The sequence below is a fragment of the Dermacentor andersoni genome, chromosome 6 (genome assembly GCF_023375885.2).
Source record: "Dermacentor andersoni chromosome 6, qqDerAnde1_hic_scaffold, whole genome shotgun sequence".
Taxonomy (NCBI): Eukaryota; Metazoa; Arthropoda; class Arachnida; order Ixodida; family Ixodidae; genus Dermacentor; species Dermacentor andersoni.
Genome location: NC_092819.1, coordinates 43,282,036 through 43,529,526, shown reverse-complemented (window position 1 = coordinate 43,529,526; position 247,491 = coordinate 43,282,036). Strand labels below are relative to the sequence as shown.

General features: G+C 50.9%; 2 protein-coding genes and 1 long non-coding RNA gene across 5 annotated transcripts; 2 read left to right on the top strand and 1 right to left on the bottom strand.

Annotated features, from left to right (window-relative positions):
* The first annotated feature begins 4,189 nt into the window (after positions 1 to 4,189).
* On the top strand, positions 4,190 to 6,967 carry LOC129382311 (uncharacterized). Its single transcript, XM_055066103.1, has 3 exons — positions 4,190 to 4,329; positions 5,422 to 5,529; positions 6,627 to 6,967. The coding sequence occupies exons 1-3, from the start codon at positions 4,249 to 4,251 to the stop codon at positions 6,912 to 6,914; spliced, it is 477 nt and encodes a 158-aa protein (XP_054922078.1). The 5' UTR covers positions 4,190 to 4,248; the 3' UTR covers positions 6,915 to 6,967.
* A 3,148-nt stretch (positions 6,968 to 10,115) lies between these two features.
* On the bottom strand, positions 10,116 to 151,092 carry LOC126521975 (plexin-B-like). 3 transcript variants are annotated; one of them, XM_050170734.2, is made up of 32 exons: positions 150,580 to 151,092; positions 68,202 to 68,464; positions 67,109 to 67,378; positions 65,511 to 66,356; positions 53,531 to 53,707; positions 48,737 to 48,865; positions 40,191 to 40,291; positions 36,347 to 36,491; positions 35,523 to 35,682; positions 34,643 to 34,739; positions 33,911 to 34,019; positions 32,868 to 32,996; positions 32,617 to 32,709; positions 31,788 to 31,872; positions 31,077 to 31,249; positions 25,859 to 26,004; positions 24,939 to 25,178; positions 24,644 to 24,820; positions 23,765 to 23,861; positions 22,297 to 22,656; positions 21,358 to 21,534; positions 20,693 to 20,936; positions 19,623 to 19,774; positions 18,816 to 19,009; positions 18,254 to 18,542; positions 17,471 to 17,624; positions 16,596 to 16,760; positions 15,476 to 15,645; positions 14,693 to 14,853; positions 14,126 to 14,414; positions 13,426 to 13,500; positions 10,116 to 12,739 (listed from the first exon to the last, which is right to left on the bottom strand). In XM_050170734.2, exons 2-32 carry the CDS (start codon positions 68,319 to 68,321, stop codon positions 12,632 to 12,634), a joined length of 5,832 nt encoding a protein of 1,943 aa, XP_050026691.1. In that variant the 5' UTR covers positions 68,322 to 68,464; positions 150,580 to 151,092; the 3' UTR covers positions 10,116 to 12,631. The 3 variants fall into 3 exon arrangements, with proteins under 3 accessions (XP_050026691.1, XP_050026694.1, XP_050026692.1); XM_050170737.2 differs by having other exon boundaries at positions 15,476 to 15,612; XM_050170735.2 differs by having other exon boundaries at positions 19,632 to 19,774.
* LOC140218964 (uncharacterized) lies at positions 27,290 to 207,598 on the top strand. Its single transcript, XR_011895158.1, has 3 exons — positions 27,290 to 28,157; positions 67,152 to 67,291; positions 207,429 to 207,598. It is a non-coding gene; the product is annotated as an uncharacterized lncRNA (long non-coding RNA).
* The last annotated feature ends 39,893 nt before the right edge of the window (positions 207,599 to 247,491 follow it).

Here is a 247,491-nt window from a genome sequence, read left to right as displayed (position 1 = left end):
CGTTCGTGGTAATATATATATATATATATATATATATATATATATATATGGCCGAGGGCCGATGCAGGGGGCCGATGCAGCGAAAAAACTTTCCGCACTTGCGCGTGACTTGACATTAGCTCAGTGGAATTCATCCGACTTCACAAGTGCACGCCTTCATACCCTGGACCCTAATTTACAGCTCTGTATTCCGCCCGACCTTCCACGACGTGACTGCACCCTTCTAGTCCGTCTATGGCTTGGAGTAGCATCTTCAAATGCGTACTCTGTTATTATCGGAATGGGCAACAGCCAACTTTGTGACTTCTGCAGGTGCAATGAAATAATCGCGCATCTCCTTTGTCAGTGCTCTCGTTTCAACCAGCAAAGAGCAGTCCTCTCAGCCACCCTAGACAAACTGGACAAGCGCCGAATGACAGAAAACAAGATGCTTGGAAACGGGCCTACGTGAACATCAGCGCGATCCGCTATGAAGGCGCTGCTGCAGTCCTTAAAAGATACGGGACTGTCTAACAAATTGTGACTGTGCACTGTGTGACGTAGGATTGTACGGTGACACTGCGTAACACAAGGACCGCCTTTGCGGGCTGCGTGACAGTGTCCACAGAAACAGTTCGTGCGTGCGTGCGTGCGTGCGTGCGAACTAGAAGAAAGGGGGTTAACCGAGGGGCCCGATAATAATCATAGCATATGAAGCCAACAAACAAAGACACGAAGGACAACACAGGCGAAATTGCTTGTACTTACTAATTGAAATAAAGAAACGATAAATTAATGGAAGTGAAAGTGTATGAAAAAATGGCTGTGGCTTAGCTAAGGTTAAGCCCAGTATGCGAAGCATACTAGCCTTTATTTTAGTTGTTGAACCACTGTTTAGCCTGGTGAACTGCTGTTGCTTGGCTATATTTGGTTCGGCTAGACGAAGAAACAACTCATGCGTTACTCTGCTTCGCCTTCAAGAGTGGAACGCGACAGCGTTCCCGTCGACCCGCCAAGGGGTGTAAGACAATGGGCTACAGCGCAGCGACTACGCGCCCCGCATTGGACGCGGTGAGCGTCGAGCAACGCAGCGTTCGGCGCGGCAACGAAATGTGCGCCTGAGCAAGCGACGCACGCCTGAGCCTTACCGCCGTATTCATAAATGTAACTTAACTTCAAGCTCATGCTTGACTTGATTTAAATGGCGCCTGGCATTAACGTGCCCAAAGACGCTCACTGCGTTTCCTTCAGCACGTTCCCGATAGGCGTCACTTAGATCAAGTCAAGCATGAGCTTCAACTTAAGTTGCATTTCTGAATACGGAGGTTAGAAACAGCTAGTTTCTAAGGCAACACCGCATTCACTAGAGGCGCTTTTGTACAGCTTTGAAGCATCGTACTCGTGGTTCAGTGGTAGCGTCTGCGTCTCACACTCCGGAGACCCTGGTTCGATTCCCACCCAGCCCATCTTGCAAGAGTTGAGCCAAAGCCACCTAGAAACAAGCGCAGCTGCTTATATACCGCCGCGACGCCGCGAGCGACGGCGCGAGTTGGAGCCCCGTTTCTCCTCTGTCGTGACTTCACGGTGTCACGTGGTCAGCCTTCAAGGCGACGCCGCGAGCGACGGCGCGAGTTGGAGCCCCGTTTCATCTCTGTCGTGACGTCACGGTGTCACGTGGTCATTGAAGGTCACTAAAGGTCATTGAAGGCGACACCGCCGCGCCTGAGGAGCTGGGTTGAGCTCTCGTAATAATATGCTTCGCATAAAAACTTGCCACAGGTGGGGAACGTTCCCACGTCTTCGCATTACGCGTGCGATGCTCTTACCGGTTGAGCTGCCGCGGCGCCGTTCTCCCATCCACCTTCGGGGGTATTTATGTGTTACAACTTTTTTTCATACACTTTAATTTCCATTAATTTGTAATTTCTTTAATTCAGTTATTAAGTACAAGTAATTTCCCCTGTGTTGCCCTTGGTGTCTTTGATGACTTCTTATACTAAGATTATAGCAGCTAGATTGTGTGTATTCTTATTATGTCTGTTTCGTACGTCAACCCTTGTCGATTCCCCAGCTGTTCCATAAATGCCGGCCTTGTGAGTGAGTGAGGAAACTTTTATTGCAGGTCCGGCGAGGACGCGAACTCGTCGCGCACCCGGCTAGTCCCACGTCGGGACCGGCAGATCTAGCCCACCGGCCCGGTCGCGGTCACGCCGGACAGCCAGGATTTGCTTTTCTAGAGCAGGGCTACGCAGAAGCGAGTCCCACTCCTCCTTGATGAACTTGGGGTATGTCGACCCGCACTCCCACAGCCTCACCGACCGGCCTTGTGTACACCTTTCTAGGAGCATAAAGGGTATGTATAATTTCTAAACCCACTGTCACACTCCTTAATAATCTCTTGTGCGCGCATGTGTACAAAAGGGTTGCGTGCTTCACAGGGCGCCACTTAAAATTCTACAACCTTTCTCTTTCAATGGCGTAAAAATAATTTTGTTCGAAAGCGTGACGTAAATCGCGCGTTTTTTTTTTTCGTTCTTTTTTTGATGTAGGGGTGTAAAGATCAGAAAATCTTGCGCATTGTTTCGACTACAGGAAACATGCAAACGTGTGAAAGTTCATTATCGAGACCTTTAAATGTCGGTAATTTGTGTCGCACACTGTTTCACCACACGTTTTGGGGACCGAGATCTTGAGAGTGGCTTAATTTACTCTGACGATTTCCAGTAAATCAACGTGACTTGAACGCAGGGTGGCTTCAATTGCTAAATTACATGGCAACTAAAGCCAATAATTAAAACAGCACAACATGTATCACACCATATGGTTTCTCCATTAATGTGCTGACAAAGAAAGAAAGAAAGAAAGAAAGAAAAGAAAAGGAAAGAAACACAAAGTTTTAGATTTGCATTGTCTAAATCGTGGTGATATATATAAGCTCCTAATTTTGTCATAACCAGTATTGCCAATACAAGCTTCCATCCTGCTGAATACATTCCTTTTATGCCTTTATTTTCATTATTCCATTTTCCCCGATACATTTTCGTTCGATATCAGCTTAACTATATAGTCAGCTTTTCATTGACCTGTACACCCTGTAATCTATATCCGATTCTTGGCCAATCTCCCAGAGTAGTGTAGCTACTACTGCTACAACGCTACTGTTTGCTGTACGTTCCCGCGAGTATATTCGTGAGAGAAGGCCAAACAAGGCAGATGTTCATAGGAGGACGGAGACTTGAAATGATCAGCTGTGGTGTACAATTAAGGGATATCATATATGCCTCAGTCTGGAGTAGTATGTGGCTTTTATAGGAAGGAAACCTAAGAGAAAAGTGCAACGCCATAACTGTCTCTCGTTGAGAGGACACCTGAACAGCACTGCACAGAGAAGGGGTGGGGCGAATAAAAGAAGGGGAGAGGAAGGAGCCCCCCCCCCCCCCCTCCAGCCGAGCGGCAAGGCCGATCTCCCTAAACTACGTTTAGACACCCTCGTGTGTGTGTGTGAGATAGATAGATAGATAGATAGATAGATAGATAGATAGATAGATAGATAGATAGATAGATAGATAGATAGATAGATAGATAGATAGATAGATAGATAGATAGGTTAACCGGAAGAGATTCTGGTTTGCTACCCTGCTCTGGCGGAAGACATCCTTGTCGTTGCACGGAAGCAGTATAGACTGTTCACCTCCCCCATTATAAGCTTCACCGCACCATCCCCTTTCATTTTCATATCATGTCTCGGTCGTTGCGCCAAGATCCTTCCCCCGAGCGAAGTAGCAGGTTAGCGGCATGCACAGTCGTGAGCAAAATTCCGAAGACCACAGATGTCGCGAAAAAAAGAAATGGTTTCTTCACTGTTTAGGCATGCAGGCTAAAATCAAGTTGCACAGCCTACGCGCGGCACTGTTCGAGTAGCGTAATGTATTAGTATGATACCATGTTGCGGCTTTGCTAGAAGAAATTTGTGTTCTTGGCTGATGCTGCGGTCTCTTGACTTTTATACACTAGACTGTGCGTTACCCAGGCCAACCGCTTCACATTTCTCGTATTACATTCCCCCCCCCCCCCCCCCCCCCCTTCACCCTTGCTGAAGCGTTGGCTCCAGCCTGACACATACCTTGTTCCACCAGTAATTAGAGAAGAAGAAGACGAATCGGCCCACGCGAACTCGCGCTGCATCGCCCAGGATCCGAGCGAGAAGGACAAGAAACAAGAATCACGTCAGGACGTCAATCCTTTGCGTCGCCGTGGCCCACCAGTGCTATGAGCACGAAGCTGAAAGATGGCGAAGGAAGCAGCGTCGGTGGCGATGCGTCACACACGCGAGGTCCCGACGACAAGCACGTAAGATGCGCAGGCGAGGACGACCTGCCCCTAATAGGGCGGTGTGATGGGATTAGAAATTTGCGGGTACATGAGGGAATATATCCTTGAGCGTTAGCGTTTTTTACAGTTCTTGTATGTGATTATGAATGAGCTTTGTATCAGCCTCCTAAGCGCGCATGTGCGGCCCTCCCCTTCCTGGAAAACCTTTAATTAAACTTCAATTGTCAGTGAGCGTCTGGCCTTTCCACTCCTTTTCTTCCTGCCCGTATTTCCGCTCAACGACACTATACATGGATTAGGCTAACGCAATACGGAGTTGGAGATCGCTGACCTTCCGTCCTGCAGTGGACAAATTTCGACTGTGGTCATGACTGCTGTTCGCTATTTTGAGAAAGGTGTTGAGCAATTGACAAATGTTTTTATGTTGTTACTCTTGCCTTGAGACAACAGTAGGGATTGGTTTAAAGATAAGCTTGTTAAGAGGGAGGAGGGGTACAGATGACGAGATCCAGGGTGGGGGGAAGGCTTCCCCCGAGGAACTTCAACCTTGACAATACTAAACGTGCAGCAATAAGCTTCCCCTCCCCACCCCCAACTCCCTTTTTTTCTTCCCCCCAGAGGCTACAGCTACCCTGGAACCGCATGGTTCATGGTTCAGGCAGAAGATCCCGCCGACCATACACCATCAGAACACTCAACTGTTCTGAGAAGAGAGTAGCAGGGAGTCAGTTCATCTTGAGGAACGACCCATACTCTTCAAAGCTGCATGCGTAGGGCCGGTGTGTTCCGTAGACGCGCCCTGTAAGGCGCAGCGTGTGCTGGCAAGGGATGTATCGCGAAAGAAGGTTGCACACTGGGATGCAAGCATGTACATTGTAAAGGCAACGTACGTAGAATCCATGTTCGAATACGTGACACACGAACGTGAACATATATGCGATGCATCTGTATTTCGTACCATGGATGGCCACGCGCTGTAATCGCGGCTTAATTATACGGAACAGTTGGTTTGGCGTGCAACTACACTTTTGACTCAAAGATTGTAATTTATGTGTAGCTACGACAGCGGTTGTTTATCACGTACACCAAGCGTCCACGGTACTTGCGCAGGTCGAGCCACCGCCTCGGGCAGACGAAAGCTCAGATGCTCCTCAAGCGGACCGCACTGACCACACCTTTCACCTCTCCCAAATCACCCACTACACCAGCACTGACGAGGTAAGCACCGCACTAGATTAATATCTCCGTATATTCCTTCCGTTGATCATCATGAGCAGTTGGCTGCAAAGCCGCAGGAGCCGACTGACCGTATAAACCGGAATATAGGTCGCCCTGTAATTATATGTAGGTCGACCTAAACTTGACTTGGCCAGACGGCGACTCACAATGCGCTAAAGACCGTTATATGAATAAGACGAAGAGCGACTTCGGCTTTCTTTTCTGGAAAAAATATCGACCTATATTCCGGTTTATACGTAAAGGCACACACATACACGCTGTCGACACCCATTAATTTTATATCGGTTAATTCGACCTCTCGCTTAATTGAACGCACTGGAATGTTTGGGCGGAAAACTTACATTGCTGCGGAATTAAAACTCGTTTAGTTCGAACTTAAAAGCATATCGTCTTGGTTAATTCGACGCCCACGTACTGCTTCCTAAGCGTGAAATTGTTTTAGTTAAATTTATTTTTTATCTATTGGTGGCCGACGCTCCATCCGTACCTGAAGCGATGTTCACTACCGCTTGTCTCGTGTCGTATCACACTGAAACAGCCTTTAAACATGTTAGCTCGCTTCGCCTCATGCTGCTTAAGTCGCCGCTTCAACAGGAAGGAAGAAAAGGACTTTACACACTACTTCGAAATTTATTTTTACCGTCGCTCGTTACTTCGACCTTTTATATATTGTCAATTTGTCATATACACCTGTCCAAGTTCCTCAAGCCTATCATGTTCTACGCATTGAGCGGTCTACAAATCGTGAGCTCCTTAACCATAACGTTCCAAAGTCAATGTGCGAAGGAGAGTAAAAAGCGCTGGCCCCTCTCGATCTCTTTGACTCCAGAGCTAGGACTGCACGACAATCGATTCCTATCCTGAACTCTGGTCTGGTCGTGCGACGGAGCGGCTTTGAAACTTTCGACTAAGATGGCGTACATAAGTTTCTTGCACACTGTGCTTGACACGAGGGCCTTATTAGCCACACAGCTCCCTTCGACAAGGATATGTGTCGCTGACGAAATCGTCTCTTGCTTCCGTTCACACCAAAGCGTCTTTCTTTTGTTTTCCCCCTTCCTATGTATGGCCTCAAGTCGTCGAACGACCAGCGCTCCGCGCGCAAGCCAGTCCTGGAGTGCAGCTGGACTTCCCTCGCCCTGGCCGGCTTCGTGGCGACCGTGGTGGGGGCGCTCATCGCGCTTGCCATTGGACACATGCGCGGCCACGGGCAGGCGCTCTCCCTGGCATCCAACAAGCTGGACGCAGGACCAAATCACAACTCCACCACGACGCACGATGATCCGGGTGCCTGGACGGACGCCGCCAACGCGCGGATCAACGACACGGATCAAGCCATTATGTTCGTGCTCAACGTAGACTAGTTAGACGTTTTTATCCGTCCACATAAACGCATTTCTAGATAATAGAAACACAATTATTGGAGGACCGGTCTTGTAATTTTGCCCGCCGTGCGCACCACTCGTCGTCGCTTCAGGAAGCGGCCGTCGCGCGACAGTTGCGTATTCCGACTTCCGAGTCGCGCGGTATTCGGTGATGCCACTGATGCATGGGTTGGTGCAGTAGTCGAAGCCGCATTGTGATCGCCTTGTCGAAGGCTTAAGACGACGGGATAATAGGAGAAAGATGGTGAGAAAGACGAAGGGCGCTGCGCGTTCTGACAGATGTGAATAATCCACCCATTTCTTGGCCAATCCCCCATCGTGGGTAGGAGCCACACGTGTCACAGGCTACAACAACAGCAACAACGACAGCAGGGCACCAATTAATATCCCGTGAGGAATGCGGGGAAGCGCAGAATGAGAGAGCAAAGAATGGTTTACACCAAAACCTCGTTATAGCGAAGTGAAAGGAGCAGCCTAACTTCGTTATATCCGATACCTCGTTATATCCATTACTGGCATTTGTTGCAATCTATGCCCAATTGGGTGCTCAACATTAAACATGCATAGAAGAAGGAGATTTCGAGGCCTGCATTTGAGGCCATGAAATTTTAATAAAACAGCAAAAGAAATCATCGGTATATATATATATATATATATATATATATATATATATATATATATATATATATATATATATATATATACCAATGCAATATGGGAAACGCGGTTTCAGTGGTGAATCCAGGAACTAAGAGGCTAAGGCATTTCTCTCGCATTTACCGGTGAATCTCCACTGATGTTTTTCTTTTTGTTTCGCGGATCAATCTAGTTCGCTATATCCATGGGTAGGACAATTTTATTCTTGAAAGCAAGGTATTATAAGTACACACATCTATACGTATTCTAGGGCGAATTTCACTCCCTTCGTTATATCCTCTTTCGTTATAATGAGGCTTGAGCCGTGTACGACTTTGCGACTACTGGAGGAGACTGGCCGGGCCATGCGTCAGCGGTTTGGGACCACGTACTATCTCTAGTTTCCTTGACGCGCAAAGTTTATTTGTAAGCAAACCCTACGGCCGGGCCAAGAAGCCGCGCACCATTTGACGCGCTTTTTGAAATGGTCACCTTAAAAGAGGATATGATTCGTGGTAATTGTTGGCGCGTTCAAAGATTTCTGGCACGACACTGTAGTTACGAGGTCTGGCACTACCTCACAAACCAAAAGAAGAAGAAAAAAAAAGGATACAATACTTTTGTGTCGGTATATCCCTTCAATAATGCTCACGGATTTGGGGGCATTTTCGACATTGAACGATGTGGCTTCCGTATGTTCGGGCTGTTTTTGTTAAAAGAGTTCGGTAGCATGCTGATAAAAGGGTCTGATAGCCGAGTCTGATAGCATGCTGTAATCCTCCTTTTTGCGAGCCGAGGTGAGCTGTCAGCCGAGGTGAGCTGTCACGAGGATCTATCATTAGTACGGATACTTCAAGATCGTTAAGCCCGTTCTGGCTCACCAAGACTCCGCTCACGGTACGACTAAAGATTGTGGTACTCGAGATGTGTGTTACTGCAGCTTGACTTAGCAGTGTCCCTTTATGTGAAGCTTTAGCTCGGGGCCAACTACATGTAAAAAGCAGTTCTCATGATGAGACAACCACTGTACCGCGGTTTGAATGAAATTTGTTGCATTTGAGGGAGAAAGTTCTAGCAATTGTAGGATGTATAATTTTAATTTATCTCACATTTTTACGACTGTTGCCGAAAATTGGTAAGTTTCTAAAAATTAATTGAAACACGAAGTCTACAAATCTGTACCTCTGCACGAAAAGCAGCCATCACAGTTCTGTAAACTGCATCTGTTACAGCATCTAAAGCGGAACAAAATTTCATATACGAGTTTACGCCTACGTGAGATTGTTACAACAGTTACGAGGGTCTTGTAGAAGTCCTACTCACAAATAAATTTGTAGTGTATTTGAGAGCCCTGTATAATACATCAATTTTGTCCACTTGAGATGTCTTAATTGCTATAGGTAAAGTTTATAGATTTATGATAGACTTATTTATTAGTTACACAATTGAAAACCTTGCACTTGCACTTTCTTTTCATTTACATTATTTGTTGAGTATTTGTCAACCGGATTCCTGCATGCTATGCAGTCAGTATAGATTTTAACTTTCTTCCCTTTAAATGCATCAAATCGTTATCAAATTCGGTGCAGCTGGATGTCGAGCAAGACGATTTCTCGTTTCCATTTATACCTATAGGAGCTCCCGAAAAAGAGCTTCATCTTACAGCAACGCTTGAAGAGCCACAGCAAAAGTAGCAACAGAAAGCAAGATCATTTCGTGCTGAGTGGAGCTTCTTAATTTAGCAACAATTGTTAGCTCGTTTATTAATTATGAAGTTGCTGCTGCTAGGAGAATTCTTTCAAGGTTTCCAACTGTTCATAGGCACTTTCAGAAACGAATGAATAAATGAACGTGCCCTGTGCAGTCAGTGATGTCAGGTGAACTTGAGGATGCTCCTGAAGGCCGAAAAATTTATTGTTGTTGTTTGGTATTTTCCTACTGCCAATGTATGGAAATGCGCGGACGCTTAACCGAAAAGGCAAATTAATTGAAGTTGAATTAACAGTAGTTTTTTTTTGTATACTAAACATGAAAGCAGCAGCACAGAACAGGGGTTATGCTAAAAAGTGATAAGTTTACTTGTGTTTTGTGAGAAACAAAATCTTTAGTGCCACATATTAAATAAGGTATCTTTTTGTGTGAACAAATTACCTTCTGCAGGATTCCTATATTGCTGACGTACTAACAGCATCGGAAGTTTATGAAACACAGGTTCTTCAAAAAAGGTTTCCAGAGCAGTTTGTTTGCTGGTAATGAAGAACTGAAACACTGTAGACTGATTGTATATGTTGCTACAGATTGCAAGTCTGAATTGCTGGATGCATAAATATATTGTTATTATTATTCATTTATTTATTTTTGCAGATGCAGCACTGCGTAAACATTCCATGTTGATAGTACATGTGTAAGTTAAGTTCCGAGCTTGAACTGCATACGTTTGAGCTGTGACGACTGCAGCAAAGTGACAAAAGGCAATGTGTGCTCCTGAATGACTATTTAACAAAGTAAAAAGGAGAGAGGGAGAGAGAAAGAAAGAAGAACAAGTTATGAACCTGCATTTCTCTTTATTGGCAGAGCACAGAAACATGCTACACGACAAAGCGCTTCAGCTGCACGGCACTTTTGCATCGTGTCTCTCATTAGCTTCACGGCGAGGGGGGCCAGTATCAAAAATATGACCGTAGGTAGTTGGACCAGCTGTTGATTCCTCAATCAAATTGGCGAACAGTGCAGAAGCCTGCTTTGCTTGACAGCTATGACAGAAACAACGCCACGGTGGCTCCCAGTGCCATATACTGTAACTGCTGAACGCACACCTTTAGATATAACCTGAAGAGTTTCTTTCTTGTCTCATGCAAATAACTACCTTCTCGCCATTCAACCAAGTTGATTTTCGACAATCTGCACCGAAACCTCGTTAATGCGCTCAAAGCAGAAATATGTACAAAAACTGAAATCACCTAATGTAGAACCATGAATCTATGAAGATTTAAGTCAGGGGTGACCAGACTATGAACTGTATGCCACAGACAACTCTTCTTTACATTACATAAGGCAGTCACTCACTTGACTGTACTATAAAAAATGCACGCCTGTCATTCTGGGAAAGTCGACCTGTGTTCTTTAACAAGGAGAACAAGTACACAAAAGGCAGCCTGTGGCATTACAGCCTGAAACTTCCATGTCTTTTACTATGGCTCTCAAACAATATGGGGAACTCTTTTGTGGTTGTTTGAATATGTTTGTCTAGCCACCCCTGTCACTAGTGGTCAAGCCAGAAACTAATTTTAATAGTAACCTTACAGAAACATGGTACTACTAGTATCCAGCTATTACGAAACAACAAATAGCATTAAACGTATAAATTATAAGTTAGATCTGTCTTTGACCACAGGTCCTGCAGTACATTTGACCTTTCTACACGAGCATCATAACCCAAGCCAGCGCAGCTTGACAATTTTTCTTCCAAGAGTGTAAGAATGACAGTGACTGAACTCAAGAGAGGTCAAAACTATAGCAGAGAATAACAATGGCATAATTAGGAAAGCAACGAGGTTCCAATGCAGATTTTTTTCTCCAAATATGTTACGCGAGATCGGTGTATCACAGGCAAAACATGTACTGACACAAAACAACTATTCCACAAGGTGTCGCAGTTTTTTTTCCCAAGAAAACATAGGTATTATTTTTTCACAGCAGTGTTGTTTCACAAACAGCTTCAGCACCTTTCATATATTCAACCACTGCAGCACATTTATTTACACGGAGAACTCCCAGCAGAAAAAAAAATCTGCAGAAAAAATGTGACCTTAAATTTCAGGATAGTTTAAACAACACATGTGAAAGTGGCAGATATATATATATTTTTTCCTTTTCAAAGCAAGAAATAATTTCTGTACCACAAAACCCAATTGTTGGGAAGGCTTTAAGACAGTCTGCTCATGGACGCGAAGCGCATAATCATAAAATGCTAATGCACTGAAGTCTGCGATTATGGGCAGTCATAGTTCTTGCCTCTGATACGTAATGCCATAAACAGGTACCGTGTATATATATTAACACACCTTTACAACTGGTTTTTTAAAGAACTGCTCAATAAATTTGAGGCTGCCCAATTGTGTGTGACACTCGGGAATGGAGCAGACTGCCCTCGCTGGATCCGCATGCCAACGATTGAGAGCATTGCTGCAGGATTATCAAAACACACATTCTTGAAAAAATAAAGGGAACTAAGAAAAGTTGAAGTGTGACTTAGAATGGGCAATGCTGGCAGTCTCAAACAATGATCAAGCATGCTCTCCGCGTGGCTGGCACTTCTCAGCACGCAAACAAACTATTCAAAAAATGGCGCTACTATACAAAATGTACAAAAACGGGTGTGATGAACAACAACTGCGGCAGCCCGCGCCGCCCTCAATTGCGACGAGTAAAATGGGGTTCGCACATTTAAAAATAGCTTCGACAAGTACAGCGTGCGCACGGTGTTCACCGTGCACCTTGCCCCGTATTTCACCCTCCCCGACAAGATCGTCATTCCCCCCCGATTGCCAACTCCTTGCAGCAAGATGACAACACGAGGTGGCAGCACACATTCAGTGGTCCATAGTGTCTTTCTTTTCCACAGAGGCACATGTAGTTATAAATAGAACGGTGCTTGCAGACGACGCGGCGTGCTGCACAGCACCAAAGAACACCCTGCTTCCGAACCGAAATTTTTTTGTTGTTAAGTGTGATCTCTGTCCCTGTGCGTTTGGTCAATCTATCCTCTCGTTCTTCTCATGACTCGAAGATGGAAGAGGCGGAGGGGGAGAATCCTCTTGTGTGCTCTAGGAAAAACAGTCTCTCTTTCTCTCTTTTCTTCTCGCAGCTCATAAATAAATGTGAAGAAAGTTTTGGGCACACACGCAGAAACGACACGGACGCACATACCCACACACACGCGCACACACACACTGTTGATGCGTCCGACACACGCAGAGTTCTGTAGTCGTAGCTGGCTTCCTTACAAGCTGCTTCGTATTCTGCTTGCGTTCGTTGCATAGAGCAGGTGTCGGTCGCTATCAACACATTGAAGTCTGTTCACCTTCAAGGGTGCACGCCACATTTAGTAGCTTGTGGGACAAATGTAGCTTCCGGCAGTGCAAATCACCTTCAAGCCCCATGAGAACCTGAGTATGGTGAAACAAAAAAACAACAGACGGAAGGCTCAGAATGTGCAATTTTCACGGAATGGGCCCATCGGGCATTATGAACGAACATGTCACAAGAATGAAATTAAACAAAAGATCCTTTGCAGCTTGTCGTGAATCCAGAGTGCAGTCATAGCACAGTTACATCTCCCCATGTATTTTACTGTATATATTTTACTGTATACTGGTGATGAATTTACAGTTGACCTTGTATATACCGTGCACCTTTGAAACATGCTGGATAGATGATTTTGGTTATAGACATTGCCCTACAACATTGTGTTGTGCAGCTTTCAGTGATTGAACAAGAATGCAAAGTATAGCATTCGTACATTGGGTATACAGGAATACAATTACTACATCTGTCTCCGATATTCACTGTAAATTGTCTTTGGCGTAGCTGTTTCAAATGTGGTAATGTCTTACACATTCAGTATTATATGTAGATTGCACATTGTTTTGCCACATCATATATTGATTGCATCGTTTGTAACTTGATGCTGATTCTGGTTCAAGTTGGTGGTGAGAGCTTTGTTGAGCTTCCTAAAGGATGGTTTTCGTTATTTCTCGTGTTCTGCCATGTTCTGTACAGTACATAAAATAACCACTACTTCTACTTTAACTCCCACGATCATCTCCAAAGAGCAAGTGAGAAAGTGGCTCACCTGCTCTCTGTATTTTGCAGCATACACATAGAGCTCTTTGACAGCACCGGAAGGCTCGAATTCGGAGGAATGTGCCTGATGATAGAGAGGGAAGAAAAAGCAACAAAACACACTGTGAGACAATGATTAAAAATTCATACATGCTGTATTTTCAATAAAGATAGGCACAGTCATACTGCTACAATATGGCCACTTCCTTTCAAAGAAAGCCCAACAAGGAAATACTGACTAATATAGTGACAGCATTGCTCAAGAAGCACAGTTGTCCGATAATGTGATATCTCACTATAGTGTAGAAAGATGAATTCCAAGGCACTGCTTCCAGCTTTGAAGAGCACTGATTAGCAAAGAACTTTTCTTCGCGTATACTGCAGTCACATGGGGCACTTTTGTTTGCGATAGAGTTCCATCGGAATCGAATTTCTCAATTGCGAATGGTCCTTTGCACAAGCTGCAGAAGGGAGCCAATCGTGATAGAGAAGTTTGATCCTGATCGGGCTTGACTGCGAATGAAAGGGCCTGTGTGAGTGGGGTATCAGTTCATTTAGTCAACTAGAAGTGCACATTACACACCTAACAGTGCCAAGCAACAGAGAAGTATGGATTGTACAAAGTTGTTTATGTAGTATATATTGTCATCACCACTGCCAAGAATAGGACTCAGGAAGGCCGTTTATGTACAATCAAGATGTGAACTCACTAGGGAGAGTGCTTGCATGACGGCGCACATCTCTTGGTCTGTGACCTTGGGCTGGAGGGCAACACCCTGGTAGAATTCCAGCACCTTGCGCCGGTACTTGGGGATGTCGCGTGCGAAGAGCAACTTGTTGGACGGTGAGTCCTTGCCGAGTCGGTGCTCTGAGGTAGAGCAAGCGTCCATCAGTGTCTGGGCGATTACTGAGAGGCAAGAGTCAACGATGGGGCTCTTCTGGACGTCCAGGATGAAGTCAGGATTCTTGATGAAGTTTACCCAGAAGCGTAGAGGCAGGCTGTGTGTTTCAGGAAAAACGAAAAAATTGGGATCAGAACAGTAACACGAAAAGGCAAACTCGAAAGCATACGCAGACACAAATGTCAATGCAAATACTTAACATAATCTGTTCTTTCATTTGTTCTTTGCTTGTAAAACCTTCAGAAGGCAATTTAGCGTAAATGCCTAAAGCCTAGCTAATCTGTAAGCTAGTATGTCCTGAATGAATATTTTCACTTGATATGCTTTGACTATCTTCACAAACTAAACATAAACCCAAACAATGTTTTCACTTACCAATTACTCTTCCAAGCATGGGGCACCTCTGGGTCAATGATGCCATGTCTATGCGCAGCTTCATCGAGCAGGTCAAAAAGCCACTTGATGGCTGGTGGCAGGGCTTCATTCACAGTCAAAATGGTCTTGAAGAAGTCTTCCACAAACTTCTCCACAGTGCCCTGTAGTAAAGATATGAGACATGTTAAACCATTCATGATGTGAAAAGTTGAAGCAAGGAACAATTCTTTAGAATACCTGCACTTGTTCCGTCTCTCTCCTAACTTTCAAGCAGCGCAACAAAAAGCAGAGTATTTCAGTTTTCATTATTCTTGTTTACATGCTTAAGATTCCTAGATAAGCACTTGGTCTCAAATACGATCTGTTAAGTGCAGTTCTTCCATTGGGTATCCACCACGTTGTACATATTTTGCCACTGGTATTAAGCAACGAACACAAATTCTGAACACATGACGCATCACAAGTCAAACAGAATCATACAAGATAACTGCTCTCTATAATAATGGCACAGTGCTTGCATTAAGAAACCTTCATAATTATGTATGGTTGACTCAAATGAAGTGGGATCAGGAACTTTATGCATAATCATGAACTCTGATGTTTTATTTTGAAAGGATGTATCTATTTCTTTTTGAATTTTTTTCGTTGTTATAAACCTTCATAAGAGGTTAGCATGCTGCAGCACTGCCGCTATTGCTGGGCCTAATCTCTCGGCATGATAGATGGCAAAAGCAAATAGAATCGAGCTCATTGCATGCATATTGTGGTTTGTCAAGTTCTTGCCTTAGTGGAAAGCAGCCTGGTGAGGAAGATCTCAGGAATGGCCTTGTGGTAGATGTCCTTTGGCTGGCCAATCGTCTCGTCCTCTGGCTTGACTAGATGCCAGTACTTGATGCCTTGCTCAAGCTCGCAGTGAGACACTATGGGAGACATGGAGTTCAGCGAGACATTGCCTGCAATGAGTGTTGGGGTACACTTGCTTAGACGAGGAACTGATACGACAGGCATATTCAATGTTTAGAAAAGCCAGCAAAGTAGCCTTTATGTAAATCGAATGTTAATAGTGGTACACAGGCTATGAAAAAGACATGATTTGCCAAGCAGGGCTAAGTGGCAGGTGAACATACAACAACTCTATGAGCATATTTAAAAAAAAGGGGGGGCAAAGAAAGAAAACTTGGCTAAGGACCTGTAGAGTGCTTCCTAATCACAGTAAACAAAAGAAGGTGACAGTCCGCAGTGTCAAACAAGAAAAATCACAGAGCATGAGCGCATATTAATCAATTAAGCTAATTTAACTACTACGCAAAGCAAAATCACATGTTGTGAAAACCAGGTATATCTCGTTACACTTTCACTCCTTTTTTGCTCAAACAGGTATGAAAGGATATGCCTACTGATTCCGTGCACACACACGATCTCACCACTGATTAATGCTAAAAGTAAATTGCCGCTCACAAGCAGATCAAGCAGGTTCAGTTTAGCAAACAAAATGAATTCAACCTCGGAAATATGCCCAGCCAAGGTGACAGATGAGTTATCTTCAATTGACCAAAAGTCCAAATGATGCACAGAGATGTATAGCACCGTCTTATTTGACAGCAATGACTACTTTCGAGTGCACTGTAGTAATGCAGGGGAACGCAGAGATGTATGGTAAGCATATCACATTTAAAGCTAGCATGAGAAATACCGATTTACATGTACTATTACTTTATCTATAGTATATGTAAGCTTGATCTTGGACCAAGAATAAAAGTCTAGTACTACAGCAAGTTAACAAGAGCAGCTATCAGAGATCAACCTCTTTTAAAGTCAGTGATCAAAACATGTTTAACATCAGTTAAAAAAGCTGCTCTTCTGAAAAACTGCATGAGCAAGTACATTTCCTTATTGCACTCACAGTTGGAGCTGAAGCTGTCGTTCTGCTTCATGACTAGGCTCATGACAGCAGAATCCTTAACGTTGTAGTGCCGCAAGGTGTTGATCTGTCGCCAGCCATTGACTGTCTTTGTAGTCATGTCTTCGTCAGCCAAAATGAGATGACCGCTCCTACCATTTCGCCATTCTGCAAGAAAACAATTGAAGGGCCAATGTATAGCGGCTGTCTCAAAACAAGTGCAAGAGACAGATATGTGCATGCAAGAGGAATGACATAATTTCAATAAAACATCAACAAAAGCCATTCAAATTCTTCAATTTTTAAGCAAGTGCCTTTGTTCTTGCCAGGCATAGTGTATGCCTCGTTGAGAGAGAGAGAGAGAGCAGTGAGGTTAACCACAAGAAAAATCCAGCTTGGTACCATGGAAAGAAAGTGCGGTGCAACGTTGCTCTTATTAGATACCATCCTATTTAAGATGTGCACGTTTGCTGTTGTACTATAGGTCAGACAAAAAAGCAATGGCCGCAAGAAAAGAAGAGATGAATCCTATGTTGCTTGCGATATTTACGAAGACTGATTTACAATCTCATTTTTAGAGCTGTATGGTCGAACCTTATTACATAACAAAGTCACATCCGACATTAAGATAATTTGTTATATCTGTATTTGGTGTATTGAGGTTTGGTTGACTTACATATGAGAATTAATATGTGAGCGAGTCTACTAAAACTGCATTCTTTTATGCGATGTTCTTTTTTTTTCACAGTTCAGTATTAATTTATATTAATTTATCAATACCACAGTGTCATGTGCCATTCACATTCTTTACAATGGATACTTTACATTCTTTATGTTGCATAACCTTATAGTTAATATCTTGGATCCAAGAAACTTACCAAGATCGACGTCATGGATGGATGGCCTCAGAGAGAAAGGAGTATTTTTGTACAGCGTGTCAAGTATTTTGCTTTTCACTTGGCTAATAGTGTCACAGTCATTGACCCTGCAGTGAATCTTCTCATCCTGGTCCTCTTGTATCACCTGAACGGTCTGCAAAGAAAACAAAATGATGGGCGTAAAAAATATGGAAAAGCAAGACTTTTAAACACATTGCTGTACTTGGTATGCACGCCCTTAACAATAATTCACTACCCCTTTCTTAAATGGATAGATAGATTCGAAGCCAGAACTCTTCCAAGAAAAGCGATCAGTAGCATTGGTAGGCAATGTACAATAACCTTCCTTTACTCTCAGCTCTACTAAGCTGCCCTGTCTAATGTTTATGTGAGAGGGATAGGTTTATACAATGTGGCAATTCAGCGATGCTGCGTTGTCTTAGCTTTCCATGCCACGAACCAGCCAATGATAGCTACCTGAAAGTAGTTGATGGTGTCGCATTGCACACAGCAGCTATAATAGTGCAGGGGAACTGGTAGTTCTATGCTGATATGTTACAATTATGTGATTCGATGCAAACAAGAAAGGCAAAAATCATGAAAGCACCGAGATGTGGTGAGTGGTAGTGTGCGATCCAAGGTTTCTACACTCTGACTAGCTTTTGCTTGGCTTTTTTCAGCCACCTGAAGTTACTAGCGTGATATCTGCAGATATTCGGTGCAACTGTGATGCTGTCTAATCTCACAGGAAAGTGCAGCGCAGATTCTGATGTGGACACTCACCACAACTTCGTAGTCAATTTGCTCCCGCAGCAGCCGTGCCTCGAAGAGGGAATAACGTGCATCGTACGTGACAGCATCCACGGGGCCCTTCTCGACTTGGTGCTTGATGGCGCTAAAGAGGAGGAACAGGGAGCTGCCCGCATAGTCTCTCAGGTAGTCATACATGCTCAGCGCCAGCCAATTGGTCAGCATCTTCTCGACAACCGACTCAGTCCTCCGAAGCATTAGCTGCGGGTGCTTGCTGCTCACGGACTTCTCGATCAACTGGAGTAGCAATGTCCTCAGCACACTGCAGCGGGGGGCAGCACAAAAAGCACAATAGTTTGACTACAGACAGTTACCTAGAAATCACTTCAAACATATTTAATGAAGACAACTGAGCTAGTTGATGAATTTTTGAAGGCTGTGACAAACTTAAGTGCAATAAAAGACACTTGCTCTGTCCTGTATGTTGCGTTTTGTCTGTTGTCTTTTACTGTGCCCAAGTTCGTCTTAGCCTTCAACTTCAGACATTTAGCTCCATGCATGCAGTGCCTCTTTATGATAAAAACTGTCAACTCACTCAGTTCCATACTCCAGCCTCCCCATGAAGACAATCATCAGCAGAGAGGCCACGTTCACTCTGTCACGAATGGTGAACGACTTCTGGCTCTCCAAAGTGTTGATGAAGGTCACGAGGAAGCTCTTGTTCAGAATCAACTGCTCGAACTGGGACATTGCCACTTCATAGTTGTTGTAGATGCCATTGTTCTTGACCTGAAAGAAGACAAGGCAGTGTTTATTATGGCTGTGGAGAAGTACAGCTTTAGGAGCCTAATGGCAAGGACAGTAATAATCCTGGAAGTTTAATGAAGCCTCTTAAGGCAAAAACATCAGACGACCTTCCTCATGCCTATTGCTTACCCCTCTAAAAAGCACGAAGTTGGCTACCTACAATTCCAGACTGAATGAAACATATTAGAACTGCTAGTAACTAAAGTAAGCAATAAGAGACAGCTTTACGGAATAAGAGACAGCTTTACCTTGAGCACTTTTCATTTAAATAGCACATGTGAAATACATAAATGCTCTCTAGCATTGCTGAAGTGATTTCAGTAAACTGTGTTGCACATCAGAGGAAATGTTAAGTTTTAGCAATCGTGGGCAGCACTGTTGATTCAGGTCTTCTTGATACAATGACACAAAGTGGGAAAGTTTAATAAAAAAGTTAAGCATCAAGCAGATTAAACAAACCAAAAATGCTGCTGTAAGTAATGTGTGCTATGTTAAGGAGACTTTAGACAACATTATTTATACACTGGCAAAACATTCATGAATAATTTATTCAGTTTCTACGGTGAATGCAGAACATGTTGTAAATGTGACATACAGCACAAACCTTGTTGTCTTGAAGTAGAGGGTGTTCGTAGACACCAGGGAAGAACACCTTCATGATGTACGACCGATGGTCTAACGTTGGGATGCCAGCAGACTGAAGATCATTGGTTAGGTCAGTGACAACTGTCTGGAGCTCTGCAAAGGCTGAAAGCAGAAAGGTGAAATTATGCGATTACCTTCCATTGCTCTACATTTGGCATCTTTCGCTGGCACGAGCACTTGATGTGAAGCCGTTGTGAAAGCACCTAGTATGATGACAGCGACAAATGTCCCAAATGTTCATGATTACCGAGGAGCCCAGAATTTGGAGCCGTCTGCTGGGAAGCTACGCCATTCCCAGAGTGAGGAACACAAGGCAGACTTGGGAGCAGAGTTCTTAGCTAAGCCAGAAAGCCCATCCAATAATCGACGTTTTGCAAGTCGGAGATTCTGATTGAAGTCCCTGCTCTCACAAATACGTAAACCTAGAAGACAGAACAGTACATCAGCCTTGCAAGGACTATGCCATTAAACAATAAAGGCTTCGCAAGTGAGAGATTCTAATCGGAACTGCCTGCTCTGAAAGATGTGTAAACCTAAACGACAGAATAGTCAGCATTACAAAGACTTTGTTACTTGAGACTACATACACACACTCAGACAAGTCAAAAGCTTGAGGCTCTGCACTTCATCCTGTCTGTAAAAAAAAGAAGTGCCATCCACCCTACAGTAGCACAAAGCTACAAAGGAAACCCATACGAATTTCTCGAAGAGAACAGAGAGAAAGCTTCACAGTTGAAGAAAAATTCATCCTGGTCCAGAGGTTGAACCCAAACTTTCCTTCCAAGAAACCCGTATAGATTTCTTTGGTAGCATTGTGCTACTGTCAAGTGGGTAAAAAATGTTCCTTTTCGTAAAACTTCCTCAACCAAGCAGATTTTTGCATAACTTATTTCATCTTGTCCTGAACATCTACTTGATGATACATGCCGTGCCAAAACCTAAGAACTTGCACTGAACATGGCAACACTCTCTCAGAGGTTCTGCACCATGCAGCAGCAGATTGCATTTCTCAGTCAGTACCTTGTTTGCACTCAATCCGAACACTCTTCTCGAGGTCGTCCATTTGAAGTTGGATGCGCTTGTACTCTCGCTCAGCCTGGGAGCTCTTGTGTCGCAGCACGAGCAGGATCACGGCACTCAGAAGAACCACGGCCAATGCCCCTGCTGCAAGGCCGGCGACAGCCTCTGGTGGGAAGCTGTAGGTCTTCGCCACTTCGTAGCGCATGAAGCCCACCTCATAACGAAGGTTGCTGCCAATACGAACCTGCAGGGCACAAGGAAGTTTCTCAAGCAATATGTAACAACTTCCACAGATGGATATTTGGAATGGCGATAACACAGCCAACAAAATTTAAGCAAACATTCATGCAGACTGATTAAACTGAACAACCAGTACTGTCTGGTATCACGTGCTGGAAGGAATCATAGCAACATCGATGTGATAAAGTAAACTGGTAGCACAAAAAAAGTTAGAATCCAGAAACATGCCCGATAGTTTAAATTAGGAATGTCTAATAACTAATCTGACCAAATGATGAAGGTTACTCTCCGGTCTAAACTAGCAAAGTGTGACGGGTTTGGTTGACAAAGGACAGCAATATTTGGAGATCATTATCGGGAAACCTTTTTCTTGTGAAATACTTAATTAGCTTGGCATTGATGATGAAATAAGTACAAATGCTTACCACAACCATTGGAAGTCCATTGTCAGTCCAACGACCCAACTCATCTGTGCCCGAAGGCTGTACTTCAGGTGGCAAGCAAAGAAGTTGATTCATAGCCAGAGAAGTGATGTTGCATGGCTGTGTTCCAATTGTCACATTTACTTCTGATTCGGTACTTGCCAGGCGAAGGTTGCTCCCCTGTAAGGTGCGAAAAAAATTTTACGACTCACAATATCAACAAAACACCATATTGAATTAAGAAATAGCAAAGCAGCACTAGCTGGCGAGAAGCTAGGAGGGAAATTATTAACTGCAAATAACTGCCAAACCTAAAGCTTTATTGCAACTTGCAATTCATTTTTGCCTAAGTGCTCAGATGGGCTTGGTCACAATAACCAACATCAGAGAAGTTCAGTACAGGGTGAACAAACAGAACATGCCATAAAACCACTTTGTTTCAGCACCAAATTATGTGCACTTGGCAGATTTATTGACAGGATTTAACATTGCACAGAAAGGAAGCTGGCTATGAGTGATACTGTAGTGAAAAGCTTCAGATTGATATTGACGTACTGCGATTCTTTAACATGCACTCAAAGCAGAATACACCATCAGAATGCAGCTGCTGTGGCAGGCAATTGAACCCATGGCGCCATGCTTAGCAGAAAAAGGCCATAGGTGGCCGACAAAACTTTACTGACAAAATCCTGTCAGCTTAGCTTGAACAAGCCTTAAGTAAACTATTTTCTGCATAAAACCCAGCACATTTTCTGGTGGTTTATGTTATCGCCCAGCCAACTTTGTGTTCAAAGAAAACGTGGCTGTGACCATTGAGTCAGCCCAAGTTAAATATCGGTGAATGTCTAGGATAGGTTGCACTACTGTCTTTTGCATATTGTGCCTCCTAGACCTAAGGGTGGGAACATTGTTTTGTTGGGGAAAGTAACCCTGCCTTCTTACCTCGATGACGAGCAATTCGCCTTTGTACAGCTTTACGCCATCCCCCTCAAAGCGGTGCAGCTGTGGATTCGGCACATAGACCAAGTCAGAGTGAAGCAATGGGAAAGTTCGGGGTAGCTCAAGGACACTGCTGACGTCATCCATGGTGAAGCCAATGCGGAACCGCCACTCATCCCGGTGGCCGCCAGCGTCTTGGTCATTGTTGTAGCTGGTGCTGAGACCTGTGTGGCTGCCACCGCTGATGCGATTGTCCTTGCCCAGGCTCTTTTGCCTGTCGCTGCTAGGAAGCTGTCGGTAGGCTTCAGCATTGATGGGTGGTGAGGGACAGGACATCAAGGAAGGTGACAGGACTTCACACACCTGGACAGATAAAGATGATCTAAATTGAAGATTACGTGTTGACCAAAGGTCGTAACGTGAAACCACCAGTTTCTATAAAACTTTCATCATTCAGTGCACTGTTCTTCAAGAATTGTCACTCTTGTGAACTATGTACATCAGCATTGAGGTATTTTTGTTATGTCAATGCACAAAGCAACGACTCTGTATGCGGAAACAGTGCTGACTGGAAGTGTGCGTGTGACCATAAACTTCTTTTCTCACATTCACCTCAATTAGTTTTGTTTCTCGGCATACAACAGTCAAAGTTACTGTTATAAGGAAGTTGTAAATGACACAAAAATATTTGTTACATCCAATATTGTTATGAGCATATATTCATTACACACTGATGCCTGCGAGACATGTTTTAGATTTACTCCATTATATCCAATAATTTGTTACATCTACGTTCAATATGTCAAGGTTCTGCTGCATGTGGAAACTAATGCGATTTCCCAAGTGCCACCATTATGAAATTGAGACCTTAGTTACATCAACACTTTGTCTCTGTCACTGAACTAAGCTGCTTTCCTGTAATGCAAGGCTTCAATTAAATGAAGTGCTCAGAAAGCTACAGAATACAAAATACACGTGCCCTAAATACTGTATCCTGTTATGATGTAGCTTTGTACAAGAAAGGAGCATGTTAAGGGAGTGAATGAAGCTGCAGTTCAAGTTAGTCTGTGTGTGACGCAACTTGCAGTTAGTATGGGGACATTGACGGGGGCCCTGCAAAGTCAGCCTTGCAGACAGTATAGCTTATGAACGTCAACGCAGTATGCTTTAGGTAAGCCTACTGCATTTGCCTACAGTTATCGCGTGTGCACGCACGTGATACACACACACACACACGCACACACACACACACACACACACACACACACACACACACACACACACACACACGCACACGCATGCATGCATGCAACAAATGATATGGGACAGCAAATCTCAACATAATACTGTATGAGCATTTGAATTAGCGGTGTGCTAGACTTGGATGCACATGGTAGTGAAACAAGCGTCTGCATGACTGCTCATAATATGCTTAAAGTAATAAAAAGCAGAAAGAATGAAAGAAGCTTACCGTTTCATTCAGTATTTGGTTGTCGTAAAAGACTGCCATTCGTGGTTGCTGGACAGCATGGAGATTGCTACCCGTGACCATCACATTCCGACCACCACTGAAACCAAACAAAACATTCCTTTTAGTACATAAATACACATGAAACAAAAGGGAACTGCGCCAGAACAGATGAAAATCAGAAAAGATAACTGAACACACAGGTAGTAAGTGAATGAAGGTGACATTTGCAATAGTAACGTGATCAAAATACATTTAAGAATATTTTCATTTCTACAAATGTCATCGTGGACATTACAATGTAAAGCTCTGAAGCACAATTTTTCACACAGATTTTAATTCTATTGTAGTGAACTTCAAGTAGACCCTTATTATAAATGAAGCCAAGCAATTTGTTAAATTTAGACAAATGGCTAACGCACAGGTCAAGGCATGCAAGGCATGTGACATTGCATTACCAAAGCTTCAATTTGTTCTGAAATGATAAAATGCATCATTGTGGGCAGAAGTGGAATAGATAAGTGCTATGGCTGCTAAACATCTTATTTTGCTGAAGAACACCGGTGAAACCTACCCGTCATCCTGAAATCCAATATGCTTATAATTATTTATATTGAATGTCCACAACATGAGCAGATGATTTTCCCAATACAGTTTTCTTCGTGGCTTTCTTGAGTCAAAGTCATACAAGGTGTAATTTGTACTGTAGCCAAGGGCTTCCCTTGACGAAAAAAGCACTTTTGTTGCATTTGCCAACAGCACGTTTATGCATTCATTGCAGTGCGAGCGTGAAAGTAATGCTTGTAAATGTGACACCAGCCATACACAAGACTGCTTTGTAGCTAGCTAGTGGGCGAGGAAATAGAAAAATAATGCACTAACCCGACAAAGCTCTTGAGTGGTGATATCTTGAGTATGGTTGGATCTTCTGAGTAGTTGAAAGGGCTTGATATACTTAGGGTGGCATTGTCGATCTTGAGGATCAGGTAGGAAACATTGTACTTCGGTATAGTGGCCTTGCTAGTTTTACACGAGATCTGGCTGTTGCTGGCCAAAGTTCTGTAACGAAAGTCAAAGCATGGAAAGACTTTTAGAGCAATGGCCCCTTTCTTTTTTTTCTATTTCACAGAGAACGCTGCAACCAAAGCAGAGTTAAGATGCGTAATGAATGACGCACTTGTCAACAGTGCAGGGGAGGTTGTCAAGGTACACAGTCAGGTTGCTGCCAACATTGAGATTCGATCCACTGATGTAGAGACGAGTGCCCCCCGACTGCGGTCCCGTGCGGGGTTGAAGGTCGCGCACCGTGATTTGTCGATACTGGAACTTTTCCTTTGCCTGTGTGATGCCAGCACGATTCCCAACGACCACGTCTGCCATGAGCGGCGAGCCACTCGCTCCCGTCCTACAGACAACCCTGCAGAGGCAAAAACAAATATCACTCAGAGGCAGGTACAAAAGACTAATAAATAAGCTGAACCCCTCAATGCCACCACAATGGCCTGACTCATACTTGTAGCCTTTCCTACCATTTTTCTATTCCCTTTTCCGCCATTTTATAAGTGAATTCAGAAAATAATATAATAAAATAATAAAATAAAAATAACATGATAGGAAATGGTAAAAAAAAATATTGCTGAAATCTGCTGCTGCTTTATCTATTTTCATGTTACTGTCAGTCTAAACAGAGACCTTAGGCAGGAGTGGGGAATATAATGCATTCAGAAGGCATATGTGTTCACAGAAAACTAGCATTGTTTAACAACAATGTGCTCATGCAAAAAGAGAGAGAGAGAGAGAGAGAATGAAGAGGAAAGGCAGGGAGGTTAACCAGATATGAGTCTCCGGGGTAGCACATGCAAAATGAACACATGACACACAAGCATAAGAGACATAGTGTTGGATGTCAAGATGGGTGGCCATCAAGGGTGATAGCAGAAAGCCGGTGAAGTTACAGCCCAGAGAATGCGCTTACATTGCAGCACATATGGCATCTATGTCAACAAAGAGGGCAAAGTATTGATATACAAGAAAAGTGCGAAAGCTTGAACAGTCGTTTGCTTGTTGGCAGTGACATAAAAGAAATGACGTGCTTACCTGACCGACACATTGTATTCAGTAGGAATGCAGGGGATTCCACCAATTTTGATCTTATCATAGATCTCTTCCCGGCTTGTTCCTAGGTTGCTCCCTTCAATTGTAACCTGTGTTCCACCTTCAATGGGTCCACTCAAGGGATGAATCTGCAATGGACACAAAACAGAAGTTGCCAGTCAGCCTTCTTTTCTAAATTTGACCAAAATGCACGAAATAATTTCCATGACTTCTAAATTCCAATGCTAAGGCAGCAAGAAATGTGTACAGAGCACAAGAATGTGAATAGTTTGCCACATATCAGACGCCGCTGTGACAGCAGTTCTGCCTATTTGTCAGCTGCGCTTGTTCAGGTAAAGAGAGGATATGTATCACTAGTTTAAATCCCCTCAAAGAAACCGCACAACAATCTTTGATGTGCAAAATCTTAATAATGGCTCCTTCTGTTGCTCCAGTGAATACCACAAAAATAGAAGAAAGCAGAAAAAGAATCCATCTATCATTTGGAGACATCATATGTCATCTTGGGCCCAACCACGTTGAACAAAAGTTGTGACATAAACGAAAGAAGACTTGCGTCATCTTCGTTCCCCTCAGTTGTCTCTTTGTTATTGAATATTGTGCTGCAATAGCCAAGTGTACACTTTCAGAGGAAAGATATTTGCGTCGATAAAGCTCGAGGTGTTCACGGGATCAGATATAATGTAGATATAAGGTCCATGGAGAAAAAGTTAAACAAGATCAAAGCACGAGTTTTGTGAACAAGCAAATATATAGCCAGAAAAACGCGCGTGCATGTGTGTGCAATTACGCACAAAGTGAGCAACAGAATGAGACGGCTGCTTGGACTAATCACGGATAAGCAAACGTAAGCGCGCAAGAAGCGTGGCGCACTCGGCTCGGTAAGCCCGAAGAATGCAAAACAGCGTCAGAGCGGTGCGAACTCGCTGTCAGCCGCAGAGGCGCGCGCTCCGCGTTTCCCGCGTGCATGTAAGAAAACGCCCGCCTCGCTCGAACAGCTTTTAACGCTGACACGTCGTGCGCGCGTCAAGTCGAGAACTGGTAATTAAGAAACCCGCGCAGCACGAAAGAGATAGATAAACAAACAAATAAGCAAAGAGAACTAACGCCGCGCACGCCCGCAATTTGATTACGCACGCACTTCGTAAGGAACATGTGAAGGAGAACGTGAAGGACGGGGGAACGACACCGCCTCGCGGCGGAGCCGGCGACAACGGCAAAACTTTCAGCGGCGCGCGCTCCTGGGCGTGATTAGATTTGCGGCGTCGCGGTTGATTGGGCGGCGCGCTGCAGCGGCGCTTATATACGTATGACTCAATTAGACGCGCATCTCTCGCTCTCTTTGCCTCGTCTCCATTACCGTTGCAGGACTGCGGCACTCGGTGGTGGCTCTGTTTACTTTATTGCGCGGCTGTCGCCGCATGCGTATAGTATTGTCGCTCTGGCGGTGTGTAATGTATAAACTCTAGTTCACAAAAGCATCAAGCAAGTTCCAAGAGCGCTCGCGCCCGGATTTGCCGCGTAGTGGTGCTGTTCTCGCGTCATCGATTTAGCTTAGTTGGATGACAGCGCCAGGAAGCAGCTAAACGCTAGCGAATTTTCTTCTTTGGAAAGATTGCGCTTGCGGGTACTACACATAGTTCACGACTTAACGCTGGCCATGAAGCCTCCTAAGAAATCGGTTGAATTGCCACGCTGCACATCCGTTTCGAAATGAAACCCAGCGAACTAAAAAGGCTGTAGAGGTGTGATAAAGTCAACCAGCAGTTACATGCTCAACCCCGATGGTTGAGCACTTCCAGCAGCATTGACCTGAAACTCCGGAGGCGCGCATTTAAATCTTCCACCATGCGGTGCAGTCAATGAACGAGCCCAACACAAGTAATAAATAGTAGTAATCTTCTTGCAGTAATGACCGGTAATGATAGTGCGAACTACGATGCATTGGGCAAAACTGAAGTGGTACGATAAATTGAAGTATATAAAATTTGAATAAGAAAAAAAAAAAACGACATACAAGTGTGACACAAAAAGAGGCCGCGGCAAACATGCAGACCGTCGAGAGATGGCAGCACCAGTACCGTGGCCAGACGCACCGATGGCGAGCGAAACAACGTAAACAGACGCCACCCGCTCGGCTTGTTTATCATTTCAATTAGCAGTCATTACCATAATTCGTTCTTCCCGCCTGCGACGTTTCGCGTAAGCTGGGTACTCAGAGCGCAAGCACCGAGCCCCTGCTGTCGTCGGAAATGGAATGCGCGGCGCTTCCGCCTACAAGGTAAGTAGTACAAAACGCGATAAATGGCGCGAAAATAACTCGGTTTCGAAGGGCGGTGGAATAACGGTTGAAGTGAGACGACTGGTGGGATTGCGCAGAAAAACCGTTGTAATGTATATATGCGACCCTGTTCGGTAGCGGTGATGACGGGGTCCATGAAAGCGGCCGCGTAATTGAATTTGACCGTCGTCTAGTCGCCAAAATGTCAAAAGTGCCGCGGGTAGCGAAACCGCCATTTCTGCTATCGACGTACTGTATTTTATGAACCGCCGTTTCTGCTATCGACTCACTGTATATTACAGTGCAATATAGCGCTGCTAGATCCGTGTAAGAAAAAAAAAAGATAAGAAGAAAGCCTTTCACAGGAAACGTCACGGGAATAAATCAGTCAAAAGAAAAGAGAGAGCAGTGTTTTACGCGCGCCGGGATGAGCAAGTGGCAAAGGGAGCAGCATAAATTGTTAATTGGCCTCATTGCTGAGTGGTCGACGTACTTCGAGACAGCACGCACGTGTATTTGTTGGTTCAAAGCGTGGCTAATCACGATTTTCTAACGCTGGCTATACAATACGATAAGTACCCGCCATGGTTGCTCAGTGGCTATGGTGTTGGGCTGCTGAGCACGAGTTCGTGGGAGTGAATTCCGGCCACGGCGGCCGCATTTCGATGGGGGCGAAATGCGAGAACACCTGTGTACTTAGATTTAGGTGCACGTTAAAGAACCCCAGGTGGTCGAAATTTCCGGAGCCCTCCACTACGGCGTGCCTCATAATCAGAAAGTCGTTTTGGCACATAAAACCCCATAATTTAATTTTTAAATTTACAATCCGATAATATAGCTTGTCATATGCTGCGTCTACCGCCGACCGTCTAAGACATAAGCACACGAGGCTAAACTAGCAAGATCAGAATATTTTGTCACCGCTGCTCTTCTGTTTTCAACCAGTTCAACTCGCATCTCATATGATCACGTACAGATTGGCCACTTGCGTCTATTTCTTGGTGGTCGTCAGAAATCTTTCCCTCTCTCTCTTTCTGCCTGACTTTGTGCTTACAGCGTCGGCACGCAGAAGTTTGCGTCTTAGCCGCCGCTACAACGGACAAATGATCGAACTATCACATGCTAAAAGGCCCCGCCTTGTTCAGCAAGCTCACAGCTGCCTGAAGCAGATTTACAAGTCCTTTCATGTCCCTTCTCTGGAGAGATCGTCAATTGAAACGACGACAGCCGTAGTAGCACTGCACGACGAATCAACGGATCCGGAAAAAAGGCTACGGGGGACGAGGAAACGGTGACGAACGAGACGTAAGACGTCGATAAGGTATCCGTGTTCTCTCGTTCGTCTTCCGGTACTAATACAGGGGCGAGGAACGCGAAGGACGCTGGAGGACCGACGGCACAGAGCTGAGGTGGAAAGGGAGAGAGGAGCTAGAAATTAAGGCTCTGGCGTGCAAACAGAAAAGGAGCGACGAAGCAACAAAATGCTTCGCAATGAGGTTAGACCACGACACAAGACAGAAAATCAGACCAGCGAGAAAAAAAAATACAGAGAAGTAAGCAAGCGAGCGAGAATAAAAAGAAGAAGAAAAAAAGAAATGGCAAGTGAGTGTGTAACGTGTGGGGCAAGAAAGAACGAACGTGGCGCGCAAGTGCTCTCAGTGAAAGGCACCAGGAAGAAAGAAATGAAGGAAGGACGAAAGAAAAACACAAACAAGCCACAAACGTTAGAGTGATGTCGCGGAAGACGAGCAGATGGCCAGAGAGCGAGAGAGAGAGAGCTGCAGGAAAAATTCACGGAACGGGAAAACGAGGCCGGTCGTTGAGCAGAGAAGGGAAGCCACGATAAGGACAGAAAGTGGAAGGGAAGAATAGAGGGCGCCTAATCTGGCGCCCTATGAAATTAGGGAAAAGAACATTAGGGCCGACGGGAAACTGCGTTAAACAAACGCCCGCTCCGCCGAGGAGGCTCGCCACTCGAGTGACGAGCACCGCGGCGTTCCCTCCTTTCTTTCTTTTTTTTTTTTCTCTCATTGATTTTTCGGCTTGCGCGCGGCGGCCGTTTTCGCTCTAGGTCGCGGCTCTTTTTCCTTCTCCTCTGTCACTCTCACCTTTTCCGCGGGCGGCGGTTAATTTTAGTTCATCTTCTTTCCCTCCCCACTGGCCTGCACCTCCTCCCCGCCGTGCACACTGTTCCATCGCGGTTAATCCCGTAAGAACGGGGAATGCGGCTCGGGGGGTTTTGTGATCGCGGAAGCTGCGTTCTCTTGTCGCGTCACGGATAAGAACCGGGCAGCGAGCGGACATGCCATATGGCAGCGCAGATGAGTACGTCCGATAGGGTTACAGGCTGGCCGCGAAGGGTTGATTCCCGCATGCGGAACACGCGAATCTTTCTTTTCTTCCCCATATCCTTCGTAGACGAGGTACCTGGAGGCCTCTCTCGCGTCAGCGAATTCCATTAGGTTGATGCATCGCATAGCGCAAGACCTGTTGCGCGTTTGCTTCTCTTTGTCCGACAACGGCGAAGCGCGTACGTTGAGTGCCCATACGTTCTATGCTTTCACAAGGTAGGAAGAGTTCTCGTACTACGCCAAAAGGAGACAAACTAAAGAAGCAGGAATGTTAACAACACCAGAAACTCGCACAGTGGCAAAGCTATAACTCCGTTTCGAGGTATGTATATGCGGCATTGGCATGAAAGTTGAGGCGCCCTCTGGAGCTCCGAGGCTGAGCAGACGGCAATTCCTCATGCGGAGGGTTACGTGCATTCGTATGCACGTTGAAGCGGAGTATGGCTGCTACCGCACCACTGCGCTGATCTCGTTGGAGCACCGCGGGAGTGATTCTATGCCCGAATTCGTGTGCCCTTGTTGCAAACAGAGAAAGCTTGCGCGGTGCACCGCTTGTCGCGACACTTACCCAGTCGATGCGCGGCGGTGGGCAGGTGGTGGAGACGGGCTGGTCGCAGGAGTCGGCCGTGGCGCAGACGCCTCCGCACCACGAGCACCGGTACTTGGGGTCGCGGGTCAGGCACAGCGAGCAGTCGGCGCGGCCTCCGTGGCTGCCAAGGAGCTGGCACTTGTACAGCGTCACTGCTCGGACGACATGACCACGCGGAGAAAGAAGGCTCAGACTCGCAACGGGGGAGTGCACGAACTCGTGTATAGCAAGCGCAACTACATATATCACATAGCTTATCGAGGAATGGCGAATCCTCCAGACGATGTGTCGGCGAAGAGAGTAAAAGGCGATATAGTGAGCTCTTCAACTGTAAAGGCATGACACGTCTGGCTAATTCATCGCTCCACATATCAAGGAAGATGGCGACTACAGAGAGTTTTAAGCAACTATAGCATATATAGCATATAGGTATAGCATATAGGTAGAAGCATAGCTATAGCATATAGGTAGAAGCATCCAACGATGCCATGCTCCTTTTGTCAGTGTCCTCTTTGAAGTTGTAGCGACTTCAAAGAGGTCAAGTCTATAGGTCTGGTTTAGGTTTTTCGAAAAACGGTATTTTCTCTAGAGGGTGAGAAAGGGAGTGACTGACGCCAGTGCCGCACTCGTCAGCAGGACGAACATACACGTCCGCTACATACTATGTGCACCAGTATCATTCACACTCACCGTTCGCCTTTCCGATGAAGGTGTTTCCGTTCCACAGGACCGTCAGCGTTCCTTGCTGCTCGGGAATCTCACTCTGGTACGTGTACTGCGCACAGGGAAAGGACAAGACGCATTTTACTTGGGCGCAGGCTTCAGAATCGTGCAAAGACTTAGTGGCCACTGTAATCTGCTGCTGTTCGAAAGTGGTGCCCGTGTGAGTGAACGCTCTTTCAAGTGAATCAGTGGGCGCGACATCGTTTTTCTGGTGTACAGGTAGGTGTGCGGAAAGGGTCCTTTTGCTTTAGGGGTATGCACTTAGACAGATCCATTTTGATTCACTTGTTTACCGCAGATGATTTTAATCGTTAACCAGTTGTTACGCTGACGGACTTTAGAATCTTCAAGGGGAGTATGGTAGCGCGATTCAAAGACGGGACAAGAGAAGACTCGAAGGGACACACACAGCGCTAACTTCCAACACTGTTTATTGTCGAAAACCAGGTCGTACTTATACACTCAGACCACATGAGTCTCTCTCTGAAAAAGAACTGAAATTCTTGCGCATGGCTTAGCATATCACAAAATGTATCGCTCTGATTGTTAATCTGTTCAAGTGCCTGTGACTCATGTGGTCTGAGTGTATAAGTACGACCTGGTTTTCGACAATAAACAGTGTTGGAAGTTAGCGCTGTGTGTGTCCCTTCGTGTCTTCTCTTGTACCGTCTTTGAATCGCGCTACCATACTCCCCTTGAAGATGCATTACCAACAAGCCCACATTGCAACCCTCGTGGACTTTAGAAAGACTTGTCGCGGGTTAACTATAGCGAGGCAGGCCCCTGGTGTACTTACCACGGCTTGGGAGCAGATGATCTTGTTGTTGACGACTCTGGCTTGCACCCGTTCACGCCTGCCTTCGATGTCTAGCACACAGTGGAAGTTGTCCTGCAGGCGCCGTTAGCACGACCGAAGGAAGACCAGAAAAAAAAAAATGCATACGTCAGAAACATTCCGACCGGCACCACATTTACTTCGGCGCAGGCCACTCACACCAGCATACGAAGTGAGCCGGTGCAGGGGACCATATAACAAAGCGTACTCACCGCTGGACTAGGCAGGTTGCGTGCCTCGACGGCCACCTCGGTGCGCACCCCGTTGGCCAGCAGCAGGGACGAGTCGGCACCGAAGCTCGGGCAGTGCTGGCGGCCTTTCACCAGCGAGTTCTGCGGGCTCTGTAGGGAGGGGGAGGGGGTTGAGAGTTAGTTTATCCCAGCTCGAGAACACGTAAAAGCAACCGTGCGGCGTAACCGGCTCGCGACACTCCGCGAGCGATTGCGGACAGCGCACTGCATCCAAAGTAACGAGGTCGTTAATGCAGGCAGTGGCTGTCATTGTTTTTTTACACGACACTCTATTCTTGACACACGTCGCCTGCGCCTCGAGAAACGCTGTACAGTGCTTCATAAAACTCTTCAAAAAAAAAAAAAAAAAAGAATCAACGAACTTGGCGGTCTGCTGCGGCAAGAAGAACGTACTTTATTTATTTTTTATCGAAACATTTGACGAGCAATAACAAAGGAAGCTGGTCGTCTGCTTTTGTGATTTGGTCGATATGGCATTGATGTAACTGGCGGTGGACACAGCGACAGCTATAGCAGGTGTTGCACGCGGCAGTTACGACGAGAACGTAACGCACGCACTGCGGAACAACCTTCTATTCGACGGCGGCAACGCTGCGTTCTATATATATATATATATATATATATATATATATATATATATATATATATATATATATATATATATATATATATATATATACCGGCGCGCCATAAGCCCTGCGCATCGTCTCCCATTATGCACCGCGGCTGCGGACACATACGTGCCTGGTTCACGATGGTTAAATAAAGACTGCGCAGCGGCGGCAGCTTTGCCTAACCGCCGGCAATCAATTCAGCACGGCATCCACCGGCAGCCAAGCGACCACCTGTGTGCCGGCCGAGCGGAGCCGCGCGATCTCCTTGAAGCGAGCACGGCTCGCGAGGCCTGTCACGCAAGGGCGCGGGCGAAGAGAGAGAGCGCGCGCGCTCGGAGCGAGCGTACGACGACGGCGACAGCGTTGACGAAGAATAGTGTGTGCACTCACGTTCTCTCCGCTGATGACGTTCCTGGAGCACGAGGTGGCGTTGTGCGTGCAGGTGTTCTCGCTGAAGCACCAGTTGCAGGCGAAGGCGCTCGTCACGCACGCCGAGCATCTGGAGACAGCGGCAAGCACGCAGCAGCAGTCAGATTGAGAAGGCGGGGACGGGGGTGAATTGCGCACTGAGGCGATCCATCAGCGTTTATAACGAGTGCGCGATTAGCGTCCCCCGTAACGAGCGAGCGATTACTGCGAGTCGTGCACTGCGGCCGAGAGCGGGATTAGGGCTCACGCTCTCCGGGTTTCAAGACGAGCGAATAGCCGCGGACGGTGTGTGTGTGTGTGTGGCTTATGAAACACTCAGCGGCACGACAACAATGCCTGCCTACTTCCCTTTCGTTAGACGGCGGACTTTCTTTCATGCGGCGTCTGCTCCCAACGAGGTCTGCTGTATACCGATTGCTATCAACCTGAGAACGGAATTTCGCCGAACGTAATGGCGGCTCGGTCATAAAATTACTTGTTTCCGGCGTCTATACTACTGTGGTTACATTCGTAAAGTCAAGGGGAAAATATGTGAAAAATAGCAATACTATACGCATAGCTAGTCGCTGTAATCTTAAAGCTTGTGCCACACATAGTGCGCTCGTTTCTTTTTCTTTCCCCCTACAGCGATGCATGCCGCATTCCATGTACCTCGTATTAAGACTGAAGATGTATCGTCATGTCAGGACTCACGTTTTGTGGACGGAGCAGTCGTAGAAGGTGAACGGTCTGTGGAGGAAGTCGGTGTTGGTTTCGCTGGATCGGATGTACAGCGTCACGTCCACGTGATCTGCGCATGCAGAACAATGCAGACGGCGGTCGTTACACACATAAGCACACAATTAGTAAGAGAGTAAAAAAAAGAAAAAGAAGTCGAACCATCTTGAGCACTAAACATCGCGTGCTGGTACAGTGTACTTAGCACAAATGCTATTCCAGAGCTGGGAGTCAGGAGCGCCCAACTTTTCGAGGCTCCGCATAGCTGTGTACATGACACCAACTGCGACATCAGACTGCAGCACCGGCTCGCCACAAGCTGCACGATATCCAGGGTCTGGGGATATGCGCTCCTACCGCACTGGAGAAACATCTACCGCTCTGGGGGGTATTTGAGCTTGGCACTCCTGGCCTATCGTTTATCATTTTCCGTTATGCCAACCTTTTCTTTACTGCACACCGGACTGCAATAGTCTTCCGAGGACGGGTGTCATGCAAGAGGTTAGCTGCGCCTTCGCCGCTCGACCTGCAATTGGAGGACGAGGTGCGGCGGTTTCGCGGCTATGTGCGCGTTGCTGCTTTCAGAAAGTCTGCTGCAGACGCACGTTGGCTGCGACGAAATCTCATTCCTTTCGCGGATACCTCGAGCGAGCTCCCCCCAAAATGTCAGAACGCAAGCCTCTCAGCTTCGCAGAATCGAACCGTACACCAGTCTATCGCATAACAGACGGATTAGAGGTGCCCGACCTGCGTGAATAGAATACATGCGGCTATCTCCACGAATCTACCAACAAGTCGAGGCTCGCCGCCTGCTTCTGCCACGGAGCTCGCATGCAGTAGTAACACACACACGCACCCGATCCGACGGGTATGGGCGGTCGGTCGGGCACGGCGGGCGTGGAGCAGGCGAGCCCGTGCTGCGTGGCCCTCGCCTGGATCGGGGCGCTGTGTCCGAACACGCACTCGTAGTGGGCGCCGCGGGGCAGCTGGGGCAACTGGTTGATGGCGATCTCCACCTGGGAGGGCAAACGTGCGACAGTGCTGTGAGTGCGCGCGGGATCGCGCGGATAAGCGAAAGTTTGATTGACACTGCTTGGTGTTATGCAACACATTGCAACCGTGCATGCAAAAAATCTCGCGTTTGCTATCAACGCCCGTGATAACATCAATCCATATAAAACCACAGGGCACTCATTCTGAACCGTGAAGACGGGGGAGGGAGTAAGACTGTGCTAAAGCGCGGATGGTACAGTATCTAAGCCAGCGTTACTGTAACTTGCTAAAAACTGCTTTATCACTGCTAAGTATCGTAGTCCGCTTTCATTATGGTGAACGTTCATGCATTGGTGTACCCGATTTATAGCACGTTATCGTATGCGTGCTCATCTTTAAAAATGTCATTCGGGCAGCTTGCCGCCATGTCAGGACGACTGGCTCGAAAATAAATAAAGGAATAGAGAAACGCCTAACACGTTCTCATTGTGAATTCGCTTTCCTCATAAGCGCTTGTTTCTTTCCTAAGAAGGTGTTACCGTAGGAATTAATCGACTTTCATGGGCTGCTAAGACACCCAAACACCTCCCCAGGCTATATTATGCAACATCTATACTATATACCTTCTATATATATATATTATACATCTTCGTGCCCACGCGAAGAGGACGGCGCGAAGTGACTCACGGTGGTCGTGGCCGAGCGGGGCAGCTTCTCAGGCGCGATGGACTGGAAGTCGATGCACTGCTGCGTGTCCAGCGACAGCCACCGCGACGAACTCCGCTGGTCGGCGCCAGCGGACGCGTTCAGACACTCCGACTGCACCGTGCACCTGGGAGAGAGAGAGAGAGAGAGAGATCAGCGCGTTTTGAAAAAGTCGAAACTACAGTTTATTTACCACGTAAGTATACACTGCGGTGTGTCAAAAGTGACTCGCGATTCGCACACCTGGTATCCGGCGGTCGTCGTATCGCACGCTATTTGCGTAGTTGATGAATGCCGATTGAACGTCTGCGTTCTGAGGTGTCAGACACGAGCGTTTTCCGCATTGCAAGCTACACTGGAAGTCTGTCGCCGCGGGTCGGGAGCCGAACCGGCGACGTCGTGGTCAGAGCAGAAACGCCATAACCACTGCGCTACCCCCCCCCCCCCCCCTCCTCACCACCGCGTAGACACGGGGAGAAACAGAAACAGCGGACGCTATTGGCACTGCTTGCTAAATATACTGTTCAGTTTATGCGAGCGCGCGGTGCCACAGTCGAAATTCCTTTTTCGTTACGCCAAGGTCTCCAACATGCGGAAGCGGCTTGTGGTCCCGCTTTCTTTTTCGATAAACCTCGTTTTCTAACGCTCAAAAAAGCAAGCAAACAAACAAAAACGAAGATTGACCTGGAACGCGTCGCTCAATGTCTACAGCACTTAGCGCCCCCTTGTCATTCAAAGTATACTCTCGGCAGGGAAGCCTATAGAGTGATTCACCGCCGACTGCCCATTTGAAACCTCAGTCACCGTGCTCGCCGAGAGACAACAGGCGGCAACAAAAGAAGAGGCCCCGCGCACACAGAACACGCTCGCCCAGAAAGTCTCGTGTCCCCTGTCGGCGCAAAACGGCGGAAGCCTATGGTGTGGACTGCCTTCTGTGCCCCACACCCCAGCTGCCGCCCTCGGCGCGTGCATAATTGATGGGACCGGCGCCACCAAAGCAGCACGTGGCCCTGACCGCAGACCCAAGCTCCCGCGCGTATACACCCTACGGCCGTACCACACACTGCTAAGCGCGGTTCGTCGCCGTCGCAGAGACACACCACCACTGGCTCACTTCCCGTCTACACCGTCCCGAACGCCGCCAACCGCGGCGCGGCCCATCTTCGTCCATTATGTAGCGGCCGCCGATGCGGGCACCGATAGACGTGACGCAGCCGGCGCGGTGCGCTTTTACACCGAGCACTGCGGGAATGGAGCGGGGGGGTAGGAGTCTATATACCGTCTGCGTCCAGACAAACAGACGCACAAGTCTTCGTGCTCGCCGACCCGTTAAAGCAACAGGAGATTTACAGTGCGCGATAGAATGGGAGATGAAAGAAATGAAGAAAAAAAAGTTGATGCGGTCGGGCAATATAGAGCCGGGAAGAAGATGGGTGCCAGGGAAGCTTGAGGAGGAGGAGGAGGGCATAGAGAGATGGCACATTAAGCTGGTCAGCGCCGCGCGTTCAGCACCGCACGGGCCCGCAACTGCTAAAAGCCCGTCCCACGTTCCGTTCCCACGGATGGACGGACCGACGGGGCGCGGGCGATCTCGCATCCACGGCGGCGAGCCGCGTCCGAGTAATGTCTCCCGATGGCACTTCCCTCGGCAAAAGAGCGTTATAGCTGCCAGAAGCCAGAGAGGTCTGTCGGTCCGTTTCTACGTGTATGCGTGAGTTGCACCGAAGGAAAATAACTGCCGTTGGAAATGCTCGTCACTATACAGTCTTTTTTTTCTCTTCTTCTTCTTTCGATTCTCTGTACTTCCAACGTCACTTCTATATCTGCTCATATGACAGTCAAACCGCAAGAACCGGCGACAAAAGTTAGCGACGTTTGCAATGCGGTAAGATAAATCAATAACTCAAGTATCTGATAAAACTGTGCAGCGTGGAGACCCACCTTGCTGTCTATACGAGCTACTCCTTCACGTTATTTATCTATCAATACTTGACTGAGAACTCTCGGATCGCTCGTAATCAGAATGGGTCTGAACGAAGTCGACGTTAAACGGCTTCAAAGTCGCTCTCAAACGCCGCTACCTAGCTCTTGCGAGACATGATTTCACGTGGCGAAAAGACACCGGAAACAAAGGTCAGTGGCAGTGTTCTGCCGCCTAGAACTAAAGCCGCACTGCCACGACGCAGCTACAAAGGAAGCTTCGGCAATCCGTGTCGACGATGAAGACACAACGACGGCTCGCACATACGGCAGGGCATATACGATATTACAGGTAACTGCAATCGTTATTCGATACGGTGGAATCGTTGCAGCAAGCGCGGACCGTGTCTGTAGCGTATGTACAACTGTACTATATACTATACTACAGCACGACGACCATGTAGGCGCGGAACAGGGACAAAGGTCAGGCAAACTAAGTCCTCGCGTAGACCGACGCGAGAGACGGCTGCAAACGTTGTCCCAGCCGGCGCAGGCAGGCAGGCACGCAGGCGGGCAGGCATCGCCGCTTTGCTGTTGCTGCTGCCGCTTTCTCTGCCACCGTCTTTTCACCGCGCGGATCCAGGCAAACAAGCCGAGGGAAGATTCGCCCGCGTGTGCGCGCGAGCTCCGCAGCCGGCGCAAGGACGGCTCGCAGGAAAAGCAAAGACGGAGAAGAGTCGAGCAGAGGAAGCGAGGGAATCCTCGTAAACTTTCGCCCACGCCACCAGGCAGCGGACAGCGGCGGCGGCAGTGGCACGGTCCATAATACGAGACGCGCCGCCGGGAGCCGCCACCACGACAGCAACAGCCAGCCAGCAAAGCCAAGCTAAGCAAAGCAAGCAAGCAAGCGGCAGCAGCGTCGGGTCGGCGGAGGACGAAAATGTTTCGGAGGAGAACCCATAACCGCGCGCCTCTAGCTTTCTCTCCGGTCGTCGAGCTGCTGCGGTCCATAAATCCTGCAACGGCGGTGGCGGCAGCCCTTCCCGCATCCCCCTCTCCCTCGTGTGACGGGGGACAATGACGGTGGCTGGATTTGTTGCGCCTTCCCCGCCTTCCCCTCTGCACTCGGGCGAACGTGCCCTCCCCCCCCACGGCAACACGCATACGCGCTCTCTCTTCCTATGTCACATATCCCGCCCCACCGCACCGGGGACGCGACTCCGAGGAAGAAGGCCCCGATCGGGCCCCGCCGAGACCATCCCTCGTAATAACCGTTGCGCGCTCATAAAGGCTGGACGCGCGCCGTAACGCCAGCGCGCCCTCGCGGCAGCCGAGGAATAAAGCATTCATATGGAAATGGGAGGCCCGAAAGCGCGCGCGGGCACTCGCTCTCTGTGCGCTCCCAGCGAGTGAGTCCGTGCAAGCGAGCACCACCCTGCGTGCCCCCCACGCCATCACCCTTCGCTCAGCGCGTCGCACTAGATGCGATAGTTATGGCCTCCCGGGACACAAATCCCAAAGTCATGATAACTACACGCCAGCGAAGTGATGGCGAAGCGTTGCCTCCCCGGTTCGCCACTAAATCCACTGACAAAGCCAGCACGCGGCCCCGAGGAAGCCGGGGTAGATAGACCGCGGCTACGGACTCTTTCTTACATCTCACTGGATCGTAAGATCCACTAAAGATGTCTTACTGTGCCGACACGCTATGTTTATTTCTTCGCTGAGCTCTTAAGCCACGGAGACTGCTCTGTACAGCAATTCCTTGAAAAGCACGTACTTGTATTCATTTTTGGTACATGCGGCGCGAATAGAAGTCGAACGTGTCCTATGCCCACTTGGGCAGCCGCGCCTTTATATTGACGTTTCCTCGACTGCCAAAGTTGCAGTGCGGTGATGGGCTTACCTTTTTTCGAGCGAACACCATCCGCAGTATGGGTTCCTGGCCTGGAGACATTGGTCGCACGTGTTGTACTGCTGGCAGCGATCCACGCGGACTTTGCTGACCTGCGCGAACCGTAAGAAGACGCCGTCAAACACCAATAAAAGCACACACAGTAAAAAAGAAACATCCTCGGCGGTAAAGTGCACCAGAGTGTAACAGCTAAAGCAAACCAGAGCTTAAACTTGCGCAGAAATGCGCCAGCGTACCTGCTCCCGCGTATACTAAATGCGTTAATCACACACGCGAATCTGCGAATCCTACGTTTAGTATTTCAAGCAGACTGACACAGCACGGATCGATAACGGTACTTACGCGCGATTCTACATTTCGAGTGCATGCAGAAACAAGCTAGCGTTCACATCGGTCGCTAGACATTCAACAAGTCTTCAGTACTACTCGTTTTCGGAATTAATACGATCGGCGTGCGTGGACCGCCGAACCGGAACATAGAGCGCGTCGGGCTAAACATTGCACGGTGTCCAATCAATTCGACTCTCGACGTGTCGACAACGGCGGCTAGCGCACTGCGCAAACAAGCGTATACCGTGTCGTGGCTTGTCAACGGACCGCGTGTCAGCGCTCCCCCCCCCCCCCCTTTTTTCTTCCCCTCGTATCGTTAGAGCGTGAGCGCCGCTCGAACAAGACGCGCATGCGGCTAAAACTGGGAACAACCGGGGGTCGCGGAGCGCTCTCTGCCGCCGTTTGGCGGACACAAAGGATTCCTCCGCGCTGCCGTGCAAGCCAGTCGGCCCGAGCCTGGACAGAGAAATAAAACGAGGCGCCCAGATCTGGATCGGCCACGGGCGGCAAGCACAAAGGAGGAGGCGGCGGCGGCGCTTGCCAACGCGTGGCCGGGCTAGACAGGCAGGCCGAGTTGACGCCGCCGCGGCGCTGGTGCGGTGGCGGAGGACAACGCGCGGCAGTCGGCCAGCGGAATTGCTCGGCGGCGTCCCGCCAGGCCGTTGCTCCCCCCACCCGACGACTGCCTCCAGAGTCCGAGCAATGTGTACTCGCCGTCATGGCGCGTATGTCTGCTCCGACGAGCGCGTGTGCGCCGAGGTGAAGGGTGACAGACGCGGAGAATATAATAGGACCGGGAACCCGCGGTTCGTGCACTGCACGGACAGGGTGCTCGTAGGTTGCGCGGCCTTGGTGCCGAGGGTGCGAACGCGGTGACGTCATGTTCCTCTAACGCGCCCTACCGGAACGAGCTTTTCGTGTTTGCTGCAACTAGAGCTAGCGCGGATGCTTTTGTCGAAGAAAGGGGTCCTCAATACACCTGACGGTCTGATCATCAGGGTAGTCCGTAACAATGTCCTTCTCCGTTAATCACCGAGGCCGCGCAGCAAAGACAGCTTTACAGATGCCCCAGTAATGGGCTCCATGACAGATCCGGCAATTTGCGCTACAGCTCCGAAAGTTTTTCTTGACAAAAAGCGCACACGGGAGTTGTCATGCGTTAACTTCGCTAGCGCAAGAATTCCTTAGCGCGTGATCAGAAGTAGAAGTCGCACGCTGCATTGGCATGGCAGTGTATGTTAACATGAGTCTTGCACACACACGCACACACACAGCCATCTGCGCGCTTCTGCAGGCATCGCCGAAATCGCTTTGTGAAATGGACATACAACGCAGAATTGCTCGATTCCGTTCACGCATACTGACGCGCAAGAGCCTGGACGTATAAACGGACGTACAGTCGTGAGTCGGCGCCCTTTCGTTCGGATTAAGACTTCTCTTAGGATTACCGGATTGCACTGCTGATAAGAGTTCTGTCGACAGGAACGCGCCGTATCCGATGCGACACGTCTCCGGCCAAAACTGAATGCGCGAAGAAAAGCAGCCGATCTCGTGGGCTGCTGCACTCGGGAGAAAAAAAAAAAAGAACGAAATGAAGTCGTACAGTCCTCACTTGTATCGCTGCGATCGACGAACGTCCAGGCGCGCGCTCTTTCCATGGCGGCAATAGGTGGCTCCGCTTATAATCACGTCGTAGTTTCGTGCAGCAGCACGATGGTTGTAGGAGAGTGCGGGAAATACGTATATGTGCCTTTTTGGGGAGTTGGAAATGTTAGCCTGACTGACGGTTTAGCATGCGACTTCGGATGCATCGTGAAATACACACCTACACCGTGAACCCGCGAACTCTCAGCCTGCCCTAATGACCGTACACGCTTACGTACGTTGATAATTACGGTGTTTCGAAAAAAGCGAAGCGCTGTGATGACAGTATATGTATCAACACCAGAGAAGATATAACCTCGTCTCTCTTTTTTTTATATTATAGCCAGTTTAAAGTGTAGCAATTTATTAGAGACTACCTAGTACTGAAGAGTCCTGGCTCTCTTCAAATATGTGTGCGGAAGTTCGATGTTTTCTAACGCAGCATCGAGCTATCGGCTCAGTGATATCCGGTTCTGCTGTACAATGCAGCTGACGACGAACAGAGTTCACGAATGCTCTTCGATTGACGACATAAGCTGGCTAGCTGCGAAATGCCCGAAGTTCATATGCAAAGTACCATTGCGATCGGAAAACGTCGGAGTGACAACTGGCTTAACGCCCGGAATTCGAAAACCGCCACATACAAACTTGTCTGGTGGCGCAGAAGGCCCTCGGGAAAGAACGGCAGTACGAAAGCGAAAAAGCCTGGCGGCCACTAAAATGGGGAGCTTTGCTCTGTCCGTAAACGCATTGTCGTTCGCGGAATACCGGGATACCGGAGAGACGTACGACAGCAACACTGACAGCGACATCTAGCTGCGCCGAGTTTAACCAGAGAGCTGACAGAGGTAATACTGCAGTTACCTGTCATACTCTACTTAACCGCTGGTCTAAAGCGTTGGAGCGACATATAGTTAACGTGAAGCCTTTTTATGGTTTTCCTTTGACGAGAACACTCACGACACTCGACACACCAAACTTTTCAGATGCGCATTATACTTGGACAAAGCACCACAGGTTGTCGCCAGCTTTGCTACTGCCGTGCGCGGCACCGGTAATCCGTAAACATTAAGGATTTTGCGGACAAGTTAGAACTCTCTAATGATAGCACACGCAGCTACCGACGACGACGCGGTAGTTACACAAACCGGGTAGAGGGGCGCGATTAAGAAGTAGTCGAGCCATGCAGGGCGACAGGAACGCATTATCTCGCGCCTAAAGGCGGCCGCGCGCCACTTCGGGCACTGCGGTTTCGCCGTGCTGCACGCAACTAAGGTTAGGCGGGGAGCAGATACAACAAGCTCGGAGAGGAAGTCGAGTAAGAGCCGGGGGGCGCCACGCAGTGGCCCTGCATGGATCAGCGAAGACCGGACACGCGCAAGTTGATAACTCTGAAAGTAAAACTGTAAGAAGAAGAAGAGGAACAAGAAAGAAAGAGGGGGGACCCAAGTGCCGCCCGCGAGAGCAGGAATAAAACACAAACCGTTGGCTCAGCACCGCCCGGCGACCGACCCGCTAAGCCCCGAATGGATGACCGCCAGCGCGCGAGCCTGTGCGCACGCACGCCAAGGCCACGGTCGTATTTCGAGATGAGCCGACCGTATCTTTGCCGGGCCCCCTTCTGGAGTCCGGCAAGAAGATCGCCGCTCATTATGCTCACTGGCTCGCTGGAGAAAGGGAGGTGAGGGGTTGGGGGGAGGGGGGGGGAGGGTTGCTTTTCTGGCAATCTCCTGCCGCCTTTATACGGTCAACCCGAGAAGAAGTGCTCCGTATCTCGGTGACGTCTCTCGTGGCGTCTCCTCTGGCGGAGAAGTCCACGCGCGCGCGCGAGCGAGCAGCGGTTGTTCACGGCGAACGCGGGCCCGAAGAAATTACAGGCCTCGTCCCCCGCAAGCCCGCGCTTGACGTTGACAGTCCTTTTGTTCGAACGGAGCCTGGCTGTAGGAGAACGGCCGTCAGACGTCGCGGAGTCGTCCGGTCAGCGCGGCAGTCGGGGCGAGCGCTCTCTCGTCTTCGGTGCCGTGCGCCCCCACCTCGTTCGCCGACTTCCTGTTTATACTGTGCACGGTCCGGATCATATAACGAGGCGCCTCGGTGAAACGTAGCCGACTGTTGTCTCTGCAGGGCGGCAGCGTATGGTTATGCAGCAGAACGATTTAGTAGCGATTGCTCAGCCACAAACTGCAGTGGATATGTCGGTGGGGGGGGGGGGGGGGGGGTAGTAATAAAGGAAAGCGGGGAAAATTAGAAGTAGCAGGTTTGGTTGCGAATTAAGTCTGAGGTAGAGCCTTTGAAAACACCTTTGGGCCATATATACACGCGCAAGGTTATAGGTAAGAGCCCCTCCCCCAGATGGACCTTACCTAGTGAATTTTCTTCCCTATGGGATCCCTCGTGCAGGAAGAGCTAACCAGAAGCTAGTAAAGCTAACCTTCCTACCTTCTTTCATTCTCTTTCTTTCTACCTAATACCCGCAACTAATGAATGCGAAAAAAAGAAAGGACAACGGTAGAGATAATAAACGCAACCTGTTTACCGATGTCAAACGGCATGCGCGCAGGAGAACGAGTTTCTTTTATTGTTCTTTCCAACGTTTCAGCTAACATACTGGAATACACCTTACGCGCCGGCATCGAATGCTTTCATCGAGACAGACAATATAACGAAGCGCACTTCGCTGTCGAGTGCTATCCTTTATGCAAATGCGGTCGCAATCTTGTTGCTCCTATCGCAACGTTCGCGAAACTAATAGCTGTTCGCGACGGATTTGAAAGAACGGCCTGCCTCCCTGCCTTTACAAGGCTGTTCTGCAATATATTAGCCCTTTTCGCATACCACTTCGCGAAATAGAAAAAAAGAAAGGTTGGCGCAAACGTCATTCCTTTGTTCACTGCAACAAACACACTGCGCGACATTTTCCGCTCATTTGCACGAAGATTGTTCGACCGTTGGGCAAATTTACTCGGCGTGAAAAAATGCTTCGTGCGAGCATGCATGCACCGGAAGTGACGTGTGTAACGAAGGAACGTACAAGCAATAGAGGCTTGCGCGCCTATTCGTGTTCCAGATCACGTGCTCTACGTACTGGCGCCGCAGTCTCCCCCTTCTGTGCTCGCACTGAGATTGCATCTTGTTACTGAGCGTTACTCTCCTGCCGAGCTTGTATATACACAACGAGCGACTTTCGGGACGAGCTATGGGCGAGCACGGGAAATCTCGTTTGCCGTTGTGGCGAAAGCGAGAACGAAAGTATAGAGGAACCGAAACACTTTCTGACGCAACGTCTCCGGCCCGTCTCGGCGGGCGCGTTTGCGAAGGGAAACGAAGAAACTCGGAAAGGGTGGGAAGGGGAGGGTGCACGGACGAGGGGCTCAGCTGCGAGCTCGCGGCTCCGGAAATGAGCGAACTCCGCGGGGAGCGCAGCGGGCGGGCACCCTGCAGCAGGAGGAGTAGGAGCGCGCGGGATCCGGACCGCAGTTCGGCAGGCTTAGCTGACCAACGAGTCGACGAGCCCGGCGGGCAGGTGCTCGGAACCGGGAAAAGCCGCAGGGCGGCGGCGGCGGCGCTATACGCTAACGGGGCCAAGCCGCATCGACCCGGCCGGGTTTACCGAGACAGGCACGTCCGTCGTTCCTCGGGCAGCGACGGCGGCGGTGCGAGTTGAATGACACGGCCATGCGAGGCGCCAGCGCGCGCCGCGGTCCAATCTATCACGTTGCCGCCGCCGCCGCAACCAACTCGGCCGACTTGCGTTCTTCCGCCGTCTTCCGCGGTAGCCACACACGCAGAGAGAGAGAGAGAGAGAGAGAGAGAGAGACGTGCGCGACCCTCGCTAGAATGTTCGTTTGGGCAGCGCAGAAAGTTGTTGTAACTCGCTTAGCCCCGGCATAGACCCGGCATTTGCGGCTCGTACAGTCGTTCCAACTCTCAGTACAGTGGAGATATCAACGTACAAGCACTTCACGGGGTCGATGCGTAAGAAACGTTAAGAGCCGAGTCCCCACGCCAAACTGAGGTGATAATACCGCCCTACAGCACGTGTCCTTCGACGGTATACATTGCGACGTGCAAAATAGTACGTCGTCTTTCGGTAAAGGAGACTATTTGAACGGATACGCAGTAAAATTTAGGTTTTCACAAAGCGAGAAGAAACAAAATCTAGTCAAGTCAGAAACGGCTCAGCGAGTAATTTGACAGCTCAGACGATGCTCTGGGGGCGGCCCGGGGATCCCTCCAGGGATCAGTGTCCATAGCGCAACGCGAAAGCTGTTTGTTTTCTTTCAAAGCATTTAGTGCAGGCCGACAGCAGCAGCGCGCATGGGAGTCGGGAATCGCGAAAAGAGGGGCCAACCGCGGGGCGTGCGCGTTGAGACCCGCGGTGCACGGGCCTTGCCCCCCTTGACGCTGACATGTCTCGGTGCGATGCCCTGGCTTTTGGAAGTGACTTGAATCGAGGCTCCCGAGGGAGGCAGCATAGGAGGTCGATCCTCTCGGAGGGCGCCAGCCCGACGCCGCGAGAGAAAGCGCAGGCGTCGTGTCGTTCGGCGGGACTCGCGACTTCCGCGTCACTGTGCGCATGCAAGCGTTCTGCTTTGCTGCTCCTCTCCTCCGGATCGGACAGCGTCTTCTTCCGCTCTCCTACGTAAGCGCGAGACAATGCAGTCTCGTATTCGGTCGACACTCGAGCATGAGTCATTCAACGTACGCGATAGCCGTGGCACGCGACACTCTGCAACCGCGTGCCGAGACTTGAAACCGACCGAACGCGTATGCTGCTCAAAGAAATGCGAATGGGAGAAAAAGAAAAGAAAGAAAGAAAGGATACGGCGTACGGATGTCGGGACGTTCGTTCGATCGTACCGGAAGCGCGCGGTTGCCGCTTCCGCCGCGTTGCCGAAATCAGCGAGACTGGGAGCAGTCAGGCACTTGCCGCAATCTAAGAAGTTGTGTGCAGCGCAGTACACAGGAGCCATCACATTTTCACGTTGCACCCCCCACCCAGGAGAGCACACTTGGGGCGACGATACTTATTCAACTGCACGCTAAGCGCGATCTGCATTTGATGTGTTTATAGACAGAGTTGTGGTGAGCCACGTATGATTCGAGCGACGTGATTTTAAAGTTTAGGGCGCACTGAACTGAACGGGCAACAAGCGCGAATTCCCCCGCACGCATCAGGCACAGGCACTGTAAACCTTGCAATGCTTCTTTCCGGCTTTAACTTGGCTCCTCCCGAGTACAAAACACGATCGCCAAGCGTCTCGCTCTTCGCAGGTGCCACAAGTGAACGCTGCGCGCCTGACAGTGCCCATCGGTGCACTTCACTTTAGAGAACTCCCCAGGAGGACTTGCCGTTCCTAGTTCAAACGTAGGAGAGTCTATTTTTATAAAGAAGGGAGCGCGCTCGATCTCCGCTCGACGTGGAAGTGCACGCAACTATATAGCTGCGTACGCGCTGTAACGTCTCCGGCAAGAAAGCTCCGCCGTCGGCTTTTGTGTATGCGTGTCGACGGAGGGGCGCTTTCCCGCATCGCTCAACTCACGCCAAACTCGAATCAGCGAGCACCCCGCGATGTCAAGCGCAGGGCAACGACGACGGGAGGAGGGCGCTGAGATGCGGCGGCTGCGTGCAGCAGTACGTCACTCTTTATGCGTTTTGTGTGTTGCTTGTTTCCTCCCCATTTTTTTTAGGGGGGGTACTGAAGCGCTCGACAACGGAGCCCTCGTCAACGCGACGATACGTTCAAATCTGCCGCGAACTCGACGCCCGCTCTTGCACGCTATGCTGTAGGCGCTTGTATGCTCTGACACGTGATGTTGTACAAACAAGGAAACAAAAAAATAAGGCGGAAGAAACAAATACGAATGATCAGTCATCTATGTATATTAGGGAAATAAGAAGCCCGCAAGAAATACGACAACGAGGAATGCTTTGCAAAAGCGTCGTTCATCGGTGTAGTATAATTATCCTAACGGCGCTTCACATCGCAAAGCTTCACGGTGCCTGTACGAAGGACGACATACATATAAGGAGGGAGGAAATAGTAGGAGGGAAGGGGTATTCCGGATAAAATTAGAACAATAAGGCTTCTTTAACGCGCCCTAAAATCGAGCATTCTCTTCCTTTCTTATTCTGCACACGTGGGAATTCAGTCCCATGCAGTGGCCGGGAGTCGAACCCATTACGCCACGCCCAATATTGAGAAATAACTAATTTCATAAGTATTACTGCAAAGAGTATTTCAACAAGAACGTCGTCCATCGGTGTACGATAACCAGACTAAGAATGATCGAACATGTTTGAACATCGCCGCACATTATGTTAAGCGCCTGAACAAGGTACGAATCACTGAAGTTCGAATCACTCGATCGCGCCCGCAACAGCAGCGAATGGTCAAGCTGTGCATTAGCAATTAATAATCAGTCTATTTCATTATTTGGCGCGGACTGCGTGTTGTGCATGCCCCTAAAGTGTACCGGAATATAACGTACAGTAAGTAAAGTATGACGTTGAGTAGAGTACACTATAGTGCATGCTGGGAAAATGACATCGATCAGCTGACCTTGTAAGGCGAGGCCACGTAGAGGAAGTGTCCCGTCTTGTCGACTTCCATGTCGGGCAATATGGGGTTTCCGTCGTCGATGGTCACCTCCTCGAACTGTTCGGCTCGGCCCTGATTCGTCAGGAACATCTGGAACACGGTACAGAGCACGGGCGTCGTCACATCAGGAAGACCCACGCTGCCCAGATTCATGGTGTGTTGTTTTAGCGAGAATTACTTCGCCGGTTTGATAACTTCCTTTTATCAAACATCATTGTGTTGTGAAGAAAAAAAAAAGAAAGGGGGGATATCACTGCTTACAGTTCATCAAGTGCGGTGGGAAGGAGCAGGAGTTCAAAGATAACTTCATATTTGCTCGATAGTACAGTAGTATAGTAAGGTTCGTCTCGTTCGCGCCTTGACGTATCATCGACTTTCCGTCTCTGCCGACATGCATGTACAGAGTGTTTCTTACTTTTCGAGACGTCGCTACGTTTCGTGGACGGTACCACATTAACGCCCACAACAGCCGCAATGCGAGCGCCCTGCTCAGCATGTCATACTTAAAGCTTCCGTCATGCCACGTGATTCAGTATACGTCCGCATGACGGGCGAGGGGACGGGGATATAAGTTTTCCTCACACACATTGCTGTTCTGGTGAAGAAGGAAATCTCGTCAGAGCTTCGCGTTCCCTGCAAACACGCACTGCGTCGACGAGTTCCCATCTCGGCTCTGACAATGTTCGAGGCGGAACCGTTTCTTTGGCGGCGTCACACGCGGGCGGTGCTCGTATGAAATTTTAACGGCATTCTGTCTCTCCATTCCACTTTCATCTAAGGATGAGACGGTCAACGTTACAATAGCTTTATTTTCTAAACATAGCCGAGGTGCGCGACATTCGCGACGTCCGAGAGGGTTCGCGTCACGAGCTAAGTTTGCACTACTATACGCGGTTCGTCGAGGGGCAACACAGGAAACTCCGCAGTGCGCACCTCGACGACACCCCGGGGGCCCGGAGGGGACCCGCGGTCTAGAGAGCAGGAGGCGCCGCCGCTCGCTGACGATGGCCAGAAACAGGAAAAAGGGGAGGAAACGCCCACTTAGACGCAATCTGGGCAGCCGCAGTACCGAACGGCGGAGACGGAACGGAAAAGAGGACGGAGGATGGGGTGGGGTGCGTGGACGGGTGCGAGCGCAGACCGGGAAGGCGCTTATCGGCGCCTGCGAATGTGCCCAAATGGCTGCTGCGTCTCGGGGGCTATACGTGCTGGTGGTGCGAGCATATGGATTGATAGCCGCAGCCTGACATCTATACAGATGACCGACCCGAGTGCTGCGCAGAGACAAGCAGTGCGGTAGCGTGGCTGTAGGCGCTCCTTTATGACGTTCTTCCGCAGGAGGGCACGACGCACACTTCCCTGAACCGCTCGGCAGGCATTACAGTATAAACAAGTGAAATTTTGAGAATAAACCGCCGTTGTGTTACGTCATTAATGCACACGTGTAAACAGCGCATGGGTTGGGCTTTTTGGGTACGCTTCGAGGGGGCGTGCTGATTTACCAACTGACGCGAGGAAAACGACCAGAACACGTTCAAATCGCCCATCTTGCGTTCGGTCTGTGAACTTGTTCATCTTTGTCTTCCACAACGGCGCAATTCCCCATCCCTCCACTTTCGGTAGTCGATATATGAAGTAGAACACGTCCCTTTGCTCGCCGGGCCACATCGATCCTAATCGAACAGCTATCCACCGAACTGGCGTTTACGTACATTCTCGCTATGCCTGTCCAGCAGCGAACAGCCGCGGATGCGTTCGGCGCGAGGCGGATCCACCGGCGTGTCGCGTACATACTGCAAACGACTGAGCGAACGAGTGGGAAAGATAGATAGAGAGAGACAGAGAGCGTGCTATAAAGGCTTCGTTTAATCGTCGACATTCAGCTCGCCGTCACCGGACAAATCGTTAGGCGACCACCCGGAAGTCGAACGTGCTGCGGCCGTCGCCTCCCTCCTCGTTTTCCCCCTTTCGCCGTGCTGCTCTCGCGCTTCCCTCCTCCATTTCCCTCAAGCTGTTCCCGTTTCCCGTCGTGTTCCTCGCCTCCCCCGCCCTCGTCCGCCTCTTTGTTTTTCTCCTCACCCGGCCATTTCGCGCCATTCTCACCTCAGCGCGAACCTGGCGTCGCTATCGCCGTTCAGACATGGGAGAAGAAACAGCGCGGCCGGCCGATTAAGGGAAGCGAGGGGACAGCGGGAAACAAATAGAGACATATAGCGCGGAAAGGAAGGCGACGGTCCGGGAACAAGTATACAGGATGGGAGAGAGCGGGTGAGGGAGGAATGGGGATCGAAACAGCGGCAGGCCTACATGCGCAAGAGGCCCCTGGGCTCGAACAAGACGACCTGGGCCGTTAGGGAAGACGCCGCGAAGGCGAGGTACTCTACTGCTAGGGAAAAAAGGAAAAAGAATCCGGGGAGGAGACGGCCTTGTGTGGGCGATCAAAACAATGCGGCGCACGGGCCGATTGAAAAGAGCAGCCGAGACAAAGCGGTAAGGGAGATGGGGGGGAATGTGCCACATTTGGCGGAAACTGGCTGAAACGGGTTCGCGAGAAAGGAAAAAAAATAATAAACGGGAAGACGGGAACGCATCGCGTGTAAGGGGAAGAGGGAGAAGCCGTGCGCGCAAGATGTGTACGGGAAAGGAAGGGAAAAGGGGAGGGTTGTCGCGAGAGAAAAAGGCCTTGTTTTGCCGTTGTTGTCGCCGCCAGAAGGAGGAAAGATCCTCGCGGGCCATTTCACGGAGGGCAACGCAAGACGCCTGGCCGAGACGCGGCCCCGCCGGCTGGAGGCGGCCGGGCCGGACCAGTATACACATTCCGAGGCACCGAGAGATGCCGAACGCGCCTGTCGGGTACGAAGAAGACGCGACGAAGAAAAAGACAAAGGGCACGTATAGGGAGCAGCTGCGATGGGGGGAAAATGGACGAGAAAGTATCGGGAAAAGAAATCAGGGAATAAAGAAAGGAAATACAAAGGCAGCTCTGGAGAGACGGAGGTGAAGGAAGCGTTCGGGAATGGGACGACATCCAATTTGCGCCAGGCGAGCGTGCTTTTCGGGAGAGCAGCGGCGGCGTGGGCGAGGCCCAGCTGTAAGGCACGATCGCGGACGCTTCCCGATTCGAATCAGCCCGCGGGTACCTTCCGCTCGCCCCACCCACCCCTACCTGAGCCCATTTCCTTCCCTTCGCGCAGAATAGAACGAAAAGAGGCGCCTCTCCTTCGCCGCCGTCAGGCGTACGACGCGCGACGAATTGGCGGCCACAGGTGACGGATTACTGCGCACGGTGCAGCCGACCTATCTTTCTCTATATATAGAGAGAGATATGTCTGTAGCGAGCGCCGCCATATTTGCTCCGGGAAAAATCGGTGGAGCGCAGCGGAAAATTGGGCAGCCGCGAAGCGCCCCGCCGGGGGGGAGGTTCGGAATTCGGTCGTCGCGGCGCTAACGACCGACGTTTATGCAGCGTGTGAAATGATTCCCGCCGCCGACGACGACGCTCAATTAGTCGATGTCGAAGAAGCGAAAAAGCGGCGGCGACACCCGCGCGCGGCCCGGCGTCCTAAATCGATGACTTACTGCTGGCGGCGTCCGCCTGCCATTTTACCTCGTCTAATTGCCGGCGGCATCATCGACCAATGCGCACGACGCACGTTACCGTGAAATGTCAAAAGAGTTTATCGGGAGAGACGGGGAGAGCGCTCGCTGCTGCTGCCCGGGATGTTGTTAAAGGCGCAGGCGATATGGAATCGTACGTGTCGCCGGTGTCCGGCGCTCTCGGTTTAAAAAGGAGCGCTAATGAGCGCTATCAGAAGAAAAACCTCGGGTCAGGCGATGGAAACTGTCATGTCAGGCGATGGTCCCTTGTTCGCGTTCCCCAGGCCAGGAAGGATTTTCTTTTTCTACAAATGCGACGATTTCTTTAACGGGAAACTCGCGGAAGTTTCAGCTTCACCCTACCTTGAGGTGAATGAAGTTTTTTTCATTACATGGCATACCCAGTGCACAATTTCTGAACCATGGCCTCCCATCCTGGAACATGCTGAGCTTTCATTATCTAAGCTACTTTCAGCGCAGTTTTCAAGAAGTAATGCATTTATGGTCAGGAAGTTAGTGTTTATTTATTTGTTTATTTATTTATTTATCAAAGGCGCGAGTATGCGAGTTTACCTCGGTCAGTGACTGGGTCCAAGTTTACCTTTAGATGAACACTGCGACGCGTCAGCAAGACTTATTGCATTGTTTGATGATGATGATTACGCGAGCGCTCGCTCTGATAGGGGTGGTGGCACGTGACACCGGGCTAAAGCGTGTTTCCTATCTTTCTGGCGTATCTTGTTTCCGTTATTAAAAATAGAAAGTCCGCTTCATTGCAAGTTTTCCCAATCTGCTCGTCACCGCCGGAGATCTCCGTCTCCCGCGCTGCTCTTAAATTGGAACGTACAGCGGAAACTAAACTATACACTTAAACGTGGAACTCATACAGAGTCACCCTCGGTCAGGGTGACTCTATACGTTCACATGTATATCGGGGAGTACGGCCCGACATTCTGTAGCAATACGTGCTCAGTGGTTCCTTGCTAGTGTTCACGTGCGTGACAGGTTCACTAATAGCTTGGATGGATGGATGGATGGATGGAGGTTATGAGCATCCCCTTCGGAACGGGGCGGTGGGTCGCGCCACCAAGCTCTTGCCATTATATTGGCTAATGTCCTACCTAGGTTTAAAAAAATAAATAAAAAAAAGCTTCTTACCTTCTTGAGGCGCCCTCTGTCGGAGCCGAGGAAAGCCACGCTGTGCTGCGGCGTGGCGGCAGCCGCGACCGACGTCAGCGTCAGGTTCTCGAACACGGCGCTGGCGGCACGCGAGATGGGCGAGCTGCCGTTCAGCTTCAGCGTCTCGTTGCAGAAGCTCAGCACGTTGCCGCTCTGCTGCAAGTGGGCAAGGAGACAACACCACCAGTCAGCCGGTGACGTCACGAAGTGCGCGAAAGCGCGCAGCAAGCTGGCGAAAATTCTTTTTGAAACATAAACCTCCACACGGCGGAACGCAGTTATGCTGCGACCGCCATGCTTTGCTGTTACTATACAGAGTGTGCTTAGGTTCGTTTGCGAACGACGTATAGCAGCAAATATATGATTGTGCTTCTTGACGCAGCACCTTGTCACCCCTCGCGACCACACTTGCCGCGGCGGTAGATTTAAATCGGCCCAGCCGCGGCGTGCTCTATATAGGCTGTGAAGTCGTGAGACGTACATGTGTCCTGTTCACCTCGTGCAGCACACATCCTGACTTCGTTCGCTCGGATACGCGAACCGCGAGACACCTGCGCTACTCGATCTCGGTTAGAGACAGCAACAATAACAAATACGATCCATGACCTTCTATGTTATTTAACACTTGTGAAAGAAGGCGTTGTATGATAAAATGCGGCCCACACCTTTCCGAAAGCGTTGAAAATGCTTAAGATGCTTTGACGCTTGAGTTTGCTGGAGGGCTAATTTGGACGGCGCGTGAAGGTGGGCGGGAACCACGCTAGCTTCAGAAAGCGCAGACGACAGCCAACTTATTACGTAATGGCAGCAAAGCTCCTCCGGTTGGCGCTCAGGCTCGCGTGACCTCAGCGAAGCGACAATTTCGACGACCAACCGTGACCACGTCGGTGTACTACAGGTGTTAGGACAGGTCGTAATATCACGTCGTTAAACGGAAACCAGCCGTTAAGGTGACCAGCCGCCGCAGAAACGAATCCGGTAGCGCTGCTGCACGCGCGACTAGTGACGTTAAATATGGATGTCCCACGAGAACGCCCCGCGTAATCGAAGGCGTGCCCCGACCGCGCGCAGTATATATAATATGCAGGTTCATAACGCGTGATTAAAAGGCGAGCGCAACGAAAAAGGCATATTTCTGCTCCACCTTCCTCGCGCTCTTAGGCCGGCGGATTAGGGTTTCTCGTAAGGCGCGGCTAACTTTCTTCTTTAAGTCGCTGATTGACAAAAAAAAAGTAATAATGATAAAGACGCGCCCAACGAAACGCTGAATCCACGCCCATGCCATTTGTTACGCGATTATAACGCGTCAGCCCGTGACCTGGACCGTCCACGAAGGGCGCATGCGTGTGAGGCGGCTAAAGATATGACGCAGCGCTTCCAAGAAATGGCCAAAAAAACCGCCGTCGCCCGGTCATAACACTACGAATGGGCAAGTTAAAGAACGCGGCAGCAAATCACGCGCCGATAGACCGCCGACAACACGTACACCGCCCGCGGAAACCGAAATAAATCTCGCGCGCCTTTGGTTGCGCAATTAAGGCGAGCAGTGTCCGTGGCTGAGGTCTCGCTCGCGGAGCGCCCATCATGAATGAAAATTGCCCGCGGTGTCGTCCTCGCGACCAGCAATTAATTCGCCACTGCTTCGGGACAAGAGAGAAGAAAGAAAGAAAGGGACACGGCGGGTGGAGAAGGACCGGTGGAGAAGGACCGGGGCTTCGATAAATCATCGAAGTGGCCCGATACTTAGAAGGGCACGCAAAGGTGGTCGGAACCATTTCACCCTCCTCGGTGTCTCTCTCTCTCTCTTGTCGTGCATGGTTTTGGAAGCAGTGGGAAAGGAGGAGGAAGGGGAGGAGAGAAAAGAAGAGGCAGTGGAAGATGCGAGGAAGAGACCGAAAGGGGCTTTCGAGAGGAGGCTTCAGTTGGTGAGGTCGGCCTGAGGGGCATGTCTCTGGCACGCCGATACATGCAGAGCTCGAAAGAAAGAAAGGCGTGGAGAACGCCGGAGGCCAGGCGAGCTGTAGACGAAGGGCAATGAAGATATTAGCTTTAGCCGGTCCTTATACTACATTCCGTTCAAGAAATACCGGAATATCGCAGATTTTGGAGGTACCTGCATACAGTTACTGACTACACGGGGACGTCCTTAATTCCGCATAAGACATCTATATAAACATATGCGCCTCTATTATAACAATGAATATTCAAAATACGAATGTAACGTGAACGCCGCCAGCAGTAGCGCCGACATCTTGTGACGCTAAACCACAATGCTTTAGAAACGTCTGCGTTGCATGACATGTTTCCGTTGAAGCAAAAGAAAACAGCGGGCTATGGGTCAATGATCAGGATTTCGCGGCGCCTTTACTTCGCCAGCTAAGTAGCGCATGGCTAGAGTTTACTAGACTATAACCGGTATTCTAGTACACTCTACGCATGACCCATAATCATTGCAGCAGTATAGTTTGGTGTCGCTATGAATTAACTCATTGCCACAGGATGGCGCCCCCGAGGGCGCTGCTCACGTCTGCGTCTCAAGTGTTATAGTGTTACAGTTAAAGTGTTTCTTTTAACCGTACAGTTGGTCCGCTTCTTCCCCCCCCCCCCCCCCTCTCGGGAAGAACACTCACGTGACACAAATAACCATCTAATGCGTCGCGGTTTAACAAAGCATCACAACATGTCGCCACTTGCGCTGCTGCGATGAAAAGTATAAACCTTTTGGCCAGTTTATTTCCGCTCCCGCGTGTGGCTGTGCGGCTGTGTATGCAGTCCTCAGACTGGCGACTTGTGGAGGAAGCTGCGGCAGTACTCGAGACCGCGAGAGCTCGTGTGCGAGCGTATATACGCGCGGTTCCTTTCGCGGTTGTAAACATCGCACGCCGAGCTCACGCGCTGTTTCCTGCAGCAGCGCTCCCTGAAACATGGACAGACACACACGGTCTAGGAAAACGCAAGGATGCCGTGACGCGTAATTACCGGCCGCTTCGAAGCAAAGCAATACAAATTTGAGTGAAAAACGTTTCGAAGAGAAGACTGAGTGAGCAACAGAATGTTGGGCATCTGCGCAAAGCGTACGTGGCTGCAGCATTAGGGACCGTCGCGTCTGGGGCGCTGCGCGCACACCACTGACGACGATGCGCTGTGTTATACGGAAACGAGTGGGAAGCGAGAAGAACTGTGTGCAGGGAGGCAGTGTTGTTGTTGATGGTGCAGCTCGCACGGTCGCCGCATTGAAGGCCGCCGCGCTAATCGCACGTTAGCGAAACTGGCTCGCACGACAGCGCGCAACATAAAAATTAGTAAATGAAGAAAAAAGACGGCTTGAGTGAGAGGGGGAGTGCGCATTAAAAATGCTTGGCCCCCTGCAGCCTACGGGGTGTGTGTATATATATACACGTATGGGCGCGCAGCGCGGCGAGCCTCATTAATAAGCGCCGGTGCATCGTTACACTCAGCCGCGACCGGAGCAAAAGAACGAACCAGTTATTAATTTCTGCAGTTAATTCCTTTTGCTTCTTCGCTTTATTTTTTTAGTATCTTTTTGACAGAACCCCACGCGCGCTCTAGCTGCTCGTCTAGTTCACGTGCGCGCACGCACGTATATGCATAAGGGGCGTCGTGGTCTGTGATGGTGTATAGTGTTGTGATGCAGGAGCGAACATGACTGTACTTTCTTTCCTTTTCTTTCTTTCTTTTTTTCTCTCTCACTCGTTAGAGCGCAAACGCGCACCTCGTGAAGGTGCAAGCATCCACGCTTCCGCACCGCGCTACAGCGAGCACGCCGCTGTAGCCACCGAGGTTGTAGCATGCATCACGCGTGATCGAGCGGCTAACCGGAAGGAACAGCCGACGGACTGTTTTCGAGGGATCGGGTCTCGACCTGGCCCGTAATGAAGAGGGCCCAAGAGGCCGGGGCGGGCACCCATCTGTCTAAAGATCTTGCTTTTCCTTTTATTTCTTTTTCTTTCTTTTTTTAACCCCGCGGTCGAGAACGAAGCAGGCAGGAAAGGATGCGACGAAGTCGCAAATGACTATACAGTGCGGCGGTCGATGGCCAGTAATGGACAGTGTCTTCACGGCTACTAACGAGGACGATGGCTGAACACTGAGCACTTCGACCTGTGACGCCCGAACACGCCCGTGAATGCAGAACACTGCCCTCCCCCCCCCCCCCCCCCCCCCCTTCAGTGAGTATCTCGCCGCATATATCAGGCTAGCATCTCTACAATTTTCATTAGTTTCATCGTCTCTGTCTTCGGGAAGGGATGAGCACTATTATGAAATCCTGTATTAAGGTTCTATAGTCAGCAGGCAGTCTAGAAATAGCTTATACTCAGCAGTACCGTCCGTCCTGCGAGAAAGGTATTCGGGTTCCTGCGCACTCGCTGTGCCGACGACTCAGCTTTGTTGCGCACGCTAACGCGCCTTTAGCCAACGCCTCCTAGATAGCACAAGGCCGGTGCGCTTCGATCCGTGACGCCATGCTACCTTGGCCGACTGCAATAGAATCTAACGGGATCGCTCCCGAGTAATCCGCGGTGATCTTGACGTCAGCGCTTTCGTCACGCCGGGCTTGGCAATGGAAATTCAAGCAGTAGAAACGTCATAAAGCAGAGTGAGCAGGCCTGTTATCTAGGAGGCGCTGCTTTGGCGCAAGCAAGCAAGTCGGTTGTGTCCGCCATTCTGAAACATCTGCGGTGTATTCAGCGTCGGCAGGCCAATGACATTTCCACGCCGTCTTTTCTTTTTTTTTCTTTTCTACGCTAGACAGTTTTCGACACAAGGTGCATGCAGGCCCAGCGAAAAACCATTCGAAGTAAAGCGAAGTTAGCGCTACGTCGGAAAAACGACGAGTCTACAGCGTTCAGCATTTGCACCAAAGCAGCCGATGTACTGTCACACCAAAACTAAACGCTAACTGTAAGACAAGTTAGAACGCCTCTCACGATGAACTCCTTCAGAGAGCGTGATCACGGTGCAACCAAGAACACACCAGCGTCACGTACAGTGGCGAAAGGCGAATGCGCTTTCTAGCTTGTTTTCCCCTGTTTGCGTTTCATTCTGGCTTGGTAGTAGAGAAGCATTACAATTTCACCGAAACAAGCACAGAAACAAACAAGCAAGCAAAGAACGCTACGACACTACGCCGCCTGCACTGTAATGTCGCCCTGTTCTGCAGAGAAGCCGAACACTCGCTAAATAAGGCGTCTAGCGCCTATCTTTTATTTATTCTCCGGATAGTTCGACTTACTTCTTATTCCGACAAAATTTTTTTCGAAAGTTTCTTTCGGAGGGACCCAAAACCAGCGCAGCACGCCGAGAGACGCCAACGAGTAATAGGGGGGAAGTGGGCGCAGAGGAAAAAGACACAGTTCGCGGAAGGAACACGTCTTGTGTTTCCCATTACGGAGAAACTGCGCACAAGCCGCCGCCGCGCGAAAGGAAGCAGGGAGCCCAAGCCAAGCGCTCAGATTTCGCTCGAGCTATAGTGGGAGGGAGGGGGAGCCAAAAGAAACTCCTCTCAACGCTCCATCCACACGGCAGACATCGCACGCTTTCCTTCGCTCCTCTATGGATGATAAAGGAGATGAAGGCTTGGAAAAACTCGCAAGCGGCTAGGTTTAGGGGGGGGGGGGGGGGGGGATCTGAACGAAGGCGACTGTGTTCCACGACTGGTTAAGGCTGTGAGTTCGAGTCTAGGTGCCCCCCCCCCCCCCCCCCCCCCCCCCGCAGTCCTTTCGTCTCGAGCTCGAAGCAGCGTCAGAACAAGGAGGAGCGGGGGGCTGAGAAGCCATGCACAGGGGTGAGAGGGGAGGCAGTCAAGAAGTCAGGGGCAGCTGGCGGCGAATTTCGTTCGGAGCGACCGGGGCATGCAACGAACTCTGTCGGCAGCGCGCGCCGCGCCCCCTGCTGTCGGAAACAATAAGAGACAACACCTCCGGCGGAGAGCAAAACGGCGGAACTTGGAACGCCACCGGGCTTTGGAGGAAAGGAAACGAATACGAGAAATAAAACACGGCCAGGCGTCTCCGCCACGTTTTGTTTCTTTCTAGTTTGAAACACGCGCGTCGCACCGATCTGGCTGCTCTAAAACGGCGTTCCATTTCCTCTAGACGAGAAACTGCCTCTTATGCCGGAGATCGTGCGCGCGCGCGCGCGTGTATGTGTGTGCGAACGAAAAAGTACAAAGTCGAACGTCGCGAATGAAAACTGAATCCACTTTCGTTTAATTCGGGGCCTCGCGCTGATGGCTGGCGGGCGTTGTGAAGCCTCGTTTTCGGCGGGGAAATAAGGAATCGTGTGCCGCAGCTGGGTTCATTCAATTTCATGCACTCCTCGAGTGTGCGCTTAATTATTTTTTTTCCTTCCTTCTTTTCCATTTAATTCGCCGCCTTCGGCGACGCAACGGACGCGCTTCCCACGTTTCTTCGCACGTGTTGCTAATTTGGCGCGGGACCCCTGCTAAGCGCGCTTCGCCGCACAACGCTGCTGCGCTGGCGAGGGAAAGAATATCGACCTAGTGCCTCCTATATCGACTGTAGCGCGGGAATGCCTGCGAGGCGATGTGTTTTAGAAAGCAAGAGATGCGAAAGCAGGCCTGGAAGGGCCGTTCAACTTCCGATGACTTACGACGTTCGCTGCTGCGATTTACGAGATTTGAAAGAATTGCGTGAAACAAGCCAGCGCGTGCGCGCGCACTCACGCGGGTCACGCATTATTTAGGGACATTCTTCAAAACTTCTCCAAAGTCTGTGTGCTTGGGCGCATGTGAACATAATGTATGCTACGCGTTTTTCTTTTGTCAAGCTCTTTTATGACTGTAAACTGCACTGTAGCATGCGTCGAAGTAACAGAAAAGCTTTCGCGAAATTGCTTCTGCGGACACGCAACAATAAGCTGGACATTTAAAATATAACGAAGTGAAGAGAAAACAAGTTTCGCTAGTGCCTACAGACATGCTAAAAATTTTCGCACACCAAAGCTAAAATACTCGAACGAAAGAAGCCGTGACAGTGGGCGCCGGCTTCATACCTTTCATCAAAGCAATGGCGCTACTTTTTTTAATCTTGCCGAGACGTAACCGCTTTGTCGGTATAGCTCGAAGGTCCCAGGAAAGCGTAAACGCGGGAAGATATTGGCTCTTTTTGCGGGTGATGAACGTTATTTCTCTCTCTCTCTCTCTTGCGAAAGAGAACTGCAACGCACCAAAGCTCTTATTCCCAATGGGGAAAATAAAAAAGGAAAAAGCGAAGTGTAAACAAAAGCAAGAAAACGCCTCCCCATATTTATCAGTCACGCCCTAGTTGAGAACGTGACTATATATTGGCTCGGCTTCGCCTTCTAACCATACGATTGCAGATGCGATATGAAGCGGCAACCACAGACTCTTGTTTCGCGCGCAGGCAGCACCGTATATACCTCGCGCTTACGCGGAGAAAGCAATGCTGGCACCCGCACAAGTATAAGCGCGCCTAGTAAGTACACAGCCAAACCCGCACGAAGGCATCGAAAAAAAGCCGCGGGGCACGGCGACCCGAGCGCTGCGCAAACATTTCAATCTGCTCCGCGTCGGGTGCCTCACAGAGGCAAAGCACCGCCGCCACCAGCAAGCAGCAGGCATCGGAAAGTAGCAGCAGCAGCAGAGGCTGACGCGCTGAGGAGCTGCTAAGCGGATTACGTGCGCTGGGCCCTATACACGCGCCGGCAACCTTCGACGCTGCTGTTGCGCCAGGAGCAGCGGGTTTGAAACCCCCTCCGGCGCCTCGGAGGGCCAACTGTAGCCGCCCTCCCCCCGTCCCCTTCATATTGGCCATTGGTGGCGACGGGGATTTCACAGTCGGCTCGCCCTGAAAAGCCCCCCTTTTCATCCTTCTTTTTATTATTATTATTATTATTTTTTGAAATTTCATCGCCGAATCGGCGTATGCTCTCCGAGACGCGGACGCTTTGTTGTGAAACAGAAATACGTGTAGCTTTGGCGCCGCAACTTCCGGAAAGGAAGAAGCACCCGACCACGTTCTCTCTCTCTCTCTCTCCGAGTTCGCGCGCAACTGGGCGTCGCTCACAGAAGACGGACGCCAGCGGACGCGCGCTCTTCGGTACGCATTCACTGCTCCCGTACGCCCAGCGTTCTCCCTCGCTTCGCCTCTCTTTCTGTCCTGTCATCTACGTCGCTTCTGTGACGTTGAGAGAGGAATCGGCTGCCGCGGCCGCCGTCGATCGATACTCAAGGACGAGCTTCCAGGGCTGAGGACACCCGCAACCCGGCAACGCTCGGAAAGGAGACAAGAAACAGGATGGATAGATCGCATACTATACCGAAGGCGCGCGAGGCGCGGTTGCATATCGTCCAGTAGTTTTTCATCCGTGCACGCGTCCGCCATGCAGTGTAGTGAAAGGAGTGCTGCTGAGGCAGCGCTTTGCTCATTCGATGCTTTGGTGTGGAGACTCAAAAAGTTTGTATAAACACTTGACCACTATAGTGCAAACTATAGTATATTGTCAGCCCACGTGGGCTGTGGAGACTGTAACACGGCACGCTTTCACATGGCACCATAACTGTCAGCTTAGACGCACAGTTGCTCTCAAGCGGGTGCTAGCCTCGCTTACAAGAACTCGACGCGAGCGGGTCGAGTCAGAGGTCGAGCTAAACCATGCCCGATCCCATCGCGTTTACATGCAGCTTGCCCAGCTGGTTGGGCGAGTCAACCCACCACCACTTATCGGCGACGTGTTGACCGAACTCGTCTCAACGGTCGCTCGGCCCGACCTGCTAACGTTTACACGAATCCACCGACCTGCGTTTTCAGTCTGACAAGCTGACTCGAGCCGCCTTTGTCGGGTTCATGTAAGCGTATAGCTAATTTTAAGTATTTGACAAGTACAGGCACCGTTCCTTTAAAAGAATTTGGAGGGCGCTTACGTTTCGCCTTTAAGAATGGAACGCGATAGACCCCTTACTGCTTTTCATGCTTCCCGGCAACTGCAGCTTATGTAACGTAATGTTTACAGGAAAACGACCCGCCGTGGTTGCTCAGTGGCCATGGTGTTGGGCTGCTGAGCACGAGGTCGCGGGATCGAATCCCGGCCACGGCGGCCGCATTTCGATGGGAGCGAAATGCGAAAACACGCGTGTACTTAAGATTTAGGTGCACGTTAAAGAACCCCAGGTGGTCCAAATTTCCAGAGTCCTCCACTACGGCGTGCCTAATAATCAGAAAGTGGTTTTGGCACGTAAAACCCCATAATTTAATTAACAGGGAAACGCATGGCTGCGAACGCTATGCACGAAGGCGAGCTTTCTGGTAGAAACGCGACCTCTTGCGTGGGTCGATCTCCTGTTATTGTTTCGCACTTTCAATATTTCAGTTTGAGAAGAGCTAACATAAAGGACATGCGCTGTCGGTGTATTTTTCCCCATTACATTTGTTTGTGGACTGTCGTTCTCAAATTCGGAAGAATAACTTTGTAAAGAATGAAAGACAAGATCTGAGCAACTTTGGTGGTAGAGAAGTGGTTGGGTATGCGTGGTTCGGAATTTGGTTCGAAATTCGGGTATGCGTAATAGTTCGGAATTTTTAGAGCGCCGTCGGTTTTTCTGCGACGCGGGCTCCTTGACGTTGTCGCGTTAATGTACCTGTATATCGTGGCTAAGATGATAATGAAAAGTCCACACACGGAGAGGCAACTGCATAGCGCGGGCGCACAACGCGGATGCTGGTGCAGTTGACCATGGGGGCTAACATTTTAGAGCGGGAGGCCATAAACACAGACAAACAAAAACACACGTGCGCACAAAGACCAGGAGCAGAACTTCTCCCGGCACAGCCTGCGGTAAACGGCAATTGGCGAAAAACAACGCGCACGCAGGAGATCTGTATACCTGCCACCAGATTACCACGTGTTACAGGAAAGGTATAGGCGAGATTTACCTCCCCCTCACCATTCCCTTACCGCCCATGCGAGTTCAGTCTGGCGCGAGATTCAGAGCAAAGCATTTATATCTGCCTATCTGGGGCATTTATTTTACCCTGGTCTCCATAATCCACAATATACCACCTGCCGAGCCGCCCCGGGCATATCTTTTCCACTGTTTGTGGAGCTGCCACAAGCCCCATGGTGGTGCCTATTCCCAACCCTTCCTATTCCTCGTGGGAGGCCGCTCTTCGGGCCACTCGCTCGGATGACCAGCTCAGGCTGGTGGACCGCCCCTGCCGAGAGATGTCGGCCAGGGTGCTCCTGGACGTCTATAGGGACCCAACCGCGTTTAAATAGATCCAATAAAGTTTTATCGTCCATCCACGCACGAGAGGCAGGCGACGAGACAGGCGCCTTCATTTTTGCCGATATTCTCTTGTGCATGCGCGCGTGCGCGCGCGTAGTTTCGCGCTAATTATAATTTCCCGAAGATGAACATATTAGACAGTCCGATTAAATCGCCTGTGACACAGAGCAACATACGTTCAAGTATAAGGCTAGCTGAATTGGGCTGAATATAAGTAGAAAGTTCGTATTAACTTGCACAATAACGCATTCAGTGAAGCGGTTTTGACAACGTCATTCAACGCTATATAGTCTCGATCGAGTCTCAGTTAAGAACATAGCGCCCGATGGCGTGACCGCACTGTTCGATGTAGCAAAACCGGGCCCCGCTGCAGCATGGGTAGTATGCAAAGCTGCTCATTTTGCTTCCACGGTCAGCCACCAAGATCGAAGGACCCGAACTACACGGCAGCGACGGGGGTAAAAAGCGCGGCCGTGGTCGAAGCGCGCTCGGGGTCGCGCTCGGTTCGTCGCTTATCTGCTCACCGCCTGCGCCATCCATCAACGGTGGCCCCGAAATTTTCGACACCGCCGCCACGCCCACTCGGCGGCGAACGCGCGCTTATCGGAGGAGCGCCCGGAGCTCGAACTCGCAACGAGGAAAGGCCCGATAGTGGGCTTCTTTGTCTTGTTCCCGATGTCCCCCTCCCTCCTTTTTTTTTTTTTTCTTCGTACCAGCCTAACTGATTGACTCTCGGCTTCACCGAAGTTGTGGGCGATGGCTATTAGGCCGGACTTACGGTGCGAGGCCGTTCGGTCCGCACGTATCGTGAGCCGCGCTAACGCCTCTGCACTCTATATACACCATACTAAAGAGCCGTTCTTTCCTCGGGACATATACAATACCAGATAGCGTCCCTGCCCCGAATCCCTCTGGAAGATAACGCTGGAAGAACGTTGTGTCTTCAACTTCGTCGAGGTGTGGACGACGACCGCAATGATTTACGGCCTATCGTTCATTTTAGCAGCTTAAAAGTGAAGTGAGCGAGAAAGCCCAGATTCAGTTCCTCCTACGGCGACCGCGGTGTCTCAGTATATGTAGCGAGTGAGTGTATTTGTCAAGTCGGCGCCAGATTCTCAGCTGTGACGCGTAAAGTGGAGCTTGCGATGAAGTGCGAGTGTGTGGCGTGCGCACTTGATGTGCAAGACTTATTCGGTGCTCTCAAATCTGCTGCGCGCGTGACCGGGCTTGTCGTGAAGTCTTACGGGTACCGTGAGTCCTGCGTAAAACTCGCATTGCTGCAGCAAAGCCTTTGAGGTCTAGCGGGAGCATACGTATAACTCTCCTAGCTGAGCTTCGTATATTGTCTGCATGAGATTTGCAACAGTGCACGGCGAGCAACCTCGATCGTTAACCTCTGTCATACCTCGAAACATTCAAGATGTACAGTACAGTTATAGTTAACCCAGTGGAGGTGGCGAAAGCCCTGCGGCTCTCCTTGCAAGGGTATACGTGGAGGGAACGACGCCCATCGTAAACTAGTGGTTGGCTCTCAGTCAGGTCCGACAAGCATCGATCTACATTCATACTTCTACGTTTACGGTGCCGACACTGGCGTCTTAAATACGTGTACTTTTTTTTTTCTTGACCCCGTGGGGAAAATGACACGTCTGGAGGAGAGTTGGCACTTACCCCCGGCTCCGGGCAGCTCTGGACGCTTCCGGCGATGTAATCCATATTTCGCGTCAGGACACTGCCGTTGTAGCACATGTGTATGTTCTCGGTGAAGCGGCGCTCCACGTCCCTCAGCGGGTAGAGGCACAGCGCCGAGCGGCGGGCCGACCGGGCCGTGTGGTCCCGCGAGAGCGCGAACACGGCCGCCAGCACACGACGCCGCCTGCCGCCGCCGCCCAGGGGCAGGCGCAGCTCGCGACTCAGGTCGTCGCCGGCGTCGAACACCACCGCGTCCTGGAGCAGGTTGTAGTCGGTGCCGTCGGGGCCGACGCACTGCAGCGTCACCTCGGTGTACGTGTTGTACGCCGGGTCGGAGGTGCACACGCGCGCGAGCCGGCTGATGTAGCCGAGCTCCTCGGAGGCGCGGAGGTGGCTCTTCCGCTGCACCGTGGCGAAGTACACGTACTCGTCCGTGTGGAAGCCGTACACGTAGCGCACGAGGTAGTAGTCCTTGATGTGGTGCGCCATGTCGATGCGGGCCGACTCCGAGAAGTTCGGCTCGATGATGCGGAACCGCTCGGACTCCGGCTCCAGGCTGCGGGTGCAGATGGCCGGCACCATGTCCCGGTACGGGCCCTGGCGGCTGTTGGTCGTCGCCACGTACAGGGCGCGCGAGTCGCGGCCGTAGTAGTGCGACGGCGCGATGAGCGCGAACGTGGACGAGTTCTCGTCGTTGGCCGCCACGGGCGTGGGCACCAGCGGCTCCTTCTCGGCCACGTCCGAGAGGGAGTGCCGCTGGCAGGCGCCCTGGCGCGCGCTGCCGCACACGATCAGCTTCTGGGCCACCGGGTCGATCAGCAGGACCTGCGCCACGACAGAAACGAGGGATTCCGTCCATGAGTCGCGAAGGATTTGCGCCGCGGGGCTGTTGGTGGCATGTCGTCTAGTTCTACGCTGTTTCTGTCAGCGGCAGAGCAACCTTTAAAAGACTTGAGCCTACTCTCACAGACTAGCCGTGTGATGTTGGCAAGGAACATAGCACCAAATTGGCTCTTGGACGTGAACGGTGAAGCGGCGAGACGGCCACAGACTATAGTGCGCCGTCTGAGATGCAAGGTCGGAACAAAAGAGCCTAGGGACGCAGTCTCAAAAATTAAGACAGTCCAATAGACACCAGGATAGGCCGGAATACTCATACACGAGTACGCTGATTGATACTCTCTCCACACTGATTTTACAGGCGTGGGATAAAGCTTTAGTGAAGGAGGAATTAGATCTTACTGGACAGGAGTATACGAACTAGAGTGAGTGCCTGTGAGTTACTGTTTACATGAGTAAGAGCAGGAGCGAGTTGCAATTAAATTGAGCACTAACAAAAGTCACTGACGATGACTTTTGAGTGGACGAGAGAAAGTGCAGAGAGCCCCAGTATAAGTTGGGAGAGGACGCGAGCATGAGCGAAAGTGGGTGCTGGTGAATGAACGCGAGTGCCGTAGGTGTTGAGCACGCACGAGTGTCAGTGAATGCACAGCTTGCGAAAATATATGTGAGGGAGTGTCTGGCTCATTCTGCCGACCTATAAGGACTCCGGGCGACACGTATATATATATACGCACCTTGTTAACGTTGTTTGTGGGCACCGTCGGGTACCCTTCGCAGCTGGCCGGCGAGCAGAGCACGCTGTCCTGGACGGGTCCCGTGGCCAGGTCCACCTGCAGCTGCAGCCTCGCGGCGTCGAGCTGGTACAGCCTGTTGGTGGCGCCCAGGTAGAGGCGGCCGCCCGCCCTGTCCAGCACCAGGTGCGTGAAGTTGACGCTCTCGTTGTAGCTCCGGTACGAGGCCACCACGCCGTCGTCCGCCGCCGACACGAGCCGGGCCGCTTCGGCCTGCAGCGAGAAGCAGCGGTCGTGGACGGGAATGAAATGTAAGCGAGGAGTCCGCATGTGTGTGGGTGTATACACGACCAATGTGCGTGCTCGAGCGTGTTCTCGCCTCGCAATTATCCTTACTTATCAGCCGCGATCGCGATCGACCTACATGTGCAAAGTCGGACATATCAGCACTCATAGCATTGCTAATTAGCTCTGTGAAGCATCTCGACTGTACATTCACACGAGAGTTCTTTTATAGCTCACACAGTAAGAGGATAAAATATATATATATATATATATATATATATATATATATATATATATATATATATATATATATATATATATATATATATATATATATATACGTTGGGGATGTTAGCCTGACATGCCACTCCAGGTGCTGGGTGATGATTATGATGTATACAGTGATAAAGAAGGTTTGCAAAACAATCAAGCGAAAAGCGTGATCGTTATAACTGTACGCTGTAGGGACGCAAACGTTTCAGTTATTCGCACTGTCTTTTTTCTTTCTTTTTAAGATGGGAGTTGCGGCACTTCTTCTATACGGTATGACATCTGCCTTACGTGAACAAGTTTTGTTGTTATCTCAAGCCATCAGTGATCTAGCAGACGCTTTTATATATATTCAAACCTCATTGTTCACCAGCTTTAGCTGCAGTTTGCTGTAGTTATCGTCCGGCGTTTTTTCGCAAGCATGGCATGGCGCTTGCAAGGTATATATAGTCTACACGAGAGCAGGGTAATGGGCGCCGCTACACGAGGTTACTTCGAAGTATACTCGAAGGAGGCGACGAATGTATAGAAAAAGGCGTACCGCATGCAGGAGCATGGCCAGCAGTAGCGGCGGCAGGCTGAGGAGGGCCATGGCGGCCGTGGCAGCTGCCGCGCCGTGCCGGCCGCTGGCACAGCGGCGTCGTTGGCGCGGCCGGAGCATCGCCGCCGCGCACAACTCGGGGGCGACGCCGTCCTCACCGTCGCCGCCGCTGGGCCAACGTCGGGGTGGTCGCCGCGCAGCCGATCATGGGTCGCTCAGGAAGATGGGGGCCGCCGCGGAAGGCGCAGGGGCAGCAGCGGAACCTGCGTGTGAAAGACAGGGAGGGACGGACATTATAGAACCACATCGTTGGGCTGCGCCATTGCGTTTTGCATGAATACGACAAAGGCGGGTCGAGTATGATAGGCGTGTCGGGCTGGAAAACCGGTCGTATATATAAGGTTCACGTAAACGCCACAGGTATAGGACCGAGCCATGCGCTGAGACGAGTTCGATCGGTCGACCCGTATGCGAGGGGTGAGTCGACTCGCCCGATGCGCTTTGGCAAGATGCACGTAAACGCAGGTCGGGCTGAGTCAGCTCGGCTCCTGTCTCTCGACCGACTCGCGTCGAGTTTGAAACGAAGCTTCAGACGCACACGCGAGTCATTGGGGCACGCGGAGGCGGACGAGGCAGAGCCCTGTTTCTCTGTTTTTGTTCCAACACTTGCAATGTGTGCGCGATCTCCAAAATTAACTGGCCAATACACGTGTGAGGCGCACGCGGCCTGCAGCTGCGTCGCTGCTAGAAAGACGCCGTATCAAGGCAGCCTGGGGAGAGTCGGGACGATTGTCTGCACGAATGTGACAGGTCTTACCCGCTATACAGCAGCCAGTTAAATTAAAGTCACTAAAGCTAAGACGCTCATTTAAGAACGCTGCACAAGCTCCCGTCTTCAATCGCGCTCCGCTCGAATACAGTATACCTCCAAGTATGTATATGCGCGACTACCACGTGATTTCTGAAGATTTGTGTCAGCAATTTCTAATAATTTATCACCATTAATTGATTTCGTGCAGTTTTTTTTTTTCTTATTAATATACAAGGTCGTGTATACTATATATAGGACGTGGCGTCAGCGCAATTGGCCACCGGCGTCTCGCGAGACGCTGACACCAACGTCTCGATATACCTCTCATTTGCATATACGCATCGCCCCGCGGCACGCGTTGCGCGTTTTCGCCAGAGATCAGCGGTTTGCGTATATGCCCCCACAAAAAAAAACGCACCTCTCAGCTTCGATCATGCAGCCCACACACGTCAGGCTGTGTTTCTGCGCAAATATCTAGACGCCGCTGCCCGGTGACTTGCATCAATATGCATGCAAATAGCACTATAGCGTAAAACATTATAGTTTCCTTCAACAGCCGAGCGTATGTACTTTTTCTTCGCGTGCGCTCACGCACACTATATATATACTTGTTCCTTGTCAGCAAACGAAAGCTGCGCGTAGTACATATCGTAGCGGATTTTTAACATGCATTGAATTTATGGCTTTACCAGCGCGGACGTGCGTGCACTGGGATAACGCAACGCGCAGGTGCGAATAGAAGAGCCATATATAATATTGTAACGCTTGCAACTAATAGTACTATTCAGCTCGAGAAAACCGCAACGCATATTAAAGCACATGTACCTTGTTAGTAACCCTGTAAAGGTGATTAGCAGTGGTCGAACAAGGAACGCTCCTGCGGCATACCTTGTTCGACTTCTGTTAATGGCTGTATGTCAGGTAAAAGGAATGTCTAGCTACTTAAACGCCCAATCATTATGACTAAATAAAAATAAGTTTAAAAATGTGGGGGATGTGAGAAGGGGCTAGCCGTGCGTTCACGTTTAATTAATATTGATAAAGAACCTATCGCACGCGCGCGGGCATCGCAAATAACGGAACGACACCTCCCGAGTTTATATTCCACGAACCATTCTCCTCCGACAAAGAACTCTTCGCGCGAACGCGGATCTGCCACGCGCGAATATATATATATATATATATATATATATATATATATATATATGTATGTATGTATGTATGTATGTATGTATGTGTGTGTGTGTGTGTGTGTGTGTGTGTGTGCGTGCGTGCGTGCGTGCGTGCGTGCGTGCGTGCGTGCGTGCGTGCGTGCGTGCGTGCGTGCGTGTGTGTGTGTGTGTGTGTGTGTGCGTGCGTGCGTGCGTGCGTGCGCGACCTCCAGAGAACACGCATATTTGTATAAGCGCGATCCTCCACGACCTCGTCGCAGCCAATAGACCTCGGCATATGCACGCATAGAAATGTGTATGTACTATAGATACCTATACTCTACATACCGCGGGGCCTCTTCAGGAGCAAGAGACCGAGCTTCTCTTTTCGGTCTCTCCGACAAGAAAGCGCTCGTGGCGCGTGCTGCTCGCCGGGCGTTACCTGACACCGGAAATTAAAGGAACGGCCCGAACCGACAAGACCCACGCGTGCGATTAAAAATAGCTCCTTTTTTTTCCCCACAGATGTTGCCGCACACACACACACACACATAAGAAGAGGGGCCGAAGAAGAGAAGGATCGCACCGCGGGCCTCTTTCATGCCTCCTTCCTTGTCTAAATTCCCCTCCTCTTCACCCATGCACCGGCGTTCGTCGCGCGTTTCATTCCGTGCGTCCTCCTCCACGAAGTGCGTGCATGCTCAAGCTGCGCGGTGGCGCGGCCGGCCTTCTCGAAATAGCGAATTTCTTCCCCGCTCGCGCGCGTGCCTATACGTTATTAAGGGGCCCGACGATCGTGTTCGCTTAGGTCGTGGATATCTATAGATCGCGGTCAGCCCGCGAGGAGACCGTTTATTTCTACGTACTTGTTGGAGTAGGTGAGAGAGTGAGGTATTGGCTGTTAGCTCGGCGGTGAGCGTCGTGCAATATTAGCCTCTTTTTCCGCAAAAAAAAAAAAGCACACTCCGACCTACATTATAGGCAGAGCCAGGTCGGCTGCATGACCAGTTTTGGGAGCGAGCAACGTGAACGCCTGCGGCTCTTGATTTAGTTAGCGCTCGAGCCTTATTAAGAGGGCGTGTTAACGCTACCGCGAACACTGCACTTTGCTACGCTTCTACATACAGTTTCCATTCCCATTTTTTCAGAATATATTTATACACAGAACTGCCGTCGAAACGCTATAAGTGGGTTGAAACGAGAAAACGCATGCTGGGGCACTTCAAACGGTTAGAGCCGGACGAACGCAGAAGCAAAATAAACTTCGGCTGGTCGACGGAGATAAGCTAGTTCTGCTGCTACTGTTTTACGGTTTAACGATGCGATGTTGCGGCGAGCGACGACTGTCGCGTGAAGCTCCTGTCGTTTACAGCGTAGACAACGATCGTGTCCTTCGTATATACATATACTGGACGGGCTCGAAAACGGGAACGCCCGCTAATTTTGGGAGGCGCACAGACTCCTAAAGACGTGTAGATGGCCCGCGGAAATGCCGCAGGTATCTTGAGCATACACGTATGCGCAACATAGCTGCATGTGATTTCTTCGAGATTTGCGCAAGGTTTCCGCTACAGAACCGCGCTTACTTCAATTAGGTGTCGCCATGGAGTCGTGCTGAATGCGGTGATGCACTCGTAGCGACGTCGGACATTGCTTTGAGTACAATTGCGCGTTTCGCTTATTGTGCACGTCCCGACGTGCTTCTTTCTGATTGTGTGTGCAGGATACTGCTACACAAATAGTTAGTGTGTAACGGGGTCACATCATCTCGTTACACCATGTACGGTCTCTGTTTACCCGCTGCCTTTTTAAGTTTCAAACATGTAACTACCACGTACGTCAACAAAATTAAGCTCCAGAGGTTGCTCTCAACTTGTGCACGATCTATAGCTGATCGAACGTGCATTCTGTTGTGATCGGCCCCGAATTCAACCTTCCGAGTGTGTGAAACTTTCCAGGTCGCTTTCCCGTGTTGAGGTAATTGCCCTCGTCCCCAACAAAGCGTCGCCTCTGTGGCCTTGGTGTTAGCCAGAACCGCTCGACACTCGGATAGAGTCACAACCATGTACCACTGAAGTGAATACATTCTTTCTGAAGTGAATACAGTCGTCGTCATCATTCCTCTCTCCTGAAATGTCATCGCTTTCTTCTTTCAGTGCACAACGTGAAACGAAGTCCGAATTTTGACAGCTGAAATCAAGGCCTAATGGCTACCCCTTTCCTTCTCACGAAAGGTTCTTCTAAATCCGTTGAGACGAGCCATCTTAATTAGACAGATATAGTGACAACTGTAGGGAAAGGCCGCGCAGTTCCGTTTGTCGTATAACGATGATTTGATAGCGCGCTGATTAAACTCAAGAGGCAGATGCACCGACGGCCAGGTGGTTGGCGAACTGCAGAAGTATAGTTGACGCAGGCTGCGCACCATAAAGAAAGCTTCTCCCTCTCCCTCCACTTCACCCACTACCGAGTAGTGCCACTGCCTGTCATTCAAATGGTTTTGACGGTTAGCGTTTATATAGCATAAACAGTCACTGATGGGTGGCGCGTCGTTGCCTGATCCACCCCGATGGCGGAGGAAGACCGGCGTCGGAGGAAAAATGAATCGGAAAGGGGGAGAGGAGATTACGGAGAGCAAAGCGAAACAATGAAACAGACCAAGAAAAGTTCGAAGGGGGCAGCCAACCAAAACTGGAAGCCGAGCGGCTTTCTCTCTCTCTCTCTCTCTCTTTCTTTTTTTCATCCGCATTACGTTCATTCGAGCGTAACCCCGGTCCGAGAGGCGGAGTCTACGCAATGCAACGCGCCAATCGGCGCCGCCGCGGAGAGAGTAACTACGGTGGGGGCAGCGAAGCTAGCTCGACTGATAAGCGGCCTAATGCCCGCAGGAAATAAAGAACGTACGCTGGAGCGGTATAAAGAAAAATTACGTCAGAAAAAAAAGAAAACGAATAAGGCGACAAATGCCAGGCAGTGCACCCGCCACCGACTGGTTTTTTGCCGCCGAGTGCGAACGCCCTCGGCCAGTAAGCCCCGCGTGTGCCGCCGGAAAAACCTGGCGGCTGTGTTGTGCTTTTCTTTTCTTTTATTCTTCTTTCCAATTCGTCCGCGACGAATCGGTCGATCACTTTCCAAATTCTCAGGGAAAGCACCTCCAGAAGATTTGCGTAACTGCTTATAGTTTAGATAACGATTCTTGTTCGTGTGCTTGTTCTCAGCTGGAATTAGAACTGCGTTCTGCGGTTCTATTTTTGTGTGGGAAAAAAAAATCTCGAACACGTAAGTAGCAAGGATGCACGTCATATATATATAGACGGTGGTCTCGAATCACGTGTACTGTAAACGATCAGCAGATAAGAGCAGGAGCAGATAAGTATAGAACAGGGGGACATATAGCCCACGACAAGAGCAAAACTGCTCATTAGGATCTATACATTCATAGCCTACAGATCTTGTCAAGCATTCGCTTTGAGAAGATAAACAATACGCCAAATACAATCACGGGCTCGAAGAAATCTGCGTGGGTCACTGCACGGACCATGAATAGAGATTCACGGTCAATACGCAGACGTCGCCTGTGATGTCAGAATCGTCGTAGTCCACAAAACCCTGAGAAGGGGATGCGAGCGGAGGGGGGGGGGGAATGGTGCGCACTCCCCCCCTCTCCTCCCCGGGCTATATGCCCTCGCTAAGAACAGCCAATTCCCTTACGTTACGCACTTTGGCAGCACTATATCTCGCGCGCGAAGTGACGTGTGAACTGCAAATGGCGGCTCTGGAGCCGCGCGTCTCCTCATAACGGGGCGTCGTTGCCCGCACCGTCCCAAAGGAAATTCGAGCAGAGGCGTGCGACGCTTTTACGGTGCTTTCGCAAGATCTAGACGGACAGAAAACAGACGTTTCCGTCAGAGCCCCCCACCAACCCCCACCAACCCCCGCTTCCCCCTCCCCCCCTCCTCTATTTCCTCGAAGTCTACTCTGAGGCGACAGCTTGAACATCAAGGCATGCGCGCTCCCGGGGTTTAGGGAACGAACGGGGCCCGCCGTTCGTCGCCGGCGATTCCCTCGGCGCAGGACTGCATCAAATAACCGCCTCCTCGGTTCACATCCCGGAGGAAACGTGTCGGCTGCCGTTCACGACGAAAAACGATATCAAGAATAACCGAAGTGAACAAGTTCTATAAAGTAGATTAAACTTTTGTTCCCTTGAAGGGAGCGAGTGTGTTGATGAAACGATCCCCTCTCTCTGGATGCGGGTTTGAGCAGTAGATCAGTTTGGTCTGCGTGCACTTCGCCTACACTAACGTGTTTCCACTAAACTAGAACGAACTTTCCCTGCGCTCAGTTGGGGCAGAGATAGTGCAGGAGTCGTGCAGGAGGTGCTGGCCTCCTGAGCGAGCAGTGTGCTGGCACTGTACTGACAGTGTAGGAGGTGCTGACCTCCTGCGCGAGCAGTGTACTGGCACTGAACGAAGTATACAGCGTGTATTGACTGGACCTGATTAGCCCGGCACGCCCGTCCTAGTGCCGATCGGTCGGAGGAGCTGTAGCTCTGACACTGCATCAATCTACTTCTGACGTGAGACGAAAAGTTCCGGGGAGTATGTTTCAAATTCGAAATTCCGCTGTCGAGAAGCAGCGAATTCAGTGCAATTCACAAACTACTGCGTATCTGAAAGTGAAGGTGTATGTACCAGCGCCCGTGGGGCACAGTTGTGTTGCTCGCTGTCACCTTTTTTGCGTGACAAAATGCGCTCCCTCCGTGCGCCGTCCCGAACCGAAGCTACCTTACTATCATAGTAAATGCCTCGCGAGACGAATTATCCTGCTCAGCGACGCGCCTTCGGTCCCGTGTTTCACGGTTTCATCATTTCGTGTTGCCTCACCGTCCAAGTCCCATTTCGCACGGCTCGCACACTGCGCGTGCGTTGCCGCTGGGAACGACACATAGATGGCGCCACCAATCCAGGCTGCGAAAACAAGCTCCAGCAGGACACCCCCCCCCCCCCCCCCAGTACACGTTGGATAATACATCGCGGCTCTCGAGCGAAGTTCGTTTTAGAAGGAAGTTTTAAAGCAGGGCATGGACCGGAAGCAAAATTAGGCGCAGGTGACTTTGAAATGGGCCGTGCCACGGATGCGAAAGCTGGAGAGAAAGGCCGACCGGAATATATACCTCACCGCCGCGCTGCTGCTCGCTAGGTGTGTAGCAGAATAGAAAACTGCCGGTCGTGATAAGAGATGCCGCGGGGATCAGGATGGCAAAGCGGGGGAAGGGGGGGGGGGGGGGCGACGGCAAGCAAATTTCGGAGCCGCCGTCGTGCACGCGCCCGTTCCAAAGTGGACGAAAGCGTCTTTGTTGCTTTGTTTCTTTCCTTCTTTCTTTCTTTCTTTGCTTGTTTTGTTCCTTTGCTGGCTCTGCGAATGCGTGGCCTATGAAGGCGTCATTAGGACACATTACCGCGCCGAGTCCCTCCACCTCTTGGCTCCTCTGCGCTAGGCATCCCGGCGAGCCGGAGAGATCGCCTGCAGAGATAGACGACGCACAAGGCTTTTTCCTTGGAGGGCGTCGCATACTGGGATAGATCGGGGGGGGGGGGGGGGGGGGGGGGAGGGCATGCCGGCGGGGGAAGATATAGCTTGGTCGGTCTTCCCATCACCCGGTGCTCTCGGCAAAGGATGCCATGAGCTGGGAGACATGGCGGAGAGGGCGGTCTTCTTGAGGAAACCCGAGGAGGGTGAACGAGGCAAGAAGAGGCTATCGCTTATCGGCTTTACTCCCTGCCGATGGAACGAGATAAGCCCACGGCAATGTCCCGGGAGAGAGCTTTATGAGGGAATTGGCTCAGCTGACGACGAAGATCGGAACGACGTCCTCACGAAGGAACGCGCCAAAGGAAACCAGTGTACGAGAAGAAATCAAACAAGGAACGATCGTTCTATAGCGCACACTTCATGCGGCACGTGTATAAGATGGCAGTCCCATTTCCTCGCAGAGGCTCTCTCGATGCGCAATCTGCGCACGAATGTGTGTGTCGTGCTGGTAGCTGCGGGCTTAAGAGCGATGCTTGCCTCTTCATCGGGATCTTGCGCTTATGGGATTCGTGGGTCTCGACGATTGTGTCGTGCCTGCTATCCGCGTGTACAATAACGCGAGAGTCACTGCAACTATCACTGAACGCCGTTTCAAGGAAGTGTAGACGCGTCTGCGTTTAGTAAGACGGTGTAGGTGCACGCTACCCTCGGGCTTCCTGGCTGTATCTCGTACACTATTAATTCTGCTCATTCTGGAAGTTTCCCGACGTGGGGCACGATTTAGCAATGCAAGCATTATCCGCTCGCTTGCGCGAAGCAGCCACGACGTGATCGCCATTACACTCGGCTTGAAATTCTTTGGTCGCTGGCTCGGTGCCAGGCAAACCTGCTTGGATATATTTTTTGTCTTCTTAACGTTACGCCAAGCAGTACCAAAAAAAAAAGAAGTGCGGTGAACGGACAACACCGGTGCATGTATTTCCTAGGTCGTAAGTTATAACTGCCCTTCGGAGTGAAAACGCGCTGAAGTTGAGCCCGCAATTCACTTGAGGCGGACAGTAACAACGTGGTATACTTAGCCAAGCTGCAGCTTACCAAATGTCGTAATAAGCAGCTAGTTCTCTTATAATCAGCGTATATAATAAACGCCTTAGCAGCGCTAGTAGACGTCTTATAGCCAGCTTTCCTGCTCAATCGTCGGACGTTTCGGTGGCTTCTTTGTTATTTATTACTTTTTTTTGCAGCCTCAACGGAGATGAAAACGCAATTTCGTTGGAAATAAACTAGATGGTGCTGCTATAACACACACACACTGCATCGCATTACTCACCACTGTTGAATAACGTCGACGCAGAAAAAAAAATACCACTAGCCTGATTCGTACAGTGTTGTCAGCAGCTCGATCGAGCCGGCGCTGAAACCACACGCAAGGTTTTGACGAGCGCGCTGAGCAGCAGCAATAATAATTGTTTCGCGAACGAGTTTCGAAGAGAGCAGATAATGGAAGAGACGGAGGAATTGTGCCGCAAGGCGAAGCCAACTTCCGCGGCGATCTCGTGTATAAACGAAGAGAGAGGCGCGACGACGCATCGTCATCAGTCAACGATCAGCTGATATATACCATGGCGGCCGTACATACAGGCGTGGAAGAATAACGCTTGTTCCTGCGCGCTCGGTGGTGCACGTGGTGGTGGTGGTGGTGTTATGCGCGAGTGTGTGTGTGTGTTTGGGTGGGGGCTTGTTTTGATAGCCGGCGTGTGCCGCGCCTGCTAAGAGCCGCGGGTCCTCGCGCCCATAGAGCAGCAGACCCCGCGTGCGGCGCCAAGACCGCTTTGCCTTGAGCGCCATTCAAGGATGCCGGCGGGGCCTGCTTTCAGAGGGAGCAAAGTGCTCGACGACGATGCCGATATTGAGAGAGTGGAAGCCCCTCGCGCGGAAACGAAGAATAATAACGAGCCTCTTCTGTGCTGCTGAAGAGGAGCGAACGAGTAGAAAGAAGGAAGGAAAAAAATGGCTCCGAGTCATAACGACGCAAAGAAAGTGAGGCCTGCGCTAAGAAAAACAAAATACGAAAGTAGAAAAGGATGAGCCGAGTGTATTTTAGGAACAAACGACGCGTCGAGTTTACATCAAGGGGCGGCGTCGCGTTTGCGAGGCCCCTGTGCCCGGCTCTCCGGTCGGTGCATGAACGTCCACGGCAGCAGCTCTTTCGCGGAGCTATAGCAGCTTCTGGCTTCCACGATAATAAACAGCATATATGCGCTGCGATGCATGAACGGAGGAAGAAGGGGAGGTGGGGGTATAAAAGAGATGATCCTATATGATCCTTGCCTTTCTTTTTTTTCTTGCTTTTTTCCATCTGTATTTTTTTCCCTTCGTCAAACTTGATGAAAGCGAGCGTCGGCGTGCCTTTGAATATATACGCGATACTCGGAAGAAAAATAATAATAAAATAAATGAAAGAGGGCTCTGACTTTGTTGCATTAGGCGCTGTTGACGTGTCTTGTCACGGAACTTTCGTCTTTCTCGCTAGAGTTGTTATTCTTATTTTCTTTAGGCACGCAAGAATGGCCGGCGAAGTGTTTGCGTTCCATGGATGGCCTATATTACGCGTCCGTTGGCACTTACCCTAATAACGTACGGGGAAAAGAATGTTACGGGCAACACTATCTTGCTTTTTTTTTTTTCTCGTCTAGGGCGTATTCGAGCGCGCGTCTATCTTTTATTATTTTTCGTGAGGTATTGAACAATTTACGTAAAGGCGAAAGTGAAGCTTACACAGAACATATCATTAACATTCCAGCAGTGATCACAATTCACTCCTTGGACTTTTGTTCCAAGGGCTGGATGTGGACGCTAGTTTCGCTGGAATACTAATTACGCATTCCTTTCGAGTTTCGCGCTTGCTGTATACATATACATATATACATAGCCTATGCAACACCAGTCGCGCCGCTTCACGCTGGGCTATAGAAACCCTAAATTTAACCGCGTAACAAGGGACAGCGTTTCCTTTTGTGAAATAATTTAAATAAAACGCATACACGCAGAGAAAGGCAAATGGCTCAGAACGCAGTGCAAATGAGCCGTTAATGAGCGGCATTGACTGTCAAAGGCGCAAGTGTGCAGCGTGACTAGAGATTTATTTTTATGAAAAACTGTAACATCCACCCTGCAATAACGCCCTCGGAAAATGCTTTGAATAAATTTTAAGGTAATACTCTGTCTCACAGAAAACGAGCGTCCTATAGCTCGCAGCGCCTGGTAAGTACGCTTATCATCACGAATTTTAAACGCAGGACACATCGTACAAATTCCGCGCGCAGTTTTACGTAAACAATAGTCGTGCACCAACATGCCGCGCCCAACAAGCTTCCAACAGGCCCCAGCAATCGGAAGCAGCTCCTCTTTGTCAAGTCGACGCGCCGCACGTCGTACCGGGTACGACACTGCGTTCGTATCACGTGTCCCCCCCCCCCCGCCTTGTTTTACACGCGTCGCTCCTTTCCTCATCCGTGCTCGCGAAAACGCAGCCGAGCACGCTTGAATCGATGAACACAGCTAACCATTAAAGCCCGCGAGACAAAACACGACGCCGGGTTTCTCGGGCGCTCGCGCTGCCGCTCCCGGCGGACGTTTAAGGGCTAAGCCGACTCGTGCTGTGACGGTGAGCATGCAGCGAAAAAGAAAGCAAGCAAGCAAACGGATAAGGGAAAAGAAAGAGTTAAATCTTCGTGACGGTTAGGGCTAGCGGGGGGGGGGGGGGTGTCCGCCGCGCGCTCCGGTTCACCGCCGGGGTTCCTGACTCGACGGGAGCCAGAACCGTCCGCCCCTCTTTCGCTCTCTCTCTCTACACCACCCCATCGGCAGCGGAGTCGTGCGCGACGCGAACCTTTGCCGCGGCAGCTCGGGGCTGGGGCGATTGCCTTTGCACGCTCCGTCAGACTCGGTGCGCGTTCTTCCCTTTCGAGAGCAGCAAAAGTTAGCGGCACATATATACATACACACGTGCGCGCCCGTGGGTGAACGGTGAGTGACCCTGCGCAAACCGGGCGACGTCATCTCGCAGTCGAGCCTTATTACTCGCGCATATGCTCCGCGAAACGGCCACAGCGGAGCGAGAGAGATGTCTAGGGACACCGTGGAAATAGTGTAGCGTCGGAAAGCCGACCTCTCAGGTCTTCGCTTGTGTGCGCGCGTGCGTCAGTCGCTCCTCGCCGTATAAAACCCGAGCTGCCGTTCACCGAAGCAGTACAGCGAAAGAGCGGGCACACATCGTCCAGCAACAGCAGCAGCCGGCCGAGCGGTTCAAAATATATATACCCCCGCGCGACGCGCTTCAGGGAAACGCGCACGGATCGCGTGCTCTTGTGGGTCCTCGCTGCTTCGGGATTCTTTTGTGTCTGCGGGCACATGTCGGCACCAAGGCGAGCCCAGCCAAGCAGTGACGGGGCGGCGAGAGAGGGCCATTCGAGCAGCCGTCGCCGTTCGAAGCCGGGCATTGAAGAGCGCCAGGCTGGCTGCTCCCCTCGACGTACTCCGCCGCAACGGCCGGCCGGTCCGATCCGTCGGTCCGTGCAGAGACCGAACTCTCTCGACTCCCGTGACCGGAGCGGCGGCGCCCGGGAGGCGGGCGGCGGCGTGGCCGGGGCGCAAAAGGCTGCCGCAAGCGCGGCCCGACAGGCGTGAAATGCGATTTTATAATCCCGACCCCCGAATTCTCCGAACGCGCCGCCGTCGGCTGCCCCGCCCGCGGTCTGACAGCACGTCAGAAGGACTGTCTTTCGTTCCTGTCTCACTTTTCTTTTGGTTTCTTTTGTTTTGTTTCTTCTTCTCCCTTCTGTGTAAGTCGCCCTTGGCAAAGAGGACTAGTCGCTTTGACGCGGTGGCCACAGCCAAAAAAAAAAAAAAGAGAGAGCTCTCTCCCGGTTCGGTTACAGTCACGTCAGCATCTCGAGCGGTGCTGAGCGAGAATAATAAATGCAACCCAGGGGCTAGATCTTTTTTGTTAGTTACAAACGTATGAGGCAAGCAGAAAACGAAACGCAGAAAAGAACGGCGTCAACTAACTGGCTTTCTTTCAAAACTGAACTGTAGAAAGGGAGAAAGGAAATGAAGTGGGCGAAAAGGCAACTCGCCGCCGGTGGAAACCGAACCTACAGCCTCCGCAATGCGCGTGCGATGCTCTGCCGTTGAGCTACCACGGCAGCCATTCAATTCACCGAGAACTTTGCTGAGAAGTGTTAGCTAGTGCCATGACGGCAGTGGTAGCCTTTTCTGCCGTATGTGTACAGCCTTCGTGAAAAGAAACGAAGATGCCGTGAGGAGCATGTGCGTTTTCGAGTCCCACCTGCCGTTTTGTGGAACTGCTGGCTCTAGAATGACCTGGAGGGCAAAATGTAGAGGTCGCCCCCCCCCCCTCTCTCTCTCTCAATCTCCAGAGCGTACGAGCATTTCAGATGCGACAGGAGGCCATCTAGACGTCCCGAAGGGAACAGCTGCGTTCTTGCGCGCGATGGCATCGTTCCTTGCGACGAATGCAGGCACGTACGCCGGCGCACATGTGTGCAACTCTTCCACATGCCTTACCTCGGCGCGCCTGCTGAAGACGATGTGCGTGTTTTACGCTTGGTGTTGTCCCGCGGTAGCGTGCTCTGTGCGTACGCCGCTCTTCCAATGAAGACAATAAGTTGGCTTTATCCGGTCGTCGAGAACAAGGCGAAGCGTTTTTGATCAATCCTGGCGTGTGAGCTTTACGTTGCTACGAAGTCGGCAACGGCACGCACACATTGAACAGCAGCTCTCACTTTCTAGCGCTGCCCAGTTTACCTCTATAAAGGACGACGGGCGTTCCCAACCACTACGAAATAAAAAGAAGCGTTAATTAACCAGGTTTAACGGCACGTCGGTACTTCATCCCTGCCAAGAATAACAATACATAAGACATGATTTCTTCCAACCGAAGATTGAAAGAATATAAATAAATCATAATAATAATAAAAAACAGGCAACGACAGCGAGTTCCCGCGAAGGAATTCACAAACGGAAAGAGAGAGAGGTTTGAGCGCCGCCACACTGGGGTACCCTCGCGTCGAGGTGAAACTCATCGTAACAAAATCCCAAGTCCGTGACGTAATTTCGTTCGGGAAGATTATCTTCCTCAGAGAGCGCGGCTAGAGAAATAGCAGGCGAGACGTAAGGAGGGCGGGGAAGTGGCGCGCTAAGCGTGTCGAGAAGGAGCGAAAAAAAAATATGACGAATGGCTCGAGATTAATCTCCGGCTAATCCCGTTGTGCACGGTGCTGCAAGCAGCAGGGAGGGCCAGGTGTACGTGCTGGCTCGGCGGGGCGCAAGCTGCAAAGGACCAGCTTGTACGGTCACACGCATCGTGCCTTCGTCTCCGCATGACTTCGACACGTGACTGCCGTCGATGGGACTAGGTATTAAGTGTGGGTGGGCGTGCATACTGCAGCACATCCGCGGGTCGTTATAGAAACGCGCACTTTTCTCTTTCAGGTGCATCGCGTGCATCGGTATCCGAATTAAATCGCGACCGCCCTAATATACGCCGTTGCAGCCTGCCACGTAACCTGCCCTATCGGGAACCGGTGATAAATCGTCGTCGTAAAGGGTCTTTTTTTATTAATTCGGTGCATAACCGTGGTTACCAGGGGTAGCGTCGAGTCAAAGGCTCGACGCTAAAGGTCGAGCGTTCGACTCGACGCTAGTATACGAGTCGAACGTTCGACGTTTAGGAGTCGAACATCCTACATCGTACAGTGTTGGTCCAATTAACATTGGTCCTTCTTACAGTGCTAAATATGGGCGTTAAAGTCGTCTGGGAAATGTTACGGGCCTATTCGACGTTTACATCAAGTGGTCGCGAATCATGTCCTTTCCAGTGTCTTCGTAAACGCGTGACCAGAGTTTCTCGTTGTCACACATACAGGTCAACGCGGCGCGCGTTGCATGGACGGATGTAACGTGAGGCCACGGGCGTCGCGAAGTTGACGCGCGCGTTAACGCCCTACGGACAACTGCTGTCCTCGGTATCGCGTTCCACAATGCCCTGTAGCGTCCTGCGCACGCCGCCAAGCCCGGAGCCGGCCGAGCCGAGTCATCCAGCGGAAACACTTGCTGACGAGATTACGTTTCACCGACAGCCCGCGAATATCCTGTTGCCGTCTCCCGTCTCAGACAAGGGAAAATAAAGGGGAAAAAATGCAGTGAGGAATGGAAACGCCCGTCATTACGCAAGAGAGGAGATCCCGACGAAAGGCAAAGCCCGACGCCGCGGTTTCGCTCGGCCGGTGGCGCTGCATCTCCCGCGCTGGCTTGGGCGCCGCCTCGGCTCTCTCTAATCCTATTGTCGAGGCCGCACGCGGGACTCGCCGCCAACGGCGGTGCATACCGGCGGTGTCGGCGTGCGCTTCACAAGCACGCGGTGCGCACACACGCATCGCTCTTCGCGCGCGCGTGTGGAATCCGGCAGAGCGAAGATTATCCCCCTCCGCGGCGCTGCCGCCGATCTTGCGGCTACGATTTTTGGCTATGATCATCTTTTTCCCCCTCTTAATCTGCGCCTGGCTCGGCGGCTCTGGCCGGCGAGACAGGGAAAAGTCACCAGGAATATAAAAAGCAGATAAAGAAAAAACCCCGCCGGCTCGAGACAAAGAGCGGGAAACGAGGCTTTCGGACACGCTAATTCGCCGCGAGATTCCGACGACGAGACAAGGCACGGGTGGTGCGCATCGAAGTGGACAGGCTCTGGTGAAGCGTGTCTTCTGCGATTACATACTATGACGGGGCCTGCATGCGCGCGCGCGCGCGGGCGTGCGGCGGTGCGAGTACAGGGTTTGGGTGGGGACGCGAAACGTCGCGCGAGCATCGCGAGATTAGAGTACTGGTGCATATACGAGGAGCTGTTGCAGCGTCGTCGGCGTAATCCGCGTTGTAGACGAGACTGCAGCGGTCTAACCTTTACTTTCGTCTGCGCTCCCTTTATTTTGTGTTCGCCTTTGCTTGAACGGCAAATATTAAAAAAAAAAAAAGAAAGGAACAGACAGGGATGGTTGGCGGGGCGGGTACTTTGTAGTGGCAGTGAAAGTGATACACCGGCCCGCGAGGTGTGTCGGCGCCGCAGCTTCGCTGTCCCCTTAATCGATTAATTGACTGATGGTAACGTCCCACTGACGACACCTGGGCTGCGAGTGACTTTTGACCACCTCAAGTTATTTAAGTTGCACCTTAATCTAAATGCAGGTATCCTTTCGCATTAGGCATCCGCGATGCAACTTATCCGCAGTGACCGGCTGCGAACTGAACCGGTGACTCGGTGCGCTTTTGACAATTTTTTTTTTTCGAATGTCGCCGAGAGTGTAGCCCACTGACCCTCACATGCAGGAGACGTGAAGTATTGAGCGAACTGTAAAGGCATGATGTACAAATACTCAGTCGCGAATCGTACTCAACAGTGTTGAGCGATACACTAACAACATTCCTCAGTTATTCTTTTTTTTTCGATTGTACCCGAAAATACAGACGCGGTATAAAACAAAAAAAAAAGGCCGAGCTTAAGCGGAGTCGCAGAATATATAGAGCCGCGGCTAGTTGGGAGGCATACAAACGTTCACGCGCTTCAAGACGTAAGTATACGCGTCGGAGGACGGAAAGTAAGAAATAACACGTATAAAAGCAGGAACGAGGGCGGCAAACTAGAACTTTTCTTTTCTCCCCTCTTTCTCTCAATGTTTGAAAGCGTAAACCTTATTTCTACAAAACTCATCGTCCAGAGTCGTTCCGAGCTGTCCAGAAAGCTATAGGGAGACGCGTCCACGAAACCATCAACAGGACGAACGAAAGCACATCCTTCCCCGCGCGCCCGCGAGAAAGAAGAGGAAACAATCAAACGAGGAAGAAAAAATGATAAATAAAAGTGGGAACGTCGTTGGCGGAACGCCGACGTAGAAGGCCACGTGAAAGTCCGAGCGCGCGCTGATGGAACTGCAGCATCCGCGAAACACAAACAAAAAAGCAAGGGAAGCGCGATCTTTGCGGAGGACTTTCAAGATCGGTTGCCGTCTCGATCCCGCACTCCTCCTTTATTAGCCAGGCTCGCTATGTACAGCGGGAAAGCGCGCGCGCGTGCAGATATAGCGTACATATCGGACGCCCACGAGAGCTTCCGTAAACAAAGCAGCGCGCGCTAGCTCAGCTTATAAGCGGGGGCGAATATCACGACGACGGTGTTTGTTGTAGTCGGCGTCGGCTCGCGGGAGACATCACGACTTCGGGGCGCGCGCTACGCCACACTTCCCTTCTCCTCCTCCTTTCTTATCTATGGGGGAAAAATGAATAGAAAACAGCAACGCGCCGGGTTCTTTCGCCTTATGTATATAGCGCGGAACTATAAAAAAAAAAGGGGGGGGGGGGGGAGGAAGAGCGCCTGAACGAGCCATCGCCGAGAAATCCCCGAGACGCAAGATTCCGCCGGGGCAAATCCCTTCGGAAACGAGCCACTGCGCCAAGGAAACGAGGGAGCGCGAGAAAAGAAATACCCGGGTTTCAGTGAGGGGGGGGGGGGGGGAGCAGGCGTCGGGGTTTAGTGTATACACACTCGTAACAGACGCGAGCCGGGGGCAGCAGCTAGAGCCGCTCCTCCGGCTCGCTCTCGAGATCTCCCTTTTTTCCCCATTTCTTTATTTGTTTCCTCTCCTCCCCCCTCCCCCGCGTGCTGTGGTGTATAGTTTCATTGCAAAGTAAACACAAAGTCCACGAGAGGAAGACAAAAGTAGCTCGTGAAAACTCGCCCGACCGAGCACACGCTTGCTATGTATAGCTCGTTAAAAATTAATAAATGAAGAGAGGAACGCCTCTGCATGCCGGGCCGAGGAGAGGGGGGAGTCAACTGTAAGTCATATATACGTAATCGCATATCCGCGGGCCCTGGCGCCCATTAATTCCGGCCTATGAGCCGAAATACAATTAGGGCGCCGCTTCTTAATGAGTCGTAATGCAGTGGAAATCGTTATTACGCGTATAGAAATAATGGGGCGGCTCCTCCTCCCCCGGCCCACTCTTCTACTTCCTTTAATCTTGTTGCTGCGAAGTGCCTGTCGAGCAGTGCTTAACCCCTGCACGCACTCGTGCTGTCGACGCGATGAACGAATGGCATGAGATCACGCGCGGTTTCATTATGTCCACCGCGTAAATGTATTAAGAAAAAAAAAAAAACCAGCCAAGAAAAGACGCATTTAGGAAACGTCAAGAAGGCACGAAAGAGGCTGGTTCCTTCTTGTACGTTTCCTGTGTGCGTCTTCTTGTGGCTGATTTTTAGCTAATGCAATGCACCAAGTAGCCCAAAAACGTGTTTTGCATATATATATATATATATATATATATATATATATATATCGAACTGCGGACGGTTCCAATATCACCGCGCTACAATCGCGCGTTCGGCCAGGAAAGTTCTGTTCCCGTTGGTCGTGTGAACAACTTATCAAACAAGGTTCAGGTATCCACCAGGTTCAAACGGTTCGAAAAAGCTGACTTACTTCCGACGCGTCGTCCCGACAGATCGGACGGATTTCGACGCATGCACGCAGGAGACACGTGGTACACTGCGCGCGCTGCCATCGACGTACGACAAAAGTCGTCGGCAAACAATTCTTTAGCATACGTCCACGCGTATATCCGGCAAGTTCCGTCGAGTTCTGTCAAGATATGCTGCGACACCAGCAACGGCAAAGGCCGAAGGAAAAGCGCTGCAGGCGAGCCGCTGGAACTCGTCCAGCGTGATGTGTAGAACAAAACGCGCAATCGTACGCAAACAATACAAGGTTTAAAAAGAAAATTATGGGGTTTTACATGTCAAAACCACTTTCTGATTATGAGGCACGCCGTATAGTGGGGGACTCCGGAAATTTCGACCACCTGGGGTTCTTTAACATGCACCCAAATCTAAGTACACGGGTGTTTTCGCATTTCGCCCCCATCGAAATGCGGCCGCCCTGAATACAAGGTTTCGAGACTGGTAACGGATAATATTAAACAAAGGCTGATTGCCTGCGGAAAAGTGAAACGACTTTATCGCACTGTGTTAAACGTTAACGAAATGTAACAGGAACATCGATTTCACAGCGCAATAACATGGTTTCATTCATTCATTCATTCAGTGCAATAACGGTCTGTCGTCTTCAAAGGGGTTCACAAAGGACTCCGTTGGAGCTGGAACGCGTGCTACATCTCTCTCTGTCTCTCTCTGCACATGGCAAGAGACAGCGCCGAAGAAGGAACATGGGGAAGTATTGGATGGTGAAGAAATCAAGAAAAAAAAAAGAAGATCGAGGAAAGGACCAGAAGAGGACAACCGTCGCTGCTCTCACGTCGGTATCGCGATGGGTCATCGTTGTTGGCATTCCCACCCCACAATTTAGCTGCGACCTCGAGCAAGCTCGCGCGCATCGGAAAGAACAAACAGGCTGTCTGTCAGTCAATCCCACACAAACAGTGCACATTACCAGAGCACCGGGTACACAAATGACTGTAGCGTCCAAACAAAACAGAGAAAAAACAGAAAGAAAAGAAGAGAACGAATGTCTAAGGGCGCGAACCTTCGAGTGAAGCTGACAAAACGTGTGCACATGCTTATATGCGGCAGTCGCTGGCAGGGCCACTGCTTCCGAGGCGACGACAACTCCCTGGCTGCAGCTCCTCAACCGCTCTTTAGTCAAGAAACGAGCGCCACCCCCCCGGCCTTCTTGACAAGCGGCCATTACGTGCCGGCGGTGACGGCTGTGCCAGCCCTTATACAGCTATAGTATATACGCCTCGATTGCGCGCGCACACACACAAGCGCAGAGGTCGCGCGACGCACGATGTATGCTCGACTGCTGTGTTCGAGACAACCTCAAATCAAGGGCGCCCTGTCGAAGTCATCCTTGGCCGAAGAAGGAGTGATCCGCCTGCAGCCTGGCCTTTTAAGAGGAGACCCCCGACACGGCGCGCTATATATAAGCAAGGCGTATGTATATGCAATGCCCTTCACGCGAAGCAGGACGGTGGATTCGTTTATTGATGGGAAATGAGCACCTGCAATGCTGTAACACAGGCCAGTGTCGGTTAGCTTTGCAGGGTATATTACACTCCTATTTCTCGCTATACGAATTTAAACGTGCCTGCGTCTGCTTTCATTCGCTCGCACGGTGTCAAAAGTCGGAAGCTTTACAGTATATGTATGTACGTTCGATGCAGCGGCAAATCGCGTTTACTTGTCCGTGTCGGTCCACAATGAACCTCAGCACCGCAAGCTGTCGAAAAATTTGCAAACGAACACTTTGTGCAAACGGCGCACGCTTAAAATTCGGGGTGCCCTGTACTGTCCGATGTGATGCGCCGCTCCAACTGACGAGAAGCAGAGGTGTGTGTGTGTGTGTGTGTGTGTGTGTGTGTGTGTGTGTGTGTGTGTGTGTGTGTGTGTGTGTGTGTGTGTGTGTGTGTGTGTGTGTGTGTGTGTGTGTGTGTGTGTGTGTGTGTGTGTGTGTGTGTGTGTGTGTGTGTGTGTGTGTGTGTGTGTGTGTGTGTGTGTGTGTGTGTGTGTGTGTGTGTGTGTGTGTGTGTGTGTGTGTGTGTGTGTGTGTGTGTGTGTGTGTGTGTGTGTGTGTGTGTGTGTGTGTGTGTGTGTGTGTGTGTGTGTGTGTGTGTGTGTGTGTGTGTGTGTGTGTGTGTGTGTGTGTGTGTGTGTGTGTGTGTGTGTGTGTGTGTGTGTGTGTGTGTGTGTGTGTGTGTGTGTGTGTGTGTGTGTGTGTGTGTGTGTGTGTGTGTGTGTGTGTGTGTGTGTGTGTGTGTGTGTGTGTGTGTGTGTGTGTGTGTGTGTGTGTGTGTGTGTGTGTGTGTGTGTGTGTGTGTGTGTGTGTGTGTGTGTGTGTGTGTGTGTGTGTGTGTGTGTGTGTGTGTGTGTGTGTGTGTGTGTGTGTGTGTGTGTGTGTGTGTGTGTGTGTGTGTGTGTGTGTGTGTGTGTGTGTGTGTGTGTGTGTGTTTATGGAAGATAGAGCGAGGAAAAGAAAGTGGAAACCGCATATTTCACTGGCTACGGACTCGTAAACAAGCTAGGCGTTGGTCCTTCAAATTCTGTCAGACACAAAGCTCCGATGGCAACAACTCTTTCCGTGAACGGGAGGCGAGAAGCGGAGGCGAATTAGCGAATAGCGAGAAGACCGAAGAAAAGCAAACGCAAACGAGAAGAGATTAAAAATAATATAATAAAGAATGCGTCATCGGCCGGAAAGTAAAACAATGGAAGTTCGGCGACGTTCAAGGATGGTGGGAATCCGCACAGGCGCCTTACGAGCAGCAATGAAGAGAGCACAAAAACGCACACAAGGAAAGGTACAACTAAAGAACAACAGAGGTGGTCGTCCCCAGTTGCGACGAAGAACCACGACGACGACTTCACGCTAGAGTTGACAAGGAGAGGAGAGAAGGAGGCAGTGTGGGAATACAGAGAGAGGGGGAGCGGGGCTGTCCCTGAGGCGGGACGTCCCATGTGCGGATAGGCTCGTTAGCACGCACACACACGGCGCCACTGGCTCCGAAGCGGGAAGGAGGGAGGGGCACACACACAACGGCCTGTTTCTTTTATTTTCCTTCTCGCAGCGATGACGTCACACCGCCGCGCCGGCGGTGGCACGCATCGCGCTTCTGCTGCACGTGTGTATGTCTCTCTGGAACGAAGGACTCCCACCCTCTTTAGCACAGCCTCCCCGCCACTTCACCGCCTTCACTTTCCTTTGTCTCCCTGCCGTCGCTATGCGGCGCTGACAGCGGCGTAATGAAAAATTGAAAGTGGCACCCTCGCGCGCGCGCGCGCTACCGACTAGGAAAGTTAGCCTCGCCTCTCGGAACAAAAACACTCGCGAACGGAGTACGACGGACGAAGGACGCGGATGATGAACGGGGAAGGCGTACAAAAGCCCAGGAACCGTCGAGGAAGGACGAAAACTAATCACGCTGCGCGCGCGCCGCGGCAGCCTTTCGCTTCGCGTCGTGCTTATAGTTCACTAATGCGGAAACGGTGCCATGAAACCAAGCTTTTTTCCACGTTTGCATCTCGGATAACGCCGCGGAAAAGGCGTCCGCGCTGTTGTAGACGATGGACGCGCATCACTTTGGGTGCGCGGTAACGCGGACTTTTTTTCGTACCTCCAGGCTACATTTTCCTACCTTAAGGGAGAGAGAGATAAGTCATAAGGGAAAGGCAGGGAGGTTAACCAGGCTGAACTCGGTAGGCTACCCTGCACTGGGACGCAGCGAGGTCGAGCGCTGGAAGAGTCTGGTACTAAAGGGTAAATGGCACGTTTACGAAAATCACGGTGAACGAGCTTTCGCTGACTTGTAACTGCCTCAGTAACTTCGACGAAATTAGGGCAGATCCGTATCTGAATTTCTATAAACTGTTTCCACTTTCTATAAAACTAACATTGTCTGTGCATTCACATCGACTGTTCTGCTTGCACATGCTGGTGGGTTGCCAAGAACGACAGCCTAGCGCCGGTTTGTGCTAGCTCTTAGTCTGAACGAACACGCTGCAATCAGCACTGACTGCATCCTCAAGATTTACGCCGCGTTCTCTCCACCGCAATCTGCGCAGACGCCAAATACAGTTCTTCTGTCGTCCTCGAAACACTGCCGAACTAGCTTATAGCCTAACCTGAATATTGTCCACAAGTGCACACAGCACAACATGCCTTCCACCCCCTTCCGCCCATCAGCCCCTGCTGCCTGGGTGGCTTTCCCGCTTAGCCTATGTGTCCAGCGAGAAAGCCGAACCCATCTACAGCACCGCTATTGCCGTAACGGGGACGACGGCTCGCAGCAGAGCAAGACGAAGAAGGCGGCAGCTGCTTCGCGTATCGCAATCCAGCGCCGGCAGTCACCCCCCCTCCTCCCCCACCCCCCGCCTGCGGCTATTACTCGTTTCGCGTTCGCCGCTCGGCCGACTCATTTCTCGACGGCGTCGAAGTGTATCTCCGTTCCGAGATTTGTTGCTGCGCGCTCCTCCTCCCCCCCTCGAGCCACTCGTCAGGTCGTTTTCGCTCCCCGCCGCCACCTGCACTGCACGACGGATGAACCTGGCCGCGCTGGATCCGAGATTCGACGATGTCGCCAGCTGATAAGGCGGTCACCGAAGACGGCAGGGACGGGCTCCGCGAGGTACCACTCAATTAACGCGACTCGGTTGTTTCTGTCTCCGTGCCTCTCCACTTTCCCTCGCCTTTAGGTCTGCGCAGCAAGGTTTGGAGAAGTAAGCTGTGTACGTACGAGTGGGTGAGCGAAGGAGCCAACTCGGGGGAATGAACGGCTTATCTGCGACAGTGAGCGGGCTCGGTAAATTTCACAAAGTTCTGGCAACGCACGCAGCAGGTAGCCGGGAGACGTATGCAAGTTTGGCGGAATAGATAAATAGTGAAGTGCGGCATGTCATGTGCTTAACGAATGAATGGGAGTGAGCGAGCGAGGGAAGATACATGCTTGTTTTCCGGTGAGCTGGTACAGCAAGCATTCCCCGCAAAGAGCGAGTAAAAATTAAAACAAAAGTTACTGAAAAGGACGACCAAACACAGCACCGGTGAAAAGGAACAGTGAAACACTTTCAAACGCAGCGTTGAATGAGGGACCCATACAATACGATGAAAGAAAGAAGCGACGACGTAAAACTCGGTAGTAAATTGAGTTTACCCGGTCCGAAGCCTGGTTTGTTTGCCACTGAAGCTTGGTGCGAAAAGCTAGAGCGTTCACGCAGCACTCCCCGGTTCATTACCGATGATTATTCTGGACGCAGTAACAAAGGCCGTCACTTGGGCATTGAATGAAAACGCAGTGGGGCTTGGAACGAGCTTTTATTGAGATAGCAATTATAGGAACAGCCCAGGCGAATTTTCGCCGTCGCCGTGATGTTACGTATAAAGTCCAAATGCGATAAGATCCTATCGCGCCTGCGCGCGCCGTATGCTCTGGGTGCGAGTGAAAGCGTGAGAAGGTGAGCCGATAAGGATGCACGGTGGCTTGCTGCGCGCCGTCTCCCCGAGCGCAAAGTGGGAAGTCACGTGATCAAGCGCGCGCAAGGCGGGGCAGGCGGCGGGATGCGCCGGAGTTGATGCGCACCGATATATCCGACACAACAGCGGTGGCTATTACATTAAAGTTTATTTCATGTTTTCGTGTCGTCTGTTGCAGCTATCATCATGTTTACTTGCCAGACCCCCAAAGTTCACCCCAAGAAATCAAAACTTCATTTGTTACCGTTTTGATCTTACCAGTTAAGCGTGAGGGTCTTAAGTCATGGGACGAGCCAAGCAACCTTAAGTGCACAAAATGTTTTACTGTACTGCAGATATAACGAGATACGTAAACGCTTTACGCACACTCAGGAGCAAGCTTTCCTATCAGACATGTCCAATATGCGGAGCCGGCAACCGCGAGCGAGCGAGCGCGCGCGCGCGGGGGGGTCTTGAATAATGACGTTTCGCGCTTCGCGAGACGTGTCAAGAGCAGAGGCAAGCCGTAACGCATTAGCGTCGAATCGAGCCTGACGATCCGGGACGTGTCAAGAAATGCGCGGGCCCGTCACGATCGAGTCAAGAGGAAGAAGAAGAAGAAGAAGATGGTGAGTGGTGAAAAACGACTCTGCGGCGACGACCGTCCGACTTCTCGACGCAGTGCGTTTCGCTCGCTCGCTCGCGCGATTTCGACGGCGTTGCCAAATTCGTCGCGACTGGTTTCCCCCCCGCGCGCTGCTGGCAGCAAATATCGAAGCGCTTATATACACAGAAAACAAATAAGTATGCGTTAAAGAACGCACGCGGGGGTGACGAATATATAAAGCGCGACGAAAAAAAAAATAACAAAAAGAAACCGCGTACGTACCCTTTCCACCTCGCTGAAGCGCGCGTCTTTTATTTCGACGTGTCGTTTCGGATGTAAGAAGAAATGAGCACTTCTGCGAAGAAAAACATGGCTATATGGGGCGAACGAAAACAAGGGCCCCTCGCTGAGCACTTTATACTGGATGCAACCCCTACACGCACGCTCTGTTTTCCCGTCTTTCGCAGAGTCAACATATTCTTTTTCCCTCTCCCGGCTTTACTATTATGATTTTGCGAGCTTGCCACCGAGGGGGTCACGGGCAAGCTCGCGGTTCGGGGAGGAATATATGGCCCCGCCTAAAAGAGTTTGTGTACGCTCTAATAAGACATCTGCGAGAAAAATGCAATAACAGCGCGCGGAACACACACACACACACACACACACGCACACACACACACGCATACATACATACATACATACATACATACATACATACATACATACATACATACATACATACATACATACATACACCGTGACACTGGCGTACTTTGGCCGGCCGCCTGGGGCAATGCCAACACGCCCCGCTCGTATTGTTCGAACTCGTAAAGCGTTTTACGCGCCACCAAGCGCGCTTTTTCGTACTTCGAGCCGAACGGGCACCGGCTTTTTGTGTGTTCACATATTAATTTATTGGTCGTTTAAAGCAGCAGTCACGTGACACACTTCTTCTGCCGACGACGCGATAAACTTATTTTACGGGGCAGAAAAATCGGGAAGTCCTTGAGCAACCAGAGTGATTGAGATTGCCTGTTGCTTCGAGATGAGGGGAGAAGGAAGAAGTATGTATCCAGGAAAGTGTTTTAACGAGAGAAGGCGGTTGATACGATTTGAGGTTATATAGGTCCGTATTGTATCGCGTCCAAATGCTCCGAGCCAAGCGATATATGAAGCCATGCATGGTACAGATTAAAGCCGCCATTGCGGTCCGGCGTTGCGAAAGGACTCCTCGATTGCGGCTTCATTCGCCTGACTTTGGCGGATTGCGCCAAACCGTGGGTAGAAGAAGAAGAAAAAATGTGCGATGTTTTACTATGCGATAGCTTGATACAATGGTATGCGAGATGTAATGATGGCTCCCGGCACAATTAATTTCCGTTCACTAAGCGGGAAGGTGGAATCGGGAGCTTGGATTATATATACGGAAAAGAGGATGGGGGGGGGGGGGGGGGGGGGGGGCGAGGAGGAGAAAAGAGGTATCTCGCCCGCGTCTATATGTATATATATTTGGCGGATTGCGACAACGCTACCGGCGCTATGTAGTTATGCAAGTATTATTTTCGTGCGATTCTGTAAATTATTTCTTACCACCTGTTCCGCTGAGTGACCCATATTGCTGTAGCCGAACTACTGACGAATAATAGAAAAAGAAAAGGAATCGTTACACAATACGGACCCTTGTTTCGATTGCAGCGCTGCCTCAAATGTTAGTGTTAACCGTATGCAGGAAAAGTTCAAAGTGCACGGGGGGGTGGGGGGGAGGGTATGAGGACAGGACACCAGTCACACAGTGTTAGTTAGCAATAGTATTATTATTAACTCCATATTTGTTTTAACTTTCCCGTTGCGGTAGTTCAACCTATCACTTCTCCTTCTTCGTTATGTTTACTTATTTATTGAATCATTTATATTTTCCTTCAGGATTTCTTTTTTATTTTCCACTCCTGTGGCCCGGTCGATTCGCCTATCCCTCCTATAGCGGGCTCTGCCATTTCAGGCGAAATGGGCGAACCGAGGAACCAACCAACCAATCAATTGCACTTTTTTTTTCTCAGCCACTAATACCGCTAACTTCATTTAACCGTAAAGGGAAAAAAAAAAAAAGACTTCGGCGTTCCACCAGCCAATCCCCCAATCTCGGCCGTGCCCGCGTCGGGGCCTATATCCCGACTGTCCCTGCATCCAACCCGGCAGATCTAGGCCGCGCGGCTCGGGACCCAGTTCCGCGCGGGAAACGTCCGGGACGATTTTTATCCGCGATGGCATGTACGCATAGCGACGGGTCCGGCCGACACAGCGCTGTGCACACTACCGAGGCTGCAGCCGCGGCTAGAGCACCGAGGACCGACGCTCGGCGCGCAACTCGCCGTTTCCCTTCCGTCTCCTTCCGGTCGCCCGGCAGACTCGCAAGAGAACGAAAACAGCACTTATCGACCGCCTAGGCTCCCTCGCGTCGTCGGCCCGAACCCGTTACGGCCTGCCTCCTACTCTCCTTCGACGCTAACCTCTTTTTCCATCGGCGTCGCTCGTCATCTGTACTGTTTTTTTTTTTTTCTTCCACCCACGTGTCCCTTCTCCGTCGCTTTGTTTGCTTCGCTTTTTCGCGTTTCTCGCACCCGACCGGCTGCAGAAAGAAGGAATGCAGCCCTAATAAGAAGCAGCGTCGGATCTCGTTGCCCCGGCGACGCGGCTCCGCAGCTTCCCGGTAATGAAAGCAACCGCGCGATATTGTTTACACTGAAAACAAGCGAACGGGGCTCTCGTATAAACACGCAAGCACGCCCGCCCGCCCGTCCGTCCGGGGCTTGGAACGCCAACGCCTGCAACCGCCACCGATTGGCGACTTGGCTTGTCTTGGCTGCGGGCTCGCGCGCGGCGCGGCTAACCGAGAGGCCTCATCCGATTCCTCGTGGTCGTTCTACAACCCCGCCCTCCGTCCCTTCGCGCCACAAGCTCGGCCGGTACGTGAAGCGTGCTCTGTTCTCTGCAGTGGTTCTCGTTTATTGAAACGATGAGTACGAAATGGGGAAAAACATCGAATCGTTTACTTTTATTATTATTATTATTATTATTATTATTATTATTATTATTATTATTATTATTATTATTCTGTAGGTTCGCGTCAGTATGTGTTGTTTTCTGACTACAGAGATTTTGGAAGATATACGCGATGGAAAGTGTCATTAACGCGAACTATTGAAGGGCAAGTAAGTTAGCTTCGCGACCATTCGTTCGTACATTAATATAATAATAATAATAATAATAATAATAATAATAATAATAATAATAAAGACAACAAGAAAGGATAAGGGGAGTCGAGGAAAGATAAAAGCCTGATAAGTGGAAAAGGAATTTAAGCGCGACAGTAAGAACTCTAAATACAATATTTTTTATATAATTATTTACGAAGAATATAACAATGTACCGCACGATGGGGGGGGGGGGGGCGCATGCGGCAGAGAGCGAGAGAGAGAGAGCCGGACAAACGCTTTGATGACATATTCAATGGTCAAAGCAATTTTCATCAACGGTCGAGCACTTCATTGCAGGATTTGCAGGCACGTAATTACCGTTGATATACTGTACAAGCAGTGCCTCCAACACTCACGTTTCCAACCGACATGAAATGTTATCGCGAGTCACATTTTCAAGACTTCTTCTTCAAAGCCATACAGAGAAGAAGCCTGTCGTCGCCTACATTCAGAACACGTCTGCGTCAGTGGCGGCTACTCGGGTTAAGCCACACACGGCGTGCGCGTGACGCCTATAAACGCGCGAGCCCTATTCACAAACGCACCACGTGCAAGGCGCGCGTCACAATGAACGGTGGTCAGATTCGTGCAATCCCCTCCACACGAGGATCAGACCGCGGAGGTCAAGGCCGGCTTCGACAAACACACGGGCACGCGCGCCTCAACCGCCACGAGCCGCTATTCTTATCGGCACATTTGCGGGCCACGCTTATAGCGCTGCACCACACGAGCCGACCCTGGCGATGTGCCGCGAATTCAATGCGCCTTCCACGTGCGGGCGGCCCGTTCCTCGTCCTACGCGCGGAGCAAGAGAATGGCCGCCGAAGACGTTCCTCGGCCACGCCATTGTAATCCTCGCGTCGACGCCGGCGCCACCACTGGACGTCGTCCATTGTGTTGCCGGCGCGCACGCACGTTGGCATCGTCGGTATCCCACCCCACCCCCGTCCTATCGCTATAGCTCGCCCCCCACAGCACGCGTCGCGAATCGCTTGCGTAGCGTAGCCCGAATTAGGCCGCACGGCAGTCAGTGGCAGCGTTGTGACGTCCTATCAAGCACGCGCTTCGCGTGGGCTTCGGTTGGGCCAGGCCCATTCTTTCCTCTCTCCTAAAGCTCAGGCAGCGGTGGCAGGGGGAGGGTGCCGCCAAAAAGGTCAGCCTTTCTGGCGGGATCCCCCGTCCGAGTGCAATGAACAGTGTCACGGTGAGAAGTGTTCTTTTGAGGAACGGCGCGGCATTCTTTGCCTCGGCCGGAGGGAGTCACGGCCGCGTCTATTTATTGCGAACGAAGCGCTGCGGGCCGACCTTAAGGTCCATTTACGCAATGATTTCGGTGACCTCCCATTCTCGTTGCGAACAAAAGAAAGGAAACGCTAATTGTTGTCCGCTCTCGTTTTCCGCCGCGTAGTTTGTTGCGTGGTCACTGCGTAACTCGCGCGCCTGTTCCAGGGACGTACACCCGTGACCCACAGGGTCGCCAAAAAAACAGAATTTTCTTCGTAATATAACAAGCATAAGCGGGAACTGACGGGTGCGCCAGATAACTTGTAATGCCAAATTTGGACGGCAGTCTTCGATTTCAAGTTCCATTCACAGACAGAGGAGAAGATCAGTTTCATCGCGCAATCCTTGGTCAGTATAATTTTACTCACGGGTGTACGTACGGACAAGGAAAGCGTATCAGCGGAGACTGAAAGGAAATGCTAGATCAGGTTGTACTGCAGATTATTCCTTTAGAACTCTGCAAGCATCGTTGGCGCGACGTCACCATCGTTTGAAGACTGGGTCCGACCGTCAAAGATAGTCTAACGTCAAAGAGACGCTCAGTGACTCATCATGGAGCTTCGAGTGTGAAGGTTCCATAGTGAGCCATACATTGCTCCCTTCTCTTTAACTCACTTCCCCAAATAAGCCTAGAGCTGTCGTTTAAATAAACTGCTCTATTTCTCTCCCACGGGCGGAGAAGTAGTCATTATTGACCGATAAAACGAATTCTCGATGTTTTTTTAATCCGCACCGAAACGGCGACGTAACCTAAATATACGATGTCATCGTTGTCGTATGATTTTCGCCTATTTCGATCGTTTCCTTCATTTTTCCATTCTTTCTTTGTCATTATTTCATTCTGCAGGGAAGCTGCACATGTTTTGACAGGTCGACTGTGTTGCTTGACTTCGGATCGAATGTAATCGTTTACAATTACTACTGATAAACGACTGCACCCAGCAGACGCCGCCAAAATCTATGACCGACACTGGAGCTGCAGCCCGTGATGTTCACGGTGACGTCGCCACTTGCACGTTGCATTTTTCGTACTTTCTCTATTTTTTCTTCATTGTAAGTGCTTCATTCGTAGCAAGACTGCGTTACTTGCAATTACAAAAGCGCAGCTATCAATTTAGGTTAGCTCGAAATTTCTCTTTTGGCATTTGTTTTAAAACAAAAGCAAATCAGAACATAGGTATACTTCTTGCAGCTTTCGCAAGGAACTCCGCGGTCGTATCTCGGCGGTCACCTAACCAGACCCAACGATACACGGGTCAGCTCTATACGCGACGCTCATAATGATCTGCTGATGCACAACCCTTTAGTCTGAGAGCCTTAATTCCCCGGCGGAACGGAAACATCATTAATGCCGCTCGGAAAGACACGAAAAGGGCGGGCACACCGCTACAGGCAAAAGGAACTGAACAAGCAGAAACAAGTAGAAACAAGCGGGGAAAAGCGCCATCTAGCGTGAGTTCCTAAAAGCAAAAGTGTCCGCTGCGTCGTTCTTGTGGTGGACAAAGCGAAGGCAATGCCATGTCCAAACACTTTTGCGACTTGCCGCTAATGGAACGACGCACTCACTATACCGGTGAATGCTTGCAGTGTATACATGCATATAAACTTGCTGATAGCCTCTCTCGTCAAGGTTAAAAGCAACGACTTTCTTACGTAATTTCTTTCCGGGGGTACTCTGACGAACAAAGCAGAGCGAATGTGGAGTGCAGTTCCCTCGAAGCCGATCGGCACAAACAAATGCGAAGGCGCAGCTATATGCGGGCGTTATTTTTCAACCACCCGCGCGGATAGGCTACGAACTCTCCGTTCACACTATAGCGATAAACGGAACCGGAGACCACCAACCTCCGCAATGAGTTTGCATAAAAATATACAATGAAGAAACGAACAGAGAGAGAGAGAAAGCGGTGAGGAGGAAGACGGGGCGCAGGATGGAGAAAATGCACACCGTAGGGTATTCTTGCAATGTGAAAGAAAGAAAAAGAAAAGAAAAAGGACCAACCGCACAAACAGCGTTCGTCGCGCCGCAAAAACACGTCCGCGCCGGGCGGCCATTCGACGCCCTGACGCGCGGTCGAAGGCTATAAACGAAGAGATGCGAGCGCTGGCGGGCGGTTTCGACAAGAAATGCGAGATGCCGCCGCGCTGAATCGCCGACGCCATCTTCGCGACGCCTGCAGCCCCTTCTCGGCTCGGCCGATGGCGCCAGCTTGCTTCGTTTTTTTCTTTTTATAACTGTATACCGCTCTTGCCTTCGTCTCGCCTCATCATGAGCGAGCTGTGGAATCGCGTCCTGTCTCAGTGAATTTCCGCGCAGCGCTCCGGAAAAGTATTCGATTCCAGCAACTGATCCAAGAGCGAAGGAACGTTGAATTCGACATGTGTCCTGGTTCGTGCACCACCCTTATCCATTCCTCAGCCGTATAATTCTCATCCCCGAGGTTTTTCAGACGAAACCTCCTAAGTCGCACTTCCTTACTAAACTGGTAAGATGTAATTTTTTGCTGAACGGCCAATTCGCAATATCGACGCCATATCGCGATCTTTCCAAGACTTCCTTCTCTGTTTAGTAAACGGTTCCTTGTGAGGCCATCGGCTGCAGTATGCATGGATGCCGCACCGGATCATTACAGGATTCACTTCAGTGTCTCATCCATGCATGGCATTTTTTCAAGTGCAGCCACGGCCGATTCCAGCGAAACGCGGCCGTCGTGCTGGCCTGCGCGGGAACAACCTCAACAAGCACTGCACCCATTTAACTTGAGACCGGGTGTATATATACACAGCAACGCGAGTTCTCACAGCTCGCATTCTTGATTCTTCGCCGCGCCGAATTGCATGGTCGGGGATGGTATTGGCGTTTCGTAACACCAGACAGAGGGGGGGATGCGGTCGGTTTCGGAGCATATACACACAACACGACGCCGAAGATTCGAGCCGCTGACAACAGCTAAACACTAGGCGAAGGCGATGTTCGAACCGCTGACAGCGAGGAAATAGAAAGCCGCTTCGCATTCCTGAGCAGCTGCGATCTGTTGCATCACGAGGCTCGTGCAATGCTTACAGGAGAAGGCGTTTGTTGTGGGGACGTTGGCGTCGATGCCAGCCTGCGGACGTTAAAACAGCCCGCAGTCAAAGATGCCTCGGGTTTCACGGCGTCGGGCGCTCGCGCGGTTGTCGAGGCTCGCGAAGAAGGGCCACGATAGCTAGCTGCAGTGGCGTGGTGCTGTGCAAGCAAACAAACGTTTCAACGCGTGTGCGTTGAATACGGTCTCACGCTTTACGACGTGTTTGGCTTGCAAGGCGAGAAACCCGCCCCCGGGGGCGGACCGACGCCTGCAGAGAAGGGAGGCGCACTCGACGTTTGCTTTATGGCAAACTGTGTATGTATACGGACTCGCTCGAATCTCTTCGCGCCGCAGCCGACTGAGTGACTATAAACAAAGCCAAGCGAGCCGCGGGGTTTCGTAACTCTCTTGAGTCTAAAGCGTTGAAGAGAGGCCTCGCGTTAAAGGAGAAAATAAAATAAAACGAATTCGCGAATCTCGGAGGCTTCGAGGTATGTAGAAACGGACGAGACCGTCGGGAAATAGAGAGATTCGTCGCCGATTTCGCAACTTCCTGTTTCGGCGTTAGCGCAATTCAGCTGGAGGCCCCTTACAGCATTTTTTTCTTTTTTACTTTCAATCCAGCGCGACTGGACTGGCTTTACATGAAAGCGCCTCGATTTAATTCAGCCTTTGTAACTTGTCAATGTGTCCCCTCTGCCGATTCATTCTGCGTTTCCTTCGCGCACTTGCCGGATTTCCCACGTGTTTCGCGTTGCTTCATTGTCTCTCCACGCCGTTCCTCTTCTCCGTAATTCGTTCTTCGATTGCCTCCATTCTTTTACGGCGAGAAACGCTGTGCGTACCCTCGAAAGGGCGACAAAAAAAGCAGCGGCACCAAAGGTGCGAGCATCGAAAGAAAAGCTCAAATAAAAGCAATATACAACTCGAAAGGAAGAAAAAGAAGGAAAAAGACCAGAAGCGTCCCACACAGCTTCCACAAAGGGAAATAAAGGTCCCGGTTTGACGAGACAGTTCTTTCGAGATCACCGCACGCCGTCACGCTCGGCAGCAGTTATCGCGTTATAGACGTCACGGGAACAAAGCGGCTTTTCTCTGCCGGCCGAAGGAAGAGAACTAAAAAAGAAGTAAAACAAAAATGGAGTAGCGAAAAAAAAAAGATGGTTGCGACAAATCAAATTGGAGGGAACAAACGAAAGAAAAAGAAAGAAAATGCCTCAGGGTCGCTGAAAGGAAACGTCTGACCTCTGCCGCGGCCCGGAAGCGATTCAACGCCGTCGACGCTGCCGCCATAGTGCTGCTGCCGCACTCAGCGGCGCCAGAAGCAACAGCAGCAACAGTATATACGGGCGGCCAAGCGCCGGCTTCATATCACCACCGCGGCGGTCTTTTATTTCGTGCCCAGTGCCGAGAGAAGGAAGGGGCTTCGCTGGCCGGCCGCGTAACTTCTCCAGTCGAGCGCGCGCTCGCTGAACCGAGACAAACCCCGGCCGTCCACGCCGGCTCTTCGGTCGTGCGGCCGAGGCCGGGCTATTCCACGGGCCGGGGGGGCAAACGGGCGAGCTACCGCAGTGCCTCCTTTCGGCGGCTGCCGACCGGCAAACAAGGCCATGCACGGTGTGTACGCGTTCTCGGCGAAATATCTGGCGATCGTTCTATAGACTGGAACAACCTTTCATTCGTTTCATTTTTTTCTTGTTCATTCTTTTTTCTTTGGCGACTGATTCTTCCTTGAAGAGCCCCTGTTCGCATCGAATACCGCTCTTGAGAGTATCTCACTTGGTCCGTCGGAGCATGTCAAATGCTACTACTTCCATCTATAGGTAACGACACGCCACTCCTCTTCCTAATCTTAAGACGTTCTACTTGTCATTCAGAGAAGCGAGTTACAACTGACATCGTGCGGCAACGTTTAGAAAGCCGTCCTTTCAGAAAGTGGACGTTTCAGAAGGGAACGCGTTGGAATTGACCAGTGAAGGACTGGGGATGGGAGTGGGAATTCAAGAAGACTACGACGTCGTCACAACCAAACACGAGCCTAAGTAGCACAGGCACAAAGTAAAGCAGCGTTACTTAATAGACATCGTCGTCTCGAGTAACCCGATCACCCACTTTATACGCATGGCTGTATCACAAGTACAGTGGGCACCATATGCGCCGTTCGTCGTCGCCCATTACCGTCACCAGCGCATCGCGCAACTACTATACCTACGCGTCTCTTGATTCATTCTGGACGGCTGACCTAATTGGCTGCTGCGGTGCGCGCATCTCACGCAGACGTGCGATCGCATTTCCCGCAGCGGTTCACGAGGGCCCGCGTAATACCGTTACGCGTAGCCCTCCTCGTAATCCCATAATTTCGCGTCGTGGCACCCACGCGGGGCGGCGGACGCCTGCAATCGCGCAAAGTGACGGGCCGAAGAAGAAGAAGAGCCTGCATCTCCTCCAATGCGCGCTCTCTTGCCTCGGAGAGGTTACACACAACAACGCGGCCTCTCTGTCGAACGTGGCAGCAGCAGCATGCGAAGCGAGCGGGCGGGCGGTCGCCTAATGGCGGCTAGCCATCGGTTCCGCTTGACCCGAATACGGACGCCCAACACCGCACAAACACTCGCTCCTCGCGTCGTGGGAAGAAGGTGGCAGCTCGAGCGCGCAGCAGTGCGGTGGTGGTGGTGGTGGCGGATGGAAGCCTCACGCGACGGCGCCCCTATCCCACCGAGCGAGCGCGCATCGACTGCGCAGAGCACGAACGCGAGCGAGCCAACGAACGCGCCGATCCGCCGCGAAGCCGGACACGCACAGCCGGTTTCCTGTAACGAGCAGTCACGCCGGCGCATACCGATACGCTCACGACGCGCCGATGCTGCGCCGGCTGCAGCAGCCGCCGGTTCGTGTTCGCCATCGCGCGCGGGCAGCGAGTCCGCGGCCACGGAGGCAGCTGCCGGGACACAACGGAGGGAGCCCGAGCATGCAGTATGTATGCAGTAAACAACGCGCTGCGCACGTGGTCAGCGGCTAAATCATCGCCGCATCGTAAATGCGCAGCACTCGGCGCGACGCGTGTTAGCGCGTGGATGCGCTCGCGCACGACGGCCGAAGTATGTAGAGCGGTCGACGCGGGGAGTCGATCAATAAGGCTGGCCCGAAATGCGGTCAAGGGCCGAGGATGCTCGGGCGTATGCATATCGACGAGGAAGCGAAACGAGGAATGGTAATTACGGAACAAAATTGGGGTTCCGTTATAAGTCGGTCGCTGGTCGATAAGCCGAAGCTAATGGCCGCAAAGATGCGATTAGGCTGTTTAGTAGAAGCACTCCCGTCGATGGTCACTACGCATTAGTGTCGGTATAGTTAAGCCAGCGCGGCACATACGCGCCCATCAGCGTAACAAGTGCGCACTTTGGGTGCGAGAAAAGCGCCGCTCTGCTTCCAAATCACATTTGCGTCGCTCCGCTGGGCGGCAGTTGGAGAACGCAGTTACTTATTGCGAACGAAACGAAATCGATTGGGTGGCTTCATCAAAATGTAATTCTGGCGATTCGTAACGTCGATGGGGGAGAGGAAGGCCGCTCCGAGAAAGAAGTGAGGTAGATTACCGGGATTAAACAGTAATATGTATACAGCTGCAAGGAGTAAAGGTATGGATGTAAAGGAGTTAACGTGGTTTTGACCCGGCGGACGCGTCCGGTTTGCTACCTTATACGGGGGAACCGGGAAACAAAGAGGAACGAAAGGATGTCTGAGTTAACGCTGTGCACACACGAGATGTGCACAACGCAATACAGTTAAGTAGTAACTCAAGTTATTCGAATCTACGTATACTATAGCAGCGCTCGCATTGTCTCCTGCGCAGTCAGCAAGCCGCTCAGATCGCACATATTTATAGACACGATAGACACGAGAGAGAGAGAGGAAGACATGAGACGGCGTACTACTCATGAAGACTTCAAGGCATCATCAAATGAAGGAGGTGAGAAGGGAACGCGGTGCGTTCCGGAACTTCGCCTAGCGACGCCGTTCGCGTTCAGACACGCGCGAAAGCGGGCACGCGAGGAGACATCGCGTCGGGTCGGCCGCGAAGCGGGTGGCATTCCTCCCACGCTTTGCTGCAGTGCAGTGCTTGTGTGTGTGTCCGGCTTCCCTCGCCCCCTAGCACATCAGCGGCGTCGGCACAGTCGATTTCAATTACACGCCGTGTGAAGAGCGCGGCCGCACGTCGGGTCATCGCACACTCGCCGCCCAGAAGAGCGGGCGGACGGACGGCCGGGGCTGGCGGAGGTGGAGGACTGTCGCGACGACGCTCGTGTACGAACCGACCGAAAGGGCGAGCGAGCGCGCGCGCGGGCGTTTAATTCCGGGGCGGCAATTAGTCACGCCGTGATTACGCCGCGGCCGCTCTCCTCCGCCATCCCTGAGCAGCGCCGCTGCGCAGGATCGAGGAGAGAGAGAGAGAGACGGGACGCGGGAGAGGGCAGAAGACAGACAGCGCGTCGTTCGGCTCGCGGTCGGGCACCGAGCAGCGTTTGCCGTGATTCATCGCACGACGCCCTCCGAATCCCCGGCACCGACGTTAACGCTTACGACGGTTCCACGGGGCACAGGCGCGAAGGCGACGGTTGGTACGCTAGTAATGGACACGGGAATCGTCTACTATATACTCCCTCCCGGAGATGGGAGCGGTCATCTCATTGGCTTTGAAGCCCTCGTAGCAGCCTCAGTTTGCACTGAAGGCACTTCAGCTTATATAACTTTTCGTTAGTAGATCTATCCGCGTCATATAGGCCGCTCTTCTAAATCTCGCCATAGAGTAGACTTAACGTTAAAGTTACGGTATGAGGTGTACCGCTCCTAATGAGGTGTTGTTCGCGGACGTAGACGGGCTTGTATTATAATACATCGGCGAAGTACAGATCTCGCATCGCGGAATGCTTCGCATTCTTTGTCTGTATTTTGCAAAGACAGAAAAATAAAGACTGGGAGATTGAAATACTCGGGGATCGAGCCGCGAATACGAACGGAAATGTGTTTGGCTCGCGCAGCACGCGTGTGCTTGATGGAGCAGATGAGGGAAAGTTTGAAGCAGAGCCAAGAGATATAGATTAAGCGGATCAAGCGTGCTTGACGAGCCTTCGTTGCCAAGTGTGTCGAAGGGTCTGAAAAGTTTCTTCCTACGCCTAATTAATAAAAGTGGCACTTAAGGTTAAATTCCTGGAATCTCAGATACCTCTGTCTTAGCGTTAGCGATGAGGCAGAACTAAGAAACAAGGAAGGCAAGAACGAAATACAGCCGTTGTTGGAGCGATCTCGCGGCTCTGCATGTTCCAGCGCCAGCTTTTTGTTAAGTGTAGTGATGTCGTCGGCAGCGTTGTTTTGGAAACTGAATCTGTAAAAGAAAAAAAATGTGTGTGCTTGTGGGGTGAGGGAGTGGGGGGGGGGGGGTATGGCTGGCGTTTATTTTCATTTCCTAATAATCAAGCTTTCCAGCACCCCCCCCCCCCCCCAAAAAAAAAAGAACGTTTATTCAAAACTAATCTTAAGTGCATGTCAAGATTGATTTAGAGCTTCTATTTTTCATCTTAGGCGAAACGTGCAAGTAATTCTGGACAATTTTATGGCTGGCAGCAGAAACCAGCGCGCGCGTTCCTTCCGTTCAGCCTGTGTCCAGCAAGGAGAAGTCCCTTCCGGAGGCCCCCCGACGCCACTTCCGACTGCTGCGGCGGCGAGGACGGTTGTCAGTTCGGGGAAGCGCCCATATGTCTCGGGTTCTGCCATCCATAGCAGCAGCAGCAGCAGCAGCAGCATGGCTATACGTCCCCTGTGATTCTGCGAGGATCCCTCCGACTTCTGTGCCACGCAGACTTGCGCGCGCCACGAGGCGTGTTCAGATTGGATGTAACGCTAGTGCCACAGTCCGGATAAGACACGGTTGGTGCAGCTCGCGGCTGTCTGGTTTATATGTGGGACCAGTGGGCTTGGCAGGCAAAACCACCGTCCCGCGTTTTTCTTAACTCTTCATTCCGCACTTGATGTTTTCTGTCCATCGCTGAACTATACTGCAGTATACACAGTGCTAGCAAAGGCGATGCGCATCTTACAGCGAAAGAAGTGTTCGAGGAACCTCTTTGTCTTACCGTTACACCTGTATAGTTAGGAATGAGTTAATAGTTATCCTCTTTTCCCGTGCCCTGAAAAACTTTCAACTTTATGTGTATACTTTGCGATAGTGAAGAATGGACTCTCTCGCTCGCCGCTGTCGCTTTCAAGAGGTACCAGCGTCTACACTTTCCTGCTTCAATACCTATCTTCTTTGCTTCGCCATATTTTGTATTTTCTCACGAAATTTGGAAGCACGTGCAGCGACGATAAAAGTGGTTAGCTGCAAACCATCACTGTCAGAATGAGGTTCCTGTAGACCATACAATTGAGGCAAGTTAGTTAAACGCCACACGACACTGACGCGAGCAAAGTGTTAGGACAGCGACGCACAACTTACAGCTGACTGCATATTATTTATTTAACGTCATTTGCGACTGGCGTATTACGTGGTCTCTCTTTTTGTCCTTGTAAGTGTAGCAATCATTCAGCTGTAGCGGTTCCATCTCCTGGCAGAAGGGACCGTTTGCGACTAAAGAAATGTTGAGACCGGTTGTAGAGGTTATGTGGTGAGGAGGAAAGATGACTAAGTGTTTTCACTCGAGCAAATATAGGTGGCGCGCGCGTCTGACACATCCAGCATCGCGAGGCTGAATGGCGGACTTGCTTCCTTCATTTCGAGCCAGATGCGCTAAATGGCCGCGGAGATGAGGACAAATGGTTTCCCAAAGACTGGAGGGATGTCGCGGCACAGACGGATGATGAAGCGATGCTTCGTTGAATTAAGAGAGCAGCAGAAACGGCTCGGAGAGAGCGTTCGGTGTCGCCGATACGAAGCATCAATCGCCGCAGACACGTCAGCCCCATAAGGACCGTCGTTAATAGTGCGTATATTTTCGCCAGTCGAATTGGTATCGTCACCGTTCCCTTAGCCGTGAGAAAAATATCCTGCGTCATGTCATGACCGTTTTATCGGTACACTCCCTTCCTTCCCTGAGATAACGAGATTAGATCAGTGCATGCTGTGCTGTACGTATGTAGTAAGCACGATAACACAATGACTACGAGGCCGTAGTTGCTGTTGGAAACGGGCGGAAGCAAGTGTCTTACTCGGGACGCTTGGGCGTTCCACGAGTGCAATGCGGATGTGCAGATAACATTCTACGGATCTCGAAGCTCACGCTCAGATAACAGAGCTTCCGGTGCCTATGTAACGGCCCACGGCGCCTACGTTGCCAGACTGCATGTACACAGACGTTGCCGCCTCGGCGTCGCCTGTGCGAAAGCGCAGTGGCTTTCGTGCCTGCACGTCGCGCGGTACCTGTATACTGAATTCCACGTGGGGACTGTTATAAATGCAGCTCTCTCTAATAAGGCCCATAGCGCGGGCGGCCACCGCCATCGAGAGAACAATAGCCGGACGTCCACGCGTCAAAGCGGGCGCGCACTGCTCGGACACCTCGCCGGAGCGAGCGTGTCTCCACAGCCGCCCGCGTTTCCGGCTTCGGTGGCCGAGCATTTTTTTTTTCTTGATTTCCTTTTCAGGCGCCGCGCTCGCGATGAGACAAAAGGGCAGCCATACGGAAGGCGGCTCAAAGAATGATACCAAAGATAAATAAAGATGAGGCGGCCACGTATACAGAGCCGACGAGAGTAGTGGCCAGCGCTGAAAGGCGAGCGAGCGGAGCCTGGAGGCGGATAATTTGAAGTCTCTGCCGCCGCTGCCGCCGCCGCGCGTGGAGAAACACCTGTTGCGCTGGGCCCGCCGCCGGCGGCGTCAAGACCGTGCAGCCGGTGTGCCAAAGATTGGGAACTGCGTTTCGGGAACGCGCCGCGTATTTGGCAAATACCGCGATGCGCCAGCTGTCGCCGGCTTTTCGCAAGCAGCCCACTGACATCTCATTTCACGATGCTCGCCAAAGTCATTACGGCGCCCGCGCCACATGCAGTTGTACGAAACAAGTCGCGGGCCGGAGAGCCCGGATTATTGAACTCTCTGTACAGAGGCTGTAAAAACTTATAGTGGTAAACAAGGAAAAAAAGATCCACTCTGTGATTACAGCTATCCTTATTTTAGAGAACGGACAGGCAAGAGCACCGATGAGGTTTTCTATTTTCATTTTTTTTTTTGGCAGGGTTGCACGTTGCCTGCTGTCATTGAGGAGGAGCGGAGGACGGGGGGTGAGGGAGTGGCTGGCCATGGAGGGCTTTTCTCCCAACGCCATATGTTGAGCGAGGATTGGCAACATACGTTGCTCTTATGAATTCTCGCAATGTTTTGTGTAATCCAACTTCACGCGGCATGTCCCCTGTAAAGAAGTGCGCACACACACACACACACACACACACACACACACACACACACACACACACACACACACACACACACACACACACACACACGCGCGCGCGCACGCACAAGGACACGTACCACCTTTGAATTCCTTTTGTTACCTTGCCTACACTAATAGAACAGCTATTGTTTCTTTCAAAACCCTGCGCGAGAAGGAACGGAAAAAAATTACACCCAATTACACGAACCCCATGATTTGCATATACATTGGGTTAGATGAGGGCAAGTACGATATGCCGAGCGCGCAAAAGTAAAGGGCCGCACTCTGTCAAAAAAAAAAAAAGACATTCGCTGAAGTAACTGCCGATATGCAGCTCATTCTCATCTACCTATAGCACCGATGCCTGCGTAACAGCTATAGACTCTCTAAAGTGCATTAATCAAACCACGCAAACCAACGCCGAAACCAACACAGCCCCCCACCCCCCACCCCCCATTTGTAATACCGAGAGCGCGGAATCGGGCCTCGCATTCATTATAGACGCGCGGGCCGAACCCCACCTTTGGGATTTGAACGAAATTCATTAAGCGAAGACAAAGGAAGCTCGGCGCGTTTTGTTCTCGCCAGATATTTCGGCCAGTGAGCAACGCACGTCGAAAAACCAACAAAGAGAGAGAAGGAATGAAAACAATAGCAAGGCGACGAACCAGAGCTGAACACGTGGGAGAAGTCTATAACACAGTCTATATAACACTGTTAGAAATGTAGAACAAGGTCGTACCGCGTCGTGAATGTTTCCTAGCATCTCCTTTGTTCTCTCTCTCTGTCGCTTTCAAATAGCGCGTCTTTGTTTTTGTTTTTCCTTATTTCACCTATGTAATTGCTCAAGAAGACGTACCAAATGCTTCGTTTTTCAAATTCGCCGACGGGATTACTGGCCAAAGAAAAACGAATAACAGCTAGGGGTTTTGGAAGACCTCCACTGAAAGATTCAAAAGTTCAACAGGCCGTGAATATACGGCGCCTTTACCCCGTAATGTTTTCTTTCCCACTTTTATTTCCCCCACTCAACGTATCTTTTTTCTCGGTCTATTCTCGGCGCTGAGCCGTTCTCCCCCAAGAGCTGCAGAAGACAGTGCTAACCTTTCCCTTCATAAAGAACCCCCCCCTCCCCTCTCTATCTTTTCTTTGCGACTGCTTTATATCTGCGGAGGGCATACAATGCGGAGCGGATTAATTCTCAATTCGTGCGCCTCGGCTATCCCTTCCCATCGGGCTTTCTTTTTTTTTTTTAAAGGGGGGGGGGGGGGGGGGGGGCAAAGGAAGAAAAAAGGCTCAGACTCCGTCTGAGTGTGTGCAGAGATAAAGGAAAATCCTCTGCGTAAAGCGGGTAGTGCGATTTTTTTTTCTCGTTTTGTTACTCGTGTCACCGTTTTGTTGTATGTATCAAAACAGAAATTAACTCGCGTCTTCTGTCTCGCGAATTATGTACGTTTTTATGGCTCGCCTTTGAATGGCGAAATATAGCCGTCGTGAATTATGCGAACGAGTCCCCTTATAGAGAAGCCGCCGTCTTTATTAATTTTGTTTATTTGTTTGTGTTCTTTTGTTTCAACAAGCACAGCGCATCGTTCATTCGTTTATTATAAAGAGGGAAAAAAATGTTGCTGATGCCTTGGATACGCATAAAGCTTGACAGGAGAGAAGGAAATAAAGAAGAGAAGAGCGAATTACTTATTCGCGCTCCGAGACGAGCTAGGGCTGCGCAAATTATGTTTATAAAAGCTGTATAAGCCGGACCATTTTTGCTCACGTGGGCCGCTTTGCACCCATCTTTTCCGAGTTGTCCACCTATTGGGACAATTTTGTCACATAACAGAATCACGGAACCGTTCGAATGAGCTCTTAAGTAAAGAAACGGCTTTGTCGCGTACGTTTATCGTCAGTGTACAGAGCGAGAGCCGATAGCATTCGGGAAACAAGAGCGCCGGCGACGGTTCCGATAACGATATTACAACTCATTACTAGACAGTGTTGCGTTACGCGACAACTCTTCAGACGCGCACGTACGATTCAGGCCATTTGATCGTGCGAATCTATAACGTCGTTAAAAGCATCGCTGCTTCCTGGCATCGAACGAAGACGCGCGTTCTACGCATGACACTCTGTTCACCGTTATCTAGGATTTTTATTTTTTTCATGCGTGTATACTATAGCCGCCACACTTTCCAATAACAACAATCATGAGCTGTCTCTGGAAAGGACGAAGAAAACGTATAAACAGAATTAGTTCAGCACGTTAGAGCCGGTAGTGTGCAACCGCAGTGGTGGCGTATATACAGTGGCTGTGACGTTTCGATGCTGTAAACAAAGTCGCGGGCTCGGTACCCGACAGCGGCGGTGGCATTACGATGGGGCGGAAAGAACAACAGCATTTACCCTCTCACCCCACCCACATCACTGTACGAGCGCTCTCAAAGCCAGTGAGTGCGTGTCTTGGGGACGCTATATACCCCATTATATCGAAACGATTTGGTGGCCCGAACGAGAACCCGACCGATTGCTTCGTGGTTATAAGCTTCCTAAATTCTAAAACAGCTAGCTAGGCAGAACGACGAACCACTATTATAACGAAGATTCCGTACGCTGTGAAAGTTATTTCAAATTTCCGATCATACTTCATTCAATGCAACGAGGTTAAAAAACAGCGACGGATGATTGCGCCACCGCGTCCCTAAATTTTCGCGGGAACGTTAATGTTTTTTTCAGTATGTGCGAGTAACACGCGCAAAGCGGGAACGATTTGCAAAGAAGCCCAACACGCGTCTCTTTCATCCGGCGCTTAATCCTCTCCGAGTTCTCTTTGATCTTGCAGTCTTCGTTACGCCCTTATTTCTTTCTCCCTCTCTCTTTTCTTCATTACGTTCCGGCTGCAAACCTCCTCATGCTAGCCGCAGCAGATGTGCGACTGTTCGTGCTCTCTTTTTCGCGCGCTTTCGTTTTTACGCTTGAAAGGAACGCGCCGAGAAAACAGACGCACAAAAAAAAAAAAAGACGAAATGATAGAGAACGAGAGCAGACCCGCATAAAGACGCGACGGCAGCTGGATTACTTATTCAGGCGGCAGAGGCGAAGACGAACTAACGTTCGGGAGCTCTCCCGCCCCGCCCCCTCCCCGTCAAGGCTGTTGCTTCAGCTTTTTCGTTTTTTTTTCTCGATCGATTCGCCAAAACGCGCGCACTTCAGCTGTATAGTGCACACGACTTGTCGATACAAGTTCCGCTGAGCGCGTTCTTTCGTGCGAATCATTTCTTTTTCTTCTTTTCGTTTGCGTCAAGTCCATATTTTGTTCGTCTGCTGTTCCTCCGCCGAAAATATATATAAAAAAAAGATACAACTGAAACAGTGAACGCAAGGAGTGCAGAAAAAAAAAAAGTGCGGAACGAAACACATCGGGGATTGAGATTTCCAGGAGAGCGGTGTTTGTGCTAGGCGACGCGCATAACTGTACAGTCGGTCGTGTTGGCCCGTGCCTCTTTATTAACGGTGGATTACCGTTAATTCCTGACGGAGGATTTCAGCTCCGAGGGGAGCAGGGGTTATATAGGGAGGGATTTTTCCCGTAAGAAACAAAATCGCCGACCACCCCTGTGCATACGTACAAGCCCCCAACTGTAGAGTGGACCTAATTGGCTTCCGTATCCCGTGAGAGAGAATCATCCAGTAAGGCGCGCTTGGAGCACCAGTTACATTCATGCAGCGAGAACAGTGTTTAATAATTCGTATGGCGTCCCCGTGTGTGTGGAAGGAAAAAAGCACCGATACGTTTTAAAGGTTGCAATAATTTCGTACGCCTCCCCAAGTCGGTGTTGCTTTCGTCTAACATCGAGGCGCGCGCGCACTCACTCACTCACTCACTCACTCACTCACTCACTCACTCACTCACTCACTCACTCACTCACTCACTCACTCACTCACTCACTCACTCACTCACTCACACACACACACACACACACACACACACACACACACACACACACACACACACACACACACACACACACACACACACACACACACACACACACACACACACACACACACACACACACACACACACACACACACACACACACACACACACGCACGCACAAACACACACAGAGAGAGAGAGAGAGAGAGCGAGAGAGAGAGAGAGACCACTCAACTTACTCGCCGTCGTTTCACGAAGCTCACAGAAAACAAATGTGCCCGAATTGGTCACTTACGTATATAGTACGTGCGACCCTGCCACGAAGGAAACTTCCTTGGAGCGCGCGAGACACTGACTTTACGAGATTGACTCGCCGCGACATAAAACGGTTGCAGCCTTATGGCGCACCTATACGGCATCGCGGGTATATACATATATATATATATATATATATATATATATATATATATATATATATATATATATATATATATATATATATATATACAGGCACCTGCGGTCTTATTTATCGCGGATTAAAAGAGGGCGGCTTCCGGCGCTGTGCACTGACCCCCGGCTTTGCGTACGGAGCGTTCGCCAATCGTGGCTTCGCGTCATATCGTGGCTTTTCGCAGCAACGACGCGAGAGCACGCGATGCTATAATAGCTGGAACCTGTTTATCGCCGTCAGCGGGGCAGAATCTCGCGTCTGCTGTGCCCCCAGCAATTCGGTGCGGCGCCGATGATGCGCGGAAAAAAAAAAGAGTAGAAGGTGAAGGTTCCCGACTCCGGTTCGCTCGTTAATTGCGTGCAGTACGCAGAAGTGCGCGAGCGCGCGCGCGCCGGCTGCAGCACCTTCGCGCAGGAAGAACAGCCTCGCATGAGGTCCGGCATCGGCCGAGCTGCCGTTTTTTTTTTAATTATTATTAAATATATACATATACCATTTCACGAAGTTACGCGCAGTGCGGATAAAGCTACGAGTCGTGATCAAGTGAGCCGACCAAGCCAGAGAAGTGTGGCGCTCCTCCATTGTCCGAGACCAATCGCTTTGCGCGCGCACGTCGACTTGGTGAAAGCAAGCGTTACGAAAGGGTTAGTTTGCTGCGAAACAATGCGCAAGCCCCTCCTCTTACCTTATCTGAAACAAGCAACTGGCTCCCGTTACTGATTGGCTGACACGACCACTAGCTTTTACCCCACTGGTAAGACGGGAGTATAGGACGCGGTAATCTGCTACGAATTGCACAAAAAGATGGCAGATGTCACAAATAAGTCGGAACCGATCCACACGATAAAGTACGGAAGAGACTGGAAAAGGGCTTCGACTTGCAATGGGCTATGGCAAGTTATGTATCACTTCCTGAGGGAAGGCGGAGAGGGGGGAGGGGAAAAAATTAAACACAAGCCGATTCCTCCTTTGCTTTCTTTTCTAGCAATTTGTCGAGAACTTAGCAGCAGTGAATTGAATTCGGTAATAATCTGCTTTCAGAGAAATTAATGTGTGCAGCAGGTCAGGCATACAGAAAATAAAGTGTCTGGTAGTATTTGGTTCGGTGCAACTCGTTTCCTTTCTTACTTTCTTTAGGATTGCATCACATGGACGCGAGGCTACATTCGACGTACCATATTTCCATCTGTCGAAATTAAGCTGAACACGTTCAGACCCGTTAATATTAGGTGCATGCTTTCGCTGCATTGCAAAATGCGGGTGCAGTCCTATTCTAACTACTATTATTGTTCATATATACGTTCGTTGATCCCGAGTGTTATACATCAAGCATGTACACAGGTGTAACTTGTGGTACGACCTGACCTATACGACCTGACCTTTACACGCGCGCGCACCTTCTTCCGGACCCTCTGAGCATGCGCAGTATATCGTCGACTCCGTAATTACTCTGTATTGCGTACCGGGAGGCTTAGCTAAACCCTGTAACCATCACTAATAGCGGACGGCAGGGGGGGGGGGGGGGGGAGGTTTCAACTGCGCTGAATAGAATTATAGCAGCCGTTCGTCGGCTGGTTGGGGGCACAGTGGACGCGACCAAAGTACGCCATTATCGCACGAACGCCGGACGGTGCGCTATTTAATGTCCGCGTTATCGGCCCACTTCCGCCCCCTAGCGGTACGCGCTTCCCGGCAGTTAGGCTCGGGCGGCAAGAAAACCGGACGAGAGAGAGAGAGAGAGAGAGAGAGAGAGAGAGAGAGATCCGGCCCGCAAAGGAAAGAAGAGAAAGGCGACGCGCGGTCGAAAACGAAATTGAAGAGGAAAAAAAAAAAAAAAGAAAATCGGCGCGCTTAAACCAGGGACGGAGTTTCACTGTCTCTACAGTTGTCGCTGCTGCGCTGGTTTCAGTACGGAACGCACACATAAACAGAGCCGCCATCTTGGTACGCCTAAGCGCTATCTCAGCGGGACCAGACGACAAGCTCCACACTAAAGATATCCCACACTCGAAAGAGCCGCGTTTTTCATTTCTATTATTTATTTCTCCCGACAGACGGCGCTAATGTAAAGCCTCGGGCCGTTAGAGGCAAACGGGCTTTTCTCTCTTTACGGCAAATATTTATGTTGTGCCGAACAGCGCCGCGCTGCGTTTGTACGCGAAATGAGCGGTGATGGGGAATATACATACAAATAAATAAAGGTAGGGATTTATCAGCCTTCTGCCGCAACAACGGTCTCTCTCTCTCTCTCTCTCTGTTTTCTTTTTACAGTGAACACCCTATAAATAAAGCCGCTAAAAGACGCTACTTGGATAAATGGAGAGATGTTTGCTTTATGACAGAGATTGGGTCCGGTGACGAGGAGACAAAAGGGCGCGCTATCAGATTTCAAACTTTACGATGAACGACGCCGAAGCAATAAAAGGAACACCGCCACCAACCACAACAATATATATATATATATATATATATATATATATATATATATATATATATATATATATATATATATATATATATATATATATATATATATATATATATATATATATATATATATATATATAGAGAGAGAGAGAGAGAGAGAGAGAGAGAGAGATAGAGAGAGAGAGAGAGTAAACGTACGTGACTGTCGCCTAAAACAAGCAATAACAACAAACTATTGCGACCGATCAACACTGTTCAATCATGGAGTCAAGTCTTAAGAAAAGAAAGTACACGGGTATTGCATATCTGTACAGTTTTTAATTTCCTTTATTGTTATCAATTTTTGTACCTTTGTCAGCAACCGGACAACCGTTCGTGCGGTTAATCTCCATGGTTTTCTTCTATCTCTTTTTTTTTTTTTTTGCCTCGTTGTGTATTCATTTCCTGCAATTTCGAACCACAAGATGGCATCACAAAGGATTTATGTCACTGAGGAGCGATACCGGTCTGTAATATAACGGTATTTTTTTTTCGCTTACTTACTCGTTTTGCTATCATTCTTAACTCAAGCACACTTCGGTTTCTACACATGCGCAGTGCCACTGGAACAGCTTATTTTTCGCTACGCTACGTCGCCTGCCTCCGCTATATGTACAGCTCCCTCAGCCGCTCAGAGTTGCGACCTTACGGTCCCAGTGATCCATCCTATTCCATTTGGGACACGGCGTCAGCGTCGACACCTCCGAGAGAAAACTTCCAAGGCTTACAAGCATAACTTAAACTCCGTACTACTTATAAACAAAGATATACGTGTGTTATGTTTTGAACACACCGCTTTGCCAGCGAGTCGCAAGCCTCTTCTACCACGCGCGCCACAGAGGTCTGCTGGCAACGTGTGATACGTAAAGTTACGCGACCGTGACCGTGCGAAGAGCGGCATGTACTACACAGCAGGCGACGTCCCGTTTCACCGACTTCTAAAACCGCTCACCACGCGGAGGTGTCTTACGACCGGTGCTCGAGCAATACTTCTCGCGCAGGCCGTATATATAGTCTGAACATGACATAACACGACTGCTAACGTCGTCCCAGCAGAGAGAGAGAGAGAGAGAAGCCGATTTGAGCGGGGTGCGAGAGCGGACTTTCCCGGCAACTGAGCGCAAACTGAACCCTCCCCGCAGCTTTTTTTTTTTTTTTTTTTCCCACGGGGAACACAACTGCTGCCGCAACATAAAGTCGCAAGAGCCCCCAAGAAGGTGTGAAAGAAAAAAAAAGCCCGTGAAAAAAAGAGAGAAGAAATTGTGGAAAGAAGAAAGGACGGTTTGATGGCGATGAGCGAACGACGCACCGGCGGCGGGGCGGCAATCACGGCGACGCAGTTTGAGCCAACGTTACGATTTTTATTTTCTCGCAGGAAAAAGAGAGAAGTAACGCTCAGCAGAGAAGACAGATTCGGCTGTATGGGATGAGGCCAAGCGAAGAGTGGGCGGTGTGTGGGAGCTTGGAAGGGGAGGGCAAAGAGAAATCCGTTTTAGCACTTTAGTGCGCCAGCCGTGCTCAGATTTCCACTTCGGGCAGCCGCCGAGCGCGGCATCTTTGTTTCCTTCGCTAAACTCTCTCGCAATCGCCGAAAGTATGTGAGACGAAAAGAAGGCGCAACAAATTTTATAAATAAGGGCAATGCGCAAAGCGTCACGCTAAGAAGGAAAATAAAAAGGACGAGAAAAGGAAACGATGAGAGAACGCTATGGATCCCGGCTCTCTCCTCCTCTTCCACCTGTTTCCCTCCTACTCTTCACCAAAGGCGTTATAGCAAGCTGGCCCGCGCGCTCGAAACTAAATAGCGAGCAGTCAGCCGCTGCGCTGCAGGCGGGCGGATCGCGGTGCGGAACGAGGTCACACGCGTCGTCCATATACAACGTTGCTGCTGCCCCCGAGCCGTTTACAACCTTCCCTGCTTCTGTAGCTTTCTAACACTTCGTCGTCTTCTTCTTGCAGCACAACGGCGAGGGTACCACCACCACAGCGCGTGGCGCGAAGAGTCCGCAAGATGCGGGTATCAGAGGCAGTTACGTTCTTTCCCACCTATACGAGGGGCCGAAAAGAAGGGGAATACGCCGGCTTGTTGTGAGGCGTTTTTCTTTCTCTCTGCGTGTGTGTATGTGTGTGCGAGCGAGCGTGTTTATGTGGCTCGAGTATGCGTGTGTGTGTGAGTATGTGTGCGCGCGTGCGTGCGGACACAAGTGCAGTTTAGAAATGGTAGCCTCCCTACCGTTACACGTCTTCGCTTCACGCGTCGCTTTCAAAGGCAGCCGCTTTATTTTTCAAAGAGAAATAAACAAAGCGGAATAACGGGATCGCGAGAGTTCCAGATAACGGCACTCTCTCTCTCTCTCTCTCTCTCGTACTTCCCCCTTTGGCCCTTTTCGCAATTTATGCGCGAAAGTGCGAGCACCGTCGTAAATTCCCAAAAAGGCCCGTTAGACCCGCTTCGAAACCTCGCTCGAGTAAACAATGAAAACATCGCGCGACCTGCAGCGCGCTCGCATAATAAGGGGGGGGGGGGGGGGGAGGGGGGGGGTAGAGTCACCAGCGAATGACCGCCGAGTGACCCCGTGTGCATACAATGGTCGTCTCGCGAACGGCCGTAATAGTGAGTAACCGCAGGTATATCGTCAACTCTTGGCGGCAATGTTCCTCATGAGAGGCAGGTACGAGGGCACTTAAGTCGTGACACTGACCGCTACGTGACCTGCTCACCGTTACCAAGTAGCAGTCACGATTTGTTTCCCCAGCATACGTTCCATCACTACACAGCGAACGCGGCGACGCATATCGAAGTACGCGCGCTCCAGTCGAATGATTCGTGCCGCACGTTGCCTAGTCTTCTTGGAAATTTCTTGTTGCGGCGCAGAGTCGCAGTGACACTACAATCGGACGCTATTTCGGAGAGTCCCGTGTAATCACGCGCGGTCTCCCTTCGGAGGCTTCATTACGATAATACTGGCTTTCTCGGCGACCTTCGCGTGGTCGTGTATATAAACATGATTGACAGGCTCATTTGAAAGCAGTGCTCACGTACCAATTCGGCAAACTTATACTGTAGGAACAATGCGCGTAGGTCAGTCGAAGAAGACGAATGAAACAGCGCTCCCAACATCCCTTAGCCCGCTCAACTCGGTACGCGTTCTTGCTCGACGAATGAGTTTCCGAACGGTCCCGGGACCAATCACGACGAAGCACCGCGGCTGCACGCCGTCTCCGCGATGAAGCCTCGATGATGACGAGACATCATTGCTGACCCTCGTCGCAATCACGCGGCATCCGCGGGTTTTCGACAGGGGGAGCGCGACCCAAAAGTTCAGACCATTACCGCCAGAGGGCGCGAGCTTGCGTGAGTAGCTAGAGCTTTACGAGTAGCCCGCGAGCCAACCGGTTCGGGCCTCGCGGCTCGCAGGGGGCCTGGCGTGAACGGCGGGGGTTCCGCCAACCGTGCAAGAAGAAGAAGAAGAACGAAACTTGCTCGATTTGTTGGCCACGCAGAGGCCGCCGCGCTAAGACTCACTCGTCGTAGTCGCCGCCGCGGGTCGGAAGATGGCACGCGGAAGGGAGCAATTTGGGATCCCGCGGTGACTGCCGCGGGCACCGCCGGTCCTGCTGCTGCTGAGACTGCGAGTGACGATGACGACGACGTGCGTGCGTGCGTGCAAGGTTTTCTCTCTCCGCGACGACGAGAGAGACGCTTATAAAAAGGCCGCGAGGGCGCCGGTCAACTGTCAAGGGCTTTCCTCCCTCTCTCTGCCGCTGCAACTTAATCAGCGGCGCTGCGGCTGCAGTGCTGCTTCCGCCGCTCGACAAGGCGTCCGGAAACTAAAACACACCCCCATAGACGCGCCCTCCTCGACGATGGCGCGCCCGGCCACGCACGCACGTATGCACTTACGCGCAGGCGTCGTCCCCGGCGAAGAACGTGAAGCGTGGATCTTGATTCGAACTCGCTCCCTGTCTCACGCGTGCATCAAAGCTTGCTCGGGGAGAGCTCGTCTTGAGGCGACGCCAGCAGCAGCTCCCTGCTTGGGTCAACTTTCCGCGCTCTCCGACGTGACGTTGACGACGTCGGATGGCGTGTGTACTCTCATTTGAGCGAGACCTTGAAATGCTGCGCGTCTGCGTGTTGTACGTGGAAGTAAGAAGAACGCGTGAAGAAACCGGGAATTTTCGATCGCCTCTCCTCATCGCATATTCAGTCGGAAGCGACCCTCTGTACACGACGCAGTTGAGTGAACCGGCACCAAACGGAAAACCCAGTAAACAGAGTTATAGCCGCGAAAGCGGACATTCATTGTGGAAAAATAAAGAATCGGAACAGCACATGTGCAAATGTCAAGGCGCAGGGCGTGTCTGCGGCCTGGAATCGCGGGCAAATGGCTTTGGTAGCGAAAAGAGAAACTAAAAGGTAATTGGCGTTGCGAGGCGTTTCGCCGTTTGCAAACGCCTGGACGCTTCATATATACGATAAATGGAATGCCAGCGGGCGCTGGCGTAAGGTGGGAATGACTAGCGTCACGACATAACTGCTGTTTGGGTTAAGAACGCGGCGCAACCAGACCGTGCTCTTCATTCCTACCCAGGCCGCTTGCAAGTGCACGCCCTTGGAGGTCGAACGTATTTGCGCAGGAAAAGCAACTCAAGAATGGGTTTCCCAACCAATGGGCGTTAGCTCGCGAGAGGAAATAGCGCGGCTTTGGTTGACCGAGGCGCGATGACTGAGGCGTGCAAATAGATCATAAAAGAAGGTCAAGCCGCCCTGCTGTTTCTTCTGCGCGCCATTTCTTCAATTATACCCGCCTATGTGAGAGCTCGTTGTTGCGTGATACGCATTTCTCTCGAAATATTGCGGTGAGCTTTAGTGTACATCGATCAGTTTAGGAGTACATGGCGCACGTCAGATAACCGCTGGTCCAGAACTACGGCGATAGAATGGGTGGCACGAGAAAGAGAACGCAGACCGGAGCCGCAGAACAAGGATCAGGTGGTGTGATGACATTAGAAAATTTGGAAGCATGGAGTCCGATGACGTGGCTCAGGGGTAATTGGAGATCGCTAGGAGAAAGCCAGCCTTTCGTCGTGCAGTGGACGTGAGTATAGGCTTGTGGCGGTGGTGGTGATGATGATTATGATGATGATGATGAGGAGGAGGAGGACCCTATGTACGTGGCAAGAGACTCGACATTAAGCGTTACAAAACCAGTGGAACACGCCATCTCTGTCTGGTAACATAAGGCCATGTTGTGATAGATGGCACGTCGCTATAGCCTGTGATGTAATCTGCACTTGCCGATCCTTCGCTCAAGCGTAAGAACTGCTTCACTGTAAAGAGAGAGAGCGCGCACTTAACTCGGGCCAACAGGTGATCCATAATGTCCAGCATTGCATCTAACAGCACCTTCCTTGACCACCCTTTTCTTTTTCTTTTCGTTTATTCTTTATTTTTAAACCAGCGATACCAGCTCCGCCGATCCTCAATCTCGCCCGATTCCGGGAACCTAACTACAGAGCCATCTACGAAACCACCACGCCTTCGTGTATAACACAATTTCCCGTCAAGCTTCCGAACCGTTCGGTATATATATACGTATATATACATTATATGCGGGCAGGGGCCAAAAAGAACACGGGCGTCTCGCGCGGGTCGCTAACAGCGCCGACGACGTGCCTAATTGAGGGCACAGTGCATAATGCAAGACGATTCGCCCGTCGGCGCATACACGCACGCAACGCGCGCGGTCCCAAACGCCGGCGTTCGTCTCCAAAAGCAGCAAGCGCGTGCACTGCTGAACGTCTCCTTCCCCTCCTCGCCCTCTCATTGTACACCTGACGACGATGCTTGCCGCCATCTCCGAGTCTGCCGACGCCGCAGTGCAACAGGCTAGAGAGCGCGCAGGCACACATTCGCAGCAGCAGCAGCAGCAGCGTATAGAGAAGGTGCCGCTCGCTCTTCATCCATTATGGAGGCGGCTGAGGCTCCGGCCGCTTGCATCGCCGCTTCGAGAACGAACTGACCCGCGATTAGCGAACCCAGCCGGGCACAGCCTGGCTAGCATAGTCTCGGGGCGACGGGCCTGCCTGCCTGCTCGAGCCTTTCTCTCCTTTGCAGCCAACGTGTTATTAAGGCGCCGCGCGTTGTGTGAGAAGAGAGCTCAGGTTGCGATGTCGCCTGGCCGCCGCTGGCTCGCTCGCTGCTAAGTGCCTGGCCGCCTCCGACCGAAAGGGGGAAAGGATGAGAAAGAGGAGAAAGGAAGGGATTGCCGAATTATTCGCTCCGCAGGCTGCGCGGCGTTTTTGTTTTCAATGTCCCGGCACCGGAGCCTCCTGCAGCGAGCGGCATGCGAGAGAAAATTAGAAAGCCTTAATTTAGTTTTTTTTTTTTTTCTATTAACGAAAACGAGTTGGCTCCGCCGACGGGATGTCTGTGCGAACGTGGTCGGCCGAACCTGGCGAGAATAGCGCGTGAGAAAGATTCGCTCAGCGGTGTTTGAAATGCGAGTCAGTTAACGGCAGGTGAGCCCATGTGACGTTCCTTGAAACACCGCTGTTGTCGACCTCTAGACGCGATCGCACGGCTTTGATGGGCCTGCAGAAGGTTTACCCTGTACAGAACGTTTGTGCTCGGCCGCTAAAAGGCAAAGTTAGCTTAGCGCACCATATATAGAGGCGCGATAGAGCTGTTTTTCCGTACAGACGTTTGGCGGTAGCAAATGGGCGTCTATGTCGTTTTACCGTGTAGCGTTACAACTCAGCAGACGTAAACAGACGCCCGTGTAGCTACTCCGCGCTCAGGAACATGGTCTCGCTTCTCACTTTGAAACATTTAAAATAATGTTTCTCTCTCACACTCTCGTATCGGTTGCAGCTATTAGCCACGCGGAGATAAAATGGATCGCCGTGCGCTCTCTAGCACTACGTAGTGCGCGTAAGGTGATATGAGGTCACGTGTAGGAAGGACAAGACGGTCCCAGTGAAATCATATCTCAAAGAAGAAGAAGAAAAAAAAAAGCAGTATGGGCTCGCCAGCCATCCGAGTGCCCAACTTCGAATGAATGCATTGTCTGTCGGCCTTCCGAGATGACGTCATTTCACGTGACACGTAGGATCTACTTAAAGTGCGTTGACTACCAGAATGCACTTGGCTGCGGACACAAAAGAATGAATGCATCGCGATTTGCCGGCGCCCCAGATAGGCTCGCTGTCCGATCGAATTATCGTCACGTGAGCGCACCGCAACACGCCGGCTGAGCGCCGCAAGAAAGCGCGATGGAAGAGTCTCACGTCCACCAGAGGCCCGAGGCAACGGTGCGAGCGTCGTGTCGTGCCTGCGTTCGACGTCTCAATGCGAGCCGGTCGTCAGCCAGAGCGCGCCCAAGCACGGGAAGAAGACAGTTTGAGGACGCACGCACCAACACACACACGCACGTACACACGCACTGTGCATGCAGGCGCAGTCGGCGCGCGTATACACGCACATACACAAAGTGAGACGGGCGCGTGCTCGCTCACGTCGCTCATGTTACAAGGGGTAACAGTTTTAACGGTCGGTCGCGGGCGCCTGCTTTGTTTCCGCCGGTTCCGAGGTAATGCGGAACGTGATTAACGGCGGCGGCCTCGACGTCGGAAGCGAGTGCCGCGGCCACGCATCGACCCGCCGCATGTACGGTATACGCTATAGGCGTGGTGGCCTAACCGGGTCGCCTTTATTTCGTTTTCTTTTCGAGACTTTTGCTTTCTCGCGTAAGCCGGCCGCACAGCACGAGCTTCGCAATATGCCACGCGCCACCGGAGGAGCCGCAGCCGTTCGACAGGAAAGAAGGACGGCGGTTTCGATGCATAAATTTGGCGACCGTGGGGGCCGCTGTCTCGACTTTGCGCGGGTTTGTAGCGAAAGCGGCGAACCGCGCCCCGTAAGATGCATGAACGGAATAGGTACAAGTGTGTGTGTGTGTGTGGGGGGGGGGGGGGGGGGGGGGCACTGTAAAGCCGGAGAACCAAGTGTGTCTAAGCGCAGGGCGGGGAGGCGACCACCGTCGGAAATGCCGTGGGAGAAACCCGCTGAGCTTGGATACAGCCGTGGATTTAAGGGCACGAAGAAATATTAAGCGCTCGCTCGCCAGCTAGACAAACGCAGGGGAGCCGGGCGGTAGGACCGTCCGTATACTGTGGACACATACATTACTCTCACGCCCGCGAGTTGGGACATAGGTGCCTCGCCCATGCGGGCGAAAGAGTTGACATCTCAGCGAGCGCTGAGAAACAGCCTATCCAGGCGCCCCTTCAAGTTCGTTTAGTTGACCATTCGCCGTGTGCGTTAAATCCCACAGTCTTCTCCAGTTTTCCCGAGAAACTTGGAATCTCATCGCCGGCACTTACAAATCGCCCGGTGTATACGTTACGCCTCCCACCGAAGGCAGCGTTCCACTGGCTGTCCCCAAAGCACGCGGATAGCTGTCATCTCTGGAGCGATGTTCGCATGGATTTTCGTTCGTAGAAACTCCTTGTCATTCATTGGCTGGACGCCTTCACCGATAATATCCTCACTGTCGCGATCGGCAGCCGCGAGTTCTAATGAATCGACCGAGCGCTTTGTAAGTACGTTCGGGCCCCGGGGCTGAATTCAAAAACCTTTTTTGTTCGCGAGAAAATGTTATCGTTTGGTGTTCGGTGTTCTTTCATCGAGCTGATCTGGCTAAAGAACTGCTTCGTTAACACTGGACCGGGGCCCCGTATTCGAAAAGTAAGAAAAGAACAGCTCTCACGCTAAAAGTGCTCGCAATACGCAATTCTAGTCAATTCTGACATTACACACGGCTATAGTGGCAAAGATTACACGCGACAGAAAAGGTTTGTGAATTCGCGGTTGCCCTGGGTTCGAAGCTTTCGCATCACCGCATGGCGACGGTGAGACACGCGTATAGGGCTATAGGAAGAGGGGCGAAGCCATGGAAGGGAACGGACGCGAAAATCCGGGCAAACACGCAGCGAGACCGACAGTCTCGGGCGGCGAGATAAAATAGCCGACGCCGCGGACAGCATATACGACAGCGCGGCGGCAAACGAAGCCCCGGAAAAGCGGCCCGTGCCTTATCGTCCGCCGGCGGCGTCGACGCCGATGGCAGTAAAAGCAATACAGCAGCAGCGCCGCGACAGTGACCGCGCCGCAGAAAAGAGCCGCCCAGGAAAGGCAAACCGGACGTGTCTGTGTGCGCGTGCCTGGACAGATACCTCCCCCCCCCCCCCCCCCCCCCCCGCGCACACACAATCTTCACAAGCTGCGTCCCGAACACTCGGTGCGCGCCCTTCTCTAGCAGGGCAGCAACGTCGTTTAGCCGTGTTTTCCCTCACGCTCCTCCTTTGTCTCCCCATATTTGACTTCCCGTTCCTTTTTTCCCTTCGGCGCGCTTTCGAAGAGGCGTGCGACCGTCGGCGGGGCCGTTGTGCGTATTTGCACATTCCGTCGCCGCGTTCGCAGCGCGCAGTTAGCGAATGGGGCAAGGGAGGGCCTGTGCCGACTCGGAATTCTCTCCGTGCGATGAAAGTACCACTGACGTTGAAGGTACGAACGCGAGAGACTTGCTTGCTTCTTTCTTTCTTAATGCCGTGATCATAAAGGAGTAACTAAGCGCGCGTGGTGGGCATTACAGGGCGTCCTAGATCAATAAGGTGACCATGTTCCTTCGCCCGAATCTTATCCAAGCAGTGCAACGCTAAACAGAGTTCACGAGGACACTTAGACTGAAAACAAAACGCTGCGTTTTCGGCGATAAGGTGTGCTTTTAGCCTGCAAGAGATAACACTGCGTTTCACGAAAAAACAACACGTTGCGCAACACTTCAGAAAGGAGGCGGTCACCGTTGTGATTGAGAATATCTGAGTGTTGGTGCGACGTCGAGTCACATTATAAGATAAGGTGAGTCAATCTGCGGTCTGCTGCAGACGTTCGCCGAAACGCAAATCGCGGCAACCCAGCGCCTAACGAATCACTTGGCGCACGAGAGCTCTTTGTCCGGTCGACTGTATGGACGCGACATTAAATCACACATGCGCGAAGGCGTAGCTCAGCCTACTGCATATTTCGGCTGCCTCTATGGGCTCCGATTCAGGGTCACGGCCATTATTCACGGTCCACTGGCAAAAGTCCCTACCGACCAAGAAGGTCCTTCCTCTTCGGAGCTGCCTGTCCATGATGGGATATGGCAATCCATCGTGAAGCTGCTTTTATATGCATCAAGCTGCCCCGGCGTCGCGTGCAATAAGCACACTCAAATCACGTGCCGAAACAGTTCCCATTAGCATTCGTGGATCAGGAGCGACAAAGGGCCCGTAACGAAGACTGAGGAGAAGAGCCCGTATACCCTCTGTACGGAACACACAGCGCCGCTGAGACGCACGATTTGCATCCTCCGCCGTCGGCTTCCCCAAGCGGTCAGCGCAAGGCGTCACACAACAGGTGTCGCCACGCAGCAGGCACTCGTGGCATGCGCGGACAGATATACGATCTTCGCGCGGCATTGAATATGCAGCGTCCCGTCGCCTGGGATCCCGCTCGCCGAGCCATGCCGAAAGCAGCGGTGACCTTAGCCGCAGTGACCCGGAGGCTGGTACCTCTCGCTAGCGTCTCGTCACCGCCCGTCAGAGGGGGGAGGGACAGCAATGTCTGAGATTCGGCGCTAACGCAATACTTAAAGTCGATGCCAGCCATCGCACTATACAGATAAGCCGGCTTCGCCATCATTGAGCTTTTCGCATGACGCACTTACGAGAGGTCGTTAGCAAAGCTGGCCTCCAAAACACTGTGAATAAATTAAAAGGCCTGCTCTGCCTCAGCGCATGGCCATAACAGCCAATTTGGCGAGCCTACGACAATAAATGTACGCACGTACCAGACACATTTCCGGATATATTTGCGGTTACTCTCCGAATGTCATTCTCTGCCGCACTGCTTCCTACAGCTTGTGAAATGAAACGCCAAGATTCTATACTGCAAAGGGCAAGACCAATGTTAGTGAATCTCTACAGCCGAGTACGCCTAAGGTCACATTCAAGTCTCATCCCAATCGCAGCACCTCCCTTTTAGTGTTTAATTAAGGTATGCGAGTCACTTGGCATGACATTAAAACATGAGACACCTTAAGTATCGCAACCACCTGCCATTTCATCTATCTCAACTAAAATAAAGTTCGTAAAGAGGACTTGAAGACGTTACATTTTACAATTGAGCTGGAGCCTATTTAGAAACGTTGCACAAGTATAGAAAATACAAAATACAGTTCAAGAGACGAACATCTAGCGCTCTATTCCGTCCCTTCACTGCCTTCCCTCCGTTTCGGGGTTGTTTACTTTGGGAAACGTGCTTCACCTGACAACTCCTAACGCTAACGCGTTCAGAATATCGCGTTGTCCAAATCAGCCCCTCTTGTAGCACTGACCTGCTTATGACGTGGAATGGCGGATACAATCACTTCCGACAGGCCAGGCACATATAGATATTTCCCGAACTGACGCCCCTCGTATCGCCGGCGTCTGGGACAAAAATGTCGCTGGATGCGAAAAGACGTGCAACGGTTAAATAATAACAATAAAAGTGTATGAGTACGTGTGCGTGCTTTGTGGGAGGAAGAGAGGGGAGGGAGGGGGAGGACAGGGGTGAGGTGCCTTCAGCACGAGCTTACGTTAATGTTTTTTATTTGTTACTGAAGAAAGGAAAAAAAAAATCCAATTCGGCTTCGGTGCCTCGCGGCGAATATCCGGACATATGATGCACTGCGTCTCATCATCGTCTCGCAGGCATCCGCCGAAGGAGGCGCTCGGGGAGTAAGAACAGCGGAGGCGCCGAGGTCGGTGGATCACGCATGATCGATGGAGATGGGCACAGGTGAAGACCCGGGGCGTTTATCGACCTCCCGGTTAATAGACTTGGCGTATTCGCGAAGACACCGCTCCCCCCCGCTGGGAGCCACGTTGTGCCAGAGCCGACGGAGTCAACGGCTCCCTTCCGCGAGGCGTCACCTCTGCCTGTTCACTCGAAAGATGCCAGCGACTTCGACTGCTATACACATGCCCTGTATATAGCTTGCTGACATTATCAAGCGTTGTCCCTGCGTCGGAAATAGATTCGCTCTCTATCACGTGACTCAAGGGTGTCCCAGCTAACGTTAGCTGGGACACACGGTATATAGGAAACAGTATGCGCCTGTGAGCCGTCTAGTACATCCGTTTTTCAGGCACTGATTAGCTTGTTCTCTCCGCTTGTAACGCGCGCTGTATCCGAGCGCGGGTTTTATTGCAGCCGCAGCGTAACGCAAGTGAACAGACCTTCTTTTTGTATAGCCAGGCGCGGAGATAACGAAACAGTGATAACACGGTAGGGAGGTTTCGTGTTATTCTATTGAGAAGCGCGGGGATTACGGAACCCCGATAACACAAAAGAGAGACTTTGTGTTATCTGCGTGGTGGGTGTCCGTTTGAGCGCACAAACGCCCCAACGTTTACGCGTCATCCTGTGTCAGGCGCGACAACAGCGCAGTTGATCGAGGCAAAAATGGTGCCCTCGTTTTGTCTCGACGTATACGCGCGCTCGAAGCACCGTGCTTTGGACGAGAAAGTTGCGAGCGCATTGCACGACCAGTGCATAAGTGGCTTCGCTGACGTCGCCCTTCTTCGGCGAGCGTCGACAGTACGTCAACGCGTGCGTTTATGAGCGAGAAGAGAACGGGGCGTGCAAGAAAGATCTAACACACGCAGAGAAGCCTTCTTCTATACAAGGCCCTGTTCTTCCGCACTTGCTACTTCTCTTCTTACTTTTTCCCCCCTCACTTCCTGCGCTCAGGTGCCGGGTTTTCGAGATCTCCGCAAACGGAACAGGAGTGGCACTGCGGAGGAGTGCAGCGGGAATGACGAGCGGCGACGAGTTCGGCGTCGAAGAGGAGAGAATTGGCAAACACGCAATCGAACGAGACCGACCTGCTCCTCGGCTGCGCTTCTGCCTCGGGGCGCAAGCTTCGTAGCGCGCGGCGCCGCGTCGCAAAAGCGGGGCGGCCCGTCGTCGCAGCTATAGCTTTGCCTCCGGTGTGCCGAGTTTGTCTGCACACACACATACGCCCGGAAGGGCGACTCCCGAGGCGCTGCTGGTTCGCCTCGGGAGAAACGACGGCAGACGCCGTTTCGGAACACCCCTTCGAGCTTGAGAAATGAAAAGACGTCAAAAACAAAAAGGTTGATAGACGCGCGCCGTCACCGATACAGGGCGTGTCCTCTCTCTCTCTCTCTCTCTGCGCTGAATACGGGATTCTTTTTTCCTATACTGGTGCTGTGTGTGCACCTGCACTTGAGAATGGGCGGCGCCCTGCTACCCTTGTTCTCTACTTCGTCCTCCGTCCGTTCTCTATACTCTCGAGTGTGAAAGAGCGCAAACAGAGTCTCTCGAAAAAGAAACCAAACGGAATGTGCGAGGAAAACAGATGAGGCGAAGCGAGTGTGCCTCGCCTCGTAACTGAACTGCCAGATGGAAAGTGACGTTGTGACTGCAACCAACGAGGCTCTTGGAGAGAGAGACTCGAAAGACTGATAAGCGAATCTGCAGGCGTAAATAAAGACGAACGCTTCAGAAGAAAAAATACCCAGAGCGAATTGCAGTATATATAGGCAAACGGCCGCGTTCAGTGACATTGGGTCACGCAGCTGTGTTCTCTGCAGAGTGACCGACGCAAGGAGAATTTGCTAAAGTGCAATTAAGCCAGCTTGCAAAATGCGGGCAATACCTTAACGACGCTGCCTTGCGCTCAGAGCGCTTTCGGAGGGGAAACGCCCAAACTGAAAATTGTACGCAGTGGCGGACGGAGCGCGATGTGGTACGTGGAGTCCTGGAACGTAGCCTTTCGTTTCTTTCTTTTTTTTTTGAAAGGTCGGAATCCCTGTGGAACTAGCGGCCCCATGTTTCACAGTGGAGTCAAATCGAGCTCGGAAATCAATGTAGCCGCATTTATTGCTCACAACAGCTGATAGCGTCGGCGGGCACCGTAGTCTTCTCCTTGTGTACACAACCACAAATGTTGCTTGGTCCTAATAAGGGGAAGCGTAGATCTACATAGAAACGAGCGATGCAGTCAGAAGCCGCGGCATGCGTCATGCCGCCACGTACAAGGGACGAGAAAACGTCGAAATGCGTGAAAACGCTGAATACACGCTGCAATTCTAAATGCAGGAACCTTACACTCCAAGCTCGACATACCTAGGGACCAGAATCATTACCCGCATAATTTGTCACAAATAGCCAAGAAAAGCGAAACGGCAACGGACGGGGCGGACACGTGCGGAGAAGTTGCTCTCCACAATTCCCGGCGGCGAAGAAAAGAGAGAGAGAACGGAATGGGTCGAAATGCGGGCGACTTGGAAGGACGCCATACGGAACCCGTAGGCACACACACGAAGGCACGCAAGGCAGCATACCCCCCCCCCTCCCCCCCCCGACGCCCCCACCGTCGCTGCTCTGAACCACGCCCACGTATGCATGCCGTATGTATGTATACAGCATGCAGCGGCGACGTTTCGCAGAGCCCTGCAGCCGTTCTCCCTTTTCCTCTCGCCGCACTGTGTGCGTTTGCGTTGCCCTCCGCGACCTGACCGCACCGGAGAGCCTCGGAAAGAGGGTGCGGCGCCGCCGGACACGCGGCTGCACCACGCACATGCGGGCCAAGATGGAGTGTATAAGGAGAGCATGGGGGAGGGGGGATGAAGCAAGGAGCGAACAGCGCGGTGCTTTCCGCTGTTGTTGCCGGTGCGTCGTTCTCCCCGGCCTCATCGTCGATTCGGCACCGTCAATACAACAAGAGGAACCCCCCCCCCCCCCACCCCCCACCCCCCCTCTCTTAATCAACGCCACCTGCGTCAGCAAGGCGATGCCTCCACCAAGGAAGCTTGGCACTCAGGCTTCCCTCCCGCCTATGCCGGCCGCACAATGGCTCTCTTTCGCTTTCCCTCGTCCTACAGCTCCGTGCCTGTTCCCCCTTCCTCTACAGGCCACGCCGGGGTCACGGATCACCACCGGTGGCCGCACGCTGGCTAGCTGTCAGCCGATGAGCCACGAGCTACATCTCGCAATCAACGCTCGGGCGGATCAAGAGGCAGAGACGGCGTTTGACGGTCAGGCGTCGGAGAGGATGGTAATTCGCGCGTGCCTATGTGTCTCTGTACAGCGGCGCGGTCAAGGCACGCTGGACTGGCCAGAGGCGGCTGCCGCTGAAAGGTGTCCGTGCCCGACGCGGCGTTTCGGCATGGTTGCAGCGTTCCGCTTAGTGGTCGCGAGGTCGTAGGCTCGGTAGCTGGCTGCGGCGACCGCATTCCAGTGAAAACGCGATGCAAGAACAGTAGTCCTTAGACTTTGTTGAACGCTAAAGAGCACTAATAATGTGGTTGATAAATCGATCTCCAGGATTGCTTGACTGAGGTTAACAATCAGTCATTCAGTGGCGTCCGCATACAGTGCCTGCCACTTGTCTTCGCCTAGTGTGATGTGCGCTCCATACGTAAGTGCTCCCGAAAGCGAGTTATGTCCTGATGACAATTCAGTAAGTGATTCAGCGATCCCCAAACAATGAAACCTTCAGCTTTTCTGCTTCCACATGTTTTATATCTTCTTGGTTCGTTGCGTAGCTCCCGAGCGCGTCGCCATCGCGGTGAACTAAAACCGATAACGCAGCACTCTCGCCATGTTTCTATAGTGAGCCTCGTGGGGGCGTTGAGTTCCACCGCGATCGGGCAAATCGACGCGCGCGCGCGCTCGGGGCCCGTCACCTTCAACCGTAAATATTTAAACGTGGCAGATTGAACTATAGACACCTCCGTTCCTAGAAAACTCATCACGCCGACGACGGCGCGTTTGATCCCTGTCAGATGATAGCAGCAACCATATAATCATTAGCCGGCCGGGGAGGAGGGCAGGACCGCACCTTTTTCCGACGAACGAGCGCCTGACCATTCTTGTTTTTGTTTTTTTGAAGGAGCGAAGCGCGAGAATGTATAGCCGAGTGCTCCCAAACTCGGCCGCACACACTATATACGCAAGCAAGCAGCTTACACCTGCCTGCGCTTGCCGACGGAGTTGACGGCGAGGAAGACGGATCCCCAAAGAAATGCGCCAGCACAGAAGGAAAACCAAACCAAACCGAAGAGTTAAAAGCGAAGTTTTCGAGTGCACAGCCACGAGAGTTAGTTGATCGTCGTCGTCTAAATTGCAGAACGTGCCCGGCATCTCGGTATAGGGAAAGAAAGGTTAAAATTACAGCAGGACTCAGTAGCAGCGGACCGAGCGCTTGGCTGCGATAAGTTGTCGGGAACGTCGTGCAGCGGCAATCGCGTGATTCGGGGCGCGGCGCCCGCAGAGAAATTAATCTCGCGACGACGTCCATTAGGGAGGAGGGACTCCGCCTCCCCTTTTTTCTTGCGGAGAGGGCGCTGGATCACCAAGCGCCACGCGCTCGACATCATCAGCGCAAGAGCCGCCGCCGTTCCGCGAAAGGGATAAATTTCGAGCCGCGCGAGGCGCAATTAACGCCATTCGCGAGACCCGTGCGTGTATTAGACTGTACGGCTACACGCCACACACACACCCCGCGAAAACGCGTGCGCGAGCTAACTGAACTGTGTGTATGCGTATGCGTAGACGAGGCGCACGACGAGAGAGAGAGAGAGAGACGCTCAGCAGCGGCCAAGGCAATTAAGCCGCTCGCTGCTCTTCCCGTGACCCGTGTTGTTGCAAGGGTAGAGTGATACACACTTCGCAGCACCGGTATACGTACGCGTATACATATGCTTCAGCCTCACGCAACTTAATCGACCAGCGACGCCCCGGCAACGTCGGCCATAGCTGTCACGTTCGCCGTGCAGCAGCTAGCCTATACAGCTATATAGTTGACGCCAGAAGCCGAGTTCCCCGGCCCTCTTTAAAAGCGAGGAGCGGTGTAGACGTAATTAGCGAGCTCTCAGGTTGCGTCGCGGCACACGGGAGTGTCGCCGCGGCGTCGACGATACAAGTTCACAAATGTTTTTGCCCGGCACAGCGAGTCTTCTTCGCGTTCTGCCGAAATGAGTGGTTCAGGTTACCGCTTGCTTAGCAGGTATTCGCGGGCAACTGTGAGCAGGCGCCACGGGTATAGGCCTCCTCCCCACCTCTCTCAAGCTCCCCTTCATCATTAATCCTTTGCATGCGCCGAGGGAAGAAGCTTAAAGCCTGATGAAGAGTGCGTCTGCTCCTACACGCGCGGTAACGAAGTGCGGGATTAGAGCGTTCTCAGACACGACAGCGAGTCGCCTCGTTAATGGCTAACTTAAATGCGCTGCATTTGAAAAATAAGGAAGAAAACACACCCGGAGTGGGGGCGCGGGGAGCCTTGTCGAGGCAACGAACGAGCTGGCGCCTCAAACCGCTCGCGCAGCAGGAGTTTACGGGGAATTATCTATAACGCAGTAGCCGACAGAAGTTTGGCAGACCAGGGGTGCTCCGAAATAAACTGAATTTACCTGCGGTCTAAGCCAGTAAACCTGGAATCGATGCGCATGTCTAGTATTTGGCGCGCGACTGCGAACGCTGCAATGCACTGATGTCTTTTGATTTACGCGTCTACAGGGCCACGTGTGACTTTCACATCGACCGCGGCACTCCTGTTCCGCGAGCTTGCCCAGTACCACTGTGTGTAAGGCCAATCCGTCCGACGTAGAACCATTATTGAGCAATGGCAGGCTACACTATAGCCCACCGTGACGCCAACATTAATCTATGTGTCTCTGTTGTTTTGCGCTCGTGTTTTCTTTCCACGGGGCCCAAAATAGCGGCCTCGTAACACCATGGAGGCAGTCCGGAGAGCGACAGACACCCCTACATTACTAAATCGATGACAGTGGTCCCAAATATGGCACCTTGAAGGACACCATCGGGCGAACGCGACGCCAGATATAAAGGCGCAATTAATCATTGCCTTTGTGTCTTCCTTTCTCTCCTAGCGACGTACTCGACGTATACTCGCCCCGGTTGCAAGTGGTAACGCGACGCAGTTGTCATAATCACCATCAGTACGGACGACGCATGGCTCTTGGCTAGACATTATGCAGGGTGAACACCGGTATCTATGTGCTGGCGGCGAAGTCCAACATTAGCCTCGCTCCCTTTGGCAGACTCTCCCGCAAAATGTATTTCGCGCGCTTTCGGGGGTGCAGCAAGCGTCAGAGAAAAGTCGCACCTGGTCGCTTGATTGCGCCTTCCCCTTCATGGGGGCACAAAGCGAAAGCTGCGGCTTTTTCAACGCCGCCATTTTCTGAACGAGCGTGAAGGTGCGCTCAAGACACTCATCACTCGAATGAAGTGCCACGCGGTCGCCGAACACGCCGAGGAGAGATGCGTCTTGCACGCCACCCGCAAGAACAGCGTCCAATTCTTTCGCTTGCGCACTTCGGTGTGGGGCCGCATACACCCGCCTTGTCTGCATTGGTACGTGTGGCTCGCCTTCAGGTAGCTCAAAATGAAGTAGACGGTCCCCGTTCGCGGGAACCTTTCTGTGTGAGCTCGGAAAAAAAGAAAGAAAAAAAAAACAGATAAAGAAGCAGTGAGGTGAGGAAAGTAACTCGGTGAATATCCCGCATGACGCCATCTTGAACGCCATTTGCGCAAATGTAGGAACGGGAGAGGAGGATTGATGGGAAAGGGAGTTCCCAGAGCAGAGCGATCCCGCTGGCAGGGAGGGCATTACCGGCCTGCCACGGAAGCGATTACTCACACCGGGGCCGAGAATTACCTGGAGCGCGGGGCAGCCGCAACGGCTGGGGCCAGCGGCGAGGCTCCACGTGGCCGCTTCGAGCCGAGCCAAGCCATGCCAAGCCCTCGCGATAGATAGGGAAGAGGAAACGCGCTCCAGCGGGGAAGGAAAGCGCGCGTTCCACCCACCAGTCACACGGAGAGAGCGCGCGCGAGCGCAGCCGGGAAAAGTGGTTTAAACGCGCTTAAAAAACAAACCGCTCCCAAAATGGAGGTGGGGGAGGGAAGGGGGGAGGTTCGCCCGGTAAAGTGCCGGGAGGCGGGCATTTAGAGGGAACCCTCTGGTGGGGAGAGTCTAGACACGCGAGGTGCCCTTTTGCTGGGGGCTGCTTCTTCGTTGGTGGAAACGGCGGCGTCGCTTAATTGCGCCCGGTGGTCTTCGGGAAGTGGGCGCACTTACTCAGGACAGCGCTCCGTCACGAAGGCGACGGTGCGCAGGCGAAGGAGCGCACGCTGACGGCGCCACAAATGAGCGCCTTCATCACCGACGGGGGCCCATCAGCGCAAACTTTTGCTGATGGTCCGGCAGGAGAGACGCATCAGGCACAGGACTGCGACTCGCTTTACGGCAAAGCACGCGGACGGAAAGAGACCAGAAGATGGGGGATGATTGCGCGAGCCCCCTCAGTGGGGTCGCAATGTCGGGCACCCAATCGCTGCCCCCCCCTCTCTCTCTCTCTCTCTCTCTCTCTCTCTCTCTCTCTCTCTCTCTCTCTCTCTCTCACACACACACACACACACACACACACACACACACAAACAAATAAATAAAGAGAGGGGAGGGTAACAAAGCATCCAAACGAGCAAACGTAATGTGCTCCAACTTTGTAAACATCTCACCAATACCGGTTCCAACGGCTCGAAACTGGGCGGATTGACCAGGAAACGGTAATACTACCGCGGAGAGCAGCGCGAGAGACGACTTGAGAACAGGATAATACAAGAACGCTGGCGTCGAATCGTTCTGTCCTCATCTTTCAGTTCATTCTTTTGAGTTTTTTTTTTTTTTTTTTTTTTTTTTTTTGCTGTGTTTTCGGTTATATGACTCGGTGCGCATTGAGAAGAGCGCGCACATGGAGCTACCCTATCGGTAGGCGTACGAGCTGAAGCCGCAAAATAATTAACCGGTTAGGGCAAAGATAACGGGTGGCATTCGCGCGAGATATATGAAAGTATAGGCCCTGAAAATTCATTGGAACGGGCTGGTAATAGCTGGAAAATCTTGGAAGCTATAGGCGTTTCGGCTCCGACAGCAGATTTTACGCGAACTGCATGCAGCCAGCGTTAAAAGAGCGAAAGGTCACGTAGAGGTGATTCGATATTGCCAGATATTGCCAGGTCGCAACGGCGCATGTTTCCAGCCGACGTGTGAGCCCTCAAGAAAAAAAAAGTATAGAAGGCCGATCAAGCAGAAAATCCTGGCTTCGTAGCAAGCACGGACGATATATTTTTTTATCCAGTAACTAACCTTTCTCAGAGCCCGAAAATAAAGAAAAACCGCGCGCACACGCCAAGAAGAATTGCTGAGGAAATTGGAATTTTCGTAAAGTGGGTCGAAGCCGCGACATGAAAAGAAAGAGAGAGAGAGAAAAAAAAAATCTGAACTCGAATATACGTGTGTTGCCAGAGTCCGGTAGACGGCGCATCGAACGCTATTGGGTTGGCGGCACGTGGCGATCGAAGACTAATTATTGGGGAACAAGATTTGCGGCGACATGTCCGCGTCATTAATGAAACAACGAAAACGAAATCACGACGAAAGCGACGTGGTGAAGAAATAAAAAAAAAATAACAGTAAAGAAAAGCACTGAATATGGCAGGCCTTGACACAAGACATGGCGGCTTATTGGAGAGAGAGAGAGAGAGAGAGAGAGAGAGAGAGGGGGGAGGGAGACGCAACGCAGGGGAGCAATTTTAGAAAGAATGGACGGCATTCCTAATTTGCTCGCATACTCTCATTTCCCCTCACTCTCTTTCTCTCTTTATCCTCTTCCCCGCTCTTTGGTCAGCCAATCGTTTTTCGTTCTCTGGCGAGACCGTCAGCTTCTGTGCTACACACCATTCAATTCGTTTACATTTTGCGGTCTCACCAATGCCTCGCACACACTTTTTCTTCCTGCCTCTTCCAATTTTTACCACAGAAATGCGAGCTTTAAGAAGAAAGCAAAATGTAAAAGCAGAATAAAAGAACTAACGGATAAGGAGCGCATCGTGCATATGCACAAAAATGGGGACCCTAGCGTCTACGAAAAGGTGCGCACGCGAATTTATAATGCCTCAACGTTTCATTCTTTCTTTTTCTTTTCCGGTTTTGTTCTGCTTGAAGTGAAGACTACGGTAGGTGAAACAAGGAGAGAAAGAGGGCGAGAAGCCTTACAAAAGGACAATGAAAGCGTTGGTGTCCGACTGGTCTTCGCGTTTGAATCTTCTGCGTCTCGCTGCCCGAAGCCGCGTGTCCCATACTTCGAAAGGGCTGTCCCTTCCAAACACGAACCGACGAGCGCAATAGTCTCCCTTCTGGTGGCGAACAGCGTTACGCAGTGAAGCGAAAGCGATGCGTTGCGTCGGCCGTCCCGAACCGAGAAACAGAGAAGAAACGATCCTCAATACCGCAAGCAGGTTTTCCCACGTACCAGCTTGCCCTAACCAGCACGGTCGACCTCATGAGAGCTAATGAGCTCTCGTGAAGAGTCGCGGTTCGGAAACTTAGATGGTGCAAGAAACGAAGGACGTTAACAATGTAAAACAAGTTACACCCTTAAAAGTGAAAAAAGGTGTAAATGTGGCTATAACTCACACCCACAGTGTGTCGGGTGTCCGCTATATAAATAACACCCCATTTACCCCACACCCCACATTTAAGGGTGTCAATTATTTTACCGTGAACCGGGATGGCAGATTTGTTGGCACGGTGACGTCCTTATTTGCGACTGTCAACCTGCAGGTCCACCATTTTGGTTATAGGTGAGTCGTGGTGCAGCGGCGATGCGTGCTGGCGGGCTTTGCATGCCGTCAAAACAAATTCACAGAAGGAACAAGGGGCGCGCAATGGGCGAGCCTTTCTTCCTTTCGCTGAAACACGTATTCCGTTCGCGCTACCGACTGGTTGACACGATCTTTACACTCATCGTTAACCTACATTCATCGTTAACTGCAAGTACGATGTCGGTATACGCCGCAAAGGAGGAGAGATCGAGTGTGGGTCGAGGAGAACGCAGTTGAAAGAGAGGTGGACGGGGTGGGCGAAATCTGCCCACCGGAACCGATACAGTCGCATGGCAGCGTCTAAGCCGACCCGACCGACCGTTCTTGCCGCTTCACCAGCGACCCTCGCCTTCTTCGCATTCGTCGCCCCTTTTCGCCACTTCTTTTTTCTCGTTTCACTCGTGCCTCCGTTTGTTGCGTTCACTGATGCGGGTTGCATCATTTCATTTCATCCGCCGCCGTTTCGAGTTGGGTTGAATATCGATAAACACGAAAAAAAAAAAGGTAGATAGGGAGAGGGCGGAGCGCGAAGGGAGTGAAAGCATGCAAGACTCGGTTCGCGGCCCGCATGGCCGTTCAGGTGTGCGAAGCAAGTTCCTCAGACGCGGCCACCGGAGCGAACACCGCGGCGCAGAGCGCGAGTTAAGTCTCGGGAGTAAAGAAGGGGGTGAGCAGGTGAGCCGGGGGGATTGCAGGGGCGACGGAGGCGGGTGTTTCGAAGAGAGGTGCGCGTGTGTGCGCCGTTCCAATCTGCTGGTCCGGAAAGGAACACCCCCGCTGCCACTTCGGACGCGTTCTCGGGGAATTAGCGACCGCCGAGCAGAAAGGAGGAGGAGGAGGGTGATGGATCTAGAGTTGAAGACGGGCGTCTAGGCACGCCTCGGGGCTTGAAACGCCGGAAAGGGAGAGCGATGGCTGCAAAACAATGGGCGCCGTCGCCACTCGCCGATTTGTTTCTTCCTGTCTCTTAAATGAGGAAGGCGGTAACGAGTAAAGTTCACAGCCACAATTGCCCTGCGTACTTTGCTTGCGCTGCTTTGTATACGCTTTCACTCTACGTTTATTTTCCGCCCTCTACATAGGCATTTTACGCTCTAGATGGACGGATAGCACACGCTGGGGATCTCAAGATTTTTCACGATCCTTATATCAGCCTCTGGCAATACTAAGGTCCCCCGTCCAATAAGGCTGTGTACTACACGAGATGCTATTATCAGGTTCCCGAATTGAAACGGTTATCCGACGGCCCATCTGGAACGTGATCCGACGACGAATAAACGGAGGCTAGAATCCAGGGCCAGACTCTTTAGCGGGTCGCTGAACCTGACAAGCGCACGACGTGAAATAGCCGCGCCCTTGTGAGGTCAACACGATGGTGCCACGGCGACGCGACAGTAACGATCGTATTGGATTGTACGCTAGTTTCCTTAATTAATAACACTTACCGGAAGAGCTATCGCGTCTTGCTGTCTCTCTCATCAGCAGTCACTAGAAGAGAGAGAGAATAGAATTTATTGATAGGAAAGACAGAGAAGTCGACCTGAGATATTGTGCGCTCTAGTCTGCTACTCTTCAATGCATGGGGAAGAGGGAAGGGGAGTGAAAGTACTGGCATGCATGATGATGATAAGAGAAGTGAGTGCTTATGTGCATGAGGCCTTGCTAGAGCCGCTCGTCGAGCTTGGTGTCCTGCAGAAACTTCAACACTTTAGCTGCACGCATTGAAGTTGCAGTGTCACTCAACCGCGCGTGAAAGCCGCTGCTGTTCTGGCATACAAACGCATTCCGACCTACCTTAGCAACATGTGAGCGACGTCCGATTTAACTATAGTCGATAACTATAACATCGAAGTGACGTTCCAGATGTGGCTCCAAACTAGTTTTGGATGTAGGTTTCTGGGTGTGTAGGCTTAGAGACCGCAGCGACGTTCTTCATATCCGCAGCCGCATACGAAAGTAGCACGAGCGCGACCTCCAAGGAAAAAAGAAATGGAGTCTAAAAACGGGCCCGACCACGCTCACTTACTACTACGCCCCGCGCTCCTTCATCCCGCTACGCGAGCAGCTAATCTGAAATGCAAGCGATAACCTGCACGCGAGAAAGGCACAGCATAGCGTGTAGCTCGCCGAACGAACGGTCGTCGCCTGCTTGCTCGACTGGCCAAGATTCGCGCCACATCGGCAAGGGGAAAAAAAAGAAGAAGAAAAGGCCCCAACAGCATCGGCGCACCCGAAAGGCGGCGGCTGCGAAGCGGCAGCAACAGCGATTGATGAACGACTTCCGCCGGGACGGACGACCCGCGTAAAAGAAGTGTCGAGCGCGACGTGACGACCTCGGTCCTCTCGCCATAGCGCCGTCGCGGCTGAGCGGCGCGGCCGCCTATGCCGACTCGCTTCGAGAAATAAACAGAACCGGAGGACGCACGTTATAAGCAACGAAGTAAAAGTAGAAAAGCACATCGTCGCCAAAAGCCAGGGATTGACTGAGCGCGCAAAGGACGGCGATAGAACCAACCGAGAGTCTCTCCTCGACGCCGGCTTATCGGAAACGTCGCCGCCGCCGACGTGCCACTCCGCTCGGCGCCCTCTATTTCCTCCTCTCTCTCTGTCACCCCTCCCCCCCACCCGCCCACTGATTCGCGCGAGCGTAGAAAAGACCGCTGTGTCGGAGGGGCGATTGGGTTCGGGCGGCCGAGGTCAACGCCTCGACCCCGACGACTACAACGAGACGTGTATGGCCGCGGGCCACGGATTCGGCGAGCGCCAAGCACGTCGAGAGAGAGGCCGATTGAGAGCCAGAGGTTGAGGACAGGGCCGCTTGCGTCACTCGTTTCGCTTTTACCGTTCGAACGGGACTGCGACCTTCGTATAACGAGTTTTTTTTTTTTTTTCTTAAATCCGTTTGCTGCCCTGAACGGAGGGAGTGCCAGTAGTTGGCCAGCGCCAGCAAACCAAACTAACTGGCGCCGAGTCAACACCTGCTCCCTGACGGGTGTGTTGCGCTGCTAAGCACGAGGTCGCGGGATCAAATCCCGGCCACGGCGGCCGCATTTCGATGGGGGCTGAATGCAAAAAGCTCCCGTTTACTTAGATTTAAATTGTGGCTTTGGCACGTAAAACCTTATATATATATATATATATATATATATATATATATATATATTATTTTTTGGAGTGTGTCCGCCTTCTTAAAATCTCCATCCCTGTGCAGAATGAGTCCACTTCCGGGTTATCCTTTCAAATCTTATTGTTTTATTTCATTATCTGCAAAACGCACGACACGTTTACGACGTTTGTACTGAGCAGCAACGCCGATAATGTGTGTAGTTTAATGCTGTGAAGAACAAATAAAACGAATGTATGAACGATGTTGCTCTCATGCTGTCCTGAGGATTGCACATCTAGAAAGCGCCAAGGGGAGGGGGGGAGGGGCACGCCAATAACCGCGACATGCTCACAACTGTTTCCTGTGGGGGTATTCTGTACGAGTCTACCTATAGCGGACTGTCCATTTCGGCCGAGGCTGATTGGCCGGGGGTGCTCGTCTCCGCTCGTACTGCTGCATCCAATCAGCAGCGGCCGAAATGGACAGTCCACTAGGTGCCCCTCCTGGTCACCTCTCCGCGCCAAGCGGCTCCTCACTATTCCGGATAATTTATGCCTCCTACTCGTTTCACTCCCGCGTTAAGCACACGTCTGCCCTTGCGAAAAAGGTTTTAATGACAGAAACTTTTCGCGTGCATGACACGAATGAGACAGAAAACTTCGAGGAGACACATCGGGCGCTCACAGGGCTCCTCACGTGTTCGACTATGTCGTCGTCGCTCCTTGATTGTCCCTTAGCACGCCATTCAAACCTCTGCTCTGCCCCTTGAAAAAGAAAGACAAAAGCATCGCGTTTTCGCTCGCGAACTACCATGCCGCGCTGAAAATGACTGGCCTCGAGCGAACAATGCAAAAGGCAAGCGCCGCTACCCCCCCCCCCCCCATCCACACCTCTCTTATGAAAGAAATAAAAACAGGTCGTTTCCCCTGTTATCTTCTCTCTTTTCTAAGCCTCACTGCGTTCTTGCATAATACGAAGGCGCAGTGTGGCTGTCGAGCGTGCCGTGGTGAGCGCCAGTCTGTTACTCCGCAGTGATGAAACGTTACTTAACCTGGTAACGAACGGTGCATTTCCTCGGAGTTTTCTATATATTTTTTTTCCTAGCCCGCGAAAGCAGTCAGCCGCTTATGCTTCTGCGTCGTATTTCTCTCTTGTCTTTCTTTTTATTTTGCAATTTGTCATTATTTTCGTTCGGGGAATCGATCCTTTATACCGCTGTTACAAATAGCAGCGCTCTGTCTTCCCGCGCACTCCATTCACGGTCTTTGCGCTGCCACCCACCAACCTGCACGCACGCACGAGCGCATTCTTCTAAAGCCATTCCTCGGTCTCTTCTCATTGTGTCATTCTGAGTGCGCAGAATATGCCAGCCTCAATACATTGCGAAACCCTCGGCTTCTTTCGCAACCGCTCTGAAGTCAAGTTGAACGAAGTTTGAACTCCGAGAGGTATACCGCGCTCGGAGGGAACTGCATCGCAGAGCAGCTGTTCCAAATGCTTCGCTTCGCCAAGCGGGTTATTTGGTTTCTGCTGGAATTTGTCCTCCGCTCAGTGTTCGTGATTAAAAAGAAAAGCATGAGATCAAGCGGCGATTGCGTCAGGTTTGGTCACGAAGCTTGGTTCTCAAACAGAGCGAAGGCACTGTGCATGTGCCTGTGGTGCGGTTGTTCGATGCGCTTGCCCAACATTCTTTTTCGTCGCGACGTCTGCTTCTGTCCCGAGCAGAAGGCGTGTTAGGGTTTCGATCGTTAGAATGCACTCGCGGAGCTTTCTCTTTTCTTTCATCGTTCCTTTTTTTCTTTTTGTGCGTAATCTATTTTACTACAACGTCTGCAAAGTCGCGTATACACAACGTAATAAAGTCTACAAGGCGGCTTTACAACAAGGTTATGCGTACAAAATGAAGACAGATGGGGCGCCACAAACTGTACCTGCATGCAGCGTAAGATTAAAAATAACATGCATGCTATCATATAACAATAGTGAACCTCGAAGAAGCGCGAAGGCAACAAATGAAAGGAGGGTGCAGAACTTTTTTCTAACGTTCACTGTGAAAAACTTCTCACTGAACACTTGAAAACGTTCATTATGAAGAACATGGCGCAAAAGAGATGACCGAGCTGGAGAACAACGCACGACAATCGCCGTGTTTTTTCGTCCCTTTAGCACTGTCTTCTTTACGGTATAAAGTTCAACTAACTTTCCCAGTTCACCATTTCGCTACACTTGAAAAGTTGTCCTAGTGCGCAAATACAACGGCAAGCACGATACATACAAAAGAATAGGACGCACAAACAAAAAGAACTGCTTTTGTCGAGGAGGGCAAATATACGTAACAGACGTGATAACTTGTAACGCAGGATGAGATATTTTTTCCTTTTTAGGACTAAGGTTAAGTAATAAACCAGCAGACACAGAGAACAACAAAATACCCGCTATAGTAAGCTCGACGGCATTTCATTAAAAAAAGAGAGGGAAAAAAAAAAGGAAGGCCGAGAGACAAGCAACTGTATACGATGTGTTATCTCTAGTTTAGGGGCACGCACAAAACCCCGCCTAAAGAAGAAAAAAAATGCAATATGAAATATGCTTCCCGGATGGTTGAAATTAACGACGACTCGCTCGTTCACAAATGAAAGAAAAAAAAAAGGAAGAACGTGGGGAAAAATTAGCCAGTGTTTTCTCGCCTCAAGTGCAGCAAGGAGGTGGCACGTCCAGGCCGTCGCGCGGCTGTGTGTATACTTTATATATACGTTTATACTAAAAGAATTCATTTCGCTGTGTACAACGGCGCCGCTATACAGGACACAAGAGGCTCCGGAGACCCGTCCCCCATACCCTTTCCCTTCAAGGGGGCAGCAGGAGCGGTGGGAGCGATAACGCCGAAACGTCACGCTCACTGCGCCCATGAAAAGGGCTTCGTGGACGACGACGACGTGCTCGCAAAAAAAGAAAAAAAAAGAAAGAAAAAAGAGCCGAGTCACGCTAGACGCGCCGAGAAGAGAGGCGTTCGTTTGAAAAATGAGCGCCACGCAGCGTCATTAATCTCGGCAACAGAGGCGCCCCAGCGCCCACTTGCGGCGGTCAGCGCACGGAGACCAACACACACACACACACACACATGCACGGTCACTAACACGCAGCAGCGGGATGATAATGCGGTAGAGAAGATGGCGCTGCGGCTCCCGAGATCCCGGCTCCAGATTCGGGAAATAATTTGCTCCTCCTCCTCCCCGTATATTTGTACGTACCCGCGACTACCTGCACCAGGGCCGGTCCATCACTGTTATTACGCCGTACACTGCAGTGCCTGTGCTGCCTCTGCATGTAGCTAACCCCATCAGAGGACGATAAGGCCGGCGCCGAGCCGTGTCACGGCGCGACGATTGTTGGAGACAATCGTTGATCTGCGCGCTACAAAGTTGATCACAAGAAGGCCGAGCCTTCTTCTGCAGTGATTTCTGTGTAGTGAGAAAACGGTGTGTCCACGTTTGTTTGTTTTCTTTTTCCCAGCACCGTACGTGGTTTTGATTCTGCACTCGCACACACGTATATACGTTCATTTTCTTTTTTTTTTTTTTTCTGGCTGCGTACTTGCTTTTCCGTTTCCTCGGGCGCGGCGATCTCGCTTTTGGCGCTCCCGTCTCGTGACGGGACCCTCGTGCTGCGAATCGTTATATACGACCCGGGAAAATCAGAGGGTCACAGAACAAATAACATGGCGCGTCGTTCTCTGCTTTCTTTATCCGGTTATGCGCATGACCGGGCACTTATAAGCCCCGTCGCTTTCTTTCTTTCTTTCCAGCGGTGACTCTGTGTCGACCGCACGCGGCTCCTAAACTGCGGTTGGTTATACCACTCTACGCGCATGCTGGCGGTCATTGATGACGCGCGTTCTGCTCATCCTCTGTAATCACGGGAGCGCTTGGCAGGGCAAGCGCGACTTCGTCGTCGGCGAGGCTATTAATCCCGCCGGTGGGCCGATTGTAACGGCACACATGCACGCCGAAGCCTGGTCACAAAGAAGAAGGGCAGTGAGATTTCGTGCGGTGACCCGCGAGGGGTTTAGGTAACGAGCGACCGTCGCGCCGCGAATCGCCAACGAAATGCCCGTATACGTACGCAAACGTACGTGCGAGCCCCGCAGACGCGGAACGGTTTCCGGATACCGAACGCACCACTTAGCGCGCAAACGTCTTTTCGGCCGTGTAATTAGGCTTACAAGCGAGATGCGCGGCGACTCGTTGTTCAAGGCGAGCGTGTCTTTTGACTCGCCGTCTCTATGTGCACTGTCACCCGCATTGCGAAACTCGTTGTCAAGTCAAGCAGTAGTTTTCGGTCGTATTCTGCAACATGTTGCGCTTCTTTAAGGGGTCAAGCTATATAGGGAGTTTTAGAAGCGCAGCGGTCGCTAGGCATCTTAGTGTAGCCAGTAAACGGGGTGGGAAGTACCTTCTAAAGCACCGAAACTCTTGTGCGCAGAGCCCACAGCGACCTACTAACATTGCGGGCTTGCGTGCTGTCAGCTGCTGTTCCGAACACTCCCTGCTGAATTCTGGCGCGTATAGCCGCCCACTGTGATCGCTAAGTACGGTGCAGATGATTTCGTCAAGCTGCGTAAACTACGGAGTGAACTTGCCGAGGCAGTGGCTGCGTTGTGCGACTGGACGTATAACGAAAGAAAAAAAAAGGAGCCTCGCGAAACTATGTCTTGCCGAAGTATAGTTGCAGAGTGTTGGTATAGATTGGTATAGAACGACAGAATCTTATTATGTTTCTCTGACATTGAACTCCTTCGAACTGTCTCTCTTGTGACGTTTCTTACGCCGCTCCCTTTATAAATACGATATACCAGCCCAACAGCAAACTCGGTTGAAAAACTACATCCGTCGATAGCAGCAACTCATTACCGCAGCGCCCGCTTCCCTCGCTCTCAAGACACGGAAGGAAGCTGTCGCGAGGGTTCCCGATCTTTTCCACGCGCCGAACATCGACAAGCGCCCAATCTGCTGCCACTACGAGCAGCGGTTGATGAGGCAATACCAGAACAGGCGCGAGAATGCTTTGTTTTCAGAACACGCGGCCGGACCATGTCCCTTCCTCGGGGCTCTCTCTTATTGCAGAGCTCTCCGCCACAGTGAAAGGAAGTAGTCACAGCAGCAGCAGCAATAGGAAGAGAACTCTCCTCGCGTAACGAACGGGCTCCAAGGACGCGGCGTGTAGCAAAGACACGATTGCGTCGCTGCAGCAGTAGCAGCAGCAGTGGGGTCAGCCTTGGAGGAGGAGGACGACGAAGAATGAAAACGCGCACAGGGCAGTGCAAGAGAGGCGCCGGCACATTTGGAAGAAGAGTGCGTGCTCTGCGTGACCTCGGCCGAGGAGATGACGGGGGAGAACCACGACGAAGAAGACGGTAACAGCCTGCAGCGCACACGCACAGCGCGCGGTTTGCGGCAGGCCGCCATTAGCGCCTAGCTTCGCCCCATCCCCACCTTCCCCCCCGAAAGAAAGAAAAAAGAAACAGAATTCGCGGCGGGGACTGCGGATCTCTCCCACCGCTGCCAAATGCCCGTCGGTCGCTCGCGGGCTGCCCGCATGTTGAGCGCGTCCGCGCCGTAAAGACGCTCATCACGAGCGAAGCGCACGGAACTCACGCTCGTACACAACAATCGCAAGCATATCTCTCGCGCGGCACACCGTAAAACGCCTTGCCTGCCCCGACTGTGCTCTCTCAACGCGAGGAAACAAATTACCGGAATTAGTTTCAGCACGCCTGCGCCTAGTATGCGCGCCCAGGGACGGACAGGGGAGACAAAATATATGCGCGACGGCGGCAGAGGCGTCCGTGCGTGGATAGCACCTTCTCCGGCGTGCATCCACGCCAGTGGGTGTATAGACGCGAGAGTCCGGGAGAACGGAGCGGAGACCGGATTTCGGTTGCCGCGGCGCGCAGCGCTTCGGGCGGAAGCGGCCACGCGTTGTCGGTCGGGGCATTTGTGACTTCGGCGATAATGCGAGCGAGGGTGTTTTTTTTTTTTAGGTGAGAATTGTAACCAACACTGGCCGTGCCCTAGGGAAGCTTTGAAATGATTTACGCGTGCCGCTCCGGAGGGTCTTTCACCGGGCACCGAAAAAATATCTCGCCGCCCGCAGTTTCTGCGTTCGATCAGGATAGCCACGCGCTCCCCGTGCTTATACCGTACACGTAACGGCTCGTTGGTCAGGCGCTGGTTCAGCGCCGCTGCGATGGCGAAAAGGTTTTTTTGAGGATTAACGTATTGCGTTTAAGCGTAGCTGCGAGGTGTGTTTACATATGTATCACTGTGGTGCAGTGGAACCTAAACAACTGCACAAGCAGTTGGCTTTGTGCAGTCATCAGCGTTACGGGCCGCGCAAATCCGCCTAACGTTTATTCAGCACATTCGATTAGACCTCTGTTTTCAACCTAATGCGTACATTAGGGCTACGGTGGGTACATGTGGCAACCATCACCTGCAGTGGCTGTGTCAGAAACGAGGGCTACTCGATAGAGGCTACTGAGACTTGCCAAGCTACGAAACGATCAGAGAGACAATTTATAAGCGTTGGCTCATGGGCTTCAAGTTCCCTGAGCCGCTATAGCAATTTCTACACGAGGAGGGTGTCCACGATTTTATTTAAATACACATCTGTGCCGCAGCGCAAGCTGTTTCAAGAAAAAGAAAGTGCCGGAGTACCCGTCTAAATAAATTGCGAAATTTAATGAAGCAGAACTATACTCGTCGGTCAACGAGGTGGGTTTAGTGGTGAAAAACCGCGATCGAAATTGCTCAATAATGTCGCCAAACGAGTACCTCACACCGGAAAAGAGGAAAATAACTTTAAACCTATGCTACGCAAATCGTGAAAAGTCGGTGTGAACAGGAACTTTGAAACTGGCGCGCATGAAAAAAGAAGAAAGACACTTGTTTATGCGTAGTAATCAATAACTCGAGAATGAGCGCAGCCACAGTTACAACTTTCGTGCACATGCTGCGAAGGACGGCAAAAAATAAATGAAGGACACGATATCGTTGAGGAAATTATCTTCCCTTTAATGCCCGGTCCTTCTCTTGGATAACAAGTACATGCAGGTATCTGGAGGACAGAGAAACTGCCCCGAAGCTAGTTTTACGGAGCCGAAGCGAGAGCTTTTCTTTCCTTCACGGTACGTAAACGTTCCGTGCTTAACGTCGGTTTCTCCCTCTTTTTTTAAATAGCGGTCTGAATTCCCACGGGTATATTGCGAGACTCGACAGAGCTTTCTTCCCGGTTTCTGTCAAGATGTTCAAATGTTTCAGGGCGGTGAATCGGACACCGCGGTCCCGGGTCTCTTGCGATACGTGAACATTTATTTGCTAGCGGCCTCACCAAGGCGGATTACTAATACTACGACTACAACAACAACAACAACAACAACTACTACTACTACTACTAATAACTGCGATCTGCCCATCTTTTCTTTCTGTCTTGAATTATTTGTCGCGATGCTTGCCTCGAGAATTAGATACGAACTAGCCTAGGCAAACCGTCTTCATTGAACAAATAGAAGGCACTGAACCCTGTCAGATGTACGGAGGAGTCGTACCGTGACGAGCCCCGAGCAAAAATAAATAAAAGAAACCACGCTGATACGCGTGTCGCTATAATGTTTTTAATGCCAAATTGAACGGGTCCATTGAATTCGCAGAAGAGCAGCGTATATACCTCGCTGTGCCAGCATAATCGAAGGCAATAACAAATCCAGGTTAGCACTATTGTATGTATACCCGTTCATTCTGTTAACACAGCCTTACACCTCTCTCTTTAGAAGATCTTTTTCTAGCATTGCCAGAGCGTTCTAAAATCTACCCGTGTGATGAAATCTATAAAGGCGAGAAACACGAGGACGTCTTTTTTTTTTTCGGTACCAGCTGACATAAAGTAAAAGTAAGCGTAACGCACTGCCGTCTTGAGTACAACCTACCGGTCGCCTGTATGCGCAATTACCAACTGACGCTACTTCTTTAGGATAAGATAAAACGTTTACGGTATGTCCGAAGGAAGCCATCACGTCCCCAAAGCTCTGTACTCCCTCGAAATCTCTATGTGGTTTCGAGTACGGTATGTCCCAAGTGAGCTCTCGTTACTAGTGCGCCCTTCGACATGTCCGATCAGGCAAGCGGAGCCTGTGCGGAAGTATCGAATCGCGTGCGAGAGAACCCACGGTCGGTCTTTTTTTTTTTCTTTCTTTTTCTCCTCGCATAGCATGTTCGTACACGTTCAGGTTTGCTTCGGGCGCGTTTAGTAGCAGTCGTGGCTGTTATGTTTATTTATTTGTTATGATATTTTTCTTTTTGCGTACTCCGTTTCTCTCATTGCCGCTGACGCGGCGCCGTTTTAGCAACGTGGATCGATCGAAGGTCCGGTTCAAGAAAAGAAAAAAAGTACAGTGATTATGGGCGTCTGAAACAGCGTAACACTTCGGTAACGACGAGCGCAAATTAGGAGGAAAGCGAGGGAAAAAAATATACGCCAATTTGCCCAGCCCTGCGTGCTTTCTTTTTTTACAACGGCGCCGTCCCTCTATGGTATTTTCGTACTGTACACCAAGGCGGAGGACGCGGCCACCATAAATCAACTCTTTAGCGATGTATTCAAAAATGGTTTATATCTTCCCGGATATGTATATCAGTGTCAATATGTTTTCGCGTCGGGGTGTTCACGCACGAAGACATACCGATAAGGTTTGGCCCTTATTTCCGCTAGGATGTTGAAAAATAAGCGTTGCAAAATAACGAGGCAATGAACGCATTATCGAGATTCTTGCCTTTTGAAATAAAAATACAAAGTACGCGATATGGCAGAGGGGGGAAAACGCCGCGACAATCCGATGAAATGCGTAAAGGAACAGTGCCGTGTTATCATTTTTTTTCTTTTTTTTGCGTTTTCTCCGGTACCGCTGGTTTCCACGGCTGCGCGTAAATCAAGGAAACGAAACAGTAGGGATCTTGCGTTAATCTCACTCATCTCAACACTGCAAAGACTTTAAGGAGCGGCAGCGCGAAAACGTCCGTAGGGATAACGTCGCGTGTAAACAACGCTAAGCCCCGCGGTTGCTGGTCGGGAAAAACCGAGCTTAAAATTTTTCGTCTGCCGTCCAGTCTGAAAGCCGCCAGGAAATCCTCGACGCGAAATTTAAGGAAAGGTGGAAGAACCCTAAATGAGAAACAGCGCACGCCGTCGGTGACTGCGATGCAGCAACAACACAGCGGGCTATTCGTTTCTTCAGTCGCTTTACTAATGAACCGTGTTTTCGAGAGATTAAAATTTTGCTGTCCGCGTCTTGCTTCCTGTTACTAGAGATTAAAAGCTCGCTGGACTGGCGTTGTTTGTTTAGCTGTAGAAAACGATTTGTTCTCCGAGGCAAGCTCTATACTTATTCGTTCCTATCTTCATTTGCTTCCTTCCCAAGCCGGCGTCAGTCAGTATCCTTTTTAACGAAACAAAGAAATAAGACAAATGGCTCGCTTTTTAAAGCGACATTGAAAAGCTTTGTATTAAGAATGCGGAACTGCTTCGCCATTCCGTTTTACAAAGCTGTTTACCGTCCTTCATCGCGTTTAACGTAATTACAATATTTCCAGCGTTCTCCACTGATGGTACTTCCGGCCGCCGGTGAAGACATTCTTTTGTCACACGGTGTATATGCATATATATCTAGAATGCAATCCGGCGGCAAGTATGATGTTCAGAATCAAATTCCTGGTTATGCGTGTTATGAGCGCCCAGCTACCTTCCCGGCGTCGGAACGGTCATTCGAGGACGTACATACATTTGCATCTCTCAAGCGCCGCGGCGCTGAATCACGAAAACGCGACGACGTCATGAATTCCGCCGGGGAATACGCGGCCTCATTTGAATCTCAAAACGCTATGCGCTACCAGAGGCGCGCTGTGGGGTTACCCGCAAGGCTGGACGAGACTGTACCTGGATTTACGCGTCTTAGTAAACGTGCTACAATGACAGTTAAGCGCGGGAAGTTTCTGTGCTCCTTTTTTTTGCAGGCAAAAGCGAGAACGTTTTTCTCCAGCTATGTCGGCCGCATAACGGCAGCGATTTTTTTTTTTTCCCGAGTAATCCAGAAGATTTGCGCAAGTGGAGGACCGCTGTCGCCGTAGAGCGCAGAAACGCGACGGGCTGTTCACACAGCGCTTTCATCAATCGTGTTATTGTGCCGAACGCTATTGAGAATCAGTTCGAGTCGCAATCATAAAACTGCAGTTGACGAGAGCGTGGAGGTCTGTTATAGCGGCTTTGGGTGACGCGGCGGTGTTGCTCATAAAGCGCTGTAGCCAAGGTTCAGAAGCAAAGTCCACCGGGTCCCATCGCCGCAACAAACTTTGCTCTCATTACAGCGCGCGCGGGGCAAGTGAAGTTCGTACTCACCGACAGAGTTCAAATCCTGGGTCCGGCTCCGATGGTCAAAAACGAGATCCCACGCGGCGTCGTCGGTCAGTCGCCGCACTACACCGAACACCGACGAACGCGATGTTCGTCACGCGAAGCCCAGACGGAGGGGGTTCTCACCACAGTGCTGTTCGCTCTCAGAGACGAACTGCCGCAGCCTGGCGCGCACAAGAAGCAACACGTTCCAACAGCGAGCAGGGGGAAAAAATCCCGATCGTGGAAAAAAAAGAAAAATATCCTCGACGAGCGAAGACCACACAACACACACACGGGGGGCAGCAGTACTCGCTGAGAATCCAACAGGTTGGAAGGGAATCCGGGGATATTTTCTTTTCGGTCAAGCGAGTGTCTTCGTCGGGGAGCCGAGGTACGACGACTTCGACGCGCACGGCTTGCAAGCACAACACGACCACAGGAACGAGTCGAATGCACGTCCAGACTCCGCGCGCGCCGCAGAGAAACTGGCAAGCACGGACGCGACTCGTTGCCGGCTCACCGCATCTGCCGAGCGCGGGCCGAGCGGCGAGGAGGTGGTTTCCCTAGGTGTCTCCTCCCTAGATTCCCCAGTCGCGAGACCGGATTCCCCAGGGTACAACTCGTGGGTCTGCGGCGTCCCCAGGCGTTCCCTAGGATTGGTTCCGGTTGGGCGCGGGGCGTTGGGCGGGACGCTTCGTGGAGTCTTTTTTTCGTTCGTCTGCTCTCTTTCGTATTTTCGGTCCTTCGCTCATTCTCATTACTTCCGAAAAGGAAAGCGCTTTTCGTGTCTCTACTTTTTTTTTTCTCACGAGGAGGCCGTGAAGCTGAAGCGAAAGACGAAAGCTACGAACAAAGCGAGTTGCACCGAGAAAGAGAGAGAGAGAGAGAGAGAGAAATAAAGATACAAAAGAGAGAGAAAGCCCCTCCTCTTCATGGTTCAGGGTTGGCCGCCGTGTATTTTCTGTCTTGTCGGGGCATAATGGAAAATAAGGACCTTCGAAAAACTAGTTTGGAGGAAGAAATGATTTTGCGTGTTTGTGCAAATCGTGCGGAAAGCGGAGAAGGCGAAGTCGTCGGCTGGCGAGAGCCTACTTGACGGAATTTACTTTTATTCTTAATCTCCCTGTGTACGCGCTTGCATCTGAAGTAACGGTAGCGACTCGTGGTAGTCCCGGAATATAAAAAATTTTCTTCCTTTCTTTAATTGATTCTTTTTTTAGGCATGGTGAGAGACGACGCGTTGGCGTCTACAATCTGAGTTTTTCTTCCTTTGTGTTTATACTGCTCTGTATACGACGGCTCCCTTGCAAAACCAATTTCAGATGCGCGTTTCAGAGACGGCCAATTTCCAAACTAGTTCTTCGCGGGAAGAGATTAAAAGGAAAGAAGTTTGAATGTAAGTGTGCTCCACTGAATAATGCTTCTGTCTTGCTTGCCTGTAGTTCAGTTCACCTTGAACAACAACAACGACCCCCCCCCCAAAAAAAAAAAAAAAAAAAAACGGAATGTTGTGTAACAACGTTTTCTTTTTAAACGGCGTGTGCTGCTTTGGATGGTTTGAAGGTTTTCGTCTCTTCAAGTTAGCCTAATAGAACTTTTTTTTTGTCTTGTTGTGAGTTAACCTTGCCCCGCTTATCGTATCTACTACATCCGCTCCAATGAGAGCGTGAATTACTCATATTTACTCGGCTCTGCTTGTGTGTAGGAAGCACCCGCTTTCGCAATTTCGGTGGGACCCTCATAATGTGCCTTATTCAAGAACTCGTATGCTGGCTTTCCCGCGTTGTTGGTGGACGCGCCAATATATGCCGGCATAGCTTACCACTAAGACGACCGCCAAGTGTTAAATACGCATAGCAGATCACGGTCAAGCGCGCACAAACGAGGACAAAGTGAGGAGTAGACAACACAAGCGCTTGTGTGGTCACTCCTCACTTCGTCCTTGTTTGTGCGCGCTTGACCGTGATCTGCTATGCGTAACCAACTAGCCCAAAAGTCGGTGCTCTTGAGTTAAACACACGTTGTTTTTATTGCATTCCAAACTATTTTGAGTGCTGAGAGCAGCACCCATTACGTTCATAGAAACGCATTTAATGGCACACTTGTTCACTGTTGTGATTTGTTGACCGCCAAGTTTTGATCATGTGGCGTCGCAGGAAAGCGAAGCTGCTGTTCTTTTTTCTTTCTTTTTAATTGACTATTGAATATTGATTGGATGTTGTTTGCGGCGCCCGGTGAGACGTGAAGTGCAAGAACGTGATCTTGTTTGGTTTTACGTTCTAGCCACTAAGAAATTTATCTGCACTTATACGCACAGTCCTGAGGTCACGTGCTCGCGGACGAACACGCCGTTGATCGTTGAAGTCAAGCAAGAGAGCTCCATCACAACGTGAACCTCTTAAATGTAAGTTTCGCAGTTCGGCTGCGAGATAAAGTGCATCGCTTGTGGGGTGCTTGAGCCACAAAATACTCGCTCTCACCTCCGTCTTTCCAGCGTGTCTTTTTTAAAATTATTGTTATGGTTCTTCTGAGTCTTCGCGCTCGTGACTTTCATCATCCATGCCATGGTGTGATTTGGGTCGGCGTTGGCTGCATTACCTACCGCATAGAGCGCCATGAGATTGCCTTCTACGGCAGTATTGTCTTCATTTAGATACTGCGGTGTACTCACAGTAGTCGTGTGAAAGTTTCAATGACGCTGAGAGCAAGTTGCATGCGCTCCAGGAAACTGTGAAAGCAGTGGGCGCCACGGTTCGTAACCTTTTCGCGTCGGAACATTCTTGGTGCGACTCGCTAACATCGGCGAACTTTACGGAAGGGTGCAAGTTCGTCATTCAGACGCAATTTTTTCGAGCTTAAATTCCAGCTCGATATGTAGTACCTACGTACAGAGTCACCATACGTATACGTCGCAGTGAACCATGCTATATAGCTACCAAGCAGCAATCACAGCGCGAACTGTCCACAAAATCTAAGAGAGAGAGAGAGAGAGAGAGAGAGAGACAGAGAGAATTCACCCAAGTATAAAGGCAGGTAGGTTTACTAGGTTGAACGCCGTGACGTATACCCTGCACTGGGGAAGGGGAGGGATACTACATAATAGACGAGGAGAAAGAGGGTAGAAAAGCTCGCATTGCGGACGCTCACACACGCCGAAGCGTTCATCGTTCAGTCAGACTTACGAGCGCTCGGTCACATGTGCGGTGGACTTTAAGCCACGCGGCAGCAAGGCCTATATAGCGCCCAAGCCTGCATCGCTCGCGCAGTTATGCAATGGCAACGCGTTCCAGTCGGAACTCTCGCCGATCCGAGCCTCCCCCCTCCCCCACCGTCTCTTTAGCCGTGTCCGGCCTCGGGCACGGCGCGAACAGAACCGAGAGAGCGGAGGCCAGGCAGGGCGTTAATTCGACGCAAATCGCGCTTCCCGCCGCGCGTCCGTGTGGCTCGGGAAGTATATACGCGTGGGCGGCGGCGGCAGCGGGCGGATGACCGCGCCTTGGCTGCGCGCTCACACGCGCCGGAGCGCGCGCGCGCTGCTTAGTAAGAATAGTAGTCGCATAAACGCTACGGGCAACAGGGCGGCGGCACGGCTTTCTTTCCCTCCTCCCCATGTGTACCACTACTACACTCGAAAAGTGGCCGTGCTCCGGCGGCGGCAGCAAACAGCCGGGGCCCCGCGCGCGGCCCGACTGCAATCCTGTTCGCTTCCGCGGGCCGTCGCCTCGCTGCAGTGCAAATCGTTTTCTGGCACCCACTGCATGCGCTGCGTCGAACGCGCGGGGGTGCGCGCGCGTGGAGTTTGAAAGGGTGCCGCCCGGGCTGGCTGGGCAGTCCTCTGGGTTTCGCGCTGTGCCGCGCAGTAACAGGATCCGAGTGCGCTGCAGCAATTCATTATTGCACTTGCGAAGCGCGCGGTCCGCGTCGCTGCGTTGCCTTCTTTCTCCTTGACGTCCTGAGCGGTTCCCGGGGTGTTGAAGCTACTACTGCGGCCTTATATATTGGGCCCGACGGGCATTTGTGTATATATAGAGTGATTGTCGTTGGGAGCAGTGGTGTTTATGATGAAAGAAACAAAGGAATGCGCGATACTTGTGTCTGTCTATTTGGTGTTAGGACACCTCAACAGCTCCGTACAAGGTAAAGAGTCGTGAGGTACGAGAGGAAGATGAGGTCTCGTATGTAACCAGGAGTGAGCGCTTTTGTTTGCTGTACGTCAGATGGTTGGTCATTGCACTGTGCGGTCACAATGAAAAGCGTATATTCGAAACGACGGAAATGACACCGGGGAACAGGCCTTAGCAGAATCTGCTTTCAGCCGATGTATATACTTCGAAGATTGAGACAGGAATGCAGCGCCTAACCAACATGCAACGGACATCATAGCGAGGTCTGTAAACATGCAGTGAGGCGCTAAGAAGGATTGTGAATGATTAGAAGTGCAACGGAAACATGCAAATAGACTTCGGCGGTGATTGTATTGCGGATGTAAGGTATATATGCTTGCCGTGGCGCTGGAGCAGCTATGCATGTGCCGCGCCGACGATGTGTATATGTCACAGCGAAGAGCAGTGCACGTCACTATTTCTTTTTTCTATACTGGTGGCATTGGCTCTGCCAGAGCGCGCCGTCGTCCGGGGCTTTTCAGCGAGGCGTGACGTCACAAATTCGTCCATGAAGAGACAGGCCCTCTTCGCATGCATTACGAAGCGTTCTCTCTCTGTAGCGAACCGCAGTTCGGGACGTTTGGCTGCGTACATGCCAGCTGTCTCTATGTGCGAGAGCAGCAGCCCAGAGACGTTCCTAGTGCGCACACTTCTCAGCCGCGCCGCTTCGTTGCCCTCTGTTTGGACGGACGGGAGTCGCTCGACTCGGCGCACGAACCTCCGCGGGCAGTTCGCCACGGGTCCGCCCATTGCAAGCCGTCACTCTTCCATGCATGTGTGTGCGTGAGAGAGAGAGAGAGAGAGAGAGAGAGAGAGAAAGAGTGAGTGAGTGTGTGCGTATGTGTGCGTGCCCGTATGTGTGTCTGTGTGTTTACGATATATAAACGTGGGAGCGGCGGCCGTGACACAGCGCACCGCGTTAGGACCTGGCGGATAAAGAGGAGGGTGAGGGAGGGACGAAGAAGAAGTAGGAAGAGATGCGACTGTTTAATCGGCCTCTCATTGCAAACGCACCGCCCGTCGTCCCGCGCTCGCCGTCTCGGCGCAGCAACGTCCACATAGCGGACAGGGCGCAGGCTCACCCGGATGCTCCGAGCAGAGACTCGACGTCGGCCGCGGCGCTGAGGAACCGCACAGCGCGCTCTCAGCTGCAACGTGTGACACGCTGTGTGCACGCAGCTGGCGAAGTGCTCGCGCGTCCCTTGCCGTGCGAGTGCAGTGCGTCGGCGCGCCAGCTGCGAACCGCATGCGCAATAAGGATTCCTGCAAAAAATTACTGTGTAGGCAACTCCGGCGCCATATATAGTGTCCATGGCAGCTGCAAGCACGGCGGTACGTTCGGCCAGCATTAGAATGACGGTTAGTGTAACTTGAAGGGGTGTACGGTAGCGTGATTAAGAGAAGGGACAAAATAAGACACACCGGGACACACACATCGCTACCAACAACATTACCAACAAACCCACATTGTAACCCTCGTGAACTTTATGGTTAGTGTAAACACGGATTTGCCTAAGCGTCGTCCTTTTATTGCTTCGAACGGGATTGTGACTTTGCACGTTGACCATTTTCGACTAAATATCGCGGTCTAAATGCAACAATTCGCATTGGTTATGAGTGTTCACAGTGTCTTATTGCCTGGTGGGTTTAGAAAAACAGGTGTGCTTCGAAATTTGGGCTGACCATGACAGATAAAGCGTACTAAATAAAGCCTCGAATATGTCTTGAGCCACGAGCACGAAGGCTATATATAGGCAAATCCATGTCCTCAGCATCATCCCCATAGCAGCTTAGCGATCGCAGCGCCAGAGTTCCCTCTAGTAGTTCTTGCAGGAAACACTATATGTGGCGTATCCGCGAGACCGTCGTCGTCCCTGCAGGCATGCGCTCTCCGAATAAAAGCCCGAAGACGCGTGTGTATACGATATGCGAAGCGGCTCTCTCTATCCTTGTACGGCAAAAGCAGCGTCTATATATTCCTCGAGTGAGTGAGCTCCTCCGGCGTTTTGTTGCTGCTCGTGCAAGATATATACGTGCGAGAAGGTCATGGCCGCGCCACACACGCAGTGTATCTCGAGCTTGCTTCTGCACGCGTTCCCGCGGGCTTTCATCCTGCTGGCTCGAAAGGGCCGGCAGGACCTTTGTGCAAACATCGTCTCGTTCTTTATGTGGTATACTCGACCTTCTGCGTTATTACGCGGCCAATAAAACGATCAGTGTGGGTCAGTAAAAGTCTGCTCTTGAGTAGTACGTGTAAGTCTATGTATAGTAACGCGTGCTGGGAGGGCTATATGAGCTGTGTGTGTGTGTGTGTGTGTGTGTGTGTGTGTGTGTGTGTGTGTGTGTGTGTGTGTGTGTGTGTGTGTGTGTTTGTGTGTTTGTGTGTGCGTGCGTGCATGCGTGCGCGTTTTTTTTTTCTTTTTTTTTTTATACATTGAAGCTGAGCCATGGGCGATCCGACGAAGCTGGTTCAATTGGCTTAATTCTACTACATTTGTTCGAGCAAATAGTACGCTATGACATGCATCAGGCATCCGTTGGCGTTTGTGTTCTTTATTGTCTGATGAGTAATGTCGACAGAAGTGACAGAGGAGACAAGCACCACGCGAAATGAAAGCGTGCGCGGTGCCGTGTTATTTTCCAAACCTTTTTTTGTTCTTCATTGGCTGGCGCAACGCCACGCCTACGCTATATACCGCCGGTATCGGCCACTCGTTGTGATGAGTGATGAGAAAAGATGTGACAAAATCGTGGTGCATGATACGGCACGTCACCAAATGCAGCATATCGCCGCCGGTATACTTGATTGAAGAAAGCACGTGATATCATATACGACGAGGAGTTGCTTGAGAAACGCACCTTCCTATGCAGCGTATTCGAGCAGGCGCACTCAACCGAATGCAGCGGAGGATTCGATCAAGTGCAGTGACAAATCGAGTGGAGCGACGACGTTACACACACTCAACTTTTTTCTTGAGTCGAGGTTGTTTGTGCGGAGTGGACGAACGTTGTAGAATATACGGGCACAAAAGTCTTCGGACGATGACATTCCAAAGCGATTCCGTACTTGGAACGGCGCAAGGCGACGTATAAACTGACGGTATAGATTACGAAACATCGTGACTGAATTCCAGAAGCTTCCGCCGCCGCCGCCGCTTCGCGAAAAATAAGGTGTGTCCGCGCATCCCGCGCCGACGGCGTGCCGTCATTCCGGCGAGGCGTATAAGAGAGCAAGAGAGAGAGAGAGAGAGATAGATGTCGTGCGTAACCCGGCAGAAACAGGCGTGTCTCTCCAGCGCACGCGTCCGCGGACACAGACATACGCATTAGGTTCTAGACCAACATGGCGGACCAGTCGAGTCGCGCCCTGCTTGCTAACACACGAGCGCAGTGCCAAAGGAAACACAAAATCCAGAGTCGATTATGCGACGGGGACACGAAACAGCCAGAAAGGAGGAGACTCGCGCATATCTACGTTATTAGCCGAATGGCACCTTCGCGCTCATGGAAAAGGAACCAAATGCCGCATGCAGCGAACACTGTGTCGCAGATGTATATATACGGGGGATGAGAAAGGGAGACCCGTATAGAAGGAAGAAAGAAGATATAGAACGGGGCTTTCACACTTCTTTTGTTACGAGAGATGGCACGCAAACGGTGTGCATGTGCGTGTGCGACGCGTGACAGCGCCATCAGCGGCATACGCGAAACGATGCCGTCTCCCCCCTCCCCCCCCCCCCTGCATTTCCTAAACTCCACCGCGAGCGAGACAGGCCGTGCCATGTGCGGCTGCTGCCGCGAACGCTTCTGGCTCGGCGCGGTTGCAAACGCGAAGTCTATATACCGACCGAAAGCCGTGGAAATGAAGCCTATGCGCGCTCCGTGGGCGAGTTGCGTGCACTGCAAACTTGGCTGCTTGAGTTACTAAATAAACGTGGCGTTACGATCTTTGAGCTACTATGGGGATTACGGTTATATAATACACGGATTTAACTATTTCTTCGTGTGCTCGTGGCTTCAGACGTACTTGCGGTTTGATTTATTATACGCTTTACCTGCGTCTGTCGGCCTAAATTTTTAGGTCACCGTACATCTTTCTAAACGCATTAAAGTACACCATGAGGCCTGCGAACATGTGTAATCGTTGCCAATTGTTTCATTTATAACGCAGCATTTCTTAAGAAAAATGATCAGTTTGCAAAGTCAACAAGATCTTCGAATCCAGATGGACAAATATTTAGGGCTATCCATGTACTATACACATCAATCCCATGCTGAGTGAACGGTCATAATTGCAGCTTCCGTATCTGCGAGAGCGCAATATGTCCACCTATAGTAAATTTTGTACGAAATTCTATGCTACCGAGGGGCTTCATACTGGAACCGCACTCGCGTTCTGAAAGGTGCGTCACTGCGGTTTTAAGTCGCTAGGTTTTTGTGATTCGGCAGTATATATAGCCTCAAGGTTCAACAGCTCTCTTCGATCGATGGTATCTTCTGCAGCTTCACGCGGATTCGCATGAGTGTATATATATATATATATATATATATATATATATATATATATATATATATATATAGTTCTGCACTGTTCTGTCAAGACAGCTGTCAATGTTTTAAATATACAGGAGGTGACTGAGCGAGTCGCATTGTGAGTAATTTCAAGTGTAATACAAGCGAGCAGAGACGCACCGCAAGGATGAGGTGCAGGCATTTTATTCCGGCGCCGACATCTTTAAAGGGACAGCGCCGTCCGAAGGAAGCCAGCGTGGCGGAGGCGGCCATGGCCTCGCAAGGCGTGGAGCTGCCAGTCATCAGGGACGATCAGCAGTCCAGTACGTCATTATCGCTCAGTGGGGACGACTCCACTATCGTCGACCCTAACGAGGAAGTGGCTGATATGGCGGAAGTGGACAGCGACGGCTTCAAGGTGGTGAGTCATCGGAAGCAAAGAACGGTCGGAATCCCAGTGATAGTTTTACCAACAGAGAAAGGTGCTGATTTTAGAGAGCAGAACCCTATCAGGCTCTTCGAAGCCATTAAAGTGCTGCTGGGATCTGCTCCGATTCGCAGTCGCTTCACTACGCAAGGTGCTCTTCATCTAGATATCGCAACGGAAGAGCAAGTTGACGTTCTTCTCCGGTGCTCTCAGCTTTGTGACATAAGAGTTAAAGCCCGGTTGCCCCACTCCTACATGACGAACACATGTGTTATTAGGGGAGTACCAGTGTGGTATTCAGAGAGCGACCTTCTTGACTACTTGAAACCGCAAGGTGTATTGCACGTGAAACGTATGATGCGCCGGGTGGAAACTCAAGAAAAAGAATGGGCAGCGAAGCCTACTACCTCTGTTGTGCTAACGTTTGCTCCCAACACCGAGCGCCCAGAGAAAATTAACCTCGGTTTCACCAAGCATGCAGTCAAAGAATTCGTTGAAACTCCTCCCCGATGCTTTAAGTGCCAACGCTTTGGGCATGTAGCCAAAGTTTGCATCAAAGATCAACGTTGCAAACGATGTGGTGGCGCCCACGATTACAAAGCCTGCAAGGCAGATTTTGCTTGCGCTAATTGTGGGGGCGACCATCCAGCGAGTTTCGGTGGCTGCCCCTTCCGTGTAAGCGCCTTACACCGTCGAGTGTCCTTCATTAGTGGTCCCAAACCACGACCTACTGAGAAGCCGACACCTGGAAGTGACAAGTTCCCTGCGTTAGAGTCGGAAGTTGAGTTCCCTGCGTTAGAGTCGGAAGTTCGTGGCTTGGTAACAAGCGACGTCAGTGAGCGACCTGACCCTAGCAAGACGGCAAAGTCCTCTGTGAGTGAGTCGGTTGTTCGATCTGCTTCAACCAAAACTGTCCAAGTTCCTCAGCGACCAGATCACAACCAGACTCGAAGACAAGGAGGACATCCCCTTGCCTCAAAAGAGACGAAGAAACCAGCTGCAGCGACGAAGAGTGAGTCCCAGTCCGCATCTTTTGTTGAAGTGGTGAGGCAGTGCGTTCAACAAAATAAGGAGCTCAAAAATCAGGATCTGTCCGACCTTCTGCGAGTTCTGTTTGAAGTCCTCCGCTCCTATGTTCAAGCGATGCAAGCTGGCACCCTGAAGACCTTTCTACAGCTCGTTCTTTCGTTTGAGTCCATGATTACCGCCTTCGCAGCGAACTTTGCCTTATAATATGGCTAGTTTTCTTCAACCTCGTGCAACCAAAAATCACCGAAAAGTGCCGTTTATTATGCAATGGAACTGCGCTGGGATTCTAAGTCGATTAGCAGAACTGAAATTATTTTTGAAAGAAACTTGTGTTCCAGTATTGGCGCTCTCGGAGGCTGGCCTACCAAGGGGGAGATCTTTGACTGGATATGTTGCGCACAAGAATTGCAGCATAAAGTCATTTCCCACAGGAAGTGCCGCCCTTTACGTACGAAGAGAGATTCCTCATGTGGCTGTGAACGTTACCGATCTTTGCACCGATAGCATTGAGGTAGCAGCTGTGAAGATACGGCTCGGCTTTCGAACTCTTTCAGTTGCATCCGTATACGTGTCTCCGCGGAAGAAGGTAGCAATGGATTTGTTTCTCCAGCAGCTTTGTGACCGTTGCCCAGCGCCCCGAATTATCTGCGGTGACTTCAACGCCCATCACTCGGTCTGGGGTGACAGGAACACAGACTCCCGCGGACGCGAACTGGTAGAAGTTATCGACAGTTTGGACCTGTGCGTGGCCAATGACGGAAGTCCCACTTTCTTCCGGCCTCCCGCCTCAGCCACATCTATAGACCTCACTCTGCATTCACCTGACATTCGTGTGAAGTGGTCAACTGCACCTGACCGCATGGGAAGCGATCACTACCCAATTTTTGTGTTTACTGCCGACTTCAATACGCGCGGCACTAAAAGAAGCCATGTTGTTAATTGGGACAAATACAGGGAGCAACTTGCACGTGTTTCTGGAGATGTGATAGAAAAAATGATTTATGGCAAGATGGCAGCTACCACGGCGGTCAAGTTGCCTAATCATTTTCCGACTCCAGATTTAAAACTCAGGAACCTTTGCGCAGCGCGCAGAAGGGCGGAGCGACAAATGATGCGGAAGAAGGACGACAGATCCTTGAAGACGACCTATAACAGGCTTAACTCTGCCATTCGTCGCCATACGAACAAGCTCTGTAGGTCGCAGTGGGCGTCCTTCTGCGCCAGCTTGTCTGTTTTTTCACCAATGACGAGAATTTGGCGAGTCATTGGCAGCCTTGCTGGTGATTCTCGTCCTCGTAAGCCTTTCGAAGCGCTTGCACTGCTAAAGCAGAAACCTCTCGCTTGCTTGGCAGAGGAATTTGCAGATGCATTTGTACGTGCAAGCTCAGGAATTCATCAGTGCGCTCGGCCTGCAACATCTACGTCTGTTATGGACGCCCCGTTCACACTTCGAGAGCTACAGACAGCACTCAGCAGCCTGCGGCGTCGATGTGCACCAGGTCCTGACGACATTACCAACCAGATGATGCAGAACCTACCTCTAGAACACCGGAAGATGCTCCTAAGCTTTCTCAATCGAGTATGGGAGACTGGCGACGTCCCTCCTTCATGGAAGGTGGCTTGTGTTGTCCCAGTGCTGAAACCCGGCAAAGAAATGACAGATTTGGCCTCGTATCGACCTGTATCATTGACGTCGTGTGTGGCTAAGCTCATGGAGAAGCTGGCAAGTAAGCGTTTATCATGGTGGCTTGAAGATAGAAGGGCTCTGCCAACATGCATGACTGGATTCCGCACAGGTCTAAGCGCGCAAGATAGCGTCTTGGACTTGATAAGCCACATTGAACATCAAAGAGCTTTCGGCCTCTCAACACTAGCTATTTTCCTAGACGTATCAAAGGCTTATGATAACGTACTTCAAAGTTCAGTACTAAATAGCTTGATGGACATAGGCGTACAGGGCTATCTTCTGCGCTTCATTCACTCACTTATCAGTGATCGTAAAATCCAAGTGCGGTTAGGAAGTACCATAAGCACCGAAAGGGCGGTATCGCGAGGTGTACCTCAGGGAAGTGTTCTTTCCCCGACGCTGTTTAATGTTTTAATGGCTGGTCTTCCCGCTGAAGTGCAAAAACATTTCAGGCATATCCATATGTCGATATACGCGGACGACATTTGTATTTGGTTAAGCGGATATCAACACAAGCGTTTAGCTCTGATAGCTCGACAGGCCTTACTTTCAGTTCAAAATTACCTTCAAGGTGTAGGGTTGACTCTCTCGGTGGAAAAATCTGGCTTCATCATGTTTCCAGGTAGAGGAAGACGGTATGCGCGGCTGAAGTTAGACATTGATCAATCTTGCCTTCGTCAATTGAAGTACAAACGCTTTTTGGGCGTAATTATTGACTACCGTCTACAGTGGCGACGAGCTGTGGACTCTATTGTGACATCACTATCTCCGCGTCTCAATGTGATCCGTAGAGTTGCAAGTGAGCAATGGGGAAATCACCCTTCTTCAATGATCAGGCTGCACGATGCACTAGTGACGAGTCGAATAATGTACCAGCTCCCTTTAATTTCCCCCTCACTATCACAGCTGGAACGACTTGAGGTTTTGCACAGAAAGGGCCTAAGGAGGGCTCTTGGCGTTCCGCAGTCTGCTCCTAATAATGCAGTACTTTATGAGTCTCTATCGAGGCCTCTTAGCCTAGTCGCTTCACAAAGGCTATTGATGCAAATTGGCCGCCTCAAACAGACGATAGCCGGTCGAGCCCTTCTACAGAGCCTTCGAAAGAGATCCGAGTCCCGAGCGTACTTGGCCCTTAATACTATTGGTTACCTGGGTCTTGACGCTAGAGGTCGAACTAAGAGGTTGAATCCACCTTGGTCTTTCGCGAGCCTCGATTGTTCGTTGACAATTCCTCACGTTCGTGCTAAGCGGAGTTCTCCTTTGGCGGCAACACGTTCGCTCGTACTGGAACATCTTGAAACTGAATATGCACGTCATCTTCAAATTTTTACTGATGGCTCTGTGGACAAGGTCAGAGGATCTAGTGCAGCTGCTTTTCATATTCCCGCTTTAAAGTATGATTGGTCGGTTCGCTTCACTACAGTCGTGTCCTCCACAACCGCCGAAAGCGTTGCCATTGAGGCAGCCCTAAAAAAGCTACGGCTTTGTACGCCTCAACCCGTAGTCATTCTTACAGATTCGAAATCCGCCCTTCAAAGGTTAGAGTATGGGTTCCCTACTGATGCTTTATGTCTAAGCTCCCTACGCTCGGTGCACACTCTCCTTATCAAAGGCTTCTCGATACGATTCCAATGGGTGCCCTCGCACATAGGTATCATAGGCAACGAGATGGCGGACAGCCTTGCCCATAGAGCGCTGTCTGGGAATCCTTTGAGAAAAGTGCCTCAAGAGGACAAGAGACTCTTCAGAGAAGCGGTGTCGTGCCACTTCCACTCTTTGTGGAGCTCACCTCACAAGCCATGTGTGACTAAGGGTCTCAAAAGAAACCAAGCCACTTTACTGCTCCGCATTCGCACGGGCTCTGCTCGTACCCCTGCGTGGATGTGTAAGACTGGCCTGGCGTTGTCACCATTATGTTCAACGTGTGGTGTGTGCGGTGACATTGAACATTACCTTATGTGCTGTACTATGTATGACGCGGAAAGGAGCGTGTTATTCGGGTCCCTCAAGAGGACAGGAATTCCCCACAGTTCTATACAGGACATTGTTTTCCCGCGCGGGAACCGGTTAGATAGGAAGGAGGTTTCTCGCCTTCTTTTAAATTACCTGCAGGACACGGATTTGGCCTCCACATGGTGACCTTAGGTGTGACTATGTGTAGTGTAGTTGTGAGGTCTGTGTCTGATTTATATGATTTATGTATTTTAAGTGTCGCTACGGTGGAGCAATTGCCGGCAGCTACTGCAAGGCTAATCCCACCAGTAGCCTACAACCACTCAACTCAACTCAACTCAACTCCAGCATCCCCCCGTCTAGTTCTTGTAGTCCGTCTCGATCCGCCATCTGCAATGGTGAAGTTTCGATCATTTTGACCGGTGCCGTAAACGTGATTGCCGACTATAGAGAACCCGGTCGAGAATCACTTTGCCGGCTACTGCTCTTGACGTAGTTAATGCAGCTTAGCCGGATCCGGTTATAGTTATACGGGATACGTGCAGCAACCTGAACCTTTGAAATTACAGTGACCTCTCGGAAATCTATCAAACTTATGCTATAGATTCTATAAATTGCTGTTAACATCTTCAGGCGTCAAGCAACTGAACCAGTTTGCGCACAAGAAGGAGCAATTACACAGACGTAATAGCCGTCGAAGTAGACGGACCGATGCCAAAGGCTAAAGGAAGGGCGTCGCGGCTTTGGACGATGCGATGGACGGACCTGAATCATCCATCACCGCGCTACCACGCACTCCGATATTTACGAACGTTTTCGTGGCCTTTCCGTGGAGATCCCCTAGCATATGGGGCGCTTCACTTTGATACGACATTTGATTTAGAGTGGGTTCATATGGGAGAGCGATGCAGCGAATCCCTGGCGCCCGAAAACGGTACACATTGCTCTCATGGTGGCGCCAGCCAAAGATGAAGCCCTACGTTGGACGCCAGAATCTGTCATCAATAGCATTGCTTTAGAGCTAAACGGCCCACCGAGGCTCTCAGAGACGAACACCGGGCAGACGAGTGGAGGGCAACACCTTTGCGCAGTCGTGGTCAACCTTCGACTGCTGCTAACCAGGTTTGCGCTGCTCCCTAGACAAAGCCCGGTACTGGACAAGCTGGAGAGGCCATTTGCCATGGAGATTCTTTGCGCCTGCGTAGGCTCAACTTGAGGACGCGCGACAACCCTATTGGCGGCTCCACTGCACCGTATTAAGAGACGCTAAAAACGAGGAGACCAAAAAAAAAAAAAAAAGAAGAAAAAAAAAGAGAAAAAAATGGAGGCGGGACACTGGGGCCACAGCTGCACAGCTAATGGTTTCAGTCGTGTTGCTTCCCGAAGTCGGAGCGACGAAAAACGGGGCCAGAAAAGAAACTGGCGTCATCAAAGCGTCGCTTATGGTGCTTTACCTATTTTATTTATTTTCTTTCGAGAAATGAGTTTTCTCGGGGAATGGTTCTGTAACTTTCTTTTCATCTGCGTTCTCTCTGTCAGTCCGTGTTTCGCTTCGCGGCTACACGGCCACGGATATTTCCTCTATTCATTTTTCCTTTTCCCTCTTCTGTCTTTTCCATTTGCAACCCAGAAGCCGACGCCGATTATTTTGAGTAGGAGGTGTCACGCGTTGCTTGGGACTACGCCCATAGAACGGTGTTGCGGTGAAAAAAGAAAGAAACAAAGAAAGAAAGAAAGAAAGAAAGCGAGAGAGAAAGAAAGCTGTGCGGTCAATCTGTCATGCTTGCCTGCAGATATCCGTCTCATTTTTCGTTTTCGTTCTGTTTTAATTTTGCTCGTAAAACCGACATTTCCATGGTCGGGTTGGTCTCTTATGGGCACTAAAAGTGAATAGCGGATATTTTTATTGCCGCTTTCGGAGATTAGCGGCGGACATCTGCCTTTCGTGTCGTATTCTGCAAAATGCGCTATGAAATGAAGGCTACTTGCAGCAATGGCGCCGACCGCGTTGATGTTCTCGCCACGACGCGGACCTATATAACGCCATGGTCGGGTGCGCGGTGCCCTACAAAAAGTACATTACGATGCCATTACAGCCGAACAAAACCCAGTACAGCTTTTCTCAAAAGAGTAACGAGCGCATCGGATCGTCGTTATTGAATAAAGGCTTGTCTTATTGCAAACGGATGCAAAATCTTCCATTAAGCGGACAGCGACACTTAGTTTCTGAAGCCGATAGCTGCTGCTGCTGACACGTTTTATTTATTTATTATTTTTTTTAGGGGGGCGGAGTTAAGCATGTGCGTGTGCCTGTCTGTGTCTGCGAGTGAGTGAGTGAGTGAGTGAGTGAGTGAGTGAGTGAGTGAGTGAGTGAGTGAGTGAGTGAGTGAGTGAGTGAGTGAGTGAGTGAGTGAGTGAGTGAGTGAGTGAGTGAGTGAGTGAGTGCGTGAGTGAGTGAGTGAGCGAGCGAGCGAGCGAGCGAACTTGGTGGCAGGTGGACTTTGTAGGCGGTGGTTTATTGGCAAACGCTCACATTATAGCGCGGCCTTCTGTATATACGAGCAGTTATATGTCAATGAGTGGGACATAAAAGTGTGGATTGAAGAGATGTGTCGTGTGGAATGTGAGAGGAGGCTCTTTTGATGTCGTCCATCCTATGCCACGTGATCGACGGCCTCTATAGGAAGCGGACTATTAGGCCAATTCATGCTAAAAAAATTACGTATACGGGGGTTTTACGTGCCAAAACCACGACCTGATATCATGAGGCATGGCGTAGTAAAGTGCTCCAGATTAATTTAGGCCACCTGGGGTTCTTTAACGTGCACCCAGTGCACTATACACGGGCGCCCTTGAAGTCCGCGCCTCCTGAATGCGGTCGCCGCGGTCAGGGTTGAACTCACGCCTTCGAGCTCAGCAGCGCTTGGGCCACAGCCAATGGACTACCGTGGCGGATAAGCCGTGCTAGCCATACCGCGTCTGCAAACGCCTTACCTTTGCACGGTGGAAAGACTAAGACTGAATCCAAAATCGATTGGTACACTTCATCTGGCAGTCACGACAGCAGCGGGGTGCATTTTATGCCGTTGTCACTGGCGCCGTTGTCGTTAGTGCCGTGGTTTGGCTTGGCGGCAGTGCCCAACATGAGAGATTAACAAATATTGTCGCTAATTGTTATATTGTTGCGATAGAAATAGGTATCTCAAACGAATGTTCGAAGGTTGTTGTATATTAAATGATGAGCAGTGGGAAAACAAGCCATCTAGGCACCGGCTTTTTCAATCATAAAAGAAAAAAAAAGAAAGATCCGAGGACACATAAGCACTTCTTATGAGTTGCCAGTGCGAAAGCATTAATGTCGAATCGAACGCCACTGAGCGGTCCTTCGAATTTTGCGCTGCGAGTAATGTACCATAACCGTATACGTGCTGTCCGAGCCAGACAGCAGCAGCAGCAGCAGCCTGCCGTGCTGGCTCGGGCACCGTGCCGGCTTCTGAGAGCGAGAGTGACGTGGCGTCGCGGCGATGCCCTCTCCCCTCACGCAACATCTGGGGCGCTACTACGGCATAACTTGTTTCCTTTCACCCGCTCTGCTCCACCGAGGCGCACTCGTGACGCCGGCTTTTTCGCTCAATGGGCCATTTGACACTTTCCCGTCGAAAAACTCCAGCCATTAAGGAATGTATAACATAAACAAAACATGCGGAAGAAAAAAGGTGTTTACTGTTGTCTGTCACTTCGTTCCAATGCATCACTGCACTGTGACAGTGTACATACAGAGGTGCGGAGGTAACAAGCGAGATGTATGGGGGAGCGCCGTAGCGTACTTATCGCGCGGCACTCGCGGTCGGGACCACCGCTGACGCTGAAGTAAATGACCAAACGGAGACAGGTGCTAGGGCGCCGGCTCGAGCGCGCGCGTCGTAATGTGCAAGCGCACGCACAGCAGGAGACGGAAAGCAAGCACGCAAGTAAGCAAGCAAGCGCGCAAGCAAGAAAGAAAAACAAGCAAGCAAGAACGAAGGAGGCGTCCCCAGCGCGACATAGGTGGCGCGCCACCAGCCAGAGAAGTCGCAACAATGAGCTGAGCTTGTGCGACAGCATGCATGAGAACGCGGTGAGGAACAGCGCGCCTCACCTGTAGGCTTGTACAGATCGCCTCGCCTTTCTATGTATATACTTGTGCTTTTGGTTGCATAAGCACTGTATGCAGTGTCTAGACAATAGTTGTTAACGTGTCTAATTCGGTATTGTCGTTTGTAGATTTTTGAGCGTGAATTCCTTTGTTTCTTTCTTTTTTATTGAGGAAGTCTGCAAACGTTAGTTGACAGAAGGTATAATCCTAGAAGTCCGCAAGTTTTCTATAGGCAATCTGTAGATATCACAGAAAAAAATGTCGGTATAGCTTCTACAAAGAATAGTACGGACTATCTATTTACGTTACAGTGAGCGTTGCGATGCTTGGAGTTGGATCTACCACGTACGACTTATAGCTGTCTTCCTTTTCTCCCATTAGGCTGCCTTTTCTCTCTTGGCCATCGGTATATATTTTGACACATTTGGAGACAAACATGATGCCGAACCATGGGGATATCTTATATACAGGGTGTTTCAGCGAACACTTTCAATTTTTTTTAAAGATTTTAAAGCCAGCATCCTCGTTTAAGACCAGATAATGCACTCTCATCGACGCTATATATACCCAATTTCTAGAGAAAACCGGGCCACGATTTCGGAAAGCATCTCGCACATGCTATAATGCGCTGGAAAGAACGATACAAACGACGAGCATACCGAATGCGGCCAGTCATCGACAATCTGTTCTTGCGAACCAAAGATATATCTTTCAGTGCGCCTTTAATTCTTGCGAATTTCACAAGTGGAAAAAGAAAAGAAAAGTAATATGGTCGGTGCTCTTTAGACAAAGCAGAGTATTTGTCTTATTTCTCCCTTATTTTTTCTTGCGCGTGTTTTGTGTATTTTTTTTTCGCGTTTCTTTCGTCATCGACCTTTACGAAACGGTGCCTCCGCTTTACTTAGCTCAGGCGGTTGCAGCAGGCTTACGCAATAGTCGCCCGCCCGTGAAGTGTTAATTGACTGATATATATATCCGTTAGAGGAATAGGCTCCCTTTGTTTCACAACTCGCAATAATTAGCACGTGCGCGCGTGGGCACTGGAATAAAATCCATACCGCAGCGCACGGCCTAGCTGAAGGCTCAAGTTGCGGAGCAGTTCGTTAATCTGTCTGGAGCGAGGAAGCGTGATTAGGCCTGCATGCTCTTAACAGGGTCGATAAGCTGTCATCTAGCGAGTGCGCCTAGCGGCGCTCGCAAGTCATTGCAATTAAGTTTGCTGGCGCTCTATTTCTCCAGCGCGGTCTGCGCTAGTTATCTCTGCGCAGCTCTGCGAATAATTAAGTTTGCCAGTCCTTTTATGATTTCCGTTTCATCGTCATCATCATCAGCCTGGTTACGCCCACTGCATGGCAAAGGCCTCTCCCATACTTCTCCAACTATCCCAGTCATGTGCTAATTGTGGCCATGTTGTCCCTGCAAACTTCTTAATCTCATCCGCCCACCTAACTTTCTGCCGCCCCCTGCTACGCTTCCCTTCCCTTGGAATCCAGTCCGTGACCCTTAATGACCATCGGTTATCTTCCCTCCTCATTACATGTCCGGCCCATGCCCATGTCTTTTTCTTGATTTCAACTAAGATGTCATTAACTCGCGTTTGTTCCCTCACCCAATCTGCTCTCACCTTATCCCTTAACGTTACACCAATCATTCTTCTTCCATAGCTCGTTGCGTCGTCCTCAATTTAAGTAGAACCCTTTTCGTAAGCCTCCAGGTTTCTGCCCCGTACGTGAGCATTGGTAAGACACAGCAGTACAGGTAAGACACACAGAGTTCCGTTTACCAGTACATTACTTTGCTAAACAGAGAGAGAAAGAGAGAGAGAGAGAGAGAGAGAGAGAGAACAGGCTAAGTGCGGTACAAACATTTGTACTAGTAAAGCTACCTCCCCCCCCCCATTTGCATAGAAAAGTTACCTTTGATTGCCCCCCCCCCCCCCCCCCCCCCCCCCGTAAAAAAATCCTGGGTACGTGCCTTATATATATATATAGTTGTGGCGACGAAAAAAGCACACTGGCTCCGTTGGTACAGCACAAAAGAATAAACAAGACGTACGTGAAAACGCGCTCTTTCTTATTGTCAAACGTTGCGGCTGGTGGGCCAGCCTTCTTCAGTGACATGCAACAAGACACCAGCAGCCGTTTTAAAGATAAACAAATCATGTTTATTCATTTTTGCTATATATATATATATATATATATATATATATATATATATATATATTGTTTATTCTTTTGTGCTGTACCAACGGAGCCAGTGTGCTTTTTTCGCCGTCACATTTATGTATATATATAGTGCTGTATTGCGGGCTATCTTTCGAGGTTGTTTCGTCAATAGCCTCTATGTCGTGTTTAGCCATGATCTGACGCTGCATACGTGAGTTTTGAATTCATTTCGTCGTCTTGCTGCACATCGTGGTATTTCGGTGGTGTACTTTTACCCTCTTTAGCAAGAGCGCGCGGGCTGCACTTGCAGGCTGTTTAAGGGTGTTTTCGTGGTATACCGTAAGTGCCAACGCCCCCGGGAAATGAAAAGCACCCGCTTACTCACCATCACCTCTTTACGAAAATCGCACATTTGATTCAGTCGCAACTCAAGAGAAAGTCTATATATATACAGCTGAAAAAAAAAGGCTCAATGGAAACGCCACAGAATTCTTGTAGCGATTTTTGTAAGGGACACAGAGGTCTTGAGCGCTGCGTTAGCCGCACCACGCAGCCAAACGACATGTACGTATGTGTTGAGGGCGCGGAGTGAATCCCGCATATTTGTTGACGAAGGCTTAATTCATGTGTTCCTTTAGGCTGGCGCGCAGAGGATAACGACTTAGTACCCTTAACTCTTTCCTCGGGGATGGAAATCTGACTGAGTTGGTATTCTATACAGTGAAATATGGAGCATGTAATTGATCACGAATTAGACAACGGAATTCGCGATCACGCATTCATGATCGCGAATTGAGTTCATTGCCTGTTAATACTAACGAGCTGTAACCAGGCCATTATCAGCTCGAGTCTCGAACGTTTCATATCAGCTCGAGTCTTCTGGCGTTTTTTTTTCTTTCTTTTTAACAAAATAACAAGGCTCAATAGCCATGGCGTTGCTTTCGTGAATATGTGTAGTATTATTTTTGAGTGGCCTACTATGCCAAAGTATTCATTTTGAAATAATGGTTTTCGTGTTTTACGATACTTGTAAAGTAGCTCGCAAAATGACAACGCTGAATCTATAGATGTGTTTTCTTGCATATAACGTTCTCTTTGTTTTTTACTGACCTAGCTACTGCACAGTTTTCGTGTTGAAGTTATTACGTTCCTCTATTGTGATACATACTTATCATGTACTTTGTTTTCAGCCCTATTTCTTTGTTTTCGGCCCTGTTCTTCGTTAGTGGAGTGCTGAGCCTCTGAAGTTCTCGACTTAGTCGCCCAATAGTTACGAGTGGGCGCAAAGCATAAGGCACACGCCAACGAGCCCTTCACGAGCTCGCTGGTGGCTAATTTTGGCGTCGCCGTTACTCCGCCTCTTTTTCCTATTCGCTCCGCCCATTCTTACCAGTTGACGTCGCTGCCGAGGTTCGATGCAGCAATTCCCAAGACGAGAAGGGAAAGGGAGACTTAAAGAAAAGCAACATACCGGCGATAAACTGCCGCGATATTAGAGCCAGTCTGGCGATAGCGCGGCCTAGCATACTTTCCATACTTCCCCCCCTTCCCCCTCCTTTCTTCGCCGTCTGGGCCGTCCGGGCGGCTTGTGAAACATTTCTTTAGTTGTTTTCTTCTTCGGTGTGGGAAAGCGAGGATTGGGGGACTTGAGACGACGGGGTTCTGACGGCATGTTGAACGCCTCGTCCCCGAGCTGCTCCACATCCTCGCCCCTATTCCTCCTGTTTTCTTTGTCTTCTGCTCGTCTAATACCGGACTTCTGCTCCTCCCGCAGCATGTGTGATGCGACGCTTTCTTGTTGCTTTCGTCTGGACTCCCGTCCTGCCGCCGCCGGTCGCACCATACACAGAGGGCGCGCGCAGCAGTACTTCGCCCAGCGGCGGAGCGCGCTGTTCCAGAGAACCCGGCCTGGCCCGTCCGACACCGCGCGCGCCGCGGCGTCGACTAATAGGGGCTGACCATAATTATCCCTAATGTCGGAATTATGCATTATTAAAACCAAGAAAAAAGCCGTAAGCCGCGCACGCTCGTATGCACGCCGCCGTGTACACGACGAGAGACGTATGTTCGGCAGTTCACCGAAAATGACTGGGGCGCCGCAGCGAGCCCGGACAGGAGAGAGAGGGTGGAGGGGGGCGGCACCGACTCTGCGTGTCGAGAAACGGGGAGGGGGGGGGGGGTCGGGGTGGACTTATTGCCTCCACCCGGTGCAATATCGATCTTTAGAAGAAAGAAAAACGAGGAAGTAAATATATGCGTAAAGGCAGCGCGGAAGAAATATAGAGTAGCACGAAACAACCGGTATGCGCGCGCACCCTGGGTAGAGCAAAAGAAAGGAAGGAAGAAAGAAAGGAAAAGAATAATGAAGGAAGTCGCCCATTACGCCTCCTCCTCCTTCTCTTCTGTCTGCATGTCGTGCCGCTACCACCGCTCTGCCGCTACCACCGCTCTGTACCACCGGAGTCCATGTGTAATACAGCGCAATTTTTAAGTCCGGATCCCGAGCTTATGGTCTTTCGTTCTTTCTTTCTTCCTTCCTTCCTTTATTTCTTTTCACGCAACACCGTGCGTTTTGTTTCTCGTTTCAGCACCAACAGCGTTCGCGCGCCCGCCTCGTGGCTCTTACATGGACATGCACGGGCAGTTTTCATTATGCGACTGCTTATAGAAGGCCGTGTATACTATACACGTCTGCTCGAAGCTCCGTCGGCTGCACTTTTATCCCGATTCTCGTATAATCCCGTCTTCACGCGGCCTGGCTTTGCTGGAGCATCTGGCGCGTGAAGCCAGGTACTATATATACTGTAGCGGTGTGTCCGTACATACGCAAGCACACACGCGCGCCTCCCTTGCTTTCCTCGTCCTTGTCGCATCCTGCGAAAGGGACCTTGACTTTGAACTCTCTCTGCGGCCTCAATTTATGCGCCCTCCGACACGGGGGGAGGGTTTCGCATTGCACAGCCTCGGTCGAGGGACGCAGCCGGCGACGCTGCGTTGGCGGGGATTACGCGACGCCAAGAGCAGCGCGGTATTCGCGAGGAGGATGCGAGGACAGCTTGGCGAGAGCGTGCGAACGGGTGAAGCGCGTTCTCGAAGTCGAGTATCGAGGCGAGCCAAGCCAAGCGTGCGCTTCGGTCAGCTTCGGTGACGACGAGTTGGTCCTCGCCGGACGGCAAGCTTGCGTACGAATTCTAATAAAGTGCAAGTCTGGGCCGCGATGGAAAATTGAAGCACTCAACTCCGTCTGGCATCTAGGTAATGCGAAACATATTCACGGTTTGCTAAAGAATGGGTCTCGTAAATCATATAACTTCTGCAGCGGGAGGTTAATGCCTTTTGCGACGTGTTGCGAAGTGATGCTGAGTGCAAAAAAACGAAAAACATTTGTAGCTACTATACTTACTTCTTCCATTATTTACTACATTGGTATAACTCCACTTGGTAACGGTAGTGTCATTATAAACTAAACAAGGTAGTCACTGCTACTAATGTGTCTCAGCTACATATTACAAACGCAGTTAGCAACATTGGATACGAAGCTTATAGCCTGCAACGTATAGTATATAGGACCAGCTCTAGAATTTTCCAGAGTGGGCCAGATACATGTGTTATAGGCTAGACAGTTCGTATCCGGTAGTGCTAACTGTATTTGGAATTGGTAGCTGGGGCCCCTTAGTAAAGGTACTTTGCTTAGCCAGTAATGATACGAACCTGTTAGCAACTGCAGTCATACCAAGGCAGTAAATAGTGCGACAAGTAAGCAGTATAGCTACAACCGCATTTCTTAAAAGAGTGTGATGTTGTTCGTCGTGATACCCAGCGGCCCAAGTAGGCGTCAAAGAGTGCCACTGAAGAACAGCAGACACCCAGTGACACATACCCGTGGGATTTGCCCACATTTAAAGACTGCCCTACCTTCGGGATCGGCCCACGAGAACGGCCAGATACCAGTTACAGAGAATTGGGTTGAAATCGTCAAGAGTGACTCGCACTAAAAATAATAATAAAGAAAAGAAAGATAGAATATAGAGTTCCGGTGGAGCTGGTGGCTGGACGAGTTTGTTGCGCGGTTCGTCTTGGTAGCAGTTCAAACTGCAGTTCAAAGAGCCAAGGCGCACAGTAGGCGTCGCCAAACAAGCACCGTCTCATCTCGCGTGTTTCCTTTCTTAATTATGCGTCATGGGGTGCTATTATGCTCTCTTTGAGTGGCTCAAAACGCAAACACTGTGAAATATGACAATATGGCGGAACTGACAATCGGCGTAACTTGACAGTGTTCAGGATGGCAGACACGTGCATGGGACCCTATAGAAGCCTCGTACTGCAGCAGTGCAAGGGCTATATAGCACATACGTAACTATCGCAACTGTTCGGAGGAGCGTGTTGACCAGCAGAAGTTCGCGATTCAGTTCTTCTTTGCGGAACATTCTGCATGAGTTGCGACGATGGCATGGTTGTTGTCAAGTTCTGCCCTCGTGTACAAACCACTGCGGGACCTATATATTCGCTTTTACAAACCAACGGACAAGCCGCATATCTGAGCTTGTTCGAGTGGTCCTGGGTTTGGGTGTTCGACTTTCGACCGAGGAATGGTCAGGCCTGGAAGGGTACACGAGGGGGTGCGTTTGCCAGTGGCCATTTCGACCGTCGTCCGAGAAAGCGCCGCGCACACGTATATGGCCCGAATTAATCCGGGGCCACCCACCTCATTTTGCCTGGGCCCGGCGTGTATCTCGCCGTATGGGCCGCTCGGGGTCGCCAGTGAGGCGGCCCGGCGTGTTATTACCAGCATTATCATCTGTCGCCGAGGCATTCGCTAGCCCCGGAGGCGCTGGGCCACTCCCATCGGCGACCCGAACCGCCGCTGGCTAGCGCGCATATTCAGTGGCAGATGCGGAATGGGTCGCGTTAATTGGTCGCGCCGCACAGCTGCTGCCGCGCTATGAGTTTGCGCATGCGCATTTAACGAGAGCGACGACGCCCTGCGGGTCAACGCATGTCTGTGCATTCCTTCTGGGCAGCTCCGGACAGCAGAGGGGAGTAGAGGAACGCGTGTCCCCCTGTATGCGCAAGAATTCACTTGTGATGGAGACAGACGCTTGAAGACATGAGGAGGATGTATACGGTTAACTGAGGAATGTCTTGTCTGTCTGTCTGTCTGTCTGTCTGTCTGTCTGTCTGTCTGTCTGTGTCTGTCTGTCTGTCTGTCTGTGTCTGTCTGTCTGTCTGTCTGTCTGTCTGTCTGTGTCTGTCTGTCTGTCTGTCTGTCTGTCTGTCTGTCCGTCCGTCCGTCCGTCCGTCCGTCCGTCCGTCCGTCCGTCCGTCCGTCCGTCCGTCTGTCTGTCTGTCTGTCTGTCTGTCTGTCTGTCTGTCTGTCTGTCTGTCTGTCTGTCTGTCTGTCTGTCTGTCTGTCTGTCTGTCTGTCTGTCTGTCTGTCTGTCTGTCTGTCTGTCTGTCTGTCTGTCTGTCTGTCTGTCTGTCTGTCTGTCTGTCTGTCTGTCTGTCTGTCTGTCTGTCTGTCTGTCTGTCTGTCTGTCTGTCTGTCTGTCTGTCTGTCTGTCTGTCTGTCTGTCTGTCTGTCTGTCTGTCTGTCTGTCTGTCTGTCTGTCTGTCTGTCTGTCTGTCTGTCTGTCTGTCTGTCTGTCTGTCTGTCTGTCTGTCTGTCTGTCTGTCTGTCTGTCTGTCTGTCTGTCTGTCTGTCTGTCTGTCTGTCTGTCTGTCTGTCTGTCTGTCTGTCTGTCTGTCTGTCTGTCTGTCTGTCTGTCTGTCTGTCTGTCTGTCTGTCTGTCTGTCTGTCTGTCTGTCTGTCTGTCTGTCTGTCTGTCTGTCTGTCTGTCTGTCTGTCTGTCTGTCTGTCTGTCTGTCTGTCTGTCTGTCTGTCTGTCTGTCTGTCTGTCTGTCTGTCTGTCTGTCTGTCTGTCTGTCTGTCTGTCTGTCTGTCTGTCTGTCTGTCTGTCTGTCTGTCTGTCTGTCTGTCTGTCTGTCTGTCTGTCTGTCTGTCTGTCTGTCTGTCTGTCTGTCTGTCTGTCTGTCTGTCTGTCTGTCTGTCTGTCTGTCTGTCTGTCTGTCTGTCTGTCTGTCTGTCTGTCTGTCTGTCTGTCTGTCTGTCTGTCTGTCTGTCTGTCTGTCTGTCTGTCTGTCTGTCTGTCTGTCTGTCTGTCTGTCTGTCTGTCTGTCTGTCTGTCTGTCTGTCTGTCTGTCTGTCTGTCTGTCTGTCTGTCTGTCTGTCTGTCTGTCTGTCTGTCTGTCTGTCTGTCTGTCTGTCTGTCTGTCTGTCTGTCTGTCTGTCTGTCTGTCTGTCTGTCTGTCTGTCTGTCTGTCTGTCTGTCTGTCTGTCTGTCTGTCTGTCTGTCTGTCTGTCTGTCTGTCTGTCTGTCTGTCTGTCTGTCTGTCTGTCTGTCTGTCTGTCTGTCTGTCTGTCTGTCTGTCTGTCTGTCTGTCTGTCTGTCTGTCTGTCTGTCTGTCTGTCTGTCTGTCTGTCTGTCTGTCTGTCTGTCTGTCTGTCTGTCTGTCTGTCTGTCTGTCTGTCTGTCTGTCTGTCTGTCTGTCTGTCTGTCTGTCTGTCTGTCTGTCTGTCTGTCTGTCTGTCTGTCTGTCTGTCTGTCTGTCTGTCTGTCTGTCTGTCTGTCTGTCTGTCTGTCTGTCTGTCTGTCTGTCTGTCTGTCTGTCTGTCTGTCTGTCTGTCTGTCTGTCTGTCTGTCTGTCTGTCTGTCTGTCTGTCTGTCTGTCTGTCTGTCTGTCTGTCTGTCTGTCTGTCTGTCTGTCTGTCTGTCTGTCTGTCTGTCTGTCTGTCTGTCTGTCTGTCTGTCTGTCTGTCTGTCTGTCTGTCTGTCTGTCTGTCTGTCTGTCTGTCTGTCTGTCTGTCTGTCTGTCTGTCTGTCTGTCTGTCTGTCTGTCTGTCTGTCTGTCTGTCTGTCTGTCTGTCTGTCTGTCTGTCTGTCTGTCTGTCTGTCTGTCTGTCTGTCTGTCTGTCTGTCTGTCTGTCTGTCTGTCTGTCTGTCTGTCTGTCTGTCTGTCTGTCTGTCTGTCTGTCTGTGTCTTGTAATGTAATGTAATGTAATGTAAGAAGGCGCGACGCCAGCGCTTACCATGCGCACGCCAGTTTTATGAGCACTGTGCCGTGTGCATAAAACGAACGTACTGCTGTCTTTCCTGTGGCGTTTTTGCCCGCGTATAAGGTAATACTGTCGATGCTTTCTGTACCTCTGCGCAACGTGGAACGATCAAACGTAATCTCCACTTGTGAGAATGACGCAAAAATATATTACCGGGAACAAAAACGAAAGCTGTCGCGTGCGCGGATGTCACAGCGAGAACATGTGCAGTCTATCGCGCTGCATCTATCCTACGTACGCATAGCGGTCGTGTTGGCTCACGGCTCCGACGCTGCATGCGTGGTTTCGTCAGCTGGCATGGCAGCGCGTGGTTGACTCATGGAGCGCGCTAATGTGAACAAGCCCATCATCAGGGAGATATGCGGCGCGACGGTCTTGCGAAACCACCTCTACAACAGACGCAGTCATGCATCCCTATGTATGACTGCGTCGTATATCTTGGATTAGTAAGCGCAAAACCAATTGTTCTCTTTTTTCTCGCTCCACCAGCGACCGTCGGAAGTGCGTGCAGCGCTAGCGCTTGGCTTCATCGAGACACTCGCGTGTCAGCCGAAATTGCCATGTTTCGCTAGGATTTAACTGTTCTGGCCGCTTCTGAAGGTGAGACGGTCCCTAAATAATAGGCCGGCTAGCCCGCTGTTCCGATTGCTCAGACGCGAGACATTTGCCCGTTTTTGCTATCGCAGCTACATTCACCTAATCGTATTCATTGATCAACGGAATGTCAGACGCCGCTGCGCGCGACATCTGTAATAATTGTATGTGCCATTCGCGCTACCGTCCCCAAATTGACTTATAGCGAGTATCTCGGGACGACCGACTACTCTCTTTTCCCGAGATTTTCGAACAAAAGCCTCACTTCTCGCCGGCCCACGAGGCATTTAAAGCGTCCCTGCGTGCTTTCTTCTGACGACTGCATGGTGTGTGCGGGCAGCTTTGACTGCGCGGTGCTGTCAGAGCGCTTGTATATATATATATATATATATATATATATATATATATATATATATATATATATATATATATATATATATATCTGTTGATCGCCCTTCCCCAGCTCCTTCATTCTCTGGGGAGGCTGGCTGGGAAGTCTAGTGCATGGCGTATCACTCTGTTACGCCATTTATTTATACAGATTTGTTTGGCATAAAGCGTACAATGTACTTACTGTTTGGGTCCGTAGCCAAAGGCTATACATAGCAATGGGCTCAATATAAAAGTGCAATAGTGCACTCACGTATTCATTTTCGTACACACACTGAAAGCGACCATGAGGAATGTTGACACCAAGCTGGTTATGTTTATGTTGATTAAAGAGAAGAAAAACAAATCGAATACGTAAAACACATTGAGCTGCAGTATACCAAAAGTATGTAAACAGCGGCGTATTTCGAAGTTTTCCTTGACAAACTACCTAAAATATAGAACTGCCATTAAGAGAAAGAAAAATATATATGCGTACACCTAGGGCATCATTCGGGGAAGGGACACAACCTGAAGACAATATGACGGTGGCAGAATTAAGGATAAGAAATACTTTTTCGCTACTATATTGAAGTTATGTGCCTGTCTTAGTTTTAGTTACGTGTACAGAATTCCGTTACTTTAGCGTCATCATGCAGTCAGTGGAAGAAACTACGTAGCTGCGAATGTGTACAAACATTGTACTGGTGCCTCTGCATGCCCATTTAGATAAAGTCAGCTTTATAAGAACAGGCAGGTCCAGCAGAGTGCAGGCAATTAAGCTCAACGAGGCACATAATTAAAACTTCATTTGTTAATATACTGCATTGTTCACTTCGTTTACTGCGCCCTTTAACACATTTCATTCGCACTGCGCGGTGCGAAGGACAACGAGAGGAATAAGGGTGAGGAAGAGGGAGAAAGGGAATTGTATTAAGTTTGAGTGTGCGCGAGCGTGTAACTAACAAAAACGTTATAGTAATTCTGTTGCGTTTATATTGACTTTTTGTTGTCTTCCGTATACTCTGTGTAGATATGCAATTGAACGACACGATGTTCTTTTTTTGTAAGCGGTGGCTTCATGCCAGATACTTGTTATGGAACTTTTACTTAACCCTCTACGACAAAGAAGGCCTAGTCTATAGAGACTCTGCGATTTGCGTGGCGATATTATTAGCGCGCAGAGCAGCAGGTGCTGAGAACTTGCCCTGGAGAACTCAACTAACACACGAGTCATTAACCAGTTGGGATTAAGTGCGGCTGACAGCGCGTAACAGAGCGGGCACGCTGGCGCAGGCGGTCCCCCGACAATTAGCCTGTCATTCCGTTCCGGCACGGTGGTTAGTTATAGTTAAACCGCGGTGCGAGGGTGACGTAGTTTCGGGGATGCTAATCGGATGCGCCGTCGGCATAAATTGAAAAGCGAGCGGATAAAACAGCGAATGTGAACGCTTCTTGCCCGCGATTGCTTGACAGCGCGGCGCGTAATCGCTGCCTATAGACACTTGTTGCTAAACATGCGGTGCCTCCGAAACTCGGGGTCAGGCCGAGCTTCACACGCATGCGGATGCGATCGTGAACACGCACGCCTCTCCTTTTTAGTTTATCACGACTTGGCTTTCTTAGGTTCGCTGATCGCACGTGCGATGTAAATGCATGACTGGCGTGTCTGACGACGCACCCTTCTGTCGCATGAAAAAGAAAGAAAAAAAAAAAGCGTTGTGCATTCCCCAATGCAGAATCTTTGATGCGTATACGTTGCTTATATAGCTGCTATATATTATGTAGAGGCTGCCGTGTCTTCTTTCTTTCTCCCCCCCCCCCTTTCTTTTGTGATGTGTGCGCTACAGATAGAGAGAGCGTAAGAAGGAACGGCAGGGAGGTCAACCGGACGCATGGCTGGCTGGTTGTCCTGCACAAGGAAAGGAAGGAGTTTAGGGGATGAAAAGCAGATGTTCGCTAAGCTTTAATCTATCTGAACTAAACGTGAAGGCGCAGGTTTATTATAATAATACCTGAAGTGTTCACGTTTTCTTCAGTGGCAGGTGAACGGCGGCTCTGAGCGCGTATCCTTTCTGACGAACAGTCACCGTCAAGTTCATGAAAGTGCTAGTGTCGTAACGAGCATTACATTTTTCGCCGCGGTGCTGTCACTCTGACACGAAGCAATATTTTCCGGCTATACCAGCTAGTCAGCTGCTGCTTCCCGACAATTTTTTTTTTTTTTTTTTTTACGTTAAGGTGCAGGTGCTTGTTTGTGCTACAGCGTTGCGTGCTGTTGAGAACGAATTTCGCGCGTTGATCTACCAGCCTCTTCTTTCTTTCTTTCTTTCTTTCTTTAAGCGAATGAATTTCATTTGCTCTTTCGCCCGTTTACACGGTGTTCGGACTTTCACCGTTGACACGAAAATGCGCGCATGCAATGGACGCGCGCTCTTGCGCAAACCGAGTGGCGAGGCGCATTCTTCGCCGATCTGTGTTGTCTCGCCGGAGCTTTGGGGTCGTCTGAAGGCTTATCTGCAGTAGGGGAGCGCTGGGGAAGAGCCAGTCTTCCTCTTCTCCCGCCGCCCTTCACTCCCTGTGGAGGCTGCGGGAGAGGAGGATGACATTCGCGCCTTCCATGCCGGCGCTCGCGACGCTGGAGACAAAACACATAGGGCGAATAGCCTTGTAGGTGTAGCCCCCCACCTGTATTTCCGCTACAGGTCTGCTCGTTTTTAAAGGAACGCTAAAGAGAAAAGTGATTTCTTCTGCGTCAGTAAATTACCTTTCTATGACACCAGAAACACCACTCTTACCACTATAAGACGCTTGGTAAACCAGCAAAAGCGCAATAACGAAAGACGGGTAGCGAAGCCTCCTTGAAGTTCCCGCACCTGGGCGCTGTGACGTCATGAATTTTGATGGCATCTTCTAGGGCCTACTTAACTATATAGCGGTACACATTGACTACATTGTATTCTAAGAGAACCAAATATTAAACATGGCAAGTTTCGGGAACCTTCACTCAGCCAACGCGGCCCAAATGCGAAAACATACTTTGGAATCCCTGACGTCACACTGACGTACCGGCGTCGGGGTTTCGGCGCGAAATTCAAATACTGATACTTCAAGCTTCATTTTCTCATCTTATAATCAAGCTATTATTTTGAAATGACTGCCTACAGGGTTCCCAAACAATGGTTTATTAGTCTCAACTGATTTATTGTTTCGCTTTAGTGTCCCTTTAACGTCCGTGTTCTCCAAGGAATGGCGCAGTGAAACAACAAACACTGCCTGAATATTCTCACTGCAAGAAATATACGCCGTCAAGCGCACCGTTGTTTCGATAAAACAAAAAGGCTTTCTGGAAGCTTTTGGCTTTTTGCTTACGTTGACAATAATCGTCGATGGTTCCTGAACATTTTCCTCCCTCCTGTACTAAATGAAGTAGAGTTCCATCAAGAAATACAGAAAAAGAAACATGTTCGTGAAAGGACAAGTGCATTTGAATATTTCCAGTTGCCACATTCCTAACGCGATAATGAATGTTTCCCCCAGCTGCACACTCTTCCTGCTGTGGTGAGGCAGGAATATTTCAATATACCGTTAGTTTCGCGGAAGTTATTACACGTGTTAACATTTTGTGATGTAGTTTTTTCCCCGCAACGATAAACGACAACGTTGTTGTGTAATTTCCCTCTTTCCAATTCTGCCCGCCATGACACTTTCCCGTTTTCGAATAACAATTTTTGGGCTATCCTAAGAGCTGTTCGTGGGAAGGCCACTGTAGTGCATGAGAATCGTAACATTATTTACGAAGGCCGTGTAAGCTGTTGACTAATGCTGCCTACGAACGAAAACGTTCTTGGATTCGGCCCATGGTTTCAGCTAACAACTTCGAGTACGGGCAGGAAAAGGAAGGAGCATTCTTTAATAATGCGCTGGTGCAGCATCATGGACATTGCGTGCGAGGGCAGTTGCATATATGGTGTGCACTCTCACGAAGCGACATCTTGGTGCATGTTTTTGTTAGCAACAATACTTATTCCTGCTTGACCACGCTGTGTTGAGAGAGAATTAAGGCGAGGGTGCGAGGGAGCTCAATCAGACAAGCGTCTGGTTAGCTATACCTTACGTTGGGAGAGATGAAAAATTAACATAAGATAGCGCAGAAAGGGGATAGATCGTAATAAGCCTGCATCACGCGTGGAAACGTGCTTTCGGTACATAGCCTTAGAGTATATGCGGAATGCATGGGATGTCGAAGAATCCGGTGCAGCAGCCTTCACTGGAAGCATACGCAATGTTGCGAGAAAACTGTGGCTCTTTATGCGGAAGGGTACAGGCCGCGGACGGGCACCTATAGAAATGTTATTCCTCCAATATTTTAACGCTTCTTTTTTTAAGTGCCGCCTCGATTGGGCGGCGTGCACAGATTGCTCAATTCTGCAGCCGTATATACACACGGAGCATTCGGGCGATGATATCGAAAGATCGCATCAACATCAGATCCAACTTTTCTCTCTCTCTCTCTCTCTTCACTCTCGTTTCTGCGCGTCTTTCTCGGGAACATGCTCAGCCTTCGGCGCCCGCTGCCGAACGAATCCGCTGCGCGCTCGACGAAGTGCGCAACCAGAACACCGTCCAGCCATGCCCTCCTCCCTTAAAGCAAACACCGTCCTCGCCCGACCGCGGGCAGGGCCTTCGCGCCGGGCGGCTGCAGCACCGTCGTCACTGCGACTCGCGAGTGAGCATTCGTTTTCGCCCCGGGCGAAAAACATTTTCGAATAAGTCATTGCCGCGCGCGCTGTTGAAAGATTCATGAGGCGCCTACCTTGCCGTTTTCTGCTCCTCGGGCGCCCCCCCTATAGGCTGCTGCATCGGCTGTCGCTCTCTTCTGCTTGCCTGCCTGCCTCGCTTCCCTGCAAGACGAGGCGACGATAACCCTTCGCAACAGACGCGCGCCTTCCGGCGCCATGCTTATAGTTGCAGTGAGGGCATGGAGTAAACGCCAAAAGAAGGAAGAAGAACAAAAGAAGCAATAACGAAGTAAAGCAACGTATCCTCTGGGACTGCGCGTCAGCCAAGCAGCAGGCCCGTCTTCGAGTGTCTTTGTGCGTTTGCGGCATGCTGACCGGCGGCGATGCGTGAAATGCGGCAACAAAATATTTGTTGCCTTCTTTGAAACACACATGCGAACAGGCGGCCGCGTTCGCAAGATTGTTCTCTCTTTTTTTTTTTGTTCTTCATTTTCTTTTCGATCGTGTGATCTGTTTGTCACTGGTGGGTGCCTTCGGGTGAAGTCTTGTTTGGTATCGCGATTGGCTGCAGCTAACTGGTTTTACGAATTGTTCTTGTGCGTGAACGGCCTTCTGAACCCGGAGCCAAGAAGAAGCGAAACGATTCTGCTTCTCGCCTTCTTTCCGCCTTAACCAGTCATGTCTGGCTATACTGATTCGATAAGTCGCTGACCTGCTTTGCGGTCGACGCTGTCTTGCTGCACGCTCTCTTGTTGGCCCGAACCATTGGCGTTCTTGGACCGCGGGCGCCAGTCAGGCTTACTATAACGCAGAAAGCTATAGTTACCAGCTTTACCATAACGTTATCGCTTACCGTTACCGCCATACCGTCCTGGCCACCTGCCAGCCTCTGTGCGTGATCGTTAGCCAATGATACTTGCAGTCCGTGTCGGCGCGTGGGCGTTCATCTCTCATTCAACAAAGATGAGTGCGCCTACTGAGTACCGTGCAGCGATCACATCTATCTTCACACACCTCTAGTTGTCTCCTAGCTGGGGAATGAATGAACACAGCGTGTTCTGCCCACGATTGTGGCCGAACGCAGTCTATGGGGATACATGGCTGTATACACACTGCACACTGTCCTGCGTCCGCTCCCTCCCCCTCACCCCCTTTTCCAACGAAGCGCTTTGACGAGATCTCAAACCGCGTGCGCGCCCCGAGAGAACGAGATGGGAGCGTGACGCTAATGCATCGACCTGCAGCAGCAAACAGGCACTTTTTCCACCAGGAGCTATAGGGCTGCTCGCCATGAGGGCCTCATGTTTGGCCAGCTCTCCAGCCGCCGTGGTCTTCCGTGCCAAGAAGACGACGACGCGAAGGAAAGGAAGTGCCCAATCCCCTCGTTCTGCTTTGCGGCGGCGGCGGCGGCGGTTGTGGGATCCACCCCAGTTGCGTCTCTCTCGCGCTCCTGCGCGCTCGGCAAACAAACACGCTTTCGCTTCCAGCCTCTCGACCGCGGGCCCGAGTTCTCCAAAGCGATCGCTATCGCGGCACGCCTCGCCATCGACGTCCGCCCCCGAGCGACGGGCGAGCGAGCGGCAACAGCAGCAGAAGCGGCGGGGTCCTGCAGTCCATCGTCGACTGCTTCCGCGGCCCCATGGACGTTTTCGTCTGCTAGCAGCAGAAGAAGAGTGAAGAGGGGGGGGGGGGGGGGCGAACTCCGTTCGCTTTGGCTCTCTCGCTAGTTTCTACAGATACACGGTGCGCCGCGTAGACTTGCTGAGGGGCAGCTTATCGCGGGGCCTGTCACTCAAACTCTCCGCGCGAGTCTGCGATGCGAGCGCGATATTTATTTTCTCCGCACTGTCGCCTTTGTCCGTGTTCCAACGGGGCTAACTCCGCCGTCGCGGCGCTGTCGTGGCGGTGGTAAAGGCACGTGTGAACGGACGCAGGCGTTGGATGGACGTGGCCAGCCGATCGGACTTGCGTCTGGTTTCATCGAAACCTAACGGACCGCGCAGGGTGCGATGTTGTCAGAACGCTAACAGACACTTATTTTCCCCCTTATCTTCTCAGGTCCTGACAATAACGCGCCAAACCGTTTACCGCGTTGTGTTTCGCCGCAGAGCAGGCTGCTGTACTGCAAGACATTTTAAATGCGTAAGCATTTCTATGCTATACCCAACGAGGAAACCCGTCTGTCCGTCCGTCACGAAAGATAAGATCCTATTCAAGATAGGACCCGCAGCAGCGAGCGAATTCACCTTCGTGCTGCCTCTCGCTTCAACGCGAACTAAGCTGCGAGAACACAACGCACACGAAGCTATCAGCACTAGGCGCACTCTGTCCCCATTGCAAATCGCTTTCAAGATAGGGCCCGTAGCCGCCGCCGGAGTTCGGTTGATCACGGTTGATAATGGGTTTGCATCGAGAGGAGGCAACGTCATCGACCACGTCTACATACGAGGTCTACCAAGCCTGACACTGTTCAATTACGTCTCGTACTACAGCACGCATCGGCCAGTGCTCATCTTCCACGAAGCAATGGCATCATCCAAACGTACCATCATATAACATGAGGAAGCATTGCTACTACTGGCTCCTTCTTCGTCGTCTCACGCTGGTCTCAGTTAACATTCTTTCGTGGTGTTTGAAGCAATTAGACCAAACACAGCCGCATACGACGACCAAACAGCAGGTAACTAGCAGCCAATGCTAACGCATTATTTCGATAACTATGGAGATTCTGTGTGTATTTTTTTTACGGTAGCGTAGGTGCGTCTTGAGCCACTCCAAAAGTGATTTGTGGAGTTGAACACTCTGCGAAATCGCACGAGAAATAAGGTTCTGTAGGCTAGTTGGTTTGACATATCAGTGCAAAAACTATAATGATTTGATAATAAGCTATTTGTGCTGTCTTATCTCTTTCGTTGTTTGCGTTTCTCGTTGGAAAGCAGCAGTCACGAGCACTAATAATGGTAATATAACGGTAAAAGGGAAGTGGCGGCTAAGAAGGTAACCCTCCAGAAGTGAATCGGTTCGTGGCATGTGGTACTCGTCGCAATAGCATTCGAGCGTTTGGGTCTAACTTTTGTGCAGACATAATGAGGACTGTGAGGGTTGATTTTCGCTCATATCAACAGAAGAACTGGCTCGCTGCTCCAGGAATGCTTTGGGTTTGTGCAAACTTTCGTCATTTAGCATTCAAGAATCTTAACCTTGCAGACGTATTTCATACGAACACTAAAGCCGTAGAGAACGATTCTGTCGGAAACGCGAACATTTATCTGATACTTTTGGCAATCAGGGTTCGAGGTGATCCAGAAGCGAAGGCGTTGCATGCGGCGGTCGCGGTCGATATCACGCACAAGCTGCAAGGTCCCCGTACCGCACCCCACGAAACAGACCAGCGCATGCGCATCTCGCGCGAGACGCTGCGTTCAGCTTGACTGAATCTCGTTGCGATAAAACATTTTCGACATCCAGAGGTCCTTTGTACCCTGTTTCCCCCGGTTGCACCTTAAAAGGGTCAAGCACGGAGGAAGCGACAATACCGCGCCGTCCGGAAAAGCGGTGCGGATCGCTTTGAGACGGATTTTACTGGCCCACAGAAAGCAGTTTCTGTCCCATTGTGCAGCGACGACTGGCAAAAGGATGAATTGTTCCCCCTGTCGACGACTCGGTCGCGGCGGATCACGCCGGTGTCTGACCCGCGAGCGCTGACTCGTGAGCACTTTTGTGTCTGGCAGGACGCGGTCCGGGAGATCTTCCTCTTCTGGATTCGCGCACTCTCTGCGAGACTCTCTGAAGAAGAGGAAGAAGAAGGGAAGAAAAAGGCTCCGGGCGCTGCAACTTAATGCGCAGCCGCGGGTTCCAATTTAAGCTGCTCTTGACCCACCCTTCGCGGCGGGAGATCGAAACGATGAACCCGTAGTGGCACGAGTTGGGGTGCGCTGCTGTCGCAAGCAGCTTTTCCTTTCCACAAGCAAGAGGGGAGGGCTTCCTTAAGTACAGTGACAAAAACATGTCTGCGCGTGGGGAACGCAAGGGGCGCTTTTAGTTGAAAGGCTGTCGATAATGTCGAGATAAGACTGAATGCCAGCTAGAGAAGCTTGAGTTTCCAGATGTCAGGGTGCGTTCCTTTTCTGTAGCGACGATTTGAAGCGTGCAGCAGTTCTCACAACCGCCGCCGCTATCGCTCAGACCGCTTCTATATCGACCAGGACGTACATAATGATTCGGCTTGATGCATTTGGCTGCAGACCGATAACGCGAAATGCGGTTCAGTTTTGGTCTGATTGCGTTTGGTTTCGTGAATCTGATTGGCCCTTATATTGGGGACATCTATCTCGCGCATGGGATAGGAAGAAGAAGAAGAAGAAGAAGAAGAGAAAGCGACTTGTTGCGGTGCACCTTTTTTTGCGCTGCTTTTGTATATTCAATCAATAGAGGAGAAGGCTGGGAGATCTATTAATGGCAAGGACGCAGTAAGAGGAAGTCCTGCGGGTATATCGCCGCCTTCATTTTCTCTTGGTTTTGTCTGCAACATACATCTGCGCTAACACAGCGCACGCAATCGGGCCGCTTTCGCCGCCGGCCACTCCGTGCTTCCTTGCCTTCCAAGAAAAAGCGATAAACGCAGCACCGCACACGGATGTTTTCCACGTCACCGCCTAAGGACACTCGGGAGAGCGGTTCTTTACGATTAACGTAACTTCTCCGCAGACTCATATACATGAGCGTCGCGGGGCAGTTTCCGCTTATAAGCCGAAGCGCGGACGGCAGATTATCGCAAAAGGGGTCCGCGGAACACGAAATAGTATATAGCGGAGTCGTCTCTTCCGTGTATGCAACCCTCGCGCGCCGCGCATCCAGATCGAGCGTATTCCGGTTATAATCGTGCCTAACGCGGCGAGCGCAGGTCCCGAGATCTCGGACGTCCGCGTGCAGTTTGCGAGTGCGACGCGCATATACAGCGCTAAGCACACACGCGAGCATCCATTATTCATTCGAGCTTGCCCCCTTACACGTTATACGTGTACCTATACGCGTAGGGGTTATCGGGACACAGCTGCGCAGAGCAGACGATGAAAGAGCGGAGCAGACGAACATTGCACGGGCAGTCGTGCTAGCCGCAGCGTCCCAGACGCGCCGTCGCAGCCAGCAAGCACGTCTGTGCTTCTTTGATGTGTCCTAATTATCAATCGCCGCTGCGGCGCGTCGGCGTCGTGGCCTCGTTCCACGATGAGCTCCGCGCTGCTGTTGGACAATATATCGGAGAGTTCGAGCAGGTGTGCCCCTTTGGTTTCCCCCCTCTGCGTATGTGTTCTCGAGGCACGCATTGTGTGTCCCGACGCTTCGCGGCGGGCGCACACGGCCCAACACTTGCTCCTGCTGCCGCCGCTCCGCTGCTGCGCAGCTCCGCCCGATCGTTGTATCTTGCGCGTCAATCTGAGCGGTGCTCACGCCGAACGCCTGTGCCCTCCATGCCTATAAGCTGAACGCCAGTGCGTTGCACGTCCGTTTGTTTCGCGCTGCCTCTCCTACTGCTGCTAAGTCGATTGCGTAAGGCCCGTCATCATCTCCCGCTGGCCGCAAGTCGGCAATTGAATCTTCGAAACCTCACCTTTCCCCAGCCCAGACGTCCGCTCTCTCTTCCTTTCTGATATATCTCCTCAACCGGTGGCCGCTGTGACCGCTGTAGCGCTTAGTTGTTGAGCTTCATTTTTCTTTTTTTCGCCTCCGGTTCAGAATGATGTAAGTGTGCCCTCCCACACCCTGACCTACACTTGCGTGCCTGCCTGCTACCCGTTCTGCGAGCATTCCGTCCGCACCTTTTCTCTGTACACTCTGATTTGCCTTTGGCATATGTCGATTGTTTTGTTTCTCGCGAAATTGTTGAAACTTGTTTCACATCGAATCGTTGAAACTGTCACATCGAAGGCTGCAGAGTCGATGAAACAGGCGCGTGTAGTATGCGTACCTTTCAATCTCGACGGAGCCGCGGGTGCGGCGTGTTTAGAGGACAGCGGGTTGCGACGTCCTTTTAATGCTTGAATGAGCGCAGAACGCGCGTACGCACTCCCGCACGTGCGTGCGTCAGCTGGTTGTGTATTCTGTATGTTTCGTGCGCGCCGAAGACAATCGGAATGACGAAGCGCCTGCTCACATACGATTGGGGAACCGTATACGCGACGCATAATCACGAGAGAAAACAGGCGAAATAACGTCTGACGGGCATCGAATTTCATCTATCTGGTCGGGTCTTTCTAATTAAGCAAAATAACCCACGTCCAATTTGCTTGGCAAAGCGTATCACCGCAGTTCGTATTGACGGATACGAGCCGTATGTGGGGGGATAAAGGACAGGCACTGATAAGAATACATATCAGCGCAGCAAGCAGTACGACGACCTGCAGACTCTTAGGGTAAACCGTTACGCGTAGTTCTGATAAGCGGTGAAGCGATCAAACGGAAACGATACCGTAGCCTCCTGCTATCTATACATGATCGAAAAAACAGCGCAGCTTTTTTCACAGTCGGAGACAGGGCATATACACACACCAGTGCCTGCTGCGAAGGCAAAGCTATATATACCGAGGGGCGAGGGCCATTACATAACTGAGGACTGATAGCGATTACCCACGCAGGTGTGAGTGCAGTGAGAACAGCTCGGCATAGATGTGGAGCGAACAAATCGAGGCTGTTCCGATAAGTATAGCGCCAGCCAGGGGGCGGATATTAGATGCAACTGCTGCTATATTGCCCGTCATGTACGTCGAAGGAATCTGGCAGTCATAGAACACAACGCCGATGCGAAGGGAAGCGCCTGTACTACACTGTGGAACACACAGTCACCGTCAATGTCCATGCAGTTCCTCTTTGTCCTTTGTTAATGGCAACAGTCCATCTATATAGTTTCGAAATAACAGCCGAATTAGCGTGTTGAAGTGTCTTCGGTTCTTGCGAAATTCAGTCTATTCAGGCTTAATGTCCAAAAGCTTTTCTTTTTTTTTTTTGCTCGCAAGGAATAGTTGCGGCACTGTTAAAGGCACCATGAGGCACTAGAGGCAGCAGCCCTGTTGGCTGGCGCACAGTGTTTACGGCAACCCTTGCTATCTCTCGCATATTTTGGTGGAGGCCGCTGACTCTAATGAAAGTCCAATAAGTACGGCTTAATCTCGAAGCGCGCCACAGGAGAGGCTGGGCACGATGCACAAGAAGGTACAAAGTAGCGAGCAACGCGCAAAACTCGTCTCACAATTCATATACCGCACGATCACCTCGTGACCTCACGCACAACGAGACACCGCGATAAGCCCACACATTAAGCGCTCGCTAAAGCTATAGGTATCTCATTGACGCTTTATGCTGTTCTGTCCGACGGAATAAAGAGAAAAGAAATCGGGGACGATTTGGCGGTGAATGCGTTAGCATTACGTCCCGTCTCTTTGTGGTCCCAGTTATGTGACTCACGATTTATATGACTATGCGACAGCGATTCTGACGTCGCAACAGGAGCTCTCTGTCCCGACGACAGAGGCTTTCTGTCGTGGCGTCAGAAATGTGCCACTTTCTATCGCAACGACATCAGTTCTGACGCCGCGACAGAAGCGCTTTCCGTCGCGACGCTTTAAAGGTGTATGCCAGTTTCACATTGGTGGTGTACGCCGTATACTTTTCACTTGCTCAGTATTCAGTGGCGCGTTCTCTGAATCCGGCAATGCTTATAACACCGACACCGGCATTGAACTCAACGGGGTCAACTGTAATTGTGCCGTCACGACGAGCCACCAGCATTCGCCCTATATCGGCCTCTTCAAAATCGGGCGCTGACCGAAATCATCGCATCTGCGGCAACAGCTGCGTATCCATTTTATTTTATTTTGTTGGATGTGGCACACAGGCCTATGGACTTACACATGCTGTTACGCTGACACGTTATTTAACGTATCCATCTTATTTTATCTTGTTGGAAGTGGCACATAGGCCTATGGACTTACACATGCTGTTACGCTGACACGTTATTTAATTTCCCAGAAATATTGCATAAGCTTTTCCCAAACGGAAAAGAAGTTTTGGGTTGTTCCACAAAGTTGCTTGAACATCTGTCTCGCTCGGGTGTCAGTATTCTGGCACAAGCGCTGCCGTGAGAAGCCGGTACACTGTCTAAATGAGCGCTTATTCACCAATGTTTATGTAGCTATTTGGCACTGGACACACGAATTATATGCGCGCTCGAAATTGTAAAGAACCAGAGGCAGCTGTGGAAATTAGCGGTAACAACCTCAACTGTTGTCTATTTCTTAACTGATATAGATATCGTAAAGCAATATCGATGTTCTAGCACTTCACGATGTACTTATCGATGGTGACAACACTTTTGCTATTCTAGAGAGGCGCCAGTTGACGTGGCGAAGTGAAAGCACACCAATTGCTCTCAACATACAAATGTAAACACCAGCGCAGACAGAGAATCTTACTGTTGACATGAGCAAAATGCACAAATACAACCACGTTAGGCGTTCTGCGGTCGAAGGATACTGGGATCATAATTTGTAATTTTTTGTTTACTTTTAACTTTTTACTTTCTTGCACTAACAAACTTACATAGCCCTAAGGAGGTCTTTGTCAATTTTCGATTAAATATTGATTAAAAACTAGAGAACGTCAGAGTACAGGACGTCAGACTACAGGCATCAGACAACAGAACGTCAAGCAAGAGAACGCAAGACATCAGAAGGTCTGATAACAAAGTGTCCCAAAATACGACACATTGAAATTATCAGTTTTTTTAAACTGTGTAGGCGTATCTACCTCGTCGGCAAGGGACACTGCCCCCCACACCCCACTACTTTCAGGAATGTGCGTGTGTGTCTGTGTGTGTTTGGGGGGGGGGGGGGGGGGGGGAGTGTCAAGTGCTCCTACCCACCCGGTGGATAAGCCTATGCTTAAAATTACGTGAGACACCCCGTATATGCACATACATACGCACATACACGCTCTTCTAAGCTCTCCCGTCCTCTCTAGCTCTAGCTTTCCCACGTGACCGGCTCCCCATACTTCACACACATACACTTTCTTTGCACTTTGGCACTTCTGCTGCAAACGCATTAAAAAAAATGGCTGTGGCTTAGCTAAGGTTAAGCCCAGGATGCGAAGCATACTAGCCTTTATTTTAGTTGTTGAACCACTGTTCAGCCTGGTGAACTGCTGTTGCTTGGCTATATTTGGTTCGGCTAGACGAAGAAACAACTCATGCAGGCGAGCGCACGAGCTGAGACCCGGCTATGTAGCTACGCGGCCGCAAGCGAGCGCACGAGTTGAGCCTCCGCTTTTGCAGCTGTTATGACGTCATATGGTAGCTGCGCGGCCGCGCGCGGCGCAGCAAGGAAGAGCGTGGTTGTGCGGCTAGTATGCGTCGCATAAAAACAAAACAACGACGTGCAATAAAGGAGGAAACAGAAAGGAGCGCGGTGGGTGGGACGATGAGAACCGACAAAGCGAAGACAGCATCTAGGACAGGGACGACGAGGGTCTCCGACAAACGCTTGAGTGAGGAAAGGACGCCGTTTCCCCCCCCTTCTCTCTGTCTCTTCTCTTTCTTTTCACTGGCGGCAAGACAACGCGTCGGTAATTATTGACGTGCAGCCGGCGCGTACGGGTGTCCAAGCCGATGCGGCTATATACCCGTACGCACGTCCTCGTGCGTGCAAGCCGCTCGATCCGACGTGCGTCCATCACGCACGGCGGCGCGCACATTCGTGAATCGCCGCCCGGCCAGCGCTTTCCGCCCATTTCGCGGTGCTTCGGCGTCCTCAGTTGCGTGCAGTCACTCCGTGCGAGAAACGGACCACGCATGCTGACGATTAGGGCGGCTGAGGAAAAAAAGAAAACGCCCCAAGTTCCTGGTTCGACTCCCGACTCCGCGTGCACGGCTGCGCATCATGCATAGTGCGCAAGATATACGCACTCAGGGACGCTATTATGTGCGGGCCACACGGTTTCCGAGGTTCGCGTAGGCAACCGTGAACACGGTGGAATTTGGAGATTGTTATAGGTATACATGTGTATACGTGGAACACTTGCGACAGACATGAACTGTACGTCGATCTACATTGGAACTGGCTTTTACTGGCAAATTGCATTAAACTTTTTTTTACGGGTGATATTTCTCCAGAAGAGGGTTGTAGCGCCGAAAAACACAACACACAGCAAGCGAGACGGACCCCCCCATCCCCCCACCCCCCGGCTGATATTTCCTCGTTAATTGATGCAATATGCTTGGCTATTCTTTGATTTTTGTTTTGTTCAATATTGGTCGAAAGCGAGCAGAAGTCTGGCGTGACAAGAGTTACCAAGTTATTCTTTAGCACGGTAGCACGCGTGAGAGTCCACCTTTGAAACAGCCGTTCGGTTCGCAATTATAAGCCCGTGTACCCCACAGTAGCGGATCTCCGTGGCAAATACAGTTGAAAGAAGGCTTTATTGTGTGCTCTGTAAAATCTTATAACCTGCTGATTGACCTTTTTATCCTTATACGGAGAGTTGCGGCATGAGACATTAGCGTAAGTCTGTAAGTGTCAAGCAGAGGAGCATTTCTCGAGAGCACTCGAACCAATGCTCGAGCGCTGACTTGCGTGTCTGCTGTGTAGAGCAAGAAACTCATATGTATACATTTCTCTCTTCTGTATGTTGAAGTTTCATCAACATAAAAGAAATTCAACACAGTTTCTCATCATTTCTTCTTGTCACAAGGAAATGCGAGGTACCTTGACTCTTCGCCTTCTGGAAGGGTGGTCGCTCTCAAGCATGCAGGCCTGGTCTTTGCAGCGCAATACAATACGAAAATGTATTCGCTTGATTCCTTCGGGGAGGACACATTGACGGCCTCGCAAAATTTCTGATGTGGGTTCTGGTCCTGCAGTGTGTTGTGCATACGGGCCACGAGTGTTTAAAATTTAGTCGCAGTACCATTGCCTTGCCTCGGCAGCTTTAAAACGCCCCGTGCGAATTTAGCCCATGCCGTCTGTCACGTCAACACCACCCCGCAGTCGTCTCCTTAAAGCTGCACCAAACTGTAGACCGGTGGCTCGCGCGCACGGCGGTGCGTATTGCACGATGTCGATGCCACGTGACACCCCGCGCCCTTTCCGGAAGGTCAGTCCGCGCGCACACTTCGACGGTGCGCGCGCGTGTGTTACCTCTGACCCAAATTACTGCGCTTCCCGGCGCCTCATGGCGTCACGACGCGCCCGAAGGCAAAAGGAGAAGCGTTGCAGACGAACCGATCGCGTGCGAGAAGAGCCGCGAATATACTGCTGGTGGCGCGGCGCTTCGTGGCGTCATCGACGCTTGAGTTCGCCACGCGCCTAATAAGCTACGGCTTCCATCTTCTGCATGCAGGCACGGTCCGAGGCTCGGGGGCAGGGACAGCCTGCGCGTGCGGTCACGACGAGGCTGAAGAGGAAAACACGGATTCTCACGCGCGCACGCCATCGGCGCGGCGCGCCAACCACATGGGACGCATTTCTCGACGTATTTGCGGCGTTGCGCGATGACCGAGGTGTTTTCACAGCCAAGTCGCGCGTCTTGGGGCATCCACTTTCGCGGGTAGCCAAGTGCGACGCAGTGCAGCGCGGTCGTTAACGCAGCGTAATATCAAGGCACCACCGGGTTCAATAAAAAGTAAATTATAGAGAGGCATATATGAAGGAAAGGTTTCGTGCACATAAGCAGGAACCCCCAAGCAGCAACTCCCAAGCAGCAAATAATAACCATGGTACACAAACACACACACCTATATACGGAGACGACATCGGCCGCTTTCTTTACTCTGGCAATTGAAAAAAAATTAGCAAAGATGGTTCTTACGCCTGTAGCGTTGGCTTCGCCACTCAACTCGATCTTTGCCTTTTTGACACACCGAATAATTCGTGCTGTATGTGTGCGTGCGTGCGTGTATGTGCGTCGCTTTTTAAATAGATGAAACGCAAGCTAAAGTGATAACTTAGCGCTTCAGGAACGGGGTAGTTAACCTCGTAAGCTGACTGCTTTGCATAGTCCGGATTTGTGCTGCAGACCGTCTCCGCAGAGAGGCCAATGAATCGTACAGTTGCAGTGTTGTCTGCGGGCTCCCAAACCAGACGGGAACTTTGAGGCTGTCCGCGGAGAACAAAGACATGCTCCAGCTCCTCGGCCTAGCAGCGGCGCTCTTTATCGCCCCAAGATCTGGCGTGCTTGAAATTCAACGAACATGTGCGCTCTCACGCGTGAGAAAACACTTTTTCCTCGGCCGCGGCTTACACTGCCGGCCATAAATCACGAGCCTCTTAGGACTCGCTCACATGCGAGCATTTTGCAGAAGACGCGCGCCCCGCCAGCAGTCCGAAACAAAAGAATATCTCTCTTCAGCGGAAATCAGACGCGAGCAGAAAAAAAAAATATACATAGAAAGCATCTGTTGCTGCTGCTGCAGCTGCCTTCTCGTGGGTGTGCAGCTGCAAGAATGAGGGCGATAAACTCGTAGCACGAGTTAAAGAAGAGCCTGCAACTCCATATATGTTCTCCACTTCTACGAAAAGAACGACAGGCTAACACGGCTTCGGAAAACGTTGGATGTGAGTGTGACACAATAACCTGGCGGTGTAGGAGAAGCTACGAAGAAGCCCCAGTTGGCGTAAAGCGTAGTCACGCGAGCGCTCGTGCCCATTGCCCTTTATATACACGGTCGTTTATATATATATATATATATATATATATATATATATATATATATATATATATATTCATACCAGAGCGTCTTTTTTTTCATTTGTTTATTAACCGTTAAAGTTGGGAAGTACGGCCACTGAAGGAACTAAGACTTCTGAGTGATAGCCAGACAGACAAGTGTGGTCGGTCGGGATTTTACGTGTTAAAACCACAGTCTGATTATGAGGCACGTCCTAGTGGGGGACACCGGAAATTTAAACCATCTGGGGACCTCAGTCTACGTACGAGGGTGTTTTCGCGTTTCGTCCCCATCGAAATGCGGCTGCCGTGGCTGGTATCCGATCCCTCGACTTTGTGCTTAGCAGCCCAGTCCATCCACTGAGGAACCACGGCGGGTATGGTCTAAGCGTGCTCCATGCAGACAAGTGTGGCCGCCGCTGTATGTTGAGGATACTGCTGCCGTCGCTGTCTTTGTCGATGCGACGAAATCCCTATAATCTCACTAAGCTCATCACGTCGTGAGTGAAAAACTGTTTGTTAATTTTGTTATATAGGGTGTTATGGCTGAAGACCAAGTTAAGCCCTACAAAACTAAGTTAACAAACACGGTTCTTTCTGAGTGTTAACTGTGTGTCCGAAAATAAAGAAGCGAAGACGCCTGATGTCGCGCGCATAGTGGCACTCCAGCGACAAGCCCGGGAAACTGCACGTCTTGGAGCTCCGACCGGAAGCGCCACGTCGTTCGCCGCGACAACGTCAGCAAAGAACCGTAAACCGGCGAAGTGACGAAATAATAAGCGAGACAAAAGGGAACGCGTGCGAACTCGAGCACCGGCCCGCGGCACTCTGGGACAACAACCACAAAAGGACCCGCGCACGCCCCCCCTCGAGCCTCGAAGAGAGCGCTCGAGATCGCTGGGACAGATAGGATTCACCGAGCGGCATCGAGCGTGAGCTGCAGTGGCATGGCACAACAGTTGCGGACGCTCCGACGCAGCGCCGCCTGAAAAGGGACTGAAACAAACGCGACGCGGGACAAAACGCCGGTGCCTCCTTCACCGCAACTATACCGAGGTGGTGTACACGTTCCTCCGAAAAAAAATATATAATAAGACCAGAGAAGAAAGATACGCAGGAACCGTGACAGTAAAAGCATATAGTTTGCGAGGGCGCGAGGGCGCTGTTGTTAACTGGACGGAGATGCGGCGAAAGGACAAAACAGAAATGACAAAAGGGAGGACGGCGTGGCGAGCGACGAAAAGGGCTGGATGCACAACAAACTGGATGCGCGGTGCTCGGAACCCAAGCTCCTCGGGGCCGGACAGTGGGCGCGCGAGAAAGAGAGAGAGAGAGAGGGATGGGGGGCAGTGACGCGTACGCGCGCGTGCGCAATCGTGAGGCCCGTCCGATGAGCTCGACCACGCGGCTGCCAGTTCGGACAATGGCGGTCATTTGTTAGCCCGTCATCCGGAGGAGCCGGACGAGAATCCTAAAATGTCGCCGGTTGCTTTCTTCTGCACGCCGTGCCTGCGGCAAAAACTGCACGACGCAAGCTACGTCGCGGCTCGAATGTATGCACGCACGCACATGCGCACGTATATACAAGAGAGAGTCGGCGCGCGAACAGGACTCGCAGGGGAGAGATTTTTCGTCCCGGAGCGACGGACATTAATGTTGTTCGCCTCTGCCGCGCGCAGGCAGCATAAACGCGCGCGCACGCACACACACACGCACGGTTTCGGGCGCACCATTGCCGCGTATGCGTCTGTTGCGGTGGTTTCTGTTGCCGTTTGCTGTCGGTGTGCACTAGAGTGGCAGCGGCGCACCGGCGCCGCCGGATAAATTGAGCACGCACTGCCGGTGCCGTAATGACTTCATGTTGGCGTCCTAATTGCCTCAAGACGTGCGCACGCAGCTGTGGTGGCAGCCCGAGGCGCAAGGTGGCAGCGGTGTCGCCTCCCTCTTACTCCCTCTCGTCCTGTACCGTGACCGAGGAAGAGGCAGCGGTCATGGGAGCCGCTCGACCGAGGGAGTCGTCGGAGAGCGATTGCGAATGGAAATGTCCGAGCGCTTTATCTCGACACTCTCGGCGGTCGCGACACGCGGGCCGAACGTCGTTTCCTGTCCTGCTCCGTCCGCCGGTCAGGTTGACAACTCCATTTCGGCGACGCCCCGTGCGTTAGAGACGGTCGTGAGCGTGCATTCATGCATGCACGCATGGCCGCCAAGGAATAGCTCAGGAGCTAGGGAAGTGAAGGAGCTGTCTGAGAGTGGAAGCAGGAAGTAGGAGAGAGGAAGAAATGAAAATGCAGGAAGATTAAAGAGGTTTGTACTCGCTTTGCTATCCTTGTACTAGAACAGTGCAAGGGTAGCAAACATACCATCATGATGGTAGGCGACATGGGGAGATGGGCAGGCGACAGACGTGTGAACGCGCTTACACATGTGAGTATTCGGAACTCTTTCAGACGCAGTCGCACGGTACACCTGTTTGTAGAGACCGTACCGGCGTGCCCGTAGCATTGTGCATGATGTCATTGTCTCAGCACCTATCGCTCTGCGGTTGCCTAACTGGCTTGACGTATACATCGCAATGCCTCCTTAAGCATGTGGCCGCCTTAACTGCTATAGAGGTGCCGGCTGCGACCAAACAACCGCTGTGTATGGTGTACCAGTCATCTGTACTCTAAGGTAGGATGTATGCATTACCAGTCCTGAATGTGCCACCTAGTTTGATGGCCCAACTGGAACGACATGATGCGTGCCCTCCGACTAATGCTTGGATTACCTCGCGAGGCGCAATCATTTGTATTACTCACTGAAGCACGTCAGTTGCCCCTGAGGCTGCAAGCAGACCAGAGAGCTCTATGTGATATTGAGCGCCTGCACCGCTCATCAAAAAGGTCGATCACTCCTTGATCGTCTGATTCACTGCCGGTTATTTCGCATGGGAAAAATAACACGCATTATTTGTGAACATTTCTGGCAGTTCTGAACGTGCTGCTTCAGTTACGCCTCCGCCTCCGAAAGTTATCACTAAACACGTATTCCCCATTTATCTCACAATCCGTGACATACACAAAAAGTCCGATGTGCCTGTTTTGGCAATATTCCAATTGGCTCAGTCATACATGTTCGGAATATTTCCAGATAATCTTCAAGTATTCACAGATGCATCTGTACACAGCGACGGTCAAGGCGCCTCTGTAGCTTTTTTTCTGCCCTTCGATTCAAGTACGACGTATATATTTCATATACCGGATCCATTCTCGTCAACAACTGCGTAGTTAGCAAGCAGCGATTAATGTTGCACTGAAATACGGGCAAGAGGAGTTAACCGCATCGAAGAGTGCCATCTTTACGTACTCACGTGCTGCCCTTAACACATTACAACGCAGTCAGATTGATTGTCCAGTTGTGCGCAGCATTACTGCCTCTGCCTACAAAATTGCATCCAGTGGTTTACCTCTCGTTGCTCAATGGATACCTTCACACGTAGGGATCGTCGGAAATGAAGAGGCTGATTAGCTGGCTTCGGCTTGCGCTCATTACGACTGTGTCTGCCCTGAAATTTTCTGCAAGCTCGATGACGGTCGTCTGCTGATTCGTTGCCATTTACTCAAGTAGCAGCCAGACCAGCGCGTCGAACGTGGAAATGTTTCGCCTCGTGTTCACGTTCGAGGCTTGCCTCGTCGCGCTAGAGCACAACTACTCAAGCTAAGGGTTGGCTGTGTGAATGTTTGCGTGCATTTATACCGGCAAGGACGTGTCGCCAGTCCATCGTGTACGTCTTGCGATTGCTGCGAGACACTTTAGCACCTGATATTAGAGTGCCCCCCTTTCAGTACGCAGCGCATTTCTCTATAGTGAGGGACCGTCATCACCTTGGCCTGCGGTGTAGGACATGGGACGAATGTTTGCATACCCCATTGGTTGTGCGTCTCCACGCGACCAGGCTCATCGCGCTTTTCTTACTTTTCTTGAAGTACGAATAACTAACTTAGGTTCACGTTTGTATCATATTTCTGTTTTCAAATGACAAAACTTCAGGTACCGTTTCTTCTATTTCGACATTCTTTAGCGGCGTGACCTGCAGTGACTGGCCTTACTTTGTGTGTTCTGCTTAATTCTTCGACATTTGTCATCTTGCTCTTTCTTCCTCTTTCCTCCCCTTCTTCATCTCCTCCATCTCTATGTTTCTGTCTCCTCCTTTTTAAAGAGTAGGCAGGCGTCGTGCCCCATCCGGTGACAGTTGCCAATTGGAGAGCATTCGTATATCGTTGCACGTAGAGCATCACATAATGCTGGCGCCTTACGTTCCTTACATTATTCCTCGGAATTTTGAGACTGGCAGCCCACAGACAAATGTCATGAAACAAAACACCGACAGCGCGTGCCTCTTGTGCTAAAGCTTCTCAGACTGAAATACCAAAAGTGCGCAACAATAACAGCAGATCGGTCCACGCAAGAGGCCGCGTTTCTACCAGAAAGCTCGTATTCGTGCTTGGTTTACGCCGCCAGCGTTTCCCGGTAAACATTACGGTTTACTTGCCCGGAAGCGTGAGAGCAGTCAGGGATCTTTGAATGCTATCGCGCTCCACTCTTAAAGGCGAAGCCTTAGCGTCCTCCAAGTGTTTTTCCCCTTTCCTGTCAAGTGTATATATATGTTTTCAAATCAAATAAATAATAATAATAAATAATATAGCATGACGAAAGATAAGAGGGTCTCCCGGCGTTCAAGAAAACGCTTTTACGACGCCTCGACCGCTTTCATATATGCTTCGCCAACTTCCGCGTTTGCCAGAACAAACGGAAGTTTCGAAAGCCGGTTTGTAAAAAAACGTGGTTAGCGGATGAAGTTTTGTTTGGTTTGTCACGCGCAGCTGCTACTAAACCGTGTTTAGCGTGCGTTACCGTCGTGCAACGATCCATATCTGTTCCATTCTCCACGTTGTTTGGTAGCAGCATCGTGGATAAACAAAATCGTCTTTAGCAGCGTGTTGAATTGCATGGGCTACCTTATACGTTAAGAAACGGAGCTAAAGAACAGGACAGCGCCCTGTTTTACCCTTCTCGCCACTGTCCGGTTATTTTTAGCGCCGTTTTCTTCAGGTTCGGAATGGTCACCTACAACCAGGAAGCATCGAAGCTTGCGATGGTCGTCGTAAGAAATTCCTCTTAGCTTTTGAGGGAGTCACTCTCTCCTGCTTGGAAGCCAGCATATTAAATTGTCGAGTAACACTCGAACGCACGCTCCTCCTGGTACAGTAATGGACTCATTAGAGCGTTAAGTATTTGTTTCTCTGACGTCCTCGATGCAGCATACAGATGCAATCGTTCGCGGCTGCGCCGATCGTATTGACGACAGACGGCTGTCAGAACAAATAATTTTGAAATACCGACCTCGGAAGACGCCGTAGCTGGGGGCTACGAATGCATTGTTGCAGTTTTTACGGACAGCACATTCGCACAAATTATTTTAGCGCTGACAATTGTTAACTATTATCATGGGCCGTGGCCTCTCGATCAAAACGCACTGTGCGTTTTGATCGAGCGGGCGTGCCTGTATTATGAACAGGCATTGTGCGCCGTGTTTTCTCTCTCTCTCTCCTCTCTCTTATAACAGAAATTACAGGGTATCTTATTACAAAAATTACAGGGTATCTTAATATCTCTTTTAAGAGGTGAACGGCGAAAGCCTATTCTTCCTCCTCTTATCATTCGCCTCGTTAGTAAGCATCTTTAGTCATTTGTAATCAATTGTAGTCGTTACAAATCGTCGTTAGACATATTGGTCATTACTAGTCATTACTACTCATTTCAGTCACTATTAGTCATTACTGCTCACTACTAAGCATCTTTAGTCATTAGTAATAAATTGTGGTCATTACAAGTCATTAGTAGTTATTTTAGTAATTGCTACTAATTACTGGACATTTCTAGTAATTTCTAATCAATTGCGGTCATTACAAGCCGTCGTTAGACATATTGATCATTTAGGAGCCATTAGTAGTCATTATTAGTCATTACCTAGCCATTATTAACCTCTACCAATCTCTATTATGACGTTATCGTTCACTAACTGTCGCTATCAAACATTTTTAATTCCTTAATCTGTCCTAAATCTGTCTTTAATCTGTCTTCATATAGCGTGATGACGCTTCGGGGGACACTCCGGCGGTCAGGTCTGCTGACACAAACTTCACCATGAGCCTAAAAAGGCTTTCGCCTTAAAAACTTTGCGGATTCGACCACGTAAGCGTTCCTTTCATACTAGTTGTTTTCCATGGGCCAGTCCCTTTGTTAATAATGCGTCTGGCATCACGATTGGCTGACATCCACTCTTGCAAACAATTCTAGCATAAGAACATTTTTTTTTTTTTAGTACAGGCTCTGCTCCTCTAGCACTTCTGTTTCGATGACCAATATGTGTACTATACCGTGCTCAGTATAAGCTACAACGCCAAAGCACGTGGGAAAGCGCTCGCACATTGTAGCTCATACTGCTGAGCGTGATACTACGTTGCTGCGGCCCACAGCATCAATTGGAGATCAACTTGCGTGTCGGGAGACCATGGTAAAGGCCTTATCTTCCCTCAGCTATGGTAGACTTTCGTTTTTCAATCAGACTTGCTGCTGCGCCTTTCTTCCAAAAGGCTGTATTAGATTACGAACAGCTGCGTACAAAATAGCATGAGCCATTCCACTCTGTGATGGTGGATGACCAATGAAGCTGCGTAGCACACGAGAAAGGGGTGACACATAATTTTGAACAAAGCTACGAACACATCTATAGTCTTGATCGGTGGTCATCGTGACGAAAGATACGCACACACGTTTACATTTATGCATCCGCGCTCACTCGTGTTATACATTCGTTATATACATTCGTGTTTTCATTTCACGATATAATGAGGCAAAGAATTTGAGGCCGATATCACCGCACCGACTTGCAGTGGGCCAGAGCCGTCAGCGCCTTCTTAGAGGGAGAGGCGGTATGGAAACGCTGGCATGATGAGCAACAACGGAGCCATCTGTGAGAGAAGACGACGACGACGAACGCGCGAGCAGTGGCACGAGCCATTGCTGACGGTGATAGTTTTTGGTCACACACATTTGTTGACGGACACGAAAAGTGCATGGAAGCCTAGCCATAAACAGCTTCGCTGTAGTAAACCCTTATGGTGTACTCATAATGGGAACCTCGATAAAAGCAGGATGACGATGCTACACTGCTATCTCATTATGGATTGCCCGGGTTGCCAGCTGCCGTTAAATACAAATTGTGCAAAGTTCCTAATTCACAGTCAGTGAGGTACGTGTTGATAATGTCTGCACCTATATCCCTAACATTGCAATAATAATGTCTGGTCACGTCTGCTCACAAACGTGTGACGCGCTAGGCATTCGCCCGCTGAAATATTCCTCTCCTAATGCGAGCTTTCTCGCTTGCGAACATAGCCGTGCTCGTTTCTCCTTTGTCTCTCTTTTTATCACATAATTTCTCATAACGTTGTCCCCTCGCCGACGTAATGTAGCCAACCTGCTGGCTTTACATTTCAGCTCCTCTCTCGGCCATTGTCTCCACTCTGTCTCGCTGTTTTCTAACGGCGACCCATGGACTAACACATCGCGGCGCCGCTAATCGCATACATGCGCTTATAATACCGGAGATTAACTAGCGATGCGCGCACACAAGGCACGCGCTCGCATTTGTCTCTCTCTCCCCTCCCACACCCTCTCCCTTATCCTACCTCACTCTGGCTTCTATCTTTCCTTCCTGGCAGGCGTATATAAACAACGGCGAGCGAAAAAAGAGCTGTACGCGGATGACAAGCTTTAAGCGCGGGCTGACAAATTCGGGCTTCTGCGACAACAACAACGTGCGCGCGCGTCGTTTTTTTTGTGTTTGTATTCTTTCGAGTTTACGTGCGCGCGTCCTCTTCACGTGACCTCGGCACTGCATAATGGGAAGAGGCGCGACAGAAGCAAAGCGCGAGGCGAAAGGCGCTCACGCATACTAAAAGGGGCAGCAGAAACCCTGTCCTCCGACGACAGGTATTTTGTTCTCGAGTCGAGTTCGCTGAATATATTTGAATGCCCGGCTCAGAGAGAGAGAGAGAGAGAGGCACAGGCTGGGTCGTCGTCGTTCGTCGTCGATCTCACCGTCCGTGGCGCCGTCTCGCGGCGGTGATTCAGACACGACGAGGACGCGATGTACGGGCGCCGCCGCCGGTCGACGGCGACAAGCTCGCATGTAAATGGGGCGGCCATGCGCGGGAAATGCGAAGCAGCCCTTGCGGGCCGTTAATCGGAGCTGTTCCTGGGAGCTGCTCCTGGGCGCATGACGGAGCGCCCAGAGAGAGAGAGAGAGAGCCGGATGCCGCATGCGCTTGCCTGAGCACGCGGAATGTATCTCCAGCCATGGGCGCCACAGCTTTAAAGGCGGCGCCTTTTCCCCAGCAGCTTGGGTCATGTGCATGATGGTCGCGCGGGTTGTGGATCCATGGAGAGACGAACGAGCGTTGTTTGTGGAGGGTGCGATTCTCCCAGCGGTGTCTTTCGTCAGGTGACCGGTATGCCTCATTTACGGGATCGTACGTCGGCGTCGACTTTATGTAGTAATCGTGCCACGTACGAGCAGACAACAGGGACACGAAGACTTTACGATTTACTGACAGGACAATATGAAGAATATTCGATTCTCTCTTTTTTTTTTCTATTTGCACGAGCTTCTTCGCGAGAAAAAGAAAGGGGGGGGGGGGGGGACTAGATAAAAGAAGGTGTACTCGTTACGGAGATATATTTATTATAAGGTGAAGGGCTGGGAGGTCAGTCTGTACTGCACTGTTCTGGCCACCTACTCAACCCCCACTCCCCCCCCCCCCCCCCCCCTTGACCAGGGGGAAGAAGACTTCAGTAAGAAAGCGGCGATGATGATAAGGCGAGGAAAGTGAATTAACATAAATGAATGAACAAGTTAACTAAATAAGTAAATAAATAATTTAATGAAGTAACGATACCTTTATTTACAAAAAAATATGACACTATGGCCTGGATAGGGTGTCGGGGTTGTTTGGCGGTTGCACTGAAGGTCCAGTTGGGTCAATCCGATGAAGTCGGTCTCTGTAGCGAATTCCCGCACTATAACAGACAAGAAGAAGAAACAAATACCTGAAATATTTCTTACAGTCGCATATAAATTTCACTTTCCCTCACAAAAAAAGCCACCGTAGCCTCGAGTGTTTTGGCCCTAGACACCTGAAAGTCGCCGGCTGCGGGTGCGAAAGACGGAGTTAGTTATTGTCGCACTCGCAGGTACAGCGGGTACGCACAGGTCACCCAAAGCTTTGTCATCCGTTGCCCTAGAGAACTCGTATATCAGTTACTTCACCCGTAGTGTGCAAGATATGTCGGCGCATGTGTAAGCGTATACGCAAGCGCCAGGAGGCTCGTTGAAGGGAGGGAGGTGCATCCAAGTTTTTCTTTTTAATTGCGGGGTTACACGTGCCAAAACCATTTTCTGATTGTGAGGCACGCCGTAGGGGAGGACTACGAAAATTTCGACCAGCTGGGGTTCTTGAACGTGCACCTAAGTCTAAGTACACGGGTGTTTTCGCATTTCGCCCCCACCGAAATGCGGCCGCCGTGGCTGTGATTCGATCCCGCGACCTCGTGCTCAGCAGCCCAACACCGTAGCCACTGAGCAACCACGGCGGCTGTGCATCCAAGTTTCGCGCTATCGTATATGCCACGGACACGCGCTGTCGGTTGCAGCCGAGGTCATCACGTGACTCCTCCGTAGGCACCAAGATTCTCGAACGTTGGGAAGATAACTCAGCCCGCCGAACACAGACGTGTGCTCGGAACCAAAGTAGGCATGCGCACGTGTACACATTCTCTGGTACGCATGCATTAAGGCGGTATACGTGTCTCCGAGGTGCAGCCATTGCAAGGCGTGAATATACGTCTCACTGCGCGCGCCACCATAGAGGTAAGATAAAATAAAGGACAATACAAAAAATCTAATCCCTCTCACTGCCGACACTGCGTCATCACTGCATAACATGGCGTGTTAGGCTGCGAATCCTCTTGCGGAGGCAGCTGCTTCGCGTATACATATACCGGGAAAAGGCGGAGCCGACAGTCTGTCTCTCGTTCCCAGGCCCTCGCCTTGCGGCACGCGGTGAATAATGTATGTAAACGCGGATTTTTCTGCGTGTACCAGTCGTTATTACCGGCCTCTCTCTCTAGCTCGCCTTCTCGGGACAAAACCCTCGCGGTTCGTAGTATAAACGTGGCGTACGGCCTACGCAGACAGTGCGGAGAACGCGCCCGCGTTGGGATGACGACGACGCCGGCGTGCATGGTTCGTCGAAATCGACTTCCAAATCGACTTCGCAATGCCTCCTCTTCGGCCGCATAACCATGCCTGCCCGCGCGGTTTATGCACCGCCGAAGATGACTTTCGCGAAGGGTCGTTTGCGATGCTGATACTACGCAGTCGGCGAGCGGGGCACTGCTCGTCCGTGCCTTATGGAGTTCTGCGCGCACCTGGCTTTACGGAGCCAGGCGTATAGGCATCAAGACCCGGGAACCATTATTAGAGCGGATCCGAGGCGATGGCGGTCCATTACCGAACGATACGCGGATGCTGTTCGCCTGGAGAGATGCAGCAGCACCTACGACGGATTCTATACAGTACGTTACAGCCGCGCGGTCGCGCGGTGAAGATTATGCAAGAATTATCTTCGATGGCTCGCGAGAGTTCGCGTGAATGCATTGCTCGGGGGAAGACGCGTTCCCGGATTTTCTCGAACCAAACCGGCTCTGCCTTTCGGTGTGGAATAACGCAACCTGACGGGCACGCACAGACATGTCATCATCTCCGTATACACCACTAGCTGTCAGTGTGACGTCATACATTTAGGCAGTTGCTTCGGTTGTAAATCGTTCACGGGAAAACTGAACACGCGAAGCGTCGCCGGCGTTTCGCTCTTCTTTTATTTCCTTTTCCTTTTTTTTTCGAGCGAATATAGGCTGTCACAGTGGCCAGCATGTACATTAGATCGCGCTGCCAAGGAGATGGACTTTGAGCGATGCGGGAGGGAAAGCGTATATATGGCACATATTCATACCCATTGTAAATATGAGTAAGTTATTCAATACAGATAGATGTTAGCGTCTGGTGCAGCACTTGCTAGTCTCAGTTTACTAATGTAAGGCCTACTGGATCGAGATGCTCTCTCTCTATCTTTGATGCAGACGAGCCGACTCCGCATGCAGCCGAACGGGAGGCCAAGGAAGAAGAAGGCGAGTAAAAAAAAATATCCTTTCAAGAACGCGTTACCCTCTGTGTTATCCGTTACACGCTATCGATCTTAGAGCTTGTATGTAACATAGTAAATGGACCACCATCTGTTTTTGTCGTGGACCTGGAGGAGGAGGAGGAAAAACTGTATTTGCTCTAATTGGTGACTATACGACCAGGAAAATAAACAGGGATGTGTACAGCGCAGCTTTCTTATAGCCAAACTTATTCCCGAAGACGATAGCACGATCTTTGGTTATGTCGAGAACCGCATACGTTTACAGATATATCAACGGCCTCGGGACCACTGCGGTATCGTCGACGGAGCCGCCCGATCTGAACATGCGTGCAGTGGTCGGTGTGTCTTGATTCCGATTTCGCGAACTGACACTGCAGCTGGGCCACACCCACGGGAATGTCTTTTCAGCATGTCTCGTTGGCGTTGGTGGCGTTGGTCGTACCACGATAGGTATTAGGGGTCGAAAGAAACGAAGACAACGCACAGCGGCACTCTAAATACCAACTGATTTTATTCCTGGATGAAGATGCACTATGCTTGTCCACCTCCAAGGATAGCATCAGTTCATGATTGGTGCTCGTCCTGTTGACGTGGGTTTCTTTGTTTTCATATCTTTTCTTTCATGCCATAATACTTTATTTGAACGTGTACCACAGCGCCAACTACGAACTGGGACAATGAGAAAGCAAAAAAGGAATACACCTCGTTAAGACGGCGCTTTTTCTGCCTTGGCTGCTCTATTTCTCGGTGTTATACAGAAAAATAAAATATTATACAATATAGAATAAGGTAGAAGTAATACTAAAATAAATAAATAAATACAATTAAAGTAATAAAAATAACAACGGAGAGTTCTCTTGACCTGGTGTTCATTCCGCTGACCGAATATTATATTACTTTCTAGCCTTTTACATAGGTGTAAGTGACTCCGCGTACTAAGTAGATGGTGTATAGGTCCAAACACACACCTATGTTCAAGTTCGTTCACATTACAGAGCTCAGGAGCGTCGCTTCATATACATATATCTGTTAAGTACCACTTATGAAAAACAGTATCTAACTCGTTCTAACACATGTAACTGTGTCCACTAAAAGTATACGTTTACCTTTTGCTGCAGGTGACTCGCGGAGCGTTATTCAGGCCTTTTTTGTATTCTATAAAAAGGTGCGCTTCTTCAAACATCCTAGAAGTTTTCTTTTTTTTTCGTTAACGTTCTTTTCTTTTTTTTCTTGCACGGCGTATTTTGAGCACTTATTCAGAACGTGGCTGACGTTCCCAACTCCATGGCCACAGCAGCACTGAGGAGAAGTGGAGCGGTATATCCTGTACAGGAAACTGTTTGCATATGCAACTTCCGGTCGAAGCCTGCTACTTAATATCTCTATGTGTCGCTCTAGATCTGCGGTGCCACCTGCCACCTTTTCACGTGCTCGCAAATCCACGCCTGATTCATGCTGTACGTGCAAAGCTTGCAAGTGGCCAGAACGGTGTACCTTCAGCGGTAGCGCGCGGTACGTTAAGTTTCTATAACATTAGGGAGATTTAGCATATCGCAACTGCTCTATATATAATTTGCTGCCCCGGCTGTCCGTCAACATTGAGTGCAGCTAAGTATAGTGCAAGGTGCATATGAGTGGCGCGGTTTAGCATATAACACGTGTGTTATATATAGCATGTAGTCGGGACGCAAGAGATGCACCGTTCTGTAATTGCACCTATATTCCATTTTTTAATTTTGTATCTTCTTTTGGTCCGCATTTTCGTCCAAGTGGTGATCGTATTGCTTCCGGTAAAAAAAAAAAAGGAAAGAAAATATATTGTGCAGATTGCACTCACTGTAGGAATCGATCTGAAGCGTTTTGCAGGTAGTAAGTGCCTTTGAAATTGGGCAAGTTTGAAGATATACGTGCAGTACTGTAACTGTCTCTCGCTCAGGAGGTCACATCAACAGTACTGCACGGGGGAGGGTGATGGGGATGAAAGAAGAAGGAGATTATGGGAATGATGAGGAAGGAGTGGAGCGTATACCTGGCTATCTAGCATTGTTTGGAGAGAGAAGTCACAAGGGAAAGGTGGGGAGGTTAACCAGGCTGAGCCCCGTACACTCTTAAAAAACGTGGTCGCAGTAGTTACTACCTAGTGGCACACCATTTGCCACCTTTGTATAATCGCAGTTATAGTAACGATAAATTTAGGGACAGAACGGACTAAAGAAGGTAGTCACAGTTACAAATGGGTGCCAGCAACCTATTCCAAGTGCAATTAGCACCACCGGATCAAAGATTCTCAGCTCTGCTGCATATATCCAACCAGCTTTGGCGTATTCCGCAATGAGTCTGATATATGCGTTATAGAATAGAAACTTTGAATCCGGTGGTGCTTACGGCGTTTAGAATTGGTAGCTGAAACCCATAAGTGCCACTGCGTGCCTTGTTTAGTCAGTTATGTTATTAACTCTATCGTTACCAAATGCAGTTATACTAAGGTAGCAAATGGTGTGAAACTAGGAAGTGACTAGTATGACCATTTTGTCTAAGAGTGTAGGCTGCCCTGCACTGGGGAAGCGGGAAAGGGGGCTTCCGCAAAGCGATATGCCAAGTGGACCGACGTGTTTGTGCAAATTGAGTATAGTCGTGTGCGTGGGTCGCCAACGTATACGTGTCTGTGACGACAGGAGCACGAAAACCGCTCCGTTGAAGACGATAGTACGGCGGCAGCGGCGTGCTTTCTATACACCGCGGCCGTTCGACGCGAGCGTGCGACGTGGCAATTTGTTGGCTTCTGCATAGGCGGTGGACTAGGGCACAAGCGAGAGAAATGCGAATTGTGACGTCATCAGCGATTGCTGATCGCATCATGCGATTGCACGTACCTATGGTAATGTGATGTGGTGCATATGTTAAAACGACGCCGGCATTTGTGCGCCGGCGAATAAAAGTTGAGGCATGATCAACTTGGGAAGGTCGTGAAATCATCACAGCGTCGACGCGATACCCACGTGGCGCGCCACGAGGAAAATACTGAGGAAGTTCGGCCGGTCCCGGAGTTCGTGCAGTCTAACGCGGCTTCTCAGAGCGCGATTTGTCGCACGGAAAAAGGAGTACGACGTGGCACGGGGGCGCTCGCTGCGAGCGTTTCAAAGAGTTGGCTTAAGGATTTGGAACGAGGGAAGCGTACGTGAAATCCAGACGCGAAGCCGATAAGGCTGTATTTCAAGGAAAGCATCGGTGGAGTTATAGCAGCTTATCAGTTTCAAACCCCAGAGCCTGAGTGGCTCCCTATAGGGTTGGAGCATTGTTAAACATGCGCGAATATTAACGGGTGCGCGCAGTAAGGCCACTTCCTGGAGACTGCAGGTTCCCCGAGTGTTTGTTATTATGCGCTTGTGCTGTTCAATGTGGGAATAAAGAAAAAAAGAGAAATAGACGTAACGATCTGAACAGTGGGCTGCTGCGCTCGACGGCAGAGGTTCGATTCCGCCGTCGGTCACGCATTATTTTCGTCTTATATTAAAGTGTGGCGCGGGACAGGAACCTACCGATACGTATATATACCGCAGAGTGCCAAGAATGAGTCAAAGAATGGTTAGCATTGAAATCGCAGTTTCGCCCAAAGGCGAAGCACTTCGAGTGATAGAAAGGTTTAGAATTACGATGCGGGCGTCTCAGAATGCTGCAGCGTTGTGAGGATGAGCGGAATGGACAGTAAAACGTCAAGCCTCTTTAGTTATTTCCTTGGACGCTGACAAAGGACCACGGGTTTCCGTCGGTCTCATCATCTCGTGCACCATCCTGCAGGCGCCCAGGCGTAGCGTCTGCAGGATGGTGCACGAGATGATGAGACCGACGGAAACCCGTGGTCCTTTGTCAGCGTCCAAGGAAATAACTAAAGAGGCTTGACGTTTTACTGTCCATTCCGCTCATGCGCGTCGATACGGTGACAGCACGGCGGCGGCGCCAATGGTGACGGCGTCACATGACAAAATCATAATTATGGGCAATAAACCAACTGATACATTCTGTGTAGCATGGACCCTGAATTTGCGTTCCGTACGCAAAACCTGTCCAGTATTATCTTTTTTTTAAATCGTAATATTGAACATTTCCAGAGCTTTCTTGCGATTGTCGTATACACAAAAATAATCTTGCGATTTAAAAAAAATAGTATTTGTCAAATTTACGGTGCGATTTCTCTCAAGTGATTACGAAGCATTTGTTGCGTAGATTTTTTAAGAGCCTGCTTTTTCGGATCCGCTCGATTATTCCGACCTACCCGTGGTAGCGCCGTCTACTCGTAATTTCGGCCGCTGTTAGATGAATATATCGCCGGCTGTATTAGCTCATGCAGCTAATTTTTTGCTGATCTCGAGGTTGCGAGTTCGATCACCGCCGTGGCGGCCGCATTCATATATGCGGGCGGAATGCAAATTCCTTCGTTTCCTTTGGTTTAGGTGCACGTTTATAATCTACTATAATCAGCCGTGACCAACGATGGTGTGCTTTAGGGCATGGAATCGTTGGATTATCAAATACCTAGAATTCCTAGAAGCCCACGAATAGACGCAAAGGGCCGGGAGCGGCCAGTCGGGCGGCAATTTTACGTTCATTTGCGGGCTGCTTTCACGCTCGGAAAAAAGAAAAAACAAACTTTTATTTAGCACGTATTGAGCAACAGAAAGCTGTATCGGGAGTGTTTGGTGCCGCTCTACAATTTCTCATTGACACTTTTGATATAATTATGATATTTGAGAAGTTGATTAATTAATTAAGGCTAATTATCTAATTAGGTGGTACGAAAAAACAATTTTAGTACCTCCATGCGACGGAAAGTTATATTACCTTCGTTCTGTCCAACTACGTGTCATTCGCATACTTTAAATGCTTGGCTCAAGTTACGTGGGACACAATGTATGTACAAACATGAGAAGCACAACTCCGCGGTTATCTGTCGTTTATTTACCCAGCAGTTTCGGTCGGTGCACCGGCCATATTCAAATGGAAAGACACACACACACACCCATATATATATATATATATATATATATATATATATATATATATATATATATATATATATATATAGAGAGAGAGAGAGAGAGAGAGAGAGAGATGGTCGGATAGTTTGCGGTTTGCTCCCCCCCCCTCCCCCACTCAAAAAACACTTGGCACGCCACTGTGCTTAACGCTGGCATATGTGCACGTGAGCGCGCCTTGCCGCCACCGCGGCGCGACTCGTGGCCCGGCAAAGGCATTCGGGAAGCTCGACGCTCGCGCGCGGTATACCGATGACGCGTCGACCCGGCGGAGAGAGTCGAGGAAGCATATACACACGACAATCGGGCGGTGTGGCCCCAGCGGGAGTCCATGTTTGGTCAGCGGGCGAAGAGTGCTGCCGAGTTGCATAGGGGGTGCCCAGCAGGCGAGCCGGCCCCCGTCTCGCGTTTCCCGATCCGTCGGCGGGCGGGCCTCCCATGCGGCGTCGGTGCACGTCGTCGGGTCCGGTGGGCATTGCCGGCCTCTCCAAGGTCGCGCAAGGGCCGGCCACTTCTGCGCCGTCGCGGTGGCGGCGGTCGTTCGCCGTCAGCACGTACTGTTTCTCTTTCTTTTTTTAAAGCGAATACCTTTCTTTGGCTTTTTCTGCCGTATTCGTGGTTTTTCGGTGGTCGGAGTTCTGTGATGGTCGTTGGTCGGACTCGGCACGAAAAACGTTCGTTTCTTTCGTTTGCGCTATGCATTGGTAATCCTCGTCGATGGTTTCTGCACAGTTTCTTACGCTACGTTCTGTGACGCCGTGAATCCTTTGGAAAGCTCGGTGCTTCACAATGTGGATGTCTATAAAATTACGGGATGCGCTATCGGCGGTTAAAAGAAGAGATGCAAGTACGAGATAATTCTGGAGGAGTTCAGGTTTTTGGACACGCCAAGCCGATCGGGTACGCTATTTCTAAAGCTCCCTATAAGGCTTCTCACCGAGCGCAAACAACGCGACACGCTGAAAGCGCCGAGACGGCCGGCTGTTCGTATGCAAGGTTTTGTCTTTTTGAACCGGTGAGCGAGCACGCACGCGGCAGCGCCTGTTCGCATCCGCCGCTACTTGCAGCCTAGGCGGATACCCTGGTGGGCCTGAACCACGGTCGCGCTCGCGTCTGTATGGTGGCACGGTGTGAGCTGACGTCTGCAAGGCCTTTGCAAGACCCTTTTTAAGGCACTGCACGACAGTCTGAAAGGCAGTTTCAAAAGCTGGAATGGGATCAGTGCCTTGTACCGGTGCCTTTTACTATGTTTTTCTATGCAAGAATACAAGACAGGTGTTCATAGGAAGATGGAAACTTGGAATGGTCAACAGTGATCGAACGAGGGATGGCACTGGAGCCAATGTTTCGACAAAGGGGGCCCTGCCTTCGTCAGGGCAGCATCGACATCCGTTGTTCGACGACTGTCGATCGCTGTATCTACAGTAATACAGCTTTAGAGGTGTCCTTAGTAAATCTCATTTTTGTAGCACAACCTATAATGCACCTATGCGCTGTAATACGACCGTTCGAATGTGTTGCGACTCAATCACAGGCGTAAAGCAGGGAAGGGCGGCCCAAGTATAGGTAACGGCAGTCGTAGTGACGTAAGTACAGCTGCGGTTCTTTCAACATAATCGTCTCCATAGGGTACCAGCTCACATTAACCCCGTGCCTTGGCGGGGCGTCCTGTGAGATCGGGTCCGTGTCTCCAGCACGCAAGAGACCTTCAGCTTTTCGCGTTCGCCGAGCTTCCCGCCTCGTGACCGGCAGGGCTGTAGAGAAAGAGAGAGAGAGAGAGAGGGGGGGGAGGGAGTGCGGCGCGATGGTCTAGTCCCAAGCACACTATGCAGCAGAGTCTGCGAGCTATTGCCACCCGGCTTGGCCCAACGTTACTAACGTTGGCTTGGCCTTCCTTCACTCTTTTTTGTGCGCACCGAATGAGTCACTATAACCGGGGAGCGCGCCGCGCGTCGACCACGCGACCGGACGAAAGGAAATAATAGTAACAAAATAACGTGCCACAGTCACCGGGTGGGCTGCCGTAACAGCGTCGGTCAGGCGCACGTGTATATATACCACACGGCTCGCTGCGGCGGCCCGACGGCTTCCAGTGGCGGCCACCACTCTATCATGCCGTTCGTGGCCCGAAAGGAGAGGCCCGGGCTCTGGCGTTTTCATCGGCTTCGTCTCCGCTTCGCCGCCGTCGCCTCGGTGGCGAGACTCGCCAATGGAGCGAAACCCACGGACGAGCAGACCTGTTCTGCGCGGTCGAGCGAGCGAGCGGCCGCGCCACCCCGCTCTGGCGGAAGGAAGGAGCGCGAGGCTCACCGGGGATCCAGTGTCGAACTACAGGAGGACTAACGCACGGCTTCCCGTGGCCTGGGCATTTATTTGCGTGCAGTGTGCACCGATCCACAGTTTCATGTCACGCTACGCTCTTTTGCTTTCACATACCGGTAGCACGTTCTAGTTCATTCAACTATATATGGCACGTGAAGAACGCACGCTCGTTTTCAAAAGTATACTGGGGCATGTTGCCTGCGACCGCCAGGTTGACTGCGGGTTGATTAAGGAAATTCTTGCGGTAACAAGTTCCAATGCGCTGGAGAATGAAAAGAATTCTCGTACTCACCATCAAGACTCTGGAGTGTCAGAAACATCACACAAACCGCGCGTACGCATGCAGCCCCCCCCCCCCCCAAACTCTCTCTCTCTCTCACACACACACACACACACACACGCACAAAAAAGAAAGCAAACCCACATGTGACCTTCCACACTACAGACAGTAAGTCAAACTCACACATCTTACGAAATCCATCTAGATTTCCAGAAACAATAGCATATTCTGCACAGCATTTCTAATGTCGTAGTCTTAGACAATGCACGAAAGTTCTCACTTGTTAATTTCGACCTGTTAAGTATACACTTGGAAGACAAGAATGCAGAGCTTGAGAGCCGTAACTTGCAGGCGCCGTATAGTTTTTCTTGTATAGCTAACCATCGATAAGCTGTTGCTTCTTGCTTTGCTGCGCAAGCACGATTTCTTATTTTATTGTAAGTGCATAAATGTCTAACATTTTCCTGTAATATTTTCAGGCGAGTGGCTCTCTCAGTGCTGCGCTTTAAGGTACTCTCGGATAAATTTGTCCAGGACACAGCCAGACAATTACTATACTAACTCAACTCCTCAAGCCGCCCCAGTTCTGGCGTTGCGCCTGGTTCTGTGGCCAATTTGGGGTGTTAAAGAAAATCGCATAGTTGCGTTAGTTGCGTAACGTTAATTGTTTGCGCTTCATTGTTTCCGTTTCATTTCTACTCGCCAGCATCGAAGTGAAGCTTGTTGTTTTTCACTTCTAAAATGTTTGTATCATATCCGGAGTTCGGCGTCGAATCTTCGCCCCTCACCACAATGCCTTTTTAGGATGCCAAGGGTGTTTTATAAGAGAGCCTAATTTTTTACGCGCACTGACCCAAACTAAAAGTGGGCATTTGCGGATTCGGTCGTTTGCTGGCACTGCCGTGGTATGCGCGAACAGTGGAACGTGGAACGCACTTTTCAAGAGAGAAGAGATGACGTAATTACGAAGTAAAATGACACTCGCTCAAGTGGATAGAGAGAAGAAACGTCTTTATTTACCGTTCAGAAAAAACGAAAAAAAAAAACGCTTCCGTTTCTTTTGCTCTTCCTTAATGGAGAATAGAACGAAAATGAAAAATAAATAAATAAGGGGTCTGGTCGCAGGTTCTCTTTCTTCCAGGCCGAGTCCAGCACCGCGCCGATCTCACAGCGTGCGGAAGTGAGCGCCCGGGCACTGCATACATGCCACATGTGCGAGATCACCGTGTACACCACCACCACCACACACACACACTACACGCCGCCGTAACAAAGCTTTCGAGACCGACCGACTGGCACTGTCGGACGACGTGGGAGTCGCAGGGGGCGCGGCGGCCCTTACGCGAGCCCGCGGTGTCCAGCAGCGTTGCACGCAACATGTGCCCGAACCTGGCGCCCACAGCGAAACGGCCCCGTAGTGGTGGGGCAGGCTCACGAGCCCGGTGCCGAGCATTAATCCCACGTCCCCCCCTTTCTGGCCGGGGGGACGTGGGTGGTCACTTAGCCGGCTCGGGCCGGTTCTAATTGCTTCGCTCTCCGGCGGCAGCCGCGGCGGGGCGCCTTGACCCCGTGCTCGTGCTCGGAATTTCGGGTTTGCTCGTGGCGCGGTGCGGACAAGAGGCCGCGCGCTCGCTCGCGCCAGAGAAAGCTATTTAGTGGATCACAACGACAGTAATAGGCCTGCTGGTTTCTCTCGTTTGCGTAGGGAGTGAGTGCGCCCCCGGCCGTGTATCGTTGGCTCGCTTCGAGCGCCTTGTTTGAGCTGCGCCATGAGGGATGGATATACACTATAGCTACACGTATGTGTACGCTGCAGTCTAAGCAGAAAAGCGAGCCCATGCAACAAGGTGGCGAGTTCCGCTTTGTTATGGTTCTCGTATGGCGTTCTATTGCAGAGTCGAGCTCTCTTGCGGTGCCTCTCGGACGTGTTGGCGTTCGTACTGTTTCCCTGGAAAGCCAGGAAAAAGCAAAAGAAGGAAGGCAATTTTCATGAAAAGTAATTCATGAAGGCAGCAGCGTGCAGCCAAATGTGAGGAAGGTGGATTCATGGTTGCGGATGGCGAAGCCGCGTAGGGGTCTGAAGTCCGACTCAAAATCAACATTGCTGAAGGGCTGGCGATGACGTTTGCTTAATGGCACGCTACAGCGGACACAATTAACGAGTTAATGCGTTGTGTGCCATTTAGAAAATGGCATTGATATACCTATAATCTCGGAGGATCCACTGTGAGCGCTCCTTCAGCATCGCGATCAACTTCAACTGGCATCTTTATATCCCCCCTCCCCCTCCCCAAGGCGTTGAGTAGTGCTGCCTTAAGGGTTAAGGGTAGTGCTGCCTCTGGCCGCCATGGTTCCGTAAATGGGAAACCACTGTGGCACAAGGATGTGGTTCAACATGTGTAGGCCTTCATATGTGTGCATGTACTGCTGGTACTTGCCGTTAGTTGGTCTTGCGCGTGGTGACTCCGGAGTCTCCTTTCCAAAATTAAGTATAAGCGATGTGCCGGTGGTGCCAGCCAATCAGGACGCGCTAATGCAAATGCAGCTCTCAGCTCCTCACTCTCAATTGCCAGTGCCCCCCTCTTTCTCATCACCAGCAGTTTCATTTCATGTTGAACAGAGTCATGGCTGTTTGATCCGGTACAGTAGCGGTCCACGTTCTCATAACTGGTGAGGAGTTTCAGATTAGCAGTCAAGTTTCTTTTGTAAAGAATCCGATGGGCAACAACGAAAAAATCGTCATGACTACAATCATCCTTACCTCGAGCATCATCATCCTATACGTTCAGTCACCGTATGTATAATGAGAAAGGAAAACGGAGAATAGGTAACAGGAGCAAAGGCTTTGCTCTTGGCGTGTATATAGGATCGACGTCCAAGCACACTGCTCGGCGGCTTGCCGGCAGTCCCTGCACGAGGCTTGCCCACGCGTCCTGCAGAAAAACTACACCGAGCTGCAGCGTTTTCGTCGCCGTTATACGAGTGTACAGCATTGTGCCCAATGCGAACTCTCATCCGCACCGACGTGTCACTTCAACGTAAAAGCTGTTTTATAAAGCACAACGTGTTCGAATCCCTCACCGCAGAGAGCTCGTATAATATACACGCGCATATATTCGTGTCCGAGCGACGCGTCCTAGGCGCGCATTAGTCGCCTGCCATCGGTGACGGCCATCCATAGCATGCGCGAAGATGCCACATTGCTGGTCGGTTTCCGCGCCTTTCGGACCACATCGTTTTGGTTGCCATAGAAACGTTTTGCCGCCGCTACCACATAGCGTTGCGCGGGCTTCCCTAATGGGACTGAAAAGAGGATCGCGCGGACGCGTTGCGTTGCGCGCTGTTTCAGTTTCCGTCGCCGCTGGCGCTCGCGACGTTAAGGGGGGTTCGGGCGTCAAGGACCTCATTAACGGCACAGCAGCGCGCGGGGAGTGGAGCGGGCGACTCGCGGGGCTGTTTTTCCGGAGCGACGCTACGCCAGGCTCTAACCTTATCCCTTTCCTGCCTCGCATTAATGGATGCCCCGGCCAGCAGCAGCAGCGGCGGCTGCGTCGTCGCGGGGTTAATTATCGGAGATGCATATGCGCGCGCGAGAGAGCGGAGCTCGGTGTCGCTGTCGCCCGGATGCATTGCGCGCGGCACGCGTTGTGTGCGATCGGCGAAGACCGTGCGAGACGACGCGCGGAGAGAGAGGGTCGAGGGGAGACTGCGCCGCCGGCTGCCACCCAAGTCGTCCGTCCGTCGCGCGAGGAACGAGAGAGGAATCAGTGACGCGTGAAGCTGCACGTGCTCTTAGCGACGTCGCGCCTCGTCTCTGACGAACGTCAGTGGAATGACGCCGTCTGGATCGCTGTAGCTGTGTGCGTTACGATAGAGCAGGTCTGTGGGTGGAAACTTTCCCTTTTTAAAATGTTTTATAATTATTCGCCCTTTTCAGGACCAATCGTGCTTAGAATAGCTCTATTAGCGTGGCGGTGTTGGTCGAGTTGGTACACACCCTCACAAGCACAAAAGGATTCTTCAAGAAAGACAGCATATTTCACAGGTATAGCTTTTTGAGGCAGCAGGCTACACGTTGACGCAAATTGTCGACGCCTTCTGAGCTTGTTGGGCGATTTTACGCACGAAGCACGACAGCTGACCTTCGAGTTCCAGCGGCAAACTTAGGTTTACGCGTGTAGACTGTATACGGGGAAGATCATGTTTTAAATCTTGCGGGATTTCTAAAATCGCCGATGGCAGATCGCATAATTCTTCTCCTTGAGCTGTCTAATTCGAAATGGCGGACATTTCTAGCACGGGAAATTGTAATATATGACCAATTATCACATTCACTAATTAACTGTCTAATTAATTACCTTACGGCACATATTTCAATTTACGTATTGTAGTCAGTGAGGTTGCAAGACGTATCCATTTGAAATGAATTTCCAGGAGGACACCACTTTCGAGATATTATTTTCCAGAGTGCACGTGGGACGAAATACATGGGTGTTCCAGTTACATTTGTGCTTTAATGCGTAGAAGAGCGTTTTGTTATGATTATTATCTTTTTAATTTTTTAAGCAAGTGGATCAACATTGCAAGTTTACGTCGAGTTTGGTGGTACATATCTCCAAACTGGTGTCTTTGTTAAAATTCATTGCGAGCGGATAGGCCTTGCAAACTCACCGTTTATAATTCGTAAATTGCAATATCTGCCGGACAGTGATTAATTAAGAAGTTAAATAGTGAATTTTCATTAACTAGTTGAAAAAGGTGTTTCGATTTCTCTCGAAAGTGATGTGCGCCTCTCGGAATAATCCAGTTCAAATACTAGAATTATGTTATGTGCAACAGGCAATTTTTGAAAATTCCGTAATACTTGAAAAGAATGATCACTCCGTGCATTAAAGCGCTATACGTGTGTCTCCGTCTCGCACCTCTGTCCTCATTTGATCGTGCTCTGCCCCACGCCAAATCAAGCGATGTGTCCCTAGAATGGCAGAACTGAAATAATCAAATCCCGCGCCGTAGTATCGCCGTACAGGGAACGAAAGCTAAACACATCCTATTTCCGCGCTACCTCTCTCGCGATTCCAATGTGTACCCGAGTGTGTTTGGAAGAGACCTCGCCGAAGTTATGGGTGATATACTACGCCATCTACTATACCGCCAGGCGTGTCCGTGCGAGCGTTACTCTTAAGCGACATTCCCGTCACGCATCGTGTGCGATGCCTCGCGGGTGCCGCTTTGCTACCGCGTGGCCGTTGAGTGAGTGAGTGAGTGAGGGAAGAAACTTTATTGCAGGTCCGGCGAGTACGCGAACTCGTCGCGCACCCGGCTAGTCCCACGTCGGGACCGGCAGGTCTAGCCTACCGGCCCGGTCGCGGGCACGCCGGATGGCCAGGATTTGTTTTCCTAGAGCGGGGCTACGCAGAAGCGAGTCCCACTCCTCCTTGGTGAACTCGGGGTATGTCGACCCGCACTCCCAGAGCATGTGCGCTAGCTAGAGTGGAGGTCTGCCCGCAGGACGGGCAGGCGTCGTTGCGATACACGTCCGGGTAAGCCTCGTGGAGAACGGACAGACACGGATATGTGCTGGTCAGTATAGAAGTCTAAGCGGAACGGCTTGCGCCCCATTCAACTTGGGGTGAGGGGGTGGAAAGACCCTTCTAGACATGTAGAAGAATTTAATAACCTCGTTGGGAGTAGCGGGAGCGTCCCTGTGGCCGTGGGGAGGAGGGGAGTCGGCGCTCCTTAGAGAGGAAGCGCGGTCGGTGAGGTCACGCGCACGTGGCCGTTCTCAAGTGTGCGGCGCGTTCGAGAAACGCGGCCGAACTTGTATCACATCCTACTGCAAGCGAGGCCGGCTACCGGAGAATTACCGCCGCATACACGATGTTACCGAGTCCGCGTCGCCGGGCAGCGGTCCCACATAGAAACAAAAGGAGATACTTCGGCGCACGGCGGCCGACAACGCAAGGGCGGCATCCGAAAACAATTGCGCGTGCTCCGCCTCCGAAAGGTTAACCCCCCTCGACCGAGAGAGGGGGCGCGGCTATGGACGAACCGAAAAAAAAAAAAAAGAAACACCGCTAAAACATACAACACTCTGTTGATTCTGCTGTATTTTCTTTTGTTTTCTTTTTCTTTTACATTCCGGAACCTTCAACGTCCGCGTTCCTCACTCTCGTTCTAGAGAAAGTTTGGAAGGGGAAACAAAAGAAAGAAGAAAGAGAACGGGACGTGTTCTCCCGGAGAAAACATGGAGGTAAGGGAATATCCAGCACACGCCTCCTCCCTTCTCCTATTATAGGCGGGCAACAATGGAAGCAGGAGCAGCAGAAGCAGCTCGCAACGGTATCTCCGCGTGAAAAAAAAAAAAAAAAAAAAAAAAAACCGGAGAACGCGTTCTTCGCGCTTCGACCAAGGCAGGGCCGAACTGTAAGGATAGCAAAATAATAATAATAAAAAAACATAAAGAAAGGACGGGGGCGGTATAGCTTGTGTAAGGCAACGAAACGGAAGACCCTTGGCAGCCATGGGAGTATAGCAGACCTTAATGCGGAGTAGGCCGGGTACACGTGCTGAGGGGGCGTTGTTTGCAGCAACGTACGGCCGCGGCTTTCGGAGGCTGCTCTCACGGCGGCGGCCGGTTCGTGCCGAACATCGCAAAATTCCTCTCGCGCGGAGCGCGCCAGACAGCTACACACGACCGCAGGCATATAATTTACCCCGCGGTCGCCATCAACTTTCACCTCCTCCCGCTCTCCTTCTCCTCGCGCATTCTCCACCTTATTCTGCCGTGTTCCCATCATCCCCCGATGCTGCCCGTGGCGGTGGTGGTAGACTACCACGGTTTTCTCTTTCGTGTCCGTGATCGCCGGCGAAGGAAGCCATCGCGCCTGTGCACACGTATAGCTCCTCCGTGGCGTCCGCCTACGAACAGGGGAAATTAGGAACGTGCGGAGAGAAGGAAGGGAGAAACTTAGGCGGAGGATGTAAATAAACGTAAGCATCCGTGGGGAGCAAAGTAGAGAGGAAGATAAAAAAGAGGGCAGCGAGGGCCGTGGGAGGGGGTTCGCGGGGGGCGCGCGCGCCATGATGTGGATCGTGGACATTCCTGTTTCATCGTCGCACACGCACTCATGGCGGGAATGATGAGGCCGCCACGTCCAGTAAACGCTTTTGTTTTGAAGGGGACGGGGGTCGCAGAACTCGAGGTGTCCCCAGCGAAAGCGATACTTATGTTGCGTTGCATAGCAACCGACACCTTTATTGAAAGCGAAATAAGTTCAGTACAAGGGCTACCGAATTTTCATAGCGGAACTTGTGAGGCGTTGTTTTCCTCGTCATATAGAAAGAACCAAAACAATGACAACAACAGGAACAAATAAATAAGATTACAGGGTTTAGCGTCTTCGAGCCGCACAGTTCGCTGTGATGGACGCCGTATGATGGGGGCTCCGGATCAATATTGACCACCTGGTGTTCTTTAACGCGCACTGAAAGCGTTCTACACGAGCGTTTTTCGCATTACATCAGCATGTGGCTGCCGTGGCCAGTATTCGAAACCGCAACATCGTGCAGAGAAGCACAACGTCGTAACCCTTAGCCACCGCGGTGGATGTATAGACGGAACGATGTGATCGAAGCATGCGCAGGAATCTCGGCCGCTCCTGTTTGTTTGTGTTTAGTTCCGTACGTGAATGACGTTGTTAAAGTCTCCAGACTTGAGTTGCCGTTGTTATGTGTATTCTACGGTTCGCGTCTACCGTGTGTCGTCTTGCGGCTTCCGTTGTTCCACGCTCCCCTCCTGTTCTTCCCTTCACTCTTGCAAGGTATAGCCAACAGAACGTTAGTTTGACGAGCAGACTCGAGGCACTCCTGCTAGGACGGACGTTGTATGCCTTTCCTTTGTCTTTCCTGTACATGACAACTCTCTCTCTCTCTCTCTCTCTCTCTCTTTCTTTACGTCACCGCCCTGTGGCGTCGCCTCGCTGCTATACATCCGCAAGAGGTTCTTCGTTCGCGCTCTTTCTCTGCTCGTGGAGAAAAGCTTCGTTCTAGGTTCGAATTGGTATTGGTGTTGGTAAACATTGGTTTATTGATGTGATGAGCCGAAATTCCTGAGTGTGTAGTGAGACCTACGTACCTAGCATACTGCACTCACTAGCGCGGCGTAGAAACGTCGCCCGCAGCCGTGCTACTACGCTGCTGCCCATCGTCGCATCCATCAAGGAAAGCCTCGCGGTCTCTTGTCAGGTAACTTCGTCGACGTGTCGAAAATTAGGGTCACGGCCTCGAAACGATAACCGTTCCCGCGCGCTGATGGAAACGTTCGTTATGTTACGCGTACACGCATCGCAGGGTTGTGTAGTGCTTAGCCGAACTATTCGTACGCAAAAACAAAAATGTACAGTGATGTAGGCGCGTCGCAGAGTGATTGGCTGTTAGGCCGCAAAGCCACACATGCACAATAGACCGGGTGTGTGTAGCGACTGGCTGCGCGTCAGCCTCAAGCGTCTGCTGCGCACGACAGGTCCGTTTAATTGTACGGCCTGGTATATAGGAAGGTTGGGGAAGTGAAAAGGGCCGGGATGGACGCGGGCTATAGCAGACAGGGGCCAGGGGCTCGCTTTCTCGTTGGCGAGGGCGGAGATGAAAGAGCAACGTGTGAAGGTCGGCCCCGCATTTCGTGAGAGGCCCGCAGAGTCACGTACGTATATATGCGCTCCGGTCCTTGCGCGATCCACGCTTCACTTATTGTTCCGTGTTTGTGGCGGATATCCGCGCCGCTGTGTGTGTACCGGACAGCTCGGCGCATGGAATTGTCTAAGGCGCCGGCAGAAACCCAAGGTTAGACAGGCGTTCCTCTGGTTTGAGGAAACTGCTTGTGCCGAGGCCGACCGCCTGCCAAAAGCGGCGAGAAGTATAAGGGAAACGTATGTGGTTAGGCGGTGCGATGTTAGAAGTAGTGTGTAATTGTTTTCAATGTGTATGCTGGCGAAACAAGCAGCATTGGTGTATTCAAGCAAAGTGTGTTGTGCACCTTGCTGCAAAAGCTTCCGGCACAAGATATCCGTGAAAAAAGAATTGTTAGTATATCTCGTGATACCAATTATAGGCGAAACCAATGAAGGCTTTTCATTCTAACAACGTCGGAGTGCCACGCTTCCCACTACGTGGTGGCTCCCTCACCTGAGCTGGAACTCCTTAACGTGTCTGTGCATCATTTTAGTTACGCGGCAATTAGGCGAGTGCGCGGTCATAAGTGTCCTTAGACATGCCGTCGCAAGGGGGCCGGCTACTTGCAGGATTGCAGGAAACCGCCTCTAGCCTGGGAAGTCCTTATGCCTTTGCAGCGACATGACAGAGGGCCTTGGGAATCCGTTTAGTACGGTGAACGGGCACAAAGAGACATTTCATGCCTACAGATGTTTCCAGGCTCTAAATAAATAGACTGCTAATATATTATTTCTGCGGCTCGGCGCCTTCCTTAAACTGCAGGCTGATAAGGACTATTTAATGTGCTCAGTGCCTGCAGTAACTATTTTCGTTGTTTTGTTTCTGGAATAGTCTTTTTGCAATGGCTGCTACATTGCTCAGATCCTTACATCCTTCAATTCTCGCAGCAAAATTCTTCTCCTTTTAGCTGTGAAATGGATCACCTATAAGATGAATTCAATTGCAGCACCTCAGGCAACGGCGGTTTCCACTGGTGTCAATATTTCTCAATCACTGTATTTTAGGTTTATAACGTATTGCCGGTTTCAGTTATAAAGCTAAGGCGTCTTCGCTGTGTCCTCTGTTCTCCCCCAAAAAGATAAAGTTGACCGAATATAAACGATACCAGACGTTACGATCCGTTACAAAAGCGTTTGCCGTATTATTAAGGTGTTGAATTCCACTAAACGGCTGTATAAAGACTTGCTTTATACTTCTTTGAGATTTCTTCTTTAAGACTTTTGCTATAGACTTCATCGCAAAAAAAGGTTTTTAGATACTTTTGTTTTTCCTTTGAGACTTCTTTGAGACATAGGATAGAGGAGGTTGGGAGGGGAGGCGGGTGCTTAGGAGGTTCTATTGACGTCTTTTGTGAACCCAGTAATTTCCCCTCCAAATAGAGTATCTGCTGCATGACGGCAGCTTGCAATGCTCTGTCATGATGAAGTGCCTGAAAGGGAGAGATGCGTGCAGTGAAAGATGAGGCCAGAAAAAGAAAAGCGATTTAGGAGGGCATAGTATCGCTGAAGCTGCCTGACATCTGCCCCGGGCTACCGTCGAAGAAGCATTAATCTTGCGCATTCAACCATGCAAGGTATAGCGCGTAAATGCGCCCATGGAGGCGCTGCTATTTCAATACAGCGATGAAAAGCCTGTTGCTTGACGACGCTATTGCTCTGTGGTATCACGCCACGATGAGCTCAATATGTGCACTCGGCGTAATTCAAGATGACGCGGTCTACAACGCAGAAGCACGCAGATAAGGCGACCTCGACTTCAGTAGTCCTCTTTAGAAAGGGCGACGTGAACTTCTTGTAGCAGTTAATTCTCACGAAGGAATAGAAGGCCATCGTATAGTATGTCAAGCTTTATCCTTCCTACACTTCCGATTCCGGAATGCAGTGCCCATTTATCTGTGATTGGTTCGTATATTTGAGGCAGTTCTTCAATTAACGCTTAACGCTGACATTGAACGTTATACCTACTCAGTCAGCGTGCTTGCACCATAGAGCACCAGTAAAAGGAGCGCGAAACAAAGCTAAAGTCAAGGCAGCTACTATACGTTGTTTGTCGCAGACAGGTGGAGCTTCCATCATTTAAGAAACATTCTTCTCGCGCTCCTTTAAGAAAAGGGTTTAGTGCTTCTAGGTCTTAGAAACGCAGGGAAGTGGCGACATCCCACTCAATCTCACGATTGAGTGGCTGACTAGCTCCTAGTTCTCCGAAGCCGTCCAGTGCATCGACTGGCCGAAATTTAAATCAATCCTGGAAGACTGCTGTCGAGACACCATGCCATCCAGCCTAGGGGACGCAATAAAAAGTGTTTTACAGGTTTCCACACATTCGATTGTGAAACGCTCCGCACGCACCGCATTCGACATCGAGCTATAGAGAAACTTCGGGCAATTCGCCGCCTTGCGGAACGAAGATGTAGGCGCACAAAGTCCATTCATGATTGAAGATGGTCAGACGCGCACAGAAGAAAATACAGCGTCGTATCAGTAAGCTGGCTTCACAATGGACGTCTTTGTGCGAGTCTCTGGATCTCCGAAAGCGTTTGTCTCTTGTATAGAGAACAGTTCGTGGCCTCCGTGCAACCCAAGGACAGTGCCACCCATTTAATTCCCTGGCTCAATACCTACAATACAGAGAGATGGAAGCCACAGAATCCTTCTGTAAAGAGGCTTGCTAGAACGCAGGCTCCCGACCACTCACCATTTTTATGTGATCCCCGTATGAAGTGCCCTTTTTCTCAGGACGAGCTATATAGAGGCTGCAGGGGCTTGCTTTGTGCAGGCGTTCCTCAGCGCCAGGACCAGATGGCATTAAATACCGTGCTCCGTGTAACCTTGGTGAAGGAGCTCGAAAGGCACTCCTGCTCCTGTACAACGACTCGTGGTAGACTGGCACGGTTCCCCAACAGTGGAAGTCAAGTCGCCTGATTCCGCTTCTCAAAGCTGGCAAGTCGCCTTTGTACCGATGGCGCTTGCTATAGTTGTGTAAGAAAAGTAATGAAACGATGGTTCTAACGCGTCTGGAGGGGTACCTAGAGCACCAGTGGCGTAGCAACAGGGGGGGCCGGGGGGCCGTGGGCCCCGGGTGCAAGGGGCCAGTGAGGGAGGGGGGGGGGTGTCATAAACGTCTGAAGACACCCCTCTTTCCGGCGGCTACACCCAGCGGCGGAGGGGGGGGTGGGGTGACAGAAGACCTAAGGGCCCCGGGTGCCACGTGACCTAGCTACGCCACTGTAGAGCACAATGAACTTTACCCAGACACGTTGACAGGATTCAGGCGCGGCCGTTTATCTATAGACAACGTTGTCGACTTGGTAACGCATGTTGAATTCCAGAAGGCCTGTAAACGTTTGTCTGCTGTCTTGTTTCTAGGAGTTAAAATGACTTACGATAATGTCACCCATGAAGCCATCCTTAAGGCGTTACAAGTACTAGGACTTTGCGGCACGATATATCTCTTGGTTCGTAGCTACCTATACAGATGCGATCATTCTACGTGCTCACCGGGGATGGCCCGGTGACTCAGTATTACAGTAGCCGCAGAGTCCCTCAGGGCGGAGTGCTAAGCCCAACACTTTTTAATCTAGTCCTTATTCAACTACTCGAGATCCTGCCAAGCACAGTTTGACTCTCTGTCTACGCCAACGACATGTGTATCTGGACGTCGGGAGTGACACGGCTTCAGCTTCGCGCTCGAATTCAGAAGGCGGCCTCATCGACATCATGCAACGTTCGTAAACAAGGAAAAACTGGAGGTGGCATGGGAAAAGTACAAAGTGGTGGCATTTACCCGGAAGCCAATGTCTTCATATGGCATATCAATGAACAGACAAGTGATATCATCTAGCAGAAGTCACAGGTTCTTGGGGATTGTGATTGACAGAGATCTGTCCTGGACTCCTCGCGTGAACCACGTGAAAAAAGCCACTGATTGCTATTTGTAATCTGTTCAGGTTCCTTGCAGGAAAGAACTGAAGGGTCTCCACACAATCCATGTTACACCTGTACAGGGTGCTGTTTGTTGGGTACCTCCGGTAGAGCCTACCCATTGCTCAAGATAATTCAATCATGGCGCACATCGCCGTCGGGACAATGCGTGCACATGTCAGGCAGACTGCCCGGATCCCTTGCCGCCACCTCGCCGCACTCACCGTGGAAAGTCCCCGCACGTCATTTAGCACAACTGTCAGTGCATATCCTGCCTCGCTTACATCGGGGTACCACCTGCGGCCAGGTCGGTGTCTCCTTCATTGTGCTTGTGCCTACCTGAAGTATACATCAGAATCCCAGGACTTCAGGCTAAGTCAGATCTGCCACCGCCTGCACTGACGAGATTGCACTGACGTTTATATCGACGAGAGCAATAACAGTTCAATTCACGGCGTCACATGTCACGACGTCCACGGCTGTAGAACTCACGGCTCTGCGCAGTGCCCTTCATATTGACACAGAGATTCCTGGTACGTGGGCCGTATTTTCCGACTCGAGGCCTGTTTTACACAGTATGCAGTCAGTTCTCCGACGTGGAGCTCATGAACAGCTAACGCACGAAATTGCCCAATTTCACCACGACGTCAAACAGAAAGACCACGAAATTGTTTTCCAGTGGCTGCCTGGCCATTGCGGGATCTGTGGAAATGATCAAGCAGACAAAGCTGCCCGAGAGTCACACCAAGAAGAACTCAGCGTGCCCAGTCCTCTTTCCAGGATAGACGCTGTAAGGTAGCTTCGTCACCTAGCACGCGATCTCGCTTTAACAGAGTGGCACACTCGAAATATAAGGCGCACCAGGTTGCACTGACTGTACCCTTCGCTCCTACTCCGCCCTCCACCCAGGCTTCACCGACGTGAGGTATCGCTTCTATACCGGCTGTGGCTGGCAGTGGCTTTCACGAAGGGCGTACACTTTGATTGGAAGGACCGCCAGTGCGGCGTACGACGTCTTCTTCGGCGAAGAGAACATCGAACATTTATCGTGCCAATCACCGGTTTCAGTCGGAAAGACAAACATTATGTATCACATTGGGACGACTGGACTATCGGCCGTTGTCCGTGCAAGTGCTACTTTAAGAGCGTGCCCATCGCTCGTCGGACAACAAGGCTGTGAAGGCACTTTCGTCTTTGTTGAGGGCGACTGACCTGTGTGAACGCCTTTGACTCATTCAAGCCCTGCGCGTGCGTGCGCGAGCTTTTGGCGGTTAGACGCTATGTTCCGCGCACTGAAGCACTCATATTATCACGCACATCTCTCTTCCCTTTTAACCATCATCCAGCCGCTTTATCCTCCTCCGTGTCTGCTCTTTCTCTCCCCCTACTTTCATTCCCTACCCCCAGTGCAACGCGGTTGAGGTGTCCTCTGCTGAGAGACAGTTACTGCGCTGCACTTTACCCCCACCTTTCCTTCCCATCATCAAGAATCTCCTTCTCTCTCTCCTCCTCCGTGTAAACTGCCGGCCGCCATCAGTTACCGTTAGTCTTGCTTTTGTTAATCTTTTTGATTCTAGGTACGATGTGGCGGCGCATTCGAAGTCCCTTAATGCGGCAGGATACTTCCATTGGGTGTAAACGGAGTATGCTTGCCTAGCGTCAATCAATCAATCAATCAATCAATCAATCAATCAATCAATCAATCAATCAATCAATCAATCAATCAATCAATCAATCAATCAATCAATCAGAGAGGTATCCAACGAAAGGAAATCGATGCACGCTTCCCCCCCCCCCCCCCCTTTCTCCACGGAGTTAACTAACCTGCACAAATAACCAAACCTCTCTCTTCAGCATCTCCCCGCTGTCTCTTTGCAGCAGAAGCTTTAAAAACATTAAAACGACAATGGATCGAGCATCCCTCACTCTGGGTGCAACCTTTTGCACGCTGAGCGTATACAATCGAACATCGACGCACGCTTGACGCGGCCCTACGGAGCGCACGCTCGACGTCGTCGTCACGGAGCGTCACGACGTCCGCGCACAACGCCGCGCATTTCGAAACGGCGAACGCCGGATGGAAACGCGGGTGACGTCACCGTCGGCGCAGATCGACGCCGTCGATGACTAGCCGTCATCGCTCCGCGTGTTTAGCGAGCCGCGGAGGGATCGCACACGTTGAGTGTCACGCATCGTGCGGGCGATGAAGCGCGAACAATCACTATATCGTGAGTCATCATACGAAATTACGCCAAGGCGTACGCCGGCTTGCGACAGTCAGGTTAATGTTTTGCTTGGTCGCACCCGGAACCGCTTGCACGAAACATTTATATCCGTGTGTAAGTTGGGTACCAGCGAGGAGTTTTTTTTCTCCCCTCTCTTTTTTTTATTTTTACGCGACAGGAAGTACATTAAGAAAAAGAAATGGGTTAAGCCGTTCATGCAGTGATCGAATGGATAACCGATGTTTTATTAGGGTTGCAGAATAAGTGCCAAGGGAAGGGGAGCGCAGTAGACGATGGCAGAGAGAGGTGGTCCAATGAAATGAGGAAATTCGCAGGCATTAACTGGAATCAGCAGATGTAACAGGGCTTTTTGGAGATCGCTGGGAGAGGCGTTTGTTTTGCAGTGGACATATATTAGGATGGTGTCCTAATTTTCTGAATTCCCAATGAAATGAGGAAATTTGCAGGCATTAACTGGAATCAGCAGATGTAACAGGGCTTTTTGGAGATCGCTGGGAGAGGCGTTCGTTTTGCAGCGGACATATATTGGGATGGTGTCCTAATTTTCTGAATTCCCAATGAAATGAGGAAATTTGCAGGCATTAACTGGAATCAGCAGATGTAACAGGGCTTCTTGGAGATCGCTGGGAGAGGCGTTCGTTTTGCAGTGGATATATATTAGGATGATGGCGGTTATGATGATAGTTCTCGACTGATAAAGGAGTGACACTTGCGCGTTTTTTTTTTCTTTAAACCTTTTAATCTTGGACGAGTAACACATTCGATCACCAACGCCAATATTCTGTTTTCATTCTGTGTAAACAAATTAGCCGGGTTAAATACTTGGTGAAAGTGACCCTTTCACTGAAATTTTGCCATTATTTCGTATACGCCGCATTCTTCCGTACCGCTCTTTTTTTGTTCTTTTTTTTTACATTTCATTTTCTGCAGTCGTCTCATATTCAATGAATCGCTCGCGTGCGTCGTCATCCGTTTTTCGTTACCTTCCGCGCCACCTTTTTCTGTAAAATCCCGTCGTGGTTTTCCTAGTGTTCTCCTGTGCACTCACCTAAATGCGGGCGCTGGACGCGGTCGTGGTTTTTCCTTAGGACAGGACTTTCTTGGGAGAGCGGAAAATAAGCGTTGCTGCGCGGTTATCGCCTCAGCGTTCCTTTAGTGTATGGCTTTGTTGCCACAGCCAGGCGGCGAGTGGCACGCAATGATGGCGCAGGGTGTAGGAGCGGTGTGTTTACCCCTCTTTTTCTGCACTACACGACTCTGTGGTTGCGTATGTCATTGTTGTTGCTCCATAAAAGGAACCCAGACGTCAAAACAAAGAGCAACACCGTCTCCTTATCGGCCACTGGAGGCCGCACTGCTGCAGAGTTACCTTGTTTACACCTGCTATTTAGTAAAAGCGGAAAGTTGACTCGTCGGGAAGGAGGGTTAGGAGGTGAGGGTGAATGGCGTAAGAGGGGAGTGATAGCGCGTGCTGCATTCTTTTACGGTGAAGCGTGAGTGAAGCCATGTTAGCATCCGTATAAGCTCCCTGGTCAGGATTTCCCACAGTCTCGCGAAAACATCCACAATTGCATCTGTCGCTGCTCACCGGGCGTCTACAGGCCATTCGTTCCCGCGAGGAAGGCGAAAAATACCTTCTTAGTTCAATTGGGCCGCTGAAAAGTACGTGCTTAATTATGCGCAGGGTATCACGGAACGAAGACGAGGATGTTGCTGGCTACAGGTGGATCGAGCCTCGCAAAAGCGTCCTGGCACTTGCTCTGGCTGAGCGTCTCCGCTTAAAGCTTCGCGCAACGCTGCCACAACGTTAGCGTGAGCAAGTCTCGTGTCGCCAACGCCACACTAACCTATAAACGGCAGAGAGATCAACGAGGCGGCGCACTAAGCATAGTTAGGACTCCCTCACGCCACTAAGTTCCAGGTCGCGATGTGACCAGTCGTATGCTCGTCGATGCGCCTTAGTTGTCTAAGGGTAAATCTTTGGCCTCACGCGCCACTATATACTACACACGGTGCGGCGCTTATCACAAGTGCCGTTGCCGAGGTCCCGAAAACGACGAGCTCCTCATATCCGCTGCGTTTATGTGCAGCGCGTCCCCACGCGGCCGCCATTAGACGAGGGGGGCGAGCGCGGGCAAAAAGAAGACGGGGCCCCGAAATGAAGTCGAAGCAAGAAGAGCACGAAGAGCCCTGCAGACGTCGCACTCCTCCGAGCGCGTCTCTGCTCACGGAGAGTCAACACGGCGAGTTGTGCGCGGTGTTGCCGAGGGAGGCTCATAATTAAGCGGCGCCCGCAGCGTACGCTTCGCCGCAGGGCTCGAGCACACACGAGCGCGCGCACACAGACGCACGTGCGACAGCGGCGGCGGCGACATAAAGAGCAGCGCTCGGCGGCGTCGATACGCGCGCGTTCGCGCTGCGCACAGAAGAGCGCGCTGTGAGCCGCGGCCGCCCCGGTCCTCCCGTCGATGCGGCCCGGCACCGAGCCCAGCCGGGGCCCATTTGCATAAGCCAGTTAATTAATTCCGCACTTAGGGTATAGGCGTCGCAGAGTGCATGCGCCGCCGCTCGGGCCGAGGACGAGGGTGAAGACTGGGAACGAGGTGCGTAAGGTGGTGGGTGACGAGGAGGTGGGGGAGCGCGCTGTAACATACATCAGTCTCTGCGAAGTCGTCGCGCCCTGAACTGTGTGTACCCTCGCCACCCCTGTACACTCTCTCGCGGCCCCTCGTGTGGCGTCGTTCCCGGCTACACACACGCGCGCACACGCACATGCGCGCACACTTGGTTGGGTACTGTCACAGAGCTCCCGGGTGTGCGCGCTCTGACGAGCGACAACAATATGCTTAATTAGCAGATGCAAATAACGAAACGGGATGCTTCTCTCGACGCATAGATAACACGGACGCGTTTTGGCGCGTGATATTTATTTCTGTGCTTTTTTTTCTCTCTCTCTCTTTACGTGAGACGACGGGGGCACAGTCGTCTGTGACGGAAACTGTGATGTTTGAGAGTCCGAGATGACACGCAGAGGAGGAGGGAGAGGGCTGGGGGAGGGGGTGTTGCGTCGCGATAAACGAAGCGTGGTACTCTCCCGCATACGTTTCGCGTGTCTCGAAAGCGCCCTGCTGGATACTTTGATTAATCGCTCTAGTATGCTATGCGCAGTGCAGGGCCACGCTGATTCGCGATTCCGCTGCCACCCCCCGCACTCCGCTCGGGGGAGGGGGAGAGGGGGGGTGGAGTGCATTCGGGCGTGCTGCATGTTATGCACCAGGGTGCTCTGGGCAATCAACTGGTGTCGCGTGGAGGAGGAGTGAGCGCAGTAAAGCTGGGCATTCGTTACACGTTCGCGCATAACGAATGCTCACATCTGCTATGGCTTCACTCGAAAACGCGAGGACGCAATTCCGAGACCTTCTTGTTAGCGAGGAGGTCTAACGAGTAGGTCTCGGGATTGAATGGTCCACGCGCTTCGTCACAGGCGTATTAAAGTACCTATAGTGCACTCGCTAATAAAGATTTGCAAACCAGTGGTGCCACAATTTTCTTTTTGTTTGCAATTTCTTTTCTTCCTTCGCAGCCAGGGCGCGCGCCGGCTGGAAAAGTGGTGCAGCCTACGTTCGCGTGTTCGGCCAATATTGCACTGTATGGAAACTATTGCATGTTGCAAAGCTATATTTCTTTCCCTTTTTAGTGCCGGTGGTCTCTAAACCTTTGTTCGCGATGGTATGTGTGCCTTTGTATGTGCTTCTTAAACAGTTTTCTGCATGAAGTATGTCATTTTTTATCCTTGTGCACCGCTTTTCTTTGTGCGGCCTTCAGTACCTCTGACTTCTCTGCAGTGCTTCAATGTAAGCCGTGAAGATGGAATGAATGAATGAATGAATGAATGAATGAATGAATGAATGAATGAATGAGATGCTTTGTCGAAAAGGGTGTGGAGAAACAAAAACAAAAGGATGTGTTTGAATTTTGCGCTGTACTGCTTGCTTTGATATTTGTTGCATTTTATACTTGCAGTGGTAACAGGAGGCCGATAGAGCTCTCTTTTTCACGGCGAACGAACATATACAGATTGAGAGCCGAAAAAAAAAAAAGAAAAAAAGAAGGACTTCTCAACAGCGATTGTTGCAGAAATCGGGGAAGCACATTTATCTTTTTTTGTCATTCAATATCCCCGTGAAGTTGTTCACACTACCCTGCATACGACTCCTGAAAGCTACAGTTACGGCCACGGTCATTCGCCCTTCCAGTCTCCCTGCACATATCGCCCGAGCACGTTTCCAGACAATGGGATGTTCTGTGCCACGAAGTCATTCGTAGCGCCATCACCCGCAGCCGGATTTGCAGGAGCACGCATGCACAGAGTGATGCTGAGCATTAGCACGGCATCGAGCGGCTTGCACAGAAGCCCATGACTCAAAACGTGAATACAGCGACGCTCGATCTCCTCCACGGCAAAGAAAAAAAAGAAAAAGAAAGCAACAATCAGCATTTCCCGAAACGCGCCCTTCGAGATCGCGTCACACCTTCCTCGATCGCGTTCAGAGGAGACCCTACTCTACAGACAGCTGACGTCTGCTATAACCGTCTGCAATAATAACCGTCTGCAATAACCTATCCGATTTTGAGTCATACGTACACGCCTCATTCACGGAGCGCGGTGCAAGAAATGGCAGAAAATTGAAGAGGGGAACGGGAACTTCTTTTCTTCGTGTTATTTTTCCGTTGTTAGCAGGTATAGGAGGCAGTCTGCTTGTTCCGGCACGGGCTACGAGGCACGAAATCTCAACAGAGATCTTCAACGCTCGCCAACCGAACGTGAAACTGTCCCGGAGGTTTCACGCACGGACGGAAGCCGTAGTTACGGTGACTAGAGACTGACTGCAGTGGAAGAGATGCGCCGATGTTTCCGCACAGAACACGCAGGGCTTCCAGAAGTGTCGACGGCTGTACGAAGCCCCCTCCTATGGAGGGCTACACAGTCGGTCACCCTCGGCACCGTGATGCATACTTGCAGCCGGCGGCCATGGGTGCGCGCTCGCGCCAAGCGCGATCAACCACGCGGTGCCGCACGCGAGATGACACGATACGCCGATTTCTCCCCGCAAAGCTCTAATAGGCACCTAGGGAGCGTCTCACTTGATTAGGGTCCGGCGAGGCCTCCTCTGCACACGCTATGGTGCATGCTGGCGGTCGCAAGCGCATACGTGCGACGTGTGCATGCCGGTAGCGCGCCCGAAGAACAGATAGGCTCGCTGTAGTACATACGTGTGTGACTCTCCCCCACCCCGTTCTTGCTATGGCGCCAGCCTCACTTGGTCTCACCTCCCCCCGCACCCGTCTGATCGTGAACGGCAGGGGTGGCGCGGAAGCCATCATTATATGCCACGATGCGAGCGGAAGCGCGAGCAGTGTGAAAAGAGAATACGTTGCACGCACGCGGCGAAGCTTCGCTCGTGTGCCCCGGGCAGCAGCAGCAGCAGCTAGCTGTACACGGGGTGGCAAATGGAAGGTTTGGCGCCCACGACGGGCCTCTTCGTGAGTCAGGGAGAACGCTAAGCGACGATTGAGCCCGGCTGTGGCGTCAAGCGTAACTCCACCGGGACGGTACAAAAAAATAATAATGATAAAAAAGGAAAGAAATAGACAAATAGGTGTAGAAGGGCGTCACCTAACATGAGTTCATGGGGACTAGCTAAACAACCCAAAAGAAGAAAGAAGAGACAGAGAGAGCAGCTAGCGAGGAGGCGTGCATTGAAAAGAACGAGAAGGAAGCAGACACGGACAGACGTATAACGAGATTATGGTGTCGTACGCGCCACAGTTTTCAGCGCTCCAGCGGAGATCAAACGGCAAGATGAAACGACACGCTCTGAACGGCAGCAGCGGCTGCAGCGAACGAGAACTGTCTTTGTGAGCACGCACGCTTTCGAGGCAAGGGACACGGTTTTCGAGATCGCCTCCCCCTTTGCGAGGCGCAAAAGGGGAGCGCGAACAGCGAAGGGATGTTAGCGAGGCGCGCTGGCTGCTATGCAGCGACACGCGTTTGCAGTTTGGGTCACGAGCCGGCGGCGCGTCATTTTGCTCTCCAGGCGGATGGCGTCCAAGAATAAAGCGAAAAGAAAAACGAGGGAGAAAAAAGAAAAAATAAATAAGTCGGACAGACGGGCCAAGAATGGAAGACGAGAAAACTCGAGAGATCTTCGCGAGAGATGGAACGACCTGAGCGCTCGCGCCGGTCGTGTACCTCTTTCGTATTATATTTCTTTTTTTTTTCTCGCGCCGTTTCGTGCGAACTCGTGACTGAATATGCCTCCGGAGTGCGTACTTCTAGACGATGATGCTCTTCTTCCCTCTGCGCTGTTATAGGCTGCATATACGACGCGCAGATCGTGTGCGAGTTTGTGAATGTGTTCAACACGCCCGGCGAGCACGAACTGCATATTGTGTCTGGTCCATCAAGAAGAAGGACACGAAGCAAAGCGTGGAGCCCCATATGCATGCGCAGAATGGTCACTGCAGCGCAGAGATTGCCCCGAAATCTGTGCGCACACTCTTAACTGCAAAAGAGCTCACGCGGCGCACCTTTCCATAGTGATATATACATATATATATACACGGTCTTACAGGATAAGGCTCGGTGGCACTGGACGCAAGAAAAGAGCATTTTCGAGGCCAGCACGCGCTATTCGAGGGAGTTTATGGAGGAAAAGCAACAACAAATGACACTAACTGAATAGCGGCACCGCGCTTGTTTAATGGAGGGTTTCGGAGGTAACGTCTGTCGTCTGCTATACATCCCGAAGCGTCTCAGATGACTGGTAAGGCCGTTCGGCCCGTTCCAAGCCACTGGCATGTCTGCTTCTCTGCTGGCGGACACGTGTCTATAGCTTTACGCTTCTTGACTTCTCTGCATAATTTTTTTTCCCTCCGGCAGCTGCACGGACGCCTGTACTTACCTGTACAGTGGCGCGCCTCTGTTGTCCGGTGTATGGCATGCGCAACGGCGGCCGCCGCCGATATGGTTATAGATCAAAATCGTGCCCTGCCTGTTAGTCGGCGGGCCATAATCTTCCGCGCCCGGAAGATGAGACGAGAGATAAAGTCTGGTGCAGCCGAACCCAGTGCTTCGGATTTCATTGCGGCGTCCCGACGCCGCTTCAACACAATGAGAGTTGCGCCGGGCAGTGTGGAACGTGCTCCCATTAGTGTAACCATAAGGACAGGCTTGTCTTGGCAGTGGTTGCGAGTTAGGCTCCGCTGCTGCTGTTACGCCTTCCGCCGGCAGCTTTTCTGCCTTCCCTGGCTGCGTGTATTGAGGTGTTCTGTGTTGTTACACTGATTGATCGAGAGAATGAAAACCTATTGCGATTACCCATACGTACAGTCTCATTAGCGTGGAGAAAGAAGACGGTGCGATGACAGCCGAAGAAGACTTATGGTCTCGTTGATGGTGTTACGGAATGCTTTGTGTTCGCCATATACGTTTTGTATATGGCTATCAAGGAGCAGTTGGGATCACTATCACGCTTTCTGAGAAACGAAAACGAGGAGAGTGAGGGTGTAGCATTTCATAACGTGACTACGTAGGAGCCTGATAAGACAATCGAAGCAACAAGAATTACATGATTGTTTTCTTTGCTCGGGGAAAACCAAAGTAATACGGTTGTGCGTAGGCGTTACAACACACAGCAACTTCCGAACGAAATAAACAGCTGCATGTTCATCGCTCCTGCAACGAGATCGCCGCGAATGTAGTAGACGTCACTGCGACAAACTGATGCAAGGTACCGATTTATTTAGGCTTGTCTTCGACTTGGTGTCAGCTAGCACGGAATTCCGGCTGGACCGCGACATAAAACAATAGCGAGTTTCTTTTGCGTTTATTCAGCACATTGGTCTTGATAAGAGGATCTGCTATGAACACAATCACTGCATCCCGTGGCTGTGCACTGTTTCGTATGAAGCGGAATACCGGATTAAGCAATTCGGTAATAAAACAAAAGATGACTGCATCTAGCTGGACAGCCACTGAGCAGTCATAATCATGCGGCCTTGGAACGTACACTGACTGCATAAATATAATATACGCCAGCGTTCTTTCCGAGAATCCGTCACGCAAATGCGTACAGTCCGGCTATATTCGCAGATTTTGCAGGGAGGTCACTTCGACAGATACCTTCAATGATCACTGGGCTGCTGCTCTGATTGAAAGCTCACGCACACACGCACAGATACTCAGGTGAGAACGTGTTTGTGCAGGTCATGGCGAGGTCACGTTGCGGCGAGTCGCTTTGTACATTTGGTCAGCAGTCCAGTTTAGCTTCCGGTTGACCAAGCTGGCACGTATGGCATATAGTGCTCTTGATTATACTGGTCCGTCGCACGCGTGCTCATGCGACGCCTCTCGAGTCGATAAAGACCTCCGCAATCAAGTTTCTGACCGCACTCGTACGACGGAGCCTCTCTCCGGCGCATCATTTAAAAAGCCCCTCCGGGGCAAGGTGACACAAACTAACGACTCTGCTGCAACGACGTATGCAAAGCGCAGGGTCAGCTGCCCGCGCCTACCCCTTTGACGAGAATAGCCGCACCACCGCGTTGTTTCTATCCAACACGCGCAAAGCGCGGGGTCGAGCCTCTGCATCGAACCAGGCACGCGGGGTAGCGCATAGGTGCAAGCACGCATATGGAATATAGCGATGCGTAGATCAACGACCGGCGGCGCAGGTTCGCCAGCACCGCCGCCGCAACGCGCACAGAGCAGCACGGCCGTGCCACGCGGCACGCGAAAAGCAGCTTCTCGGTGCCGGATGATTGAATTGTGGAGAGAAAAAGGCCGCTCGGTCATTACTTAGGGGGCCCTGATTAAAAAGCGATCCATTACCCGCGCGCAAGCGTCGGAAACGTGAGTGCAGGTGCGCTCGGTTGCCCCCGCGAGTCTTCCTGCTCGTCCGGGAGGGCCACCACCACCGACCCGCCATCGCCACCAGCCGAAGGCAGCGCGGCCGGCGCGTTATAAATGGGACTGCGACGGGCGCAGGCTGAGTCTTCTCGGTCGCCGTGCAGGAAGTGAGCAGAGCGGGGCCCCGCCGAGGGCGGGCTCGTGCAGGGCCCACGTGACGTAACTGCTATACACGCGCGAAGGCTTGTTGTTGGATGCGGTGTCGGGTCGTTCGAAGGCGGCCCCGTATAGAGCATATTAGACGCGGACAGTGTTGCGCCTCGTCTTTTTTTGCATAATGCGCGACGCGCGGTCGTGCTTCGTATTGCTCGCGAGCGTTGAATGCTTAATGTTTATTCGCTATACGTTTGCGCCAGACTGCGACGGATGAGGCTTGTGAGACGGGGCAGCATTTCTGCCGTTAATTCGGCGGGAATGTATACTGGCTGAGTGCACCGAACGTCATTGAACAACAACAGCAACAACAACAACAAAAGGCTGACCGCCTGCTGTAATTAGGAAGGGCATAATTAGCACCCGTCTAAATACTCCGCGCGCGCTAAATCCTACAAGAGGACGGCAACATCACAGAAGTCGTCATGGCGGAATTTGTCAGTCTCCAGATTAGCACCCCTGCAGGTTTAAATCAAAAGGAAGGGGTTGCTAGCAATGAGGCTATAGCCGGCATTGCTTGCTCCTACAATCGCTCGAAGGGTTGCGTATTTACTTTACAGTGTCACTAGATCGTTGTTGGCTTTATTTCGTTTTTGTTCCGTCTGCAATTGCTGCAGCTAGCTCGCATCGTATTTTTTGCCTAAAGAGGGCAGTGTGGGTTAGATAAGCGACATTTTGACCTCGCGTATGTGGCTGGAGTTTACACTGACCAGCCTATAGGTGGCGGGACTTCAAAGAAAACTGAGTTCGGCTTTTGTCCCGTCACTTCGGCTGCGCCTTCCGCAAGGTCTTCAGCGCTACACGACAGAAACTTGGGGCCGATTTCACAGGGCTTCTTGTTCGTAAAGGACCTTTGGCATGGTTCGGCAGCCTTCGCTAAAGATATATATCTAGCATCAGGATATGCTGACATTTTCTTCTAACACCTTTCGCGTAACAGTTCTTTTGTGAACCTGGGCCCTTGGGCTCTTTGCCGCCGGTGAATTGGCGAGCCTTGCGTCGATCGCCTGTATAAAGAGAAAGGTATAAGTCGCCTTACTGCTTTAACTTGTTGCCCGTGGAAGCGTGAAACGTGCTTAATGAAACTTGATCGAAAAGCATTCTGTCCTCATTACTGGCGCAGTTTGACTTGAAGCTGTTCTTTAATATAGGGTGTCCTAGCTAACGTTATCCAAGCTGTTGAAAAAAAAAGAAAAAAAGAAGGTTTAAAACACATGGTGCAAGATACGACTTTAAAACCTATCGTGTTCGGTCGTCAGACTTCTGACAACTTAACATCGCAACTGTTATAATCGCATTTTGCACCGCGATTTCTTAATTCCCTTCTTTAATTTATTTAGACAGCTTGGCTAATGCTAGCTGGGATACACGGTATAGGTGTTCCATGGTTGGCGAACTCTTTCGACAGAGCAAAGGTAGCGAGAAGAAAAAAAGAAAAGAAAAGAAAAAGAAAGAAAAAGCCCTTCGTGGATAATCTTTCGTTCTTTTATAATTCCCGGCGCGTCATTAAAATATGACTGGAATCACTAATCGGGACGACAGGTTAGTTGACTAAAACCTACACAATGACACAGGGGGCGATGACATACAGGCATATGACACAGGCCCACTCGCCTTGTGTCGTTTTTACGGTATCACTTCGTTCTCATGTACGTACCAACAACCCCAAATTGCTCTCGTCAACGGATCCAGTATCTCCCAGTTCAGAGAGCTATACAAGCTTTACGAGAGCACTGAGAGGTAACCAACTCTGATGGGACAGCATATACAGAGCACGCCCTGCAAGGCGTCTTCTGAAAGTAGCGGAACGAGACCGCCTGCGCCGAACGTTATATCTGCGGCGCATCTCGTCTCGAATGTCAGCCACGACGGAACCTCGTGAAAGGTCCCATAGTGAGGAGGTGCCCGTCGTCTCTTTGAAATGCGCGTTCAACGCCAGCAAGCTCAGTGCTTGACTGCTCACTCGTGCGTCGGCATGCGACCGAGCAGTCCTGGAGCATCAACGTTCCCGCAGAATACGCAGGTTGAGCAACAACGACCGTGGCTTTACTTACTTTGAACACTGTGTCCTGAGGGCACATACGGCTAAACCGACGGGCTGCCTGCCGTCGACGCTCTTTCCTTCTTTCATGTCGTTTTCTTTTTTCTTTTTTTTTCTTTTTTTTCTTTTTTTAACGGGCGAGCCGTCCATGCGGGCGACGTGACGCGCATCTGTAACCGCGGCAAGCGATGGTTGGGTGGCGTGCGCGGAAGCGCTGCAGCGCGTCGCAACGAAATGACGCGGCGTTTTCTCCGGCCCCGCGCGCCGTCCTCGCTTTGCTCCAACTCCGTGGGGACACACAGCGCAAGTTAGAAAGCCTCGGCCTTGAGTCTTCATTCACCATTTACGGCTTCTTCCAAACAAACCGGGTGCCGCGCGTCTCGAGAAAGGGACCGTTTCTAGATGGATCCGCGGTACTCTCCGCCTCTTCAACGGGGAGGCTATGCTTTTTGTGTGCGTGTGCACGAAGAGAGGGTAACGCCGGCACCAGGCGGCGTGCGCAGCGGTTTCGGTTTCGTCGCCCAAACACCCATAATAAGAGTCCCCGGTGGCCCTTCTAATAGCCGTAATTCTTCTCCCGGGCGCCCACTGCAAACAGCCCCACCGGAGCCCACCTTGGTGGCCGAAGGCCACACGCAGGTGGTACAAACGGAGCTGCGGTTCTCCTCCGGACGTGGTCGCAAGAACTCGCACGCGAAAAGGCGAGTATATCCTGGGTGGCGTGCGCGCGTCGGCCGACACGCAGTGGCGTGTCCTCAAAGGGGCCGAGATGACGTGGGTGCGTGGAACACGGATTGTTATTGTTGCATTATTGTTTAGGTGGGAACGCGGCGCAGAGCGTGCGAACACGCGAAGTTTGGAGGCAGATGGCTTCCTCGGCGAGCTTTTGTATAGGGGACACATATATAAATAACCCGGTGATGTGAAGCGATACGCCAAACATATAGAGACGCAAAACGGCTGACAATGGCCACTGGCGCGTGCACATAAATCTTGACGCGAGGTGATGATGAAGCAAAGATCATACCTGCGGTGTGTGTGACGCTCGAGAACGCAATACCCAGACAAAACGAAACATATACAGTACATAGCGGTGTGCAAGCTGAGAGCCCTCGCAGAAAAACGCGAAGCGAGAACCGTCGTAAGCGCGCCGACACGGTGTTGCGTGTCAGCGTCCCCCCGCGCAGCGGCCCTCACCCCTGGGCGCTCACGCGGTCGCAAGAAATCTGCGCAACGAGCCGTCGCGCGAAGTCGGCGACCCGCAAATGTCGCGAACCAACCTGGCGCCGCGGCAAAGAAGAATGTGGAACCCGGTGAGCCGCCCTTTGTTTACCGGCGTCGGCGCTTCTTCTGCGGGTCACATCCGGCTCCGTGGATTTGCGCTCCCGGAGGACGAGAGTCGGCGAGAAATAGAGACAAGAGTACAAGGCGAGGCGCGAGTTCATACAAAGCGCAGGCGCGCGCTATATATGCGTGGTATATACGTCGGGCGCGTTTAGAAGTGTATGCACGCGTACGGTGCGCACACAACCGGACGGACGGACGGCCGGCGTGTCGGATGCGTTGGCCGGAGCACGGCACCTCTCGGCGTTGGCTGCAGGAGAACAAAAGGTCGCGGTCGCCTGGCTTGAGCGGAAGTTGTATATAACCCCGGGGGCGCGCGCCCCAAAGTGAGGGCGATTCGTTTGTTTCAACGGCGTTTCCTTGTGCAGATTAAGAGACGACAACGACCACACGGGAAGAGTCTTATCACGAGCGCTCTTATGCATAAACCGTTGGCTCGGCTGCGAGATATGGCCGCAATCCTTTCCTTCCGCTTCAGATGCGGCTAAAAGAGACTGTCCGGGAAAACTTGCGCGAAACAAAAGAAGGCTCGGTAACAGCGAGCAATTTAGGTGGGAGCGATAAAGGGGCGTTCGTATTTGGATAGCCTGCACAGAACGCACGTCTTAGCGCTTCCGAGGTTGCTCGGATTATTAAGTTTCAGAAGAAAAGGTCGTGGGCATGCCTAGGCGTCATTCCAGATCTCGCCGCAAGCGCCTGGCACGAGGGGCGCTCTGTTAAATAACTCTTAAATAACACGGCTACACGGCACGTGCACTATATATACTGCATGCGTGCGTAGGGGCGCATGCTGCATATATATAGTCTTCAGATAGTGCACAGTAAGCAAGCGTATACCTCTTGATGTTCTCGCGCACACAACCTGTGAGGGCACATCTTCACCCAGCACGAAGACACCTCAAGGCACACGATGAGAAGAACGTGATTCTTTTCACGTCGTCTGTCTTTTCGCCGTTCCTCCCGTGTTTCTTCTGCTCGCTTTTCCTGCAGACGCGCACTGATTCCACGTGCAGACGGCTCCTCGCGAAGCCCGAGCCACCGTGCGCGCACGCGCAGAGGGGCCGACGCGAGCAAGTGCAGTGAACCGCGAAACGAAGAGACGGAAACGATGAAGAGGCGCGCGCACACACACACAGACGCGCATGCACGCCGAACCAGACGAGCCCAGCCTCGCAACGTGCTCGGCCTCTCCTCAACTCGTTACGGCAAGCGCAAGCGCGCCGCTAATGAGACAGCGCGCGGAATGAAGAAGCGAGCGAGCAGGCGGTTCGACGCCGCTCCCATGCATCGTCGTCGTCCGTGCTCGCAGTGCCCGGGCGCGCGGAAGAAGACCGACTACACGCGCGTTGCTCTCCATTGCGAGACGCGGGAAGGAAGCCAGCGAGCCGGAGAGATCGACGTCTCCTGATGAGAGCCACCAACGAAGGAACCCGTTAACGCAACAACGAGCTCCCCTCCCCCCACCCTGACTGAACAGTGGGCGCGCGGATCGCGGCGCATAGGCACGGCGGAGCCTCGGCTCGCTGCTTTTACGAACAACCGCGGGTGGCTTAATTCTGCACACGGGGAGAGCTGCCTCCGGCGCAGTTCTCGGCTCTCTCGACGCCGGAAAAGCAACGAGGGATCGGGTGTGGAGACTCCCATCTCTCTTCGCGGACGCCGCGGCGACGACGTCGAGGAAATGGAGGGGAGCCGCAGGAATACGCAAACCGATGGATGGCGCTCGCGTAAAGCGCTGACCATGCGTGCCTAACCACACAAATCCATATGCAATGTATATTCCAAACATAATCACGTACACCGTATTCCCTGCGTGTTCTCGGCGCTGATGCATCGTCTGGCGTCGGTGCATCTTTTCTATACTGCATCATGCCACCCGCTATATGTCAGCCAGTATGATACGAATATATCCCACATGGTTACTGATTATCGTATATGTGCGCCCATTCGGAACAAACACTGCAAGCTAAGCTCAAAAAATAAAGGAGGGGGGGGGGTAGATACAGGCACAGACGGGTACAACACGTGCGCTAATATACGCCTGACCACATAACAACACATGCGCTAATGATATACACCTGATACTTGAATAAATACCTGACTGTCATGCGGCGCGACATAAGACGACGTCGGGTATACGCCAAATGTGCGTTCCATGTGGTTACAGCTAAAGACGTCGCGGCAAGAACGTACGGCGGCGCTTCGCTTTGGGCGCACCGATCTTTTCTCTCTGCCGCGCTGACACATCGAAGTGTTTCGAAACATTCATGTGCGTATATGACGTACAGAGGGGGGTTCTTCCGCATTATCCGTTGATTGTGGGCCGAGCTTTCGCAACCGATTGCGCCATTACTGGACTCGGAACGGGCTGACCGCGCAAACAAGTTTTACTGCACAATTGAATACGAGTCCTATGTGCGCTTTGGTTCAGGCTTGAGTAAACTGATCGGCGCATTGAATATGGCCTATAGGAGCAGGTGGGCAGGTTCTATAGGCTGATAAATGAAGGCGTTTCGGTGACTGTCGTCCACAGCGTTAATAAGTTTGATTAGCTTTTCTTTGCAAGTAATAATCTAAAAGAGCCCTAATTGAACGCGGACTTTAGCTAATTATGCGAGATTCGTTTCAATGTGTCATGTTCTTTTCGTTCTCTTGGCTGCCTTGTAGCACTATAGTTGCCGCACTCGATCGCAACTATATAGTGTCCTGTCGAACTTATCCAACTGTATGCTCAGTCAAGGAAGGCTTAGACTCATTTACAGATATATTTGGTCGCGCTGACAAGAGCAGTCTGCGAGGTTTTACCGTTATACGCAGCGTAAGACAGGTAACAGTGATCACGCAGCGAACTCGTCGCAGTTGCTTTTCTCTCGGCAGCATATGGAGAAATTGTACGAATTAAGTCCAGCACGTGCCGCTTATTCTACGTGGCTTCCCTTTACACCATATCAATCTGAGCGATACAAAGCGTTCTTGCGTGCGAGGAGGGATGGTATAAAGTTTCATCTTTACGCTGCATCGCACGAGCAGGGAACAGATGTCAAAAGGTTAAAGCGATCTTCCAGTTCTGATTTTTTTCCTTCCTTTTTTTCCCCTTTTACTCACGAGTTTTGCTCTTGTTGTAAGACTATTCCGCAAAATACGAAGAAACTGATCAAGGAAGAAACACGTATTCATGGTTGTTCCTTTATGGCTTCCTAACTCTGAATGGCTGGGACGTGTGAAATGGCGCGACAGTCGTCAGCAGTACAATTTATCACTACATGTACAGCTCCACAGCTCGCGGCTCTCCGCGCTGCGCTTCGTGTGATCAACATAGAGAGTCCTGAAAAATGGGCAGTCTTTTTGCGATTCAAGGTCCCCCGTACAATGTACACAGTCGTTTCTCCGACACGGAACTCACGATCAATCGATGTGCGAAATCGTGGAACTCATCCTTCACTTGAGAGGAAATTAAAGCACATGATGTCACTTTTCAATGGATACCAGGCAATTACGGTATCGTAGGAAATGATGACGTAGATAAGGCAGCTCGGACGTCGAACCAAGAAAACCGCTGCGTCCCCATTCCTCTCTCAAGGACAGACGCTGCGAGAAGGCTTTGCGTTCTAGCACGTACGCGCTCGACAGTTGAGTGGAACACCGCGCATACAAGGTGGACCAGGCTGCACAGATCTTCACTGCAACTCAGACCTTCGGCCGGACTGCACCGACGCGAAGCGTCTCTTCTGTGTGGGTTGTGGCTGGGAGTTGCCTTCACGAAAGCTTATTCAGCATTAATTGAAATGGCTTATAGTCCTGCATGGCATGCTTGCGGCTGCGAGCAGAACATTGGTGGCCTATTGTACCACTGTCTTCAGCTTGAAGCGCAAAGACTATCACCAACGCATTCAGGAAACTATAGATGATCGTCTTCTGAGCGAACAGACAATACTAGAACACCGAACCCACCGATCATCGGCGCAGAAAGTACTAAAGGCACTTCTGTGCTTTCTGAGAACTTCTCGCTTGTGCGAGCGCCTTTAACTTTGTAGTGCTGTTCGTTCACGTCTCTCTACCCCCATCTCTCTGCTTATCTCCCTTCTTTCTATTCCCCTTCCCCCAGCGCAGGGTAGCCAATCGAACTATTGATTGGTTAACATCCCTGCCTTCTTTTTATTTTTATTTCTCTCTCTCTTCTTGTCATATGCGTGGTTAATGTGCAAAAGCAGTGAATGAGACACACTAAGCTCGAACAAGGCGTAAGGAACAGTTTCGGTGTTCACAATAAAACTGCTGATCCTTTTAATTAAACTTAGTCCCAAATGAACATCTGAGAGACTGTGAAGTCCGCGGCAAAGCGCGCAGTTATTCACAGTCGTACCTAAGCTCCACATAACTCTTTCAGTTCCTTTCGGTTTGGTGTGCGCTCATGCCATAATACGTATACATCTGAAACAGAGCCCGAAAAGTGCGCGTTAATTACCGCAGGAGACGTGTACATATATATAGTCTCCGCGGCGCTTCCAGGGGCGGCAATTAGCGCGACTTGTTTTTAACGGCGTTCGTGATCTTTCTCCTTCGTCGGGCCGTTAACGCACTTCTCTCGGTCGCATCATATCGCATAGGGAGACCTCAAGATCGGGCTCGAGTCTGTAGCGAGGGAAACACGCGGCGCGCTCAAGCAAAAACCGGGGGCGGGCGCGAGCGGCTGTCATTCGCACAAGGGTTAAGAACCCCCTTCCTATCGCTTCGTTCGAAATGAGTCGGCCCGCAAATGTCATTAAGGGCGACGGCGGGGCACGTGCCTCGAGTGAAGAGAAAAATGACGCGCCGAGAGCCTGCAGCTCTTCAAGAGACGCGCGCCCAGCCACCCGCCCGCCAAGCGGTGCCGATGGACGACGTGCTGTGCCGTGCGGCCGGTCTCGCAACGCGCGGTAGTGTAGCGGGGCTCGAGATAAATGAATCGGCGGCCAGTC

What these genes read in the sequence shown, in the direction of transcription:
- LOC129382311 (XM_055066103.1), top strand. Translation starts at nt 4,249, where the DNA reads ATGAGCACGAAGCTGAAAGATGGCGAAGGAAGCAGCGTCGGTGGCGAT. An exon ending in GAGGTCCCGACGACAAGCAC is followed by an intron (nt 4,330 to 5,421) that starts GTAAGATGCGCA and finishes GTACTTGCGCAG; the next exon opens with GTCGAGCCACCGCCTCGGGC. An exon ending in ACTACACCAGCACTGACGAG is followed by an intron (nt 5,530 to 6,626) that starts GTAAGCACCGCA and finishes TATGGCCTCAAG; the next exon opens with TCGTCGAACGACCAGCGCTC.
- LOC126521975 (XM_050170734.2), bottom strand. Translation starts at nt 68,321, where the DNA reads ATGCTCCGGCCGCGCCAACGACGCCGCTGTGCCAGCGGCCGGCACGGC. An exon ending in ACGTGGCCTCGCCTTACAAG is followed by an intron (nt 40,292 to 48,736) that starts GTCAGCTGATCG and finishes CGGTTCGCGCAG; the next exon opens with GTCAGCAAAGTCCGCGTGGA. An exon ending in GCCCATACCCGTCGGATCGG is followed by an intron (nt 34,740 to 35,522) that starts GTGCGTGTGTGT and finishes CTGCATGCGCAG; the next exon opens with ATCACGTGGACGTGACGCTG.